Below are 287,747 nucleotides of genomic sequence, written 5' to 3' on the forward strand. Positions count from 1 at the left end.
CAGCTAATTTTAATTTATAATTCCTTTTCTGGGAATTAAAAGATTAAAGATATAAGTTTTGAAAAAAAGGAAGAGTTCAATTCAAAATTATTGTAGCGTTTCATAGAAGCACGGGTCTCAGAAAACAATCACTTCGGAATTAAGTCACCTATATATATATATATATATATATTTTTTTTTTTAAAGAAAGGACATAGGAAGACCTAAACATGTAGCTTAACAAAAGTGCAATTTTATTCGTTTGATTAATATTATTTAACATCCCTAATGCACAGGGGTGGACAATAACAAATAAATTACTGCAGTATAGGTTTTTCATGTAGGCTTTAATTTTTATTTTTACTATTTCTTTTCATTCCAAAGCATAATATTTTACTTTTTTTTTATTCAAAACAAAGAAAGACAGTCTTTTTTTTTTTTTTAAAGGAAGTCAACTTTGCCTTCCTCTGGAGCCGTATAGCTCTCAAGACATGGTGAAGCACCTGGACCCAAGTCATCTTCTTCCCACATGTTTGCACCTCAACCACAAATAACCGCATGCAACTAAGATATTAGTTGAAGCAGATTACAGAAGATAAGTAAATAAAAATGAGAGATAATATGATAAACTGTGAATTATAAAATGTGAGAAATTATAGGTATTATAGGTGAATAAAGTGTGAATGATGGTCACTTGTTCTTATCCTAAAGATATCAAGAAATACATTTAAAAAAAAAAAAAAAAAATATATATATATATATATATATATATATCTATTATCAAAGGATTCGACAAGCACTTTCCTCCTCTTCAATTGATGCTTCTTGCTTTTTTGGGTGTATTTCATCAATGAATTTGATTCGTTTTGGATCCCAAACACAGTCTTCCTCAAGACCGCTTGGCACCATGCCACAGTTTGGAGGGCACCAAGCAGTGTCATACCCATTATCATGCCAGGTTTTCTGCAATGGATGACCTTGATGATCAATCTTTTTCACTCTCCCAACATTGACCTTGACTCTCACAATCACTTTCTGGTTCATAGGTAGATGTAAAGGGTATCTGGAGGCCTTCTCTAGATCTCGGCTGAGGTAGACGCCACGTCCGAGCATGCCATCATGAGACTGACGGAAACCACCATTAGCAATTTTTTGCGCAGCCTCCCGTGATGTGCCATGATACATTATGTAAACTTTGCCTTCCTCTGGAGCTGTATAGCTCTCAAGACATGGTGAAGCACCTGGACCCAAGTCATCTTCTTCCCACATGTTTGCACCTCAACCGCAAATAACCGTATGCATAATATTAGTTGAAGCAGATTACAGAAGATAAGTAAAAAAAAATGAGAGATAATATGATATGAGAAATGATTATGTATACACTGCCGGTCAAAAGGTTTTCAAAAGGTTAATGTTTAAGAAATCTCGTCTGCTCACCAAGGCTGCATTTATTTGATTGAAATACAAAATAATAATAATAAATGTTTATTGAGCAGCAAATTATCATATTAGAATGATTTCTGAAGGATCATGTGACACTGAAGACTGGAGTAATTATGCTGAAAATTCAGCTTTGCCAACACAAGAATAAGTTACATTTTAAAATATGTTCAAATAGAAAAGTTATTTTAAATTTTAATAATATTTCACAATATTACTTTTTTTTGTATTTTTAATCAAATAAATGCAGCCTTGGTGAGCATAACACTTCTTTATAAAAGCATTAAAAATCTTACCAATCGATAACCTTTGACCGGCAGTGTATATAGGCTATATAAACACACACACATTTTATATATTTTTATTTTATATTTTAACACAAACAAAGTAGTAACTTACCTCTGATGTTACTGCTTCACTGAATGCAGACCTTCCGAAAGCATGAACACCGCATGCTTATTTCAGGGGTTTTCCACAACGGAAATATTACTCGAACAAAAGAATAAGCTTTCAGTTTCTCTTTATCATGGTAAACTCTTTTATGAATGATTACATGTATGGACTTTGTACAATAAATTGCTATAAATTCTTTAAGATTTGGTAAGGCTGCATTTTACCATTTTGTAAAAGCGTGTCGTTTATTTGTTTTCTCCAAAAGCAAAGCAAGCCATTTGATTCTCGAAACCCAATATTCCGCCTAAGAGCAAACAATAAAAAGATAAATGAGATAACGTTTATAAAAAAGTAATATAAAATAAAATATTAACTTATTTTTCTAAGCAAATTGTATTTAAAAACGTAAAATAATCACATTGTGATATGAAGTGACACTGTCGTGAGAGTTATGCAGTCACTAGTCACTTTGCAAGATTTAAAGTTGTAGCCAGCGGCGAGATTCACATTGCTGGAGAACAGTAGAAACGAGTTTCCATGGTGAATTCAGGTTGATTGGGGAACTTAAATTATAGCTGTCATTAAAAACACTCAATAGACAGTAGAGCCCAAAGAACAGGTAATGTGTTCCTAAAGGTATTGACTGTCTTGAGCTCTACTTTTAGATGACCTGGCACTTTGAAAAAAAGGCAAATAGCTCTGTCGCAATTGACGTGGGTGGCCTGTTGTTTGTCCTGAATCATTGGCAGGACAGAGATAATTAACACGCTTAAAATAAGCTGCGTAGTGTGTGGGCCGATATTAGCATCACTGTCCTTAGGTAAATATGTCAGTCGTTATGTGTGTATATGTTAAACCATCTGTACTATGTCTATTTAGAGCAAAGAATCCTGCCAAATTTTGTCCTGCCAAAGACTAAACAAAAAATCCAGCCGTGCTGAAGCGTTTCATGAGCAGGACCTTGCCCTGGATCTATGTGGGAGTCACTGTGAGAGAGTGGAGGGAACCAGATATAACAACATGATATGAGCACCGGAATTTGGTATTGTTTGGTATTGCACAAAAAGGATTATTATTTTAAAGGAGACATGTCCTGTATTTTAAAGGAGTATTGTCCTCACTTAGACATAAAACTCTCCAATGTTAAGAATGATAAGCTTCCTCCTTACTCTACACACAACCACCCAACTCATTTATGGAAAACAAACAGCAAAAATGGCTCATTCTAAAATCATCATTGTTATTGTCAGGTACTCAGATAAATGGAGGACTTAATAGCAAAATAAGCAAAAATAAATGATTGTCAATATGGTGGTTCCCATGTACTAGCTCCACACACAGACAGAGGAGACCACAGAGAGGAAATTAGCACAGGATGACAGAAAGATGAGTCCCTGCAGCAAGCAAGACTGCTACACACTCCACGTCTTAGGTTGCGCAACTTTTAGGATCAGAGGGTGAAATGGTTATGTGAAAAATACATTTTGTTTTGGTGCAAGACACTAGGGTTGAAAGTTGACTTTAGTGGTGAAAATACCACAAAATTAAAAATTTAGCCTCTTTCAGATGATTTACAGACGTTAACTTTAAGACTTTAAAAATATGTTTTCATAATAATGACAAAGAAAATTGTTATCCAACCATTTATTAAAGAAAATAATGTAAGGTTTCATTCATAAGGTTCACTGAATGAGCACTAAGGTTTCATTTGTTAACACTAGTTCACTACATTAGTTAACATAAACTAAGAATGAACAATACTTCTACAGCATTTCTTAATCTTAGTTAATCTTAACCGCAACAATTACCAATAGATTTTTAAGATAAAAAGTTATATCTGTTGACATAATGCACTGTGAACTAACATGATTTTTTTTACTAACATTAGCAAAGATTAATAAATGCTGTAAAAATATTTTCTTCATTTTTAGTTAATGTTAATGCTATAATATTAACAAATTATACATTTTTATAAAGTGTTATTAATGTTTCATTCCTGGCAAAGAAACTATCTACAAAATCGTATAGCAGCAAGCCTTGGGCCGAGGGCAGTTAGTTAGCATGTCCTTGAAAATAATAAAAATAGTCTAAAAACAGTCACTCTGATAGTCATCATCAGTATCAGGGCCTATCAACATGAGAATAGAAACAGGACAGTGGCTTCCCATGACCCACTGTGTGGGTTACCTTTTGACCCATCGGTTTGGCTCACGTACTCAGTTAAATTTTTGTGGCCAGTATACTGACCACTGTAGCACGTACACATTTAGTCATGTGGGTATACTGTACACACACACGAGACTGTGGGAGAAAGAATGCCAGAGAGATGCAAAATAAAGAGAATCAAAAGTGTGATGTCGCCGCTGAATTTTCATGACGATTGGTCAGTCTGGAATTCCATTGAAGGCATTTCCCACAGTTTACAGAGAGCTGGACGTTCGTAAGGAACACACAGGATGTGGAGGTTTATTGGGAATGCTGAAATAGACCCAAAGGGATTCTACATGAACTTCATCACTGAGTTTTGATTTTGGAAGCTGGAAGCAGATTTTAATCATGGTTCCCAATACAAACAGAGAGGAATATACAATGACAGATTTATTTTGAAAGGTGAGGGATTTGCACATGGCATTTCTGCGATTTCTTATGATTCTTCATACTGAAAATGTTACTAATCAAGAAAACGTATGGATTATGTTATCTGTCTAACGTTGAAATTAAGACTAAATGCTTTTAATTTCATTCAGTTTGACCAAATAAACCGAGCAAGGAAGAAAACAATCCGTTTTAAGTTTTTGTAAACTAGCATGAAGATTGTTACATTCCACATTAGTAGCCAATGAAAAAGAACAGTTAGAATTCCTCTGTGCTCTGCACAATCTCAAGACTTAAACGGGAACATAACAAAGGCTGTAGAGGATGGTGACTTGCCAGTGTGTAGCGCACACTCAATCACTCACAGCTGGATGTTTGGATAACAGGATTGTGCTTTGGTGCGTTCACATTTAAGACGTGAACTGCCTCAGTTGAAAGTATGAATCAAAGGAGACCTGTTCTGGAGGATAAAAATCAATCAAAGTATCACACAATTGATAAGAGGAACAGAAGTAAAGACAATCTACTGATGAACGAAGATTTTGGCGAGGACTCTTACGGCAGTTATGGACACTACCATGGGTGAGTTGGTCAAGATTCTGTAAATACGTACTGTGTTTAGTTGGCATTGGCTTCTGAGATAATAGTTCAATGTCCTGACTGGAAACTGGCCCTCAGTTCAATGTAATATTTGTGTATTGGTTTGCTCGGTTTAAAATGTCTTATTTTAGAAATTTTAGACAAATAGTTTATTAAACACTCATTAGAATATAGCAGTGTCAGTTCAAAAGTTTAGCATACAAGTCATTGGCATAAATTAATGTAAGTAACATGTTTAGCACTGCTGGCTATTAAACAATGTCTGCAAATATTTGTATGAATAAATTAATGATAGCCTATTACTGTAAACAATAGCCAACATAATTTTACATAGACCTAATTTGTGTTATTCAGTGGCATACTGAATAGTAGGTCTACATTAATAAATAAATTCTTATATATACACGTTTTTGGTATGTTTTTCATCGTAGAGAGAACCTGGCCCGACAGGCGCTACCCAAGAGCCGAAGGCAGGCGGTGCGAGGGGCAGCTTACATGTTCAATGCCCATCCTAACAGTCTAACGCCTGTAGAGGAACGTTTCCTTGATGCCGCCGAGTATGGAAACATACCTGTGGTTCGCAGGATGCTTGAGGAGATCTCTGAGCTGGATGTTAACTGTGTGGACTACATGGGCCAGAATGCATTGCAGTTGGCAGTGGCAAACGAACACTTAGAGGTAACAGAGCTCCTGTTAAATAAAGACAACCTGTCGCGTATTGGGGACGCACTATTGTTAGCCATCAGCAAAGGTTACACCAGGATTGTCGAGGCCATTTTGAGCCACAAAGCTTTCGCTGACTACAAGAGACTTACAGCGAGCCCCAGTCAGGCTCCGATGCACGATGACTTTTTTGCGTATGACGAAGATGGCACGCGCTTTTCTCATGACGTCACTCCAATCATTCTAGCATCTCACTGTCACGAATATGAGGTCGTGCACATTCTTCTGGGAAAGGGTGCTCGCATTGAGCAGCCACATGATTACTTTTGTGCCTGCGACACCTGCAATTACCATCAAAAGTACGATTCTTTTTGCCACTCCCGCTCGCGGATCAATGCCTACAGGGGATTGGCCAGTCCAGCGTACCTCTCTCTGTCCAATGAGGATCCTGTGCTCGCGGCTCTGGAGCTCAGCAATGAGCTCGCCTCCTTGGCCAATATTGAAAAGGAATTTAAGGTATAGAAAAACAATTCTAGTCACAACCAAAACTGTTCGAAAGAGGTAGTTCGCTCTAAAATAAAAAAATCCTGTGATTATTTACTCATGTTGGAAGCAAACCTGAAGAATGTATTGGCAATTGTTTTCCATGTGAATAAAGTGAAAGTGAGCCCAACAATAGTCTTCTGAAGTCATACAAATTTGTGTGATGTGATGAGCTCTTTGTAAAATTGAAGAATGATAATTGTATTAATTAAATGTGCACTTGTAGAGTATCGTACTTCAAACCTTAAAAGTATTTTTTAAACTGTACCTGCAGATAATGTAATGTTAATGAAAGAAAAGGCACTCAAGAGTGCACTTAAGAGATAGCTACACTTTCATTAAGCACACTTGACAAAATTGCACTTTGTAATAATATCAAATTAAAAGTTTTAAAGTACTTTTTAAATAATTATGTTTTGTTAATATTGTGTCGTGCTTTAAAGTAGGCCTAACGTTACACTTATTTTGGTGTGTTGACTAACATACTAAAGCATACTAAATGTAAAGTACTTGATTATAACTTAACTGTAGTGTTATTTGGTATTACTCGATATTTATTTAGTCTATTTTAAATATACTGAATTGCAATTTCATCACAAATGTTTAATAAAATATATTTAAATATATGACATATACAAGTTTCAATAGAAATTACATTAAAGCACATTTTAGTTCTCCAGTTATGATTGTCAGTACATTCAGAAGTACACTTTAACCATATTACAAAGGCAATAGAAGTAATTATGAAATTACATATAAAGATGTAGTCAAGTCTAACTTAAGTGGGTCAAAAAAGCAGCTATTATTATTAAGTGTAAACTATAATACATTTTAATTTAATTGCAATTAACTTGCAGTTAAGTGTCTGAAAACGATTCACACTTAATATTAATTTAAAGTATTATTTCTGTAATAAGTAAACTGTTTGAAAGTATCGTAAAGTGTACTTTACTTTTCAAAAGGGCAGGCTGAAATTTAAGTAATTATTTACTGTAAATCTAAATTGTGACAGCAGGTTTGAAAACAGTGTGCTGTGACTAATCAACATTGACAATTATGTGTCACGTGACCAATCGCCATGATGCATATTAGTACCGGTATATCTAAAAGTACACATGAGATATGACAACTACAGTGAAGGAAAAGATAACCAATTAAATTTATTCATCGGATAAATCAAACATATAGAATCATAAGAGTTGGAATATAATGATTGTTTTATACTGTTTGTTGTCATTTTGGAGCTCAACGGCCATTACATTCTTCAACGTTTCTCTTTTTTGTGTTCCACTGATGAGTTTTCTGAATTTTCATTTTGGGTGAACTATTCCTTCAAAAATGTAGAATGATCGCATTTTCTTTGTAATGACTATCTTTCTCAGAATGAATATAGGAAACTTTCTATGCAATGCAAAGACTTTGTTGTGGGGCTTCTGGACCTGTGTCGGAGCACAGAGGAAGTGGAGGCCATTCTGAACGGCGAAGAGGATGAGACTTTAGACCTGCCCAGCCGACCAAGTCTCATTCGCTTAAAACTCGCAATAAAGTACGAACTGAAAAAGGTAAATGCATAAAAAAACTGAAATCTTATAATCTGCCTTCTAATTCTTTCGTAAAACACTTATGTTTAATCAATTTGTCCCAAACAGTTTGTGGCCCATCCAAACTGTCAACAACAGCTCTTATCGATATGGTACGAAAACCTTCCCGGACTCAGGCAGCAGACCACAGCCATTAAGTTTCTAGTGGTTTTAGGTGTTGCAATAGGACTCCCCTTTCTAGCTATGGTGTATTGGGTGGCACCATGCAGCAAGGTAAGTGTATGTTCACTTCACACAAAAGTATGCTGGTTGAAAACCAGATGTATTGCATAGCAAACATATAGTACATGCCTGAAGAATAAAGCAAAGGGTTTAACTTATAAATCATCCGCTGAAATCTTTACTCAGAAAGACTGTTCCCATGGTTGTAAATTATAGCAGTGCTTAAAATATCCACTGTATCCTATGAGTCATAATAATGTTGATAAGCATATCAGGCTGATAAGCAGTAATGTACAAATATACAATAGAAGAATGCATCCAGCACTTGAAGGCTTGTGTTTATCACACGACAATCAGTAAAAAATGCTGTTACCAACAGATGGGAAAGATCATGCGTGGCCCTTTCCTAAAGTTTGTGGCACACGCGGCCTCCTTCACTATTTTCCTTGGCCTTTTGGTCATGAACGCTGCAGACCGCTTTGATGGGACCAAGCTGCTTCCAAATATGACCATTCATGACTATCCGACGCAGCTGTTTCGTATGAAAACAACTCCATTTACGTGGATGGAAATGCTCATCATTTTCTGGGTCATAGGTTTGTCTCTGACTGATTTTTATCTTGTCAAAGTTTACTACTCTACTACAATCTGTATTTAGAGAACGAAATGTACAGTTCATTTCCATGTCCTAGGACACACATTAATTTCTATGTTTTAATGTCCTTCTCTCAGGGATGATTTGGGCTGAGTGTAAGGAGATCTGGTCTCAAGGTCCAAGAGAATATCTGCTTGAGCCTTGGAATATGCTAGACTTTGGAATGTTGGCCATTTTTGTGGCATCCTTCATCTCAAGGATAATGGCTTTCTTGCATGCATGTGAAGCACAACGCTATGTTGATGAGCACTACACAGATTTAACCAATGTAACTTTGCCTTTCGAGGTGGAATACTACCAGTTGGGTGAGTGACTGTTCTCTCAAGTCATGGCAAGATTTTCTTTCCCACAAAATTGCAATGTAATACAACAAGCAATATGCATAAATTATCTTTTGTTTATCCCAGCTCGGATCGACTGGCTCCCGTCTGATCCTCAGTTAGTTTCAGAGGGCTTGTACGCCATCGCAGTGGTCCTGAGCTTTTCTCGAATTGCGTACATCCTGCCAGCGAATGAGAGCTTTGGACCACTGCAGATATCTTTGGGACGAACTGTGAAGGACATCTTCAAGTTCATGGTTATCTTCATCCTAGTCTTTCTGGCTTTCATGATTGGAATGTTCAACCTCTACTCATATTACAGGGGTGCTAAACAGAATGAAGCTTTCACAACGTGAGTAAAAAAATATATTTTCAAGTATATCCAGATAAAAATCTGTTATTTTAAATTGTAATAATGTTTTTGATCAAATAAATGCAGGCTTCTTTCAAACACCTTAAAAAATCTTACCAACCCCAAACGTTTGAACGGTATAGTGTAATATATCAAACATGTCGTAGTTGGCGAAATGAACACATCTCTTATGAAAATAAGTGAAATTTTAGTTCCTTAGTTTAAACGTCCATCAATACATGTCTTCTTTATCTTTGTAGTGTAGAAGAAAGCTTCAAAACACTTTTTTGGGCAATATTTGGCCTTTCGGAGGTCAGATCAGTCATCCTGAACAATGGACACAAGTTCATTGAGAACATTGGCTATGTTCTCTATGGAGTTTACAATGTCACAGTGGTCATCGTCCTACTCAACATGCTCATTGCCATGATCAACAGTTCCTTTCAGGAGATTGAGGTACTGTGTGTCTTCTCAGTTTAACTTCTTCATATTGCTTTCTAAGAGCTGCTGACATTATAAATCTTTGTGCAGCGGAACAAATGGGATCTGTAAATCTCTGTTTAATACTTTGTGCTGATGAAGCACTCCAGTGAAGAGGTTTTTGCATATTATGGGAAAAAACAATGTTATCTCTATTCTCTTCAGGATGGGATAATTAGTTTGACTGCTTAGTTTTAATTTAATTAAACCACTTTATTCACGCATCTCTTTCCTCTATCTGTGTTGATTTATTTGTCGCTTTAAGCATTCAAAACATTAGTGTTATCCTGGCATCTTGCAGGATGATGCAGATGTGGAGTGGAAGTTTGCCCGGGCCAAGCTCTGGTTCACCTACTTTGAGGAGGGCAGGACTCTCCCTGTGCCTTTTAACTTGGTTCCCAGTCCCAAGTCTGTTCTGGGTCTGGTGATGGGGGCTAAGAGTCTCCTGAGGGAGATTTTTGACAGACACAAAGCCATTATGAAGGGGTCTGAGCTCAGTGAGGTGAGGCAGATCCCCTCTGATTCTGCATTAGAGTAAACAAAGATAAGTCAATTTGTATCATTCATTTACAATCACAATAAAGTAATCCATTTATCACTGATTCTTGAGAGTCGGGACAAAACATGTCCCACACAGAAAAGTCTAATTTATAGCAAAAATTAAGAAATTCATCATGATTGGCATACTTACAAAGTTAAATCTAAAGGATTTGTATATACCTATCTGATTTTTAGAATAAACTTTTTATCTTTTTGGGGAAAATTTGAAGGTTTTCTACAGGTCCATGTAGAAGGTCCATGTTATTGCACTTGTCCTCAGCAAGAGGTCACAACATTAACCATCCCAAAAAACTTTAAAAAAGCTCTACAATTGTGAAAACATATACATCAAATACAAAATAAGGGGTATACATATAAAAAACAATGCATGAAGTGAACATCAAACAATATTTTCCATAGAAATCTGCCTATTAAAGTTGTGTCCTCAGTTTCTGTCAACTCCGTCAGATATTTTCATAAAGCTCTTTAAATCAGGAAATAGCATGGTCAGCTATATCCCTGAGGACCCCTTTTCATCTCCCTGCCTGTGGTGAATGCAGCAATACCACACATGCTCTAGTACGTTTTAATTTTTTTTATATTTTAGACAAACAATGTCAATATTCCTATGGTCACAGCTGCACCATGTCAATACCATCTTTCCGTTAAGATACTTTTTTTAAACCATAGTGGATTGAATTTAAGCATTTTAGTGAGGTTATTGGGACAGCTAGCAACTGAGGAAAAACTACCTAGCTGCAGTGTACAATACATGTTTTGGTGGAAAATACATGCCCTTACATCAACTCCGTCAGACGTCAACTCCGTCAGGTTCTATGTCTGACGGAGTTGACCTGTACGATGACGGAGTTGACAAATCCACCAATAACCTCTTAATGTGCGAATATAATATTATTTGTGAATATAGTGAAGGGTTAAACTGTTATTTCAGGGTTTTATTTACACATAAATGCACATACATAGCATGCATTACATTATTTAACCATACGCATCTGACTTGTAGAGAATGGGCAGGCAGTGGTCTGCTTATTATTGTGTAACGTGTAACTTTGCCAGCACTTTAATATATATATATGTATATATATATAGAGACAGATAGACAAATGAGAAGCCAGTGTAGGGCTGGGCGATATGGCCAAAAAAAATTATCACGGCAGAGGGTAGCCCCTGGTTTCCCTTATTGTTTTTTTTTGTTTTTTATAGTTGGAAACGGTTTAATTTAAAATAGTTGGAAACGGTGTATGTGCAATATGTTTATTATAGTTTGCTTTACAGTAAGTTCAATACTCTAATAACAAGGAGTAGTTTTAGTAGTAGTGTTTAAAGAGCACATCTGTTCACTAATCAGCAATGCACACATTTTGTGTCAACACCGTCAGTTTTTCGTCAACACCGTCAGATCTTCGACGTTTGGATGTATGTTTTTGTTAATTTTTTTTGGAAAAAAATATTCTTCCTTCAGTTGGTGTTGTTTTTGTAATAAAGGACCATCTGATCTACATCCTCTTAGGTTTTATTTATTTAAGGAATTTGTTTTTACAATATTGAAATTAAAATCAAAGTTTGAAAATGCAAATATTTAGAAATCTGAGTTTTCAGAATAATGTGAAATCACAACTTAAGTTTATATATTGTATTTTGTTTACATATCAGAGTAACTAAACACTATTACAATATACTTCATAACTTTAGATTCTTGTTGGATTGGAAGAATTTAAATTGTTTACTTTTTAGTGTGTCTGACGGAGTTGACACAAATCCAGTTCTGAAGGGAAACATGTAAATTTGTTTAAAATGTGTTTTTATTTAGAACCTGTTCCTTTACATGGTTAAATAGCTAAGACCTTTCTCTGCAGAAACGTATAACTCTAATTGATATAGTGTGTATTTAAAAAAAAAGTTTTTTAAAACGTGTTTTGTCCCGACTCTCAAGAATCAGTGTTATATTGCTCTTGTGATTTGTTGGATTAAGTTGGGACAGAGCAAAACTTGCAGGGACAAGAATCTTCCTGGCCCCAGTCGATATCAGGCATGTTTACTTTTTTTCATCCACTGAATATTTATAATAGATCCGAATATGGTTCAGATTTGCTCTTTGAATGTGTGATTGAACTTACTGCATTTGATCTGTACAGAAAATTATGAAGCGTCTCGTTAAGCGATACATCATCAAAGCTCAAAATGACAAAGAATGTGATGAAGTCAATGAGGGTGAGTGTGTGTGTGTATTTTCATTATAGTAATAATATTTTTCTTTGTTACACATGGTCACTTAATTAATGATCAGAGCAAAAAAAGGTATCCATCTCAAAAAAAAAAAAAAGGAAAAGATAACAGCAAATGGGTTCGGAACAACATGAGTGTGAGGGTATAGGGATTTTTTTTTTATATATATATTTGGGTGAAATAAGTTTTATGATTCCTATTTTTCATAATTCAGACTGAAGACTGCTTTGTTACAGGTGAACTGAAGGAGATTAAGCAGGACATTTCAAGCCTTCGCTATGAGCTGCTGGAGGAAAAGTCTAACAACATGGAGGAGCTGGCGAAGCTAGTGAGGACTATTGAAACAAATCTCTCTCAGGACTGCTTGATACTAAAGTCTAACTGAGGAAGTCAGACAACAGTGTTTTTTTATTTTACAGAAGCATATTTTCGACTATTTATTAAGCAATACAATTTGCACAAGTAGACTTCTCTACCTTGGCCTGCTGGTTTAACAGAGAACAGCTATTGATCTTTCCGTGACTGTGAAGAAGTGATATTTGTGTTTTTGTTTTGGTGATACATTACTGAACAAAAGTTATTTGTATGATACATATGCACAATTTACTGTTAATATATATATATATATATATATATATATATATATATATATATAATATATAAGATATATAAAGTGTTACCCAATATTCTGTTGCTGGAAATAACAAATATGATCACATTATCAGCTATATCAACATAATTTTCAATTACATAGGCCTGATTTCACAGACAGGGCTTAAATTAAGCCAGGATTAGGCCTTAGTTCAATTAGGACATTTAAGAAGCTTTTATAAACGTGCCTTAGAAAAACAAAACATTACTGGTGTACATCTTGACTCTTGAGACAAAACAACGGCTCTAACATATTTTAAGAAGTGTCAGTGCAAGTTGCTTTCAGTTAAAACAGCTTTAGTCCAAGAGTAGGCTTAAGACTTGTCTGTGAAACCGGGGGATAAAGTACTGTTCAAACACAAAAATGTTTAATGATTTATGTTTTGTATTTAGGTAACCTATAATGGGACTTTTTCCAATGTCATATTACTTTTCTCCACAGAGACTCTTAATACATATTATAGTTATTTATAAATATAATATAAATAAATATAATTATTTCTCCTTTTTGTGTAAAAAGAACATTTCAGTTCAGAAGGTCACAGTGAAGTCTCAACGGAGCATGAGAGGAACTCATGAACATTTACAGCATGTACATTTAAAACATTACCACATTAGTAAATTGCTGTCCACATGTTGTAACGTCAATTATAACATTACGGAAATCACTTTGCTGGTCTCCCTTGGACTTTCAAATATATGGACATTGTTGTTAAAGGTCCTTAAGAAGATGATGATGTCAGAGATAAGCACCTCATATCCATCCAAAGTACAGGAAAAAAAATCCACGTTTACAAGCAAATGATATCACTGGGGAAGTTTACTTACAAACACACTTGGGGGAATTAGTCAGATATTATTTGTAATAATGTGTCATACTGTTGTGCTGTCCAGTACAAAGGCAAAGTGAAGTAATGTTTTCACATTTCTAAATGTGGAATTTTTTGTCACTTTCATGTCCTCTCATAGTGTATGCAAAGCAGTCTTAAACTGAGAATACCCTTTAGATTTAAACTGAGGTGGCAAAGACAGACAGATAGATAGATAGATAGATAGATAGATAGATAGATAGATAGATAGACAGATAGACAGACAGGCAGACAGACAGGAACAGGTTGAAACACAACATAAGGAACCCGACTCATGTCAACAATGACATTTTATTAGTAAAAAATGCTTTATAAGAAAATCATCACACGATTAAATTACTTTGTAAATGATGTTAATAATTCCATTTCACCATATGGAAATGCTAAACCAGTGTACAATAAAATACAGCAGAGCCATCACTTGGAAAAGCTGATTTTTTTTGTTAGGACAAACTGTAACAAATTATTACTTTAACAATCTACAACGTTTAACACTGTCAGAAGTATTTTGTATTTTTGTATTGTACCTCATTAAAGAAAATCCACTATATTATACTTAACAGTAGAAGCTAAAATTTTGAAAGAAATGTTTTGTTACACTGTTTTGCCAAACGCCACAAATTTGACACTATATTAGTACAATAAAATAAGTATATAATAAAAAAAATTTGGCTCTTAGAATTGTGGGGGGAAAAGCTAAGGACATGGAAAGGTTCTTAAAAAAAATTTATTCAGAGGTACCGATTTTCTATTTAACCCTTTGAAATTGTATTGAATAAAAATGAGTATCAACTAATTGATTTCACCTAAAAGATTCAACAGTTACTGAAATGAAAGATGACCGGCATCTACCAAAAAAGATCTTTTGGTATCACTGAAAAGAAAGTAAATAAAACATACTACTAACAATTTCACATTGGGCAATACAATATCTTCTGCTACTTAATATGGCTGCTAATGCATATGGCACAGGTATAATTCTCCCTCTATATATTTCCTTCAGAGCCGTACCGCAACACGGATCAGAGTGTCATGAGCTCATGTCTACAGTTTTCAAATATTACAGCCCATCACCATTATGGGTCTCATATAAATACAGACATTTGTGTTAATACAGTCAACTGCATGTACCTAGATGGTAATAAAATCTACTGTACATTTAAGACAAAGGTGATATTTACATCCCGAATAAACTTGATCGAATGCGATGGTTAATGATGTGGTTATAATACTACGCAAAAACTAGAATGCTATGCAAAAATGATTTACATAAAGTAAGGTAGCAATGTACATATTAATGGTCCCTTTTTTGCAGAAATGAACACCATGGATACCATGGACTTTGCTTTTGCCTTTTCTGGCCCCATCAGTGGAACGCCACATAATTCTCTGGGATGAGTCCAGTTTTGCCATTATATGTAGCTTGGAGCCAGCCAGGTTCCACTGAAGCATACACTGCATGGACATTAAGACAAACACATAACAATAAAGAGTTAAAAGCAGAATAACTGAGTGCACAACATTCTACACAGCCTTTTGTGTTTCTGTTTCCTTATAAAAGTAAAGTAGAGGCTCATAGCTCAAACTGTATCCTTAGCAACAGTACACAAAGCCAAGTTTTGAACAGAGAGTGTGGTTACCGTTGGAGAAGAGCGCCCCCTGAGGAAAGCTGAGTTCATGACTGTGCTCCGCTTGACAGGAAAACAAGGCTTTAGCTTCTCTGTAAAAACACCAGAGGGAGTTAGAGACATGACCAATAAGGAAACTCACCGACATCCCTGACAGCATCAACAACACTTAACCTTTGGCTGTTCTTAGTACACACGATATCTAAGTCAAATAACAGAACATTTGAATGTCTATCATTTAAAAAGTTCTAAATACGAATCTGATTGTTTTCAGTGAACAATAGCCTTTTTAAAACACATTTTACTAAAAAAAATTATTCAAAGTGGAAAGTGCAAAGTGGAGCTAGAAAAAACACAACACAACAACTAACAACACCTGAAATATATAGACATACCTTTCACAGGAATAAATTACAATTTAAAATATTAAAATGGAAAACAGTTACATTACATTGTAATAATATTTCTCAATATTATTGCTTCACTGTATTTTTGATCAAATAAACGCAAAAAAAATTAAAATCCGACCCAAACTTTTGAAAAGTAGCGTATAAGGAAACATGGCAGGACAATGACATAGAATAGACCTTAGAAATAACCTCATAACTTATAAGATATAACAGCATAAATAATATCTGATCATGAATGTAGTGTCTTTCTCTTAGTGCCATGCACTTTAGCTGATGTGACATTTTAACAACGTTTGCAGATTCCGTTTAGACATGGAAATAAGTAATAATAATTACTGCTGTCAAATCAATTAATCGTGATTAATTGCATCTGACATAAAAGTTTGTATATATATATATATATATATATATATATATACTGTATGCATGTATATATAAATACATATATACACATGAAGAGTATATAGTACACACATATACAATTAATCGATTTGACAGCACTAATGATAATAAATAAAACTTAATACAATTAATCTGGCTCATTACCTTCCAATTGTGGGCTGTGAAATCACAGGACTCTCAAAGATTGCTGCTCGGCAGGCCACACTGGGGGATAAAAGCATGGCACATTTGATAGCATATTGATATCAACTGAGATCAGTGTAACAAACTGATTTTACATTATGACAGAAGAACACCGAGAAGGTTTTTACTTACACAGATCCCGGTCTCTGGTAGCCATTGCTGGCTGAGGAGTCAGCTCTGTATCTCACGCTCTCTTTAGGAGGAAGATCAGGCAGATGGAGGGACTTCAGACTGTCTCTCTGACCGCGCGACACCAGGCTCTGGACGGAGCCGTGACAACTTCTGAAACCTGAGCGTTACCAAGAAACATATACGTGTGTGTGAATCATTATGTCCTGGAAAATGTATCCTTTATGTTGTTTCTATTTCTTATGTTTCAAATGCTTTCTGTAGCCCAATGCCGCAAGGGGGAACTAGTGAACAATGTTTGTTCTGTACTACTTTCTGTAGTCAAGGTCAACAGGCTTTGGGAGAGACTAGGGAGCAGGATTTTATAATCGACTTAAACTAAAACATTTCTCATTAAGTTTAACTTGATGTCCTAGAATAAAAACCATATAGACTTATAAAAAAAACAAATGATAAAAATGACAAAACTAAAACTTTGACAAAAAGGGTGGATTGTGCGTGGTTAGTGGATAAGATGCAGGTTTCGTGAATTCTCCTCCACATTGAGCAAAAATGCAGCTAAACATACTCTTTCTTACCCTCAGAAATGTGAAGTGAAGTGAGAGAAGAGCAGGTGGAAAGACTGTGTCGTTCTACCCCATGATCCTTGAGTGTCTCTCCTAGGGTCCTCTGGAGGATCTCTGAAGCCAGAGAGCTTCGATCTCCAGGGCTCGTACTCAGTGCTTCTTCCCATTCTCCATCAGTCTTGTTGGCGTCCTCTTTGGAGCTGGAATCGGGGCTGGCGGTGCAAGGAGGGCTTTTGGGCCCATTGGAGGAGGGAGATGAAGTGGTCCAGCACAGACTCCCTGATGCCTTGTGTTTGGAACGTGACGGGGAGGCCGTCTTAGAGCAGCTGTTCTGCTCTGAAGAGTGCGACGAGAGAGACTCCATACTGCCCATGGGAGTGCTACTCGGACTGCTGCTGAACGTGTCACCTGATGGAGAGAAGGGGTTACATTGACTCCTCTAACAGATGGACTGAATGCCTGTTTTTTGGGACACTCACTGTCAGCATCAGCCAGGCACAGGGTGGGAGGGTACAGGCCTCTGGATTTACGGGACCCTGAGGACAGGCAGATGACTTTGCTGCGGCGAGCACTGGCACTGGCACTGGCACTGGCACGAGACTGAGGGTGAGGCTGAGGCTGTGGCAGGGGGACGTTTGGGTCTGGAGCTTGATGAAATATCTAAGAAAAAAAGATACCAAGAGTGTTTTGATCCAACCAAAGAACATCTGCTTGAATGAGCAAAACTATATAAAAACATATTTGGAGTGAAATTGAAATATTACAATTTAAAATAAAAGTTTACTATTTTAACATCTTAAAATGTAATTGTGATGGCAAAGCTGAATTTTCAGCATCATCACTTATCACAGGTCTTCAGTGTCACGTGATCCTTCAAAAATCATTCTGATATTATATGATTTGCTGCTCAAGAAACATTGATAAATATTATATTTATTAATAATTATGCTTAATAATGCAGTTTATTCAGGATTACTTAATGAATTTATTGTAACATTATACGTATGTCTCTTTACTGTCACTTTTGAGTTTTGATCAATTTAATGTGCCCTTGCTGAATAAAAATATCCACTGCTTTCAAAAATTCTATATTTTTTTTACATTAATATTAATATTATTATTAATTTTATTTTTTACCATTGCTGTAATCTAATACTCATTTAAAGTAAAAACAATACTAATTTAATAACATTGTTAAATCTAATCTTTATCAAACCTCAAAATGAATATCCATTTTTAATTTTGTGCATTATAACGCTGTGATGCCTAAATTCCATTAAAGCATTTAAAATAACTGATTTTAGTATTATTAAGCATTTTATTTTGAGTTTATTCAAGCAAAAATATTATAGAATTGTAATATCGGATATTTACTAGTTTTTGGCAGTAACATGAATTATTTATCGTCCAGAATTTGACATATTGGTGCAACCTTGTTGAAAAGCCTTTTAAGGGTAAACATAGAAGTCAGATAAGCAATTATCATATTTTATTTAATAATGTGTTCCTCTATCAGCATGCTGTCTATTAAAAGACAATTGTTTGTTTAAATGCTCACCTTATCATAGTTTTCTATCAGGATCTCTACAACAATATTTTGAAATTTGATGTTCATCATGGCAGCAACTGTCTCCTCCTGAGAGCGCATGAGTGTTGGGCCAAAAATCACACCCAGGTTAGACACGGTCATCAGATTCTTCTGACTATGTGTGGAAACCCTGTCAAAAAACACCATGGTTAGCACCACCTTGTGGAATTTAAAGTGCACTCATAAACCAATGTACTAGACGTGCAGTTTCTTCTTCAATGTTCAAGAACTAGAGCTACATACACATGCAGATGTTTTATCAGAATATCCAGCATCTCTTTATTCTTGTCAGGGAGCTTGTGGACGAGGGCGTGAACAGCACAGACCCTGTAGTTCTGATCATCAGACTCTAAAAAAAACAAAAAAAATCTAATCATTAAATAAACAAGTCACAGGTGAACATGATGAGGAGTTCATCGAGGACAGAACATGCTAGAACTCACTGACTGCCATGATGAAGTCTTTGTGGAGTCTGTAGGTCATGAGAGGTTCTGCCAGACACCTGTAGGGAACAGAATTACTTACTTTTTTTACCTCGATAACATGCCATTTTCAAAAAGTAAAAATTATGGCAATTATTTATAAACCTGAGGTAATTCTTCAGGCCACTTGTGATGGTCTTGTTATCCCAGGTGTCTGGGTCAAGGTCCATATCTACAGGAGCTTTGGCTGCTGGAAGGGTCAAATGAACTCATATTAAATGGAATTTGGCTTCAAAAACATCTGCTTAATTTTACTCTAAATAGTGTGTATTTCGAACAAACAATATTTTTGTATATAACAATATTAGAAAAATGGCATTATGTTAAAGTCTTCATGTATATAAGTTTATCAGGTTTCTGTGAGCAAAAAAGAAAGCATTCTATAGTACTGGATTTCCGGATTACTGTACCGAACACTGAGGTCATCAGTCGCTGGACTTTAGAGTTAACTCCACCAATTCTGTACAGCCCCATTGTGTTAATGCCTAGACATGAATGGGAAAATACAGTTTTTGCATTATAAAAAATTCAATGCAATAAAAAAGTTAAAATATTCCGTAAGTTAATAAAAAATGGTCTTATATATATATTTAAGTTAAATCAATTATTGATTCAATTCAGTTATTGAAACTCATATTTTTGTTTGGACATGCAGTATCATTAAAAAATTTAAGGTCTGAGATTTTTTGGAAAAAGTATCTTATGCTCTTCAATGCTGCATTTATTTGATCAAAAATACAGTAAAAATAGCAATATTGCAAAATATTATTAATTTATATTTTAATAATATTTAATATTTATAACTGGCAAAGCTGAATTTTCAGAAACCATTACTCTAGTGATTAATAAAAAAGCATTTATTTTAAATATAACTTTTTGTAACCATGTAAAAGTCTTTACTGTCACTTTTGAATAATTTAATGCATCCTTGTTGATAGGGCTGTAAATCGATTAATCTAACATAAAAGTCTGTGTTTACATAATACACACACACGCACAGAAATATATATACACACACACACACATATTTTTTAAACAGAATTCTATGATGCAATAAATCACGATTAATCGATTTTTACTTGTTTAACAAAAGTATTAATTTATTACAGAATTGTGGCTTACAGCCACAAAACATTTGAACGGTACATACATGCACATAAATGTACATAACACATGTCATAATATATGTAATGCAAAACTTAAATGAAGTGAAAAGGATGCAGAGACTCACCTCTTGTTTCCACAAGCTCTATACACTTCTTTACAAAATTAAAGCCTGCTTCATTTAGGAATGCTGTGGACAGAGAGTTTATACATTACATAAATACGAGGCTAACGCAGGTGAACTATTTATGTCTTATACATTAACATGCAAGTGGATGCAAGTTCAAATTGAACAGTATGTCTATTACAAACTGCCAAATGATTCCATTCTCTAGATTCATCAGAAATGACAATTAAATAGAACTTACTTTCCTCTTTCTTGCTCAGAAGTGCTGGAAGGGTGTAAATCTAGAAGAAATCACCATATGTTTATAAAACACTAAATATAAATGCGACTTAAAGCATATACATAAATGCATTATATTGCATAATCCATATCTCTTCTAGGAAATCAATTATAGGGCCGTATATACAAAATACAATTTATAGTTTCATACTATAAACATACACCCACTAGTAATCCTTTGTATATAAGAAATTCACAAACTCAGCTAAATAATAGCAGTGCAATGAGGGTCAAATGAGTTGAAGCCGATCAACTACAGCTGACAGTGTAAGAGTCAAAACAAAGAGTCATTAGCGAAGTGTAAATTCTCAGCTGTCATCTTTTTCCTGTCCATGTGTACACTATTCATTGCCTGGAGTTCAAAGAGCCTCTATAACAACAATTACGTGTCTACAATGGGAAAAGGGAGTCAGTGATACATTGGGCTAAAGAAAAAAGAAAACCTATTTAAAGTACAAAAATAATGGCCGGTAAAATGGGTTTCCTTGTCTGTCATTGGTCAGCCAAACAGATAATTCTGACTTACTCCATTGGTTGGACCGACCTTTATTTTACCGGCTTTTACTGTTATCTTATCACGATTTAGAAAGCCTTTCTTTACAATGAAGCTCTTGCACTATGAACAGACATGCGTTTATCAAACCGAGAGTAGAGTCTCATTTCGAGCAGCGTCGGCTGGGCGACTGCTCTTACCGGCTCTTTTCCGTCCATGGCCTCCATCCACAGCCTTCTGTTGGATTCAGAGAGAGCCTGAAGGGTGATGATGCCATGCCTGTGGGACACATTGACAGAGGTTAACTCTGAACTCCTGGTGCAAGATGAGAGGTGGAGTAAGAATTTTGCATAATTTATCTGTTTATTTATTACCTTTTTTAAATCAAGCTCTAAGCATCATGCCTATGCATAATGAGAGGTTTATAAAGCTTGCAAACAAAGTAGCAAAATGCATTTTTTGTTTCTTTACTGCCATGGTACTCCAACATGGTATAAAAAAAAAATCATATTTAATCTGAGTTGTGAGGTTGCAGACCGAATTAATGCGACGAGTTAAAGGGCCAGGTACCAAAAAATAAATCAAACACGTGTTTTGTGTAAGTTGTGATATATACTTTTTGTTTAGTATGTTTAGGCAACTGTTACATAGCATTAAAAAGTAACTTAGGGTGTGCTCGCACTTGTAGCTCGGTTCTCTAGTTTGTTTGTTTTTGGACCAAAAAAGAAAATGATACATTTAGTCCTAGTCATTTTTAACACTGAACCTAAATACACAAATCAAAAAACAGCTTTTATGACGGATATTTTGCGACTGAACTTATCGAACATTCCAAACAATGCTGTTTGCGGCCTAAATGCACTCATTGTATCAGCGTTTATATGATGGTATTTACCAGCTGAGAAGTCAAAAAGAGTTTATCAAGTGTGTAAGAGTCGAAACAGTGCCAGGAATCCCTCCATTGCACACAAATGAAGATCTGCAGCAAGAATACGCAGATCCGACACCTGAAAAGACATTTTCAGACTCCCTGAAAATGTGGGTCTCGGTCTGCTTGTTTGGTAAGCAGTGTTCAAACTTATTCAAATGAGCAGCATTAATAGAGCATTCGTACCAGAGTTTGTTTAAAAAAAAGTGTGAACACACCCTTTAATATATCACATTAGGAGCTTGTTTTTTATTTAAAGTGGTATTATTAGAACACGGCAGCAGCTCAGAATAAAAGTGCAACGTACCGATGGGCTTTATAGAAACATTGCAGATAACTGAACAGAAGCCCTTCACAGGGTTTACCTCTTCAGTTATGAGGAGGAAAAAAGAAGAGATGGAATGAAGGAGAGAGGGTTGAAAATGACAGACCGAAGAGAGCATTAAACACAACAATCTCCTGTAACACACTCAAATTTCCCTCAGTGTTACAGCCTTTCCACACACCTTTCCACCACCTCAATGTCGAAGCAGAATCGCTTGTCAATAGAGTCAGTCCTCCGTCTGATGCAGGACTTCAGCTTAAACATCTCAGGGGGACTCATGATCAGTCCATTCTATCAACGGAAGACAAAAGGAGTCAAAATGTAGTAATGAGAGATTAAGCTAATAACATTTAGGCCCGGTTTCACAGACAGGGTTTAGATTAAGCCAGGATTAGGCCTTAGATCAATTAGGACATTTAAACATGCCGTAGAAAAATACATTACTGGTGTGCATCTTGAGGCAAAAAGAATGGAACTGGCATATTTTAAGATATGTTAGTGGAAGTTGCTTTCAGATAAAACTCTGTGTGTGTGTGTGTGTGTGTGTGTGTGTGTGTGTGTGTGTGTGTGTGTGTGTGTGTGTGTGTGTGTAGTTTTAGCACAAAATACCCCCACAGATATTTTTATATAGCATGTTAAAGTTGTCACTTTTTGAGGGTTTGCAAAAACGCACCGTTTTGTGCCTGCCCATTAAATGCAAATGAGCTGCTGCAGAGGGCGGGGTTTCAAGAGCTTGTGTGTGTTAGCAGCTGCGATTACCTCACGCAGAGACACTAAAATGACAGAAACTGTTCTGCCTTTAATGTTAAAACGGAGTCAGACAAAGATGGAGAGACTCAAGAAGAAGTGACAACATGTAGAATGCAACAGGACGTCTCTGAAAGGTTAGTTGATGAATTTATGTTGCTGATGTGGAGTTAACTATCTTCAATTAGGATATTCTGTCATGATAATTTATAAATCGCTCGTATAGGAACTGTTGTGAAATGCACACAGAGTGACTTTCTATTGCATGTGAAAAGATGGATGCTAAAGTTAGGAGCTGACTCACAAATGTACTCTTATACAACAACTTTTCCTCTTCTCAACATGGACTGCGTGTTCCCGGGGACGGGATTTATGTACATTTTAGGGTTGGTGATGTCACTAACCCGGGAGGAATGTTGTGCAGTCCCTACCTTTGTTGTAGTCCTTTTCTTTAATAGCAAATATCTTCCTTTGCTTTGAGCGTTGTAACTTTGCAGATGTTGTTTATGCTCAAACAGCAACATTACACACTAACTAAAGTTAGAAAAGTGAAATCATACTCAACCACCCCTTTAACATGTAATACCTGTTTGCCTCCAGACTTGAATTCAGAGTTGCTCATCGTAAACATTTTGGTCCCTTTCTCATACGTGCAGTAATGTCGACTCCACGTGCACCCCAAGGGTCCTTCAACGGAAGACAGGTGATCATTAGTGCACATGAATTTACATATTAACAATCTTGAAAATCAATATTCTAAAAGTACACTGCTCAGGAGGATCCTCACGTTTCTCATGCACATAGAGGAAGCCCTCCATGGTCCACTGTCCTGGAGCTTTAAAGTCCTGCTCTGCAGACCTTATCCTTCTCATCAAATTCTCCACTTCCTGTCTTGTGCTCTCAAAATTATTCCTTGTCTTTAGAGGGAACATCAAAACAACAGGGTTGGTTCTATAGGGACGTCACTATAATCCAAAGTACAGTTCCTTCCATATGCAGAAATACATACGGGATATTCTAATACATAACACAGGATTGATTCACACAATCAACACTTTTATTACAAGCTTAACTACACAGTGGCTTTTTATATAAACATAATGTGTTTGTTACGACTCATTTTTAAATCGATATGTCAGGCCACGTCATCTGAAGTCTCTTACATTCTGGAGGTTGAACTGTAGCTGTTGCTTGTAGGGTTCAAACTCGTGTGCCAGTTCGTAACCCTCGTGGTAGAAGGTGAACAATCCCTGGAGGAAAGCCAGCAGCTGTGAAAAAGACAGAGGCAGTTGTATAGAAGCAATATCACACTCATAATCATGCAGCATCTACACATTTATAGGTTGACAGATGTGCAGGATGTGGCTGTTATCATAATTTTCATTCTGATAGGCATGTGCTTCAGATAGTGCCAATAGATTAAAAGCAGTCTAGCAGTTTCCTCTCAGTAAGAGGAAGTCTTCATATTTCTCATCTCCACAAATAAAAGCTGCATTTATAGTGCTGCAGAAATGGAAATAAGTGCGTCTTACCGGCTCAACAAACTCAAATTTTTTCCTCTCTTGCACCTCTTGGATTTTGAAAACATATTCCAGGGAGGCGTCATAGAAGACCTGTCTTTCCTTATTTATCTGGGTGTCTGCCTATAAAAGAATCACTTATAATCAAACCATTTGGTGAGGGTAAAGGAAATAGTTAAAACAAATATGTTATATACTGTGTACTCTGGATAAATTACAGCAATAAATTAACATTCAAGTTACCTCCTGCAAAAGGGAATCTTTCTTTCTGGAAGACAGGCTTAAGTGCTTCTCCAAAACCGTGTAATATTTCTCTGTCTCCTTGTCAAATTTCTTCTTCCCATCCTACCAAAAAAAAAAAAAAAGAAAAAAAAAGTGACATGAGTTGGAATTTGCTGTACTGTAATTTTGGTGATAAATGGTTTTTGCAGAGATAAGACATTGTATAAAACGTACGATTTGTAAACAAACACCATGTAAGAGTCTCAAGAAAACATTAATTTTTTTATTTTCATTCTATAGCTCAAAAACAAATCATGAAATTTAAAAACCAGTAGATGGCAGACTCATATTTGACTTTTAAATTACTTGAATTCAAGTGACATTTAGGGCAACACAGAATCTACCGGCAAAATATTCTGCTGAAAGCCCTACAGATGTCCACCAAATTCAAATGGCCATTATTTATTTATTTTATTATAATTTAAAATTAAATAAAAATATAGGCCTATACTTTATTACACATTATTTGTTTATATATATATATATATATTTACTTATATCATATATTTTTATATATTTAGTTGAATTTTATTATATTAAATAAAATTAAAAACATTTGAATTTATCAATAAATGAAATACATATTGTTTATTATTTCAATAAAATTCTACTTACCGGTATTTCCACAGCTAGCATGATTGTTTTTGCTTTACTTATTATAATTAAAATAAACTTTTACAACATGTTCTGAGTAGCTTTCTGAAGAAGTGTTTGGATGCAGATTCTGCACAGCTGGGATTAAAATAATTTGCCATAATTTTGCCAATATTTTGCCGAATTTGACATTAACACCCAAATTGTGAAATATAAAAAGGAAAATGTGCAGATTCAGTGTGGGTCTATACCATTACAAAAACATACGTCACCAACTAAACGCAACTAAACTAAAAACAACTTTTTTAAATTAAATTTATAGCATATTATAGCATAATGTTTTACGTAGAAATATGAAGTTGAACAATTGTGGATAATTTGACAATCTAGTACGATCCAGCAAATACACTTAACAAGAAACTAAATGACACATCAGTGACTCAACAGCTTAGCTGAATAGGAGTAAAGTGCCACTTCAGGACATGTGCGGCATGTATACACACTTCCTTAGTCACTGAGGTACCATCAGTGAAGAGTGTGATAAAGCCAATGACATGTAACACAGATTAAAAAACACAACAACAAACACTGTGGGCACTTCTAATTCTATGGGACATCCTATGGCTCTAAATGAGGTAGAGTAAAGATGTTTACTGTAGACAAGACCCCCACTTCCTGTGCCCGCACTGACTGCCCCTATTTACATTGGACGGAGCGTTTATGCGCTGCAGACCTCCAGCAGTGAGAATCTTTTTCTTGAGACCGCAACTGAAACCAGTTTGAAGCTGTTTGTTTTTCCTGGTTGACATCAGCCCAACCTTTCCCATGACCCTCTAATGGACACGCCGTCTAAACTACAGACTGGACTTGCCGAACAACAAACTGGAGGAATGTCATGTTTCACATGCTTAGTCCAGTTTCTAGGCCCATCTGCTGGCTAGCAATGACATCACTCTCTCTAGGAATGTGTTCTTTTTTTATTCAACCGTTTTAAAAAAGACAATGCATGCAGGCACTTATCAAGGAAAATATTTCTCTGCATTAAAGAAACACTTCTAAAAGTAGAGTAACAGAGGTAGCAAGGGTCTAAATCTTTTTTATGCTTTTTTTCCCCTTCAAATTTAGATGTGTTAGCCTTGCTATACAGATTGCTATGGAGCCCCTAAAGGGACAAGGTGATGGGAAAAAAGATGAGATGAGAGGAAAAATGATGTCAAACCTTTTGCATTCTCTCACAAAAGTTTTTAAATATATTATATGCATGTACACTAGCATTCAAAAGATTTTTTTAAATTAATAAATTTATACTTAAGTTCAGCCAGAACACATTAAACCGATCAAAAGTGACAGTAACAGCGTGTATAATGTTACAAAAGATTTCGATTTTAAATAAATACGGTTCCTTGTTTTCAACATTGATAATAATAATAAATGTTTGATTGATTTCTGAAGGATCATGTGACACTGAAGAGACTGGAGTAATGATGCTGAAAATTCAGTTATATTTTAAAATACATTCAAACAGAAAATGGTTATTTTAAATTGTAATAATAATTTCACAATATTACTGTTTTTAATGTATTCCGGGTCAAATAAATGCAGCCTTAAAAAACATAAGAGACTACTTAAAAAACATTAAAAAAACAAAACTTATATATAAATATTAAAAACATGAATTATTTGGAACATCTATATATATGGGCTGTGCGATATTGAAGAAAAATTTGATATGCGATAACTCCTTAAATAATGTGATATTTGATATGCGATACGATAATGCTTAAAGTGTGTAAAATAAACTTAAATGATCTTTCAAATATATTTAAAAGGATATATCCTACATGTGTTTCACATTCTTTTTATGACAAGAAAACATCCTTATAACTTCTGAAAGTGAACATCAGCGTTTTACTGTAGCATAAGAAGTGTTATTTTAACATCAGTGTAAACCACAGGGTTTCAGGTTATCCTACATTAGCTTTATTTAATAAAAGATACTGAATCATAAAATATAAAAATAAAACAATGCTTAGTTTTCACTGTATGAATTAAATATATCCTGATACTTATTAAAGCTAAAAAAAACTTTGTCTTTTGTTCATGACCCCATTTATTGCAAGCTGTTGCATATTGCGATATATACATTTGCGATATTTCGATAAATTTGATATATTGTGCAGCCATATTTTTTTCGGTTTTCATTCAGCATTTTCATTCCAGTTCTGACCTAATATTTACATATATTAAGTCGGAAATAGATTGTGTGAGACAGTGTTTTGGATATGTGCGGGAGGTTGAACAGCCGGCCTGCCATTCCCTTTGGCCTCCATCATGTCTCAACGTCTAAGTTAAGCGAGTTCCTTCGCAGCTCTTGCTGAAGAGCATCGGGCCAAAACTCCCAAATAAGGCATGGAGTGTTTTGGCTCTGGATCTTTGAGCTCAACAGGCAGCGCTCCAGCTCTTCCAGTACGACTGTAGGGGTCACATTCACAGATCACCAGGGCTCCCATGCAGCACAAGAAAAAGTAAAGCTTTAACTAGAGTCTGGTTATAAACTAGCCCTCTAGCACAGCACTCACAGGCCATTTCATGCTGGTCAATGTGGCATTACAGTATCTGGGTATAATTTAACTGCTCTAGTCTTCAACAGGTGTTTGTAATTTTCCCCCTTCCTGCAGGGTTTCACAGATCTATTGACCGTATAGGATCCTGTCACAGGCAGCGTAGGTAAAAATTACTTTCCGCTGACATGTAGAGCATTAACTCACAATGGGGTCTAAGAACTTACTTTGGCTGCTCCAATCTGCTCTTTGCGAAACTTCTCCAGCGGTGTGATCAAGACGTCATCAGCGTTTTGTATCTAAATAGAAAACAAATAAATCTTCAAATAGTCAAGTATGACAAACCAATACCAATGAATTATCCATCAAAAACCTTTCAACATTATTTACAATAAAACCAAAAGTCCTTAAGGAAAATGTTTGCTTTGTACAGCCTTGAGATGGTCTAAAATAGCCTTTCATTACATCCGGCCTGCATTCCTCAGAATGAGGTTTAAAATGGGTCAAATATACAAAATAGCTACAGAGATATTAAAATAAAAAGAGCAGATGGAAAGGGGATAGTGATATTGACAAAAAACGTTTGATACTGTTTGAAATATTTTGATTAAAAGAAAGAAAAACTTTTGACGAAAAAAAATGATGACAAAAATATCAACATCCGCTCATTTTTACAATCTCTAGTGTTAAAAACCTCCTTCAACAATGCGGTGCTCATTGTGCGAACTCATCGACATCAGTCAGTTTCTGCTAATAGTTAACAGCCGGCGAACAGTGCATGAACAGTATCCAAGGGAATTACTTTTATTTACTGTAAAATAACGGCGCTATAATTAGTACCGTTTTCATGTAGGCACTCCAATTGGAAAAACACACAATTACATACACTAGTTCCTTTTATACACTTTCCCAGGCACAGCACGTAGTACTTCATGTCTCGCTGGAGAATTGGTCAAAATAAGTTCCACATGCTTGCCTGCGCTCAGCCAGCGGCAGCGCTGACCATCCATCTCTACAGGCTCCTTCCACCCACATCAACATTAATGGAATTTGCACTTACAAATAATAGAAATGTACAGACTCCCAAGTGGGTCCAGATGTATGCTATAGGCTTTAAAAGTATATAAGTGACAACTTCATTTCTAAGATATGCATGCATTTCCTGTTTGGCTCATGGTGCACAGCTGAGTTTTTCCCTTAGTGTAAACCAACAGCATATTTATACTAGATTGCGGTTTAGTTTACTGTATATGTTATACATAAAATACTGAACTTTCATTTGAAACTTTAATATTGTTATTGCAATGCACTAAGAAAGTCAAACAAGCGTGTCCTACACAAACATGCATGACAGGCTTATAAGCATAAGACAGATGAGCTGCATGTGGGACATATAAGAGTATCTCACAATAAAGTATCTCAACATGAATACTCTTTGAGTTTCATATGGTTTATGGTTCATATGTCACAATCTGAACTAATCTTGTCATAAAGAGGTCAAATTATCTAATATTTTAAGAAACTTACTGACCTTGAGGATCTGCAGAGATCATTTCCTGTTTTGTGTCTCTGCATTTTAGTTTTAAAATGCACTAAATTTTCAAAATGAATGAGCAGGGAAGCAACAACAACAATAATTATAGATTATGCTAAACTACTTAAAGGGATAGTTCACCCAAAAATGGTGATAGAATTTAGTTTTTTGGGAGAACCTTTTAATAAGATTTTATTTTCAAGAATGTTCAAGTTTTTTTCCTTCATTATTCCTTCATCACCCTGATCCTTAAATAGCATCGCTATGCCTCCCCAAAATGATCAAAATAAATTTTAATGCAGAAATCTAAAACCATTCTCATAATAGTATAGGTGTATTCAAGTCAGCGTAGTAAAATTGCAAATGTATGTCTACAGTTTTATGTAAAGTATATATGTTACTTATGTTAGTATTTATTTACTTCTTCAATAATAGCTACATGTAGGTTTATATAGCAAGTCATGTTTATATGGGCTGTGTCATATAATTATATATGTAGATTTATATGTTATTATGTTTATTATTATTTATTTATTTTTATGTTCATGTATGTTTCTTTTTCTCGTCTCATTTACGGTATGTTTACACGACAATGATATGCTTAAAACGGAGAAGTTTTTCCGCGTACAGACGACACCAGTCAAAACAATCCCCATTCACATGGATCCGCGAAAACGACCAAAACACGCATAAAAAGTTTTTTTGTTTTTACGTTAGTTTTCATATTCTAGTGTTTGATGTTAGTTTGTTAATTGGTTCAGATCTCCATTCTCTGCCTGTTTGTTTCTATGGTTACAGATTGATTTGATTCCTCAGTTCAGGCGTGTTTCGTTAATGATCTTGTTAGATCCTTTGTTTGCCCTTGTACTTAAGCCCTCACTTTCTGTTAGTTCCTGGTTTTGAATTATTGTTGTCTCATGTCAATGTGTTGTGGTTGTTTCCTCCATGTTATTCTCTGGTTCATTGTTTTAATTCTTGGATTAAAGATTTATTTGGAGTATCTCCTTCGTTGTGCGCTTCATTATAGCCACCGTCGGTGACAGTATGTCATATTTTTACATGCATAGCACCGTGTTCCTGTGAGGCATGGCATTTCATTCCTTTGTATGTCTCCGTATATAGCGGAATGACAATAAAGCTCACTTGAACTTGAACAACAAGCACTCAACTTTGAACTTTTAAAGGGGCTTTTAGCACTTCAGATACAGCAGAATGCCGAGCGCTCCACTGGGTGCAGACAGTCACTCTGTTTTCTCAAGAGTTTTTCCCGTCTAAACTTCCCATGGCCCTTTTTAGCCGGAGAGGAAGCTCACTTCTTACATCAGTCTGATCCATCATGTGGGAAAATGCCTCCCACTTAAAGCGGAGCATGCTGGCAATGCGCCTAAGATAAAAGTACCAGTGGATATGAGACTGTCTGTTAATCTGGCAGAACACAATGGCAGAAGTTCAATAAAACACTGCAGTTGTGTTTACATAATGATTCACCGTTACGTTTGCACAGGCTCTGGACCTGACCGTCTCGGCACTATGCTCCAGTAACACGGAGTACTTCCCATCTGCACCCCTGTGGGAGGGCAAAGCATTTACTGGGAGTTATTCACCCCTTGGCTCTGTTATTGTATGTCTATGAATGAAAAGGCCCTCGGGGACTTTCTCAGCTTGACGGAGGTGTTTGTCATCCTGAGAGGCCCAGCGCAGGAGCCTGTGAGACTGAAGCGTAGCACGGCCACGGTCTGCAGGAAGTAAAGAAACTGTAGGAGGCTGCTGGGTAATTCTTCCCCCGAGGCTCTTCACACAGCTCCGCTGACCCACTCTCCTTTCTCCAACGAACAATGCATAGGACCGAAACTGCAGCCTGGATGCGGATTGACTGGGGCTCTCCAGGCAAACGCAACATCTTTAATATCTTCTTGTGCAAATCAAGGGTTTCCATGTCTAAATTAATCGGCTTTGCTTGGTGTATTGACACATTTTAAATTTAATCCACTTTCAAGGTAATTTCTGTAACGCATGATTAATATGCTTTTGTCCTGTAATTAAGCATGTACTTCCATACAAGGTCACATTAGACTTCCAGAAAAATGCTCTGCTGCAGCTCAAAACCCTCTATTTTTTTTTACTTTAACTTGATTATAAACAATGTAATATTAACAGAATGTGTAACAGGATGGAAATAAAGAGATAAAGTTAGCCATCTGTTGAATTTTGATAATTATAATACAGATTTCTGTCGTTTTATCAAACTGGGTGGACTATTGTAGAATAAATCAAAGAATCAGAGAATGTTTGTGCTGTTGTTTGGCAACTGAAAATGATGTCACTTCCTGGTAGATGATGTCATTCATGAACCGGTTTCTTAGTTAAAGGTAAATTATAAAAAACACTAACAAGATGGACAAACTTCAATTGGCCTATATAAAATAAATGGATAAATCTGAAACATTTCTTAATAAATAAAAAAAAGCCAGTTCTTCATTTTAAAAGTTATAAAATCTGCTCAAATCAAAGTAGTGAACTTATTTCAAATTCAAGCAAATGTCATATTACTGTTATATGGTCACTTTATTGTAACATTGTGAAAAACTAAAACTATCCTCTTTAAGTTTAGGAAATGATGAGAACATAGAGCAGAAATGAATCACTAACATGACATATTGCGCAAGGGAGCATTACTCAGGTCTCTCACTGAGAAAAGAAAAAATGTTGTGATCTACAGACTGGAAAAGTAATCATCAAAAAGTATGAGCCAACAACACTGTGTCATGAGTGGATGACCTAAGGTTTGACCTCAGCGTTTTTATTAGACATCCAGACACAAGCCCAGAAGACACAATAGAGATGCTTGTCTTTGTTACAATAGAGAATGCTGTCCTAGAGTCACACCATTAGCTAATAACTTGGGCTTTCGTTTAGAAAACGTGAGTTTTAGATTTGGCCAGAAGTCAATCTGGTCTACAAAGTGATAAATAATGAATAAAATCATGATATGATCACTGAAAAGTTTGTCCAAATCATGGTATGATCACTGAAAAGTTTGTCCAAACTTTCAGTGTGAACACTTGAACAGTGTCTGTTTATAAATGTCAAATATGGGTGATTGCAGTTATCAATAGATACAAATATGTACACACTACCATTCAAAAGTTTGGAGCCAGTATTGTTTTAATACTTTTATTTAGCAAGGGTGTATTAAATGTATCAAAAGTTAGAGAACAGGCATTTACAATGTAACAAAATATTCAATAAATGCTGTTCTTTTGAGCTTTCTATTCATCTAATAAGATGTATCATGGTTTCCACCTTCCACAAAAAATATTAGAAATGTTTATTGGGCATCAAACCAGCATATTTAAATGATTTCTGAAGGATCATGTGACACGAAAGATGGATGCTGAAAATCAGTTTTGCCATCACAGGAATAAATAACATTTTTAAACATAATCAAATAGACACTGTTATTTTAAAAATGTAATAATTTTTTACAATAAATCTGTTTTTACTGTATTTTTTATCAAAGAAATGTAGCCTTGTTGAGCATAAGAGACTTCTTTTTAAACCATAAAAATAAAATACCTGACCAACCCCAAACCTTCAAATGACAGTGTCTTCAATCTACAATATCAACTCAGGTCAATGTGTGGATGAATCAAATGAACATGTGGGTAGGGTCACCAGTGAAGCACAGAGGAGCATTGTTTGCCTGGTGAGGTCTTTCACTGCTGTACTATGACTAATGGTCCACCAGCTGCAGCAGTGAATGCCAGTAATATTCCCTGGCAGCACGTTGCCTTGTGAATAATGCCATAAAAGCACCTATTAGCTGCTGTAGTTGACGGCAAAGAAGATGCTATGAGTGATATTTCATTATCGTCTGCACTTGCTGACCTGTGCCGTTTCCCTTCCTTCCACGAAGGGTCATGACCTAGAGAAAGCATCTTTTGGTAGACGGCCTGTTTCTCATAACTCTCAGACTTGACTGCGGAAGCTCACAAAAAAAAACTCACTCAAAATAGCGCTAAACCACTAGCCTAGAAGTGTGCTATGAAGCTTTAACCATGTGTGAGCAACGCCACATAAAAGGAACAATAAAGAGACAACTACTACAAAAGCAAACAATCACTATGGTTACTTAAAATTACGACGCCTGTGGCAAATTTGAAGTGGACCACATCATGTAGTGTGTTTACAGCCATCACTGAGATATTACACACACATAACCAATCAAAAATTAAAATGATGTCATCATTCCATGGAAAGCAAATTCAGACATTTTTACTTGTATTCAGCAAGGATGCCTTAAATTGATTAAAAGTGACATTTATATTGTTACAAAAGATGTATATGTCAAATAAATGCTGATCTTTTAAACTTTCTATTCATCAAAGAATCCTGAAAAAAAATGCATCATGGTTTCCACAAAAATATTAAACAGCACAACTGTACTCAACATAAGAAATATTTCTTGGGCACCAAATCAGCCTAAGAATGATTTCTGCAGGATCATGTGACACTGAAGCCTGGAGTAATGATGCTGAAAATTCTGCTTTACCATCACAGGAATAAATTACATTAAAAAAAAAAAGATTCAATAGAAAAAAAAGTTATATTAAATAGTAATAATGTTTAAAAAAATAAAACACTACTGTTTTTACTGTATTTTCATCAAACAAACGCAGCCTTAGAGAGCAAAAAAAAAAAAAATGACCCCAAACTAGGGCTGCGCAATATATCGAATTTATCGAAATATCGCAAATGTATATATCGCAATATGCATATCGCAACAGCTTGCAATAAATGGGGTCATGAACAAAAGACAAAGTTTTTTAGCTTTAATAGTGAAAACTAAGCAATATTTTTATATTTTTTATTAAATAAACCTAATGTAGGATAACCTGAAACTCTGTGGTTTACACTGATGTTAAAATAACACTTCTTATGCTACAGTAAAACGCTGATGTTCACTTTCAGAAGTTATAAGGATGTTTTCTTGTGAAAAAGATTGTGAAACACATGTAGGTTATATCATTTTAAATATATTATTTTAAAGATAATTTAAGTTTATTTTACACACTTTAAGCATTATCGTATCGCATATCGAATATCGCATTATTTAAGGAGTTATCGCATATCGTAATTTATTTCAATATCGCACAGCCCTACCCCAAACTTTTTGAAAAGAAACAAAGCAACTTACAAGTCGTCGTCTTTCCTCCTCCACTGTGTTCAGTAGCTGGGAGAATTCCTTGAGTGACTGGGCTGTGATAAGAGAGAAGGAATTCCAATCATGAATGATCTGTAATAGGGCTGTGCGATATTGAAATAAATTACGATATGCGATAACTCCTTAAATAATGCGATATTCGATATGCGATACGATAATGCTTAAAGTGTGTAAAATAAACTTAAATTATCTTTAAAATAATATATTTAAAATGATATAACCTACATGTGTTTCACAATCTTTTTCACAAGAAAACATCCTTATAACTTCTGAAAGTGAACATCAGCGTTTTACTGTAGCATAAGAAGTGTTATTTTAACATCAGTGTAAACCACAGAGTTTCAGGTTATCCTACATTAGGTTTATTTAATAAAAAATATAAAAATATTGCTTAGTTTTCACTATTAAAGCTAAAAAACTTTGTCTTTTGTTCATGACCCCATTTATTGCAAGCTGTTGCGATATGCATATTGCGATATATACATTTGCGATATTTCGATAAATTCGATATATTGCGCAGCCCTAATCTGTAATTACTCTATCAGCACATCTGATTTTGCCCTTTGAACTTTTGGCATAAAGGAAATACAGAAAACCTGCACATAATATTAGCCAGGCAGAAAAGAAATAGCATGGCCACCCACAACTGATCAATGCACAAAGGGGTATTCAAACAGCAGACCACATGCTCAAGATGTAGAAATGTGAGAGTAACATAAAGCATGTTTCCTGTACGAGCCCTGCATGTGTGCAACATGGTCAGTCGTAGAAAGAAATGAAGACAAATCATTTATTAAGCCAAATTGCATGTTTTATAGTGATCCTTTATCCAGTGATCCAATTGTTTTAATGTAAAGGACACTTGAAACGATACTTGACAAATAATTCAGTTGTATGGTAAAATCAGCACCTGAGAAATGTGGGAGATAATCTAAAATAAACCACTGTTGATATTATGCAACACTACTAAAAGCAGTAAAGCACATGATGATTCTGAGTATGTGCTTCTGGGTTTTTTTTAACAAAGGATGCTTTGAATACATCACTTCCTGTCCTGGCATATACAGCATTTTTCAGATAAGAAGGGGTCCCACCTCACAGTTCCTATCATCATTCTACTGGGATTTTAACCAATTAGGAACTCAGATAAGAACTACTTTCAACTACTTTCTATTAGGAGCACAGACCTACAGATAAACACACCCATTGTCATTTAAAAATCATGCTACAGGAAGACAAATCTGCTTTGATGCATAGCAGGAGAACCATAAATTCACTGAGATGCACTTAAATGGCCTTGCCAGGCACCCATGAAACAATAGCTATACTGTTGAGTAATGTTGAGATGTTCATTTCACATTAGAACAACCGCAATGCTTTCTGGTATTGTGATTTTTCGCAACCACAAAAGTTTGGGGTCGTCAGATTTTTTTTATACTTTGTTTGAAAGCCATCTCTCATGCTCACCAAGGCTGCATTTATTTGATCAAAAATACAGGAAAATAGTCATATTAAATGTTATTACAATTTAAAATAACTTTTTATATTTATTTTTTTCAGCAGCCATTACTTCAGTCTCACATGATTCTTCAGAAATCATTATAATATTATTCATATTATTATCAATGTATGTTCTTGTGGAAACCTGTCATCTTAAAGACCCCAAACTTTTGAACGGTAGTGTATGGCCATTATTTCGGGCTATTCAATTCAGTATCTCTAAAAAATGAATGGGTTTTATACATTTTGAGGATAACATGAGTAATTATATACATTAAAATACCATTATTAGATAGGCTCAACCTTCAAATTATCAGTCTCAACAGTCTAAATATCTAACAATGTTATGACCAAAATGGGAAGTCAGAAAGGAACATTCTGATTCCTTGAACTTTCTTGCAGACAGTTGTTTTGGTTCATTCAGCAATTGTCTCAGTCTGATAAAGAACCATCACTGTTGTGTGTGACACTATGGAGCTGTGGTACTACAGCGATGCGCAGTGTTCTCAGTTTTATTAGACAGTATTTGTTACTGTTGGCGGGTGACTGAGAACGACAGCTGCAAATAAAAAGCTTATAGAGGCATGAACATTTAAGAGATTATTTTACTGCTTGCATCATTGTTTACAGCTTAAATGGATAATTCACACAACAAATTATTATTTAAGCACCGTCATCATGTCGTTCCAAACCCTGTATGACTTTCTTCTGTGAAAGACAAACTAATTTTTAATTTATAGAATGATCGAGCTGGTCTTTTCAATACAATGAAAGTGAATGGTGATCACAGCTATCAATTTTTTTTTTTTGTGAACAATGACTTAAATTTCAATCTTTTGAAACACAAAGCTATTTTTTAAATAATTGTATGATTATTTATAGTGCTTTTTGGGCTCGCCTAACTCTGGTCCCCTCCCCTTTGATTGTATGGATGAGAGCAGCTCAGACATTCTGCTAAACTTCTTTTGAATTGCATGAAAGAAACTGGTTAACTGGTTTAGAAAGACAAGAAGGTAAGTCCATGATGACAGAATTTAAATTTTTGGGTAAACTATTCATATTAAAAAAAATATAATTTAATAAATTATATGATTGTTCACATAATTTTCATCTTGATCATTTGCTAACTACTTACCAATATTAATCTCATCATCTGTCTCTGCATCTCCAATGCATTCAAACTGGAAATCCTGAAGGGACTGGGAAAATTTCTGCACAGCTGCAGAAAGATCTGTTGAATAGACAATTATTTTATGGAGATTCCTTGTCATTTGAGCATAATTATTCACTTTGATTTGTTCAGTCTAACAGGAAGGAGATGACATCACAAATACTTATTCAATCAAAGCATTAGTGCAAAGCAAGATTGAAGTCTTTTTGGGAAAACATTCACTGCCTTTTGTTTGGTACAAAAGGCAGAATGAGCCTTCTGCCAGATTGCTTTGGGGCAGAGAATAAAGAAGAAAGTTGTGAAAGAGAATATTGTTGAAAATAACAAGATATACCCAAAGCTTTGGACCTAAAGTTCAAAGACTAAAACTAATACAAAGCAAATCCATCTAGAGGGAGGCAGGAGGATCGAGCCATGCTAGTGAAGTGGCAGATAACAGCATATCCTTTCTGATATCATATCAGATCCCAGCTGAATAAACAAGCATTTGATGATGGCATACACCAACCCTGTACATACATGCTCACTTCTTAAACCTGTTCAATATTAGAGTGGTTAAATATGTGTTTATGCAAAACAGGGAGAGTGGCACTTGAAATTATTAGCTAATTGAGATGAAATCTTTAGACCCATACTAAGCTGTATTTTCAAGTAGTTAGATGAAATATCTAGGTATTCAAGAGATCAAAAGGTCAGCTGCTAGTTTGGTCCTTTCTTTTGGGAAGACTGAACTGCACTTTCTCAAGACATCAGTTCAGAGAACACAATTCTCACTCTTAGGTAGCTTAACAAAAAGTGTAATTAGCCTACAACAAAAAAAGGATTTTTGATGAGGATATTCTGAGAGTCTATAGCCTATATTTCACGGGCACTACAAATTTGAGCGCTAAATCTCAATAAATCATCTTACTTTTTTTTCTTCTTTTTTTTAAACACGACCTGTAACTTACTTTTAAGCGCGCTGATGAGCATATTTCCATCTTTGATTAGTTCCTTAATGAATTTATTGGTACGATCCAGCTCAATTTCGTGGCATTTGAGTCGATCTCTGAAGTCAGGACTGTCCAGAAAAGAATCACTGAATTCCAGCGCCGGGAGACCCATTGTAAAAGTGCGGATGAATGAAACCGTGAAACAGAACCTGACGAACACCAGCAACCGAAAAGCTTTAATCCTCAGGAAAAGTCGATTTCTTAAAAATGTAAACTTTCCAAGGTTACGAGTCCCGAAACACCGTATCCCGAAATCCTACTTCCGGCATTTTGTTTCCCTGCTCAATCACTGAGAGGTTCAATAGAGCGAGAAAGCGAGTGTAGCGGTGACTCCTACTGGTCTAATCCCGCTCACCTACAGTAAAACATGAGGACATGATTAGGCGACTACGCTGTGTTTGGTATGTAGGCTAGGCTACTGCTCCCTCCTGAGGTTACTGGAGAAGTTGTAGTCCTACTCTCATTATATGAATGTTTCGTAGAAAGAAAGAAAGAAAGAAAGTTTGCTGGATTTATGTCAGTTTTAAATATTTATGTCAAATATTTTAAATCAGCAGATTTTCTTGTTTAATTTAATATAACGTTCACAAAAGTGTTTAATGTAGCCTACAAAAACGCCATGATAGGGACCAGAAAACAGACACACATGTTGGATATTGTTGGGCATTCCAGACATAATAATTTATAATAGGCTGTAGCCTACAACTGTATATTCCCTAAACTTACCCAGAAAACTTTCTGCATTATTACATTTTCAAAAACATCACATAATGAAAAATAAGGAAAGCGTGAGGATGGAGAAGAACACAAAATGTATTTTGTGCTTTGTGTGCTTGTGGAGCCCAGTCCTAAACAAAAGGAAAGACTGCCATCTGGTGACCCTCGTGAAACATTAATAGGTTAAAAAAAACTCTCTCTGCTGATCTTTTCTGTCGTCTGTTTGCCCTAAGAAGGCAGTAAAGAGCTTTAATTATAGTACGTTTATATAGTTATATAGTTTAATTATTATTTCATAATGTTTGTCCTTTTTTTTTCAAGTTTTCTACAGTTCATTTAAATTTTCTACAGGTCATGTAACTTGCTGCCAGCTGAGGTGACTATTTTTAACATGACCCACCATCTTGTTCCTTAGAAAGGTCTCTTGTAACAAGCAGGGGAACTTCTTTAGATATGGTTCACCCTTTAGGTAAGTTGTTTGGTAACTGTTTAGGTAACTGCTGTCAGTGCTGTCTGCAACTTTTCACCATTAACGGCAAGGTCTTATAAAAGCAGGTACTTTAAAAGTGAAAATATATGGTTTAACACAAATATACTGCACAAAGGTAACTGTTATAATGTATCAATGTGTGTAGAGATGTGTTACAGTATACAGACATTTTAAAGAATAAAATACTCTACTTTTTCAGAAGCTGCTGTTGCTCATTGACGCTGCTTTGGATAATAATGGTATGTTCATTTAATTTTCTCATTACTTAAAAATTGGTTAATCAGTGATATTTTGTTTATAAAAGTATATGGCATAAAATAGATTTGAATTACACAATGGGTCAGCATTATATTACTGAGCATTAGGATGGAATGGAAACTACAATGCATTATTATAATTAACTGAGCAAAGAATGAGATTATATAATTTAATATAATAGCTCAAGATTGGTATTTTGTGGCTTTAAGTCCACATCATTTAGATTTGAGGCTATTTATACATTTTTGTACTCATAAAAGTTGACCCAAATCAGATATCTAAATTTAGTCTTGCTCTAAATGTACCAGAATTATTGATGACTCATCTTGCACTCATCGGCTTGCACTCACCCATATTTTTGTCCGATCAAATGCTCTTTAGAATGAGAATGTCCCTCCCTCTAAAGTCTGCACCTGAAATCTCGTCACGATTTGCATGTAGCTAAATCCAAAGATGAAATGCGTGACGCAGAATTGACGAAAGGAACTTTTATAAACACAGAAAGCACACTACATAACATAAACTTTAATGCAGAACATAGAACTAAAAAAACTGAAGGCTTAAATGCGCTGAGGGAATCAAAGAAACAGGGGCCAGGTGTGCAAACTTAGAGACAGTGACAATGAAAACCATGATCTAGAAAATAAACAGAACATGACTATGAAACTATGAAACTAAACAAGACATGATAAAGAGACTAAACTAGACCGTGACACAACTATCAATACATAATAAATCACCATCCTGTTTCAGTAGGAAATACTTCAATATAGATTAAATACTGTGCTTGTCAGCGCACTGTGAGACGTTTTGTTGTGCTTGTCTATTGTTTTTCCACAGAGCCACTATAGGAGATCTGGTCCAAGGTTGCACAGGCATTGTGAGACCTGTTACAGTCGCCGCTGCAAAGCCTCCATAGAGGTCTCCGTGTCTTGCATGGTCATCAACTGCCGCTTGCTCTGTGGGGCCTCCTTCCACATGTGTAAAGAGGAGGAGCACTCTCTGCTGTGTCCCAATGAGAAGGTACCCTGCATTAACGCTCACTATGGCTGCCCTTTCACCATGCATCGCTCTCAGCTGGCCAAACACCTTGAGGTGTGTCCTGCAAGCGTCGTCTGCTGCTCGATGGAGTGGAACCGCTGGCCTGTCGAGAACCCAGATGCCCCCTTGTGTACAAACCTTCTTAAAGAGTTCCACGAGCAGGAATCACTGGACCTTTCCATGGCACTGAGAGACCAGAAACATCTATGTGCCAGGTTGAAAATGAGGAGCTGCTTTCCTGAGTTGATGGAGGAACAAGAAGAGGAACCTGCTCCAATGGAAGAGGACGACGGTGAGGAAGCAGTACGAAGAGAGTCTGTGTGTAATGGGATTCATGTCAACGGACATGGAGGTTCAGTTTTGGTAAATGAACCAGCAAAATCTTGTGAGAAATCTCTAAATGAAGATGTGGTCCTAAATGGCAGCATTGACAAGGAGAAGTACAATCTGTTCGAAAAGATGTTTAGCATGGAAATGGGAGGTTGCAAGCAGGCGGAGGCAGAGGCGTCGGAAACAAAGCCACAAGGAGCTTCTGTAGAGCCTGAGAAAGAGAAAGCTGATGTATCACAAATGGATATCTCCAAAACTGGATTTGCACCTTGGCAGGATGGCGTCCTGGAGAGACTCGGGCAGGATGTGAAACCCAGAGAATTCAACATGTACATAGTGCATCACGGGCGCATGCTGATCTCCTTCGGTCAGATGGATGCTTGCACGCCCAGAGAGAGAGATTTTGTTTATGGCAGCCTGGAGCCAATACCAGTCCAAACTCTACGTTCCTTCAAGGTTCCCAGTAGTTACAAACAAAAACGCATTCAGCAAAAAGACTTAGGTTCAAGACCATTGACTGAGCACAAATGTGTCGGCACGTCTGACCTCGATGCATCTAAAAACAATAGCCAGGAGATGGATGAGATGTTTGCAACCCTACTCTGTTCTGCAGAGGCTGAGATACGGGGCCACAAAATTAGCGAAACTGTGGCGACAGATGGACTTTATGTTGATATTGCGACACAGACATATAATTTTGCCACAGCTCCCTTCAAATACAATGCAACTCTTTCTGAAATTACAGAAGACAATGATTTGAAACTTCACGTTGAGCTTGATACAGAAACAGTTACCCTCAGACACAACAAATCCACCTCGGCTTTCACGTTCCTGTGTGGCCATTTCTTCCGGCGGGATGAGTTTGCCTCACACTTTAAGAACGTACATTCGGATATACAATCCTGTCTGAGTGGCTGGTTTGAACAGAGATGCCCTCTGGCCTACCTTGGTTGCACCTTCAGTCAGAGAAGATTACAGCCCAACACACACAGGGCCAAAGTCTCTTATAACCAAGACCTCAGTATTTTCACCCTCACGCCTGAGATTCCTGCCTCTCTTATGAACGATTTGCAGAGTGTTGCTCTAAAGGCACGTGCCAAATATGAAGATTCTCTCAGTAGCCTTCCCTTTGAGGTGCTTCAACACATCGCTGGTTACCTGGATAGTTTCACCCTGTCCCAGCTAGCCTTGGTCTCATTATTGTTTAGGGATGTATGTGCCACGCTTCTGCAGGAGAGAGGAATGGTGGCCTTTAAGTGGCGTAAGAAGTCATACTCTCATGGAGGAGCCCGCTGGAAACATACCATAGTAAGGCTTTTTTAATAAATATTTTTTAAAATGTTTATTTTCAAAACATTTCTATAGCAATGAATTACACTTTCGACAATAAGCTATTTGTTTAGTAGACCTACAGTTTAAAAAAAAAAAAAAAAAAAAAAAAAATCTGAAGTGATTCAAACTATTCAAAATCTGCATAAAATGAAGGTAAGTAGGACTGATAAAATTGGTATTCAAATCAGAAACGGAATAAAATTTAGGCCAATCAAAAATATTGCATGACTTAGACATTTTCTTTTGACAGGTTTTAATCAGTTTCAAGTTCAAGGTAAAGATCTCTTATTGATTTTAACTATAATATCTCCCTTGTTTTTCTTTATCTCTCTTTCTTAGGTCTGGGAGTTCAGTAATCTTTTTAGCAAAGTGGATAACTGGTGCATCAGCAACACTCCATCAATGGCTGAGCACCTGAAACACTGTCCATTCTACCAAACTGAACTGAAAACTGAGCCCTTTGCCCTGGCCATGTTTGACAACAACAAAAAGGGGAGACACGGTTTGATTTCTTTGTTTATGGCACGCAAATGATACTGTAACTGTAACTTTTATTTTGAATTTTTTAAAGATGCTTACAGTGCGGTTTGAATTAACATTATTCTATTTATCATTTTTCTTATTTTTCTTTGCAAATTATAATATGAATGTAAACATTTATTTAAGAATTAACATTAATTTTAGGATGTTAGAGTATTTACATTTACATTTTTTGCTTTACAGTTACATTTTTTGCTTTAATGACAGCAGAACTCAAGCTGCATGAAGTCCATACGTTTTTGTAAACATGATTTGCTTATTAGTGGCCTAGAAATAATGCAGAATCGTATTACTTTTTGGTTATTTATTAACCATTTTATTTCTAGGTTTAAATAAAAAATTGGATCCCATAATTTCAGGTCTCAAATGTTTGATATCTTACTGAATGTAGCCTTTTATTCTCTCTAGACAATAAAACATCAAATCACTGATAGTAAAGCAGCATGTGATTATTGTTTTATGACTTTATTGTCATAGATTTCCATATCCCTTGTCATGTTTGTGTTTAATGTTTTTAGTTCTAAACATGATGGGAACACTAAATCCATAGTGTATCTCTTATTGCGCACAACATATGCACAATAATTGTATGATTAGAAAAGCACTGTTGTACTAATAGATCTTAAATGCTAATCTAATAAATAACCTAATACTGAAACTGTTTAAAAACATGACCTGTGCATTCATTTATTTTTGCATTCAAACGGCCAGAAGCAGAAAAGCTGAAGAAACTTTAAAGGGGTCATGAATTGAGAAATAAAATTGTCCTTGAGCTTTTGACATATAAGAGGTCATCATACTATAAAGAATATCCTGCAAGTTTCAGACGTCAAAACCTCCTTGTTAGTCCAAAAACAGCTTTTATTTAAACCAAGGTCTGAAAATTACTATTTTTTGAATGTGCCGATTTATGACGTCACAGATATTTGAAAGAAGATGAAGATCAACGTCTACTTCATCATTGCAGCTTTGGCTCCGCGGCGCCCACTGGCGTGTTAGTGAGATGACGAGGAGAGAAGAGCAATACAGGATCACTTGACTAAAAATAACATTACCTTCCAAAGGAACCTAATGCTAGGAATGTGGTTATTTATTTTCAACAATTATTTATTTGTATTTGGTACATTTTACTGTGGATTCTTTGGTAAATCAGACGCAATTTCGGCACAGGCTTTGCAAACTGACTTTTACGATATGGACTCGACAGTAATGCCACAAGATGTAAGTAACCGTGTTAATTGAAATGCCTGATCTTTGACCAGTGATTAATAATTCATGCGTAGTCAGATGTTCTTTGTCTCAAAATCGTTTGCTGTTATATGTAACAGTAAATCAATCCAGTGACTAAACAGTCAACTTCACATTGTTTCTCTTAGCAGGATGAAAATAATCTGTTATTTAAACTGTGATTAAATTATATATAGAAAACGGTCAAAGAAAGATCGTCCCTTTACAATCGCTGGAGCTGTCAATCGCAGTGTGAGTTTATCCGTGACTTGAGTTCTGGAATCTCACTAAAACTCCCATTATAATCAACAAATTTCTTATTTACATTGTGTTTGCACTGTTACTTATGATGAAAGCATTCGTGAGAGTGCAAATATCGAGTTGCAATGACTGCAATGACAAATCACTGCATTATGCAGTGCATTATACGTTCTGTGTAAACTGGCGCTGAGCTTGGATGCCTTGAAAACAGAACAAGTTTGCAGAACATGTAACTTGATCTTGTACGCCACAGAACAAGTCACACTGCCAAGCATAAGTGTCTATTTTTAACAAATGGGCAGACACAGATATAGGCTCACTCAAACTATAAGTGAGTAAGCTAAACGCCACTGTGGAGCTCAAAGTAAAACACTATGGTAGGTCAACTTTTATTTGCCTTTTTAGTGTCTACCAAATACAAGATGTAAGCATAGCAATCTAAATATGTCTTTTGTTTCTGCAAGAATCATTTAGGTTTTTAGCATTAGCTTGTTGCTATTTCTGAAATACAGTTTTACCACACAGTGGTGGAATATGCAAATAATTAATACATTTACAATGTGTAGCTACATTACGTTGCAACTGCAGTATACATATTCCAAGTCCTTAATGATGTTCTTCAGGATCTGAGATTTGCAAGTCATTTACATTCACTTACAGTTATGGTAAAACACTTTCCAAACTGTATATCCAGCCTAAAACACTGTTAAAACACCAGCATCTTGCATTTCTTCACAGGGTAGACAAAAGACCCAAACATCCAAGCTTCATCGCCACTGTGAGAGCTGCCACAGCCGCCGCTGCAAGACGGCAATTGAGATTTCTGTGTCATGTGCAATCATCAGCTGTCGTTTTCTGTGCGGTGCCGTGTTTCACCTGTGCAAGGAAGAAGAACACATGCTTTTGTGCCCCAATGAGAGGGTGCCTTGTCTCAACGTTGAATATGGCTGCCCATTCACCATGTGCCGCTCAAACCTAGCTAAGCACTTGACGGTGTGTCCGGCTAGTGTCGTCTCCTGCTCCATGGAGTGGAACCGATGGCCCATCGAAGAGTCTGAGACCCCTGAGTTCTACGAGAATGTTTTGAAGGAAAACTACGCTCAGGAACCTCTGGATCTCTCGATGGCTCTGAGGGACCAGCAGCACCTCTTTCATTCTCTCAAAATGAAGATTATCTTCCCTGAACTTATTGAAAAGTTGGCTGAGGAGCCTTCAGTTGCAGTGCCAGAGGGGGCCGTGGGAGGGGTACCATTCTCGAATAGAGTCGAGGAAGAGTTTGTGTCTTCAAGCACGGAAACTGAAGAAGGAGATCTGACTCAGGAGGAACGAGAAGAACTGGCGAGGAACCCTAATGTGTCGAATCTCGAAAGCTATAATATTTGGGAAAGAATGTTCAGTATGGAAATGAGCGGCTGCAAGCAAACGATAAAAGCTTTGGGGAAAAATCCTAAAACCTCTCACGGTAATGAAATAAAGCCACAAGCAAACCCAAGCAGGTTAGAAGTCTTACGGGAAGAGCGGGAAATGCAGATCGACAGTCAAGATGCAGCTACTGACATCCCTCAGGACAACGCATATGAAATGGATGAGGATAAATTCGTCATCGCCACATCCCTGTTTGCATGTGACACAAGACCCAAAAAGAAACTCATTTACGAACATTTGGAGCCCATGAAGATTAAAACAGTCCGCACTTTCAAAGTCCCAACCAGCTTCAGAGCCAAACACAGTCGCATTCGAAACCCCACGCATAACAAGAGGGTGAGCATGAGCGTAGACACATCTGACCTAAGTGTTGAAATCGATGACATGCCAAAATGGGATGAAGTTCAAGCTACTCTATTGTGTTCTTTAGAGAGGGAACTACGGGGGCATCTCATTGCTGAATCAGTGTCCACAGACGCCCTTCTTCTGGACGTTGGAACTCAGACATATGATTTCTACTCGGCGCCTTTCAAAGCAGAGACCTCGCTGGCTGACATCACTGCTGACCAGGCTTTGAAACTTCATGTCCGCATTCAGGCTGAAAGCGTCACCAGAAGACACAACAAATCCAGCTCTGCATTTACGTACCTGTGCAACCACACGTTCCGACGGGATGAGTTTCCTTCACACTACAAGAATGTTCACTCTGACATCCAGAGTTACGTCAGTGGATGGTTTGAACAGCGATGCCCTCTCGCCTACCTCGGCTGCACTTTTATTCAGAGAAGGTTTCAGCCAAGCTCTCACCGAGCGACGGTCTTCTATGACAAAGAGCTCAGCACCTTCTGCCTCCGACCAGAGGTTTCAGATACACTGTATGAAGGTGTAAAAACAGTCACAGTGGAAAGAAAGCGTGCACGCAATACAGATTCTCTGAGCAGGCTACCTTTTGAGGTCCTGGTCCACGTTGCTGGATTTCTCGACAGCTTCACCCTGTCCCAGCTGGCTCTGGTCTCCCGTCTCATGAGGGAGGTATGCAGCACCTTGCTTCATGAGAGAGGGATGGTCTCACTGAAGTGGGAGAAGAAGGTCTACTCTCATGGTGGATGGTGCTGGAGAACCAAAAAGAGGGTGAGTTTCTACAGCGATTAAAATTCTGAAGATATTCCGGCGTAAGTCGCAATGAACGGTTTGTGTAATAACGCAATAAAAAAAGAAGAATTTTACAGGTTTACCTCATCTTTATCTCGAGTCTCATCTTTTAAATAATGTTACTTGTCGTGGCGAACAGGACGAGGTCGAGGGATGTGAGAGAACGGCGCAAGGCCGTTGGCGTGATTAATGATGAACGACACCTGTGAGACGCACCGGTCTCGTATCTCTCACAGTCGTCACTCCTCCTTTATGCTTCCGCTCCTCCGTGAGAGATACGAGACCGGTGCGTCTCACAGGTGTCGTTCATCATTAATCACGCCACCGGCCTCGCGCCGTTCTCTCACGTTCCTCGACCTCGTTCTGTTCGCCACACTTGTATTATGAAATTCAAACAATAATTGTTTTGATGCTCAGCACAGAGCACAATGAACTGATCATTGCTTCCTCTAATATTAGTACAGAAAAAAAAGCATGAATAGACATGAGAAGGTGTGCTATGGTAAAAGATATAGTGCAATTTATTAAAATGTAACATCTTTCATATGACAGTCATGTCAGTGTTTCAGTGTTTGGTAAGACGTCAATAAAACAGATTGTGAACATGTCAGGTGACTTTTACCTCAGGAATGTCCGTCTGTGTCCATCCATAACTCTCATAATTTAGCTAGAAAAGAGCATATTGCTGAAAGTGTAAATAATATATTGTTATATATACTGGTACTGTATGTGCTATATTACAAATGCATTATACAGTATATATTTTAACCTGTTATTGGTTTCTATTGATTTTTTTCTATGAATTTTTGAATAAACTATATAAAATATTCCTCCGGATGTTATAATTTTAGAACCTTTAGGGGTAATTTGATCAAAAATGCTTATTTTTTATGACAGCCACCAAGTGATTATATCTTGACAACAACAGATGTAGAAACATATTGATATCATTGGAAAGCAGATACATATGCATAACTCTTAAAATGTGTCAAATGCCAAAACAATGCAGAATGATGCAGCTGTTCACTTAGTTTGTGTATGAACATTTTAAGCAAGTATCCGACTTAATGTTAAACTAACTGACTTTCAAAACGTCATCAGGTTTGGCAGTTTAGCAACCTGTTCTCCACTGTGGACAGCTGGTGCTTCGACAAACTGCCTCCAATTTCTGAACATCTAAAGGTTTGTCCATACTACCAGAGGGAGAGTAAGACAGAACCTGTTCCTTTAACTGGTGTTCATGAGTGCCATGAGAAGGAAGCAAACATGAATCAGAGTCTAGTCTCCATGCTGATCAAAAACAAGTAGAATCTATATTATAACTGACAATTAATTAAATGTTGTTTTTGTGTGACCTTTGAAAACATGCATCTATGCTGAAGCACTTGTGCTGTTCTGTTTGTAATTTTTGTTCGGCATATGTGCAATAATGAATAAAAAATAATCCCAATCTTTCAGCTTTGTTGTGGATGCTTTTGTACTGTTATTCTGGCTTCTGTAGTTGTGTAAAGTATATATTCTGTCCTTTCACCCAAAATTTTTAATTCTGCCTTCATTTTGTTCCAAACCTGTATGCCTTTCTTTCTTCTGCAGAGCAAAAAAGAAGACATTTTGAAGAACAAACTGTTTTGGTTACCATGCCTCCAATGTTGGTCAAAAAACTAAAAACCACTGAAACATTTCTCAAAATATCTTCTTTTTTGTTCCCCAAAAGAAAGAATATTTTTTTTCTTTCAGATATCCTCATAGAGAATGTATAGTAAGGAAAACTTTGGGTTTAAATAAAAAATAAATTGTTTGTGGTTTGGTAATTTGATAATTGTTGACAGGTGTCAAACTAGGGTTACAATTTCAGGAAGCTAAAAACAATAGCCTGTTTTATATTTTAGATATTTATTTTGGTTATTATTATTATTTCAGTGAAAAGATGATCATTGTCTTAATTTAAATTATTTAAAATATGTATTAAATGGATCATGCAGGTTGTTTTGCAGCTGCATGAGGATTTTTTAAATGTTTTTTTATGATTTTACATAATTATGACAATAAATGCTTGACCTTTTTGTTTTGAGAATAGGAAACAGACTGATGGAGAATGGGGAAGAAATAAATGCATGTGTTGACAAATTCAAGAGTTTTTTTTTTATAAAATTTTGGAGAAATGAAACCATTACTTTTTTTCCCTCTGCTTCAACCTTTTCTTTTTTTTTCATTTTACTGCCTACAATCAGGAAAAGAAGTGTAAAATTTACAGCGAGAAACTGGTAAGGCAGACCTGTCTAACGAATGACTTTATAATCGTAATTATGTTATTTTACATGGGCTTTTAGTTGTTTCTTTTATAGTACATTACCTCAAAATGCCTGTGAAGTTGTTATCCTCATTTGTTATTGATCCTAGATGTTTTAGGATGCAGCTTTTGGCTTTCTTTGCTTTTCTTTGGATGGGAGTGCTGCTTCCCTCTGCTTCCTGTCAGACTAACTGTGCGATACATGGGATAGATGGTGTGAGTGGAGTCCTCGGCCGGGACGGCTTGCCAGGAGCAAAGGGAGAGAAAGGAGCACCAGGTAAGAGAGTAATGCTCATGGTTAGTTGAAAACGAAATAGCATTCTTTACACTTGTTTAGTACGGAGGAAATGAAATGATAGTTTATGAATGTTCTCTCAGCATTGCAGGATGTGCTGAACAGTGTCACCATAGAGGAGCTCAAAGGAGAGATGGGCAGCAGAGGCCCCCCAGGAGAACCTGGTCTTAAGGGTCTCATTGGTGATCGGGGCCCAAAGGGTTCCCCTGGTCCTGAGGGTCCTAAAGGATCCAGCGGAGGCAGTGATGCCGTCAACGTCCGTCAGAAGCCAGCTTTCTCTGTTCTGCGAAATTCAAAAGATTATGCTTCATATGGTCAACCTGTGACCTTTGATAGTCAACTTAGCAATGTCGGTAATCATTTCAGCCTTAAAACTGGCTATTTCACTTGCAAGGACCCAGGGGTGTATTACTTTGTGTTTCACGCATCGTCTGAAGGACGCTTATGTCTCAGACTTAAGAGTGACAGTGCATCTCCAGTCAGCCTAAATTTCTGCGACTTCAACCCACGGTCACTATCTCTTGTTGTGTCAGGTGGAGTCGTTCTCCAACTATCTGCAAAAGATAAAGTATGGATTGAGCCTTTCACAGATCCTGCTGGTGGCAAAATGCCCAAAAGCATGTCTGTAGTGTTCAATGGATTTTTAATCTATCACAGCACAGAGTAGACTTGTTAGCAACTCATTGCAAATGATATTGACTGATCGTAGTATATTACTGAAGTGATGTAAGCAACTTAAAAATATAGATGAAGCCATCTTATCTGATTTGTTGTACGCTGTATTACAATCTTGTATTCATGTTGTTTTAAAAATGCTTTGTTGTCTTTGATAAATGTCTCACATGAACAAATTCTAAATAAAAGCATGAGAACATTTTTACCTTTAGTAAAAGGTTATGATTATGAAATAATTATGAAATCTATTAACAATGAAATGTGTATCAAATGAAAATAAAAGTTGTTTGATGTAAAGAAAAAATCAGTTTTGCCACTATTTGTTGGGAATATAAAATAAGGTTTTGTTTGAATAGGCAACAGTTTTGTGAAAGGTCCTTGGATGGGTGCACGTGCAATGAAAAAGAGGAACTGTGATTGTCATTTCATTGGCTTCTTCTTATGCTATAAGATTATAGAGCTCAGTCTTTCAAGACGTTCAAGGTTCAAGGCGCCACAGTAAACATGTTTGGTGATCGCATCATTTTTGGGACACTTTTAGCGGGTTCTCTCTGCCTCCATCTGGTCTCTACGGACACTTGTCCTGCTGGAGCGATGCCTGGTTTGCCAGGTATTCCTGGATATCCTGGACGTGATGGTAGAGATGGGGTGAAGGGAGAGACAGGATATCCTGGTAAGATTGACTCTTGTGTGTTTTTATTTTTTTATTTTTTATTTTTATGTAAAATAAAACATCCAGTGTGCTTTAGTTTAGGTTATCGAGAACCAGTTCTTATTCAGAACCTGTTCCATATTTTAAAATGGTTCGGTTCCGTTACTGTTTTCGCGCGAGTTTGAATCCCGAACAAATGACTCTTTTTTGAGCCGGTAATTTTAGTGGATCAAAATCATACAAAGCAACCAGTTTAGGCAATTGGCAAATTACTAATGAGGTCACGGTGGATCTTTTAATGAATCAATAACCACACAAAGAAACACTTTATGTTTCTATGTAGGCTATGAACCCAAAAGCTCAGATCAAATAGACTACCAAATCAGTTTCAAAATATTTGATCATAGATTAATTAAGTGTTGAATGTGTTTAAATGTAAGTTATGTCTATAGAGCAACTATCCCACGTTAACAGTAAAACTTGCAATGAACAACATTGAGGGAATATTTTGGTGTTTGGGTGGACCCAAAAATAAAAATATGTTCATAAAAAGGACTAAATTATATAAAACGCCAACAGGTGCCTTTAAGAGATAGGGTATATTGTACCTCTAATATGATGTTAAAACAACCAGTGTGTGTCTTAACAGGGAATCCTCTCAAACCTGACCAGGCCATAAAAAATGGAGAAAAGGGGGAGCCTGGAATCAAAGGAAGGCCTGGAAAAAGAGGTATCCATGGGGATTCCGGCATAAAGGGACCACTCGGCCCCCCAGGAGAGCCAGGGGACCCAGGCAATTCAGAAGGTTCCAGATCTCCCCTGCAGTCTGCATTCAGTGTGTCCCGTGCCACAAGATCGCTTCCTGAGCCCGGTGCTGTGATACGCTTCGGTACTATTATCACCAATGTCAATGGCCATTTCAATGCAGAAGAGAGCAAATTTGTATGTAAAATTCCTGGCACTTATTATTTTGTGTTTCATGCATCGTCCAAAGACAAAATGTGTGTAATCCTAATGCATGATGATAAGAAGCTAGGTAGTTTCTGTGAGCACATACAAAAAAACAGCCAACAGGTGAGCTCTGGTGGACTAGCTGTTTATCTGAAAGAGAATGAGAAAGTCTGGCTGGTGACAAATAGCTATAATGGCCTGTTTGCAGAAGGGAGGAAAGCCGACAGTGTTTTCTCGGGTTTCCTGATTCATGCACACTGATTGATTGTTGCACTGTTTTAAAATAAAGCTGAACATTAAGACATGCTTGTTAAACACGCTGTACGTTTTACTCATAAGAAAAATGCACACTATTACGTTTTGAAATCTTCTGATCAAATAAAATAAAATTATGCTTCAGTAAATTGTTTGTCTCAGGTTTAATCATACCAAAGGATTTGACACGCCTAATCCAAGAAGATTGAGAAATATGAATATGAAAATATGAATTGTTAATGATTGTACATAAGTACAATTTTAGCAAACAACTCTAAACATTATCTGAATGACAACAATGCAATTAATACAGATAATCTATCATAAATAGGCTATATATTTTTAACAAATGTGATAGCCTACATAAAGGTCATAAAGGCTGCATTTATTTGAACAAAAATACAGTAAACAGTTGTATTGTGAAATAATTGTACAAATTGAAATAACTGTTTTTTTAAATATATATTTTAAAATGTTATTTTTTCCTGTGATGACAAAGTTGAATTTTCTGCAGCCACCCAGTCTTCAGTGTCACATGATCTTTCAAAAAACATTCTAATAGTCTAACATTTCTTATTAATGTTGAAAACAGTTGATGTTGATATTGATATCAACATCAGCATCAGCATCAACATCAACATCAACATCAACATCAATATCAATATTAATATTAATATTAATATTAATATTAATATTAATATCAATATCAATAACTTCGCACAGAATGTTTTGATCTGTAAAAATCTTTTTAATTTCTCTGCTTCCATTTTCTCAGAAAAGGGATATGGAACTTGCAAACATTAGCAAAATGAAATGTCAATGATGAAAAAAAAAAGTAATCCAAGGTTTCTTTAAATCAAGATTCTGATGAACATGTGTTTTGTTACTTCCCCTATATTGTGCAACACTGATCTTCTCCTCTGAAACTGGGAAATCAAACCAGAGCTCTTCATGCTTGCAGTACAGGCAGGAGAAAAACATTCAATAACACTCTTCTTTCAGGCCATCATCTGTATTTCCAACAATTGTTTTGAAAGATAAGATGGTAAGAAAAAATTATTCTAATTATGAACCGTGTATTGTAATAAATATGTGATTTGCTTTTATTTGCAAAAAGTCTTACTGTAATGCAGCATTTGATTATTGAAAATGTACCTGCTTGTTTCAGCAGTCACTGTATTTGTAACCTTTCAGTTTGGGAACTGAATTTTCCAACAATTTTCCTTGAGTTCTTTTTATACTATGCATTTCACTTAGTTTTGTTTTTGTTTTAAAACAGGCGTTTATCTTCATGTCTGCACATGCAGTTACGCAACTTGCTATTATGTTGTTGCTGGTGGCTTCCTCCGAGTCAGATACATGTGATGGGAACATGGGTTTCCCTGGAAGACCAGGTATTCCAGGAGTTCCTGGTACCGATGGGAAGGATGGCGCAAAAGGAGAAAGAGGACATCCAGGTGAAGTGATAGCGCTTATTTTATGTGAAAATACTGCTTATTGAAAGTCAAAAATGTGCCCTCTATCTGTCATAAATAAAGGCTAAAAATCCAATAAATTAAATAAAAAGTCTGCATTTAGACTCACATTACCTGTCTGTGTGCATGTTTGCAGGTGAAGATGCAGTGCCGGTGATTGGGCCAAAAGGGGACCCTGGAATTCATGGACTTCCTGGCAGGCCTGGTCAGAAAGGGGACGAGGGACTACAAGGTTCACCAGGGGACAATGGAAAGAAGGGAGAGAGGGGAGTTTTTACAGGGGTAGATGCTCCAAACCAGCATTTTGTTTTCTCTTACAAAAAAAGTCCTAGGACACAGAGAGTTCTTCCAGACAACTTAATCATCTTTGAAATCCCTCTGATCTCCGGGGAAGATGATGTGTTGGATAGTGAGGGTTTCTTCAATGTGAAAATAGCTGGCATGTATTACATCAGCTACCACATTTCGTCTAGCTCGTCTGCCTGCCTAAAGATTCAGGTAGGGAAGGAAGAGAAAGTCAGGTTCTGTGATTCTCCTGGTATGATAATGGTAACTGCAGGATCTGTGTTACTGCCATTGAAAGTGGATGATAAGGTGTCTATACAGACCACGGCACCAAGCTCTATATTCAGTAGAGACACTGACTGCACCTTTACAGGCTTCTTGCTCTTCCCGGATTAATAAAATGATTTTGAACAGCCTCTTTTGTTTACTCTTCCGCAACCATTGCTTGGGAATATCCAATGATTAAAGCTATAAACCATATATTGTTGTTTCCTGACTTATTTCACTGCTAATTTATTTTCGTTCAGTAATTGGCAGAACAAATTACACTGTAAAAAAAAGTTGCTGCCTTACATTTTTAAGTAAAATCAACTTGGATGTTTAAGTCATATCAACTTAAATTACATTAAACTGACTTGAAAAATTAGTTAAATCTTGTAACTTGTAAAAAATTTGAAAAATGTCTAACTTATTTGGATGTTTTAATTTTTAAAGCAACGTAAAAAAAATATGTTGTCATAACTTATTGATAATATAATTTCGAGGGCAGGGGAAAAAAATAGAAATAAGAAAGAAGTTTGGGGTCAGTAAGATTTTTTTGAGAGAAATTAATGCTTCTATCCAAGGAAGCATAACAGATATCCCAAAAAGTAAAGACATTTATAATGTTACAAAAAAATCTATTTAAAAAAATATGTTCTTTTGAGCTTTCTATTCAACAACACGTAAAACTGGTTTTAATATGATAATAATAATAAGTGTTATTAGAATGATTTCTGCAGGATCATGTGACACTGAAGACTGGAGTAATGATGCTGAAAATTCAGCTTTGACAACACACATTATTACCTTTTAAAATATAATAAAATAGAAAACATTTAGTTTTAAATTGTAACAATCTTCCATAATATTACTGTTTTTACTGTATTTTTTATCAAATAAATGCAGCCTTGACAACTGCTTTAAAAACCATTAAAAACTTATTTTTTTACCTTTCTATCTTTTGTAGATCAATGCATAGACATATATGTATTTAACTATACCCAGCTAACGATTTTGACTTCCCAGAACGTTCTAAGGAATCTTAGTTCATGGTTATTTATCAATGATACAGGAAAAGAACATTTCTGGAACATATTCTTTAGAAATTGGAAATAATCAAGCCAAACAAAAACATAAGAGGGATCATGTATTAAGAAATTGAGCAGTTTTTAAGCATAGATATGAAGACACTGAAACCAACAGGTTCTATTCGGGTTTAATTAAACTAAGAGTCTCATGCTGAGCACAAGCACATGCAGCGCCACGTCAGTCTACGGTATTTATTACAGAACACTCATTGTTCTTGAGCTGAGTCCATCACCCTTCAGGCTTTCTAAAGAATAGAGCAGCCATGGAAACAGCCACTAACTGAGTGTAACAGCGCTTTCCAAACATGCCACTGTGCTGCAAGAATGTGACAAAAATCAGAAGCTAAACTTCTCAGGAATCAAATTTATGCAAAGAAAATGTGTCATGCATGAGGTGAGTTTCAAATCACTACTTTTAATTGTAAGAGAACAAGGTAAAAATTGTTAAACTCTTCAAAAGGCATTGAAATCAGCCAATAACTAATTTGAAGTATATACCACTAGTGTTTTCAAAGCTGGTTGTAGATCTGTAAACAAGTTTCTTATTAGCAAGTCTCTGAGAATTTAAAGCAGGATTAAAATCTGCTTCAATCATTTGAATCAACAACAATGTATAACGTTTTTTATAAAAATTTACATTTCACTCAATAGTAATTCAAAGATGACCACTCATGAAAAGACGATCAGCAAACAGCAGAGACCAGCTCTCAGAATCCCATTTGGTCGTCAGCGTAGAAAAGATTTATTGCTTCTCAAAAATGGTCAAATGGTGTCGAAACACCCACAAGCCTTTCCAATGGTGGGAGAACTTCCTTCATTAGCAGGTAACACGTAGAACAAGAAATCTTTCATTTTCATTTTTTTTTTAATTCCGTCAGACATATGGCACATGTCATTCACATACTAGACAACTAAAGCATGTTTACACACCCGAGTGCCACTTAGAAGAAAACAAATGCTGTCAGATCTTCTTTTCAGGCTTGCTGCTCTACCCTGATAAGCGGGAAAAGATGGTTACCACAACAGAAAGGGAATTTGGACCCAAACCGTGCCCAAAGGTAGAGCCAAAGAAGATCCTACAGTGCAACCTAACTCTAGACGGTATGAAAATCATATACATTTGGAAAAATAATCAGTTAAGGATCTATTAGAGAAGCAACAAACCATCTAATGTAAACTTAACCAACCTATTTTGGAGATATAAGCCAAATATTGGTTTACATAGTTTCTTGACTTATTTCACCGAACTTCAGTACGTTATTAAATAAACGATTTCCTTGGCAGACCAAATTAGACGGCTGGAAAAATTGATACATTTTAAAGAGAAACATTTATAAACACCATTCAAAAGTTTGGGACAGATAAAAATCAAATACTTTTATTCAGCAAGGATGCAATATTTATTTATATATTGCTAATATGTACATATTTCTAATTTTACACTTCTGTTCTTTTGACCTTTCTATTAAACAAAAATCCTGAAAAAAACATGTATCACCGTTTCCACAATAAAAATGTGACAACTTCTTTCAACACTGATATTAATAAACGTTCCTTGAGCAGCAAATCAGCATATTAGAATGATTTCTGAAGGATCGTGTGACACTGTAGACATAATTGTATATTTTTAAATATTTAAAAACCCTGTGCATACTCATTGGAATTCTGAAAAATATTTAATTAGTATCAATTACAATAAATATAATCCATAAACCATCTCTTGTAAACTTAGGATGAATTAATTTCAGGCAAATTGGAACACCTATTTTGAAACTCTATGAGCCAAACATTATTATCTCTACATAACTGCAGGGGACAGGAGCTTCAGTACAACAAACAGGGAGGATTACCCTTCTTATAACCTAGATGGCGCTCCAATTGCGTGGCAGGGAAAAGTCCCAGCAAGAGACAACAGACCTGGCCAAGCACAGAGATGTTCTCTTTACCAGCAGGACTTCCCGGTCCCAAAGAGAATCTATGTTAGGAGAAATCAGGTCGTGCCTCATCCTGACAACCTGGCGATCAACACTTCAATGAGGCAAGTACACAACCACTGAACTTATATTCTTTTTTAAATTCAAATCTGAACTGAAAATATTGTTAAAGTTATCAACTGAAATCTCTTTTCTATAGAGCCGAATACAGAACAGTGCAGCAAGAGGCTTTCCCAGGCTGGGATGTTTCTGTGCACGGCCGCCCAGCCCCTGCCCGAATCAAAAGAACAGATGAAGGCCAGAGAGAATCCTTATAGTGCTTTTATAGTTCCTTCATGCATTTGTTTTCAGCCTAGCTTTCATGACTTTAGACTTTTAATTTTGTGTTTTTGACTCCACTATATATAGTATATATTGAAATGTTTGAGGTATACCGGTAATTATTAATGTGGCCGCCATCATTATTTGTTCTGTTAATTAAAAATGTGGGGTTTGAAATGACATTGATAAAGTTCAACGCAACAAGTTTTATTAAAAAAGTAGCATTTAATTAGGAAAGTATGTTTCTTGTACATAGTAGGACTGATAACTGCACACAAAATGTCTTGCTTTTTGGTTCATGAGGGAACTGTCCTAATTCTAGACAAGTCAGTTTTTACATCATGAATCTCTATACACACATTTGGATCTCCATCGACATCTACATGTCTTCCACACTCCACTTGTACGCCATGTCCTGGACGGCTTTCTTATCTGAAATCCTAGAGTACCGCTTCTGCTCAAAACCGTTGGACCTAAAGGATCATAGGAAAAGTAAATTAAACCATTTTCTTAGGTTAACATTAAGATGCTTACAAACCAGCTGATATTCATCAATCTAAACCTCTTACCTGTCAACTCCATCCCAGCGATAGCCTGGATTAAGGTTAAAACGATTCGGAGGTGGGGGCGGACCTTTGTAACGAGGTTTTTCTGGTGAAAAACATTCACATGTACATTATTACAATTACTACTGTGATCTGGGCTTGTTTTCAGATAAATCATTAACTGCAAGGATCACTAGCACCAATTTGGACATTATTCCTCATTTTCACCTTTGATTCCTTTTAATTGAGCATTTTTGACCTTCTTCTTGCGAAGCATAGCCGCCATCGGGTCTCCGTCCCTTTCTTGCTCCCTCAGCATCCGATCGAGGTCTTCGTCGTCAATGTGTCTTGCCAGTGGTTTCTGAGCCTCCCGCATGGCTTCGGTTAAGTTCTGCTGCTGCATTTCACCCTGAGCAAGCCTGAAAAAGGACAGCACAGATGTCAAAGTCACAAGACGGAAAAAGTCACAGACCGAAAAAACATCTGTATTTGAACACCGCTAAATAGACTTCACCCTTTTCCCCATTGCGCATATTTTTCATCCTTCTCTGCCTTTTCTGCAGCTTTCTTGCTAAACTCGCCTCTCTCCCTCTCCAGGTCACGTGTCCTACCCGACTTGTCTCGAAATATCGTCTCTGCATTTCTGGATGCCTCTGAGAGAGCAATGTGACATAATGAATGTTATAAAATAAAACGACACTTACAATACACAACAATTATCAATGGGTTTTCATTAAACCTTCAAGAGGCTTGTTGCGTTTTTCCTTTCTGCGAATTTCCTCCTGTTCTTTCCTCAAAATGTCGACAGACACGAGCCCTGCAGCTCCACCAGACAGCATTCGAGGGGCCTGTAAGGAAGAACAGTGAAATTCTCAACATAAGGATCCAAACTGCATCTTCATTTCAAAAGAAGAAGAAAAATTGTGTATATTTCATGTGAGATCCACTGAAAAGTTCATTTATTTTATGAACGCTGTTGCTTATTTAATCCACAAAGGGGGTATTTCTTATAGGCACAGCAAACGGAAAAACATTTATTTTAAATGATGAAAAGGGTCATATTTATTTTATACATTACCGGTGGCGGTACTTGCTGCGTAATCAGCATTATTTAAAGCAGGTGTTCTCAACTGGTTTAACTAGAAGGCCCCCTTCATTTCTGAATGGTTAGATAATGAATTTAGGTAGCTTATGTGTAGTTATCTTCTGGTCATTGATTAGCATATTCTGTCTTGATAATCTATAAATCGTGTTCCGGGGGCGGGGTTTATGTAAATTCTAGGGTTGGTGATGTCACTAACCCGGGAGGAATGTTGTGTGGTCCCTACCAGCCGTTTGTTGTAGTCCTTAAAAAGCAATTTCTTTAAAAGAAAATATCTCCCTTTGCTGTGAACTTTGAGGGTCGTAAATTTGCAGATGTTGTGCATGCTCAAACAGCAACATTTCACACTAACTAAAGTTTAAAAAGTGAAATCATAATCAACCACTCCTTTAAAGTAGGTTCCCTTGTTGAGAACTATTAATACACAGGTGTAAAACTTCTTTATGGAATTTACACTTTAGTCCTCCGTGGAGAGTTTAGCTTCAACCATAATTAATCCACCTGATCCAGTTAATAAAGTCCTTCAGGCGTATTTGAAAACTACAGGTATGTGTGTTGGAGCAGGGTTGGAACTAAACTCTATAGGGCTGTGGCCCTCCAGGAATTGAGTTTTGCATCCCTGCACAAATATAAACCCAGCAAACACAGAAGGTCGGGTACGTTGTGCCAACGTTCTAACAACGTTTTAACAACATGGCCAAAAGGTTGCTTTAACTACCGGTACGTTGTGTGGTGAAGGTTGTTACAGCGTTGTCACAATGTTGACATTAAACCACCGTTCAGGGCCATTGCTTAAGGTTGTGCATAGGGTATCTGGACAACCACTGGACTACATAATGTACTCGTCACTGCCTTGAAGCGGGAAAATCAGCCTTTTAAATTCCAACCACCTGTTGGGCTCATTGTGTGCTCATTCATCATCGAGCAAGGATACGCGAGTATTGCGTTTAATTTAGCCTCAGCTATCAAACACAACCTACAACTTTAATTTAATGTGACTAATGTAGCCTCGCTCGCACTGTTTTAGTTTTTCATTTGATTTGATTTAGTCTCATTAGTTTCTTTGCTCCTCTGGATTTGTGGATGTTTCCCCGGTTACGACCTTTATCGGCCGGCTTTCTACTACTGTCTGCCATACAGAACCCAGTTTTGTTCATTAAATGTTCTGATCTGCCTTTGCTTTTTATGTTTTATTTATTATACTTAAAATAAATTTGTATATTCGTTCGTTCGTTTATTTCATTTTTTTTCTTTTTTCACAAATGAATGACTTTTGGAAGTGCAATTTGATTATCATATGCAGTTTTAATAAAGTTTAATTAACAAAACCTTCTGTCATTTTTACTCTTCAAAGTGTACACTTGCAGGTTATAATTAGGTTTTACTGATAGCCCCATTCAATAATAATAAGGATAAACAATATTTAAAAAGTATATAATTATCTAACAAAATACTAAATGGGGGATATCTATAGGCATATCTAGCAGCATATAAAAAATTGTCAGAACGTCAACTCTGTTGCTGAATGTCGCGTAACAACGTTGCTACAGCCGTGTCGCGTCTTACAATTCTACGTTGTTACAATGTTGCGAGCACGTAGACAGCGACGTTGCCATAGCAGAAATGCAACGTGCCAGAGACGTTGCCACAACGTAAATTTGTTTGCTGGGAAGGATCCTTAAACATGAACTTACTGCATCAGGAGAGTGTGTCCTCCGTGGTGGAGACAGGTCTGAGTCCGATCCACGTCCTCCCTGTGGCTTCTTCCTGGGAGGAGAGAGATCTGAATCTGAACCTCTTGCACCCTGGCCTCTCTTTCTGGGTGGAGATTGATCGGAATCTGAGCCCCGTCGCACACGAGGACGTCTGCGAGGTGGGGACTGATCGGAGTCTGAGCCTTTGCCTGTCCGGGCTCGTCTTCTGGGCGGCGAAAGGTCACCTGAAGAAGCAGCACTTGCCTTTTTTCTGTGTGGGGACCCTGAAGAGATTAATAAAAGCTCAATTATTTTGATGACATTCATTGTGTAAATGTTGTTTCTGATTGGTGGATGGATTTTCATACCTTTATCATGCTGCTTTTGGGTTCTGGAGGGTGAGCTTTTGAGGCTCTTTCTTGAAGGTGACGAGGAGTCGTGCCATCTGTCTTTGTTCTCGGTTCTGTGTCTCTGAGGTGAAAGGTCTGGCGAATCATGACGATCTCTTCTCAGAGGTGAGAGATTCGGCGAGTCGTGCCGAGGCCTCTTGGGCGAGAGGTCAGGGGAATCATCCTGCCCCCTCGGTACAGTTGAACTCTCCGGTGAGTCGTGACGCACTCTGTCAGTGTCCAAACTAAACAAAGCAACATTCATTATACACCCTATTCAGTAATGATTTTAATAAGAATAAGAACAAAAGAAGAAAGGACAGTTACCCTCCATCTAATGTGGACTCCTGAGTTTCTTGGAGATCTTGCTCTGTTGCTAAGACACAAATTAGAGTGAGTGTGTGTGTGTTTGTATATATGCATGCTTTTGTAACATATATATATATATATATATATACTCAGACACTACCGTTCCAAAGTTTAGGGTCAGTGAGATACATATTTTGGTACTATACGGTTATCCGGACCACACGGTGGCCAACCCCTAACCCCGCCCCTAAACCTACCCGTCACTGGGGTTAAGACCAATCAGGGATGACTATACGGGACTAAAAGACACCGTATAGTACCCATATTTTTTGTAAATAAATTAATACTTTTATTCAGAAAAGACGCATTAAATTTATCAAAAGTGACAGTAAAGATTATATTTACTAAAGTTTTCCATTTCAAATAAATGCTGTTCTTTTTAACTTTCTATTCATAAAAGAATCCTTCTATCAAAAACATTTAAAAAATCTTACCATCCCCAAACTTTTGAACAGTAGTGTATAAAAACACCCAACTAGTACACATGCTTCTGTTTTACATTATTTAATAAATCATAATACATGTTTGTTCCACTTTAATCTGATGGTGAGCATAAAAAGTGGAGTTTTTCGACAGCCTAAGCCGTTCTGTTCTGTTTCTAGAATTTAAAAATAATAATAATAATAATCCCAGATGTTTTCTCAGACATATGAATCCCCCACAAGCACAATAAGTCAAAGTCTTACCGCCCAACACTTTCCACTTGCTGGTTCGAAATACCTCGAGCTGCTTAATCTCATCTGGGCGCTCATCTATCATGTCTGCAATCTAAAAACGACATTTAAGTTAACACTGTTGCAGATTCATGCATGCAGTACATGTTTAAAAACCAAGGTAGTACCATTCTAAAGAAAAGACTCAGTATTTATTTTGGCTATGAAAGTGTTACAAAAGCTTCAAATAGGTAAAGCGTGCTTCTACACACCACAGGCGCCTCATCATCTTCGTCTTCGTCTTTATTTTCATCTTCGTTAAGAGCAAGTTGCCTCCAATCAATGTCATCATCAACAATTTTCATCCTGTAGATTATAATGACAATTTAGCTGCTTGGGCACTTGACAAACTATTTCCTAACCGCTGTGTATTAAGCCAACATTTGAGACTGCCACAATGTCATTATGTTCAGTGATTAATGTAGATACAGAGAGCTAAAATCTGCATTTCTGTTAAGTGTGTCTGATCATATTTACCCTCTCCCCGTGGGTTTCGGCCGTTTCTTCTTGGTCTTCTTTTCTTTAGACTTCTTGCCAGCTTCATCATTTGATAAATACCGTTTAAGATAATCTGCCTTGGAGAACGCAGCACCTTTGCTAATGTCTGTGGACGTAGCCATCTTGTTTATGTATTACGTCACTGAACGGACGCTGCTAAGGGACAAAAATCACAACGCAAAATACAAGTTTTTGGAATAATAAATTCAGTGACATAGTCTGGCTTCTTCGACAAAAAAAGTCCTTCTGGCCAGCAAAGTTGTTGTTGAAGTTTCTTTAATTGTGTAATACTTCTTGTGTAAAATATATATATAGCCATTTATATATAAAATATATAATACGCTTTAGTTCATTTTATAATTCCATGGATAATAACCCTCTTTTTAATCTTTTTTTTTTTTTTTTTTTTTTTGCGTGTAGTATATGTTGTATTCTTTGTTGCAGGAAGAACCCTGCAGAATAAAAGATGAAAGAGGAACAAATAGGTTGGTGTTTTCCTTCATTCTCTTTAATGACTGATGAGGAACATTAAGATGAAAACTGACAAAATAACAATACAAAACTAGCTACTAGTAGACCCAGTAGTAAACCAGATAGGCGTTTATTTAAGAATGAACTTTATTTATTTTTGTCCTTTTTTAATGTCATTTAATTAACTTAGATCCAATGGAAGTGAATGAAGACAAACACCATCATTTCACAAATGAAGACGGAGAACTGACATATAAAAACGAAGACAAACATCTGTTACAAAAACCTCAGTATTTCAAAACTGAAGATGCATACACTGTCGTTTCACAGGCTGATGAGAATTTCACAAAAAAAACAAGCTGGAAATGGATCTTTCACCTGCCCCGAGTGTGGAAAGAGTTACACACTTAAAGCAACCCTTAAGACACACATGAGATCTCACACTGGAGAGAAGCCTTACACCGTGTCCTAACTACACGCGACGCGACGCCGCGACACGCGATAAAAGGTATCTTTTCCATGTTAATCAGAGTTTTTGTCCTAACCAGACGCGACGGTGACACGCGAAGTTTCTAATTTAGAAACGGTTCCTATTTCTGCGACGTCGCGGCTGACAGATCCGCCCACACAGACGGGATGGATATGAATTTCCCTATGAACAAGATTGAATAAACTGACATATAAAGAGATTACACTGGTTATGAGTAACGTTACACATTATTTATTTTTAGTTAAAAATAGGTCACTGTGCCACAAGCGATAATGGATAATTTACCTCAGATTTTGAAAGCATATAATATAGCGTTCAAACTGAATTCTATGCAAACATACAACTGTACTTCATAACAAAATTAGTCAATGAGTATATTTAGTTAATGTTTTGATTTTTAATAATGTTATTTCTTGATTTGATTATGTCCTTACCCATTTCCAATGCGAGTGCGTTCCAGCAGTGGGCTTTCACAGAGAGACTCCGCCCACACGCTGTTCTGAATGGCTGTGATTTTTGATTGACGTGTGGCGTCTCACAGTCGCGTCGCGTCTAGTGTGGACAGACACACTTGCTGTCGCTGGAATTTATCGCGTCGCGTGTAGTTAGGACACGGTGTTATACATGCACTCAGTGTGAAAAGAGTTACTTATATAGATCATCTTTTGTTGTACACATGAGAATTCACACAGGAGAAAGACCGTTCACATGCACTCAGTGTGGAAGGAGTTTCAGGTGCAAAAGCGCTTTCAAGAATCATCTTCGCCGTCATTGTGTCGTTGTGTCATCAGAGTTAAGCAGACACATTAAACTTCAAGCTGTTGTGAAGCCTCACTTTTGCTCTTTTTGTGGAAAGCGTTTTTCTCTACTCCAAACTTTACAAGTGCACCAGAGTATCCACTCTGCTGTGAGACCTTATGTGTGCTCTGACTGTGAGAAGAGCTATACTACATTGGCCAGCTTGAAAAAACACCAGAGAATTCACACTGGACAGAAACCGTATAAGTGCTCTTCATTTGGAAAGAGTTTCACCCAAGTATCTACTGTACAGACTCTTGAGAAAAAGCATTGCCTGAAGCTGTCGAAATGAGCAAATGTTGTGAAGCACAAATAAAGGTGAATTATTGTATCTCCATAGTCTGTATGGCTGACACCAGGACTCGGAGTGGTCCTCCGAGGTCACAAGACTTCGAGGTCACGTCTTTGCGCCAGCATGTCGAAGAAAGTCTGTATAGTGCACATACATACACAGATGCACAGATTCTTCAAGGTTGGAGTTAGTTGAGCTTTGTTCGCAGGAAAGTTTCCCAAAACATTCAGATTATGTTCTTTCTCTCAGTGAGAGATTCAGATGATATTCCATTATCATCCTCTATTTAATATCGAAAAGTGTATTTAATGCTTTAATTAAGAAGTGGTCATGTACAGTATACAACAGGCGAATTAACCACGTGACCTCGGCTGTCTTTGTTAGCTATATGTCAACACATGTTGGGTCCTTCTCTCAAAAACATTCCATTAAACAGACATATAGTTCTATAACTACATAAATCTCATAAGCTTAAAGAAGTCAGTCAAATCAATTAACATGTAAAAGGAAAAATATTGATTAATAGCTTGATTATAATCACTCATTATTAGATATACCCCCCCGATCCTAACTCTGAATTGTGAATTAAAATATTTTATTTAAGAGCAGCTGTTGTCTTATGACTGTAAAGCTATAGTTAACTGTACAAAATGATGTGAAAGTGAAGACGGGATGAATAAGGAGCACAAAGAAATTGTGAAATTCAAAACAAGATTTTGACTTAAGGTAAACACATTCTGCTGCTCTCTGGCAGCTGTTTCCGATTATAACTTTTTTAGAAAGAAACGAAACTTAAAAAGGGGGTTTCCAACTTTTTGAAGGTGTGGCTTAAAGATATTCCCCAACTCTTGCAGCTTTGTGCACAGTCTGAATTCGTGATCCAAGAGGTAAGCATCCTATTTCTTTAAACTTTACAGCAAAAGCTCTCTCTGATAGTTCAAAACTAAACAACAAACCTCAAAATTAAAACCTTCACCAGCACCTCTTTATGGAATCGGCAGAGTGTTGGCAACTTTTATGCACCATGTGTTGCAGAACTCTGTGACCACGCTCTGTGACTTAAAGGGGGGGTACAATGGTGTTTCATGTATTCAGAGTTGTTTACAGTGTTAAAGAGATGGATTCTCATGCTAATAATGGCCAAAGTTTGAAAAGTTATTTTGAACGAATAACAGATAATTTCTGTGCTGAAAATCATACTTCCGGGTTGCAACACGTTTCGGCTGTTTTTTTTCTATCGTAGATCTAATGACGTAGACCAGAGTGGAACTCCTTATATGAGCATTGTCGGTACACGATCCGTTCCACCTGCACGATCCGTTTCACGCATGCGCGTAGTTACGTGGTAGAAAACGTCACGGTTTTCCTACACTATCGGTACCGCGCATGCGATGAAACACTTGATGGCCAGGCGGCACAACTTGCGGCATATTTGTTTAACGTTAGTTGTATTGTGTTTAAAATTTCGATGTTTACGTGGTTGCCAATCCAAAACAATAAAGGAGTTGTTACATGAACATACATGATCAGTTTTCTCCATAGGTTACTCTCCTTTGCGATTCATTGCTGTATGGTATTAGGCTTAACTTAGTGTTTTGGTCGTCAAAGACGGTTTGTATTTGTATTTATTTATTAAAAGCTGCTAATAGTAGTTAACTTTTAAGTTGAGTAATTTTGTATTAGTATGGGTCTGTATATAGGCTAATATATATTATATAATCTAAATGAGGGAAATAATCCCTTCAATGTTGTTTACAGAAGGACCATAAGTGACTATCTGCACTTCCATTAAGAACTACAAAGTCTGGGGAAACGTTATAGAGTATTTCAAACTGACAATGGATATGACTTGAAAAGAAGCATGTGTGCACATAGAAGTGACATGAGACCAGAGGTGGACAGTACTGAAGTACATTTGAATATCTTTATTTAAGTAAAAAAAAAAAAAAAAAACTCACACACTCTCTCTCACACACACTCTCTCTCTCTCTCTCTCTCTCTCACACACACACACACACACACACACACACACACACACACACTCTCTCTCTCACACACACACACACACTCTCTCTCTCTCTCTCTCTCTCTCACACACACACACACACACACACACACACACACACACACACACACACACACTCTCTCTCTCTCTCTCTCTCTCTCTCTCTCTCTCACACACACACACACACACACACACACACACACACACACACACACACACACACACACATGCGTGGAACACATCGTGCAGTGTCATAAGTCGTCGCAAAACAGAATTATCATTTGCGCATGCGCGTTTTCTACTGCGTCTACTACGCATGCGTGAAACGGATCGTGCAGATGGAACGGATCGTGTACCGACAAGCATTGCTCTCGGAAAAGCGCGTTCACGCACACGTCGACCAGAGGAGAGAAAGACCGCGCTCATCGACGCGCTACTACCGGAAATCATCATCATCAGCGCTAAATAGGAATGGTTGATGTCAAGAATGTCTCCAAAAAAGTGTGTTTTGGAATGTGAGGGAGGGAAGTTTACCTTGTTCAGCTTCCCAAAGAACCCAGTGTTACTGGAACAGTGGATGCAGTTTGTATTTCCGGGACAGCAAAGGAGTTCGGCAAGTGCGGTTTTGTGTTCTGGTCATTTCAGTGACGAATGTTTTATTAACAAGGCCCAGGCCGTCGCTGGATTTGCAAACCGGTTGCAATTAAAACCTGGCGCGGTCCCAGTGATAAAACACCCCATTCATGTAAGTACAACGGTATCACGCGCTCCCGCTTGACTCTATAGCTCCGCCCACGCCCAGAATCAAGGACCTCGGCTTTTTCCGGATAGAATCGGAAAGCTGTATTTTTATTTTATAAATATGATGAAACTAAAGACTTTTTGGAGATATGAAGGACACACTATTACTCTATAGGTACTCAAGATTAACATGAGATTGACTGAAACGAAGTATTTTACCCCCCCTTTAACGTAGTCTTCCTCTTGTTATTGCTGTTCCTAAATGGAATATCTAGCTGGGATGAAATTTCACAAACTGACTTATTGCAAAGGTGGCATCCTATCAAAGTACCACACTTGAATTACAATTATATCAGATAATTATATAAAAATATAAAAGTTATTTCAATTGTAATAATATTTCACCATATTACTGTATTTTTGATCAAGTAATTGCAGCATTTTATTGAGACGTCTATCAAAAATTTTTAAAAAATCGGACCTCAATCTTTTGAATGGTAGTGTGATAACAAAAACTGAAACATTTTGTAATGTATACATGTTATACTTGAAATTACCTGACATATCTCATCCAACTAAATCATTTCAAATTGTGGGAAACTGCATACGATGTGGTAAAATGTTGGTTAGAAAGCATTTTCTAGTTCTCTCAAAAGGGGGAGACAAACCTCTTTCTCTCCTCTCTCAGATCCTCCCTCCTTCTTCTCCTTCCACTCTCCACAGCTTTATGAATCACCGGATAGGGTCACCTGCCAAAGCATCACAGACTGGGATTAAAACAGCACGAACATAAAGTCTCTGAAAGGTAAATGTCTGGAAACTATTATGTCATGCTTGCTCTGACAACAATATAATTATGTCCCAGGATTGTTTCCTAATAAGATTTGGCCTGTGATTAAGGACTACACAAAGATCAGCTTTAATGATATGAAAAAGAAGGTATATTCTGTGCTGTCAGACAAGTGTAAGTCAAACTGTGTTGTAGGCTACTGCATTGTTTACTTTACATTAAATAAGGACATTGGGCTCATTAAGGCTGTCAAAGGCCTATCATCTGGGTATTTTGCTTCAGGAAGGTGAATAGATTTTTGTGGACATAGAAATAGGCCTATCTCATACGTTTTTGTATGTTTTGGTCTGAAACATTGCATTAGCGCAGCACAGATGGGAGGGGCTGCTGCAGTCCACTGCAGTGCAGTGCTTCATGTTGTTGGGTGAAGTGCTTTCTTAGGCCGTTAGGGGGAGCTACAGCACTGTTGTTGTTCTCTGAAGAGCACAGTTTCATGGATGGTCCACATGGCTGACAACAAGACTTGATGAAAAAAAATGAAGGGTTGTTTAACAGTGTGCTTTCCTCCTTTCCCCCCTCACGATTTCAGGCTAGATCCAATGGCCACTACAGATGGTCATCATGTTTAAATGTTGTGATTCTGGGATATGTAACAGAATGACTATATTCTCTCCTCTTTTCTACCTAGAGCTTTGTAATGAACACATTTAACTGTATGTTTGGGTGGATTCTTCTTCTGGGAGGTAAGAGGATTATGAAGATGTTTTCCTAATGCTTTTACCATTTCACAATGAAAATATAACAGCTTATTCTCCTATTTTAAGTTATATTCTTATATAACTTTCTAAAACTTTAAATTAAACTAATCATTTGCTCAATGGTCCAAAACATTTGCCAGACTTGTTTGATTTTCTTTCTTCACAAAAGAGGATTTTTTTTTTCTTTAGATTTACAGACTCAATTTCGAATTGAGAATTGACACTCTTTTCAATTTAAAAGAGTGTCCAGGATATTATAGGAGAACTGGTGTATATGTTTAAATAAATGTGTACTGCTGAACTAATTTACAATTTGTTTTACAAAGCATCATGCATTGCATATATGTGACCCTGGACCACAAAACCAGTCACATGAGTACTTCTTTTTTTAAATTGAGATGTATACATGGTCTAAAAGTTGAATAAATAAGCTTTCCATTGATGTATGGTTTGTTAAGATAGAACTTAATATTTGGCCGAGATACAACTATTTTAAAAAACTGGAGTCTGAGGATGCAAAAAAATCAAAACATTGAGAAAATCCCCTTCAAAGTTGTCCATTTATGTTCATGATTATGCTGCATTCACTCACAAAAATACATGTTTTAGATATTTACGGTAGGAAATTTACAAAATATCTTTATGGAATATGATCTTTTCTTAATATCCTAATGATTTTTGGCATAAAAGAAAAATCGATCATTTTAACCCATACAATGTATTGTACGGGTACATACCCATGCGACTTGTGACTGGTTTTGTGGTCCAGGATCACATATGGTAAATATCTAAATTACGGGCCTCATGATTTCTCATCTCCAGTTCTGATGAGCCCAGTGTCGTGTCAGGACGAGGAGAGTGTAATTTCAGTATGCCAAGAGGAAGATAATGACCTCAGAGTGGACTGCCTTCTGGAGCCCAAACCCAACTACCACACAGACTATGAGTTCTCCATGTCCAAAGGCCAAAAGGAGACCATCATAAGCACAAACATCTCTGGAATCATGCCTGAACCCAAGTTCAGGCACAACACAATAGTGACAGAGCTTGAACCATACGGATTCAGGCTGATCATTATGAGCTTCACCATCACTGAGAATACAACTTTCATTTGTAAAGTGACCAAGATCCAGAAGACTCTATTTGTTGAATTAGGTACAATAGCTGAACTAAGATACATTTATACATACAACTAGAATGAATATTTGCTCTGCTTAAACCTGAATTTGTCCTTGCCTTCTAGAGAGCATCCAGCCCTGCTCTGCCACCAGTGTGTTTCTGCTGGGTTATCCTTGGCTCAGTCTCCTGGTTCCTCTGTGCATCATACATCTATAAGAAGCCTTTAAAAACAGTCAGCTACAAAAGCATTGTATTCAGACTCTAAAAGTATTTCTATAGATTTTGCTGCAAATTTGAGTTTTTTTTTTAAATGCTCTTCAATCGACATGCTCTGCCTTTACTGTAAAGTAAATGTTGCTAGCTCTATGATGGTATTTATTTACTTTATGCCTTTTTACATGTCTAGCCAACTGAAGACATGTCCTGTGTGCGAAAAGTATTTTTAGGGTTCTTGACTATTAAGGGGTACCACCATTGTTGATAATGTTATATCAAGTAATTATACTGCTACTTAGAAAAGTAGAAAAGTTACAATGATAGTGCCATCAATGCTTTGAATAAAATGCACCACACACAGTTTGTGTTCATTAATGTGTAGATAAATAAACAAATCCCATAATTGTTAGCTTAATTGTGGTTTTCCCAGCACATTTTCCTCTCAGTTCCCTTGTAACACTGCCTAATGTTTGTGTAAAAGAAAATAATAATATTTTCAATAGGGTATCATTTTTATTTGTTTCGTTTGTTTTAAGATGCTATCAATGTCGTCTTAGAAAGTTATAAAATAAAATAATAAAAGTTCAGTTGTCCTTTAGCCTACTAATGCCAAGATGTTAATAAATAGCCATCAGCTTTAACTGGAGATAACTAAACAAGACTTTAACACAGGAGAATGATCCCTTATCAAAGTGTACTGAGATGTAGCTAGCCTACAAAAGTACAGTCTCAGACGTCAAACTCCTCGTTAAACTAAACGAATTGTGGTTGGTCACTTTGCATGTCAATCAGACGGCTTTTACACCACCCGTACAGGAGAACGCCTCTAAAAGTTCATCTATGCCGGTGTTACGGATCAACTGGGGATCATGTTAAAGGAGAACTCCGGTCAATTTTAACATTGAGCTAAATTTTTTGTAAATTTGGAGTGCTGTCAATACAGAGAACAACGACAAAAATCGGTGTTGCCTACACCGTGTTATCCTATTTTTAAAATTTGCACCCTATTGACTTGAATGGGGCAAGTTTTAAACCTGCTTTTATCCTCTTAACATCTTTGATGTGTCATTACAAGTGCCCAGCCATGTGAGTGATTCCTTCAGAGTGAACACGAGTGAACAAATTGTCGAGTTCACGCGCATAGGTTTAGTTACTATGATCACGCGCGTGAACTCGACAATCGACTACTTTGGACTTCCACCGAAAACAGGAACTAAATACAGGTATTTGCGCTGGCTGAATTAACATCATTTTTATTCATATCTTTCACATCTACTGCAGTCAGATTCACTCGTGTTCACTCTGAAGGAATCACTCACATGGCTGGGCACTTGTAATGACACATCAAAGATGTTAAGAGGATAAAAGCAGGTTTAAAACTTGCCCCATTCAAGTCAATAGGGTGCAAATTTTAAAAATAGGATAACACGGTGTAGGCAACACCGATTTTTGTCGTTGTTCTCTGTATTGACAGCACTCCAAATTTACTAAAAATTTAGCTCAATGTTAAAATTGACCGGAGTTCTCCTTTAACTGGGGACGCGCGCGTGCACGCTGATAGTTTTACCTGGATTTCCAGCAGATGTTAAACGCCGACAGATTCATGCCCTATTTTACGGATCACCGATTAAAAACTAATATTTAACTAGTTGTATGCGAATATGCACTGGTATGCGAATAAAGCGCTTTGTTTTTGCAGTGTATATTCCTGCGTATTTGACGCAATTTCAAAGAAGTTTAACATACTTTAGTGTCAAGCTCAGAAACCACGCCTAGGGGCATTCGGTTTCATTGGATGAAAAGACTTGTCAGCGCACTTCAGAAGACGTGTAAATATTTTTTTTTCTCAATATTAGTGTATCATATTTTCTTTAGTGTTGTCATGAGTTCTAATCACAAATAACAACAGATGTAGATTAAGTTAAAATCGCTAAGCTACCTAAAAGAAACATAAATTGCAAAGTCATTAAAAAAAAATTTCCAACAAGTTGCATTTATTTATCTGCATATATAGCCTAATTTATAATGGATCTATTATTTTTATATAAAAACACTAATCCGGTTATTTTACTCTGCTGATTATGTAGGCTACAACCAGCTCTGACACCTCCGTATCCTTTCCCTGGACATAAAGCAGCTATGGGTCATGCAGTTAATTATCTCATGAACTTGTAACATTTTCAACAGATTTATAAAATAAAAACTAATTTTGACTCCTCTTCTTTCACAACAATTCTGTAGGCCTAATACTGCATCTTCTCAAATAGCTCAAACAGTATAGCATTGGTGCGTCCAACACCAAGGTCATGCGTTTGATTCCCAGGGAAAGCAAGAACTAATAGGAAATTAAAATGTGTACCTTGAAATGCGATTTAAGTCGCTTTGGATTACACTATTGTATATATAATGTATTGTATTGGACATGTAGAGAACACTTTGTCTTTATGTGATTAAAGTCCTGTGAAAAACACAGAGTGCATGGCAACCACAAATTGTATTACTGGAATAAGCAGAACATATGATAGAGTGATGATGAATTATTACAAATATAAACTGATATTCTCTATGGCTAATATTCATACAACATCACTAACCTCTTATTCACGTATCACCACATGAATAGCATGACCCTCTCTACAATAGGAAATGCTTTGTGTACTTTTTTGCTGACCTCTTAGAAATATGACACAATGGTATATCAGTTTTAAAAATAAAATGTTGTGTTGGGCCTCTTTTTATGTAATATAAAGTTGATTTATGGCAGTTCTTTTCATTTGACTAGTACCATGAATCTCATTAACATATTCTCTTTACTTGTTATTCATCACATCATGTGCTTTCATTGTTGTCGTCTGCTAACCGTTATGAACAGATTAAAAGGTCTTTATTAAATTAAGTGTCATTATTGTAACTGGTGTCATTTTTATTAGGACATATACTGCCACAGCAAATGTATGCAATTAAAGTTAGACAAATCAAAAACTTTGCAGGATTACCAATATAATAGCTGCTCAAGAAATGAACACTATTATATAAAGAGGAGATGTGGAAGTTTCACAATGAAGGGTATGGTGTGTTAAATTGTTCTTACTATAAAAAGGTAATACAACTGTGACATGTATTTACTAATATGACATGATTAAATGGAGAGCAGTGTAGGTATAAAGGCCAAACTGGCCAATGGCAATTTTACAATCAATACAAATGTATACATATACATTGCAAAACAAGTAACTGTTCTTCATTAACATGTTATTCTATAGTTTATTCTTCCTTCCTTAGATTGAATGTTCAGAATGTGGATGGTGGGACTGTGTGGTCAGACCTTCACAGCAAATACAGCTGTCCTGCATGCATACACATGTATTTGCCTATTTTTATTTTGTTATTGTTGCTTTCATACCTATTAGCTAATGAATATGTTTGTTGAACATTCCCCTAAATAAATGCTGTGGGTAGTAATTCACTGGATCCATAAGCGATGGCTTATAAATTTTCACCACTCTTTAGGAACATTTATGGAGTGTACTGTATGCTTTATGCTTTAACTCATTCCTCAGCAACATTAAAAAAAAAAAAAAAAAAAAAAATGCTTGACAAGTCCCTTTAACCACAGCAGTATTGCTGTTCAATTTAAATTAAGCCACAAATTGGCATCATAACAACAATCTGCGAATACACACGCACTACAAAGACATTGTCAATAGCATAATTTATTTAATCTACTTACAGTTGTCATCAGATACGAATTTCATTGAAACGAATGTAACAAAATAATGTGGGCGTGGTCTGTGTGTCGCGAAATTGAAACACATTAAAACTTCCCTTCAATGCGTCTGAAACATACAGCAGAACAGTGACAGAGTAAACAACAGAGCCCTAATATGTAGGGATGGCTGACGCGAAACAGTCGTTCCGAAGCTTTGCGAGATCCCGAAGCGCAGATGTTTCGAAACACTGATCCGAAGCGTGATTCAAAACACCCATGTCACGTGACTATGGCCAAACGAAGCCTCGAAGTGTTTCACTAAATGTTTCATCAGGTGTGATCCGCCGAATCAGCGTTTGATTGACACGGTCGGGAACAGACCACACGATCGCACATCTATATAAAAGTGAAATCAACGCATATTGACCTCGTGGGTTTATGTGAGAGGAGTTTGATTTTGAGATAGCGGATTTTTGGTGATATAGTGACATTTATAGTGCGATTTGTTTAGTTATATTTAGGCTTACATTTAAATTTACACAACACATTGACTGATAGGCTAGAGACAGAGTATACATATAGTGACACATTAATAGATACATAGATATAAATATATATAGTATATATAGACAGCTAGATTAATAGATACATAGATAGATTAAAGATAGGGATAGAAATGTCAACATCAGACCCATCACCATCAACACCAGTAGAAACACAGGACAGTTTATGGGAACTTTTTGATACTCGTCGTATCCATCAAACCCAGATGATACACAATGCTACAGCTGATGCCACAGTGGAAGTGAAAAAATACATCAACGATGCGTATTTGCCCAGAACTCATGATCCACTAACTTGGAAAGAGAGAGCAGGAATCTTTCCTCATTTGTATGTCATGGCTAAAAAATATCTTTGCATTCCAGCAACAAGTGTCCCTTGTGAGAGGATTTTTTTCAAAGGCTGGAGAAATTATCTGTAAAAAAAGTAGGCTAAGTCCTTCCACAGCAGAGAAATTAATATTTTTGAATAAAAATATAAAAAAAAGTGAGACATTGTGGCTTGATTTATTTTATTAATATTCATTTTGCAGGACCAAAATAACATTATGCACAGTGAGGAGCCTATAGGTTACAAGATTCACATATTAGAAAAGTACAATAATAAAAAAACAACAATTTTAATGGCTCGTCAAGGTTGTTTCAGGATCAACACCTGCAAGTGACCACTAGGTGTCACCGTGGAGACGGGTGTCGGATTGATTCGAAGCCTCGAAACAATATGGACCATTTGGTTCAACTGTTTCATTGCTTCACGAAGCCTCGATCTGGCCATCACTACTAATATGATACAAAGATTTAACAATAACGTGGAAAGCTTTTAAATCTGCTCAGTGAAAATTTCGCTGTGACGAATCTGTATCCGTTTAACATCTGCTGGAAATCCAGGTAAAACTGTCTGCGTGCACGCGCGCGTCCCCAGTTAACATGATCCCCAGTTGATCCGTAACACCTGGTTTAGCTTCGGCTTCCCGTATATGGAATGATTACTGTGAATGCTCAAAATGATTGACAGGCAAAAAATATGAGTCTCCAGAAACCTGATTGGCTACGCACAGCGTCTGACCCATGTTTACAGACGTATCTATTATTTCAGTATTTTTAAAGGGACGGGAGTGTGGTCATTTTATGCATGCATTCCATACAAATCGTAATAATCATAATAATAAAATATGACTGGTATTTGTAGTGTTTAGTCTGTTCATGAAACGAAAGTGAAAGCATGTGTGCGTGCGTTAGCTCCCAGCTCATGACGCAGTTAGCAAAGATAAATGTAAGGAAGTGGATGTGGAATTCTCTTTCTTAATGTAAGCAAAGCATAAACAAGGTTGGTAAATTGCTTTATGTTTTATGTAAAATAGCCTACGTGGTATTGATCTTATTCTTAGGTCTGTTTTTTTTTAAACGGTGTCGAATATTCTTGTTACCATATCGTCCTCCAAAGCGCTGTGCTATAAATCTTGTTGTTGCTGCTAAATAAACAGATGGGGATACACTGCTTATCAAGTGAAATGGCAACAATATATTTATTTTTTAACCCTTAAACAAAACAGGCAATGTGCACCACAGGATACTCTTTAATCTCTTGTAGGAGGCATGAGAGAATTCTTCATCCAATTCTCTGTTATCATTATCATAGTTGAGCCTGTTTGGGGAGTCACATGACTTGGTTAAAATATTCTGTGCTTGGCTTAAGCCAACATTGAAATGATTTTTTGCTGATAATTTTCCACTCTTGCCTGTTTAAGGGTTAATAAGAAAAAAAATACTTACATGATGAAACAATACAGAATAGTAATCATAGATCTTGGCTAACTGAACATATTTTAAAGGGTTATTTGAACATTTTACAATTTTGATTGTTTTTAAATTTGTGTTGTGTAGGAACTGCAGTCTCAAAAAGGAGCATCCAAAGATCATTATTATCGCATACTGTTGTGTAAGTGCCAAAATGCCAGTGGAATTCAGTGGATGGACGACATACTGTGATAAATCAAAGCACCTTAAACCAGGTCAAGAACCCAAAAAGAGCCATGGCTACACTATGTACCATGGGACACTCAAAACCAATGCCCCAGCTATTATATCATCAGGGTTTCGGCCCTCTGCTGGGGGAACTCTGGGTCCTGGAGTCTACTGTAGTCGGGACATTAACAAAGCAATGGGTTATCCAGCATGTGCTCCCAATGACAGAGTTGTGTTTAAGCTACGAGTAAGAGTGGGTAAAGTGAAAAGGTTTGACAAGCAAAGCCTGAACCAGATGACCTCTTGGCATCAGAACGGATATGATACGGCCTGGTTACCTGCCTCTGTTTTGGGACTTGAGGAGGACTGTGTTTTTGACCCAAAGAGACTCACTGTGATTGGGATAGCCCATTGCACAGACTCCAGTGCTAAGAGTTCTCTGGAGAGTCTCATAAAGCAGAAAAGCCAATCGCAGGACCCAAAGGAGAAAGATCTGAAGCTGTGTAAAGGCTGTGGAATGCAAACACAGGATAAACACACAATGGAGAAATGCTGGGCCTGCAAAGTATCCATATGCCCCTTCATGAAGAATCATGTTTGCAGAAGGAAAGGGAAGTAACCCGACACACTTTAATTAAATATAATCTGTAAAGTGATTTTGAGCTTTGTTAAAGGCACTTAATAAATACAACTTATTATTATACTTGATGTATTTTTTCTCTCAAACCAACACTGGGGAAATGTACATCAAATGGTAGGTTGTTAACTTTATATTTACACAAGACTATTCAAAATTACTGTTTTAATCAGTTTATTTTAAATTTAAATTTGTTGTTTTCTGATAGATTGAACCATATGTTATTAATGATATTGGATAGTGAACCAAAACGGTAAATGTAACATTTACCAAATGGAATTAAATTCTGCTTATTAGGCCTACAGCACTTGTGGTTAATTTGATCAGATTAATATGGTTAAGTTTAGTTGATTATAACTCATCAACACCAGCAACAGATTGTGCCAAACATCATACTTATGAAAGTTTGAATTTTTACTGTAATGAAATGTGTTTTGTAATGTAATCTTTTGTTGCACTTAAGAGTAGGCCTATAACAATAAATAAAGGTTTTCTATTTAATAAAATATATTGTTCTGCAGTTGAAATTCTGCTGTATCTTTGTAACCATTTTGATTTACTGTTGAAATCTTGTAATGCAACAATTATTAACAAGAATTAATGCAATCAATTAATAAGCAAATATTGAAAAAATGTAGCTTTTTCACTTTGTCTACAAGTTATTTAGTTGCACTTTTCAGAATTTAACAATCTGCCACATTGACTCTTGCTGTAAGTCAATAGGCCCGCCTACTCTAGTGATGTCACATTTGAACTGAAGCTTCAAAGCGCGTATCGAGTTCGCAGAAAAATGAAAAATGAAGAGATTTAATGAAAATCTCATGAAGCTCCGTGTCGGAGCGCGTATTGTTTTCAGAGAAACACGTGATCAACGAAAAACGATCAAAGCCTCACTTTCTTTCCAGTCACCTAAATGCTGCACTTTGCGTGTCGAAATGTTTGAACCCACATAGCCTATACGGGTTTTTGGAAGTTTAAGTCTTTTTTTTATAAATATATATATATAAATAAGCATAGCCTATGTTACATGATCATATATTCTGTCATATTATAAACAGCATAGAAACCATAAAATAATTAGACCACCATTTACTTGCATCAAGCAACTCTTTTGGTATTTTTATATTAGGCTAGTAAGCCTATTAATATAACTGTTACATTTAATTAATTGCCACACTTTAATATGTGAATTATATTATCAGAAAACTGAACATTTAGCGTTGTCAGGCTTTTATTTTATTACAAAACAACCACGCTGCGCACTGCTATAAATTTGACCTGCCACAAGATGGCGCTGTTTAACACTCCTGATGTTTCGAATCTTTTCCCGGAACATTCAGGGGAAAGACTCAGTGCTTCATGAGGCTTCATTTGCCCATCTCTACAATACTCACTGTAAAAATGCTCAAGGCTTTCTGAAAGTCTGAAAATAAGTGTTGCAGTATAGACCTATTTACCACTGAAAAATCTGGGAGAAAAGCAAGCACATCTAAACTGAAATATTAATACCGCCAGTAGCTACAAAGTATAAAAAACAGAAATACCTATATCAATGTTTTCCTAGTTTATCTTTTTTTCCTGCTTGGCATCCTGTGAAGTTTCCCAGCCAGCAAGAAGCTGTTTATATGCAAAATATGGTGTGATGTCCCTGTCGGCCGTTCCTTGTTTTGTGTGTGTGTGTGTGTGTGTTGCGTCTGTATTGTTTTGCAGGTTAGCCTATTGCTGATTGCGTCGTGATTGGGAGCACCGGCGTGCAGGAATTCTTCGTCCCCTTACAAAAGCTGCATGTTTCCTATCGAAGAGAGTCTGCTCTGGGGCTGCGTTGGACTTTGTAACAGTTTCTTGTCCTTCGTGTCGATGCCTGTGGCTTTAGTTTAGATCGTTCATTTTGGTAATCGACTCTCCTTATTTAGTGATTCTGTAAGGATCGCAACAATGCGCAACTAGACAGCTCTTGAAGTTGTGGTCTAAAATGAAATGGACCTTTGTTTTTATCAATAATTCCCCATTTTACATTTTTTTAACGCAGATGAAAAATATACATTATGAAGATATTCAAGGTTGATAGGGTTTGATGGGATAGGAAATGATCAGAGCCTTTTTACCATTTTAGATAAATGTTGGCTTGCATTTCATCTGGGAATGAAAAGGTCAAAGCCCTCAGGATTTCAATTTTAGGAAGAGAAGAGGATCAGTGTGAAATATGTGTCAATGTTATCATATATTGCCTAAAAAGCCAGTTTTATTAAAAAAAATTTATTAGAAGAAAATGTCTGACATTTGCTTGCTGGCTGGATAAATATATTGAAAGTTAATGCTGGGTTCTCCTGAAATTTGCCCTTTGTTTTACATGACGGTTTATTGTATATATCTAGCCATATTTATCTATATTAATTAACTATAAACAATGTAAAAAAACAAAAACAAAGATTTGTGCATGAAGTAAGTTCAATTTATTCATACCCAGCAGAATTTGTTGTACAATATGATCATCATTTCAAAGCACATGGGCAGTTTAAATTTAACAGCTGGTATAACATTTTAAAAAAATATTTCAGAATTCCAAACTTCATGGGAACACACTTAATAACGCTCATGGCAGACACCATATGCTTGCTTGTTTGGGCGTATTTCATCAATGACTGTTATTCGCTTTGGATCCCAAACACAGTCTTCCTCAAGATCGCTTCGCACCATCCCACAGTTTGGAGGGCACCAAGCAGTGTCATACCCATGATTATGCCAGGTTTTCTGCAACGGATGATCTTGACGATCAATCTTTTTTACTTTCCCAACATTGACCCTCACTCTCAGAACCACTTTCTGGTTCTCAGGTAATTTCAGAGGGTACCTGGAGGCCTTCTGTAGATCTCGGCTGAGGTAGACGCCAGGCCCAAGCATCCCTGTAGAAGATGGTTTGAAGCCAGAGACTTTGATTTTTTCAGCATCCTCCCTTGATGTGCCATGGTACATTCTGTAGACTTTACCCTCAACTGGTTCTATGTAACTCTCAAGACACGGTGGAGCACCTGGACCCAAGTCATCTTCAGCCCACATGTTTGCAACTGGACAAATCAAATCTTGAACAATTTAATAGAAGCTCAGAATTTTACCAGATCACTAGCAAAAAGACTTACAAAAAAGGGCATATAGACAAGCACACTAAAATGTCATCAAGAAGTAATTTATATTTACAATATAAAATCATTTTGGCCATATAAACATAATGACCAAAAAAAGCAAATAGATTTTCACTAAAACAAAGTGGTACCTTACCTCTGATGTTGCTTCTAATGCTGATCACTTCCTTCTGAGAGCGGGTCTATATAAAGGCACGTCTTTCAGGGTGTGTCCATGACGAAAGGTTCAGTTCAGGTTTAGTTTCAGTTGAAATAATCTTGGTAAACATTTTTACAGATTGAAATAACACGTTATATTGAATTTCTGAAGTGTTGATTTTAAAGAGAAAAAGATTAAGATTGTACAATTATAAGATAATTGTTTGGTAAAACGGTTGCCAAAAAAGTAAAAGCAAAGAGATTAATTCTCTCAAAATAAGGTCTGAAGTAAACAAGATATTATATGGCCTTTGTCAAACTGTTTTAAAACAAGCTGTAAAAATATAAAGTATTAATATGTCAAATGAAAACTAATATGAAAAATTCATTTTAGTTTAATACCCCCCCCCCCCCCCCCCCCCGCCCCATTTTTGTTTTAAAGTTAAGTTTCGTTTTTGCTAAAGAGGACTGCTTTCCTGTAAATGCCCCACCTCAGAAAGGACTTATGCATCTGTGACAGATGTTTGAACAGTGCAGGTCAACAAACAATGAATACAACCGATCTGATGTGCTCAAGCTGAACAGAGCAACCCATTACTATGCAATATGTACTTTTATTTAAGGTCAAACAAGTAAAATGCATTTGAAAAAGGTGAATATCACTGTTTCCAAGTCAGAAATTCTCTCCATACCAGTAAATACCATATAATTTACAGGATATTTCATGTTCAAACACACAGTGGAGGCTGACCATAGGGACTAGTTTAACCAACATAATTTTAAACAATACCACTAACACTGTTTGCTATTAACTTTTTAGAACTTTCTTATCAAGTTTACACTTTCTCATCTTACTGCGTTGCATTTTTGTTCACAGAATATGAACATTTGCATGTTGATAGAATATACATGAGATATAAACAAAAATATGGATGGTGTTAGTATGTGTCACATAGGCCTATAGGGTGGTTGTAATGAGCGCACGACTCAGGAAATCAACAAACAGTCTTAATGATAAATCCTGAAAGGTTACGTGCAGGAGATCACAAGGGAAACAATATTGCACAAACACATTATACCAAGACGTTAACGACACTGATCATTGAACAGAGGAAACTAAGGGTTTACATATTAATCAACAGATCAGGTGAGGAATGAGTATGGATTCAAACTAGCAGACATTAGGTAAACTAGAATGTAAATAGAATATATCTGTTTTTAATGAAGAAAAAGCAAAAGGAGTGAAGAGAAGAGAAACTAACCACAAAGGGGGTGAAGAGAAGGTTTTAAAAACACAAGAGGAGATAAGATTGACTATTACATTCCTTCAAGAGGTAGGAAGTAAATAAAATTGTGGGGAAATGAGGAAGCATTCCCCTCTGCTGCATGACTTGTAAACAACACCATAATATATGCAAAATAAATGGAAATTTTATTAACACAGGAAACAAACAGAACTTCAGCGCTTGCAAGGCCAACATAAACAAAACATTTACTAACTCCCAAAAACAAGGTGTATTTCATCAATGAATTTGATTCGTTTCGGATCACACAGTCTTCCTCAAGACCGCTTGGCACGTGTACAGTGTCATACCCATGATCATGCCAGGTTTTCTGCAATGGATGACCTTGATGATCAATCTTTTTCACTCTCCCAACATCGACCCTCACTCTCACAATCACTCTCTGGTGTAGATGTAAAGGGTATCTGGAGGCCTTCTGTAGATCTCGGTTGAGGTAGACGCCACGTCCGAGCATGCCATCATGAGACTGAGAGAAACCATCCATACATTTTTTTTTTTGTGCAGCCTCCCTTAATGTGCCATGATACATTATATTCAGAGTATAGCTCTGAAGACATGGGGGAGCACCTGGACCCAAGTTATGCCCACATATTTGCAGCCAAACCACAAATAATCTTATGCATAAGATATTAGTTGAAACTTAGAAGATTACCATGAGCAAGTTAATAAAAATGAGGGTTTCACTTTATTTTATTGGTCCCTTTAACACATTCTGTTGACTATAATTAATGTTGCACCTACATGTCTACTAAATCTCATTAGAGTACAGTATTAGTAAACTCTTAATTAGAATTAGAATAAGTTGACATGTACTTTTAAAGTTATTTATAGACAGTAGACTGTCTGTTGGGGGACCATCACAAAGAGTTAGGTGACATGTCATTGCAAAGTTCCAAAGGACCATCAAACCGTCAGTCAGTCAAGAGATGTGCAGGTAAACCTCACTCCCCTGATCTCCATGCCGGAGACCCGGGTTTGAGGTGGGCGCTCTCACAAGGAGGCTAAAGACTACAGCCTCTAGCGTCAGTCGCGAGGTTTTACCTGCACAGCTCTCAGGTTTTGTTTGCTTTTGTTTTCTCCAAAAGCAAAGAGAGTCATGTGATTTTCCAAGCCCAATATAATGACACATCTGAAGTAAGCAGGGTATGATTTGTGTCCATGTTACAGATTTAATTATTTTTATTAAATTGGAATCAAAACAGCTGCACTGATTTTTATGATATTATAATAATTATTTATTTTATATTACATTTCATTCCAACTCAAATGATTAAAAATTCAGAAGAAAAGAAAAACATATTAACCCCCCTCCCCAGTTTAACATCTTCAAGTGTAATTTAAGTTTCATTTTTACTTTACAGGTCTGTTTTCCTGTAAATGCTCCACCTAACAAACTGGTTGGAGTCTGAAAGAGTCGATCAGGCAAATTAAGACAAATACCAATCCTGTTTTGAAGTCTTTTTTTATTTATTATTATCTTCAACCACACATGATGATGGTGATCTTTCATGAGGGATGCAGTGAGAGCAAAAGAAACATGAATACTTGTAGCTACGCAACACTCGACTGACAGGGCAGGATGGGGAATGATCAGTACCTTGTGTCAGAGTGAGAAACCATTTTTACACAGCTAATTTTTACTTATAATTCCTTTTTAATAATTTAATCCCCATTTTTGGGGAATGAAAATATCGAAAGTTTTCAGTTTTAAAGGAAGAGGAGAGGATCTTTGAATTAGTACAACAGTGCCCAATCCTGTTCCTGCAGTGCAGCTCCAACCCTGATCAAATACAAAATTTGCATATGCTGTAAAGTTTATCGATTTGATTTTACGTTTATAAAATTAAAAGACTGTAAAATTATAAAACTGATTATAAGACTATTTGGTAAATCAGTGTTTTTTTTCTTTTTTCCAACATACAAAAGCCAAAAGACTCTTGTACAATATTGATAAGTCTGAAGTAAACAAGGTATGCACCCCTTTGTCAAACTTCTATAAAAACAAGCACTCACTGATCTAAGTTTTATATTAACTTTATAAAACACTTGGACTGCTAGTGAATATTTCTAATGAATTCATGTAATGTAAGAATATAATATATATTTCATATCATATTTATTGTTTTGTTTTAGATTTCATGATTAATCAGTGGAAAAAATAACTATATAATTTATCCCCTTTTCCCATTTCCGTTATACCATTTAAGTTTTGTTTCTGATTTACAGGACTGTTTCCCTGGAAATCCCTCACTTAATCAGGAAATATGTACACAGCTGTGACAGAAGGTGTTTGAACATGTCAGGTTAAAGATCAACGCATGAAATAATTTACTTTTATTTGAAGAAAAGTACCTGTGACCCATAACAGTTTCCATGTTAGAAATTAGCTCCACCAGTAAAATACAAAAGATGTAATAGGGTATTTTGAAGATTAAGCACATTGTTTTTGTGAAGGATATTGCTGTAAAGTCTGTTGAATCATTTGGTAAAAGTGTGTTGTCCCTAACTACATTCAAAAGCAGAGAGTTGTCCTAAATCTCCAAGCCCAATATTTTGATAAGTCTGAAATAAAACGCCTATTCTTAAAGACGATTAGAGGCAGTCCAATAGTAAAACAGAGCAAATCCATTACAGAGAAAAAAGGGGTGCTCAACGAATAAATAACATTTACAAACACACGAGATATTTTGAGTATCAAAAAGAAAAGTTTGAATTATTGAAAAGCATCAGAGAAGTGCATAAAGCATGTTCAGTTTAATATTAATATATATTTGTATGCATTTATATCTTCAGAGTAGAACAATGGGAGATTAGTAATGATTTCATATTACTTTACATTCACACATTTTAAGTTAAAAGCACCTGATGGTTTCTATAAAGTAACAGTTATTTTGACTATAATGTAACAGCATTTTTACATTACCTCTCAAGGGTCATTTTTAACAATCATGCTAAACGCTACACACTGCTTCATTGCACTGATTCTTAAGTACTGTAATAAAGCAGACTGCAAAACAGAAAATTAAACAAAGTTTATTTGTTAAGAAATTAGTTTGGAATAACCTGTTAAATGTGTTCAGAGTGTGTGTGTTTTTCCACTTAGTACGAGTCAACACCATCTGAAACTAAATACATAAAATATGTTGGTTCTATGAGAACAACAGATCTTCTTATTGATCTTTGCAGAAATAAACATGTCAAAACAACGTTTAGAAGAAAATAAAAATGTCATTCTCATGCATCCCTGTAAATGCAGAGTGTCTGCAAAAAATCCTTTCTGTGAACAAGCAAATAACTGCAAAGCTCCAGATCATACACAGTGTGACAGAACACAGAAGATACACGAAAACAACAGTGATATAACGGACAATTATTTGGCAAGACAGTCCTGTTTTTTCTTCCTTTAAGGTTTATGTGAGTATTTTGATTAGGATCAGTAACAAAAAGAATAGACCGGGTAAAACAAATTCTAAAAATGGGTAGATCATTTCAATGACCTGAATCCGCTGTGGATCCCAAACACAGTCTTCTTCAAGGCCGCTTGGCACCATGCCACATTTTGGAGGGCACCAAGCAGTGTCATACCCATGATCATGCCAGGTATCCTGGATTGGATGGCCTTGGCGGTCAATCTTCTTCACTTTCCCAACATTGACTTCCACTTTCAGAACCACTCTCTGGTGTTCCCGCAGATTTAGAGGATACCTGCAGGCCTTCTGTAGATCTCGGCTGAGGTAGACACCACGTCCCAGCATGCCATCATCAGACTGACGAAATCCCACTTTTCTAATTTTTTTTGCAGCCTCCATGGATGTGCCATGATACATTGTGTAGACATGACCTGATCTTGGATTTGTTTTGCCTTGGAGGAACGTTGAACCATTTCCGTCCCACATGTTTGTACCTGGACAAATCACAAATAGTGTCAATATCTTTAAATCATGCATAGAAACAAATAAGACTTATACTGGATCACAACTTAAATAAAAATAAAGGATGTTGGAAAAAATCTTTAAATTACAAAACATTATCTGTAATGTAATCTATAGTGAAATTCTACTTACCAAACGTCGAATTCAAACTCAATACAAGCTGTTAGCTTCCGGGGTAAATGGCTTGCCCAGCCCTCTTTTTATGTCAGCCTACTTAAGCAAACTTTTAGCACGTTGACCAGTTAAAACATTACAATATTAAACGGTGTAGTTGTAGGCATACACAAAAATACCGGCACTTTTCCAACGGTAGGCTAGCTCTTTCTGAAAGTAAAAATGGATAAAAGGACGCGGGATATTTCTAAAACAATCAAATCTTCCGTTTGTCTCGGTCTCCCCGTGCCTCTCTCGTCTCTTCTGCTTTCACTTTTCAAGTGAATCGCCATTGGCCATTGGACATCCACGTTGATAATCATCACTTTCAAGCGACGTAACCACTCCGGCCACAGCAGCCAATCAGGGAAAAGCCATGAAGATTAAAATAGCGCGCAAGTTCAACAGCTCTTGGTTCGTTGTTTGCTCTTTGATGATACTATAGTTGTTCAGTGTTGTGTTGGTGGACTTCTCTGACCTGGACAGGTCAAAGGACCTGGTACAATTAGCTACTTCATTTTTCAAATTTCGCTGCGTCTCGCGCACTGTCGAGAGCGCGAGCCTTTCCAATACTCTCTTGGCCGTGAGCGCAGACCATAGACTCATGTCAACAACTCCCCTTTCTTTCGAAAACTCCCCTTTTTCCACGTTTTTTATTTTTTATTCCAATATAAATGCATAGATTTTATAATTATTCATAAATTCACCATTTAAATATAGACCTAGTTTCCAGGCAAAAGACACGGAACACATTTAACAAGAAAACAACAGTATTGTTTTTAAGATTTATTTATTTATTATGTCTTGAAAGTATTGATTAAAAAAAAGCACCAATATATATATATGACACAAAACTTAAAGGCAAAAATGTGTTTAAAGAAGGCATATTTTTAATTAATTGTATTTTTCCAGCTTCAGCATCAGAACATTTTGTAAGACATCAGAGCACTGTATAATTATCAAATTATCAATAAAACACTATAATTTAGTATAAAATATTGCTAATTTCATTGCTCAGCAAACATCACTGAAGAGTTCCAAACTTCAACTGGCATTAATATCAGCACTAGAACTGTGCGGCGGGAGCTTCATGGAATGGGTTTCCATGGCCGAACAGCTGCATGCAAGCCTCATCATGAAGTACAATGCTAAGAGTCGGATGGAGTGGGGTGCCAGGATGCTCCCTGCATTGTGTCAACTGTAAAGTCTGGTGGAGGAGGGATAATTGTTTTTCAGGGGTTGGGGCTAGGCCCCTTACTTCCAGTGAAGGGAAATCTTAATACTACAGCAAAGCAAGACATTTTGCACAATGCTTCCAACTTTGTGGGTAGAGTTTGGGGAAGGCCCATTTCTATTCCATAAAAAGGTCCATAAAAACATGGTTGGACAAGTTATGCGTGGAAGAACTTGACTGGCCTGCACAGAGACCTGACCTCAATCCCATCGAACACCTTTGGGATGAACTGGAATGGAGATTGCAAGCCAGGCCTTCTCATCCAACATCAGTGCCTGCCCTGACCTCACAAATGCTCTACTGGATGAATGGAAATAAATTCCCATAGAAACAAAATCTTGTGGAACTCCTTCCCGGGGGGGCCAACTCCATAATAACGTCTATGTACTTAGAATGCGATGTCATTAGAGTCCCTGTAGGTGTAATGGTCAGGTGTCAGGTGTTTAGGAATAATAAATATTAATAATATTCATCAAAATAAAAATTCTTTACTTGAGCTTTTTATTTAGACTTTTTTTATTTAGACACTAACAGTACTAATCTACATTAGGTACTAATCAAAGTAAATACATCAGATTTTTTTATCCCTGACAGCTGTCAATCATTTGGTCCTCTTGCAGTTTATTTTCAGTAAATCTGTTGGTGTGCTATACGCCATATTTGTTTCTTGCGTTTTGCATTTAAATTAGAGGACAAATTAGCATGAAAAAGGCTTTTATCATCATTTTCTAAGATGGATGCAGGTATATTCAGTTCCACAAAGATTTCAGTCAATCAGAAGAAGACTGATGCACCTCAGACAAACGCTGTTTCTAGACAGGTGAATATCACACACGACAGTGTTTATTGTTGCTTTACTTCCATATGGATGAATTATTATTTTTTCAAAGAGAGTGACAGTGACATCTCCAGTGTTTCCTTAAGTGACAAGGTATGCTTTTTGAAAAGCACTGATAGCTCATTGCTGAAGTTGAGAATTAATTCCACTGCTTTATTTTGAATTGTTAATTTGCCTCAGCTGATAACAATGCTGGTGGATGTTTTACATTTGAAAGGATTTCAAAATAAGCCATGACAACCTGCCCTTCACATCAAATGAAGAGATTAATTCAGCGGTACCTTACAAACGTAGCTCATTAATTTATTTTTGCTTGGAGTCCCTACAATTTAAGATGAAAATGCCTATTTAATAACCAAAATAAATTAGACACAATAACAGAAATGTTAATAAATAAATACAAATCTAAAAGTATACTAAGTAGGAATAAAACCTAATTTGGCATTAGATCTCTGTAAGCAATGTTTGCATCATTTTTATAACAACAAGCAAATGTTACAAGCAAAAAAACATCCATTTAAAAACTTTTAACAATTTTCCAGATCAGCATCTCCGCTTCAGAATACAGCATGAATTTGCTTTCCAGGGGTACACAGAGATTAGCATTAATATTTTGACAAAATTAATGCAATCTGTGCTACCGTAGGCCTACTAAATTGATCATTATTTTTTCTTTTCTTTTTGATTTTATTTAATTTTTGGTATACGATTGCAGTGTTTTTGGTAATATAACATTATATCACATTATACATTACAGCACATAAAGATAGTTATCTTTTTATTATTGTTTAAGCATTGAACACTGCAATGCAGTTCTTAAATTGCATGTTCATTAATAAACACCAGAGGGAGGTGTAGGACCATTTACATTTGACACGCGCTTAAAATAAATTCCCTTTAAACGTGTCCTAAAATAGTCCACAAATCAGACTTTGGATGATATCGTGTATTTATAGCTGATCAGTAATATACCATATTGTTGAAACCGATGAACTATTCACAACCTACTTCGGTTTACTTTTTATGCCTGCTGCACAGTTGAGCTCCGCCTGGAATTGTGATCCATTAATCGTATTGTCCTAATCACCGGACGAATCAAACAAGAGATGCGAGTTACGCGCAACTTTGAATTCTGTGCTAGTCTGCGTCAATTGACGTTTCCTAAACACAAGTTTTGCTGTTAGGTAAAGTTAATAACACTAGTTTCCGCGGAAGAGAGGATCCTTTTAGAGACTTTTGGCAAAGGCGCATGGATGAGGATAACAACTCCAGGAGGATATAGCTACAACTGAGCGAACAAAACCCGTTCACTCTGTAGTCTAGGCAGCAACTGGACAGAGACCTCAGGTTTATGTTGATACGGTCGTCCATTCTTCTTTAATCTCAGTGCTTCGCGCTTTAAGCTGATTTATGTTCGATCAGCTGCCCACGCGCGCAGTTCAAAGTGCGTGATGCGTAATTGCTTTACAGAATCGGAGTATTGAATGGTTCGGTCCAGCGCGTGGTGCCCATCCGAACTGGCTGACAAGTTCAAATTAACAACTGGACATCTGAACATCTTCAGTTTTCCTCTCACAACTCAATAAATGGGTAACCTGGATAATTGTTATCTTAAGGATTGTGCTCTCTCTTAATCTCGTACCGCATCACTTGTTTTGAATTTATTTCTTTAACAAGACCGTGATGTTTTTGAATTTGGTTCTTCCACTGATGTCCATCCTTTTGATAAGAGGTAAGATAAACGGTCTCATTACTCTTTCTTCTTGATGTTTTTCTATGTCTCTCTGTTGGGGATATTCAATTGAATTAATCAATGAATAATACTATTGATTAGCATTACCAAACATGGACGTTTTATTATTATTTTAATTTAATACTGTGAAGCTGCTTTGATACAATCTGTATTGTGAAAAGCGCTATACAAATATTCTTGACTGGACTTGTTACAATCTAGGCTACATTGTCGATCACTTGTAGTAGCTAGCCTATAGACATTCCACGATGTGTTTTTTTTTTAAGACCAAGAGCCTATTACAGACTATTTAGAAAATATACAGAACCAGTTTGTATTATTATTATTATTGAAGCAATAATAGCTAAGTTATTAAAACACGCATTAGATTATCATTATTCGGAACAATTATGTTCAATAATTGTTCATAATAATAATACATTAAATAAAAAATAATAAACCAATAAAAACAACTACAATTATATGTCTTAAACGTTTAACTTAGGTATGAATTACAGTGGGCTCTGTTGTTTAGATGCCACCATGTAGGCATTCCATGATGTATTCTAAAAATGATATTAAATAATCAGATAAGGTAGAAAAGTGTGTCTTGGTTAAAAACAAAATATTGTTCAAACTGATAATCGGTCAGTCTTTAATATTGATAGGGCTGTAAACGATTAATCGCGATTAATCGAATCCAAAATAAAAGTTTGTGTTTACATAATATATGTGTGTGTATTGTGTATAATTATTTTGTATATATAAATACACACACATGCATGTATATATTTAAGAAAAATGTGTTATTTATATATAAAATAGTTCTATATATAATATAAATCATATAAAAATATATATGCAGTATATAAATGCTAATATTTCTCAAATATATACATGCATGTGTGTGTATTTATATATACAAAATAATTATACACAATACACACACATATATTATGTAAACACAAACTTTTATTTTGGATTCGATTAATCACGATTAATCGTTTACAGCCCTAATAGTATATTGTTTTTTTCTGACCAATACAAACTATTTTGTGTGTAGATGTATAATGTAGCCTAAAAGTACAGAATCCATTTTTCATTGTTTTATTTCTGCTATATTTGACACAATAAGCCTGTGAACACCATTGTTTCCTGTATCAGGCAATGTGCTATAATATTGTTGTTTTATATTCATGAATTGATGAAAAGTGAGCATATCTGTAAAAATATCAGCCTGTCTCATATGTAACCCTAGAGAACAGCATGAAGAGTCAAAGGGTAGAAGAGTAGCTCTTAAAAGTTCAGAAGTATTTCACACTGTACAACTCTCTTTATCTTAACAGCTTTTAGACCTGAAGTGTTATTATAATTCATGTTGTGAGGCAAGAGTCTGGTTGAGCATGAGCTGCCATAATTTACATCCGTTCTGGCACTATGTTCTGTTGTGTTGAACTGGATTTACCAATGTGCACCAGCATCAAAGTCATTGTGATGTAACATCCAAGGTCCGCAGAGTCTGCTTTCTTCTTCTTCTTCTTCTTCTTCTTCTTTTACAAACACATGGGCTGTCAGAGATTTCCTAGAAGCTACACTTAAGAAACATCTGGTCAATTGTGATTGTTTTTTTCATGAAAAAGAAGGCAATCCGATTGTAGTGGGGAATAAATCAACAGTTCAAGCAGTCACATGTGCAGTGTGCTGGATTTATCTGATTCTGTGTATATATATAGTGGGATTTATAGTGGGATTTGCAGCATTATTTTCGATGAGCCATTTGGACTCAACTGTTAATGAAATGAAATATTAACTATCTGTCTTATTTTTATAAACAGCACGCTAACATTGGGAAAACAGACAACAACACACTGCTCACATGTTCTTGTTGATATTTTAAAAGTGTGTTAATACAGTAGGCTACTGGCCTCTTTGAGAGTTTTATCATGAGAGTTTATCATGCTTTAAATAACCATTGCAGTGGACTTTAGAAAGGACAGAGATTGAGCCACAAAATGTTTAAATGCAGTTACAACAAGAATTAAATCCTTATTGAAACACACTTATGTAATCCCCTGCATTTAATGCCACAGCAGTAGGTTAACAAATATTAGGCTAATTGATATTTTGCTGTATGGGCGAGTCTCACGAAAACATGTCCATGCAGGTCACAAGTCAAACCCATAAGACTTTCACTCATCTTCTGAACACAAATGAAGATATTTTGAATGAAATCTAATAGATTTCTGTCCCTCCATTGACAGTCTACGCAACTGCAACTGACGACACCAGATCAATGTTTATATGTGAATAAATGTCTAAATTTAATCTGTTCATCAATTAAAGCGATCGAGTCTCTTCAGACAATTTGGACTAAACCGCTCAAATCATATTGCATATTAATTAGTTTTACGATCTCTTTATGAACTTTTTGAAGTGTCAATGTGGTAGTTAGTTGCGTAGAGACTGGAGGGACAGAAATCTCTCAGATCATCGGGTTTAGAACAATAGGAGGGTGAGTAAATGATGATGATTTTTGGGTGAACTAGCCCTTTAATAGTTTATGCGTGACCAAATGTGCTAGGTTTGCAGAGATGGTAAAATAGTAAAAAAAAAAAAAAAGTAAAGTTACATGACATTTGTCAAATTTGTGTATGAATCCAACAAGTTGCGCATAATATTATATTACTAAACTTTGTGTAATAACGTACAACTGAGTAGTTGCACATTAGGCATATCATAGAGTTGGATTGCTGATGTCTATTTTACCTCGGTAAGATCCGAAAATAGAGCAACTTGAGCATGATTTCTCTGATTATTATTAACAAACAAAGAAACTTTATTACATTTCCTGTCATCCTGTCTGATAGGCGATAGAGGCACAGTTAAAGAAACATGCAGGATGTTTAGCAGCTGGTGAACTTAATTAACATTAACAAAAATCTCAGTTGGTTTCTATAATGATTTACAACATCCGAAATTTGACATGTGTGAATGTGGAGAGTAAAGATACTGTTGATTCAGCTTTGATTACTTGTCACTTCAGCCTGTGCTGGCTTTTTCATTTAACACTTGAGAAATCATTCTTCTGCTTGTCAATTAACATGACGTGTGTATCATGACTCACTTTCGTATGAAAAACTAAATGTAATATAAATGTGAAATGTCATATAGGCTAGAAAGTTCGGTAACACTTTACACTAATATGCATTAATTCATTAACTATGCACAGATAATAATTTGTTAATGTATGACTCATGTAGAACTAAACCATTAATTAAGGATTACTGCATCAGCAACTAATAAAGATTCTATATGGTTAATAGATTAATTAATATATTAATTGTTATTAATTAAATGTGTCATAATGTATTAACATATTTTATTAACTAAAAATTAATGCGTTAATTACCACAATGGGGTTTAAGCCATGCATGTTGAAGTATATTTCAACTTCGAATTCAACTTCGTCTGCTTTAATGATTCATTAGCTGATGATTTGCAAATGTATCATTATGTTATGACTTTACTTTTTGAGGCACATGACTATTAACTAGCTGTTAAGTAATATGTCATTCTGGTTTCGACATCCACACTAAGCCATGGATTTCAATTTCCAACCATCTACAACCAAGGTTTCACTGAGTCCGATGATCTGCCGCATCCAGTATCTTGTTGTTCATGCACAGGAATATGTCAGGTTAAGCTTGAGGTCGTGGTGCACTGAGAACATGCAGCCGAGCACTGCTATTTCATAACACTGACTGCTGGACAAAGACAATATACCCATTATAATCAGTGATACTACACTGGATGCGGCACGACGCTACACGACAAAACCCTGACAGTAAACTGATGCCACACTCTATTTCTGACGTACACCGAGCTCTTGCGCTGGTTCTGTTACGAAGGACAAATGGACTTGCAATGGTGTAGACAGCTGGTCTCGTCCAGTTTAAACAGTGTAACAGTGGTCAGGAGGTCAGATTCTGGTGTGTTGATATTTGTGTGCAGCCCAACCTTAAAAAACGTTCTTTGACATTACATTTACTGCATGTGCAACTGTCAAAACCCATAAATGGCTTATCAACAAATGATTATCTGTGCATAGTTAAGCATGAATTAATGCATATTAGTGCACCCATATTGTAAAGTGTTACCAAACTTTCTAGCCTACATGACATTTCACATTTATATTACATTTAGTTTTTCATACGAAAGTGAGTCATGATACACACGTCATGTTAATTGACAAGCAGAAGAATTTCTTCTTTGTCTACATGGCTACCCTCCAAATAAATCAATAATTTGACACAAAATATTGATTTAAAAAGGAGTTTATTGATTTAAAAACGATTGTATTGCATCCGTTAAAGAACACCGTGTCCATGGCAACGCTCTGTTTTTCATGAAGAAATTCATCAAGAAATATCAGACCGCATTCAACATTAGAATTTAACCAAGCCATGTAATAATGCATATTAGTGCGCCCGTATTGTAAAGCGTTACCGAAAGTTCTTGAATAACAAAAAGAGAAGTTGCCTTTTTTTTAATCCATGTGAAATATGAATGCATTCCTCCATTTGCAGATCTAATTAGAAGGAATTATTGAAGAACATTGTATGTGTGTGTGGCCTGTCTGGTGTTAAGCGTTGTCTGGTCCTGCTGTGGCTGATCCTGACCCACTTTCCCCCCTTACTATGAGCGCTCCCTCTTTAACTGCCACTGAGCACGCTCCCACCATCTGTTATCCCTTGGACCGTTGCCATGGCAATACTGGGAGTCTTTTCTAAACAGGCGATGCAGTAGTCAGTGGGTAATGTAGTAAAGGGCTGAACTCTGGCAACAGGTCATTGTACTAAAACCACGGCTTTGATATAAGACATCTCAGTACAAGCGTCGCAACCCTCTGAGCTTGAGTAATGATGAGCTGTGATGAAGTTGAGGGACAAATCACTAAAACGATTCAACTGTATCAACCCACCAGCTTCAAATCAGTACCATGGGGTAAAATTCATCAGAAATGCATATCAAATAAATCTGGATTAACAGTGTTCTGTAGTGGTTGGGGATTTTGATACATCTCAGTAGACTTTTGAATCCATTCATCAAAATTATTTGTTCAGAGTTGTTCACTGATTCATTCAGGTCATCATTGATGACAAATTGGAGTTTGTTTTTAATGTGTCATTGAATCATTTAGCCTTATTCTTGGTGTCCTTTATTTAAGTTTGTGTGTCTCTAAATCTACAAAGGAACTCCAGAAGGAGTGCATAAACTCCTAAACACCAGGTACTTTCTGTAGAAAAAAGACACCAATAAGTAAGGGATTATGTAAATCCAGCCGAGTGTTATCACAGAATAAACCCCGACGGAGTGATCAGGACCCCGATTACACGGCTACATGCCACATAAGTAAATAATTAGACATGAAATATTGACTTGAGTTGCAATATTTTTAAAGGGCACCTATTATGACATTTAAAATGTTCCTAATGTTGTTTAGGGAGTCCCCAACAACAGTTTTACGTGCATGCAATGTCAAAAAACACTTTTGTTTTCGTATAATATGCATTTATTTTTACCTGATTTGCTCACCGACTCCCAAATGATTCGTTCAACGACTCGTTTTTCCAAACCCCTCCTTTGCGCGACGCTAATCTGCGTTGATTGGTCAGATGACCCAGCAGTGTTTACAGAGATAATACTTACTGTTTAACACGGAGTACAATGATGCTTTTATCAATTAAATCGTGTTATAATAATGTTTATAGTCCACTGCTTTGTAGTTTGTAGTAAAAAACTAAAAATAAGATAAATAATTTAATGTTACGTTAGCGAGCATAGCCCAGAGTTCATATTGTAAAAGCACAATCAGTCTTTGTTTGCATTAGCCCGATGCATATACATAACGTTTTTACAACAAAAAAAATGCAGTTACGTTACTACGAGGTATTATTCTATTCTTTAGACAACTCCGAAAACAACGACAAACACTTCACATATCTCAATACAATTGTCATTGAAGACCTAGAAGCTAAACGGTGCTTACACAATTATTAAGCATGCTACATAAAACATAAAAGCAACAATTATTAATAACACTTACAGGTTGTGATACGGAGGAGGAAGCTGATGCAAATACACTTGGAACTGAACCTTCCTTCAATATCAGTCGGCTCGCGAATCCAAGTTTGATTGCGTTTAAAAAGCAATCGTCTTCAAAATGACGCGAACAAAGCACACGGCTCGGACTATACTTCTGTGGTATAGTTGTATATATGAATTGTAGCCACTTAGTCTTCAAATGCTCCTCCTTGGGCAGATGAAAAAAGTTGGCTTTTGAGTCGCACTTCAGAACACAGCGTCTCGTCGCCCTGATATTTTCCCTGGCCTTGGAGCGCAATAAGTGGGCGTATCATATTCAAATAACTTGACAAGTTGACGTCATCTAGTCAGAGAAAAAGCTTCGGTCTTCTAACGATTCATAAAAATGACTCCGAGTCGACTCTTACTTTTGAAAGACAATAACTTTATATACGGTGCACTTTCATATTTCAAACTTTGCAGGATGTTTTTGTTCACTTAGATCTATGTTACACACTACATGAAAGGTACATTTCAAAATTCCATAATAGGTGCCCTTTAAACGTAAAGCTTCCGCAAAAGAAATCAGTTGCTAGAATGCGGCAAGTTCAAAATAGACGGACATGTATACCACTTATTATACGGCATTTCGCCACATAAATAATTATGGGGATAAGATATTGATGTGAGATGAAACCGTTTTAAAATCATACCTGTTTGTTATCTTATAATCCATTTTAGTGTACAAAAAAATTGTTGCAAAATGGCAGCAGCTGGTTTGTATGAAAGGCCACGATATCTGGATGACAATTAAATATTATTTTATTAGCTCACCAAACGCAAAATTTCCATGAAGAAAAAACGTTCCTAGAAAGCGTATAGCACTGACTTCAGTTACCCGGATGAGCTTGTGTCATCAGTTTTTACCGGTTGTTATTGGGGAATAACAAACAGCTGGATGGCGCGATTGACCAATCAGAATCAAGTATTCCACAGAGTCGTGTAATAATAGCCAGTAATGTGCTTATGTCATTTTAATTGTAGGGTTTGTTATGTTTGGGATTTTCGTTTATTTGTTCATGTATGAGATGTTCCAGTTTGTTTTTTGAACAAGATAGTGCTAATTCGAATCTCAGACTCAAAGCTCAGACCCGCTCATTGAATGATGTATTTGTTTTTAGGTGATGTCACCAATCATATTGAAATTGCATTCCACCAAAACAGTCTTTTTTTTAACCGAAAGAGACTTCAGTAAGTCTAAAAAATGAGTCAATTAATATGAGTGAATGAAAATGATTTGTTCATAAACTAAAAAAGGACTAGTGTTCTGTCACCATGTTATTTACTTGCTTTTTCACAGTTCTTTTTTTCCAGTTGTATCATGTTCTAATCATTATGTTCTCCTGTCCTTCTTGAATTTCGCAATGCTAAAAAATATATTAATGATAGCATCCCAGACAGATGTGGAAGGAACAAACAAGACTTCAGAAAGTGCTTCAAACTATGTTTTATTCAGCCACTGTTTAAGCAACACCAATCTCGTCTCATCTGGCTGTCATCCTCTGTACGTCTGAATTGATTGAGTGTACAAAAATATATAAATTATATATTAATATATAAAAAATATATTAATGATACTAGCATCCCAGACAGATGTGGAAGGAACAAACAAGACTTCAGACGAGCTTTAAAAGATGTTTTATTCAGCCACTGTTTAAGCAACACCAATCTCGTCTCATCCGGCTCTGTACTTCCGAATTGATTGAGTGTACAAAAATGTATTAATGATATAAGTGTACACAAATCCAACATTTCCTCTTGAGAACCCCAGCTGAAAGAGAGATATCAGTGTCATTGCATGTAATGGTAGGTCTTCTGGTGAAAGTTGAGAACCCTGCCTGATGGTATTATTCAGAGAGGGCCCTCACGGCTTACTGGCACATCACATTAAGCATGCTAGCTTGCTTAAGGCAGCATACTGCTGTAGTGCTCAGGTCTGGTTAGCATCAGCCAGTACTAGTATTAAAGTTGAAGTATGTAATATCCGCACCACTAAAGTCACCTAACAGAATTGCAAGAATAATGACCAACAATGGACGGTATTGTCATTTAGTTCCGCCTCCAAACTCACACCATTGGATGCACACAGACCCAGCCAGAATATGAATAGCTTAAATTTAGTTGTCTCTACATATCAAACTGGATTAGAGAAATTATTCTAACATTGAATTGAAAATATGAATGCATTAAAATATGGACAAGGCTGTGTGGACATACTGTTCCTTGTTTTGTTTACTAGCATCAAGTGCATATTAGAAGATGACTTTGCTATACCTGCAGGCATATAAGTATGAAAGTATATGTTTAAACAAAAGTATGCAAGTAGCTTTTGTGTATGATAAGAAGTGATTATCAGAATTTCTTCAAACTTTCCATTGGCGGCTGCATCTGTATCATGTTGAGTTTGAAGAGACAAAGCAATGGCTCATCTTCAAACATTATGAATTAATTAATTGTTTAGGAACAGACATGAATGTTGTTTTTCTGCTATTACAATGGCTTGTTGGTGTATTAAAGCGATTCACAGCTCTTTTGCAGATATCGCCAGCTTTGCCTGTCTGCTTTTAGATTAACAGCCTAGCGCTTAGAGATTGTGATGAGTATCATGATGGACAGCTCTCAGGGACAACAGCAGTGCAGTGATGCTTTTGTTTCTGATGGTACTGTTAGAATAATTGCTATTTGGCACATTCACAAGAAGTAAGGCAGCACAAGCTAGTTTTCATGAGCAGTTCACAGATTTGGCTTGAACTTTTTGTTAGAGTGAAGACAAATGTAAAAATCCTCTCAACCTATGGCTTCTCTTCCTTTATCTCTGCTTGGTTTTAAGTCATTGCTTTCTATATGTACTTCATTAGAATCAGACCTGTGAGATGATGAACATGATTCTACTGAAGGGGAAAATGAAAGAACAGAATTAATTTCACACTCCTAAAAACCTATGATAACTGTCCCGCTAAACTAGTGAAATGTAGAAGTGCGGATTATAATCATAAATCTTCTCGAACATTCCTGTGGAAATAGACAGGGCTCGGCTTTAAAGATAAAAGTGGTCCTGAGATATGCTCGCTCTTGAATCTAACCCAAGTAGTGAAGCAGAACGAGAAGTTTTTGGCAAAAGCAATTGACATGCATATTGACCACGTTTTTTTTTTTCTCCTTTTTTGGGGGGATTTAAGCAAATCCATCCTGAGTCATATAAGGGTGGAACTAGTATCACTTTTCGTCAGGTTGTAAAATTACTATAAGAGGCTGTGTAATTCATCAAGGCTTTATTGCACAAAATGAAATGGCCGCCTAAATCAACCCCTTTCGTTTTATTTTGAAGTGTTTTTGGTGTTGGAACTGTGCTGTGGCAAATTCTCTCTCTGTATAGACATATGTTTATGGTTAAATATTTGGTAATTAGACATTTGTGTGGACTTTTGCAGTTCAAAACTGAGTTTGTTGCATATAGATAAGATGTGTTAATTCTGTTCATAAAATTATTGGAAATGTTCATCAGGCTTCTGCATAGCTAGGTGTAAGATACACTGTAGTTCTTATTCCTCAAAGCTTTTAATCAGCTCAGAGACCAGAGCTTGTCAGTCCGCCGGCAGAGTGGGAGGAAATGAGGTCATATGTATGTGACATTTATGACCCTATGTTTGATCCACAGGTATGCTGTATATTGCACTAACGTTGTGCAAACATCTACTTGGATTAGAAAACATAAGATTTCAAATTTCATCAGAGCATAGCAGATCCATTTCATCTTACCTTCACCCATTTTAAAGTCAACAATAAATGCACAATTCGTGTCTGAACACTTGGAATATAGCACACTTTTCCATCCTTTCAAATCTTGAAAGGTCATTCCATTGGGATTGCATGGAAAAACGGAATTGCATGGGAAATGTTCATACAGGTTTGGAATGACATGAGGGTGAGGTGAACTAATCCTTTAATTTGATAAGAGGCCAAGCTGTGGAACTCTGTTTGCTTTTTTATTATGCAACAAATGTCTGAACAAATTTCTGAGCTGACAGTACATGCTGTGTGGAAATGTCTGTGTCTTTTCCGATTGACTCTCGAATGCAGCGAAGAGACTGGACAGCTGAACAGCAGTTTGGACTGTGTTCTTGGTCCCGTTTGTTGACGGAGGGCTTTCATTTCTTATTAGCCTTTGTGCTCAGTGTCATGACAGCTGACTTACGAGGCACAGTCCACCCCAGTGTGTCGGGTCATCATGTGCAGATGACAAATCCTGTTTTAGTTTCTGTCACAGGTTTAAGTCATTGTGGAAAAAATTATGAATCCTGAATCATAATGAAAATCCTTTTATTAGGGATGAAAATTTTACCGATAATTATTTGTATTTGAAAGTCGATAACTGATCTATTGACTATTAAATCTAAATCCAAATATATATTTTTATATTTTTTTTATATTTTTATATAATTTTTGAGAGCCTGATTTCAAAAACAAAAGTGTCACCATTATAAGACACATCCCAAGCACACAATTATAATTTTCTCATTATAATTGTATGCAGCCTATCTGACAGATTTGTTCTGCACTGTATTTTCCTTTTTTAAGGGATTTCAATCATATTTCAAGGCTTTAATACGGTATATCGGCCAAATATTTGTATTGGTTCAATAACGATAACATTAAAAATTAACATATTGGCCGATACCTTTTATGGAACCTTTATTTTAATAGTGTACTTAAACTGGCTTCTGTGGTTCCTTTTTTGTGTATTTGAATAGAGTGCCGAAGTTATGACGTCACTTTGTAGGCCAACCCGGAAGTTAGCGCATGGGTTCCCTCGATCGAAAAGCTATGCATTTTCCCCATAGACTCTTAGAAAATCGCCAAAAATAAGATCTGTGTTCAACAAAGAGTTGTGACCCTTACACGATGTTGTCTATCAAGATAATCTTTACAAGTTAATCCAAAATGTATCAATTTTGAAGCCTAAATAAAGCCGTCAGATATAAAATGCTAACGGTAGGCTATAAATGGACTACAGCACACCACTCTGACCATGGTCGCTTCAAGCTTCCTTAAACTTTATTTAAAAAACACGCTCGCTCATTATGATCTGCGCTGTGTATGAACCCTATGGTATGAACACTTATCCACTTTTTCATAAGAAATATTGCCCATTAGTTTTTTCCAAAAATGTTAGAAACTAATTGTGTTTATGCGTGCCTCTCTGAGATTTTTTAATCTTTTGTTAATGTTTTATTTATTTGTTTATTATTTTGTTAGTTTATATAAACCTTAATATTATTTTCTTTGTGATTAAGATTATTATGCCTCATCATTGTGCCCAAAATAAACTTTAATAAAGATTATCTTTCACTTTATGTTTGATTGTGTTTGCATACCATTTGCTAATTCGCCAGAAAAAAAACACGCTTTTACCATCTCAGAAGCAACGGTAAAACGAGCATCTTTCATTCGACGACTTGTGGTTGCATCTCGGGACAAAACAAAACACCATTGTCGAACAGTCTCTGAAACGTGGGTTAGTAGTGAGAGATTTCCTGTTTGTCATGATGACGTCTAAAGTCCCCGCCAATGGATGTAGTCCCTTTTAGCAACTTGTTAGCAACCACCGTTTTTAAGTCACAATAAAGTTTAAAAAATCACAAGCAGGTTATAACTGGTGTGTTTTATGTCATAGATCAAAACGTGAAAATATTTAGAGGCTTGGTTAACCACAGACCTTATTTCAGGCGATTTAGGAAAAACCCATTAAAAAAACCCATAGACTTTAGAGCGAGGGAACCGGAAGTGCTAAAATGCTGACTCACTTCCGCGTTTTGGCCTACAAAGTGACGTCATAACTTCGGCACTCTATTGGCATCTGCAAATCACCTGGTGAATGTATAGCCTGATAATGTAAGATCTCTTTGTTTTAGTAAGTTGTTGATTTCATTTTGGGTCACCTTTCTTCTGTGGAACACAAACTGAAAATTTTTGAGGAATGTTACGTGAGGTTTAAGTGAGGACTGGAGCTTTGAGACCAAAGCATCATAAATCATGAATCATGTGCTACAGTATATTACAGTCTTCTGAAGCCATACGATCATTTTATGTGAACAACAAAGCAATATGATCCAAAAATTTTAGCTGAATCTTTTCAGCGAATCTGTTGATTCGGTTCGCATAAACAAAATGATCAGAATGATTTGTTCGTGAATCAGACTGATCTGGTTCTTGAGTTCAACTCACTGATTTAGTGCTGTTCTCAAATCAGTATCTTTCTCGAGGGGAAGAATGTGAAAAATGACTCGGAATGTAGTATATGAATTATGTCAAACTGAACGTGCTTTAAAATAATGATTACACACTGCTTCGGGTGCTGAATCTTTTCATAGAAGATGATAAAATGTAATAGCCTGACTTGCACATCTCCTCTCATCTGTTCCCGAATATAATCTGCAAATGTGCCCACTTCCCCAAACATTACTAATGGATATCACAAATGGTAAATGATTTCCATGGTAAATGTTTATCTGTTAATGACAAAGGGTGTTTGGATGGCTTTAGCTGGATATTATGTGGCATCTCTCTTTATAGGTATCCATAATGCAGGTTAATGCAGCATCGTGCATTGGACTGATGTCTGTCTCATGTGGTTGGAAGCAATGCTGAACTTCAATATCATGAGTGCTGTAATCTGCTGCTGTCGCTAACCTCCTCTAACCTGTCGTCCAGAAGCCTCCTATTCAGCGGGGCTTTGCTGTGTTTGTGCAGGCTCTCATGAGCAGCCCTAAAGCCTGGGAACGCCAGTCTGCTCCCCCACTGTCTACTCTAATCCAGGACTGACTTTCTGCCTGCCACTGACTCGCATTTATTTTTCCATCGTTGTTGTTGTTGTTTTTAAAGCTTACCCTATCTATAGTGACCGAAGATTTAAGGGTGGCATTTAACATTATTAAATTTGTGTCCTGGAATGTTTTTTTTTTTTAAAGACATATCTGATTTTGCAAAATAATTTCATTAATGTCCCATTTGACTTAACTTTTTTTTAATAGATGCATTTTGCATTGTACATGGTCATCACTGTTTAGCTGGATTCATATGAACCGGCTATGTGCTATTTTTAAATGATTTTTATACAAAAAAAAAATATTATTATTTTTATTATTATTAATATTATTTTTATTTCAGTTATTTTTATCCTTTATGTTTCATATTTTAGTGTGTATTTTTAATAGGCTCCATTCTCTTTCTATAAGAACAGTTTTATAAAAACATATAATCTATTTTGATCTTAATTGTAATGAACTTTAAAATTAACCAGAAAACAATGCATTACCCTCCCGCTCAAAAATCTGTTTGTCAATACAAAAGAATAAAAAGTAGCTTGTGTTTTGAATCCCATAAACTCTTTTTGTCATCATTTAAAGCACACAAATACCACAATTGACAAATCTGAACCTCCCTTCCACAGAAAGGACTTGAATTTTCCAAAAAAAGAGGGGGGGAAATGTTGTTTATGGTTATGTAAGGGACTTTACTTCAATACTGTGTAGCCTTATATTGGAGAGGGATTTTCTCCTGTTTTTAAGTGGTTTAACACCAGGAATCCTCTGGCTATGTGGAGGCCTGGGATTGGAGTATCACGCACATGTTCTGCAGGTAAACACAATCTGTGTTTACAGACACCCCTTTAGCCAGGGCGGGTGAAGAACCCGTGGTTCTTAAACCCTCCTATTTTTAGACAACTAGATTTAAGCCCAGTCGCAAGGAGCTGCTGCACCTTATTTACGCTCAGGCCCACTGTAAAGAGACTCCATCCTCCATCTTTCAGTTCTCTTCACCTTTCATTACTCTTTGTCCTCCCCATTCTATAGTATTGATGGATAGAGAAGTCTTTTTAAGCCAATAAGCTGAATGTACCCATTAGAGAAGTTACTGAGCTAATTGCCTCAGCTTTGAAAGCACATGCAGGACCCATACAGGATATCTCAGGACTGAGTAAACAATGTGCCCTACTGGTGGTTTATATATTTTTTTCATTGTCGTTTTAACAACCAAGATTTTAATGACTTGAAAGCTTGAATTAGTGAATGAAAGAAGTGAAATGGTAACAGTTTACAATAACGGCATGAATAATCACACCTGAATTAATAGTTACTTCAACATTAACTTGTGATTAGTGAAGATATTAAGTTAACTAATCATGAACCAATGAAGAGCGATCATTAACTACGAGAGGAGTCATAATGATTCATGCATGAATAACAGCAGCCTTAAACATGTTAGTACATGTTTGATAGTAATGCATTAATTAACGTTTAGGGGTAAACTAAATCAATCAGGCTCCGTAAGAATAAATAAGAAGTAATCTAAATTTGAATTAAACATATGATTTAATAGTGCCATAATTTAAAGTGTAATATCATAATCTGCCATCTGCAGCTTTGTGACAAATTTATTGCACAAGGCTGCATTTAATTGATCAAAAATGCAACAAAACAGGATTGTGAAATATTGTAAAAAAAACTTTTGTATTTTAAATAATTTAAAATGTAATTTATTCCTGTGATGGCAAAGCTGAATTTCCAGCATCATTACTCCACTCTTCAGTGTCACATGACCCTGCTGATTTGCTGCTCAAGAAACATTCAATTCCTGAATTTCAATTCCTTAATTTGAATTTAAATTAAATTCACAGTTCAGTTGTGAAATGTCTAAAAACACTTGGCATAGCCAATAAATACCAAGTTCTGTCATTAAACTCAGATGGCAGGCTGATGGGTCCTTAACGCAACCTACTGACAATCACATCGTTAACAACACGGAACAAGCTGATTGGTTCCTGTTGTTTAGCAGTTTGTACTGGGCTTTCAGAGTTCCTCTGAAACCCTCCACCTTCCCCAGCTCCACCTGTATAGATCTGCTATGGGTAATTTCATGTTGTTGTTCAGCAGTGTAGCAGATCTATTCAATCAAGACCAAATACATGCTAAACTTTTGTCAGGATAGAAATATGTTTATGAAAACATCATTAAAATAAATAAACATATAAAAAATTATCGTTCTTGATTTGATCTTTACATGTTCATCCACATATGGCGACTAACAAAACCCTAACTGACTGTTAATCTTTCCATTCCCAGATGTTCATGGTCAAATGGTCCAGATGGATAGCAGTAAGTCAGGATTTGTGGGCTCACAGGTAGAGCTACGCTGTCAGTTTGTCAACAGCAACCCACCTGTAAAAATCTCCCAGGTCACCTGGCAGAAGCTGGTCAACGGCACTAAGCAGAACGTGGCCATCGCCAATCCAACCCTAGGCGTGTCGGTGCTGACCCCCTTTAAAGACCGTGTGCGCTTCAAGAACTCTGCCATCCGCCAGCGCACGCCTTCCCTGGAGGACACCACCATAGTCTTCAACAAACTAAAACTGTCGGATGAATCCACCTACATCTGCGAGTACACAACCTTCCCAGCTGGCAACAGGGAGAACATGGTTAATCTCACTGTTTATGGTATGTAATGCTGCTATCCTCCTAATACCAACTGCAATCTCTCCAGGCCACAAATACCACAAACGCTGATTTTTTTTTTTTTTTTTACTGCATTTTGCATTTACAAATATGACTCCAAATGAGATTTAAGAGCTAAATGATTTCAGCAAACAATTGCAGTATGACGAGTAGAGAAAATTTGTTTGTGAACTATCTCTTTGACACTGAAAAAGTTCCAATGCCTTTCAGTTTCAGACAGTTCAAGGGATATATTACATAAAACTAGTTAAACCTTTGGTTATTAAGCTTTAGTAATTCATTGAAAACTCACCATCATCAGATTACTCTCAGTACCTGAGCAGTGTAAAAGCACTTACTGTTTTAGCAGTTACGGCTAGATGCTGTGTGTGAAAGGTTGTGCTGCAGTGGATTTTGCTGGATTTTTTGTAGTGCTCACATCACATAAACTGAGATTTATTTTTTAGGTTTTGAGATTAGTAAACCATTTCATTTCACAGAAGAAGAATTTCTGTGCGTATTGCATCATTTTCCAAGTTGATGAGGCTTTTGTCTGTTCAAAGTTTGTTTTCCATGAAAACTGATTATATAGAGCATTGTAGTTATTAATGAAAAACACAAAGTAATAAGCTGAAAAGCTATCAAAACATAACGTGGGACAGAATATTGCAGTAATCCAGGAGTCGCCTGTGTTGTAAGCCTCTGTATTTGTCCTGCAGTTCGCCCCATGATCCAGATGAGTCTGTCCACACCCTCCATAGTGGCGGGATCCAAAGATCTGAAGATGACTGTTGCCACGTGCGTTTCTGCCAATGGGAAGCCACCCAGTGTGATCACATGGGAAACTGATTTGGATGGAGAATCCAACACTCAGGAGATACGCAACCCTGATGGGACTGTCACCGTGCGCAGTGATTACTTGGTGATTCCCAGTCGAGAAATACACCAACAGCTGCTCACATGCGTCTCCACATATAATGACGAACAATTCACGGACAGTGTCACGCTCAACATTCAGTGTAAGAAACCATGCTTTACACTACTGTTCAAAAGTTTGGGGTCAGTAAAAGTTAAAAAAAATTAATTGGATTTTTTAAAATACTTTTTCAGTGAGGATTCATTCAGTTAATTTAAAGTCACTGAAGACTTTTACATTGTTACAAAAAAAAATCTATTTCAAATAAATGCTGTTCTTTTGAACTTAATACTCCTTAAAAAAATCATGACAAAAATGTATCACAGTTTCCACAAAAATATTAAACCGCACATTGATGATTGGAATTTGACGTCAGCACCAATCAAGGATTTCTGAAGGGTCATATTTTCAACATTGATTATAATAAGAATTAAGAAATGTTTCTTGTGATACTGAAGACTAAATATATGTACTATAGATATATGAACAATATGTATTTAAAAATACATCATGGGGTCTCAATTAGAACTATTTTCTTTTTCCAAAAATTTTGTTACTTTTTTTATCAATTTTATTGAGTGTCCATTGAAGGAAAAAAAATACTTAGATACATTTATGTTGTATTTTGCTCCTTGTTTACAGATGATCCAGAGGTGTTGATAGATGGCTTCGATGGAAACTGGTATTTGAACAGAGAAAACGTTCAGCTCACCTGCTTTGCTGATGCCAACCCACCCATCTCTTTGTTTCAGTGGAGATAGTATGTCATTTTAGTCTTAGTAAACAACATGCCTTTGAATTCTGTGCTGATTTATTTATCATTCAAAGAACGTTCACTTAAAATATATTGAAATAGATGACGATCTCAAAACATGCCGTAGTCTAAAATGACAAATTTTTAATTAAAGTAATTTTCGGGGTTCAGTATCAAAAGAAATCTGTCGATTACCACAGAAAATAATTACAACTCAGGTTTGCATTGCACTTACAATTGATGTTGTTCTTTGCATCTTAGCATCAGTGAAATCTCATGCAAAACCTGATGAGCATTTCTCTCTCTAGCTTGAATGGAACTATGCCGAGTATAGCAGAGCTTCGTGACGATGTGCTGATCTTCAAAGGTCCTGTAACCTATGACATCGCGGGAACATACATCTGTGACGCCACCAACAGCATTGGGACAGGCTCAGCATCCGTTGAGGTCATTGTCACAGGTACATTGTTTACACTTCCTGTTGGACCAAATGCTTAACTGCTTTTGTGCATGTGAACCTTGAATATACATGTGAATCTTTTAGTCTTTTACCCTAAGCTTACTCTCGACTGCCTCTGAAACATCACTTAAGCATTACCATGCCATTGTTGTGTCAATAAACAATGTGGACTCTCACTGCCTGAAACTGTATTTAGTTCTTTGGCCCTAAGCTGTTTTTTTTTTTTTTTCACCTGCTTGCTGGTGCAGCACTTTGCATGTGGCTGCAAGTTGTCTGTGTGTGGCTTCTGAATGAACCATAGTCTTTGAGGATCTCCTGAAACGTTTCCCTTTTTGCATGATGTTAACATAAGGTGTGGTCTATAGAAACGTTGAATAGAAACATTTACTTGTGTGTTCATGTATGTGTGGTTCTTCCGGCCTGCTGCATGGTTCGATCTCTTTGGTGTAGTGACGGCACCTGGGATTGTACAAAGAAAACAAAAGTCATCCCCATCCTGACTCCCTCCTCCTACCTATGTTGCTTTTAAAAAGACCTTGTGAAATCGAAATTGAGCTTTTGTGGCTTTTTGTCAGCGTCCGATATGTAAATGTACTCCTAAAAGTATGATTTAATTTTATTTTTTAGCTTTTAGCACATTTACACTACTGTTCAAAAGTTTGGGGTGAGTAATATTTTCTTTAAAATAAATTAATACTTTTATTCAGCAAGGATACAATAAATTGATCAAAAGTGACAAATAAATGTATAATGTTACAAAAGTTTTCTATTTCAAATAAATGCTATATATTCCATTGCATTATATACATAAAAATTAAACCGGTTATGGTGTCTACAAAAACATTAATCAGCACAACTGTTTTCGACATTAATAATAATAAGAAATGTTTCTTGAGTACCAAATCATCATATTAGAATGATTTCGGAAGGATCATGTGACACTGAAGACTGGCGTAATGATGCTGAAATTTCAGCTTTGCCATCACAGGAATAAAATTACATTGTAAAACATTCTAATAAACTAAAATCTATTTTATCTAATTTATAGATAATAAATGCAGCCTTAGTGAGCACAAGATACTTTTTTCAAAAATATTAAAAACTTGCATTCAAACTTTTGAACAGTAGTATGGGCTGTTCAAAGTAAAGATACAAGCCCTTTGATATGATCCCCCACTTCCTGTTTCAACAGGAATACATCAACACGTGAACAAAAACTGTGCACAAGGTCCTTAACAACCTCATATTGTTATGCTATTTAAAAGTGTTCAATATGACTACCTCTTTCCTTACCCAGAATTCCCTAGCTACCCACACGAGGTGACTCAGGAGCAACAGCAAGCAGGTGCCGTCATTGGTGGAGCTGTTGTTTGTGGCACAGTGCTGTTGGCTGCCATTACGCTCCTCGTAGTGTTTTTCTATCGCCGGAGATGCACATTTAAAGGAAATTACAGTACGAAGAAGCAAATCCTTGGAAATGGCTACAGCAAGGCTGGCAGCGTGCCGCCAATCCCCTCGCTTCCTCACAGTCTGACCTTCTCTGAAGAATCAGACGAAGAGAAGAAGCTGGAACTTTACAGAGGCTCCAGTATTTTAGGAGGACGCACTCAGGAGTTTTACTGCCATGACAGCAGGATGAAGACCTACTGCGCGGGACTGATCGAGGACCATGAGAGATGCGAATGTAACGAGCAGACTTATTTTTACGAGTATGGATCTGAGGTGGAGGTCTCAGTGGACATGGTTCCTCAGATGGACGGCTCTGTCATCTCTAAAGAAGAGTGGTATGTGTAGAATTCAAAACGTTGAACTTCTCAGCACGTCCATTTTTTGCTATTTTCTCGTTCTTCGCCATCAACTTCCTTTTAAAGCAGGCTTTGGGATCCAAACTGGCGTTGGAAATTAGACAGCATTGTTGGCATGAAAATCCAAAATGATGATGGATGTTTGGAGATTGACCAATGATTGGACATGTCGATGACTTTGCATGACATAATTTCTCTGTTTCAAAACCTAGCACGCTAATTATGGCCGGCATCATAATTATGCATAGTTATTTGAACATTTTTGGACATTTGCATATTGTATAATTATGCTGCCTATTGAAATAGCCAATTTCAGCCAAATTCTAAATCAGCATCACAATTATTCACATCCCAGACTATCCCATAATACATTGCGATAAACTCACTGAAATAATTTTATTTCAATACATTTAAATGTAATTAAAATTAATTATTTTGCCAAATATTTGTGTATGTTGTGTTCAAATTTCTCCAGTGCACCTGAATTAAGTTCAGGATGACTAAGAATAATAGACTATATAAAGACTATAGCTATACTGACTGCATAAAATGCCTAAAGGTGATGATACGCAGGGCAACTTTTTGAGCAATGTTGCTGGGCAATGTTGCTGGTCAACAAACCAGATGACACACAGAGCCCACGACCGATCTAAATGATCCAGATAGAAATGTATTGCCCATTTTCAAAGGGAAAGTGCCCAAGCAACAATCGCTCAGCAAGATTGCTCAAAAAGTTGCCCTGTGTATCATCACCTTAAGACTATAGCTACTCTGACTACATCAAATGCCTAAGAATTATAGCTACCTGACTACATTGGTAACCCCGGACGCCTAAGAGTCGGGCGACGTCTCGCCCCCCCAGTGAACACTATCACTTGGGAATAAGATCTCTAGTGTTCCACTGACCTGCGCGCAGCAGTAACCAGACAGACTCCAGAGAATCCCACAAGCAAAAAGATTACAACAGTTTATAGAATAAGTGCATGGCAAAGGTGACATGATTCATTACATAATTTTTGTTCTTCATATATAATTCTCTGTTAAATTTGGATTCCTTGATACTCCAGCTTGTTGCTCAAGTTATTAGGTTAAATATATTTTCAGACAGCTGTCTAGTTTTGTTTCCTCTTTTGTTTTATTCAGACACACTAACTTTGGCCCAAGTGTTGGGGACATTTAGTATTCAAAGCATATAAATGTTAATCCAGCAAGACAAAGGAATGTTAGTGATGATTAATTAAATTCCTCCACAATGATTATAGAGTATTGTGCGGTTAGTTTAGCCACATAATTTCATACTCTATTGAAATCAACTGTGAGTTGCCTTCTATTGTGCGCAGCACTTACGTGACCCACAGAGTTTCTAACTGTTTAGGCATCCCAAATCGGTCACTTTCCATGACATTTAGGATGTTAAATCATTAGGTTTAGTTACAGTGCTGTTAGCTTAGCAACATGCTAACTTAACTCACAGTTGATTTCAATAGAGTTTGAAGTTGGAGTTTCTACCGAGGTAGATGTCCTAAATCAGTTATTTTCAATGATGTTTAGGTTGCTGGCTCATTAGGTTTTGTAACAGAGCTAATATCACTAACATGCACTGGGTATTTGTCAGCACAGCCCTTTAAAATGGATGTCAAGTTTGGATGAGAAAACATCGACAGTGCCATTGTTTTGAGAAAGCAGCTTCGCCTCGGGATATAGTGTTCACTTTAAGGGCAAGTAAAACTGTAGGCTATAACCTATAAACTGTGAAAGTCTTACACTGTGGATATAATTTTATGCATGATTCTTGGAAACTCAGATATTGTGTTTTTGTTGTTGTTATTGAAACAGAATAGTGACTTTCTGGCTGCTATAATCACAGGTTTCATTATACAATACAATACTTCTCTGCACTGCAGTAGTCAAATACCACCTATTGAGATATACGAACATGTAGATAAACAATCAAATAAACTGTGGGTGTAGCTTTCAAGAGTCAGCGATTCATTGCATGTCTCAGTGGCTGCAATCTACAATATGAGGCCTGCTTGAAGATGTAATGTTCATGTTGTTATTTGAAGTTATTGGAGATGATACAAAAATACGTTGTACTAGACTGTATGTGTTTTGAATCGCTTTATGTAAAATGATTTCATTTTTATGACACTGAGGAACAAACTGCTTGAATGTTACATTGGCTTTTGGTGTTGTTCAGCTAATGGACTTTCCTAGGATGTGCTGTACAATATTTAATACATTGTGCTTTGTGCTAATTGGAAGAATTTGTGTTTTTACACTCGTAATTTTCTTTATGTGTTGACGTTTATTAAGCTGCCAAGACAAACCTATTCAGATATAAATTTTTTGTTTTTGCTGTTCTTGTTATTTGTATTTATTGTGAAAGCACAAGTGTTAATAAGTCTTGTGAATTCTCGGCTGAAAAATTAATAAAAATGTACATCAAGTCAGTTAAAATAGTCAAGAAAAAAGTTGCATTTTAAAGTATTTTTTGTCTGATTATGAATAATATTCTTCTTGTGATATAATATACCAGAATCAATAAATTGATAAACTCATTTTCCAAGCAGAGCAATTTAAGTGTGTTTGGGGTCATCTGGTCTGGACATTCTTTGTGGTGTAGGTCTCTTATTTGAGGTTGGGTGTCTGATTTGAGAGGAAACATTATGCCATTAACATTTATTTTACAGCCATTAGAGCACCCCATGGCAAATCCCCTTTTTACCAGTTTGCATTGACATCATTGTTGTTTTATGTACACAATGACCTAAGTGAAAGCTCCCATGAATACCTTCCATGGCAGCCCCGTTTGTTGGTATGAGTTTGCACAAAAGAAGGGCATGTAAGCTAATGTGAGCCGGATGTGTGGGTTTTTTTCTCATCAACACAAAATAATAGGACTTGCCGAACAATAAAGCTATTCCTGTTCATGTAAAAGCAGAAACATGTTTCAGAGGCATGTCACATTTGAATACTTAAAGTATCCGATTATTAAAAAGTCAGTGACAGTGATTATGTGTTATGTAGTGTATATATGGTTGAATTACTGTAGCAAGGAGATGGCCAACATTTATTTTTCCTGCAGAGAAACCCCAGTCACTGAGCGCTGCAGAGAGGGTTATGGGTGTCCTTGGATGGGTGATTGCACTGGGCATCATCCTCTGTATAGCTGGCACAATATATTTGGTCAACAAACAGAAGCGGCACAAACACGCAGGGTCAGACAAAGATTCGTAAGTACTCAACTCAGTTAAAATGCTACATTTGGAAGGATACCTCATCCAAATCCTGAGACTTCACCATTGAACTGCGTAATTATTTTCTTTCCCCAGTTATATATATTTTAACTCTGTGGTAGCAGTAAATTATATAATGTTTTATATAAATGAGAATTCATAAACGATTATGTTTGATGCGATTAATCACGATTAATCGATTTGGCATCATAATATAAATTGATGCTGGTTGTACTCTTTCACATTATAAAAAAAATCATTCTATTATAAATAGTAAATTATGCCTATTCTAAGCTTAACGTTTTTATATTACTTACTTATAACAACTAATTTTATAGGTAAAGAGTAGAGCACTTTCTGACTGTTACAGTCTGATTTTCCTAAAGTTTCTGACATCTAAGACATAAGACAAAATGAAACCAGCCTGTAGTTGTTTTATAGAATTGTTATGGTCAAGATCCTCCATCTCTTCCTCTCTATTATTGCAGAAATAGTTCTTCCCCTGCCCACAAAAAGCCTTCCTCGTCTAAAAAGAAGGCAGCTGATGACTTCCAGGTAAGAGAGCACTCAGTAAAGCCACAGAAACACCGGTATGGCCTCTGTCCATTTTATCAGATGAAAAGAAGCACTAATGCACCACGGTCTGGCTACCGACCTGAATAGAGGTACTGGGGCTTTAATGACAAACCTGAATTGCCTTTGGCCTCAGCCTTAGTGTGTAGAGAGCGCCTCCTACTGGAGAAGAGAACAAACATGCTGCTACTGCCTCCCTGTTGAGTCCTAATACCTCTCACAAGACCCCCATCAGGTGTATTTATTATCACAATGTATGTTTTAGCAGTAACTCTGTATAACTTACTTGAACTTTGCTACTTTTTAAACATTTATGTGTTCTGAATTGGAAAAAATGGTCCAAGTTTGAGCGTGTCAGCACCAGCATGAATAATATCAGGGTGACAGTGTCAGCCGTGTGCCTGTGCACTCTCATTAAATATACACAGCGTTCATTCTCTCTTTCTCTCTATCTGACCTTGAATCGTTGTTCCCACAGAGCCCCGGGAGGTTCTACGATGAGCTCCCAAACACGGCCGACTACGTGAGTTACCGCTTGGCGTGTAACAAAGAGGATTATCTGGAGCAGCACTCTCCTCCCATTCAACCTCCTCTGACCTTCCTGCCCCAAACCCCCTACACTCAGCACTGCAACCAGACCGCCATATTCACTTACCCCACACCCCCCGTCGGCCCCATCTCCTCATACACCTTCCCCAAAGAGCAGTACGTATGAAGACATTTGCGACACCTCTCTCTCTGTCTGTCTTTATTCAGCTGCCCTGGCCATTGTGTACTTTTTTTTGTATTGTGTTCTTTCTGGAAACTTTAAAAAATGTAATATTTTTTTTTATTTTATTCTCTAAGCACAATTGGATTTGCATGCGTATTTTCAATTTTTAATAATATTGCTTAGATTTATTCTACAAATAATTACAGATTAAAGCATCAGAGTAGATTCTGATTCTATGTACAGAATAAATGATCATTGTCTTAAAGTAGGTCGGTGGTCCCCATTTACAACAGGCCCGCATTGTTTATTGTATTCTGTACAGTTATGCATCACTCCATTGTTTTATGTCATTTGGGATTTTCACTGTATTTGTTTAACTGAACAGGTTTACCCTAGTTTTATCTAGCAAAATTTTACGCTGTCTTTAAAAATGTTAAATATAATGTTTATTAATATGTTTTTTTATATATTGTGTGTGCGTGCGTGCGTGCGTGTGTGTGTGTGTGTGTGTGTGTGTGTGTGTGTGTGACTTGTATCATTTTTTAATAAACATTATATTTATTATTTTCAATACCATTTACTATTTTTACTTATTTTATATTAAAATGGGTATTTTTTTCAGCTTTAGTAATGGTGAAACTTGCAACCGCATGATCTATGACCAAATCAAAATAGCCATTATTCATATTTGTTGCATCTTTAAACTGTGTGTGTGTGTGTGTGTGTGTGTGTGTGTGTGTGTGTGTGTGTGTGTGTGTGTGTGTATACATATTACACACACTGTATAAATGAGACCTTTTTTTGTGCACCAGCATATTCCAGGAAGTAGAACTGTGAATCTCTTTGGTCATTTGTGCTCTATTATTGTTTACATTATGCTTTGTGACATTTATGCACAATGGTACAAAGTTTGTTCATGCACTGCAATTTTAATAACTGCATAGAGTATTTATATAGTGAATGGGCATGAGACAATGTGCAGAAATGTGATGCATTACATTATATGTATGTGTGTGTTGTTATAGTGACCAGCTGGTACTGAATAATAATGATGTAAATGAATGTTTTAACCACTTGTGATTTTTTTTCTTCTCTTTTCTACTAATAAATAAACATTGGATTCAATATCATTTTGTTTTTGTTTTAGTATCGTTGATTATATCTGTTAATATTGTATATTTTCTTGCATTTTACCAGAATGTGATGATGCAATGCAATGCAAAGTGTAATGAGGAGGTGATTGTGTGATGGTTACACAAGATTTAAAATAAAGTAATAATCTGATTAAACCTACTTATAGATTGAATTTAATATACATGACATACTGTGCCATCTGGCGTAAACATGACAGATCACAGCTGCTTTCGTCTGGTAACAGAACTGATTGGCGCTAATCACATAACTCCGATTATGAACTATTTGCACGAGTGTGTTTGTGTCAGTGGAGCTGCTGTAAACCAACTGTCTCTCTTGTGTTCAGACCAATAATACTAGTATCAGAACCTCAGTGGCCACTAAAAGTATTGGACACTTTTGAATGTCATTGTATTACACAAAAAAAAAATGGAATTATTCACAATGGTTACGTAATATCTATCATATCATAATTTCATTGTCATCTGTGTATTTGGGTTGTGCTCTCTATTCCAGTGTGTTTGTCCACTTTACATGGAAGTGTAACATGAGAAACTCATGAATGAATGTAGCGAGGCACTCTGTTTCCTTTGCTTGGCTGAGCTGTTATGGATGGAAACACACACACACACACACACACACACACACACACACACACACACACACACACACACACACACACACACACACACACACACACACACACACACACACACACACACACACACACACACACACACACACACACACACACACACACACACACACACACATTCTGACCTCAAAAGAGAGGGGATGAGCTCATAAGAGCAGAGATCTGTGATTAAAGTGCATCTCCTCAGGTGAACCCAGCAACTAACCCTGGAATCTAAATATATTTTTCTTTTTTTAATTGTGCAATAACAGCCTACCTTTATATGCAGCCTGCATTAAAACATACTGCATTGATGGGGAAGATAACAATTCCAATTGATGAAAAATATGTATTTTTTTGTGAAAATAGAATTCATAATGCAAGTAATTCATAATCTGTGTATTAACTAATCAATGAATGCTGTCAGGCCACTATTAAAGCACTGTTGTTTAATATTATAATTTTGTATTATTATTTATATAAGAGAATAAATCATTGTGTTACAGCATGTATCAGAGGTTTTTTCTTTCTCACTGCGTGTGATGGAATGCAAGAACGGCCATCCATCCCGCCACCCTCAATAATAGATGAGACACAGCTATCATTGTGTCATCCTAAACCTTTCTACTCCAGTCCGCTGTATTCTTGTACATGGAGGGGAAGGTCTGTGAATTATTCAAGCCAAATCAGTTTAGAGAGACTCAGTTGCTTCTTTCTCTCATTGAGCCTGTGGACTTCGGCTGTAATCATAAGCTCCGAGATGTCACATCATATTTATTAGATATTTCTCTTTGTTTTTTCTTCTTTTTTGAAGATAGCTGTTGTGCCTTTTTACATATTGGTCAAGGCATTGGACATGAGATCATGGCACCATGGTTCAAAGAGTTTTAGGGATACCTTATATCTGTCTGACTGTTTTATTTCTACCCCTCCTCCTTCAAGGTAAGAAAATCAACAAGCATTTTCAATACTGTTTTTAATATTCTGTTCAGTGACAGTATCAACTAATACTTTCAATCATAGCTGTTCTATTTGATTAGAAGTATTTGTTTTCTTGTGCAAACTCTGGTGTGTGTGCATGTGTAAAATTAGGAAAATTAAATACATATTATTTCTCATATTGTCAAAATACAAGTGAAGAGATATCTACTCGTGACATACCCCTAGCAACTTAATCAATGCTAATAAAATCTTGGATCACTGCCACTAAAATGATTTGTGTGCTCTCCCAGGCGTAGATATCTTGGACCCAGGACAGGTGGTATACAGTGAGACCAAGACCAATGGCGTGGTGGGACGTGGAGTGATCTTGGAGTGTGGCCCCACCTTACCCGATGTCTACATCTGGGGCTTCACACAACCGGGCACAGACATCATCCGTGCTGTGGTGTACAACTTTGGGAAGGGTCCCAAAATACAGAAATTATCCAACGAGTTGGGTGATCTGACAGTAATCAGCAACAGCGCTTCTCTGTCCATTGAGAAGCTTCTTCTGGCTGCAGAAGGAGTGTACACATGCCAGGCACTGTATGATACCCCGGAAGGAGCCAAGCTGTATTACTACTATGTATTTCTGCATGTTCTAGGTTAGTGGTAATCAGAGGTTGTCTAAGTACTGAACTGAACAATGGCGGACTAAGTTCAAGGTTAATTTATATTGCCCCTGGGATTTAAAGTGGTGCAGAAATCCTAAATAACCATCATTGGTATGCCCCAAAGTCTTCTTAATAGTATACATCAAAACTATTGTTGTTTTATTGTTTACACCAAGGAACTTTGACTAAAGAAATCTTGTGATTAACTAGTGATTGATGTAGTTAAGTATAACTTTGATGATATTAGCATGAACTGTTTGTTACCATCTACTAAATTAATAAATGAATACATGTCAAGGTAATTTTCAAATAAAAAAAATAGAAAAAGGAAACAAAGAAAAGGTTCAACAGAAATAACATCAACTTGTTTATTGTTTAGGTTGTGCTAGTAATGTTATAACATTTTACAGCCACTCTTTCATGATGTATCAGTAATGAGGTTCCATTTTGTAATGACTTTAACAGTGCCAGTTACCAAACCTTACATTTTGATGACCGACTCTTCGCCAGTGGAGGGCACGTCAATGACCATGCGCTGTGGCCTGGAGAATGGAACTGGGCCTATTAATTACATATGGGAACAGGAGAGTCGGGAAAGCCAGCTCACCACCATGGCTGAGATCTATGACGACAACCGATTCAATGTCACTGAGGTCAACCGCAATCACACTGGATGGTACAGGTGTCTTGCCAGCAACCAAGTCAACCAGCAGCGCAGTGACCGAATCTGGCTCGACATCATTTGTAAGAGACTCCCAAGTACTCTTTGAAATAAACAACAGTTTCATGCATCATATCATTTTTGTCTGTGATATGAAAAGCAATTTAAAGAGAATCTGCCATGTAAACATCTATGTCTCCTTTCTAGTTGGTCCAGACCAGCCTCAGATCGATGTCACCCCTTACTCAGTGACAGAGCGGGGTTATTCCGCCCTGGAAAAAGAGACGGTTTCCCTCCTGTGTCAAGCTTCTTCTAATCCCCCCAGTCAGTATGTCTGGTTCTACAACAACTCCCAGGTGTACACGGGTCCACAGTTCACCATCACCAAGGTCCTACGCATGCACACGGGCCACTATGCATGCCTGGCTCAGAACACTTACCTCAACACCCGCTCCAGGAAAACCATCACCCTCACCGTCTACTGTGAGTGCTCCCACAAACCCCTGCCTGGATTCTGGTGGCTATCTTTGCTGTTTCTTCAACCTGTCCTGATAGAGTTCTACAGCTTCTTCAAGTTTGCTTCTCAAATTTCTTGCCTTTGCTTCCTCTTACATCTTTTCCTTTACACAAACATGCTCACACGAACATAAAGACAGTTACGTAAACAAAGGTGTCAGGATTCCAGAGTGGCCGATTGTGGACGTGCATCTGGAGGAGATGAAGGACAGTTCTGAGAGCTGAAGGTATACAGCAGGTGTGATTGTTTCTGTGCTATGACAAGTCGAGAAAGGCCAAAAGGCCTTGTTTTACTTTGTCATAACACCTCAATCCCCCCTTCGTGCCTTGAATGTACATCTATTCTTGAATGACCAGGGTGCTAACAACCCCACCGATACTGTATACTAACACAGCAACACCTTCTGTCTTAAAGTTTGGCTCAGTTAAAAAAGGAATGATAAAGGTAAATCCTTATGGGTGATGTTTTTTTTTAGCAGATGCCAATCCAATATTTCACTACTCTTGAACTTTCTAGAAGATGACTACCTCTTTTATCTAGATAAATAATAGACACCTAATCCGACCTCTTCATTCGGCTCAAATTCAGGAGCACTTCTCTGCCTCTATCAGTTTCCAAAATTGGCCCAAATTACCCTGGATCCATTTCACTGCCCTGTGTTACACAATGGTTTTGTTCCCACAGATCCTCCAGATGGCGCTCCAACATGCTCGATCTCACCAGTAAACAATTACTCTGACCTGGGCCTCCACTGTACCTGGGAGGGTGGTATCCCCGCAGCCACTTTGGGATGGACCCCGTATGTGTTTGGAGAAGAGAGCGAGGGTCTCACAAACATCACCAAGATTCAGAAAGGTGAAGAGACTGGAAACAACACCGTGTTCATCTGTCAAGGCTCACACATCGCATCAAATGAAATCAAGAGCTGCAGTGCCAGAACTTGTAAGTGTAAAACCAAGAGCACCTAGTTCACGTTGAGATGAACGAAAGGTCAGTAAATAATTTGTACATACTCTTGATCCTAGGGATGCCCTATGGGGAGCCAAAGTGTTCTGCATATGCAACTCGAAACAATGAGTACATAATGCTGTCCTGCTCTTGGGAAGGTGGGTTCCCTCGAGCCCTGGTATGGTGGGCCTCCAGCTCAGGGGACATGCAAGGCACGTCTGAGGAGAATGCCAACATCCTGGTTCTGCGGTCAAACGCTATCTACAGTGGCAAGGCCTTTATATGCCATGCAAAACATCCATTGACTAAGGGGACCAAACAGTGTACTTTAAAGCTGGGTAAGAAAGGGTCAGTCACTATTTTTCAGCACTCTTTTAAAACAGTAAAAGAATCCATTTAAAACTGTCCTTTCGGTCTTCAGAGGCACCAGTCCTAGTGACCCAGCGCAGTGTGATGACCGTCTATGAGGGTAGTGATGTCCAGCTCACCTGTATCTTGAGTAGAAACTACCCTGTCACAGAGATCATCTGGTACAACAACCTGAAACAGCATGTGAATGAGATTCCTAAGAAGTACGTCCTGGAGCGGGCTGCTGCCTGGACCAACTTGACCGTGCGGGAAACGGACAGCGATACGGACAGTGGAGAGTACTGGTGTTCGGCTACCAATGCTGTCGGAGGGGCAGAGATTCCCATTATGCTGATGGTGAAGAGTAAGCAAACCTTTAAGTATCATACTGACATTATACTTCATACAGTACTTACAATACAATGGTTCATAATGCACATGGATGGGTACTACTGTATCTATCTCAACTCCTGTAGCTCTTTAATTGGTTCTTATATATAAATGAATAACTTTCTAAATCGTCCTATTTCAGGGTATCCAATGCCCCCAAATATAATCATCAATAAGATCATTTACAACAGTCGTCAACGGATTGATGTTGACCTAGAGTGGCAGCTCCAGACTGATGGCGAGCTCACCGGGTTCTTTATAGAGCGCCAGATGCTCCCTGAACCTGTGAAGAAAAGAAACAGTGGTCTTCCCTGGCAGAAATTGGTAGATCTGGAGCCTGATTCCCGAAGCTACCAAATCAACAATCTGGATCCCACAGGAACCTATGCATTTCGCATTACTGCCGTCAACCATCGCACCATTGGAAACCCTTCAGAGATAAAGAGCCCAGGTGAGAACACTTACAAGGTACATTGAAAATCTGAGCATCAATGCACATATAGAAAATAGAAAAGCAGAATATAATGTGATGCTGTTGGCAAATATTTAAGATTGGGGTGTTTTTGTTGGGATTTTTTTTTTTTTTTAGTTATCACTCACTGCAAATCTAATGCTGTTGTTTTTTGTTTTGTTGTCCATTCAGGTGAAATGCACACTTGACCACTTCCATACCCACACATCTCCATCCCTCTATCCCTTTCCTCTTACATGACCTGCCTGTTAACTTACCCTTTGACCTTTCCTGAGTCTGACATTACTTTTGTCTACTCATCTCATTCTGTCTGATAACAACTTACCTCTAAAAAAAGAGCATACGATCATATATGCTAATGATGCTGAATAAACTAGTTAACCCAAGTAAATGTTTAAGCTTATTCCCAAAAAAACAGTAAAACATTACAATTTGTATTATGAAGAGCTCTTATAAGCCCCTGAATAAATGTCCGATTGCCATGGTACATGGTACACTATTGTGACACTGATATTGTGAAGCTGATATAGGTATGCTGTCTTCCAGCTGAACCTCCCTTCAATGCCTACCCAGCTGTGATCGGGGCAGCCATCGGGGGCATGATCATAGCCACAATAATCACTGTACTGCTCTTCTTGTATGTGGTACGGAACCGCAACAATAACCCACGTGAGTTACGCATCCTTAATGTTGAAAGAAATCCATTTATTTCATAGTTAACACTAGCAAGGCTGTATGCTAATACCACTTTCACACTTTACAGGGCTTCATGACTTGATATTTGGAAGGTATGCTTTGATAATTGATATTCGACAGTTATTTGATTGCTCTTTACTATTTCTTGACTACTTTATTACCATTTGTGTTTTTCAGGCAGAATAGCCAGTCTAGAGAGAACATTAACTTCCCTGAGGATGAGGTTCCTGGAACAGCAGAGGGGGAGAGAGGTACAGGACAGCCAAGCCCACCAGCTAGTCCAGGTACCTCACACCATTGAAACTTATTTATCCAACTCATACCAAATTAGAAACATTTTTGTTCACTTCAGAGAAAAAAAAAACTCCGCTTTCTCTTGCAGCAACATCGATGGCACTGCCAAGGCCAACCGCAACACCTACAAACCTCCCCCCTGGCGAGGAGCCAGTCAACGTAACTATTACTGTCATGGCCTCAAGCTAAAGACAAGGCTGATCATAACCATGTTTGTTACCATACATTTACTATTGGGGAATAGGAACACATTCGCATCATCAATAGAACTAAACTAAGAATTTTGTGTTGAATGTAATTTTATAAGATCAACTTGCAAGTGTCTCCCATTTAGATAACATCTATAACATATATTAGCAAGATAACATGGTTTTGGTATGACAAACACAAGCAAATTTGGTTAATTAACAGCAGGATTGTTATACTTTTTTTTCTACATTTACTGCTTGCTTCTCTTACACCAGTACACAGAACAGATTGAAAATTACTTGAGTACTTTTCCATTCACCTTTCATGTGTCTATTTACAATGAACTAAACTGATTTGAACTGCTTCTGAATCACATGGGTTGAGGTAAACCAATCATGTAGGTAAATGACAACTTGATATTTTTGAATGAATTGTCTTTGTAAGCAAAATGCACTAATTTCTGAACTCAGCGTTGAATAAAATGAAGGCTGAACATGATACATTTTTCTTCCCCTTTCTAACTTAAACAAAGCTATCTAAGCCAAACAGCATTATTAATGACAGATTTATTTTAAATTTTGCTTTCACTTGCATCTTTTCAAGGGGCAGCAGAACTCAAACCCTCTTCTTCACTTCAGTAACAGAACAATGAACAGATGAACTAAACTTGACAGTTTCTCCTCACTCCTTCACTCACTGATCAGAAAAACAGACATATACAACTACAAACACAAATCCAAACACATTCCACAATCATAAAACAACTTAGTGTGTGTGTATATGCATGTGTAAATGTAAACTTTTCATGTTAAAATGTGGACACGCATCAATTCAAAGGCAAAACCTTTTGGTTACAAATAATGTCAGACAGCTTCAGTTTCAGTTTCAGGAATATTCTCTTGAATTCCAAACCGTCCCCCTAGAATACAAAAGAACAGTTTTGAGAAGACAGAGCTTTACTATTCAAAACAATTATATTATAAAAATAATTATTCTTTATTCAAAGATTCTTGACAAACCAGTTAATTTAGAAACATTACAGTGAGGTAAATGTAAGTAATAAGCCATAAATGATAGCATAAAAGTAATTTGCTTACCTTTGACAGTCGGAAATCTACTAAAATGCGTTCTTCCATTTCCAGGAAGTGTACTATGAAGATCAGCTTATTATTGCGGCGATCCATAGTGGACACTGTCGCCTATGAATAGAAAGAGAGAGAAAAGGGGGAAAAAACAAGAAGATCAATGCATTATACGGTTCAAGATTTAGTGCAAAGTATTTAAAATACTTTAATGTAACAACTGATTGTTTTATCTAGTGACCTGATTGGTGCAGCTCTGTTTCCATGTGTGACCCATAGCAATGCAAGCATCACGGAGAGCAATGCAAGACGCCTCTGCCTTCTCCGTAGTAAAGAACCTGGTCATCCTTCTCACCAACCGCTGCCATGGGTTCTGCAAAAAAATACAAATTAAAAAAACACTTTTTAGTATTTAATTTACCGTAATTTGTTTTATTAAATAAATAACTGGGTAAAAATAAAATAAAAATAAAAGTAAAATGACCCAAAATTAATAATAAATCAGGCAATATATTTCAACATTATGAGTGACATAAAACTGAAGCACTACTATGGAATAAGAACAAACATTTTTGACAGAAATCATAAAGCATATATAAACATGCACAAAAAAAGAAGAAGTGAAAAACAAAACAGTAAGTCAGCAGCATACTATCATGTTGATTAATTTTATAGAATAGTTTACCTGGCTGGCACCCGGAGTGCCAAGTAGTTGGCTGCCCAGCAACATGTGGTCAGGACAGGTAGGCTGTGAAAAGCTGACACTGACATCAGTGTGCACTGTAACCTCCTTCTCCTCCCACAATCCCTGTGGTTCAGGCTGAGAGCTGGAGATCTGTGCTCTGTCATCACTGAGGAAACACATAGGTGGTGATGGATGTGGCCCTTAGAACGTAATATAGCATATACTAGTGAACACAGTTTCTCTTCATACTAACCTGTCATTCAGCGGCCATTTGCATTAATTTGTTGTACTGACCTGTTTTTTCGTCTCAGCTGTGAGAGCTCCGAGTCAGCCCGATGCATCTTGGTTAGTGGCATGTCAGTCTGTCGTTTTACTGCTGTGGTCAAAAATACAGATCCAACAGAATCACAAAAATTCTTGAAAGACTTAGTTACTGAGATAATGCTTGAAAGCAGTACCTGATTTGAAACTTCTGCAAAACCAACGATGTTTCTTCATTTCAGGAATGGTAAACCTTTCCTCTGGGTTATGCAGTAATATCTTGGATAGCAGACCTGACAAAAAAAAATAAAACACAAACTTAAGCATCACATAATATTCTGATTGTTTTTTAAAGATGTTTTTATGCAGTTGCTAGGGTGTTCTGAGTAGTTGCTTTCTGGCCCAAGTCAAAAGAGCCCACATTTCTTTGATATTCTGGTCTAAAAAATATATACTGGATTAAATAAAGCTAAGCTACTTACTCAGGGCCACAGCATCTATTTTCTTCCACGGTGTGAGGTAGATCTTCTTCTCCAGCCAATCTAAATATTCCTGACAGTTTTCGCTCGGCTGGTCCCATGGTAACTCTAAGAAAAAATGCAGTATATGCTAAAATATTGACAACAAGATGCGGCCTCTGAATGACACTCAGAAAACTGTTATCCTACCTCCAGCTAACATCGCAGTGAGCACAATGCCACAAGCCCAAGTGTCCGCAGGTTGAGCGTGGAACGCCGATCGTGACATCAGCTCGGGGGCAACATAGGGTAGAGTGCCACACAAACGGGACAGCGGCCGCTCTCGGCCACGGTGGCGGAACATGGTAGCCAGTCCGAAATCAGAGATCTTGAGATTATCTGGGCGAAAATATGCATTTTAATAAAATGTTGAATATTATAAATTGTGTGCATGTATACAAACATTTACATTTTATATATGTGACCCTGGACCACAAAACCAGTCATAAGTTACACGGGTATATTTGTGGCAATAGCCAACAAAACATTGTATGGGTCAAAATTATTGATTTTTCTTTTATGCCAAAAAATCATTAGGATATTAAGTAAAGATCATGATCCATGAAGATATTTTGTAAATTTCCTACTATAGTTTTGTGAGTGGATGCAGCATAATCGCCAACACAAATGGAAACCTTTAAAGGCTTTATTTTATTTTTTTGCACCCTCAGATTCCAGATTTTCAAAAAGTTGTATCTCGGCCAAATATTATCATATACTAACAGACCATAAATCAATGGAAAGCTTATTTATTCAGCTTTCAGGTGATGTATAAATGTCAATTTTACACATAAGACTGGTTTTGTGGTCCAGGGTCACATTCAAAATAGGAATCTTTTCTAACAAAGGTTTTGCTATCACTTTATAACAAAAACTTTAACACATCCTTGCTGAATAAAAGTATTAATTTCTTTCAAAACAAGAAAAAGAAAAATACAGACCCAAAACTTTTTAAAGGAAGTGTATATTGTTACAAAATATTTTTATTTAAAATAAATGTTGTTCTTTTTATTCATCAAAGTATCTTGGAAAAAAGTATCACAGGTTATAAAAAAAATATTAAGCAGCACACCTGTTTCCAACATTGAAAATAACTGAGTATCAAATCAGAATATTAGAATGATTTCTGAAGGATCATGTGACACTGAAGACTGTAGTAATGATGCTGAAAATTCAGTTTTGCATCACATAAATAAATAATATTTTACAGTATATTTAAAACCATATATTTAAATATAAAACCATATATATATATATATATACATACACACACCGGTATATATTATATATAGTATAACTGTAAACAATTAACAAGTTTTAATAAAGTTTTTGTCCCAGCTACCACTGTTGTGTATATTAGAGTGACTGAGACATTGTATTGCTAGAATTTGTTTTAGAATGAGGAAACACAAAACCATTTAGATGTACCTTTATCATCAAGAAGAATATTCTCAGGCTTTATGTCACGGTGTGTAATCCCAATGCTGTGAAGATATTCCTGTAAGTGAGAGAGATTATCTAGTTTCACTACAAAGGCCGTTAGGGGGTGAAAACTGTTCACAAAACAAACCAGTCAAAGAAAAAGTTTTAAACTCATCAAGAACTTACCACACCAGCTATTAACTGCTGAAAAAACCTGTGTGCCTCCTTTTCTGGCATCCCAACATCCGGTTCTGTGAGAATGGGAGTTAAATGACATTTTGAGTAGAATCTTTTCGCTCGTCTCAAACATTCAGACCCCACCAGATCTACATTACAGGACAAAGAAACTGATCCAATAAAAAAACAAAAACGAATGTCCAAACCTCACCGATTCGGTCAAAGAGCTCTCCTCCGCTACAGTACTCCAAGAAGATGTACTGTGTCGTCCCCTCACTCCTGTGCCCAAAGAAACGTACAATGTTGGGGTGTGAGAGCATCTTGCATATGCAAACCTCCTTCTTCACATTTTCTACACAATCCTTGGCTTTTGCCATGTCCACAACTTTCACAGCCACAGCCTCTTCTGTCTTCTTGTTGACCAGCAGTCGCACCCTACAATAATTTGAAGTAGATTCATATATTTAAAAACTTCAACTGATCAGGATGGCACTAATAAAAAAAGTACACTAGTGGTCACTTACTCTCCATACGCCCCCTCTCCGAGGGTTTGTACCACATCCCAGTCTTTAACAAAAGGCACAGACATGATTTGATCTGTGGACACAAGTCAGGACATCCTTGTGAACTAACGTTAGTGAAAGCAAACCAGGCAGTTAAGTTTTACTCTACACAGTTAGAAATAAGCAGCTCTTGGGGGGAAAGGAGCAAAAAAAAGCTAAAAGGACACAGAATTAGTTTGGAGTAAATAAACATAATGACATACATGCTATGACTAACTTAGGTTAGCAACTGTAAACAAAATGTCAACTCCGACAATCAGATGCTGTCTGATATCAATTTTATGTTACTTTGTCAAATAAACATACCTTGCGAGTCACCTACATCAGTGTTAAAGCTGTCCCAATGTGAAGAAGGTTGTTTATTTGTTCTGTTGGTATATTTACAAAGACAAGTTATAAATGCCTACACTGCGCGTCCGTCTTAACTTTGGCGCGTTCTGAAGACTTGACATCACCGGAAGCGCGCAGAGGAAGAAATTTCAAATTAAAAGCTTAGTTTGTTAAAAGCTTAAAATTAGTGGGGAACTTTTCATATCAACTGGAGTATTTGATGGTATCCTTTCATGTTTGTTTCATTGGAATTAAATGGCAACAGTGATTCTGTTCTGTTCTGTAAGATGAATTTCTGACCCTTTACTGTTTTATATAGAATTGTAAAAAATATTTCTCCTAAAGTTTTTCCTTAATAAAATAAAACGTCATAAGATGGGGGGGAGGAGGTATCGTTTCAACGCTTGAAAACTACACAAAATAAAAGCTCGCCTGTCACGGTGATTAAGAAAAATAATTTTACAGTCACAACACAAGATTATTGAAGTTTTTGTAATAGGGCATTTAACTTTAGCATTTAACTATAATTTAGGATAATTGCAAGATGACAATCATCATCGTATCATCATCATCATCATCACATAAGTGGGTTTTAAAAGGCGGCTGATTTGGCTTGCTGTTGTTATGGCAACGTCAGTTCAGTTCCGTAAACACAACTAACGTTAGACAGTTGGAGGGTCATTTCTCAAGCTAGCTAGAGTCTGAGAAAGTGGAGTTAAAAAAATTACCATGTTGACAGCCCACCGAAGAAGGACACGGGAAATAACTGGACCTGCACATTCCGTGGCAGTGGTGAGTTGTTAGTTATATTTGCTTGACAAAATCGACACACACACACCCACACACACACACACACAAAGATGATGATGCGACCAAATGTAAAAATATTATTGGGGCCTGATCACGGATGATGAAAAAACATTAATGAAAGATGGAAGCTAAACATTTTCTAATGTTGTAAATGTAACGTTACAGATTAAGTTATAATGTTATGTTTTTTTAGACCTTATCTTTCTCTTTGGGAAGACAGCAGATTTGATGAACAGTTATAAAATGTTGGTTAGTGTTAATATTCAACTCAGATATGTACATTTCAGAGAGCAAGACAAATACATCCTTTATCCAAAGACATAGACAACCTTTTTCTGAGGAGAAGGAAACAGGAGGCGACACAGAATGAGGTTCTGGAGTTTACCAAGGATCATAGCTCCTGTGATGTGAGAATGCGATGGGAAAGAAACACACAGCGCCGGATTGTGTCGGCCACTATTAGTAGACATCTACAGGAAGCAAGAGAGCAGTACCACATAGGCATTGATGAAAAGAGGGAAAGGTTTGAATGGAATAACCTCATAAATTATTAAGAAATAGTCTTTCACTGTAATGTAATGACATTTGTCTGGCTCTTTTCAACAGGCTTCGTGAGCTGCTGGAGTCAGAAGAGCAGGAACTCTTCATGGAGATGGAGGCAAAAAAAGAGACAGTGTTGGAGAGGCAGGCTAAGATGCATGAAAGAGCCACGACTCTACGAGAGAGAAGGGAGAGCGAGAGACAGAGGGTTGTTGCTGATAAATTCGATCAACTCTTCAGGTAGAAGCAAGGCCATGTCATTAGTAGTTGGACCATCTTGAACTTTAGATTAGACAAGATTGTCACTCTTCTTGTGTTTTAGAGAGCAATGCGAGGAGCTGCGTACCGTGCAGATGAAACGCAGACAGGATGAGGTCTGCACTGAGCGTGAATCTCAGATCCGTACTAAGGAGGAAGTGCGGCGGATACAACAAGAAGAAGATAAACTGTTCACTCAGATGTGGGAGAGCGACAGGCTAGCTAAAGAGGAGCGTCATAACAAGGAGGCTCAACGTCAGAAAGAGAACAACCTCCAGCAGAAGGCATTCCTGCAAGCACAGATGGAAATGGCCGAGGAGCAGAGAATCCGGGCCAAGCAGCTGAAGCAAGAGGAGGCCCAGTTACTGGTACTGATCATTCAATTCAATGAATCAATCAAATCAAGTTCGAATTATTATTATTAGGGATGCACAATATGTCTGTAGGTTATTAGTTATGGGCCAATATTAGAGTTTTTTAATTGATCCGTATCTGTTGATATTAAATATTAAATTATGCTCATTTACTCAGTTTTTTTTTTTCATTTAGATGACCATTAAAGGGATGGTTCGGAGTAATTTCAAACTAGGGTCCTTTGCACCATGACCTTGAGCCAAACACCCCCCCTCCCCAGTAGCTTTTTTTCCCTTGGTCGAACATTATTAAAGTTAGAGCTTATTTAGAAATATCAGCTGAATGGCTTAGTGCATTAAAATAATGCACTAAAAAGCATTCAAATAACACTTGCCTTATATCAGGGCTTATGCTACCGCTACCCCGGACGTCAAGGTCACTTCCGTGATTTTGCAAAAGCCCGTAAAAGTCTGCGCGATTACCCGGTGTTGCTGAAAAAGTTTTTTGGTATATCACCACAAAAAAATCCGAAGTGTTGACAACTTAGTGTTAACTAATAATTGTTGCAAACTGGTACTACCAACAAAATATTAGTGCATTCCTGGAACTGGGCCTCGTAAAAACTACATCTTTATGCATCGCTTTCTGCCAGGACTTTTACAGGCTTTTCCCAAATCACGTAAGTGACCTCGACGTCTGGGTTAGCGAAGCATAAGCCATCAGGCAAGTGTTATTTAAATAAACTCCTGATGTACTTACAAACTTTACAATGCCTCGTTTTATAAGAACAGAATCTATTTTGTTCTACTGTAGAAGTTTGGTACCATTCTGGGCATTATTAGTGGGGTAATTTTTATGAGATACAAACTTGGATCCATTAGCGCCTGCACTAAGCAATTCGACTGATATCTCTAAATAAGCTCTAACTTTAATAATGCTCGACCAAGGGGAAAAAAGCTCGAGGTCATGGTGCAAAGGACCCTAGGTTAAAATGACCGAGCCATCCCTTTAAGGGATAGTTGACAAAAAGGAAAATTCTGTCATCATTTACTCACCCTCAGGTTGTTCCAAACTTGTATTAATTTCTTTCTACGGTTGAACATAAAAGAAAATATTTTAAAGACTGTGGGTAACCAAGCTGTTGTTGGGTGAACTATCCCTTTAACGCTCACTTAAAGTTTCTTAAAATTAATGTTTCTTTAATTAATAATTTTTTGTTTGTTGGTTTAGTTTTGTAATGTGTTATTAAATAAAAAATAATAGACAATATAAATAATATATGAAATAGGTATTAATTAATTATACACTATATTACTTTTTTTTAATGAATCTTTAAAAACTAAATTACTGTTAAATGTAATCTAATCTTTAGCAAATCTCAAAACGAATATCCATTTTCCATACTGTACATTATCATTTTGGGATTCCTAAATTGACTTGCAGGTGATTTTAGTTTTTAGTGTTTTGTTTTTCATTTTTTTAGACAAAAGTTTATTGAATTCTAAAATCCAGCATACCATTTGTACAAATAAAGCTGCGCCATTGATTCTTCTGAATGCTGTGTTCCTCAGAGAGACCAGAGGGAGATGCTCCGTCTGCAGGCAGAGCGAGAACACAGACAGAAGCTTCAAGACCAAGAAAAACGGCGTAAGCAGCTGGACTTTTCTCTTCGGCTGAAGATGAAGCGCCTGGCACGAGATCGGCAGGATGAGCTGGCTCTGGACATGAGCATCCTGGAGAAGCTTCTGAGTGAAGAGAGAGATGAAAAGCAGGAGGAGTTCCTCAAAAAGGTTAGACTTCAGCAGAGTACAGTGTTGTTACCAGAGGTTTTGATCTTCACTTGAAGGAGTAGTTAATCCAAAAATCTAAAATCTATGAAATGTTCTTCATGAATAGCTGGAGCGTAAAGAGGAGCAGCACAGGTACCGGGAGTATCTAGCAGAGCAGCTGAAAGAGCAGAAACGACAAGAAGCTGAGACGGAGCAACTGTTTGAATCAGAGCTCCAGCAGGCCTGGGCCCGCAGGGAGGCACAGTGGCGTCTGGAAAAGGCAGCGAGAGACAGACTCATGAAGGATGTCATGGACACTCGCCGGTTGCAGATCCAGGAGAAGTGTAAGGAAAATGCTTTAAGTTCAGGCATTTTATCTATCTATCTATCTATCTATCTATCTATCTATCTATCTATCTATCTATCTATCTATCTATCTATCTATCTATCTATCTATCTATCTATCTATCTATCTATCTATCTATCTATCTATCTATCTATCTATCTATCTATTCAATAAACTTTTGTCTAAATAAATGAAAAATAAATCACTAAAATCATTTGGTTTTTAATGCTGCAAGTCAATTTAGGAATCACAAGAGTAATGTGCAGTATGAAAAATGGATTTTGAGATTGCTAAAGATTAGATTTAACAGTAATTCAGTTTTTAAAGATTTATTTAAAATATATATAAAATAAAATACATACCCTAACCCTATATATATATATATTTTCGTTAATTTAAAGAAACTAAGTGAGGTTAAAGGGATAGTTCACCCAACAATGAAAATATAAATGATGAGACACACACACACACACACACACACACACACACACACACACACATACATACACACACACACACACACACACACTCACACATATATCACTACCAGTCAAAAGTTTCAGTCAGTAAGGACAAATTACAAACAAAAATAAAATAAAACATTTTAGATATTTATCTCTACCATTCAAAATCTGGAGTCATGGTTTCCACAAAAATATGAAGTAGTACAATCACATAAAAATAAAACAAGTTGAGCACCAAATTAGCATATTTAAAAATACAAAAGTAAAAAAAAAAAAAAAAAAAAAAAATTATTATGAATTGTAATAATAATTTACAATATTACTGTTTTTAATGTATTTTTGATCACATAAATGCAGCCTTGGTGAACTTTTCAAAAAGAAAAATTTAATTGTTAAAAAAAATCTATTTGTAATTTATTATTACGGTAAATGTAATAATAACGTTTTATTCAATGTTAATTCAATGTTTTTTAATAGTTTTTTGGGGGGGGTATTCTCTTTAGTGAACGAGAACCTGCAGAAACAGGCTGAGACTTTCAAAGAGAGAGAAGAGCTTGATCGAATCATTCAAGAGAACAAATTGCTAGATGACGAAGAAAAGACTTGGTAGGTTCCTATCTCTCAAACTTGTTCAACTTAATCATACATACCCATACCAAAACATACACAAATGTATAATATTTTGCTTCACCTATGTCCCATAGTTTAAGGGAGGCCTCTCAGGAGTATCAGGCTGATTTACTGGCTCAGATGCTGCACCGCCAGCGCATTTGTGAAGCAGAACAAGCTGAGAAAGAACACGAGTTCCAGGAGGGTCTAATGTATCAGGAGCAGTACAATAAGAAGATTCAGGACATCCTTTCAAGGCCCATATCCGGCACCACAGCAGTTCATCCCTTCAGGAGACGAGAGCGCAGCTGCTCCAGCTCTGGTGGACAGTTGGCATAAACCCAAACCGATTCTACTCACAACATTAGTAACATTCTTAACATTAGTATATGATATTCTAAAAACAGTATAAAAAAAAGGAACTTTCAGTGAAGTTCCTAACTTACATGCTCATTTCTGAATAACTGTATGCTGTTTGTTTTACACATTTGTGTGATCTGTGATCAGATTCATTATGCCGTGTCAAAGTTTGTATTCAGACATACAGTAAATACAAGTCTGACTGGATTAGCTTGTTTTGAGGTAGATATTTGCATGTTTAAACGATTATTTCAAGATTTCAAGAAAGCAAATCATCTCAATGACTAGAATGTGAAGTGTCTTCACATATTTCACATAGAAGACTTCCTTATACACCGCCTTTAACACCGACCATCTAATAAAAAAAATTATACACTGTCCTATGTTGCTATGGACCATGTAGATGTACACAATACGAGGAGAGGTCAAAAGGTTGAGGTTTAAAAATGACACAGTTAACACTCTAGAGTATTTCCATAATGATTTGCCAACAAGGTGTTTGACCAATAAGCTGCTGGGCTAAATGATTGGTAGGTGAGGGAGTGGGCGGTTAACTTTTGACACTGCAGATTCCACGACAGCTTGTGTATGCTAAAGAAGTTAGTCAACGCCCAATACCTTACCTAGGAGTGCTATGGGTGTGGGAGCAATTGGTATGATTTGTCTGGAAATCTGTCTCCTTTTTTTCTTTCTCACTCAGCTGTTTAGACAGGTTTAACTTTTACGCAAGCCGGTTTTGAACTTTACAAAATTCTCAGACTCGGCAAAGAACGCTGTCTTTTAAAGCATGACATGAGGAATATACTATATCTGAATAATTCAGAGCTCTGATGATCATTGTGTCTGTGGATATTGGCACAATTTTTAAAAGAAGATGCGTGAACATGAGCTTTATGTCAAGGTAAGTCAGACACAGCTACTCTTTAATTCTAGATTTTCTTATGACATTAATAATACAGCATGTGGTTCACTGAGATTTACAGGTAACAGCTTTGTAAATAAATTAATTGAAAAAAACTATAGAAACCAGCTAAACACTTTTTCTCAAAACAAAAATCACACCTCTGTTTATGGAATTTTTTATATCCTTATTCAGGATGTGCACTATTTAGGCTGAATTTCTATTCCACCCTGTACTTTACACATGGTTTGTGTTGTCCACTCTGCACCTTGCAGATAAGAGTAGAGAAGCTACTGTGTTGCTCAGCTTTGTGTCTTTGATTAATGATGCAGACACTGACTGAGCAAACACCGCACACTATTCGATTATTCTAGGCAGGTTCTGCTTTCAAACATTTCTAGGAAACATAGGAAAAAGTACATATAAATATATAGAGTTAAACTTCACATTGTGTGATCACAGTGAAATTGACCCAATCAGTTTAATCAGAGCAGTGTTATCTTGGAGCAATGTTTATTCTGATGTTATACTGTATATTAACAAGTTGCTTTTTTTTGCGCTGTGTTTCACAGTTTAGCTGGAGTCAAAGATGTAGCAATAATTTCAGGGAGTTGGTCTCATATCAAAAACACTGAATTTAGTGATGTATACAAGTCAATGATGTGATTTTTTTGTTGTTGGTCAAAACAATTAAACAAAAATAAATAAATAAATGGCTCGAATACACATTTTCTAAAATTAACATTTTTTTTATTCAAATTATTTTTTTATTTAGGCCTAACTTATTGAGATTGTATAGGTGGTGTAACTGTTCAAAAAAAGTCTTGAAATTCATTAATAAATGCTGGCATAATATTGTTTATTTTTATTTTTCAAACACAAATATGCAGCGATGCTATTTTACATTTAAATTTACATGTAGTCGATTAGTAGGCTAGATGCTTTTATCCAAAGCGACTTACAAATGAGAACCAACACAAGTAATTTATCTTAAGACCCAAGTTCAGCAAACAAACTTCATGAAACTTTTTTTTTTGACACCCTTATTTGCCATTCATTCACACATAGGTAGGCCTATATTTACATCTCATTTACAGCTATGAGGCTCGGCAAGTGCTTAGCTTTGCATTTCTCCTCATTTGGTGTTCAGCAATAATTTAAATGTAAACGGCACTTATATAAAGGTAAACGGTTTTATCTTAACAAAATGTTCTCGTAATATTTTCTAACTGCTGACAGACTAGAGTCTATACACGTACAATCCTGATGTTTACAATCTAGATTGAAATTTTTAATGCAGTGCTGTAATTGGCCAGAGGGTGTCGCTGTAGACACACTGAATTGTGCCATTGATCCATGATCCTTTGCCGCTGCGGTGCGGTCATGTCAGTCATGATCGAGAGTCCATGGAGACGGAAAGAAGGCAGGGCAGCAACTTCACTCCTGCCTTTTTGACAATTACATATTTATCTCTTATTTAACCGATACATTTAAGCCATTATTATAAGTCTGTGATAAGTCGCAGTCATTGCTTATTTTAACTTGTAATTTGTTTATGCGGAGGATGAACGACGCTTTTCTAACTGAACTTCAATTATGGGGACATATACACCTGCCGTGATCAGGCGCGGCTAACGCGCTAACATTAGCCGTCAGAGGGAGTTCAAAAGTACAAACCAGCACAACATGGAGTGGTGACAGGACACAAGAAAGCTGGATTATAAAGCTTGATGGGAATATCATCACATTCAAGCGGAAATATTTAACCTTACGTGTGCTGATGTGACTAGTTTAGGTGGGATCTGCTGTATTTGGGATCATGTCTGTGACCGAACTCTACTCTAAGGTGAGTTGTTGTAATAGTTTAAGTTTTATTCCACCATTAAATTTATAAATACGTAGTATAACAATGTAATATGTTACAAATGGACAGTAATATAATGTAATTTATTGTGTGAGATAGTAAACGACGCCTTCACCAGTCTTTGGATAGGGACTTAAATCTTCGTTTAATGTAGCATGACTAGCTTGAAAGCTTTTCATTAATCTAAAAACATCATAAAACCTCACAAAAGGTAATATTCAACCATTTGACGCCCTGTAGTTCTGCATAACTGCTTTTAACTTCCTATAAAACACAGGGAAGTATCGCGGACAGGTGTGTTCCTGTTGGTTTCGGTCTGTAACGTTAAGTAGTTTCGGCTTTCGCGGTGTCTCGAAACATACTGAGCTGCCTATCTAGACAGCACGTTTGTGCGCGTTCTAATGCGGCTTTGGTGTCAAACAACGCTGTCTGCGAAGGCAGCTCACTGGGTATTGAGACACAACCATGTGTTCATGACGAGTTCTTCCTCTTATTCTTTAGTGCTTCATATTACGTGTATCTGTCAAAACCAGCATAATCAATACTGGAGAATGAAGATATTCAGTAACTGCTCTTTATTGGATATTGCTCTTGTCTTGAAGACAGGATCCTTGTCCAGTTATAATGAACTTCATCCATTTGTAGATTACGTAATGTGCTGTTTGGGAATAGTATCATTAGTATGTGAAATTTGTTTGGCGTGCTATTGAGTTAGTCATTTGGATAATTTACATCTGAGTTTACTGTGCTTGTTTGAATTGTTAATATGACAATTGTAGATTTATTTTCAGGATTACCATTCTATAGTTTTGGAAACCTGGAAATATTCGTGATTTTTTTGTCATGGAAATGTATGATTTTAGTAGTAGGCCAAATCAATTTTTCTAAGCTGTGCCTATAGCTCTAAAATATTTCTTCAGATAGAAAATGGATTTTTATTTTTTTATTAAAAAATAATTCTTTACCCAACTATCATCACAAAAGACTGGAAAAGTCATGGGAATTCAGCAGGAATTCATGTCTTGTCATTTCACAAATGTAATCAATTGACAGTTGTTTATTTTTTATTATGTCATCTATCTCTGGTAGAAATATTTCGGAGAAGGAATGCTAGCTGTAAATATGATATCACAAATTAGGAAAGACCTTGGTGTAGCCTCATTTTATTGTCACATATTAATGCTGCAGGTGACTCAGTCTTTCCAAGTTGTTTGGACCTGTATGCAAATTTAATATTGTTTCTTTTCCTCCTGTCTTCAGCCTTTGGTGAACTGTTCAGTTCATCCCAATACTTATAGTGTCACCATAAGGGTGGATACATATCACACCAGTTCACTCCCTTATTTTTGCCTTTGTGTTCTTATCAGATATTGAAACTAAGAGTAGGCCTATTCCTCAGTTTTCAGGTTTTATTAGCCTTTGAGCTGTTATCTCAATGATCTCACGCAAAAGACCAAACCAGTGGTCATCATAACCACCCTTCCCACATGTATCATTGGTATTGAAGTATTGTATTGAGTCAAGTATTGAATAGACAGACATTTTAAGCAGTTTTTTTATGACAGACCTCATTTTAAAGTCCCCCCCATCACCTAATTAGACTTCATAATCTACTTTTTGATAATCTGTATGCAAGACCAGAGACAATCTACCATCTGTTTTTCTTCTTAGACCAACTTGCTAGTTTTAAAGAGGGAGTGTATACAATATTATCATACATCTAAGAACATAACATCTTATGGTGTTAAATATCTAATGAAATAAGAAGTTTTAGGCAAATGTCTAATGTCTAAATGCTAGTGTCTACAAAATTAACCTTTTGCAGATAAACACATTTAAAGTCTGAATGAAACGGAAATGGTATTTTCCTCCCTATTGTGACGTAGGCTATATCCAAGTGAGTTTAGATATCATGGTGGCTTTAAAATGTCTTTCTCTGCTGGGAAAATGCACCAAATATATTGATGACTCATCCTGTACTGGCTATTAAAAAAAGCACAATCCAAGATGTTTCCCAGTAAAAATACCTTACAAAATCTCTTTTTAAATGAAAGATATAAATAAATATTATTAAATTACGTTATTGTTTGATGTAAGTACTGTATGTAAGTTACTACTATGTAGCCTTTTGTCTTTGTTTGGTTATTGTTCTCAGAAAGAGGATTAGTTTGGGGCACAATGTACCCCAGCCCGAAGTTTCGACCCCCCTTCTAAATGCGAGGTTTTGTTGAATTGACCCCAGCACAACCTAGATTTGATGGGGCTAATGTCTCTTTTTGTCCATTCCAAATAGATTCTCTGAGTCTTTTCTTCTGCTGTGCTGTTTCAACAAAAACACCCCCTTTCTATTTTTTTTTTGGATGTAATACATGGTCATCTCTGCATCTTCTTGATTAAACCATGTGCCAACAGTACGTCACTGTTGAGGTGTCTCAGTGCCTCTGGGCAGATAAACAAGTCATGTGCGGGTCCAGGGGGAATGTACCATTGGGCTGGATGTGCGATCACACTCCCTGCACTCATTGCTCGGCAAATGCCACTGCTAAGGTAACTGATGCAGAAACGAGAGTCTCAGGATGACTGGGGAGAGAAATCTGAGAGAAGCACTTAAGATGTTTTATTGTTGTTCATGCTCTTTTTCTTTCTTTTTTTTATGTAAGAAAATGGTGTACCTCTGTGAGTCCCTGTATAACTTGTAATCTAAATTACGGCAGGTTGTAAAGATGTGGATTATAACTAATTCTGGTTTAACATCCCTTTAAATGCTCCATCAGCACAGCTCAAAGTAATATGATTAATCCAGTGATTAATATTATGGGTGTAGTAGGCTACAAACAAGGCTGGGTGATATTGCTTAAAGGGTTAGTTCACCCAAAAATTAAAATTATGTCATTAGTTACTCACCCAGTCAAGTCGTTTCAAACCAGTTAGACTTCCGTTCATCTTTGGAACAAAAAATATATTTTTAATCAAATCTGAGAGATTTCTGTGCCTCCATTGAGAGTCCACACATCTACCAGTTTGACACTTCAAAAATGTAATAAAGAGATCGTAAAACAAATTTTCTGAAGAGACAGAATTGCTTTATTTGATTCAGATTCAAAATTGGCTTTTATTCACGTACTCTAAAAAATGCTGGGTTGTTTCACCCCATGTTTGGGTCAGATATGGATATTAGCCCAAACATGCTGCGTAACAAAGCATACTCAAACTTCCCTTTACCATATCTGATATGTGCATTGATGAATAAAAGCCTAAATTCAATCTGTTCATAATACGAAAAGATTATGTCATCATCTTCATTTGTGTTCCGAAGATAAATGAAAGTCTTATGTGTTTGGAATGACATGAAGGTGAGTAATTAATGCATTTTTGGGTGAACTAACCCTTTAAATATTGCTCAAATAAAATATAAAATTGTATTTAGTTTTTCTTTGGGGCTTTTGACAGTTTGCAATAATTTTATAGGAGGAATTATTTTTTAAATAAGCCATTTAAACCAAGAAAAAAAAGAAAAAAAATCTAAGTAAAAAAATTCACTAAATGAACACAAGAATATTAAATCATTTTATTTAAATGCACATTTATGACATTAAATGTGTTGTAAATATACAACATTATCTTTAAAATATAATGCAGTATATCTCACAATGCAATATAGCCTCCCAAATCACATGTGTTTTTATAATGAAATGGGAATTTTATTGGGAAAATAGGGACAGCAAAACATTTTTTCAGTGCACCTGCTCTGCTCCGGTCACTTTTCATTCATTTAGCAGGAAGTCTCGCGCTCACCTGTTAACCACTGCAGCAAGCCTCACTCTTTGGACGTCACACTCAGGTAGTGGTGTCAGATTTCACAGGGATTCAGGCAATCGGCCAGTCATTCCTGGACAGTGGTCAGGACAAAGATCACAGGTGGAAAGGGAAAAAAGTGTGAGGCGTCCCCCAGGAAACACCTGATCTCTCCCTCTAGGGCGGTTTTGTGAGTGTGCTGACAGTGATCAGGGTGTGGCTAGCAGAGACGCAGAGCTTTGTTCTAACCGTTTACCCTGTAGCCTAATGGGGAAAGTGTGCTCAATCTAGTGAAACCTGAGACTTCCTGACATTGAGCTTTGCCCTGCAGAAATATACTAGGGGTGTAGGAATAGTTTATTCATTTATAATAGTTACAGCTGTTATTCATATGAATAAGTGTTATTGGATTATGGTAGCTTCCCTTCATGTATTCTGCATGTCTACAAGTCAGCATGAGGGGCATCCCAAATTGACCATGTTTAATGCACAATTCTTTTCTAATTGTGAACATTTCATTGGTGATGAAACACAAAATGTTTTTCTTATTTTTTTCCCCATTAAAATATAATAATTTGCGTTGAATTTCCTTTTAAAATGGCAAAAGCTTGGGGTCTGTAAGAATGCATGTTTTTAAAGAAGTCTCTTATGCTAACTGAGGCTGCATTTATTTGATCAAAAATACAGTAAAAACAAATTTAGATAACTTCCATTTTAATATATTTTCAAATGTAATGTATTTATTGAATTGTCAGCATCATTACTCCAGTCTTCAGTGTCATAATTATGATCCTTCAGAAATCATTCTAATATGCTGATCTGCTGCTCAATAAACATTTCTTATTATCAATGTTTAGAATCATTGCGCTGCTTAAAACATTTTTTTAATTGTTATTCATTAGTTTTTTTGTTTTTTAAATGAAAATGTATTTGTTTTTTTTTATTTGAAATAGAAATCTTTTGTAACATAAATGTCTTTACTGTCTCTTTTGATCAATTTGCATGCATCCTTGGTGAATAAAATATTAATTTCTTTACAAAAAAGTCTTACTGACCCCAAATATTTGAACGGTAGTGTAAATACTGTAACATAATAAAGTAAAAAAACTGTTTTACGCTGAAAAACGCAACATTATGAAGTAGTTTGTGAATTATGTTTCATTGTTTGACCCATTTTGTTATGGTGCGTAGAGCTGCCGCAAACACTCATAGCTCAGTTAAACAGCTGACGTGGATGCAGGTCTTCTTGTCATGCAGCTCAGAGAAGCCATGAAAAACCAGTTGTGCAGGTCTCACCCTTGTTTCTCACAAGCTCCCTCCCACCACAACAGCTTTTCCAGCTTTTATCTGTGGCCTTTATTACGGTGTCCTTCAAGCCCAACAGATCAGGACACTAGAAGCTGACTCAGATAATGAAACAAAAGTCTCACACTTCTTCATAGAACTGAAATGTTCGATCGCTTATTTTCTGTTTTATTATTTGTCAATATTAGAACACACACACTCATACATGATGCAGTTTGGCTACTTCTGCTGAGGCCCTAAACTATGACAGTCATTCCTGTATCTAGCCAGGCTCCCGTCTTGTAAATAACCCTGACAAACTTGTAGCTGATTGCATCGACTCTGTGTCCCGACTGTCTACTGAGAAGTTCCATCTCATTACGGTTGCTGGAAATGCATTGGAACAATTAGCAGAGCAGTCAGTCTCGCACGGTGAGAGGACATTGCTCAGGTGTGGAATGGCATGCATTCTAAACGCTGGGACTTTCTAGTCTGGTTAATTGTTTCCCTTCTTGGCCTTTGTTAGAGATTCCGTCACTGCTTCATGCAGTATCAGCTTTCATGGTTCAAAGATCATACCTGTTTTAACTGATAGATTTTTCAGTTTAAGCTTCGTCATGCATGCTTTAAATTTGTGTTCTGCATGTTCGTGAGAAATCCAAAATGAGTCAACAATATGGAGTTTAAAAGAAAGAGAATTGTCTCTCTATTAGATGTACAAATATGGCACTGCTCGTGTTTTCTCGGTTGTTAAAGGGATAGTTCACTTTGAAATTAAATTTTGGTATGTTTTAGCTTACCTGAAGTGCATCCAAGATGCAGGTGTCTTTGTCTCCGCATTAGTTTAAATTTTGATATTTTTAGGTCAAACCGTTCTTGTCTGTCAAGTCATATATAATGCAGGTATATATGTACTGTCTCCAAAAGCATGCAGAGATGTATCTAATAGCATGCAGAGAAAAGTCCAAATTAAAAAATTCCCCATCGTAAGTGCACATTGATGGCCTAAGCTCGCACAAACTCATCCGGGAGAGTTGAGTTTTCACTTACCGCTATTCCCAATTTGTAAGCCTTCTATCTTGACACACTACTCGCTTCATTGTTCAGGTCAATCAAAGGCATACGTTGAGCCGTACAGCCAATCACACAGGTTTCTGCTGAGTTTAAAAATGCAACGTCCAATCGAAGGCGGTTAGATTAGTTTCCGGAGAAGAAATCCGGTGTAAACAGATCACTTGGACGTGGTTGTGTAAAAGAGATAAAACTATATAAATACCGGTACTGTTCGTTTTATCACACAAACCGCTTGTTTCGTGTCTTAGGCCATCAATGTGCACTTACGATGGGGAATTTTTTTTTTTGGACTTTTCTCTGCATGCTATTAGATACATCTCTGCATGCTTTTGGAGACAGTACATATATACCTGCATTATATGACTGACAGACAAGAACGGTTTGACCTAAAAATATAAAAATTGAAACTACTGCGGAGACAAAGACACCTGCATCTTGGATGCACTTCAGGTAAGCTAAAACATACCAAAATTTAATTTCAAAGTGAACTACCTTTAAGGCTTTGAGATATGGCGTCTAAGGCTGTGTTTCATCAGACAAGCCATTGATGATATTTAAAGTGATAGTTCACCCAAAAAATTATCATTTAGAACAGGGCTTCCTAAACGTGAGTTGAGTTGAGTTGATGAAAAACAAATAATTATATTGAATGTTAAATTAAAATAAATAATTAGGGCTGCGCGAGAATCTCTATCTAATGTGATTAACAAATCAAAGGCTGCAATTTGATTAAATAATTTAGTCTAATTTTATAATAAAGCACGCATGCAGCATATTTCATTAATATAATGCTGAAATATTCAGTTTTTATTTTAGAGTAAAATTTGTAATTTGTAATTAAGGCCTTTTAAAGCGAAGTGATGCGTTTGTGTAAGAAAAATATCCATATTTAACTTTATAAACTAAAATAACTGGCTTCTGACAGACGGCCGTACGCATCGGAAGAATGACCCCTGACGCATGACGTATTGACGAACGCGGAAGCACAGAGGATAGAGAAAGAAAAAAACACTGGTCACGTATTTCCAATTAGAAGTCTAAAACAAGAATTTTTAAAGAGAAATGTCAGAGGAACTTGAGTTTGTTTCCCAGGTCTATTTGTTTGAACCGCTACGCTACTCCTCCGATGTCGTACATCGCGTCAGGAGTTATTCTTTTGGCATTAAGACTGCACGATTGCAATTAACATGAAATCGCGTGTAAACCGATTTGGCTTATTGCAAATATGAAATCGCATGTATGTTTGTTTTTTTACGCAGAGCTTGTCAGTGACGTACGGCTTTGTGATCAGTAGAAAATGCCGCTCCATCTGAAAGCACTGCAAGTTTTAGTCGCTTATAACATGCATTTTAAAAGTAACACGCATCAAACATATTTCCAAACTTCAGAAGCATTTATGAACCTCTTGTCCAACAAAAGACATTTAATAAATCAAAGTTTCAATCTTCTGTTTATTCAGCTACAGCGATAGTATGATGCCCATAGGGATTTCCTGAAATGACGTGCGTTATCTACTTATACTGATTGGCTTCATCACTGTTGTCTCTCCACCAGTAAGCCGGTGTGGTGGGCATTCTGGTGCAATATGGCTGCCGTCGCATCATCCAGGTGGATGCTGCACATTGTTGGTGGTTGAGGAGATTCCCCCTTCCATATGTGAAGCGCTTTGAGGTCCCAGAAAAGGCGCTATATAAATGTAACAAATTATTACTTCTGCAGGAATATGTGGAGTGTCTGAGCGAGAGCGCCCTCTGGCTTTCAGTTGGAGCACAGAGCTGTGCTGCACTGACAAGCTGTGCATAAAAGAATCGCAGCCTTTGCCAAATCGCTTGCGGTTACATTCCGTTTAATCGTGCAGCCCTATTGGGCATAAGTCGACTTGTGTAGGCCGTCTGCCGGAAGTGTAAGTTTTAAATATGAATATTTTTCTTACACAAACACATCACTTCGCTTCTGACGGCCTTTATTAACCCCCGGGTCCTTTTTCAATACAACTCTGATTGTGTTCATCTGAAAGAAGCACCTCATATACAAGTCATATACATCTTGGATGGGTTTAGGGTGAGTAAATAATTGGGTAATTTTTATTTTTATATATAACTATCCCTTTAAATGTTAGTTTATTATAATCAACATCAGAGAACCGTGAACATGTTGGTCATTCAATTATTGAAATATTGACTTAAACTCTTAGCGGGTACCTCAATTAAGTATTGTACGCCAAAGTGGTTCTAAGATAACACCTGATTTAGTATATATTTTGAAGAAGTTTCTTTGTCCAATCAGTGAAAGTAAATGGTATCCAATTTAGTTTGGAAGCCCATAAATCTCCTCTCTGAGTTAAAGTTTTCAGAACCTTGTTCGTGATACTTGGCCATCTCAATGATCTCATACATTTTTTAGAAATCCTGTCACTTCACTGCATTCATTTTTCATGCCAGTTTTTCTGGACTCACAGGAAATAGTTGATAAGCAAGATGCTCAGTCAACTGGTGTTGATTAATCCCTGTGAAAACAGCCGAGCATAACTGAGCCCTAGGTGCTTATTCGTATAATAATTTTACATTTAATTAAAATTTGCTCTGATCAGCGTCACCCATGCACAATAGCTAACTAATTAAGGACATCCTAACAGAAATGTAACCTCAGAGTAATATCACCAACGACGTCATTAAGAAGCATGCAAAGAGGCGCATCCAAATGATTCCTATAGTCTTGTATTAAAGTTAGTTCACCCAAAAATGAAAATTCTGTCATTAATTACTCACCCTCATGTCGTTCCAAACCTGTAAGACCTTCGTTCATCTTCGGAACACAAAGGAAGATATTTTTGATGAAATCCGAGAGCTTTCTGACCCCTCTGTACTAGACAGCAATGTCATTGCATTGCACCTTTCAAGGCCCAGAAAGGTAGTAAAGACATTGTTCAAATAGTCCATGTGACTACAGTGGTTCAACCTTAATGTTATTAAGCGACGAGAATACTTTTTGTGAACAACTTTTCAACAACCCGGAAGCGCTGTACTGTTTACTACGCGAATAGCGTAGGAGATCTGTAATGGAAGAGCATTCTTGTCAGAGGAAGATGCAAAGGAAAACAGTATTTTAATGATGTCATAATATGGGGTCAGACTCAGGCAGCTATAATAGATTATTATGGGATGATGTATCCTCTACAAGCTGTCAGAACTTGGTCAACCTCATCCTTAATCTGCCAATCATGCATTCATTCTCTCCTTCAAAAGAATCCTTCCACACAGATTGTACACATGGACACTTGGGGCATGTTTTGATGGGACGGGGGGTGGGGGTTCTTTTATGTCTGAGTGCTTTTCTAAAAACGGGACATGCTCAGCGCTGGGGCACAAAGTGACATTAATTAGTGTAAATTAATTAATCAAGTATGAAAGGGGACAGTGTTTCTCCTCACCCAAAAATAGAGGTAGGACCAAATAGACTCTTGTTTAGCTGGGCTGGACCTCTACTGATCCTATAGTGCGGTGGTTATGTTGTCATTTGGTAATGAGGCATTTGATCATTCATTAAATTCATAGGCTAAATGTAGAATTAGGCCTCAGTTTATTGTGCCACATACCATGTGCTTTGTTTTTCTAGCATCACTAACAGCAATCTATCATCTGAAACCATAAAGTAGTGAGAGTCAATATTTTTTATTAGTTATACAACTATACAGGCCTATATACGTATATATTATTCTAGAAATTTAATTCCACATTCTGCCCAATGTTGTACAAATTGAAGGCTTTAAAAACAAATAGTGAATGTATCTATGTGCAAAAAAACATTCTAAAACACAAAAGAGTGTTTGACCACTGTTTTATTATTTTGTTTACAAGTCTTCACTGTACACCAAGTGCAACTCTTTAACATAGAAAAACACCCAGGCTACCTGTGACGATACTCACGCTGTCAAGGTAGACTCCCAGGTTTTGTCATCATACAATTATTTACAAACCAAATAAGTAGATTGATCTCACACAGCACAATTTGCATGTGGCCTACTCTACTAAAACACTTCTATATTTGGGCAACTATGGACCTATTTGAGGTCAAAGCATCATATTTCAGTTCATTCATTTCGCTTTTCTGTACACACGCCCATCTGTGAAGTTCCTCTACCGTGTCTACCTAGCTAGTTTGCCCAGAAATGGATCTTTTATTTAGTCCTCATTTTGTTACAGACCTGTATTGTTTCTTTTGTCTGTGGAACACAAGCAGTCATGAATGTCAGAATGTCCAAGCGACTCTTTTTCATAGAAGTGAATGGTGACCATGGTTGTCAAGGCAAGATTTTCAAGGAATAACACACATTTCTGGCTGTCTTATGGCTTCATACAATTTGGTATATAGCACACAAGACACATGTACAACTTATTTGTACTTTTTGGAGCCCATGGTTGCTATTCACTTTAATTATATTTAAGAAACGGCATAAAAAGTCTTTAAAACATCATTGTTTCTGTTTCACGGATAAAAACGCTATATGAGTTTGGAATGATGTAAGGGATAATTTTTCAGGTGAACTGTAACTTTAAATATGTAAAGTCTGTTAAATCAGAAGTGATTCCCAAACAATTTCCTTCAGCTTGTAGCTTCAATAACCGACCGAGGTGATGCAAGACTTCATGGAATGAGGTGCATTTGCTTATCACACCTGCCCCAGATTCCTCGAACTTACACCGCGTTCCTGAAATGTCAGTGATGTGCAACGTGTGCGTGCTTCTTCTGAGTATTCTTAATTGGACAGGTTTCTAGGCTTCTTCTATTGAATATGTTCATATGACAGTTAAAACAGGTTTGTTTTGATCTGTTTAGGCAATTGTAGATTGCTCATTTACCAAACCCAGCAGTTTTAAGATGTTTTTCTTCGCTCAAAAGTGTATGGGTTCCAGGCTTTAGATTAAGTCCAATTACAAATCACAATCATAAACCACAGACCAATCGTCAATATTTAGATCCAGTTTTGTAGAGGTTTGATTTTTATGAAGGCAGACACATACTGTACTTTAGCACCAAAGTGACATTTTTTGATAAGATTAAAAACCATATTTCAGAGTAGGCTATTTGTGCAACTTTTGTGCATACTCATCTGTGCAAGAGGGCACACGACACCATTATTACGAGCCAGAGTGGCTAAACCAAACGTTGTTTTGAAATAAACAATTTTTTTACATTATTGTTTTTTTAATCTTTGAAATTTATTATACACCACTACTCAAGTTTGGGGTCAGTAAGGTATTTTAAATGATTTTTAAAATGATTATTATACTTGCCAAGGCTGCATTTATTTGATCAAATACAGTCAAGAAAAAACAGTAAAAATTTGACATATTACAATTAAAACACTGTTTTCTATTTTAAAATAAAATTTATTACTGTGATGGAAAACCTTTTAGCCTCCAGTCTTCTGTCACATGATCCCTCAGAAATCATTCTAATTTGCTGATTTGTTGCTCAAGAAACATTTCTTATTATTACCAATGTTCAAAACAGTTGTGCAGCATAATATTTTTTGAAGAAAATGCAATCCATTTTTTAAATGCGTTAAAAAAGAACAGCATTTATTTGAAATGGAAATCTTTTGTAACATTAGAAATGAGTTTTGATTCTCAATTATTTCTCTGGAAAAACAAATTGTAAAGACCCCAAACTTTTGAACTGTAGTGTATCTTTGTCAAGTGCTTGTGCTTATGCTGCTCCATGTTTTAAATGCCTCTTGGTTTGAAAAAATTTCACTTGTTTTGCTAAATAAATGCTACTTGTTTTAAAATTATGTAATGTATGAAATTCATACATTTTTAAGAGTTTGACAAAGTCATCTTACACACAGGATTTACATATTTCTGTCATAAATTGCTCTCTAAATGATAAATACCACTGTCTAGCAATTATGTCAGGTAGCAAATTATGACTTGTTGGTTGCTAACATTGGACCTTTGAGAGGACGTCTTGCTTGTTTTCCACTTCATGAAAATGATGCAGAGTGCTCCATTAAGAAGTTTCAAATGAGTCTGTGTTATCAGCTCTTGTTGTTATCATCAGGCTTCTTGCGTCTCTTGAGCCTTATTTTGTGCTGTATCTGAGAACAGCCGGAGCGCTACACTGAAACATTAAAAGACTGTGTGATGTAACAGACGGCAAAGCCAGACCCCTGCTGTTCGATCGAAATCTATTGTTTCCGCTGTGTCTTGGTGAATCTCATTCTTAGCTCTTAGTTTTTCTTTTTATTTCTACCTGAGGCACAACACAGCAGTCTGAGTTCAGTACGTCCCGTCATTTCACTCAGCTTGGTTAAAGTACGTCCCCATTGTGTCAGATCAGATCAGTTGAGCCCAAACTCTAAAGCTGGGTATATGCTGTGAATTTATTTATATATTTTTTAGTACTTTTATTATTTCAGATTTTGTCAATTTTTGATTTATTTTTTGTCTGATTGATAGATCATAGATCTTAGATCATAGATTGATAGATCAATAGATCTTCTATTATTGTATCCATCCTCTGACTAGGATTGAAAATGCTGTTGTCAGCCGGGAAGGCTCTGATAAAGAGCGACTTCTATGGAGAATACTGCAAAGTTCAGCCTTTTAGTTAAGAGGTGTATCCGGACTGAGGTGTCCTTCCACAGTGCTGTATGCAATTAGTTTTAATGTGACATCGCACACTTATAGATACTTATTGATCATTTAATGGCACCAGTTTAGGGCACTTTTAAGGCACTTTTTAGTTGTTGTTTTTAAAATAACCCCTTTGCTTTTGGTGATTGAAATACTGCAAAAGGTGCTGTATATGGATTACACTTGCACAAAACTTGCATGTTGGTAACTTATTTTAGTTTTGTTTTTTGAGATTGAAAACTGACAGGCCTGTGCTGCAGTTCTGTAGATGTTTTGCCCTCCTGGACTCCAGTCCACACATGACTGAAAATTATGAATCAGGGGCAGCTTCTATTTGTGTGACATTTGTCAAACTATTTTCTTTTTTCCTTTTATTTTGTGGGTATTTTACATTTAAAAATGCTACAAATTGTTGTAAAAAAAAGAAAGAAAGTCATACAAGTTTGGAACGACACAAGGAAGAGTAAATGGTGACAGAATTTAAATTTTTGGGTGAACTAGGCTATCCCTTATATTATTCATCCTGGTTCCAGCTTGAAAACTGAGGACTTTACAGCAGTGTTTGCTTCTTAATTTGAGAGCATGATTTATTAGTTAAGAATCTGTTAAGGCTGATCATGCAGCGTTGTGGTGGATTTAGCGACTGAATGTGCTTCTAATAAACTTGTGGCTCTTTAAGCGGCTTATACCCACTGAGTTTCTTTTGTGGATTTTTTTGAAGGTCGAAAGCCGTGTTTTTTACACACAAATGCACATAGATCGCCAGCTGAAGCCGACTTCTAACTGCCTTCAGGATTGACAACTCACTCTCATTACATACTCTAAGCCTTCAACTTGCGTTCAGTTTATCACTAACACATAAACATTGAGCCATTGTGCATCACTTGGAGCAGAGGACACAATGCTTCATCATTCAGTGGTATCTTATTTTTCTTTGATTCATGAATCTCCTTTTTTTTTTTTTGTAGGTAGGGTAGGCAATTTGTTTTATAAACACTTTTTGTTATACTGGTTGAAACACACAGCAGCCGCCTTTTACAGTTCCTCCTGAATCAAAACAACAAGCTTAAGCTGCGTTCACACAATGTCGTAGCCATAATTACGAGATGGCAACCCATGACGTTCTACCCGGAGCTCACGTCCTCATACTCGGATTTATGCGTTTCTATGTCAACACTAACAACGTCGAAATGAATCTGCAGCAGTCATGTGGTACAACTAGAGCTCTGTAAGTTGTTTACGTTCATTGTTATGGTAATGTTATGTGCTTTGAGACATGAGGTAATTTAACGCTGTTTCTCATCTCGTGACGCTTTGCAGAATCTGCTGAATGTGTTCGTGTTTTGAAGGAGGCGTGGCTTTGGAGACGCTCTAAACGGTCTGAAATTGCCTACCCTACCTTTAATATCTTGGCTAAACCTCAATGCTAATTGGATGGCCTACCCAATTGCGTAACATGCATTCATTTGCTTTGGATAGACAAGGAAACACTACACATTGTATAAAGTAGTTTCAGCTTTTGAGGAGAAAAATGTCAAATGGTGACAAAACACAACAATTGGAGTGAAGAATAATATGAAGATGCGCTATGCTAGAGGCAGCCTTTATGTAAACATTTGCGTGCACCATTTGTCCAATCGATGACACTAACAATGCAAATAGTGATGATTTAGAAATAGTGATGGATGTTAACCCCGGATATATGAATGTACAGTTTGAAATGTAAGTTTATGAATTCTCAGGATTGTTAACCCCAATTGTAAATTGGGTAAATTGTGAGCAGTGCGAAACGTGAAGCAAGATAACAACCCAGGGTTAACTATTTCAAGTGTGAAAAGCCATATACTGTCTAATTTTTCAGGGTAGAAAACTTCAAACGCATACGCTTTCCATTTGAGTAATCTTCCAGCATTTTATTTGAAGGATATGGCAAATTCTACAAACACAGTCTGCGTACATCCCACTGCGGTTTAATTTATCTCTAAACTCGCTGCCTGTACTGCTGATCCTCCAATTATATACAGATTCTGCTGATAAAAGCACTGGAGCTCTTCTGTATTCAGCTTTATTATGAGAAGATGAATGACCGCTTGGGTCGTTGTCCTCATGGATAAGTGAAGCCATGATTGTGGTGTATGTTTATATTATGTTTAATATGTTATGTGTTGTTTGATATGTGTTACTTTAGCTTATGGCCGTATGGTAGTGGTTGCTTTTATTTAAACATGGTTTTCATCTGTGTTTTTCAGTACACCCGGGTTTGGATCCCTGACCCAGATGAGGTCTGGAGGTCGGCTGAAATCGTCAAGGATTATAAGGAGGGAGACTCAGTGCTTCACCTCAAATTAGAAGATGAATCGGTGAGCATACACCCTCCCCTTCTTTCACCTAATCATATATTTATACTGTAATGTGATTTTTATTAGAGAGTCATATGGTTCACACTGCAGATAAATCAGATTTGCTTTCCAAACCAAAAAACTTTTTTCTTTTCTTTTTTTGATCCTAGTGGGGTAACATAAATATTCTGTTACCAAAATATACATAATATTCAAATAATCAGTTAAAATTGGATTAATAAGTGATTTTAAGCAGACTGAACCATGCTGTGTTTAAAATCTCAGTCGTGACACAGCAGTTGTGAACTAAACCAGATCTTAACTAGATCTTAATGTTTCCTGCATTAGTTTGGGTTTCACAGCACTGAGGAAAGTGTGTCGTATGAATCATTGATCGTGTTTTGGTGTGTAAGAAGTGCAGGCCCTTAGAGGGGAGGTTGTACGCCATATTCCCGTGTGTATTATCAAAAAACAATGTTGGGGAAACCTGAATAAACCAGTAGATGAAATAAAGATCAGCATGACTTATTGAAGCTCTTGGTCTTGTACTGCATTACAAACACTCTCAGTCTGCCAAAAGATACTTTTTGACTATTGAAGCCTTCGAAGTTATTTCACATTGTGGTTTGAATCCAATCAATTTCTAATCTACTTTTTCTGCTTAATGGCATTGCTGTCTCTATTCCTAGACATTAGACTATTCAATTGGTCCCAAAGACAATCCTCTTCCATTTCTTCGGAATCCTGATATTTTGGTAGGAGAGAATGACCTCACTGCTCTCAGCTACCTCCACGAGCCTGCTGTGCTCCACAACCTCAAGGTCCGCTTCATCGAGTCCAATCACATTTACACCTACTGTGGTAAGTCGTGTTTGTATGTGTTTTGAAGAGAATGTTTCTGATTTAATGTAGTGATGAGCAGATGGATGGATGGATAGATAGATAGATATAATGTATAGAATAGATTAAACATTTATTGAAATGAATAAAACGATACATTACAATGCATAATTTAATCATATACTTTTTATACTTTTTAAATAAATAAAAATTTCGATCGTTTTTATAAATGTCATAAGCCATCCTTGTCTCTATATATTGACTTCCCTCATTTTTTAATTATTAGATAGATTATTCGATTATTAAAGGGGTCCTATTATGCCCTTTTACGAAGTCTTGATTTTGTTTATGAGGTGTACTAGAATAGGCTTTCATGCTTGATTGTTCAAAAAACACATTATTTTTCACATATTTTACAATATTACTGCAGCTCCTCTCTCCCCAGTCTGGCTCGAACACGCCATTTAGTTCCTGTTTCGATGAAGCTCCTCCTTCTGAAATACGAAATGTGCTGTGATTGGTTAGCTGGCCCAGTGTGTTGTGATTGGTACCACTTACAGCGTGTTCGGGAAATGTCTCGCCCCTTACCATAACCACTAGTTTCATCTTACTCAGGTGTAAATATTAAGGATGCCGTCAATTTCAAACCAATTCAAGCCTGATTCAGACTAAGAATGTTAGAGGTTCGCGCAGAACGGATTTCATGCACAGACTTTGCAAGCACAGATTTCACAAGACATTTAAGAGTGTTTGTTTTTTGTAATTTACTTTGTTGATACAAAGTTATACACAATTTAATCGTGATACTTGTCGGAAAACTATGGTAATAAAAAAACAGTAATCGGTCACAAAAACCATGGTTATTTTTCCTATGGGGTTGTGAATAAAAGTGAGAGCTTACAAAAGCTACAGTAAACACTTTATCAACACGAGTGAGTGGAGGCAAAGCTTTGCTCTTTGTTTACTTCGTAGCAACAACATAAAGCTTATAATTTGAACTGTTAATAGAAAACGCAACAAAAAATAATAAGACTACTTACAATTTGTGATCCACAAACAACAGATTGTCCTGACAAAGTGGGAACTGCTCTGTTTCAGGAGAAGCTTTTGTGCGTATAGCCTGCATTGTCTGGAAGCTGTTCTCAGTAAAATGTGCAGCACACAGACAAACATTGGGGTTAAAATGTTCAGGCACAGTGTTTAAAATAAGTTTTAACATCTCTCTTGAAAAAAAAAAAAAAAAAGCATCTCTTTGACATAGCGACAACACCTGGATTCTCTATTGCAGCTCAGCCAGCCCTCGTCCCTGTTTTTGCGTATTCCGTGGGCGGGAATTATTTAAATGCGTAACATTGTGACTTCACAAAGTCCGGAAAAAATGCGTTGTAGGCCAAGCAAGTTTTTCATTGTAGTTCTTGGAAAGGGGATTCAAATCTCCCTTTGGATTGTACTTTGAGCTTTGTAACCTTGCAGATCTTTTTTATGCTCAAACAGCAACATTACACACTAACTAACGTTGAAAATTGAAAAAGCATAATATGACCCTTTAAGATAATAACATTTAAGTGACTTCAAATGACATGTTTAAATACCAAACTCATCAGTTGTTTTTCTAACCTCCCACCGATTTTGAATGTTGAATGTATGACTGTACAGACTTTTACCCCAATTTTGATTGTAGGGAAGCTGTAAATGATGTAATTAGGTTTCCAAGGTCAACAGGCTTTACTGGAGAGTAACAAAGACTCTGTCTAGTCTACACTCATCACGTTTAGTGTTTCTGTTAGTAACTCTGTCCCTATGACAACATACCCATGTTAATAGGTTGTGGACTTTTAGGATTGCGTTTTATTTTTGGGTGTGTGTTTATTTCCACTGATAATTTGTTTTGGAGAATTAGACACATTATGCAATGCATGTTTGACAATCAAGAAGAGCGTATCTGCTGTACAGCTACACCTACAGTACGACATGTTCGTACGGTCTAACAGATATTTGTGGTCTTGTCAAAAGACCGTCCAGCTCTTGTTTGTCTTGTTTTATTGTTGGTTCCTGGTCTGCTGTGCTTTGTAATGACTGAATGATTCCCATTATTGTCTCTGTCAGGTCACAACAATGCCCATTGACTCATAACTGCTCTTTTATGTTTTATGTCTTTTATCTTCCTTTTCACTTTCACAGACGTGTTTTAGACTGACACATCACGCATTAACGTCATTTTGCTCGCTGCGACATCATTCGAATTTTGCTGTAACCATATTTATAGTCATCAACAAATATTGAGATATTTATCTGTATCATCATGATTTTGTCTGATTTAAATAATGTGATTCTGTGTATTAACTGTGCTGCACAGTTATAGGTGTAAACCTGTTGTAAATCTCTCCTCAGGGATTGTTCTGGTGGCCATCAACCCGTACGAGCAACTGCAGATCTATGGAGAAGAAGTCATCAATGCGTACAGCGGCCAGAATATGGGGGACATGGACCCTCATATATTTGCTGTGGCAGAGGAAGCGTACAAACAAATGGCCAGGTTTGTGCTCGTTTTTCATAGTCTCTTATTAGTAAAAGCCACCCTGGATTACTGTCATCTCATTTTAAGATTTTTATGTGACTATCGGTGATTATTAAGCATTTCTCAAGAAGAGTTTAAGAAGTTATTTGCATCAAATAAATGATGAAGCTGTTGGTTCAGCTCTGTTGTTTTGTAATAAAGAGCTCAGGTTTCAGAGCGGTGATTTTCACTGGCCGTAAACAGGAAATGACAGTGTGTGCTTTGAAATCTGTGAGTAATCTGAAAGTTCCACTCGATTTAATAATGGATAGAGTGGGCAGATAATCACAGTGCACGCAGCATCATTCTTCGAACCTTTGTATTTACATGTTTTTTGTTGTTGCTTGAAACAAAAGACAAAACCATTTGCACATCAGGTTTAAGCTTGAGCTTAACATCCCACGCCGAGACATTGTGACTTCTTAATGACTGGTGTAATGCTGAAGTCCCAAAATAAGCTCAGGCGAAGGAGGAGGAAATCCAGTCCGACCAGCGGCAACTGGTGTGGTTTTGATTGGAGATCTCAGAGTATTGGAGAATGTTAACTGCAGTCATGACCAAATGTCTGCAGCTGACAAATTGTGACTGTAAATCATACACTTTCCTTTGTTAAAAACATAATAAAATCTCACAGCCAGCATCCTCTTGTTTTAGTCAATGTGTACAAAGGCCACCCTCAGGGTCCTGCACACCTTTTTTTTAAAATTTTTTTATTTAATTTTTTTTATAAATGTCCCTGATCCTTGCAGTTTGAGGTAACTATGTAAAACATAGATTTTACATATATATTATATTTTGTAATATAATTTATTTAATATCAAAAGTATTTGCATATGATAACAAATTCAGCTACACAATTTTAAATCAACATTTTCATTCATTTTTACAAAACATTTGTCACACAGCAAAAATAAATGTGATGTATATTATTCTGATCCTCTTTTGGGACCAGAGAAAAATCACAATTTTCCAAGTCCTGTTGTACTCTTTTATTTTTATTTTCTATTATAAGAGCATCAAATTGCATCATAACATGTTTCATAGACCTTCCTTTTCTGTAAGCACCATTTGATTAGTTGAATACACTTTATTTATCATGTATATCATCTCCGGTATTCATATAGACACTGATTCTGTATGTAAACCTGAACTTTTTCCTGCAGAGATGAGAAGAACCAGTCGATAATCGTGAGTGGCGAGTCTGGAGCCGGTAAAACAGTTTCGGCAAAGTATGCCATGCGCTTTTTTGCCACAGTGGGAGGTTCAGCAAATGACACCAGCATTGAAGAGAAAGTACTGGCCTCCAGCCCCATCATGGAGGTATGTCTTTACACTCCTGTATTTAAATAATTATTGAGAGAAAAATGACCCAGGTCACCACATAATGTCAATGAGTTGAGAACCACTTAATTCAGACACATTACCGGAATAATCAGTGTTCAATTTAATAGACTTGTGCCACCAAGTACTTCCAAAGTGTGCAGTGGCTGTTAAGGTGCCCTCGCTCCTCTCATCACTCCATCTCATTGTGGCACTGGCACACTTAAGCTGCGAAATGAAACCCCAGAATCGGCAGGCCTGTTTGAACAGATAAGAGCAGAGCTGGTTTTTGTGCCCTTCAGGAAGATGATCGGTCTGCCAATGAGAGTGGCCAAATCTCAGTCAATTTAGAGATATCATTACAGTGGAAATGAGCACTGGTGATAGAAGGATATCTTAGGATGCAAACCTAGAGATACTAATACTAAGGTGACTCATAACATCCCAGCTCAGACAAACAAATAATCTGAAATCACAGTAATTACTCCTCCTAAATGATGCTGCAAACATGATTTTAGGTTTACGCCTCCTCAAACATGTTACACCCTCTGTTATGAAGCTCTCTCCACCCTTATGTTCTATTATGGATCAGTCATTTGAAAACCTCCTCTTTCAGCTTATACCAACCAAAAAGTGAGTCAACCATAATTAACACTTCTTTTTTTTTCTCCCTCTTCTGTGCAGGCCATTGGAAATGCAAAAACCACCCGCAATGACAACAGCAGCCGCTTTGGGAAATACATTGAGATTGGCTTCGATAGGAGATATCACATCATCGGTGCCAACATGCGAACGTATCTGCTTGAGAAGTCCAGAGTGGTATTTCAGGTGCGTCTCACACAGGAGGGAGGCTATAAGATTTAATCGTAACCCCTTGTGCTTTTCCATGTGCTGAACGTCAATGTTTTTGCAGGCTGAGGAAGAGAGGAACTACCACATTTTCTACCAGCTCTGTGCGTCATCATCTCTGCCAGAGTTTAAAGATCTTGCCTTGTGTAAGTGACCCAGTGAACACGATGATGGTTTGGTTACTTCCCGTATGATGGTATATACAGTTCGATGGCAGAAATGTCACAAATATGTGTTTATAATGTGGTCCTCTTGGCACGAGATGAGGATTTTTCTGTGAGACACGATGTAACTGTCAAATTATTATAATGACTTAAATTATCCTAATTTCGGGGTTTTCTCATGAAATATTCACATGCACATTTAATTTAATTAAAATTAAATTAAAAATGTAACTACATTTTAAAATATTTAAGCTAATATAAAATATTATTACAGTTGAAAATAATACCTATATTTTGATACCATTGCTATAAAATGAAATTACTCCTACCAAAACACTGACAGTCTTTAAGTTTTGCTCATTCAAATTGTCCATTCACCCTCGTGTTTTAGCCAGCGCAGAAGACTTTACCTTCACGTCTCTCGGTGAGAACATTTTCATTGAGGGTGTGAATGATGCCGAGGACCTTGTGAAGACAAGAGAAGCTCTTACAATGCTTGGTGAGGACTACAGCAATAAAAATGTCTATAACCAAGGAGTTGCAACATTATGCCAAGTAATACTGAGCGTCGATCTTGAATATTTATCATGGTGGCATTGTGTGTTGTGCAGGTGTGAAAGAGATCCATCAAATGAGCATCTTTAAGGTAATCGCCTCCATCTTGCACCTGGGGAACGTGGAAATTGTGTCAGAGAGAGATGGAGAATCCTGCCATATCACCGTAAGTAAACGACAAACAGTGTGTCTTGCTGCGTGTTGTTTGTTTTAGCATACAAGCATTAAACAGATGACTATTCTTCACTTGCCTTAGCAATCACAATCTCTTTTTTTCTCCTGCAGAAAGACGAATCTTATCTGCATAATTTCTGTCAGCTGCTCGGTATAGAACAGGAGCAGATGGAGCACTGGCTGTGCCGCAGGAAGCTGGTGACCACTGCCGAGACCTACGTGAAGAACATGCCGTACGCCCAGGCGGTCAACGCCCGAGATGCCCTGGCCAAACACATTTACGCACATCTCTTTGACTGGATTGTGGAGCACGTCAATAAGGCCTTGCATACATCCGCTAAACAGCACTCCTTCATCGGGGTGCTGGATATCTACGGGTAATGCTTGTGATTATGAGAGGCCATACTTGTAAAGATTTGGAAACTTGGCTCCCTGGGTTCTTATATACAGGACGGTAGGGTAATATGTCTCTGTGGGCCACAGGAAACTGTCTTTCATGTTTTGACCTTCCCTTAGCAGAAACCTCATTGAGTTTTTAGAGTCAGCATTTGCTTTTAAGCCTTTTTGGCCATGGGACTAATTGCTTCCTCAAATAAGGGAACTTATTGATCAGCACTAGAGTAAATAAGCAGAGAAGTGCCAAACTATAGGATGCAGAGAGAAGTGTAGATGGTGTTCAGTTTGTTTTCAGTCAGTGTTAACATGTCTTCATCTCTCAACAGATTTGAAACATTCGAGATCAACAGCTTTGAGCAGTTCTGTATTAACTATGCCAATGAGAAACTACAGCAACAGTTCAACTCGGTCAGTAATAGAGGATCTCTAGATCCATGTTTAGTGCCATTTGAGTCACTTCTGCTATGCTATACATATTTAGATATATACTATCGTATATATCATATAAATATTATTATTCAAATAAAATATATTCTCAATTTTTAAAGGTTAAAAAAATAATATTAGTTTTATTTTAATAATAAATGTTTTATATTATATTATTTTAAATTATACATTATTTGTTAAATAAAAATTAAAATATTATTTTAAATATTAAACAATAAATTAAGAGTTTTCACAACAAATTGCCGACCAAAGCATATTAGTTTTAAACGCTTCTGTAGCTGCTATGTATTATTTAGACATCCATCTTATCATTTTTAATATATTAGACAACATTTTATAATAATAACATTATAATAACAAAAGCCGGTTCTTTAATGAGGTCATCTTCCACGAAGTGACATTATTTTAGAATTGCTTTTTCAAATTATATAGTTTATACAGTATATAAATATTTCATTCAATAACAACAAAAGCATATTCATTTCAAGTCCGAAATGTAATGCATAACAGGAATGATCTATGTGCTTGTGACTCTTGGCTGTATTTAGTTGCAAGTTTCATGTGTTTGATGCTTTTACCTAATGCATATACAAATTCTGTCACTTAGCATGTGTTTAAACTGGAGCAAGAAGAGTATATGAAGGAGCAGATCCCCTGGACACTTATTGATTTCTATGATAACCAGCCGTGCATTGACCTCATTGAAGCCAAGCTTGGTATCCTGGACCTTCTTGATGAGGAGTGTAAGGTGAGCCCGAGCAGAGAAAAAAAGTTGTTAAAAAGATTTTGAGAGGCATGTTGCCAAACAACTGGAGATCTGAAGTGTCACCAGAACTAGACAGAATCTAACGGGCAAAATCAGCTTAGACCTCTTCCTACAGGCTTTTGCGGGCAGGAACGGGACAAAACGTGAAAGTTTCGAGCGGGATAAAATCTAACATATCTTGGTGGAAGCGGGCGGGAGTGTTAGATAATCTTGCGGGAGTGGGATGGAAAACTCCATCCCACGCAGACCTCTAGAACAGTGCATCTCATTTAGCTTTAAACACCCCGGCTCTTTGAAGTTGTTGAGTAGGAACCGGAGCAGCTTCAAAAGGGTGAACATGCTATTTATGCTACAGGTAACCCAAATAATGTTCACTGCAGTTCAAAGTATTTTTCTTTTCTGCATCTGACAGGTTCCCAAAGGAACGGATCAAAACTGGGCGCAGAAGCTGTACAGCAAGCATTCAAGCAGCGGGCATTTCGAAAAGCCTAGGATGTCCAACAGGTCTTTCATTGTGGTCCACTTTGCAGATAAGGTGGGTTCAGCTTATATTAATGAGTTAATTGCTATAATGACATCACCAATCCAATCATTAACAACTTGAAACTCTTAGAAATAAACCAGGCTTTCATGCTATAAATTGTGAACCCAATTGATTTGAACCCTTTAACAGGACATTTCCCCTGATTTTAAAGACGAGGCTTATGCCTAGTCCCAGACTAAAATGCATGTTTGAGCTGTTTTTAACTGAAAGCAATTTGCACTGACATATCTTAAAATGGCAGTGCCTTTGTTTTGTTTTAAGATGCACACCATTAATGTTTTTTTCTAAGGCACGTTTAAAAGGCTAATTGAACTAAGGCCTAATCCTGGCTTAATCTAAGCCCTGTCTGTGAAACCAGGCCTTTGATTGCCTAGATGACTGATCCGAAATTGAGTGACATGCATACTTTTTGTGGAAATTATAAATTTGTGTGTTGCACAGGTTTTTTAGAGCAAATCTGCTCACTGAAACCCAACTTGAGGAACTTTGTTACACAGCACAAATTATTGTGTTAATAATGCATGATGAATGCAACAAAAATGGAGGATCAAATTCAATTCAAATTCAATGCCAGTTGTGGGTCACAAAATTTAGGTAGCAAGTTATTTTCAGTGTGGTACTGATGTATGAGTTAAACTTGTGACATTATGTCATCCCTGGCAGGTTGAATATCAGTGTGACGGCTTCCTGGAGAAGAACAGAGACACTGTTTATGAGGAGCAGATAAACATCCTCAAGGCCAGTAAGGTGAGCAATGGGTATTTTTTTTTGGTAAGATTCAAATATTACGTTTTAAAATAGAAAAAGAATAGAAAGGAAATAATAAAAATAATAATAAATATTTTTTCAGCTGATATAGTTCATTAATAATAACAATAATATTAACTATTATATTAAATGTACATTTTCATGAACTAAATATAATGAATATAATTAAGTTTATCATAAAATCAAATTTTAATTTGACAGGTTGTTATTATTAATTCAAGGCAATACCCTTAGTATATTAAGCTCAGCTCAGTTATGTTACTCTTCCCTGTCCAGCCGAGCTTCTGTTTATACTTAATTGAAATCACACTTTGGCGCAATCCCAATTATTGCCCCTACCCCTCTATCGCAACAAGAATCGGGACACCCTACCCCTAGACGTTAAGGGGTAGGGGCAATGGGTGAATTAGGATTGAGCCTAAAGCTCATGTTTTGCTCTCTGACCTGTTTAAGCAGTTAATTCACTTAAAGTTTTCAGGCAAACCTTGTCCACATATATCACTCGAACAGCCAGATCCATCTTAACTGAGATTTAATAGGATATTCATTGTCTTTGTCGATACTGATCTCTCTCTCTCTTTCGTAATGTTTTGTCCTGAGGTCTCTTGGCAACAGAATTTGCTGGAATCTGAGTTAAGTTAATTTACAGATACCAGCACATCAGCATTTACAAGTCAAAGATCTTCCCTGCAGGACAGTGATGAAATACTGTCGTGTTAATAGTGAAGGCTTAGCTTATGCAGATGAATTAGGTTGTACACAAATAATTAAACATGATATTTTACTGTTTTAATAAATAGTGTGATGTCTATAGCTTCATTCTTACATCTACCACTGATCACTTAAAAGCCAAGTATGAACCGCTGGTCTAGTAGTAACGTTTTCGTTTAGGGGTCTGTGAGGTTTTTTTTCTAATTAAATTAAATTATAAAGTGCCTTTTTATTTTACTTGACTAATGTTAAAATGTAATACTTGTTAAAATGTTAGGGATATATTTCACTGGTGACCAACGTCCTTATTGTAAAATAAACAGTATTTTTGTCTGTCTTGCTGATTTAAAACAGCCAGTGAAAGTGTAAAATTGTGATAGGCCATGGTGTAGAGCCTTTCAAAGTCAGGATACGGACAGATTTTTACCTTGACTTATAACAAATGATTAAATGTTATTTCCCATTACTTCATACAACCCTGTTCAAAAGGGGCCTACTTGTATAAGTAATCGGGATGCAACTCGGGAGACCATTGCTGCGTCGCACACCTTTAATTTGTATTTACTTTCTAATTTAGCATCTCTGTTTATCATTGTCATCTACAGTGTCAGACTTATAGTGACGGCAGTTCAATGATATCCTCTCTATTCTGTCTTAGAGTGCTGAAACTTGGCAGGATCATGGTATTAGCGATGCATTGAAACACACTGTGTACCTGCCTTGCGGTGGATGCTCAGGGAGTGGATTTTAAAGGGCTTCTAAAAGTGCTTTGAAGTGCCGCTGGAGTTGAATACAAATTTACACTAGTCTAGCTAGAATAAAAAAGGGGTTCTTATGCCTCTTATGCCTCTTATGTAAGATGTGATGCATCTGTAATGTCACTGAAAATTCATTTTACAGTTTCAGCAGTCAAGATTTCTTCATGTGACACTTATATAACCATTTTTATTAATATTCGTGTCTTCTTTTCTTGTCTCTACAAAAATATATTTTCTTTGTTTACTTAAAATTGTTGTTTTGTACAGTTCCAGCTGGTTGCAGATCTCTTCCATGATGGTAAAGATGTTCCCCCTCCCTCAGCCACCAGCAAGACCTCCAGGATCAACGTCCGGCCCGCCAAACCTGCTCTAAAAGGCCACAACCGTGACCACAGGAAAAGCGTGGGCACCCAGGTGAGGCTTGGTGTCAAAGGCCATTTTTTGATGGTGGATCCACTGAAGCTGTGTTTATTATGAAGATGAGGTGATTCACATAATGATGACGAGATGAAAAAATTCTCTCCCTCACAGTTCAGGAACTCTCTACATCTTCTGATGGAAACGCTGAACGCTACCACCCCTCATTATGTGCGCTGCATTAAGCCCAATGATTATAAGGAATCCTTTGTGTAAGTTTGGTCTCTTTGCCTCAGTTTTATTCTTCTATTAGAACTTGTCTAGTTTATCTTGGCTATAAATAGCGAGGTATAGCAAATTAATTTAAGCTGCCAGAGAACATTAGAGTCATGCTGGTACAGAGACATTTGATCGACCTCAATTGCTCTGTAAGTTTCTTCCAACAATAAGGCATCAAAGCTCCTCTGAGAATTAGCCGATCAGGTTATATAAAATAGAATTAGATCTAGTTTTCTCAGATCAAAATCAGTAGAAGTGCTTCCCATTTGCAAAATTGTTGCTGATTTAACACCTGACAACATTGACCCGTCTGTTCCAAATACTATGATAAAAACGAATGTTTTGCCCAAATTTAGATCTTGGAAAATAAGAATACGATAATAAACATAATAAAATGTCTTTTACTATATACATCTACAATTTATCATAATCAATGTATATATTTACTTATTTTTCTTGTAAAATTCACAAATCTGAGAAAGGGTAGGGTCTTGTTTGGCTCTGTTTGTGCCCTCTGCAAATTCTTGAGCACAAAGGATGCCCTTCAAGGATGCTAAATTGAGAGGGTTTTGTCAGTCACATGCTCTTAAGGTTGTGAACACACAGTCACAGCGTTGTGAGTCAGACTGCCTTCAGTCCCAGAGTGGACTGCAGCCTCTCAATGCCTCTCTCACGGGAGATGTGCTCTATGCTCAAGAGAAAGATCCGGTAGGTCTAGATAACGCCCCAAATCTCCTGTGGTTCAACAAGTTTTGTACCCAGAAAAAAATGTCTAGATCATCTTGTGTTGGTTTTTGTAAAGATCCCTCACTCCTTTGGCTGATTTCTTGCGTTCTCTAGATTTGATTCTAGAAGAGCTGTTCAGCAACTGCGAGCATGTGGAGTTCTCGAGACCATCCGCATCAGTGCCGCTGGCTATCCGTCAAGGTAAATGATCTACAGATTCTTTTATAGTACTTCTGGGCCCCCGTCTTCGGCTTCCTTTTCTCCATCAGTCTCTCCTCTATTTATGAACCTCATGTTCTCCTTAAAATAGTTCCATAAAAATTCTGAAGCGATTTTAATAATGATTATGGAAATCAAACTGAACACAAGTGTATTTAGTGTCATTTCCTCATCACATCTGGTGTCGTTTCTTAGGTGGACCTATCCAGATTTCTTCAGCAGATATCGGGTGCTCATGACAAAAAAGGACCTGACCATTGGGGATAAGAAGTTGGTCTGTAAGAACCTGCTGGAGACCTTGGTCAAGGTAAGATTAACTTTGCTAGAAGCTCAAATGTAAATTGTACACATAATGTTCGCTCTCATTCTGGTATTGTGGTAATACCATGTTTGTCTGTAGAATTACCAGAGTTTTTTTTTTTTAAGCTATTAGTGGCTTCTAATACCATCCCTATATCATGGTGTTGCCTTATTAGTGTTTAAGAAAGCAGATAAGCTCAGACCATATTCCAGTAGCACTTTATTTTACAGTCCTGTTTCGCATGTACATACTATGTACTTATAGTGTAGTGATTGCAATAACTGTGTAATAACTAGGTACTAACCCAGAACCTACCCTTAAACCTACTGTAACCATAACCAATGTAGTTGCCTTATATTACCCTGTACTTTCTTACTGTGAAGTGAAAGTGAAGTGCAACCTATATTCCTATATTAAGAATTAAAATATTTAATTAATACATTCTAACCTAAATTTGGGGGCTGTAAAAAAAAAAAATTATTCAGCAAGGACGCATTAAATTGATCAAAATTGGCCGTAAAATTTTGTAATGTTACAAAACATTTCAATTCCAAATAAATGCTGTTCTTTTGAACTTTCTAGTCATCAAAGAATTCTAGAAAAACTGTTTTCAACAGTTATAATAAGAAATGTTTCTTGAGCACCAAATCAGTATTTGAATAATTACTGAAGGATCATGTGATACTAATGATCATGGGAAATGCTGAAAATTCAGCTTTGCCATAACAAGAATAAATTACATTTCAAAGAATATTGAAACAGAAAAGTTATTTTAAGTTGTAATAATATTTCACAATATAACTGTTTCAAAAGCAGACTTTCAAAAACATGAAAAAATCTCACCAACCCCAACATTTTGAACCGTCATGTATTTGTTATATCAATGAATGCAGATTTTGCAAAAATGTAGTTTTGTTAACATCTTGACATTTTAACTGCTTCTGCTTGTACACAATATCATCTTCAACATGACAAATATTTTATTACTGTTTATTCAAGTATATTTATCATTAATAAACCTTTTAATTGTGACTCTTTATTTAATTTCTCCTTCAGGATCCAGATAAGTTCCAATTTGGAAAGACAAAGATTTTCTTCAGGGCAGGGCAGGTGGCCTATCTGGAGAAGCTCCGAGCCGATAAGTTCCGCTATGCCTGCATTAAGATCCAGAAGACCGTGCGAGGATGGCTGCAGAGAATCCGGTACCGCAAGATCCGCAAATCTGCCATCACTCTGCAGAGATACGGCCGGGGTTACATGGCACGCAGGTGAGTGTTTAAGTAAACGGCTCTTAGCTTGAACTTCACTGGCACATTTTTCGCTTTCCTAACAACTTGTGTTCTTTCACTGTCTCTCAGACATGCAGAGATGCTTCGCCTGACCCGAGCAACACTTATTTGTCAGAAGCAGTACCGGATGGTACAAGTTAGACGGGACTATCTGAGGTCCCGTCGGGCTGTGATCACCATTCAAGCGTTCGCCCGGGGAATGTTCATACGCAGGTTATATCAGGAGGTACTGCACTTTATTTTGTGTTTCACTCTCTCCATGTTGTTTCTTTAAAGCACAGTTTTAAGTTGCATTTTCTGTCTTTTACAGTTCCTGCTTCATCACAAAGCCATTATCATACAGAAGACCGTCCGTGGTTGGCTTGTGAGGAAGAAGTATCTCCATGCCCGAAATGCTGCCATTGTCATCCAGTGTTTTTACCGTCGCGTACGTGCCGTTCGTCGGTTCAAACAGCTCAAGATAGAGGCCCGTTCGGCCGAACACTTTAAAAACCTCAACGTCGGAATGGAGAACAAGATCGTGCAGCTTCAGAAGAAGATGGATAACCAGGTACAGGAAGATAATAGGATGCATACCTGATTACAGTCACCAAAACAAACTGGCATTATTTTAAGCAGCGATCTCCTTTTCTTTACAGTCGCAAGATTATAAAAATCAGAAAGAGCAGCTGGCTGTTGCTAACACTGCTCTGGGATCAGAGGTCAATAAGCTCCAGAAGGAGCTGGAGACCCTTCGCACTCGGCAGGCTGCTGGCACTCCGGTGGCATCACTGCAAGAAGAGCTTGAGAAGTTGAGGGCGGAGCTTCAGGAAGCCAACGCCCAGAGGAAACAGATAGAGGAGGAGTTCAGCAACGAGAAGCAAGGACTCCAACAGGTGAGAAAGGATGCCTAGTCAATGTTTGCTGCCATTGTTAGTATTTGGTATATTTTTTTCTCCTCATGTACTTTTTCTTATTTCTGTAGGTTTCATTTAAATTGTCTGAGCGTTAATGGTTGAATGTTACAAAAATAGATCAATGCATTTAGCTTTTCAGTTTCCACACAAAAAAAAATACTCTGGCTTTCATAACAGGGCAGCTGTTTCATAACTAATGTCTGTCACCCACACGGAAATTTAATAATGCATGGAAATTGTTTAAGAGCTTTGACTAGCTCACAAAAGGTCTTTTGAAATGACATAATCAGCCAGTGTGTGTTTAATGTGACTTAATGTGAATCATCTCCCTCTTGTTTTGACAGTAAGATAAAATAAAGACAGAGTTAATTAAAGTAAGAAAGTAAATTATAAATATAAATGATAGTATTAGAAATAATCTAATAAATTATAACAACTAGACTTCAAGATTAGTGATGCACTCAATTAATTCCGTTTATATTCATAATTTTTTTATTTCCTGTAATGCAAACACATACATATACATATGTATGTACTTTTTTCAATGTCTCTTAATGTCTCATATGATTGCCATAGCTGTGAAAAAGTAATTTGGTGAAATTCTAATTTAATATATTTTACAATGTAACTTATTCCTGTGATGGCAAAGCTGAATTTTCAGCATCATTACTCCAGTCCTCAGTGTCACATGATCCTACAGAAATCATTCTGATGTGCTGATATGCTGCTCAAGAAACATCTTACTATTATCAATGTTGAAAACAGTTCTGCTTAATTTTTTTTCCCTGTATTTATTGATGAATTTAAAGTTCAAAGATCAGAATTTATTTGACACAAAAATCTTTTGCAACATTATAAAATGATTTACTGTTACTTTTGATCAGTTTAATCCTTGCGGAATAAAAGTAAGATTTTTTTTTGTTATATATATATATATATATACCGGTATATATATTATATATATATATGCCCAAAAGGGACATATCAATTAGTAAGACATTCTGAAATAATAATTCTTTATTTTAATCCAGCTTTTCTCTGAAATTGATGTGCTGATAATATAATTTATATCTGTACAAAAAAAATTATATTACCGGTAAGTCAGGGAAAAAAAGTCTCAAACTTTTTGACCCCACTATATTTCATTCAAATTTGCTTTCTTACAGTTAAACTTGCTTGTTTATCTGATGGTTTGAGCTGAAAGAGTCGTGTGACTTTTCTTTCTTTTTTGTGTGTAGAGGGTAGAGGAGCTGGAGAAGGAGAACACGCTTTTGAAGAAGGACAAAGAAGAGATGAACCGCAAAATCCAGACCTCCACTCAGGGTAAGTTTCACGCTTCACAGAATCACACACACTCAAAGCATCTGGAGGAAGGGGTACGAGGAGTGAGAGGATGTGTGACTTGCCTGGAGGGCTGGGCTGGTTTTGTTTGACGCACAAGAGGGTCTGTGTGCAGAAGTGGGGCGAGAGAGACAGAAATGCATTGGATTTCAGAGGAGGAATGTGATACTGCTTCTTTACCTGCACAACTAAAAGCTGACCATTGTAGCAAGCCTGTTCACATGCGAGAATGCTATTTGAAACCCGAGGTTTGGTCTCAAATATACGCTTTTTATTTGTTAAATGTCGCTTGTTCCTTAGTGCTGTTCTGCTATCCATGCTGTTTACGTTGTTCAAAGCGCTGTTATGAATGTAGTGATTGTTTTGTTAGAGCTTTTTGAGTATGAATTTTTTAATCTCAGAACTTTTACTTCTATGTCTTTTTCTGTCTCTTCGGCCTACTGTATCTAAAGTGCCTATTATTCCATTGAGGTTAAAAGTGACTGGTATTTACTCACCCTCATGTCATTCAAAATGACTTTGTTTCTTCTGCCGGGAAAAAAATAAATGTTTTGAGGAATGTTTCCAACGTATTGTCCATACAATGTCAATGGAGTCCATTCAGTGTTGTTTTGGACCCCATTAACATTCATTGTATTGACAAAAACAATTGAAACATTCTTCAAAATAATTTATTTTGTGTTCCGCAGAAGAAAGAAAATCACGGGTTTGGAACGACACAGCAGTGAGTAAATGATTGTGTTGGGTTTTTTTGCGTGTGAGAACTATCCCTTTAAAGATAAGTCTTCTGGAGTTCAAGTGAATAGGACAGTTAAAGCTGGAGGCACAATCAAGCTTTTATGTGGTAAGTAAGATCAAATTAGATAACCAACGGTCTATAACAGTTAAATAAGACCAAAAGAAATTGGGGGAACATTCAAACATTTTTAAAGTTTTACATGTCGGACCTTCTTTATCTAGTATGTCTGATATGGACCTTCAAACTAAAGGGTCTAAGGATACAATGTCACAAATTTATTGTACCACTTATCTCCTTAAATTGAAATTGCCTGTTTAATAGATGGCTGCTTCATCAAATCACTATCAGGGCCATACGCCTGATAACTCTTTCAGAATCTGTTCAAAGGATGTGATTAGAGACTTTCATACTGTATACAACTTGGAGTACAGTTGAGAAGTATCTGATGCAAGTCTGCAGTGCTGTTTCGGTTATAATATTATAAATGGTTATATATTATGCATCGTGAATGAAGTGTATGAGAGAAGATCCTTGTTTTATTTCTATTGAGATTACAGAATGAAGAACATATTGTTACCTACACATTGACGCTCAAAGGTCTTCCATCAGAGTAATAAAGATCAATAAAAAGATGATGTATTATCATCATCATCAATATTATATTACATCATATTCAAGTCAAATGGTTACACAAAACATGTAGTGTGAATGTAAAATAGAGACCTCGCATCTAAAATGGACCAAAAGAGGTTTCAGTTTTTCATACCCTGAGATACTTTAGAGACTTAGATTATGAGAAATATATTTTGTTCACACGTAATACAAAAATACTGGATACAAGCAAAATACGAGTGAATGGGAGCTGCATGTCGTCTGGCTCATTGTTTATTTCCTGTGTATGAATGCCTGTGTTGTGTCTCTCAGGTCAGGCAGGTGATGTGTCTCAGAAAGAGAGCCGCCTGCAGGTGGAACTGGATGACGAGAGGCAACGATATCAGAACCTGGTGAAAGAATATTCCAGACTGGAGCAGAGATATGAAAACCTGCAGGAGGACATGTCCTCCATGAAGGTAATAGTCTTGACTGAGTCTAAACTGACTGGAACTTTGTTTTTGTTGTTGTTTTTAACATGGGTTTTACACACTTTAGTTCCATCCCGGTCACCGGAGGATCCCCTCTAACCAGAGCAGTCTGGGCTCGGACTCCAACTACCCCTCCATCAGTATGTCAGAGGCAGGAGACACTGATGATACCATCCAGCAGGTGGAGGTAAAGCTATTTGGCTGAATTTTGCTGACATACAGTACAACAGCAGGCTTTGAAAAGGGCTTAAAGGCACTTCAGGATGAGCATTAATATGATTTGTCTTCCTGCAGGAGATGGGCATAGAGAAGGCCGCCATGGACCTCAGTGTTTTCATGAAATTACAGAAGCGTGTGCGAGAGCTGGAGCAGGAAAGAAAGAGGCTGCAGACCAATCTAGAAAAAGTAGAGGAACTGAGCCAACGCAAGGCATGTGTATTTGTCATGTCTGCTTTGCTTTCATTCTCATCTCACAGTTGCCAATGAAACAAAACAAAACAGAAAATAAAACCGAGCATTTTAAAATAAAACCTTGTACAAAATAAAATATTAACAATTACTCACTTTTTTATCTATATATTTTAAGACATTTATCAAAAGTCCATTGGCCTTAACTGGAAATATGTCAACACAGGAAAGAAAACTGACTGTCTAATCATTTGATAGGGTCTTTAAAGTAGTGAATGTATGCATTAATCAAAATTATCTTAAATAATCAATATTTGCTGATTGTAATTGTGTTTATAATTTTCTCTTCCTGCTCTCATGATGTTTGTAGCAACAGATCTTTGTGTTGTTAAGCAGTCATTCAGGTTCACAGTTCCCACATTTGTAGATGTAGGTTGCAACATAACCGACCGGTCATAAACTCCAGTTATCTTTTCTGATGGTCCCTCATCTGTACTTGCAACAGCATGGTCCTCTGCTTTATCAGTCAGCTTGTGTTTACATCTTTTTTTCTTTTTTTTTTATCTAACAGGGTAATGAGACCAAGAGCTCCACGTCAGAGGATATAAATGCAGACCTGGCCTACAACAGTCTGAAGGTAAGAGTCAGTCCCGCTCAGAGTAATGGTCACGGCGCTAGTCAAATGTCTGCCTTAGTGCTACTCATAGATTTGTTTTGCACTGGGGCCGCTCTGCTGCTGCTGCTGGTCACGCTGCCTGGTAAACTCTGGGTGAGTGGGACGATACAGAAAGTTGAGACTAGGATTCATTTTAGAGAGCTGAATTATGGCAGGATGGCACATGGGATTAAGTTTTACTTTCATAAAGCAACTAAATTCTTTATTGTATTAAATACTTTGATTTTCGAACAAACATTGAGATGTGCCTTTGTATAAAGATTGAATTTGATTCAAATGAAAAGGCTGTGTGGAATAGACAGTATGTTCAGGATGATATACTGTCTGTTAGATACAATTGATTTCTTAATCGATCTCACTTTTGATCATTCAACACTTTGTTAGGTTAACTCTTTTAACAACCTTGAGGCAAAGGCAGGAAAGCAATAAAAATGAAATTTTCAATGTTCTGTCTAACTTCGTCTGGACACAAATATTATTATAAACAAGAAGTAATTAATAATTTAAGCAAAAGCAATGAAATAAAAATCTGATTTTTAACAGTGTCTTGTGACCTTAAAGATTTTGAATCAAGTTCTTATCTCCAAGTTGTAAAGATAATACAACATATAATGTGAAATTAAATAGTGATAGCTAAAAAATATCAAGTAAAACATTTGTAAGTTAAAAACTGAATGTATATGAAAGTAATATTAAGAAATGCTTAAATGCAAATATATTCATTCATTCAAATACATACATCAATTTTTACTTTTAATTTGATTTTTGTTTTGCCATCCCTATAAACTGTATATATCACGGTTATTATAATTAACTTACCGGCAAGCTAAAACCATTTAAAAAAATGTTTGTTGCTTTAAATAAATTAAACATTAACTTGCATAAAATATATAATAAAAAAGAACTAATATTATAACTTAAAAGTTGTTTATTTATTATTTTATATAGACATATAAAAAAAAAAAGTATGAAAATGACAACCACAAAACTAAATGACTAATACTCATTAAAATGAAAAACCTAAAAATAAAAACTAATTAAAAATATTAATAAAACCTATAATAGTATCTGAATGATACTAAAATAGCAGTTATATATATGTATGTATATATTTATATATACACACAACACACTCTTGGACTGGTCATGGAGTCACACACAATAACTCAAATTTTGCTCCTTTGTGTGCTAAAGCTTTTGTCAAATCTATTTGTCTTTCCTGTATATTCTATACAAACTTTATAGCATAGTTGTCACTGTCACAATATGGTGTCTATTCAGAGTATGGTCTGTAGCCTTTAGGAACTCTGTCATATCTGAAGATCAGTTATTTATCTGAGCACATGGGTGTGTTGAAACCCCAACAGTATGCTCAGTTTAAAAGGTTTGACTCTGACCAGAGAACAAAGTACAAGAATGCAAACACCAGAGCCAAATGTGTATCTGGTGGCTGTGCAGCTGAGCTCAAGTGAAGCTCAAGGCAGAATTACATAACTGATTTGTTTGTTTTCATAAAGCGCCCCAACATTGCACTGTGAGCTTATATAATAATTGCTGATGGTTCTTGTTCTGCAGGGCTCAAACATTCTTTGCGTCTGATCAAAGCTTTAGCTACAGGCGTTCGGTTAACCTGGATACAATTACTGCCGCCAGAAATGCTTGATTTTTTTTTTTTTTTTGTGAGTCCATCTCTTTCTGTTTCAAAGTTTCTTTCGCTCACACAAACACATATACGTTCTGGCTTATTTACAACTATTTGCCTCTGTCCCTTTTGATAGATTTTAATTAAAAAATCATCCTTTAAGTGGTAAAAAATACTGACTTTTTACCCTCTTTCAGACTCTTTATAAAATGTGTTCTGCTTACAGCGGCAAGAGCTCGAAACGGAGAATAAGAAGTTGAAGAATGACCTGAACGAGTTGAGGAAAGCGGTGGCCGACAGGGCCTCCGAGAACAACTCGTCCAATGAGCTTCAAGATGGCTACAACCTGCTGCTCAATCAACTCAAAGCGGCCAATGAGGAGCTGGATGTGCGCAAGGAGGAGGTCCTTATGCTTAAGACCCAAATTGTGAACTCCACGAGACAGTCGGAGAACATAAACCACATTGTGAGTCTGAAAACATTACCCACACATCAGTCAACGTACGCATTTTATAAATTTGACCTTTGAGAGCTTCTAATCCATTTTTTACAGCGGTTGTCTTACCAAATTAAGCTATTTTAGACTGTCATTGTCATATTAGACTTTCTAATCCATTAGTATTCCATCAGTGTTCCAGTGGAGCAATCAGACATGGAGACATTACATGGGATAGATGGCATATAATGGGCTTTGATGGAGCTCAGAGTAATTTAAATTCAACGAATGTTGATTGTAATAGTGATAGTTTGTCTGAGCTTTGCAAAACCTGCACTGCTAGTGAAAGTGGCTTTATATCCACCTGCCTGTCTGAACCTGCTGAGGTGGGCGAATCAGAGTCAGTATTGATTACGTTGAAAAGAAAGCTCTTTTTCTTGCTCTCTCTGTTATATTTGTCCCACACAGATATATTTTTCCTGTCCATAAGCTTGAGTTGCTGAAGTGTAGCAACTATAAACATTCTCTTGTTGTTCACTATTGATATCTTTGTTTCATCCATACAGAATTCCAATGATGTATCAGAATGGACCAACAACAAGAAGCCCGTGGACGCGGAGGACATTGTGAATGCGCCTGATTCAAAGAAGTAAGACAGTCCAATCTTCATAATGAAAAGCTTTTAAAGTGACACCAGCTCTCCTCCATGTACTCATTTGTCTTTTTTTAATGAAGATGGAATTCAGGGGTATTGACCGGTTGCAAGATCCAGAGCAGCTCTTCATGCGGTCTAATTTCATTTTCAGCAGTATACCTTAGTTTACGGGAGAGCCAATCACCAATCACATGCTGTCAGTCTCAAAGCTAAAAATGTATATACAAATTTATAGACCACCACTAGCTCATGTTGAGTTGATGGAGACATTATTTTCATGCAAAACAGTCAAATGTTTTATATTATTATATTTTGTTGCACTACAGCATCATGTCTAATGATCTAACAAATTCAGGTGAGCTTTATAAAGACAACTAAGCAATTTTTTAGTGACTACAACAATTATTTCTTGTCAGAAATTGAGTTTTATAGTTGTGGGCAAAAGTGAAGTCCGGAGAGGATATTTGTTTTTAATGAGCCTACAAGTTCAATTAAACCATCAAAATATGAGGAAAATATTTAATATTTTTTAATTATTTTAAGAAGGAAAGATTAAGATATTTCTCTGACAAAATTATTTGGCAATTTGCAAAAACTACAGGTTTTATTTTACAGTGCAAAAAAAATGCAAAAGAAAGCCTCTGAGGAAAAAGATTACATTGACTACAACATAATCATTTATTAATATTTAGTTGTTTCTCTCTTGTTTTTGCATGTTTTCATATTTTATTTGTATGACAGATCAGTGAGGGTCACACTATTGTTCTTACAGTTACATTTAAACAGACCAGCTAGCAAGTCCATTTTTCTTACATTTGGCACTTACTGAGGGTTCATTTTGGAGAGGGTTAATTGTAGGAGTGTTCAAAAAGGGTGCCTTAGTACAGTCTATTTAAATTTTCATCTCTGGCTTTTTGTCTTTGGCCAGTGTACCCTTAAACCTGAACCTGAAATCTGTTCAGTATTCACCCAGGCTGCTTTTCTCTCCGTCACAATTTTAAAGTGGTCTTTTGAAACAATACGAGTCCGAGAGTGACAGATGTTAGATGAGGTGCTGATCACATGTGAAAGAATATGTTTTTGTCCTTTGTGGTCTCAGGACTGGGCTCTGATTTCTCATTCATGTGTTTTTCCTACCTTTCTCTATTTCTCATTTCCTGAGATTGCCACATCTCCTTACAAATATTGCTTGGGCAAGGCAGCTCACCTAAAAAATCAGAAATGAGAAATAATCCAAGTCATAACAGCTACATGACCTCTATACTTGCAGATAATTCAGATGTGCCCTCATGCTTGACGTCTTCACAGACCTGCCATGCCTTGCTTTGCTAAACTAACTGGCCCTGCCATCTTATCATTCTTCTCTTCTGCCTTTCTCTCCTCTCTGTCTGCTGCCGCTTCTCTGTCTCTTTGGCTCTCCGTTACTCGAACGCCAGTAAAGCACAAGACTGGGGTTATTTGAATGAAGATGGGGAGCTTGGTCTGGCATACCAGGGTCTAAAGCAAGTTGCCAGGTTGTGCTTTAATTTTCTTTGATTTCCCTTCAGCTTTAACTGGCTTTTCTGTTTCGAGGCTTTTTTCAATCAGTAAAAGATAATTTGGCATATATCGATTTTTGTCTCTTTTGAGGGCTAACTGTTAAGAGAGTGAAGTATGTACCCAGTTTACACCCACTTATACCATACATGTCATGTTTGAATGTGTTCAGGCTGCTGGAGGCCCAGCTGCAGACACAGTCTCGACAGCACAAGGATGAGTTAGAGGCTCTCCACACGCAGGTCGAACTGCTGAAGGACAATCTGGAGAAGAAGCAGGACATGCTGAACCACTTCTCCACGCTTTCTCCTGATGCTCTGGTGGAGTTCAGCGTGCAGCAGGAAATCACACGCCTCACCAATGAAAACCTGGTGAGGGCTCATCTAAAAAAGCGGCGAACATCTTTTTTTTCTCCTAAAATGATCTAGACATCCTTAAAATAGTATACACTTGTTTTCAGCTAATATATTTTGACTTGAAATGTATTTTTCATACTTTATTGGCCAATTGATGCTCTTGTTTTAGGCATAAACCTATGTTATGTTAGATTTATGCTAAAACATATAAACTATTTGAAAAATAATACAAGACGACAACCTCTAAAATGTTTTAATTTTACACAATCAGTTTTGCTTCTGAAAAATGTTAAATTGATAAATATTTTTTCTAATCAACTTGCTTTAATAATATATATATATATTACTATTACTATTAAAACAAGTTGATTTTAATTGTGTGTGTGTATATATATATATATATATATATATATATATATATATATATATATATATATATATATATATATATATATATATATATATATATATATATATATTTAACATTATTTTCATTATTAAACATTATTATTCAAATTATTTTTCTATGAGCCCTCAAACTACTAGCCACTAATTCTAAAAGTAAAGTAAAGTATTTGCATCCAACACTATTGGCTCACTCACGATTCCGGTGATGATTGTTCTCCAGGATCTAAAGGAACTTGTTGAGAAGTTGGAGAAGAACGAGAAGAAGTTGAAGAAGCAGTTGAGGATCTATATGAAGAAAGTGCAAGAGCTGGAAGGTTAAATGTTTACCTTTGGTCTCTGTTTAACATTTAACTTTTAGTAGAGCCTTGTGCTGATGTGCTGTTATTCTTTCTATAGTTTCTCAGGCCACTAGGAGCAGACCAGAGCTGACTCGTCAGGTCACTGTACAAAGGAAAGAAAAGGACTTTGAAGGCATGCTGGAGTTCTACAAAGAAGATGAGGCCTTGCTGGTCAAGACTTTGATTACTGGTATGTGTGGTTGCATGCAGGCAGGTTTGAATGTGGAGGTTCTATGGTTGTAATTAATACACAGGTCTTGTCTTTAGACATGAAGCCCAATGTCGTGTCGGCCACTGTCCCCTGCCTCCCCGCCTACATCCTTTTCATGTGCATTCGTCATGCCGACTACATCAACGACGACCAGAAAGTTCACTCGCTCCTTACTGCAACCATCAATGCCATTAAAAAGGTCCTGAAGGTATGTATATTGAATCACATCAACACAGTCCCACTACCGTTCAAAAGTTTGGGGTTGGTACGATTTTTTTAATGAAATTAATACTTTTATTCAGCAAGGGTGCATTAAATTGATCAAAAGTGGCACACAATATTTCTGTTTTTACTGTGTTTCTGATCAAATAAATTCAGGCTTGGTGAGCATAAGATACTTTTTCAATAAACATATATATCTTGCCTACCCCAAACTTTTAAATGGTAGTGTATAAGCTCATAATGATAGGTTGTCCATCATACCTGTTTTTATTAATTCTCCAGAAAAACAACGATGACTTTGAGATGACCTCCTTCTGGCTGGCGAATACCAGTCGACTCCTGCACTGTCTGAAGCAATACAGCGGGGACGAGGTGAGATGTCACAGTCTTTTTACATTTGTTTTTTTCCTTGCATGTTTGTTCATTGGATATTTTATTTATGCACCGAAATTGTGGCCGATTTTGGTTTTTGGCCGAAAGAGAAAAATTTTCAAAAATGTATGCCGCCCCGCGCTTCAGTGTTCAGCGCTCAGGTTTCACTCTCGCTCTAGCCGTTATCACTGCGCAGTTTGACGCCCCGCTCAATATTCCGCTATATGCACGTTCGCTTCGCTTGGTTGTTCATGGCCCATATGAACGCTCCACTCATGTACTGCTCATGTTTATTGGAAAAGCAAAGTTCCCTCAAATAACGTGCTGACATGAAATTTCTATGAAGTAGTATACTTGTTTCTGTTTTCAATCGACCTACTGTGCTGTAACATGGTATGGTATATAGCCATGCTGGACAACGCTGGTAAAATTACGCTACCCTAAAAAAAAAGCTAATTTAAAATAAAAAAAATAATTTTTAAAGAGCATTTTCGACTTTGGTTTTTGGCCAAGTGCATGCAGAATTTTCGGTTTCAGCCCATAATTTTCATTTCAGTGCATTATCGGTACATCGTCCGATGAAGATTTCAGCTGAAAATAAGAGCTAGATCCATTTACCACATTTTTAACCACAGATTCTGCCATCAAAAGTCTGGTTTTAAAGCCCCAGGTGACCCCGTCTACTAATCTTTGGTTTGATTTTGCTGTTGCTTCCTGTCGTAGGCGTTTATGACACAGAACAGTCCCAAGCAGAACGAGCACTGCCTGAAGAACTTTGACCTTGCGGAGTATCGGCAGGTTCTGAGTGACCTTTCCATCCAGATCTATCAGCAGCTCATCAGAGTGGCGGAGAACACCATGCAACCCATGATTGGTGGGTACATAGAGACACGTTAAAAATGTAAATGATTTGCAGATTCTGATATATCACATGTTTTTGTGTTTGGTTTTGGTAGTATCTGCCATGCTTGAGAGCGAGAGCATCCCCAGCCTGGCCGGAGTGAAGCCCATGGGCTACAGGAACCGCTCCTCTAGTATGGACTGTGAGAGTGGAGGTCCGGCGGGCTACACGCTGCAGGCTCTGATCAGGCAGCTGGGACAGTTTTACACCACCATGGCGGACCACGGCCTGGACCCTGAGATCGGCCAGCAGATGATTCGCCAACTCTTCTACTCCATCAATGCAGTGACCCTCAACAACCTGCTGCTGCGCAAAGACGTCTGCTCCTGGAGTACCGGCATGCAGCTCAGGTACACATTTGATGCTTTCAGGCCAATCCGTGCCCTAGTTATATCTTCAAGAACGTCTAATGAGTGTAACGGCCATCTCTTCCACTGGTATTGCTTCAGGTACAACATCAGTCAGTTGGAGGAATGGGTGAGAGGTAAGAATCTGCACCATGGTGGAACTCTAGCCACCGTGGAACCGGTTATCCAGGCCGCCCAGCTGTTGCAGGTGAAGAAGAAGACCTCCCAAGACGCAGAGGCCATTTGTTCGCTCTGTACCGCCCTCAGCTTACAGCAGGTATAGATTTAACAATCATTTAGCATTCGACATTTGTTTATTATTTAGATTTTATTTATTTTTTCATTTTATTGACTTTTCATGGTCTTAATCTTGCATTTACTTCCTCAGATTGTGAAGATTCTGAACTTGTACACGCCACTCAATGAGTTTGAGGAACGAGTCACTGTGTCCTTCATAAGAGACATACAGGTAAAACTATGTACACACACTTGCTAGGGTGTACTAAAATTTCACTAGTTCATAACCACAGAGAAAATAATATCCTACCGAACACACTCCTACTTAAAAAGTTTAATATAATAATAACAATATTTATATAATATATAATAAAATATATTTAATAATATCCTGAAAGTTCAAAGTTAAATAGCAGCATTTATTTGAAATAGAAATCTTTTGCAACATAATGAATGTTTTTTTTCTCAAATTTTGATCAATTTAATGTTAGATAGATACTTAATATAGATATCATTTTTAATTTCTTCAAAAAAAAATCGTACTGACCTCAAACTGTTAAACGTTTTGTTTGATTTACTTTAATTGTATTTTTAGATAGATCGCTGCACATCTGTTAATTCTGTTTGCATGTCTGTAGAGATCATATATTTTAGCATATATTTTATTTAATTTTTTATTCCCCTGCACATTAACTAAAGACAGCCTGTTTACATTAATACCTCCTCTAGACAGGCTTTTCTTTTCTTTTTAACAAGTGCATTTGATCATTCATCAGAATTTTTTTTTTTTTCACATACCCATACAAGCGTTCAAAAGCTTGTGTAATAAATGATTATTGTTTTATCATTTATTATTGACTTCTTTATGAGCATGTCTGATTAATATTCTTATTTTCTTATGCAGAATCGCCTCCAAGATCGGATAGAAATCAACCAACTGCTGGTGGACACAAAGTACACCTTCCCTGTGCTCTTCCCCTACACTCCTTCAGCGCTCACTCTGGAAGCCATACACATCCCTGCCTCCCTCAGCCTGGACTTCCTCACGCGGGTCTGACATCTCAATCTCTCCGTCTCACTCTGAGCTCTATCGAGTCAGACCTGCGGCCTGCAGAAATGAGAGCAGATCTGCTAACCCATAAACTAACAACCAAACGTGTGGGATTTACAGTATCGGCATTTAACAAGACTTACAGTCTCCGACCGACTAACTGTGGTGTTGAGATGCGGGTTCAGTGAGTCCCAATGATGAGTGGTGTACATAAGCTGTCTGCCTTTTGACTTTTCCTTTTTATAACATTCAACCCGTTTTTTTCTGGGCTCCCGATTAAAGCAAGACTTTTGTTTGAAGAAAGTTAAAACACTATATTTGGATTGGGATGTGTTTGTCTTTGACTAATTCTTAATAATAATGATTACCGTAGTTATTTGACTAATAATGATTACGTTTAATCTAAATGAAAGTAAGAGGGTTTTGGGCTACTGACATGAAACACTACTGCAAGATGTGCGTGTCCGCACATCTGTATTAGTATGCACTGATTTCTTTGTGTTTGTAATGTAACAGTGTCTGTTATTTCCCTTGCTTGTGCTGGAGCACAGTCTCATCTCAGAAACATGGGCTCCCACTGAAGCAACACTACCATCTCATTTTTTTTCTAGGAGAACTTTTAAAATCAGCTGCCAAGATTCATCCCGACAACCTCTTACAGAAAGAAGCAGGAAATCTCTGCGTTGCAATGGCTGTTGCCAGTGACCAATCTGGATTAGTCTCTACGAACAGGGACTTTTAAAGCTTTTTTTTCTCCTCCATGTTTTGAAGAATCAGTTGCAGAGACTTGGAGCCCTGAATCGGTTATGTCACAGCGTCAACGAATGGTGCTGATCTTGAAGGTGACATTGACAAGTTGAAGTACGTGGAGCAGAGAAAACGAAGATGAGGACAATGAGAGGAGTTTGAGCTGGGATGTTTAATATTCTATTGAAATAAATATTTCTGTGATTGTTGTTTGTTGGTGGGATCTAGAATGTGCTGGAGGGCATGTGCAAGTATGATGAAACATCTCAGGAGGCATCATATTGACTGGGATAAGTTGTTCGGTGTACAGAAAAGACATTCTCAAAACTACCAGGTTACTTCATGAAAGCAATTATCACAATTTACTTGATACATTTGCACAGCTCTTTAAATGATTATGTGCAATTAAATAGCAATAACCATTCACTGTTTACTTTAAAAGTTATTTTATACATTATCTTACAATTTTGCCAACAGAATGGGCTGTTCAACAGGAATAGTGCATCATGTAAATGCAGGAAACTACTTGTGATCATCTTTTAGCTCTAGATTTCAACATTTATACAAAACAGTCAAATAATCACGTATTATGTATCACTTTCTGGATGTAATTTTCTGGATTTAAATAGTTCTTTCAATGCCAATAAAGTAAGGACTGTAAATTTTCGTATTGGTATTCTTGTATTATAATTATTGGATATTTTTTTAGACTACAAGTTTCACATTAACCATAATTACTTTTCATGGTACAGTTTTTTTAAGCGTTGTCTCTTTCTTTTACTGCCCTCTGCCGACAATGCTTGTAAAAAGTCGAGTCAGAATAGAGCTCTGCAAAATTATGTCTTTATCTTAATTCCTGTTCATTTAAACTCCTGATACATTTGAGTTCGAAATTCTGTACTTTGTATTTAATATCTCTCTTTTTTCAGTGACACCCCAACGAGTAAAATATATTTTTGTTTCACACTATGCATGCTATTTTGTTGAAAGGAACTCACACATTAAATTTCACGCCACTGCTGTCGCATTAACCACAGTTTATTCGGGCTTCCTTTTTATGCTCCGACATCTCACTCGGAGACTGAGTCACTCCTTGATTTAATTTGACCTTTGATATAGTGCATTCCGTTTTAGACCATCAGTTATAACTAATAAGACTTCTACATATCAAAATATTGTGAATGGTCACGGCTAAAATACGTTGTTAGCCAGGAGAAGCAGCGTCTTCTAGAAACTTAATACTTTTATAAGAACTCCATTGATGGGCACAGTAGGTCCTCGAATTTGATTGGTCAATCGACCCTGCAGCAGCATCGAGGCATTTCATTATTTGTGCGTTCCAGACAGACTCATTCATTAGTCATCAGTCTGTGCATTAGTGGTAGGGATTTTTCAGTGACAATAATCTTTCTGCAGGTGACTGTCTTTATGTGAGTGAATCACTAAATCATTCGCTCAACTTATCAGTCAGTAATTAAACGGCACTATATTCTTTAATGGGGTAAAATATAAAGAAGCTAGTAAAACATAAGTCGGCATGAAACTTAAAGGTGCAGCAAGGTAAGTGATTTCTGAGAATAATTGTTGAACAATTGATGTTTGAAATCGTACTCGGTTACCAACGTAACCTCGGTTCTCTCTAGAAGAGGGAACGAGTACTGCGTCGAAAGACGCTACGGGAAAGATTTCTTTTCCGAGATTGAAGCCTAAAAATTAATCCTTAATTTTGTAAAATTTGTAAAACGCTTTTCTGTAGCATACAACCTTAGGCGGAGCAACTCGCGCGCCTATTGGCTGCTCCGCTAGAAAAGCACAGCCTATGCGAGGCCCCAGTGACGCTTGACCTGCGTCTCTCCCGCCTAAACGGGCGTGGTCTAGGCCTATAAATATGAGCATAGCTGTCTTCCACTCTGATTTTCGCCACTGAAGCGACGCAGCGTGGGCACGCACGGCCTGAGACGCAGTACTCGTTCCCTCTTCTAGAGAGAACCGAGGTTACGTTAGTAACCGAGTACGTTCTCTTATGAGAGTTCTCTCGTACTGCGTCGAAAGACGCTACGGGAACCCCTGTAACACGCCGTGCGTGCTCTTGGACCGACACAGACACCCAAGGGCGCGCGCGCCCTGGCATACAAGCGCCTACACCAAGAATGTATAGGGAGAGCGGCTAGAATTAGCATCATATCTTCATAATAGTGCCCCTGAGGGCATTATAACATATATATGTAAATAAATAGATATATATGAGGGGTCATAGCATGCTCATGGAACACAGTTGTCAGTGAGTGATGCTTAAAACATTGGAATGACCTGGGCCGCAGCGCGGGGCAGGAACACCATACATAGTCTTCTTAGACCGAGAGCAGTTTCGCCTGCAACGCAGGAACCTCTAGGTTATAGAACCTTATAAATGTAGACGGGGAGGCCCAGCCTGCCGCCATACAGATATCTTGTAACGAGATTCCGCTATACCAAGCCCACGAAGAGGCCATGCCTCTCGTAGAATGTGCTCTGATGCCCAGAGGGCATGTCAAGCCTCCAGATGCGTAGGCCAACGCAATGGCGTCCAACACCCATCGAGACAGACTCTGTTTCGTCGCGGCTCGCCCTTTAGAGCGCCCACTGAACGAAACGAAGAGCTGCTCCGTCTGTCGAAAAACAGCGGAGCGGGACACATAAGCTCTTAATGCCCTGACCGGGCAAAGGGAGCTATTTCCGTCCTCAGAGGCCGGCAGAGCCGACAGGGAGATGACCTGAGCCCTGAACGGTGTGTTGAGGGACTTAGGTACGTACCCATGCTTCGGTTTCAACTACAGAGACTACAGAGTCGTTAGGCCCGAACTCCATACAAGACGTTCTGACTGAGAGCGCTTGCAAATGCCCCACGCGCTTCACTGAAGCAAGAGCCAAAAGAAACACGGTGTTAAAAGACAGGTGTTTCATGTCAACTGAGTGAATAGGCTCGAAAGGGGCCCCTTTCATGGCGTTCAACACCGTAGAAAGGTCCCAAATGGGGACTGAAGGAGGCCTTGGAGGATTTAACCTCCTGGCTCCTCTAAGGAAACGGACCACCAGGTCGTTTCTGCCCAGTGAACGGCCAAGCGTCGGGTTAACGAACGCTGATATGGCTGCCACATAGACTTTGAGCGTGGATGGGGTTCTACCTTTATCCAACAGCTCCTGCAGGAAGGAGAGAATCTCTGCTTCCCCGCACTGTAGGGGTGACAGACCTTGGTCTGAACACCAACCAGAAAACACAGACCATTTGGAGGCGTAGAGCCGTCTAGTGGACGGAGCTCTAGCCTGCTCGATCGTGTCTAACACTCCCCTTGGGAGGTTAGCAGGTACCCGTTTATGGCCCACACATGTAGGGACCAGAGATCCGGGCGAGGATGCAAAATCGAGCCCTTGGCCTGCGAGAGGAGGTACCTCCTCACTGGAATCGGCCACGGGGCAGTGCTCTTCAGCCGCATCAAAACTGGGAACCAAGTTTGGTTCGTCCAGTATGGAGCAACAAGTAGCACTGAGCATCCGCTTTCCCTAATTCGCTCCAGCACCTGAGGCAGGAGTGAGACAGGAGGAAAAGCATAGAGCGGACGGCGGGGCCAGACATTGGCCAACGCGTTCATGCTCTTTGAAAAGAATTTCGGACAGTGAGCGTTTTCCTGGTTTGCAAACAGGTCTATTTCCGCTCTGCCGAACGTACTCCACAACAGGCGCACTGTCTGTGTGTGTAGCGACAACTCTCCTGTCGGAACGTTGTTCCGTGAGAGTTTGTCTGGGCCCACGTTCAGGTGACCTGGCACATGCATTGCTCTCAGCGAGCGCAGGTTGTGCTGGGCCCATACCAGGTTCTGTCAGCCTGAAGAGGTTTCGGGATTTCACGCCCCCTTGGTGGTTTATATAGGCTACTAACGACATGTTGTCCGAACGGACCAGGACGTGGTGCCCTTTTATCCGAGGACGAAAGCGCCTCAGCGCAAAGTCCACTGCCATCATTTCCAGGCAGTTTATGTGGGGTAGTCTGACTCGTTCCGCCCACTGGCCAAAGAACGGTCTGCCTTCGAGCAGTGCTCCCCAGCCTGAGGTGGACGCGTCCGTGGACACCACCTTCAGGCTCGAGGAAGTCCCCAGGCTTACACCTGACCGGTACCAGTCTGACACTCTCCATGGTGTCAGGGCTGAAATGCATTCTTGATTGACCTTGAGGCGATAACGACCGTGAACCCATGCTCGGTGCGGTACACGCGCTCCCAGCCAGAACTGCAGTGGGCGCATGTGCAGCAGGCCCAACTGTAGCACTGCCGAGGCTGAGGCCATGAGGCCTAGCATTTTTTTAAATCTCTTGAGCGGCACTATATGACCGCTGCGGAAGGATTTCGCCATCTGCAGGGTGTTTCGCCTGCGTTGTGATGACAGCTGTGCTGTCATAGACAGTGAGTTCAGATCCAGTCCCAAAAAGGAGATCCTTTGACTGGGAAACAGTGAACTTTTCTCCCAATTGACTATCAGACCTAAGCACTCGAGGTGATTGAGTATTAGGGTTTTGTGGCGAGTGAGTTCTGAAGGCGATTGAGCTAGAATCAGCCAATCGTCCAAATAATCAGAATTCGAACGCCTCGGAGTCTCAGGGGTGCCAGCGCCGCGTCCATGCACACTGTAAATGTACGAGGTGCTAGGGACAGGCCGAATGGCAGGACTGTGTACTGATATGCCTGGCCCTCGAAGGCGAATCTCAAAAATCGCCTGTGACGTGACGAAATTTGTATGTGAAAATACGCGTCTTTCAGATCTATTGCCATAAACCAGTCTCCTCGGCGAATCTGGGCGAGGATTTTTCTGGTCGTGAGCATTCTGAACTTTCGCTTTGTTAGCGCTCTGTTCAGATGCCTCAGATCTAAAATGGGTCTGAGACCCCCGTCTTTCTTTGGTACCAGGAAATATCTGCTGTACAGACCCCCTTCGCTCTGAGCTTGAGATAAAGGCTCTATGGCCCCTTTGCTCAATAGCTTCGCTATTTCGGCTCGAAGTAGATGTGCTACTTCTGTTTTTACCGAGGTTTTTTATACGACTCTATACGACTTTATACGACTTTTTTAATAGCCTCTTTTTATAGTCTCTAGCACCCATTCTGAGACCCCGGGAAGTCTTTCCCATGCATCCGCACGAGTGACTAGGGGTTGAATGTAATCTGGGCCCTGGTCGCGAAATGGCGGCGACACGAGAGCTACCGTGTGCTGTAACATGGACGCCGTGGCGTCTGAGGCGGGGGGCACGCTTAACACAGCGGGTATCCCGTGCGCGCTCGACTCTCTGAGTTGAGAGAGAGCGCGTGGGGCGAGCCCCGTAGGGCTCGTTATGTTTGTGAATAAATGTGGGCGCGTGGTAGCGGGCACATTTATAACACCGGGAATACTGTGTTTGTGAACTGACTGATCGTTCGTTGGTTTCGTTTTTACAGAAACCGCGAAACATGCAGTGTGTAGTGGTTGTGGGCACTGGGCAGCGGGCACGCTCACTACATGTAAAGCACAATCGACATGAGTCGATTTTATGTGTGCAGACCCTGTGTTGTACGGGGCTGTGCTTGTGTGAATGAATGGGCACTTGGTGGGCATTGCAGTTACACACGTTACACCATCGGCCGTGGCCGGAACACCAGAAATTAAACTCTTTTTTAGATTTATCTGGGTCGCCGTGAAAACGGCGTTTGTGTGCAGGCAAACGGGCTTTGCTGCGGGGCGCTGCTGAGTTCGAACAGACGGCTGTTTAGGGCGGCCTGTTGTGGAACTGGAGCGCTTTGGCAGGAAATGCTTCATGGCCTGCGATGTCTTCTGTACCTCAGCGGATCAATCCGCGAAGTCTTTGACGGATGATCCGAAGAGGCCAGTCGCCGAGACGGGAGCGCCGAGGAACGCAGAGCGCTCTGACTCCGCCATCTCAGAGAGCGTTAACCACAAGTGTCTCTCGGAAACAGTCGCTGAGGCCATGATCCTACCTATGGCGTGTGCGGCGGACTTTGTAGCACGAAGAGCGAGGTCTGTGGCGCTACGTAAGTCCGGCACGTTGATCGTGCCCGGGCCTTCCTCGTCTAGCTTGCGGAGGAGGTTGGCCTGGTGGATCTGGAGCACCGCCATGGTGTGCAGAGCCGATGCAGCTTGTCCAGCGGCGGAATACACGCGGCCGTTCAGAGCTGATGACGTGCGGCAAGCTTTAGATGGTAGGACTCCCTTAGCCCGCCGTCCCGCAGAGGGTGGGCAAAGATGAGCCGCTACGGCCTCCTCGACCGGAGAGAGAGCGTGGTAGCCTCTGTCTCGAGCACCGTCCACAACGGAGAATGCTGACGAGGCAGAGGTACGTACCCTGGCTAAAAATGGCGCCTTCCAGGATTTCGCCACCTCTTCGTGAAGCTCAGGAAGAAACGGGGCGTGTCTGGAGGGCGGCGAAGCGCGGTCTCCGGAGAGGAAGCAGCCATCCAGCCGGTTGAAAGCAGACTCTTCGGGCGTCGACCAATCGAGGCCGAGGCTCGACACGGCCTGTGAGAGCAGACGCATCAGCTCTGCCTCGATGCTGATCTTCCCTCCTCGGCGTTCCGGGACAGCGGGGGAGGGGAGGTCCACGGAGCTCGCCCATCCTTCGATGTTTCCTGGGAACGGTGTGCAACGGGGTTTGAGATACGTTTTCTCTTGTTTGGTTGCACAATGGGTCCAAAGTCGTTTACACGTGTCTGCTGCAGCTCGGTATACGCAACAATTGAAGATATTAGAAGATGTTTGTCTTTTCATCCTGAAATGCGAGGCAAATGTTGGATCCCAATAATCAGGAACCACACTTTCCACAAATCCCTTCACTTGATTGGGATGTTCTCTTTTATTCTGAACGGCAAGCAGTGACTGTAACATTGAGCATATTTTGCAGTATTAAACACGTATTTATTCCGATTTCATCAGGCTCTGAAAATTCTTTAAAAAGAACACAAAGTGTTCTACAGCCGATTCTACAGCCTTCTCAGCTGCTAGTTGCAACTCTTGCGTCATCAGAACATGGTGTTAAAAAGCACCACCGTTTCCGTAAAAAAAAAAAAAAAAAGTTTTGCAACTTTTTGTCGGGCCTGAATGTCGTTGACGCATCGTGGAGCAATATGGGTTTTTGCCAGAGTCGATATTGTCCCAACCACTTTTTGAAACAACTCGCTCGCAGCTACCCTGGAAATCCAGAGTTCTCGCGAAAGCACAATTTGAATTTCAGATTTAGGTCTGGATTTCCAGGCTAGCTCGCAGCACGGATGTACCTGATACAAATAAATAAAACATCTCCAGTTAACTAGCAGGGCATTAATTTCATTCATATGTCAAATGAGAGGCGTTCTAGCGCTAAAATGTGTTGTTTTTTAAGTCAAGCTGCTGAGCTCGTTGCCGCTGCTATCAGTGGCATATGGATAGGCTACAGTGTTCTCTTGAGGCTTGCGCACAGTCTTCACTCGGACGCGCGTTTCCATCTATCGCTGTTGCGGAGACGCTCTCGTTCCGGTGAAATCACAAAACAAAATGCTTACAAACGTGTCGCTGCTTGATATGCAACCACTGATAAACATATTTGGTTTCGATGAGGGGGGAAAAACACGATACAAGTGTGATTAGAACGCTGAACCTCTGACACACTTTTGGCATAATAAGTGCTACCATTAGACCATGCAAGTACACAAACTACATTTGCGAAGTGAAAATTCTCTGCATTACAATATATATTAGTAGATCTCGTTAAATGGCAAATTAAACCCAATAATGTACTATTGATATTTATGTATATTATTGTACATATATTGTACATATATCCAGGGTGCGATTTGCCGGGGGGATGCGTGGGATTTCCCCCTTTCTGGTCAATGTATCCCTGCCTCTGCTTAATTATTTTTATCCCCGGTGGGGATCAATTTATCCCTCCCTCAAAGTGATCAGTGCTACTACACTAGTGGCGAGACGGATCACAAAACTTATCACGGATCTGTGTTTTGATTAAAGTCAATTTTATTTTAAAATGATTACTCACTCACTCTTGAGCATCTGGCGCGAGTGATTTTAATGTTAAGTCAATGTAAAGACGCGTTTATGCGCGTCTAGAGGTCCTGCGGCGCGGTGTTTAGCGCGGCGCGGTAGACGCGAGCCTCATTCGCGCGTCCAGTTCACTCGAATGAGGCGAATTGCTAACACAGATAATGTCTTCTCTATCATTTCACTGTAGCTCAGCATCGCGATGTTAAGTTAACGTATTGCATGATCACAGTTTATATGTGTGGGGAAAGATAAGCTATTAGAGTAAAAATATTGCGTTATAGGCTACTTCTTGATTTAATAAGAAAAAATATTTTACAATTCCTGCACATGCAGAGATGAAGTTCATGTTCTCATGAATTATTTTTATGAATAAAAATGTTTCAAAACATCCCCCCCCTCTGTTTTTTTCACAAATCGCACCCTGCCTATATCTTAGCAATGTATAGCAAACTCCTACCACCCACACACCTGTCCCACCCACTTTTTAAAACAAAATTATGCCACTGGTTGGAGATGTGTGTTCGGTTGCTCGAGTTTTATTCCGTGGACACACCCCTTAGCCTACTGCTGATTGGCTTCAAGTTTGCTGTGGTGCTCAGTCCAATCCACTTTCAACAGGGTTTTTCAGAAATCGCTTACTGCACTTTAAACTATAATCTTTTTGGAGCTTCAAAAACTCAGGCTCTATTCAAATGCTATTACAAAGCTTGGAAGACTCACAATATTATTTGATAAAACTCCAATTAGGTTCAGCTGTAAGAATAAATTCATTTACACCTGTAGGATGGCTTGAGGGCGAGTAAATTATGTGATCATTTACATTTTTTATTGAAATATTCCTTTAAGTTGCGTATATCTGAGGTAAACAATGTAGGGCGGGATTCATTTTGTCCATCGGGAATTGATTGGACAGTTGAAGGAGGGGAATTTGATTAAAGATTACGAGGGCACATGAATTAAAAAATAATGGGCATGGATAAACAATTTATAATAAATTCTGCAATATTAAATTTTGATTTCAGGACGACTTTAAGGTCTTGTGTATTGAACTGTGCAAAAGCCATATTGTGCAAACTTGTGCTTAATATACCTTAATTTTAGGATGGCTCAAACGCTGAACAGCATTTTATAATGTCCAAATATGTATTTAATATGCCAAATGCATACTTTTTAACATTCTAAAAGTTAAAACAAGTGTCATGATATGAATCAAAAAGTAAGTCAATATTTTGTCAGTGTTGACCACTTTTGAATGTCATTAAGATCCATCATTCTAATCTTTTGATCTGTTTATCTCTTTTTCAGTCTCTCTCACTGCTTTTAACTTCCTCGATGGGGTCTTGTGAATGTGGCTGTGCGCTTTTTCCCAGACATATGAGCCTTGTGGTAACGGTTGTAGGATGGCAAGACACGCCAGCTTGATGATTTGACTTGTCTGCTCAACCTGTTTGTGGTAATTTTTTCACAGGAAGTCATCACATTTTGACAATGCAAGCTCCTGATGGTATTTCGCATGGAAACAACTTAAACAATTTCAAAAAACAAATTTGGTGGATAAAACATCTTGCAATAATACAAAATTTCAACAACAAAAAAAGACGTGCAGTTGTTCAGCGCATCATGTTTTATACAAAGATCTGCTGTAGTCAGTAAAACCCATATCCATAGAGTGACTTTCTCTTACAGAAAGCTCATCTCCTCCCTCTGTACCACCTGCTCGCATCACAGGGGTGTGTAGAAGCTTAAAGATCCCGACCTCAACCCAAAAGATGAGGGAGAAGAGCACATTAAAAAATAGCACCATACGGTAAATAAGCCTTGAGCGTAGAGTACAGACAACAACTGTATGCAGAGAAACCACCGAGGCTGTTGTTGTGAGATGTTTTTGTGCGATAGGGGCCTACAGCGATAGAGTGTGGTTTCAGAGGGGAGGGGGAAGGGGCTCTCACAATGCAACTCAAAGTGCTCGCATCTCTATGCACCACGTTATGCTGCTCCAATGATGCCCTTCAGCCACGTGGTGACTTCACAACCTCTCTGATTATTGGCACCGACCGAAGGAAAAGATGTTGCACTGTTTCTGTGAAAAACACAAATGACTGAGCTAAAACGCGTGTGCTTTCTCCCCTTTCCCCACCTCGTTTTCTTGTTCTCACATGATCATCGCTGAGCTACGGCGTGTTAACCGCAGTAGTCGCCCACGGACGCATTCGAGAGTACTTAACACTAGCAACCCTGAAACCCTCCTCCTCCTCCCACTGATGCTGCACAATCCTACCCATGTGTGCCTCAAAATCTCTTCACAACACGGGACTTTTCTGTCTTTGCACAACTTTTTGCCATCTATCTAACTTTAGATTTACAGAGATAGTTGTCCAAGGACTAATGTCAGTAACATTTAGGTTAAAAGTTCAGTTAAACAAATGTTTTTTGGTGTATGTTGGTTTCAAACGCATATACCGGTAGTTAAATTAGAATGTTCTTTTATAATTTAACCAAAAGTGACAATAAGTGCCCTTTAAATGATATTTCTCACTGTTAGCAGTAGCACTGAAGTAAACTGGCGACAAATGACCTTTGTCATTGTTAGGACGAGCTGAGCAGATTACCATGTTGATTACCCAAAAAAGCACAAGTTTTCTGCCAGATTCAAGACAGCATGTGATTTCTTTTAGGATTATCAAGGTTGCCACACCACATCCATTTATGCGGTTACTCGACGGGTCAAAAACCAAATTATCAGCTATGATCGGTTGTAAAGACCTTTCTCTGCTTATTGCCAGAGTGTTTGCCACATAGAAACACATGTAGAGTCATACTGTGAAGATAGTATTGCTCATGCAGTACTGCGATTTTTGCACAGGTTTGCACATTTTAAAACTTTGGCAATTCCTTGGATCAAATATTTTTTTATTTTCTACATGAAAATTCAAGAAAGTCTTAATATATCACAACAAAATGAATCAATGTACTCTGTAGATACAGGAAATATGCAGATATACAGCTAATATGCAGATATACAGCTGAGTAACCACAATCTCTCCACAACACAGTAACACTTATATAGACAACACTAGGAAAGGATTAAATATTGTTGTGTACCCTCAAGACTTTTAATTCATGTGTCATCAGTGAAATCCTTCATTAGGTCATGCAAATGTCAGTAGCCTTTAAATGGTCATAATGTTTCTAAAATACAGGACAATATACAGTAGTTTTATGGCATTATTTATTGAGATGACCTTTAATATTTAAAGCCTGTTTGATTTATTGGACATTAATCCAGTCTTGTCAGTGACTTGTTCACGTTGTTTACAGGACAGGTAGTAGCTCAGATTTATGATGTGCTGGCCTCATTTTTACATAAACTCATTTGGAGGCAGGAAGTGGGTTGTAATAGGTTACCACTTGTTTTTGTTTTTCAGATTAAAGGTAGGCTATGCTGATAGAGGACTTTTTCATTTCATATTCAGCTGCACTTCTTGCAAATAGTCTTTAAGCAATGCCTGATAATTTGGCAAAAAAATGTTTTTACTTTTTTTTACTTAAAAGATTTAAAATAATAATAATTATTATTATTATTATTATTATAAAAACAATGACTTTTTCATTCATTAAACTAAATAAAATGTCTGCTGATATCTAGTTTAAATATTACAGTGTTTTGTTGCTGTTCCACTCTTCTCTTGCATGTCATTTTGTAACAAGGAAGTAAGCAGATATTTAGCCTACTATATCTCCTTTCTTCAGGCATCAGATTCATTCCAACTACAAAAATGTTTGCAACAGTTTTGTTTCAGTCAAAACCACAACCTGCTGCTTTGGTCTGCCATTGTCTGACCTAAATAAAGTGCTGACTGTTCTCCTGCAAGATGCAAAACGTAACCCTATATAACAGCTGTGACAACGTATATTACAATGGTAGTCAATAATTGTATCCTTTAAAACTCATCTTTGATCACAAAAATGACATTTAAAAGTTTTTTCCGTGAAAAAAAAATCTTCATGCCTTAAAATACATTGAATGTGACTCTACACCCTTGCCTCATAGAATACGCGGAAGCCATGAATATGCAAACTAGCCCCGCCTCCACTCACTCACTCACCAACTCAGAGATCCACTCGTTGATGATCTCACGTTGCGTTTTTGAGACTGTCTTTGGTTCACTGCAGTTTTAAGGAGAAAATACTCCGCAATGGTGTTGCCTTATGAATTTGCACATTGTTTGTCTTAAAGCATATTAAAAACACCACATATAGCCTAAACAACATCGAAAGACTTTTAACAATGAGTCAATACATCATCAATCCTTCTTCCAAAACGTGTTTTTGTTTTACCCTGATTTACTATGGTAAGCCTATGGTAGCCTATTATAATGTGTGTATTTTAATCCTAGTGGGATGGCGGGAAATTAGGTACATAGGCCTACCTCACTCGCCCGTGCATGTCATATTCGTAAATAGGGAAAAGTTGCTCCTGCTACACGTGTATGCTGTGGGAATGGCATTGGTTAGTAAATTGCCATATGTAGCTGTTGTGAAGGGTCATTTTACTATGGTTTGTTGTAGCGCTCTGTGGTGGAATTTATGTTCAAGGAAGTATACCATGTCTATTATTATTAGGTATAGCTACAGTAACGTCTTCAGCTAGTCCGCTTGATATCCTTTCCATCAAAGCAGGTTATATATCATAAGTTAATTTTTTATAGTAGTAGGATAACCATATTCATCCACAGTCATGCAGAGCCGAACCACAACCAAAAAATGCATGCAGTTTTTTTTTTACAGCTAGAGGGCCAAAGTTGCATAGTGCCTTTAATTATGTTGAATTTTGTTTAACCTATCATGTACATTTCATATTTGATTTCAAGGGCATTTTACTGTTACTTTTTACGGCACATTAATTTTGGTACCTGCTTTTCTACTTTAGGTTGAAATTTAAGTTACTTGAAACATTGGACACATTGAAACATTTCTGTGACATTTTCTGTTTATTATTTTCAGAGCAGTTCCACTCCCAACAGAACACATATGTCTCTCTTTCAGTCACATGTGAGAGATATCCTGCTCTCTCTCTCTCTCTCTCTCTCTCTCTCTCTCTCTCTCTCTCTCTCTCTCTCTCTCTCTCTCTTTCTCTCTGAAAGTACCACTGAGAGTTGAACTGTGAGCTGTCACTTGTCAGTAAATGTGTGTGAGTAATGAAGACATGTCTCTTGAGTGATCTATGTCTACTTGATGAGAGATGGCGGGTGTTTTACGGATGCTTTTTGTTGTTTTCTGTCCTTTAATTCTGTCTGAGAGTGGAGATGATGGTAAGTGATTTGAGATATAATAAACTGAAAATTCAGAGATTATTATTGCTTTCCCTTTTTTCGTATGTTCTGAACATTTTTGGGTAAGTTACTCTAAAAAAGGTAATGAATTACTTGCTACTAATTACTTACCACTAATTATTACTAATCTTCAACAGTATTACATTTTATCATTAGGTAAAAGTTTTATGTTAAATTCACTATTAAATCTAATATTGTTTTATTTAGAATGGTAGTCTAAGTGAAGTAATTAAATTACAATAGATAATTATAGTAATGCATTACACCCAACACTGGTGAATGGGAGCGATTATCATAAGCGGTTTAGTCTTCAGTCAAATCACCGGCAAGTGCTCAGCATTATGACTTTGTTTGGTTTTTTATGATATGATCATAAAGAGATGTATATTTGGGGGAAATTCATATGTGAAATGTTCATTTAAGGAGGTTTTCATTGAAGCACACTAACAAGGGGGACTAGAAAAACGTTGGTTTATGTTTTTCTCCTCTCGCTTCATTTGAGATTGGTCTGAGAAAGAAGTGACCTGCACATCCACTTTGACCTTCAAACAGAAGGACCTCACCTGTTCGCTAAATGATGAACCCAATGAGGAGGTCAAATTCGCAACACTCTGGTATTTCATTAGACATATTTACTATAAATGGGTGTGGAATATATGTCAAACTGAACATTTAATAAACGCTTTTGTTAAAGTGTGTTTTGATGTAATGTGAATCAATGTTTGCTCTAAGCTCTGATGTTGAACTGGAAATGACCGTTTTTTCTTTTCCCGTTTAGCAAAATAACAGAAACAGAAACGTGTACAAATGCAACTCTAGAACCACAATACTTTACTTTTGAGAATTTGATAATAGTTTCTAATTACAAGCTCAAAGTACACACAGGAGAAGGGGTTATTGAAAAAGACATCGACCTGGCAAGAATGGGCAAGTCTATCTATCTATCTATCTATCTATCTATCTATCTATCTATCTATCTATCTATCTATCTATCTATCTATCTATCTATCTATCTATCTATCTATCTATCTATCTATCTATCTATCTATCTATCTATCTATCTATCTATCTATCTATCTATCTATCTATCTATCTATCTATCTATCTATCTATCTATCTATCTATCTATCTATCCTGTCTTTGTCCTTGCAGTCAAAATCCCAACTCCTGGAATAAAGCTTGTCTCTTACACGGAAGACACAGAGGAAGTTTTCATTAGGATTGAACACAGCCATGATTATGTTACCAACCCTGCCTTTCAAGTGGTAATCTGGGGGGAAAACAAGGTCTTTTTCCCAACAATTTGTTTGTTACACTTGACCTATCTTAAAAATTAAGATGGAATAATTTTGAGTTCATTTAACAAATAAACAACACCATTTCTTCCTTTACAGTCCATCAACTATTCTATTGAATATCGGAACTACAGCATCCCCCGTGACAAATTAGGTGGAGATGGTGTTTACTATACACGTGTTAGAGCAAAACCTGTCAAATATTTTGACGGCGACTGGAGTGAGTGGAGTCCAACTGCCAATTTCACTATAAAAAGTGAGTGGATCATTGATTAAATGTCAGTTATATGAGAGGTTGCTTGTGAAATATGCCAATAGGGTTATGAATGAATGCTGTATACTATGTTTAGTATGATAAACACCTAGGAGGACTTAATCTTAAGGAGCAAAGAACCCTTGTTGGGCTTTACGCACATTATTGGGTTAAAGAATCAAAAAGCTTTGGGTTTGAGAAAATGTGGGAATTTTTTTTTTAACTGTTATTTATCATGTCTGATTAATTGTGATGATGTAAATTATGACACACGTTCTACATTTACTATCAAAGCAAACCGTTCTGACCTTCTAAAGTTCACTTCACTATCATCACTTCACATCACCATCGGCTTCTCTGTCTTTCTGGTGCTCATCAGTTTGGGGGCCTTGCTATGGAGAACGCAGTGAGTGTTTTTTTTTTCATTTTATAAATGTATTTTATTGTGTGTTTTTATTTTTTAAATGTACCAATTGATTTCTCACGCAGTATAAAAGACTACATCACACCAAACATCCCGCACCCAAAGGCAACTCTCGCACAAATGCACAGAGCAAGAGAGGTAATTCAGTCTTATTCCTTCACTTGACGTTCCGCGAGATTAAACAACAAGTGCTCAATGTCCTCATGCAGAATGTTTTTGCATTTTCAGGGTCTTCCTTTCACTTTCAGTCCTGAGATATTCAGCGATGTCTTCATACACCGCGTGGATTACATTGATGAAAAACCATCTGCTCTGGAGTATGAGGACGGTCTGGATGAATGCTGCTATAGCCAAACCAGTTCCTTAAATACATCATTGAGTGAAATGGACATCAATGATGAACAGCTTCCAAGAGAGCAGTCCCACCTGAAAATTAGATTGTTAGATGAACCAGATTTGTCAAAAGGAAGTGAAAACAGTGGCCGTCAGGTTGAAGCGGCCCCTCAACGAGAATGCAAAGACGAAGCCTATGTCACTATGTCCAGCCTCTTCAAAACACAATGAACAATTCTAGTTTTACTGGTTATTTTACAGAACCTCGGTAGAGGAAGGTATTCTGCGAACATTATAAAAGGTTAACTAACATAATGTATAACGCGATGCTTTTACACATCACTAGACGTGTCCGGTTTGTAGCTCTGGGCTAACCATGTTTGTACATATCGTAGCAGCCATCCACAGGTTTCATTTTCAACCAAGCATCACGCACAGCTGTGGTCTCCATTGTGGTAGCCAATTTCCTTCTGAATGTTTCAGAAACACAGGCATTAAGAGTGAATCATAGATAAATCCACATTTCTGAACTCATCACACATATACTCGGACCTCATGTAACTGCTGCTAGCCTGTTCTCTTTATCCATGGATATTTTCATCCGTATATATACCTGAGCTGAGAGATGTTTATCCTCTGTTAACCTCGCTCAAAAGAAATACATACAGTTCAAGTGGCACTTTTTCAATGATCAGAGGATTTATTTATAATGATCAGAAGAAATATTTTCTGTGTATATATATATATATATAAAAAAGCATCTGCTCGTAATGCTAATTTTGTAAAGCATTTATCATTATATATATAATCTTAAACAGATGTGTAATAAAGGAATGTATAAAAATTATATGAAATATTCCATTGATTGCTAGATTTGTTCATAAAGTTGTTCATTTTAGTTTTGAAAGCACCATAACAATTAACAAACCATCAGTCCACATAACCATATAATATATTTTCACATTTCATGCGAATCATCTCAAGGAACTTTTCTTTTTATAACCATAATAAAACATTTATTAAATGAGTCACTTTTGGTAAAATAGCATTTGCCAGAACATGCATAACTAAATCTAAAGACTCGCAAGACTTCCACCATATACCACACTGGTTTTAGTTATGATGCAACAAGGTGTTTTACTCTATTAAAATATTAACTTACCAGTAACACAAGCTCACACATTTTACACATAATTCAAGCTTCTACAGTACTTCCATTATTTAATTTTCCACATTTATTGTTAATATCCTACAAATTTGTGTCAGATTTATTAACCCTAACTTGCTTTGATTTCACAAGTATTATCAATTGGTTACCAAGCATAACCCTTCATAACTTCCATGCATTCTTCATCATTAAAATAAAATACACATCACTATCGATAGAAGCACTGACTCCACTGTAATAGTTCCAGAATTCATCTTTTGTCACCTGTAGATGGAAAAGAAGAAATAATGTTATTAAACAAACTGGTAGGCCTTACATAGACCCAAACTACACCTAGAAGGATAATCCCAACCTGGAAAGATAGCGAGAAATTTCAAAGTGAATTAATAACAGACTTAATTTGTATTTGAGTTTTGGAGTGTTTCTCACGTAGGGATCCAAGCAGGTGCAAAGGCAGCTTTCATTAGCCAAATAAAGAGGATGCACACAATCACAAGACACAAAGTCTTGCAACAATACCACACCACCTGCATTTGTTAGATGGTGTGTGGCTGATTCTGGAATAAAACAATGCATAGTGCAGCTGCTTGTCTGCAGTGAGAAACACTGTGCGATTAGTAATTGGTTGATTTCTTTGATTGTAAGGTAGATTCCCAAAACCCCAAAGTGAATAGTTGTAAGACACCAAAGGTAAACTTGCCACCTTATTTTAGTCTCGACATTGTCAAACCTGTGCCTGTTGCTTTTAACCTCTGGTTCAATATATACAGTATATGTGGAGTGTGTAGCTTTTTCATTTCTTAAACAACCATGTAGGAAGACACATCGTGGCCATATTCCAGGATGACAAGGCCAAGATTTATGAGTCATACAAGATCTTGGCCAAAACATTATGCACCTCTGGATGGAAATAACATCACAACATTTATTTCCATCAAGAGGTGATCAATTTTTGGTCAAGATCTTGTATTGACGATGCAAGAACTCCACACATCCCAACGACGTTCAATGAATTTAAGGTCTGGACTCAAAAGTGCCAATTCATGTGTGAAAATTATTCATAATTTTAAGCCTGATGAATCTTGGCTTTGTCATCCTGGAATATGGCCATGATGTGTCTTCTTACATGGTTGTTTAAGAAATGAAAAGCTACACACTCCATCAATTAGGGTTAGAATAACTATTGCTTGCCAAACATTTATCAACATCTTATATATCTCATTATATCTCATACATCTTAACATCTCATATTTATCCAGACGTTTGTCTGCAATGAACATGTTTGACAGGGTCATGACATGTTTTTGCTTAAGGTTGACCATCTTTGTTCTTTACCCTAAAATAGATGCCTCAGAAGTTTAGTCAAGCTTCCATGCATTTCTCATCATTACAATAAAGTAGATATCTGTGTCAATGGATGCGCTCACGCCGGAGTAGTAGTTCAAAAACTCCTCTTTTGTGACCTGATGTATGGAGACATATAGCATGATCAAAGAAAACACTGCAGAAATTACTTCGTATGGTGCCACCGATTGAACTGGGTGGTGCTTAAAACCAAAGACAACGCAATTTTATTCTAAAAGATAATTCTGTTAAATATTAATACATTACTGTGCTGGATACTGTACATTTTAGATGAGACAAATGTATTTTCAGCATCTTCATACCTTCCCATCCTTGTCATCCGGAGAGTCAAAACTGTCCAAGAATTTGCGGAATACTTGGTCTTCGGTCCACTCACCGTTTTGATATTTGGGGTGATGTTTGACATTGTATACTCCTCTCAGATCCTCTATTGTAACCACACCATCTCCGGTCTTATCCAACTTTTTGAATGCCTGTAACACCACCTCCTTTCTGGCGTTAGACATGGCTGGCTGCAATCACAGGAATGAAAATAATAAGCACAACTGCCATTGCACCGGTAAACTAAAAACACATCATCGTTCAATGCGTTACCCTCAGAGACATAAGAAACTCATCAAAGTCAATATATCCACTGCCGTCCCTGTCAAAGTACTGGAAAAGTTTTATAGCGTCTTCTTTCTCGATGAGCACACCGTAGTCACTCAGGCCTTTCAGGAACTCCTTCATGTCCAGTGTGCGACTATTGTCATCATCCATGATCCTAAAAGTCCTGAGAACATCAAACTGTAGTCAGATATCTGGACTCCAGTCCATAAGAAGAAACACACCTCATGCACACTGTACCTGCCCAGTCCCTTGATGCCCGCGGACCCTCGTGCCAAACACTGCAGCCTTAGTCGTTCAATGGGGTCTGAGCAATCTGTCAGCTGCTTCTTGGCATTGATTGCCATCTCTCGGTCATGCCGCGATGTACCTGCCATCCTACACCTATCTGATCTGAAGGTGACAAGACTGATTTTTTAGGCTTACTTATGTGGGTGCACTCTTAAAAAAAATAAAGGTTCTTCTATTGCAGAGCTGACCCCCTGTTGGAACCTTTATTTATGAGTGTAGTTGATGCATAATGGACTCTGTGTGTGTGTGTGTGTGTTCCATAGAAACTACACTTATTCCATATAGTCTTTGAATATGACCTCATAAAAACTGCATGCGTTGTAATTATAATAATATACAAGTATATTATAATATAAAAGATGCAGCTTTAGTAGCCTAACGTTAACGTTAAGTTACACAGTTTAGTCTACGAGTAATAGGCTAACTTACTAACTGTATTGTATCGCAGAAAGGAAACAACATGCTCTTAACATATATACTGTAATCCAGCAAACAGTAAATCATGACTTTATTCATTCTTAATACTCTATTCGCAGCATACTCACAGAGAAGTGAAACAAAACGATGATTAATGTGCTAAAACCACTTGGATTTCCGTAGAGCTGCTTTGGTCTTTCCTGTTTTAGCGTTCACCGTTTCCACGGAGACGAGTTCTTGCATTTGATTGGTCAGTCTTGCTACAGGTGCTTGATTAGGCGATTAGATCGTAATGTTTGACTTTGACCTTCCGCTGTTGTTCAAGTTTAGTGGTTGCTGTTTAACAGCCAAAGGGTACAAAACAAAGCGAAACATAATTTTGAATATGAAATAACTACGGTACGGATATGACTAACGTTACTGCAGTCAGATAACGTTACCTCAAGCTGAAGTCTTGCTCGAGAGTCATAAAAATGTTTTTTTTGTTTGTTGTAAGTAACAACCTTCACGTTTAAAGACTCACAACAGATTTCGTTAGGCTATAGAAAAGTGAATTAGAAGACAAACAGGAACTTTAAAATATTGGCATAGAAGCAAATGTGATTTAATCAATTATTTATTAATAACTGCAAGATTACATGAAGTATGAGTAAATTTGGAATGTACCACAATTCACTTACACCAAATATACAAATCAACAGACTCCAGCATCAGATTCCAGTTCCAGCCTTCATCATCACACTACATGAGGACTGACCAATGACCATATCAAGATACCATATCAAGATTACACCTCATTGGCAACATAATTAATATCTTCATAAATACACAGTAAATGTGAATACATTTAGCAGTAAACCAAAAGGTATGAGAAAAAAAAAGAAAAAAAAACCAATGCCCTTATTTATTTAAACCTAAAGGGCTACGTTTACTAAGAAAATACATGAATCTGAGATTAAACCACGATGCTTAACATTTGTGGAGAGAATAGACAAATGTTTACAGTGAAATATAACACTAGTTAGAGCTGCTACTGCACTTCCTGTGAGAAACAAGATAAGACTCCTCAGCATATGCAGTAGAATATCATATCATGCAAAAATGTACATATGATATGCTTGATGACCCACAAGGAGATTATCATGAATTTAAAAAAAATGTGATTCCTTCAAATCTCACCATGCACTCACTAGTCTTGTTTTATAAGCTTATGTTCCTTCAACACATTTGTATACTGAAAATCTGTTTTCTATAAGAAAACTGCACTTGTGACAAAGAGATGCTTATAAGTCTGGAAAACCAGCCCACAAGTACATGTTGTAACTCCATTTTTTAAACAATCAGATTGCGTCCTTAAAGCCATTTCAACAGTTTTGCCCATTCTGAATAAGTGACAAAAATTACTATGCTAATAACAAATGGTCTATCTGACATTCATCCACAAGACTAGTGCTAAAATAAGGTAACAAAGGTAACTTCATTATAAATGAGATGTGCAAGGTCTAAATAATAACATTCATGTGAAACAAGAAAAGCAGCAGGTTATGTCTAAAATCAAAAGACATAAATTATACAACTTTATGTACCATAAATATATAAAAGAATAGAAATAATGGAAAAAATACTTAAAACTAAATTACACCAGGACTTAATTAAATTGTATATATATATATATATATATATATATATATATATATATGAGATGAGAAACAGATAAATTCTGTCTGTAGTACCTTTCATGGCTCAGTGTTTCGACTGTTCAACTTTACAATAACTTTGACTAATTTCTTCAAATGGATTAAAGAAACTGAGCAACAACAAAAAAAATCCCATTTGTCACATGCAGCAGTCTGAATGCCTGGCACTTCATAATGAGTGTGTGCATTTCTCTATGCGGCTGCGAGTTTATCAGGACGCATGCAGATAACTACACTGCATTACAGGATACAGGAAGTTGAAGATGTTTGAAAAGAGAGGAACAAACCACACCTGTAGAGATGAGTGTTTTTAGAGGTAAAACTCATCTCATTTCCCCTAGACAGTGTTTTTGACCAAAAAGAGACTTTAAACATCATCAAAGATTCGGCTTCGAGAAGACGACATTGAGAGGTACCTTCCACCGGCATGTCTGTGGGAGAAAGAAACAGACATGTGAGCGCACAAGATAAACCTCGTGACAATAGAGTGCTGCAGGTTCCATCATCCCCAAAGTCAATGGGTTTCTTGAATGGGTGTTTGGTTAAACACCTGAAAAAGTGTCTGTGGTTAACACAAGCTCGAGATATTTTTACGTTTTATTCTACAACATAAAATACCTCAGTAATAATGCCTTGTGATTTTTTTTAAAGCTTTTACTTGCTAACAAGCAGCTAAATGGAACTACACAGGGCCACTGAATGTCAACACACCGAAGAGGAAAACTCATCTACTCACTAATCCACTTTTATAGCCTCAACTCAAACTTTCAGGGGAAATGTTTGGAGAAAGAGTTGTCAGAAGCTTAGTGAAGACCGTGCTGTAGTTTATAGCCTATGTTTAGCTTTTTACATCTGCCGATTGCATTTAGGCTTATTTGTGAAGATTATCATGATGAAAAAAAAAATGTGTGAGAATCAAACTTTTGTTGGTCACAGAGCTTATTTTTTGGCAATAATCCAAAAGTCAATTGAAAAGGGGAACTAGGGTGATGCTAACGTCTGGGTTGGCCAACACAATTCTGTCATGCCCACAGCCCTCAATAAAACTCTATCTAACCTGCCAGGGTCAGATTGCAAAGGGTCATCAGTAAGTGTCTCAGCATTGAAGTCCAATGGCTCAGCGTCTTGCAACAACTCAATGCTGTCTCGCCCTGACTGGTTGCTGCTACGCGTGTACTTGGCCTCTGCAAAGAAAAAAGGATGACACTCAAATTCCTGCTTCTTTTTGGAATTCACTTAATAACAAACACCCTATAAGAATACTACAGTACACACGTCTTATTGGGCATTAAACATACGTCGGTTTGTGTTTGAATTTAGGGTTTCGCCGTAGTTGGTTTCCTTCATCTCAGACATGGAGGTTCGGTTTCTGGCAGCAATATCATCTCGCGGAACATAACGCTCTCTCCATTCCTGCCACAGGGAAACATATATTTACACACTGGAATAATCAGACACAGTATGAATTATAGTAATAACCTTACTCTTCGTCTGTTTTCCCCATCTTCAATTCTTTGCCGTTTTCTTCTTTCTATGCAAAAGACAGCAAAATAAGTCACATACATTTCCTTGATTAATGTCGGATGGGACCGTTTTAACCGTCAATGTTTGTGTCAGTGGTAACTACCCCTCTGACGCACTGAGGTTTTCACCACTGCAGATAGTAGAGCTGTAGCAATGAGGAAAAGTGATTCCTGTTTGAATCACCATTTATTTCTGTTTACATCTAACCATAGCAACCACAGGAGACCGTATGACTGTTTAAACTACTGGTTGAACATTTAGATACGCTTCAAATGACATCTTTCTCATTTTAAAAAACATTTTATCATAGTTTTGTTTTGTGTTTGTTTGAAATTAGTTTTGTAGATCAAAATAAATTGGGCTTATGTGAATTTCTTTATAAAATTTTAAGAAATAACTTTTGAACAGTAATATAAATATAAAGTCAAGTCAAAGTCCGGACTTGAATCCTATTGAACAAATTTAGTGGATTCAAAGATAGATCGCACAACAGTTTTATCAAAAGCAAGTCTTTGGGAACAACCAGAAACTATTTGGATGTCAATAACAACAGAGACTGTGGGAATATACTGTACATAAAAACAATGCCAGTAAGAATGCAAGATGTTTTCAAGGCCAAAGGACGACATTCAAAATATTACGTTTTATTATGTGTGAATAAAGACTATTTAGTTGTTTCAGTTTGTTGTTTACCTAATAAATGACAATAAAAAACAGCTTGAGGTCTGTATTTTTTTTCCAAGAAGCGAATACTTTTTTCAGCAATGTTTCTTGAGCACCAACAATAATTTAGCAGCAAGTCAGCATATTAGAATAATCTAATACCAACTGGGACTGAAGTAATGGCTGTTGAAAATTCAGCTTTGCGATTATATGAATAGTTTATATTTTAAAATATATTAAAATAGAAAATATATTTTAAATTTAAATATTTCATAATATTGCTGCGTTTAATTTGATCAAACACTTCTTTCAAAAACATTTTACTCACACCAAAATTGCATTTTATATTTACTGTGTATATACTATTGACCTCGGCGCAGGAGTTCTTTGCCTTCATCTATGAGGTCAGAAGTCAATTCGTTCTCTCCCATGAACTGCTGGAAACCCAGTAGGTTCAGACAACGTGTCCCAAGACTGGACAGAAAGTGAAAAAAATGTGTTTTAAATTAGTCAGAAACTACAACATAACATCTGACACATAATACCCATTACACATGAAATTCTGTCTGATGATTCATAGACACACCTGAAGAATGTAGCAATACAAAGAATGACGATCAGCATGGGGTAATATATGTAGAAGCCGTTGGCAATGAAGGACAGGACCCGCATGGAACCCATGATCTACAACATTAGAGAAGGTTCATTTAATGCTTAATAGTACATTCAAAAAGGGCATTCTGGGCCTTGTTCTCTAAATTTCATATAATGCTAAAAGACTTACAGAGGTGTATGCGGTCTGCTCCTTTGCTTGGTGGGATATGGCAGAATCCATGTGAATCAGTCCCAGGAAGTTTAAACAAAGTGGTGGAGTCAAGCGGCAAAAAAGCCTAGTAAACAACACAGGATTTGTGCTTTATCAGAGAAAGACTAATGGCAGAGTTTACTGACAATACAAGTTTAATACTGCTATGCAAAACATACATGCCGCTGAACTGCAGGCTGTAGGCATCGGTTTGGTGATGTGAGGCCAGGTAGTAGTAGTTGAAGACTCGAATGCGAAACACAGTGGAGTAGACGCAGGTGCAGAGGAAAAAGATTGTAATGAAGCACGCCATCTACAGGCCAAAAATGACATATTAGCTTATGTTTCATCTAATCTCACCAGGTCAGACTGTCAGTAAGCTCTTAGTTTTGGTGTATTGTAGGAGTCGGCAACATTGACACGAAGTGAATAAAAGAAGTAAAAAATAGGTCAAATAAAATCATATATTAAAATAATTTAATTTAATTTACTTACTAATTTCAAACTTCTGATGTCTTATACTTTCTAATATATAAAAAGTGTACAAATATATAAATACATTTTAAATAATTATAAAATTAAAACCTTTGAAAGGTTTTTGAACCTTTGAAAAACCTTTTGAACGGTGATGTAGATAATTGAGTTTATTGATGTTACCTCTCCCATCTATATTTTTATCCATTTACTATATTATCGCCCAGATCTAATCTGCTAAATGTTACTTAAAGGACAAGTTCGGTATTTTACACTTAAAGCCCTGTTTTTACAAAAATCGCTGCAAAAGATGCTTTCCAACAGGTTTTATCGTAGTTTTCCAGCTCTCAACAGAAGAATGGGTGTGATGCGTTTGAAAAAAATAGGTCCACAGTTTTACAACGAAGGGTAAAACACCTGTTGGAAAGCATCTTTTGCAGCGATTTTTGTGTGAGCATATCAGTGAACACCCCTGACCACTCGGTGAGTTTCACGTCTTTATAAATGAAAGTTTAATGTGTCTTAGGAAGGATTATTCCTGTGCACCTATGCAGCCATTGTGGAGGTGGGGGGAAAGCGAAAGAAAACGAAAATTCTCGGGACAGCAGTATCTGTCCAAATTTTAAACTTAACCGTTCTATTTCATCAGAAACAATCTGAAAACAGGGCTTTAAGTGTAAAATACCGAACTTGTCCTTTAAGGCATGAAGATATAAAAATGTAATAAACATTAACATCTTGATTTTCTATAAAGTTGCTTTGAAACAATGTGTATAGTAAAAAGAGCTATACATACATTTGACTTCACTATTCATTTTTCTTAAGATTACAGTACATTGCAGTACTCACCTCAATGTACAGGTAGTTGTAATCTCTCTCAGCAAGCTGGATAAACACAGCAAAGAGTGACAGAACGGGACGAGTACTGAAGAAAGTGCACTCAGACCAAACCACAGCCACCGAAAAGATTGACAGAACCACAGCCAGTATACGGTAAAACCACTGCTTCAGCAAACACTCCCAGTACCACTCTGATGAAGGAAACAAAGGACAGTAAAAGCAAGGTCAAAAGTGACACTTGTTTATCTAGATCTATTACCTACCTACTGTGGGAGTATAAATATAGCGTCTGAACCAGCCTACAGGTTCTGGAGGGGCAAAGCTGTGAACGAACTGCCGAGAGGTGCTGGTTTCGTTCTTGGCAACGTCCTCGAGATGTAAAGCCTGTTCCAGCAATATCTGCCACTGAACTCGTGTGCGATTGTGCCGCTGCACTGCGTAGATCACCTGAGAAACCAGCTGTCAGTATTATCCTCCATCAAACTTCCGAAAACACAGAGAACACGTGAGCGGTACCTGCTTGTGTAGTTTCGAAAGGCTTCTTTCCGAGGGATATGCGTTTTGCTTATCATCGAAATCCTCATAGTCATCCATGTTCCTGCCCATTTTCTCCTGATATTCAACTGGGCACTACAAATAAAAAGCAGGTTTCAACTAAAAAGAGTGGCACGGTTACTTCAATCCAAGTCGTACAGAGATAATTACATCTAATTACAAGTCGTCCTCTCACCTTTCGGAGAATGGTGTCTACGTTCTTCCTCAATGGATGATTATATTTGATCGATTCATTGATTTTTCTCACTTCCTGTGATGAAAATACAAGACACAATATTGGCTGAATGGACTCATCTGACATAACCTTTCAAAGACAAGCTCATCTGGACTTATATCTCGTCAACAGATGTTTATTTACAGCATATAAACACACATGGCTTTCACCTCCATGACATCTTCTAGGTTCTCCTCTGAATCTGCCTTCTCTGTCATGAGCTTGGCTGCTTTGAAGTAAGTCTTGATGAGAAGGTGACCCTGGCATGAGGACTCCCAGTACGAGCGGGGGATCTCGACCAGGCCGTAGCCCAACAGCAACACTAGAAGAAACAGACCCCAAGTGTTGGCCGCAGTGATGCCGATGGTTTGCAGCTCATACCTGGTGAAGTCATACAGAAAAGAAGAGTCAGTATGAACAGAACATTGTGATGACAACTGAAGACTTTTCTGGGTTGGTTTACAGACCAGGAGAGGTGCCACTGAGGATGCACAGCCACATAGATGAGAAGAGAGCCGAAGATGAAAAGGTATGTGCCATAGTAGATTGCATTCTCAATCAGGGCCGTCTTGATCTTTCCAGTAATGGAGAATCCTCCAGAGCGGGCATATGACTGCATGAATGGCAGAAGGAGCCTTAGAAGAGAAAACACCATTATTAACCACTATTTTTAATAAAAACATGAGGGTGGTTCCCCCCCAAAAAAATTAAAATTATGTCATTAGTTACTCACCCTCATGTCGTTCTAAACCCGTAAGGTAAGACTTTCCTTCATCTTTGGAACGCATATGAAGATATTTTTAATGAAATATGAGAGATTTCTGTCTCTCCATTGAGGCCTCAAAACGTTTATAAAGAGATCGGTAAACTAATCCACATGAATCAGGCTGTTTAGTCCATATATTCTGAAGAGACACAATCGTTTTATATGATGAATTTAGTCTTTTATTGACATATAAAAATTAATCAGCGAACATAAACAGAAGCTCAACACTTGCTTTGCGAGAACAAATGTCATTGGTTCTTGCGGAAGCTCAAACGTGCTGCGTAACACGAGAACGAACCTCATTGGTTCTCGCATGTCAAGCGAACATGCTTGAGCTTCCGTTTACCACAACTGATGTGTAGTGAATGTTCATATGTAAATAAAAGATCTGTTCATCAAATAAAGCGATCGTGTGTCTTCAGAAAATTCATATAGATTAAATTTACAATCTCTTTATGAACTTTTTGAAGAGTTAAAGTAGTAGTAGTTATATCTTCATTTGTGTTTCGAAAAGGAATTAAAGTCTTACGTGTTTGGAACGATATGAGGGTGAACTAACCCTTTAATTTCTTCATTTTCAAACATTTAACCATCAAGCTTGTATTTTTGTGGAAAACCAGGAGCCCTTAAAGTTTCTCTTTTTTTTTTCTTTTTTTTTACACGTTGGGAAAAGGGTTGGTGCAATGTTGCATTCCCAAATGTCTGCTCCCAAACAGATGCAGAGATGAGTTCGCGGGGAGCAGCATTTACTGCAAAGCTAGCCGTTCTCTGAGACACTGAAAACAGTGGATCATGAGCTGATTGTGTGAGCTGATTCACCAAATAGCAATTTTATTTTCATTTCAATTACTTTTGCAGCACTACAATAGACTGACTTAAGTAGTAACAGTGACAAATAATTATCAGTAAGATTTAAGATGCCATTATCAAGTTTAAAAAGGGCAAAGCTTTCTCACCAAGTAAGACACTGTGAGGTCCAATAAACAACCCTCCAGAACACAGGCATGATGCCATCTGGAATGTAGCTCCATGGTTTAGAGCACACATGTTCAGTGCTTCGGGAAAAGGGACGAAATATATGTTCACAAACATGCAATATAACAGTACAATCAGAATAGGCCTAACTGAATACTTAAATTGCTGTTGAAATTACCTTTTACTGGGTGAGACAGAGGTATTTGGAGTCGTCTGGTTTGAAAGAACAGGGCTCACAGAGGGCGTCTGGGTGTGTGCATTCTGATCAATTAAACACTGCTTGTAGATTGTCTGAAAATCAATTGCACAAGTTGTCTGAGTTGCATCAGGAATTAACAGTGCTGGAAACATTTATAGAGCGGGAGCCACACTAACCGTGCTGACATCCAGGGGAAGAATGAAGACGATGAGAAAGCACAAATACCAAGCCAGCAGTGTGCCAAAGAGAACCATGCGCTGCTGCTTCTTGAAGTCGCCATAGCGATGCAGGAGAAAGAGAGCCAGAAAAAAGACAACCACAATCTCTATTCCCAGTGCCGCCCCGCTCATAGTGCAGGCCGCACTCCACTCACTCTTCCTGGGACTGAGAGCAACTGCAAACAGTGAGAGAGACAAAGACAGACAAATAATATTGGTAATAAAAACTGTTAAATACCACATAAAATGGAAGTTTTGGAGATTTTTAGATTTTAGACCAAAAACTTAAACTTCTGAGGAAATAAAAGCTACCCACCACAACAACAAAATCTATGCTGACAGAAGACAGTGCAGATCTACATAATATAGTGACTAATTATGAAAACAGTATTTTAGCAGATTGTTTACAGTGTTATGACATCTTGCATTATTTCAAATACTTTTGTATTTGATGTTAAAGTAATGTAATGGGTAAAGCATATAATTTATTTCAATTGATTGATTCGATTGTTGTTTGACATGAATGGAGTGTTGTATATGATTACAAAACAAATGTGCCTTCATGTGCCTAAAAAATATTTTTATTTATTTATAAAACGAGACTGAGGTATTCAAGCTATTCATGGCAGCTAACAATATGCATCTCAGAGACCCTTTTGTTTTTCCTCATTTGAGCATAAGGTGTAATTATCTGTAATTGCTGGACTCAGTCACGCATACCTAATCTCACTATGCAGACAATCAAGTTAGTTTACTGGGCGTTATGGGAAGTAGTGATGACAAATACGACTTATTTCCGCGATTCAGTTATTTTCGGACAGAATCGGTTCTTTTGGATTCGGATAATCAAGTCGAAAACATTTCTACTATTAACACTAATATTAAACTTTTATATACTGTCTATGATATTAAATGATTCAACGAATCATTGACTCAATAAATGCCTCAGACTGATTCAGTTCGATTCGTGAACAACTCGCTCGCTCAGGGCTGCATTTCCAAGCATCCTCCTAAAGTATGCTTGTGGAATGCTTACGATGCTTTTAGAAAACAGAAATCGCTTCATCATCATCATCATCGTCGTCAAACTTTATGCAAGTCTCAGAGTCCAGGTAAAAAAACAAGAAAATGCATAAAGAAATGTGTTACAAACGATTCAACCAATTCATTAAAAAGATCCGATTTAAAGAATTATCGATTCGCGAATCGGATATCGCTAGAATAAAAACGTACGCCTGGTTAACACACAAGCCAGCTACGTTACCATTCGTTCCTATTTATACACTCTGTTTTGCGTCAAAGAGTGCTTTAATCGCAAACGATCTGTCAAGCACAATATCCAGCTGATCTTTTGGGCAGTGCCCGTGTTTGCTCTGAATCATGGGATCGCCTTACCTCAGATCTGCTTCAGAGAAATATGTGATGCAATAAGCTTATACCTTATTTCATTTCATAGACAAATCAAGGTGCGTGTTGATAAAATTACCTAGACAAAATCCACATTTCACTGATTTCCAGAAAATCACAAACGTCAAGCCTGTGACGCATCTAATGGGCGGTGGCTTATTTTCTTCTAGTTTTACAGGCTAGACGCCATAGATGAACATCGCCAACTACTGTGCATAAAAGCAAATAACACTAAAATTATAAAATAGAATTATCAGCAAAAAAAAAGGAAAATTCCAAGTTGAAAAATGAATCCCATGGATACAGTATCAGTCCCAGTAACAAGAAAAAAAACTTTCACAAAATAGGCCTGTGAATTATATGTTTGTGATGAAAATTTGTTTATTATTCTCATTATTCTCATTTTAACAATATTTAAAATTTAGTATCAAAAGTAGTATATTAAAACAAAGGCAATATACACAAAAGTATATATTGCAGAGATGTAGATTTCTGGGACATTCCTGGCCATTTTTCACAAGAAAGTAACACAAATAAGCATTGCCTAATAATACCCAAAATTAAAGACTCTGTCACATTTTGTGTGTACGATAGAAATTATTTTATGATACAAAAAATATTTAAATGCAATAATTATTTTATTTAATTATTGCAAATATTATTATTATAATAGACATACCAACGTATTGTGAAAAACTTAACATTTCGTTTTGGTGAACTACCACTTTAAAAAGTCTGGGGGACTGAAATATGCCAAAAATTCCAGGAATGACTCTTCTACAAATGTGTTCAGAACAGCAGCTGGGGGGAAATGGTACTTTGATTCTGCGAACGCAAAGTCAGCCCTGTTGGGGGAGCCCTATGCTTAAAAATGTGTATCTCCTGACAGGAAGACAAGAGGCCGCTTCGCTTGAACACAAGTGAATGGAAGAGATGCATTACCCTTAAATATACTGCTGAGTGTTTGCTTTTCTGTTCATCCTGTAATTTGATTAACATTTTTATTGACAAGGACCCATATTGTGATCCTTTCCTGCCTCGCTGAATAAACAACAATGGTGACTCAACAGACGTTCAAGTACAGCTCCCTATTTTAATAAGAAAAAAGCTGAAATCCCCCAAAACTGCATGTCAATGTTAATACCATTTACAATCAGTATGACTGCTACGGTGCATTTCAATCTGGTCTAATGCGCATGCGCAGTAAAGAGTAAACAAACGAGCGAGTCACTCTAAAAAATAGCGATTGGCTCTTTTAACTGGAAGGCGGGAATTTAAGTCCTTTATCAAACATGCGATTGGTACTTTAAGCTGCAGGGCAGGACTAAATGTTGAGCGCTACGATTTTCCTCATTCACATGGAGACTTTCCACTCCTATGATTCACTCCCATAGGAGTGGAAAGTCTCCACTTTTTGCAGAGTCTCTGATTGGTGACGCAGCTCGTGACGTGAGGTCCACAAGCACGATGCTCTCGTGATACGTTAACTTCTCGGGAGTCGGGACACAAAACAAAACAGTAGGCTACACTCTTATTTGAGAAAACAAATTGAACAGTTTTTGGCGTGAGCTGGTTCTGATATATTTGCGTTGTCACTTTTTAAATTAGGCGTCCTCAAGGTAAGACTTGTAAGATTACCCGTTTCATGTGAGTTTGAAACACTATGTTGTGTTTGTAAACGTGCATATTGTTAATAGATGCATATGCGCGAAATTCATGGCGATGTAACGTTATTAATGCATGGGGTTTCACCTCTTTTACTGTCTATGGGTTTCACCTAGTGGTCCACAAATTTGTCTTTTTACATAGCCTACATAACTCGTTATTGAATGAATTAGCATAACACAACATGCTGGGTTCCTTGTGACTTTCGTAAGCGTTACTCTAACTAACTATGTTTTAGTCATATGAACTTAAAATTAGACTAACAATAATTACACGTCTTATGTATCTCTAATATGCATTCTTGAGAATGACTAAAAGGGCAGGATATCGTCAAAAGTATGTGGACAACACCATATCAGGTTTGGCCATTCCAGTAACTCCAGTGAAAACAAATCTCAGTGCTACACCATACAATGACATTCCAGAGAATTCTGTGCTTCCAACAGTTTAGGGAGGATCTTTTCTGTTCCAGCATGACAATGTCCTTGTCCTTGCACAAAGCTAGGCTCATGTAGAAATTATTTACTGAGTCTGGTGTTGAAGAACTTGACTGCAAAAAGCCCGAGACCTAAAGCCTTCTGAACACCTTTGAATAGATAATCATAGTGTGCATTAGTAATGTACCATTGAAGTTGTTTGTACTGGTTTTCATTTTCATATATTATGTGTAGTTCTTTTTCATTGGGCCTCGTCTTTTTTTTGTGATGCATCAAAATATTGGCTCCTGAAATTATTTTCAGGTCAATTAAAGCATTTAATTAGCGCTTTTCTGATTATGCATTTTGACTGTCATTGCATCAGGACCCACTTCATTGTGACCAAAAATATGGAAAAACTATTCGTCTGAAATATTGAGAGGCGGCCTGTTGTTAGAAAAAATCTTTAAAATGACTGAGAACCTGACACCCTGAACCACATAAAGAGATCAACTCCCCGAATTAAAACATTCTTTTTAGTTTTTGTTTCCTGGCTAAACGAAAACTTTATTTACAGTTTCTCTGGTTGTGTAAAAAAAATAATAATCTGTGCATCACTGATATATTTTTCTTTAATACCAGGTAACTGCGAGTCGATCCTCCTGGCAGCAATAACGCCAACCCTCATCACAAATGGCTCAACAAGCAGTTGAAAAGCTTCCTGATCCTCCTGAAGAAGTAAGTCAAAAGGCAGCTGTGCCTCATATTGCAGAATAATGAAAACATTTGCATGTTCAACTTCTTTTCTTTGTTTCTCACAGCTTTTACTACCAGAGGGTTGGAAGCATACGCTGCCAAAAGAGCAACATCTCTGGGTCAGTAAGGCTCTCTTTACCAAAGATGCATCTGGGAAGTTAACGCTGACTGAACCTCTGCAGCTGTGGTGGTCATCTCCTGGACCCCAGTTGTTGTATTCACAGCCTCCTCCTTTTCCTGACGCGTTCTTTCATAGCAGGCTGTTCCTTTGGTTGCCCTGTCGCATGTGGGCATACAGGCTAGTGTGCACGAAGCCCAACTGCCGTCGTCTCGGCAATCATTTGAGGCCTTGTGGGTTGTACAACACCGTCCGGAGGGTTTTGGACATGAGCGGGTGGTATTTCATTGTCACAGAGTACCTGGAGTGCTGTTCTTGCAAGAAGAAGATGGCAGGCTGGTCACAAGACATTCTGGATCAATTGGATCTCATCCATTGTGAGAAATTCCCTGCAGTCCTGACCAACAGGTAGGCTGAGATTTCTGACTATCAAAACATTGTAAAGATGTTAAATGCTCAGGGTTTGGTTTTTGTGTGTGTCTTTTGTTCAAAGGCTGTCTTGCGATAAAGAGCTTGTTAGACTGATGCAGTGTCGGGCACCAGGGAAGAGTGCAACTGCGATGTACCGCCACCTTTGTATCCGGCATAAGGAGCAGTGGATGGCTCAGGCCACAGAGTACCTCTCTGTAGTGAACAAGTTTCAAGATCTCAGCACAGTTACTGTCAGGGTGCCACAGATGATGCCAGTGCCTTCTCCGTCCTTGCTGTTGATGGTATATGCAAAGGATGCACTGACACGGCTCGGAGAGATGAAGGCCAGGGTCACTTCCATCTACGGCTCCATCCTGAAGGTGGCCTCCACCAAGAAGGTGAGAAGACACAACTAAACTTTATGCATTTATTGCAGAATTTTTGTTAATGACATACACTACCGTTCAAAAGTTTTAAAAAGGCTCTTATGCTCACCAAGGCTGCTCAAATAGCGGTCATCACTCCAGTCTTCAGTGTCACATGATCCTTTAGAAATCATTCTAATATGCTGATTTGGTGCTTAAGAAACATTTCTTATTATTATCATTATTGAAAACAGTTTTGCTGCTTAATATTTTTGAAGAAACCATGATCCATTTTTTTTCAGGATTCTTTGATGAATAGAATTTTCAAAAGAACAGTATTTTTGCAACAATGTCTTTAGTGTCCCCAAACTTGAATATCCATGATAACATATTTTTTTAAATGTAGCTTAAAACACATGTTATGTACTGTTTGTATTTATGTTGGTTTTAATGACCATTTTCAAGGCAAAATTTAATTTAATGACTCTAAAAATGTCATGTGATAAATAACAAAGTATGGATAACATGCTTACATACACCTTGAATACATGTGATCATACACATCTTAATCATTAATAATAAACTATTAAAGTTAATAGTTAATAATTAATTAATTAATTCTGTAAATCATCATTATCTATGTCACTACGTTTTTGTAAGTAACATTTCCTTGTTATAAAAGCGTCAAATTATCTGATATTTAAGACTTCATTGACCATGACACTTAGTCATGAGGTTCTGCAGGGATCCTCTCTATGATATTATTTCCTTTTTTGTTGGATCACATAAATATTAATAAGAAGTTTTGTTAAAATATTCATATGGTTTAATTATTTTTAAGAATTTAATTCAAACTTTTTCTTAAAACCTGGCCTGACCCCATGGTTATCATCTTGACATTTTTATCATAATGTCAGAATGAATCATAAAATATATAGTTATGGCATTTATGGAATATTTATGAATTGTTTTTATAGTATTTCTTTTAAAAATAAATGAATAGATCCAGATAAAAAGAGCATCATTGACCCATATAACACTGAGATTCATATCACAGCATTTACCAATTCTTTTCATTCACGTTCAGGTCACTAAGAAACAGAATTCAGCTGTGTGGACCACAAACGTAGGAAATGAGAATGGGCAGGTCCTAATGTGTGTCCTGACCCAAACAGAGGGAGAGGGCCTGCTTCCCATGTGCTCCGGCTTGATGGAACGTTACCGGCGAGCCGGAGAACCTCCTCCGCAGATTCTGTACGTGGGCCAGGACTGTTGTTCCACTACGGGCAAGAGCAAAATGGAAGCCATGTTCCACGAGTGGGACCAGCTGGTTGTCAAGCTGGACGCATGGCAGTTTATGCAGCGGTTCGCAGCAGGCGTCACTTCAGAAAGCCACCCGCTGTACGGCCCCTTCATGGGACGTCTCTTCTCCTGTATATTTGAGTGGGATGCTGGAGATTTAAAAACACTGCAAGAAGCCAAACAACATGAGCTGCGACAATCTATAGATGCCAAAGCAATCGGGGAGCTTACTGCCAAAGAGTTACTAAGGCACTGCCGCCACCAGACACGTGAGGCTCAGGTGACCAAGCAGCTCATTGAACAGCTGTTGAAAGACTTCATGGGTGCTACAGACTTTATGGGCAACAAACTGGTGGACCAAGAGAGGATGGAAGAGATCTGGCGAGCCCAACAATGCCATCTTCTGTGTATCCAGGACCCTCCAGGCGTACAGCTTTACAGGAAGGTCAGAGAAGTGACCAAAGGAGGGCTCTTTCTGCCTCTGTACCACTGTGCACGTGGCGTAGGATCCCTTGAATCATTCAATCAGCATCTGAACCACTTCATTCCAGGTTTGCATATATCACAAATAATGTGTTATTTCTGTGAATTGTCTCAACTTGGATTCAAATGTTTTTTTAACTGCTCTCTTTTTTCTTTTTTAGGTACAAGTACAAATGACCTGTACTTTCATGTTTATCTGATAGAAGGGGTAGTACAGTGGAACAAGGCCCGATCTGTTGCCGTCGAGGAAGGCGGTCCGCTGCAGCAATATGCAAACCGTCTGAGCCAGAAGTTTCTAGGCTACAAACTGGTTGAGGATCATAGTAGCCCAGGAGAGTACACTGGTAATGCATTGCATTTATATCTATATATTCACGACTGTGTTTGTTTTTACCATGGCGTATATATATTTTTAAGAACACAAAGAAAAAAATAATTATTCTAGTAAATAAAATAGTATTTTATTGTGTATATTTGAGATGCATAAAATGCTAGCTGTTAATTTAGTTTTTCCAAAATGTAATTTCTACCAATCATTTCCACCAAGGAATCCAGCAATATACATAATTTGAGATGTGCTGGAAATGAAATCGGTGGGAATTTTTATTACTTTCAGACAAAAGATGTACATACAATACCATTCAAAAGTTTCAGTAGCAACTGTTTTCTAACTTTAATACGAAATTATTCTTGTGCAGCGAGAATCAACATATTATAATGATTTCTGAAGGATCACGTGACACTGAAGACTGGAGTAATGATGCTGAAAATTCAGCTTTGCCGACACAGGAATACATTACATTTGAAAATATATTATAATGAAAACAGTTATTTTAAATTGTAATAATATTTCACAATATTACTATTTCTTTTATTTTTACTGTTTTTTTTTTTTTAATCAAATAAATGCAGCCTTTGGAAGCATTCTTTTAGAAACATCAAAAAAATCTTACCGTCCCCAAACCTTTAAACGCTAGTGATTGTTTTTCATGCTTTGTTAGTATTTAGTCAATTGTGTCTTGTTTTTGATTGCTTACTTAATGACCCACCCTGGTGACATACTGTTTGCACAGGTGAGCTCATAGGGGTGGAGTATCTTTACTCTCAAACCAACAGAGTGTTGGAGGTGGACGACATTATGGATCCTGATGCACCTGATGGAAGTGATGATCAGCTGGAGGTTGACCTAGAATATGAGGATTCAGGCTTTGATAACCTTAAATCACCAGAGTTCTTGGAGTTCAGTCTCAAACCACTTCAGTATCAGACAGTGCTTCTGCACTCACTTTCCTCTGGCCTCTCGACATCCCAGCCGGATCCAATAGTGTCTTCCACCTCTGGGCCCATAAAGGATGAGCCTTACGCTGCAGACCAGTTCACACCTCAGGGCATCTCACAGGAGGATGATAATGTAAGTGCTGTTTGCTGTTAAAAATTAATAATAATTGCCCTGCACTCTTGAATCACAGATATTTGGAAAGTGAATTCATGAGTGTTGTCTCAGCTAGCTAGTTGTAAGGATTTGCATATGCAGTTTGAAAAAAAAAAATTGATTGAATGAATGTTATTCGTCTTTTTTTTTTTTTTTTTTTACATTTTCATAAAAATATGTTCTCAAAATAGAAAACACATTCACTTGCCACTGGCTAGTTGGCAAAAAAGTTATTAACCACCCTGTACAAGGCATATATCTGTCTTAATAAAAAAAAAAATTCTACCCTTTGTTTGTGCTCATAATTTTTTTTTTATATTATTATATTATATTATTTTTCATAATACTTTTTTTTTTTTTTCAGGAAAAGTGCATGGGACCTGATGGTGTTCCTGGGTATGACCGTGTTATCAACCTGGCCAACAGTCTGGTTGAGCTTAGAAGTCATGGATTTGTCACACAGCGAAAGGTGGACGAGATTGTCACTCTGTGGGATAAGCTATCAGAGCATGACAAGGGTGGTGTCGTCCACCCGGCTCAGCCCGAAAACAAACTGTGCTTTAACAACAGCCATACCGATACCTTTGTGACTCCTTGCATAGATGGTCTGAAGAGGTATGTGTGCCAGACAATAAAAACACCATGCATTTTTTTTTATCTTTATTGAAAGTTTTTTAACATACGTTTTGTTCTACAAATCTTCTTCAATGTAAGCCGTCTTGTCATTGCCATTTGCCTGGCTCTCAGCCACATTCACCCTGCCGGTCAGACCATCGCCGGTGTCAGGGTGAACAGGTGGGCTGCCATCCTCCGAGACTACAACATGATTAGAGACATCGTTCAGGACAGCACTGCCATCTCAACCCGGACACGGATACGGATACAGCTGCTTGAGATAAACCAGAGGACATTGTGCCAGTGGTGAGTCAATAATTGATGACTTTTGACTATAAGTAACATTGCACCTACATGTCAATTAACTCTCAGTAGAATGTTAGGCTTAGTAAAATAAGTTGAAGTGTTCTGGCAAAGTTACTAATAGTCAGTAGTATGTCTTGCCGTTTTTTCACTGTCGGGCCAAACCATTCTTGTTGCTTAACCATTCCATTCCGTGGCGATCCGGCCCAGACGGTACAGATATATGGTTTCATGTTCCACTGTAAGTCTGATAACTGAGCTCTTTGGAATGTAATATAAATGCATCAGTCGTTACTTTGGCATTGCAAAAGTTTACAGAGATATGAGATGTAAATAGCGACTGCGTCACTTTTAATAATTATCACTTTTGATAATCAGATGTTTCTATTTTTTACTTAGAATAGCTCAAATAGTGCGCTTAGCCAGCTACAGAGAAACTGGTAGCCAGACAACAAACAAGTGACCGTATGCGGCGACGTCACCTCATGCATTCTGCCAGCACGGTTAGCCAAGGGTCAAGAACGGTTTGTAATTCATTCGCCCGGCTGCTGTTGGGAGACTATCAAAATAAAGTGTTAGCAGATATTAAGGGTTAGTTCACCCACAAATGAAAATTATACCATATTTACTCACCCTCAAGCTATTCTAGGTATATATGACTTTTTTTCTTTCAGCCAAACACAATCAGAATTTAAAAATATCCTGGGTCTTCTAAGCTTTATAATGGGAGTGAATTATACCACAGATGGAAGCCCCAAAATCTATTCGGCTCCAGGGGGTTAATAAAGGCCTTCTGAAGGGAAGAGATGCATTTTTGTAAGAAAAAAATCCATATTTATAAAACCGTAATGACTGTCCGAGAGCCTAGTTCTGACTGAAGCATGATGTAGTAGGATGTACAGTAGGCGTAGCGTAAGCTTAGGTAAGAGTAGACTCCTCTCGCAGTTTAAACAAACAGGGCTGGGCAACAAACTCAAGCTCCTCCTATATTTCTCTTTAAAAATTGTCGTTTTAAACTTCTAATTTGTGACCAGTGTTTTGTTTTGCTCTATCCTCTGCACTTCCGCGGTCGTCATGTGTCGGGCCAGAGGTCACTCCTCTGGAACTAGACTCGGACGGAAGCTAGTGATTATAGTTTATAAAGTTATAAACATGGATATTTTTCTTACAAAACCTATCGCTTTGCTTCAGAAGGCCTTTATTAACCCCCTGGATGTATTACTTTTATGTAGGATGGAAGGCTTCAAAATCCGAGTTACCATTTATAAAGCTTGGAAGAGCCAGGATATTTTTTAATATAACTCTGATTGTGTTTGGCTAAAAGAAGAAAGGCATAAAAAAACAATGAAAGCCAATGGGTGCCGTCAACTGTCTGGTTACCAGCAGTCTTCAAAATATATTCTTTTGTTTAACAGAAGAAAGAAACTTAGGTTTCAAGAAATACAGGTTTGGAACAACATGAGGGTGTAAATTCTCACAAAATTTTCTTTCTTTTTTTTTGGATGAACGATAGTTCCTTTAAGCAGACGTCTATTAATACTATACTAGTTGACATGTAGGTGCAACGTTATTTATAGTCAACAATGTCTAAATACGACCATCCAAACAACGTTTTACAGATTATTAATATGCAGTTGTATATTAAATGTATATACATACAGATTAATTACTGTTTCATCTTTTCTGTACATAGGTACAATGCCAGGAAACAGAGGCAAGAACAGTTGGTTTTGCACCAGTGCATTGACCACATAAAGGCTCCTGAGCCCCTACTTCCTGTGCCGCACAACGTTCCAGAGCCCCTTCAACATGGACATGTAGGAGATGTAATTAAAGTAGTAATCGGAAGTCCCATGCCTCCTGATGCCCCACTCTTACGACTACACCCAGAGCAAAGAGCTGCTGTCACCAGACTCCCTAGTCCAGCGGTGCCTAGGACCACCGCTTGGCGGCGGAGGAAGGCAGAGGGCAGAGGGTTACCCCTGAAGCGGCTTTGCGAGCAGTATTTGTGTCAAAAGTGTGGCAAACCAAAGACGAAAGAGTTTGGTCACAGCCAGTTCCGCGGAGTCCACTTTTGTGCCAAAGCCTCTGGAAAGACTGTACAGCAGTGGATGGAGGAGATGAGGAGGGCAAAGTGAGCCAACATAAACATTTTCCGTAAAATAATATATATATATACTATATATATTAATATAATGTTTTATTATTTGTAAATTCCATTTTTATATATATATATACTTTGTTTTTAAATACTTTGAAAGGGATCTAGGTAATAGCCAATTTAAAAAAAAAAGTTTTTCACTTACGGAAATGGCAATAAAGGCCTTTTTTATTCTCATCTCAGTGAATTTTTTTCTTCCATAAAAGGACATATAGGGATGGGTGTGGTTAATGTTTTAACAGTATTACTACTCTTACCGATACTGCTTATCGATCCGGTACTTTAAAGTCGGCATGAAATCAAAATTGACCCTATTTACTTTGTTAGCGGATATTACTAGTCTTGTGGTAAACAATTAATCCGTGCAAGTTAATACACGGAAAAAAATTGTTTGCCGAAGTTATCTTTAATCAAAATCTGAAAAGTTACTTCCGGTTCTGGAATGGGTCTTTTTCTGATGACATAGGCTTGACGACTTGGGTTGGTTAAACACTTAACCACTCCCTCAAGCCGTTACTCTGCTATGGGCGAGAGATGGAGAGGAGGAGCGCTAAAGTAAAACCCTGCCCTCTGTTCAATATTCCGTTTCACTCTGAAATGCGTCACAACACGTGAGAAAAGTCGTTTGCAACTTCCGGTTCACGCGGACTTTAATGGTATTCTTATCGGTTCTTTTTGTTATACTTTTTATAAAAAACAAAACAAAACAAAAACAAATTAAGAACATAATTAGCATTGCTTTATAATCTGAAATGTAAAATATCTATAGCAAACAACAAAAACAGCTATTTGTAAATGGACCAGTGCAGGGAATTTTTTTGTGTTTTATATGCATAAGATACAATACAATAAGAACAAAAACTAAGAAACAAAGTATAAACAAATAGTCAAATAAATACAATAAAACAAAAAATACAAATAGAATGCAGTGCTTTAATTTCAGGGAGGTCTACTGTTTAGGTAAGTAATATGGGCTACAAAAGAAATCTAATAAAATAATCAAATGTAAAATAACACTGCATAATTTATACTGTATACATGGATATATTAATTATCAAAGCTAAAGTTATTCATTCTAGAGTAATTTTCTCTTTGCCCTTGTTTGATTCACAATCACATTAATGGCGCAATCGTATGGAACTTGGAAGCCCATTCCCGCCACATTAGAAAAAAGAAAAAAAACTAAATTATTACATAAGTCATAATTATGAGATGATGAAATTATGACATACTAAATTGAAATTATAACTAAATTGAAATTATGACTTGGTTGATGATCTGTACGCGACCCGACAGTGAATTGTAAACACATTGGGGTGGTTTCCTGGACAGGGTTTAGGTTTAGTCCCAGACTAAAATGCATGTTTGAGCTGTCTTAACTTAAAACAGCTTGCACTGACATATCTTAAAATATATCATTTGCATTGTTTTGTCTCAAGATGCACACCAGTAATGTTTTTTTTGCAAGCTATGTTTGTAAAAACTACTGAAAAGTCCTAATATAAGTAACTAAGGTCTAGTCCGGGCTTAATGTTAACCTTGAACAGGAAACCGACCCATTAAGGAGTAGTGTATTTTAAACCTGGTTTTAGCTACTAATGACGTAATTCTTGCCTTATTAGCTGAACGCATGGACTAGGTCTGAACAAACACACTCTTGAAAGGATGTTAATCAAGAACAAGCAATTGGCGCAGAAAGAACAAAAAGGATGTGGTTGCTTTCATTGAACATATTCTGATGTGTTATTATGATCCCCAAAAACACAGCCACCCTCAGAATATGTTCTAATGCACAATTTTGTTAGAGAACGAATTTGCTAACCCTCTACGTTCTTCTTTTTTTTTTGAGAGAGAGCCTGAAATCATTAAGTAGTGACGCGTCCAGTGTGCTCTGTAGGTACATAAAGTTACCTGAGGGTAGCGGTGTTGTGGATCATATGTGCATAATAACACATCACAATATGGTGTAATGCAATATTTCGTTTGAGAATGAAAAGCACATGTTGTACACTTTTGAAAGGATATAACTTGTAGAGATTGATGTTTACATCAAGTTAAAGCTGCAGTCAGTAGTTTTCCCTCTTCGCCATCTGTGTTCAAAATCTGCAATTGCAGTTATTCACGGAATTATAAACTTTATGTGAGTTGTGCCACGGCACAGCGCGGATGAATCCAATGTTTTGAGGAGAATGAGTGGCTGTCAGTCACCGCGATGGTATGGAAATTGTCATTCGGAATCACAGATTCTACTTTTTGGAAGTATAATCAACATAAGAATTTTGGAAATGTACGGAAAATGTCATCTGAACGGGTACCACTTTTGCTCTGACCAACTAAGGGGAAAAAGCATTGCAGTAAATCGCGCTGATTAAATCTAACGATCGCTTAACATATCACGTCAAACCGTGCAAATGATACTTTCTCAAATTGTTAATGTTAACAACATCAGCATTGCGTGACTACATTTAATGCCCTTCCGATATTTATCCTTGTTTTCGGATGGGCCCGGTTGCAGTCTCTTTTTTTCTGAAGTCGGAAGTCTTTTGCATTTTACATCGGGTGAATCTCAGTTGTCACTGGTGATAAATGTCGTTTGAACTTTTCTGGATCCGCCATCAAATTGATAAGTTTAATTATATCAAGTGCTGTGAGAAAAGGCTGTAAATCTCCACCTCCAACATCCTCACACGCAATATAGCCTACTAGCCGAGACACCTTCTTTATGTGTACAGATGTGACATAATGACGCAAAGACATGCTTGAATTTTCTGCAGAAATCCACCAGTACCACTGGAATTAAAAACATGATTAACATGAATAACTTCCCGGTTTGAATCGAGGCAAGCAGATAGTTTTGAACACTGGCTGGTTATGTACTTGCTCAAAAATATATTTTGGATCATTTTTAACCCAAAAAAGTTATGGACTGCAGCTTTAAATAAATGATTGTTTAAAATTTTACTTTAAAAATAGTAACAGTTTTGACATTGCATGATGTCCTCACCTCAGTCAAACCTCATAATTAAATCATAGAAAATTATAGACGAGAGAATCTTCATGATTGAGAGATGTAACTTCCTGGTATTAATGTCACTGGAATGTACCGTTATTTTACAAGGGTTTTTGGTGAGGGTAACAGGGCTGACATGAAATCGCCGGACACAGATACAATTATTATTATTTTTTATAAAAAATAATGTCTAGTTATGCCAAAACATTTCTTAACATTGTGACTATACTTAGAACAATATGAAAATGTGATTTTTGTATCATTTTGACTTCAAAAAGTCCTGCTGAAAAAGAACAAAGCGAACATGGTGAGGGACAGGCCAAAAACCTTACCCTTATTAGCATAAATGCAATTTTGAGGAAATAATACATAGTATTATGTTTTAACATTATATTTATTGTTACTACTGTTAACATGCCTGTACTAGTAGGCCTACTACTGTATATGAGATTAATATAGTTATTTAATATGACAGTCAGATGTGAGTAGGCTACTAACATTAAACGGTAGCCTAGTATGTTAGGATTAATGATTGGAAATGCACCCATTATACAGACCCTAGGGTTGGGTATCGTTTGAATGATTCCGATTCCTAACGATTCTCGATTCCGATTCTTTTAAGAGGCCGGGTCAAAAAAGTTTAGGATACTTAAAATGAGCTAGCTAACCAACGTTCTTTCTGAAGGAAATAGTCTGACCTTCTCCATCAATTTTAATTCTAAACTTTACTATGAATTTCTCACAGGGCTGTTTTCAACTACAATATAAATATCAAATCTATTAACTTGAATATAAATATGATAAATTATGAATATATTTTCACAGGGGTACACTTTCCTCAAGAGAGCTTTATTTTTGAAAACCTCATGAAAACACATTTACACATGAGTGTATGATGCTGCAGGTACTTAAACATGTTACCTAGCTCCCACTGATGGGCTAACCTGGTGCAGAATAGCAAATAAACAATAAGAAACAACTTGTAAAACCCAGTCCAGATTAGCAGCAGGTACAGTATAAAATCAGAAACAGTTCTTGTTTAGGAAAATGATCATATCTGCCTTCTCAGGCAGGATGCGTGAGCGTTCTGGACAGATAGTATCTCCTGCTGTGGAGAAAACGCGTTCGCTGGGTGTAGAAGCTTGAACGCATAAATAGGAGAAAGCGAGATTTGACAGCAAAGGATAAGTATTTTGTTGGTTCCACCACCATGCAGCAGGGTCTTTAGACATAAGGACCGGTGGAACTTCCTGGTATATCTGCAGCTCTCTCTCCACTCGTGTCTTGATGGACATGGAGCTCTGCTGTGACACTATGTTCTGTACCTCTTCCTCAGCGAACAGCTCCTCCAGTGGAGTCTTCCTGAGCAGTTTGCAGGGAGGCTGTTGCTAAAAAACAAAACAAAAGGTTCATCAGCAGTATTATCACTAAAAAAAGGGAAAACCTCCATTAAAGGCATGATCATTATGTAAATTGAAAACCTATATAATATCAGCTATCGTACACTTACACTCTCCTGCTCATCCTCATTATCAGACTGCATGGTGTCCCCATCAGCTCCACCGCCTTCCTCTGTTGACTACCAAGAACATATATAGCATTTAGATCTTAGATTTTAATAGCTTACAAGGACAGTTGTGCATGAATGACATTTCACCTGTTCAATCAGATTTATCTGGATCTGGTCCCAGATGGTGTCATCATCATCCAATTTATGTTTAAAGCGTGGATCCAATGCAGTGGGCACTTGGAGAAAGTTCCTGATCTCATCATTCTGCAAAACACATGTTCTTTAAATGTTTTAACAAGCCACTGGATATTTCTATTCTAGAACAATTTCTTTCCAGGTGCCCTGCCTCAGTCACTTACCTGGTAGCGCTTGGATAGGTTTGCCCAAACCTGTTTTTTTAAGGTTTGACACAAATACTGTGTCTCCCGCTTTTATAGCCAGGTGTGCCTCAAGCTTTTCGAGGATAGGCAGAATCTGTCCGCATGTGGGACTATTTTCGGAGGACATGCAGATGTTGAGGTGTAGAGCACCTTCATCAGGTTGATGAAGTCTTCAGCTTTCCTAAAATCCTCCTCAGTTAGCCGAGCAAGTCTGTATGTAAAATAATTAAGAACACATAGATTGGAGTTAGAAATATTCTCTTTTTTTCTTAACAAAACGCCTAACATATGCACTACCGACTCCCTACATTAGCAGATTTAGCACATTCACTCTAATACTGTTCTTTGATTTTGTATTTTGTGTGTACTGGTATTTTGTCTAAACTTGTCTATATATCTCTACCTGTCCCTATCCAGATTTTTTCTCAGCCGTTGATCCAAGCTGGCTGCTTGAATTGCAGGGTACTGCTCTGTGAATCTCTCCAGCATTAGGTACAAAGAGTTCCACCGTGTTCTCACGTCAAGTATGAGTGGGTGTCGGGGGAGCTCTGACAAAAACAATAACATCAATTTTAAGTCATATAACAGAAGCTTTTCATCCTAGGAGACAAATACTTTTGTAAAATTGGATTCAAATACTGTAGTACTACTCTGCTGCAGAGCTCATAAATAATAATAAGATAGATCAGACATATAAAGTCATTACATGTCAATGCACAACAGTTAAATAAAGTAACGTTAGGCTCAGCACATCGCGGAGTCACCAGCCTGGCTAACGTTTGCAATCTCAGGTCGTAAATTGTCTATGAAAAAACACGTGGGCTAATTGACTTGAACTCCATTTTTTTGTGGATGGAGCTTAACTGCCATCAGTTTAAAGAATATCTTTTGCCTTTTAACAATGATAGGAAAGTATGAAAAAAAAAAAAAAAACGATGACCCGGGACCTGTCGTCAAAATCCCAAAAGTATGAAAAAAAAAAAAAAAAAAAAAAACATGACCCAGGACTTGAACTCAATTTCTTTTTGGATGGAGCTTAACTGCCATCAGTTTAAAGAATATCTTTTGCCTTTTAACCATGATAGGAAAGTATGAAAAACAAAAAAAAAACAAAAAAAACGATGACCCGGGACCTGTCGTCAAAATCCCAAAAGTATGAAAAAACAAAAAAAAACATGACCCGGGACTTGGACTCAATTTCTTTGTGGATGGAGCTTAACTGCCATCAGTTTAAAGAATATATTTTGCCTTTTAACCATGATAGGAAAGTATGAAAAAAAAAAAAAAAACTATGACCCGGGACCTGTCGTCAAAATCCCAAAAGTATGAGAAAAAACACACAAAAAAACATGACCCGGGACTTGAACTCAATTTCTTTTTGGATGGAGCTTAACTGCCATCAGTTTAAAGAATATCTTTTGCCTTTTAACCATGATAGGAAAGTATGAAAAAAAAAAAAAACGATGACCCGGGACCTGTCGTCAAAATCCCAAAAGTATGAGAAAAAAAAACAAAAAAAAAACATGACCCGGGACTTGAACTCAATTTCTTTGTGGATGGAGCTTAACTGCCATCAGTTTAAAGAATATCTTTTGCCTTTTAACAATGATAGGAAAGTATGAAAAAAAAAAAAAAACGATGACCCGGGACCTGTAGTCAAAATCCCAAAAGTATGAAAAAACAAAAAAACAAAAAAAAACATGACCCGGGACTTGAACTCAATTTCTTTGTGGATGGAGCTTAACTGCCATCAGTTTAAAGAATATCTTTTGCCTTTTAACCATGATAGGAAAGTATGAAAAAAAAAAAAAACGATGACCCGGGACCTGTCGTCAAAATCCCAAAAGTATGAAAAAACAAAAACATGACCCGGGACTTGAACTCAATTTCTTTGTGGGTGGAGCTTAACTGCCATCAGTTTAAAGAATATCTTTTGCCTTTTAACAATGATAGGAAAGTATGAAAAAAAAAAAAAAAACGATGACCCGGGACCTGTCGTCAAAATCCCAAAAGTATGAAAAAACAAAAACATGACCCGGGACTTGAACTCAATTTCTTTGTGGATGGAGCTTAACTGCCATCAGTTTAAAGAATATCTTTTGCCTTTTAACAATGATAGGAAAGTATGAAAAAAAAAAAAAAAACGATGACCCGGGACCTGTCGTCAAAATCCCAAAAGTATGAGAAAAAACACAAAAAAAAACATGACCCGGGACTTGAACTCAATTTCTTTTTGGATGGAGCTTAACTGCCATCAGTTTAAAGAATATCTTTTGCCTTTTAACCATGATAGGAAAGTATGAAAAAAAAAAAAAAAACGATGACCCGGGACCTGTCGTCAAAATCCCAAAAGTATGAAAAAACAAAAACATGACCCGGGACTTGAACTCAATTTCTTTGTGGATGGAGCTTAACTGCCATCAGTTTAAAGAATATCTTTTGCCTTTTAACAATGATAGGAAAGTATGAAAAAAAAAAAAAAAACGATGACCCGGGACCTGTCGTCAAAATCCCAAAAGTATGAGAAAAAACACAAAAAAAAACATGACCCGGGACTTGAACTCAATTTCTTTTTGGATGGAGCTTAACTGCCATCAGTTTAAAGAATATCTTTTGCCTTTTAACCATGATAGGAAAGTATGAAAAAAAAAAAAAAAACGATGACCCGGGACCTGTCGTCAAAATCCCAAAAGTATGAAAAAACAAAAAAACAAAAAAAAACATGACCCGGGACTTGAACTCAATTTCTTTGTGGATGGAGCTTAACTGTCATCAGTTTAAAGAATATCTTTTGCCTTTTAACCATGATAGGAAAGTATGAAAAAAAAAAAAAAACGATGACCCGGGACCTGTCGTCAAAATCCCAAAAGTATGAGAAAAAACACAAAAAAAAACATGACCCGGGACTTGAACTCAATTTCTTTTTGGATGGAGCTTAACTGCCATCAGTTTAAAGAATATCTTTTGCCTTTTAACCATGATAGGAAAGTATGAAAAAAAAAAAAAAAACGATGACCCGGGACCTGTCGTCAAAATCCCAAAAGTATGAGAAAAAAAACAAAAAAAAACATGACCCGGGACTTGAACTCAATTTCTTTTTGGATGGAGCTTAACTGCCATCAGTTTAAAGAATATCTTTTGCCTTTTAACAATGATAGGAAAGTATAAAAAAATAAAAAAAACGATGACCGGGACCTGTCGTCAAAATCCCAAAAGTATGAAAAAACAAAAAAACAAAAAAAAACATGACCCGGGACTTGAACTCAATTTCTTTGTGGATGGAGCTTAACTGCCATCAGTTTAAAGAATATCTTTTGCCTTTTAACAATGATAGGAAAGTATGAAAAAAAAAAAAAAACGATGACCCGGGACCTGTCGTCAAAATCCCAAAAGTATGAGAAAAAACACAAAAAAAACATGACCCGGGACTTGAACTCAATTTCTTTGTGGATGGAGCTTAACTGTCATCAGTTTAAAGAATATCTTTTGCCTTTTAACCATGATAGGAAAGTATGAAAAAAAAAAAAAACGATGACCCGGGACCTGTCGTCAAAATCCCAAAAGTATGAAAAAACAAAAAAACAAAAAAAAACATGACCCGGGACTTGAACTCAATTTCTTTTTGGATGGAGCTTAACTGCCATCAGTTTAAAGAATATATTTTGCCTTTTAACCATGATAGGAAAGTATGAAAAAAAAAAAAAAACGATGACCCGGGACCTGTCGACAAAATCCCAAAAGTATGAAAAAACAAAAACATGACCCGGGACTTGACCTCAATTTCTTTGTGGATGGAGCTTAACTGCCATCAGTTTAAAGAATATCTTTTGCCTTTTAACCGTGATAGGAAAGTATGAAAAAAAAAAAACCGATGACCCGGGACCTGTCGTCAAAATCCCAAAAGTATGAAAAAACAAAAACATGACCCGGGACTTGAACTCAATTTCTTTGTGGGTGGAGCTTAACTGCCATCAGTTTAAAGAATATCTTTTGCCTTTTAACAATGATAGGAAAGTATGAAAAAAAAAAAAAAAACGATGACCCGGGACCTGTCGTCAAAATCCCAAAAGTATGAGAAAAAACACAAAAAAAAACATGACCCGGGACTTGAACTCAATTTCTTTTTGGATGGAGCTTAACTGCCATCAGTTTAAAGAATATCTTTTGCCTTTTAACCATGATAGGAAAGTATGAAAAAAAAAAAAAAAACGATGACCCGGGACCTGTCGTCAAAATCCCAAAAGTATGAGAAAAAAAACAAAAAAAAACATGACCCGGGACTTGAACTCAATTTCTTTGTGGATGGAGCTTAACTGCCATCAGTTTAAAGAATATCTTTTGCCTTTTAACCATGATAGGAAAGTATGAAAAAAAAAAAAAAAAACGATGACCCGGGACCTGTCGTCAAAATCCCAAAAGTATGAAAAAACAAAAAAACAAAAAAAAAACATGACCCGGGACTTGAACTCAATTTCTTTGTGGATGGAGCTTAACTGTCATCAGTTTAAAGAATATCTTTTGCCTTTTAACCATGATAGGAAAGTATGAAAAAAAAAAACAAACGATGACCCGGGACCTGTCGTCAAAATCCCAAAAGTATGAAAAAACAAAAAAAACAAAAAAAAACATGACCCGGGACTTGAACTCAATTTCTTTGTGGATGGAGCTTAACTGCCATCAGTTTAAAGAATATCTTTTGCCTTTTAACAATGATAGGAAAGTATGAAAAAAAAAAAAAACGATGACCCGGGACCTGTCGTCAAAATCCCAAAAGTATGAGAAAAAACACACAAAAAAACATGACCCGGGACTTGAACTCAATTTCTTTTTGGATGGAGCTTAACTGCCATCAGTTTAAAGAATATCTTTTGCCTTTTAACCATGATAGGAAAGTATGAAAAAAAAAAAAAAACGATGACCCGGGACCTGTCGACAAAATCCCAAAAGTATGAAAAAACAAAAAAAAACGATGAATCCTGTCGTCAAAATCCCAAAAGTATGAAAAAACAAAAAAACAAAAAAAAACATGACCCGGGACTTGAACTCAATTTCTTTGTGGATGGAGCTTAACTGCCATCAGTTTAAAGAATATCTTTTGCCTTTTAACCATGATAGGAAAGTATGAAAAAAAAAAAAAAAACGATGACCCGGGACCTGTCGTCAAAATCCCAAAAGTATGAGAAAAAACACAAAAAAAAACATGACCCGGGACTTGAACTCAATTTCTTTTTGGATGGAGCTTAACTGCCATCAGTTTAAAGAATATCTTTTGCCTTTTAACCATGATAGGAAAGTATGAAAAAAAAAAAAAACGATGACCCGGGACCTGTCGTCAAAATCCCAAAAGTATGAAAAAACAAAAAAACAAAAAAAAACATGAACCGGGACTTGAACTCAATTTCTTTTTGGATGGAGCTTAACTGCCATCAGTTTAAAGAATATATTTTGCCTTTTAACCATGATAGGAAAGTATGGAAAAAAAAAAAAAACGATGACCCGGGACCTGTCGTCAAAATCCCAAAAGTATGAAAAAACAAAAACATGACCCGGGACTTGAACTCAATTTCTTTGTGGATGGAGCTTAACTGCCATCAGTTTAAAGAATATATTTTGCCTTTTAACCATGATAGGAAAGTATGAAAAAAAAAAAAAAACGATGACCCGGGACCTGTCGTCAAAATCCCAAAAGTATGAAAAAACAAAAACATGACCCGGGACTTGAACTCAATTTCTTTGTGGATGGAGCTTAACTGCCATCAGTTTAAAGAATATCTTTTGCCTTTTAACCATGATAGGAAAGTATGAAAAAAAAAAAAAAACGATGACCCGGGACCTGTCGTCAAAATCCCAAAAGTATGAAAAAACAAAAAAAACAAAAAAAAACATGACCCGGGACTTGAACTCAATTTCTTTGTGGATGGAGCTTAACTGCCATCAGTTTAAAAAATATATTTTGCCTTTTAACCATGATAGGAAAGTATGGAAAAAAAAAAAAAACGATGACCCGGGACCTGTCGTCAAAATCCCAAAAGTATGAAAAAACAAAAACATGACCCGGGACTTGAACTCAATTTCTTTGTGGATGGAGCTTAACTGCCATCAGTTTAAAGAATATCTTTTGCCTTTTAACCATGATAGGAAAGTATGAAAAAAAAAAAAAAACGATGACCCGGGACCTGTCGTCAAAATCCCAAAAGTATGAAAAAACAAAAACATGACCCGGGACTTGAACTCAATTTCTTTGTGGGTGGAGCTTAACTGCCATCAGTTTAAAGAATATCTTTTGCCTTTTAACAATGATAGGAAAGTATGAAAAAAAAAAAAAAAACGATGACCCGGGACCTGTCGTCAAAATCCCAAAAGTATGAAAAAACAAAAACATGACCCGGGACTTGAACTCAATTTCTTTGTGGATGGAGCTTAACTGCCATCAGTTTAAAGAATATCTTTTGCCTTTTAACAATGATAGGAAAGTATGAAAAAAAAAAAAAAAACGATGACCCGGGACCTGTCGTCAAAATCCCAAAAGTATGAGAAAAAACACAAAAAAAAACATGACCCGGGACTTGAACTCAATTTCTTTTTGGATGGAGCTTAACTGCCATCAGTTTAAAGAATATCTTTTGCCTTTTAACCATGATAGGAAAGTATGAAAAAAAAAAAAAAAACGATGACCCGGGACCTGTCGTCAAAATCCCAAAAGTATGAAAAAACAAAAAAACAAAAAAAAACATGACCCGGGACTTGAACTCAATTTCTTTGTGGATGGAGCTTAACTGTCATCAGTTTAAAGAATATCTTTTGCCTTTTAACCATGATAGGAAAGTATGAAAAAAAAAAAAAAACGATGACCCGGGACCTGTCGTCAAAATCCCAAAAGTATGAGAAAAAACACAAAAAAAAACATGACCCGGGACTTGAACTCAATTTCTTTTTGGATGGAGCTTAACTGCCATCAGTTTAAAGAATATCTTTTGCCTTTTAACCATGATAGGAAAGTATGAAAAAAAAAAAAAACGATGACCCGGGACCTGTCGTCAAAATCCCAAAAGTATGAAAAAACAAAAAAACAAAAAAAAACATGAACCGGGACTTGAACTCAATTTCTTTTTGGATGGAGCTTAACTGCCATCAGTTTAAAGAATATATTTTGCCTTTTAACCATGATAGGAAAGTATGGAAAAAAAAAAAAAACGATGACCCGGGACCTGTCGTCAAAATCCCAAAAGTATGAAAAAACAAAAACATGACCCGGGACTTGAACTCAATTTCTTTGTGGATGGAGCTTAACTGCCATCAGTTTAAAGAATATCTTTTGCCTTTTAACCATGATAGGAAAGTATGAAAAAAAAAAAAAAACGATGACCCGGGACCTGTCGTCAAAATCCCAAAAGTATGAAAAAACAAAAACATGACCCGGGACTTGAACTCAATTTCTTTGTGGATGGAGCTTAACTGCCATCAGTTTAAAGAATATCTTTTGCCTTTTAACCATGATAGGAAAGTATGAAAAAAAAAAAAAAACGATGACCCGGGACCTGTCGTCAAAATCCCAAAAGTATGAAAAAACAAAAACATGACCCGGGACTTGAACTCAATTTCTTTGTGGGTGGAGCTTAACTGCCATCAGTTTAAAGAATATCTTTTGCCTTTTAACAATGATAGGAAAGTATGAAAAAAAAAAAAAAAACGATGACCCGGGACCTGTCGTCAAAATCCCAAAAGTATGAAAAAACAAAAACATGACCCGGGACTTGAACTCAATTTCTTTGTGGATGGAGCTTAACTGCCATCAGTTTAAAGAATATCTTTTGCCTTTTAACAATGATAGGAAAGTATGAAAAAAAAAAAAAAAACGATGACCCGGGACCTGTCGTCAAAATCCCAAAAGTATGAGAAAAAACACAAAAAAAAACATGACCCGGGACTTGAACTCAATTTCTTTTTGGATGGAGCTTAACTGTCATCAGTTTAAAGAATATCTTTTGCCTTTTAACCATGATAGGAAAGTATGAAAAAAAAAAAAAAACGATGACCCGGGACCTGTCGTCAAAATCCCAAAAGTATGAGAAAAAACACAAAAAAAAACATGACCCGGGACTTGAACTCAATTTCTTTTTGGATGGAGCTTAACTGCCATCAGTTTAAAGAATATCTTTTGCCTTTTAACCATGATAGGAAAGTATGAAAAAAAAAAAAAAAACGATGACCCGGGACCTGTCGTCAAAATCCCAAAAGTATGAGAAAAAAAACAAAAAAAAACATGACCCGGGACTTGAACTCAATTTCTTTTTGGATGGAGCTTAACTGCCATCAGTTTAAAGAATATCTTTTGCCTTTTAACAATGATAGGAAAGTATAAAAAAATAAAAAAAACGATGACCGGGACCTGTCGTCAAAATCCCAAAAGTATGAAAAAACAAAAAAACAAAAAAAAACATGACCCGGGACTTGAACTCAATTTCTTTGTGGATGGAGCTTAACTGCCATCAGTTTAAAGAATATCTTTTGCCTTTTAACAATGATAGGAAAGTATGAAAAAAAAAAAAAAACGATGACCCGGGACCTGTCGTCAAAATCCCAAAAGTATGAGAAAAAACACAAAAAAAACATGACCCGGGACTTGAACTCAATTTCTTTTTGGATGGAGCTTAACTGCCATCAGTTTAAAGAATATCTTTTGCCTTTTAACCATGATAGGAAAGTATGAAAAAAAAAAAAAAAACGATGACCCGGGACCTGTCGTCAAAATCCCAAAAGTATGAGAAAAAAAACAAAAAAAAACATGACCCGGGACTTGAACTCAATTTCTTTGTGGATGGAGCTTAACTGCCATCAGTTTAAAGAATATCTTTTGCCTTTTAACCATGATAGGAAAGTATGAAAAAAAAAAAAAAAAACGATGACCCGGGACCTGTCGTCAAAATCCCAAAAGTATGAAAAAACAAAAAAACAAAAAAAAACATGACCCGGGACTTGAACTCAATTTCTTTGTGGATGGAGCTTAACTGTCATCAGTTTAAAGAATATCTTTTGCCTTTTAACCATGATAGGAAAGTATGAAAAAAAAAAAAAAACGATGACCCGGGACCTGTCGTCAAAATCCCAAAAGTATGAAAAAACAAAAAAACAAAAAAAAACATGACCCGGGACTTGAACTCAATTTCTTTTTGGATGGAGCTTAACTGCCATCAGTTTAAAGAATATCTTTTGCCTTTTAACAATGATAGGAAAGTATGAAAAAAAAAAAAAACGATGACCGGGACCTGTCGTCAAAATCCCAAAAGTATGAAAAAACAAAAAAACAAAAAAAAACATGACCCGGGACTTGAACTCAATTTCTTTGTGGATGGAGCTTAACTGCCATCAGTTTAAAGAATATCTTTTGCCTTTTAACAATGATAGGAAAGTATGAAAAAAAAAAAAAAACGATGACCCGGGACCTGTCGTCAAAATCCCAAAAGTATGAGAAAAAACACAAAAAAAAACATGACCCGGGACTTGAACTCAATTTCTTTTTGGATGGAGCTTAACTGCCATCAGTTTAAAGAATATCTTTTGCCTTTTAACCATGATAGGAAAGTATGAAAAAAAAAAAAAAACGATGACCCGGGACCTGTCGACAAAATCCCAAAAGTATGAAAAAACAAAAAAAAACGATGAATCCTGTCGTCAAAATCCCAAAAGTATGAAAAAACAAAAAAACAAAAAAAAACATGACCCGGGACTTGAACTCAATTTCTTTGTGGATGGAGCTTAACTGCCATCAGTTTAAAGAATATCTTTTGCCTTTTAACCATGATAGGAAAGTATGAAAAAAAAAAAAAAAACGATGACCCGGGACCTGTCGTCAAAATCCCAAAAGTATGAGAAAAAACACAAAAAAAAACATGACCCGGGACTTGAACTCAATTTCTTTTTGGATGGAGCTTAACTGCCATCAGTTTAAAGAATATCTTTTGCCTTTTAACCATGATAGGAAAGTATGAAAAAAAAAAAAAACGATGACCCGGGACCTGTCGTCAAAATCCCAAAAGTATGAAAAAACAAAAAAACAAAAAAAAACATGAACCGGGACTTGAACTCAATTTCTTTTTGGATGGAGCTTAACTGCCATCAGTTTAAAGAATATATTTTGCCTTTTAACCATGATAGGAAAGTATGAAAAAAAAAAAAAAACGATGACCCGGGACCTGTCGACAAAATCCCAAAAGTATGAAAAAACAAAAACATGACCCGGGACTTGAACTCAATTTCTTTGTGGATGGAGCTTAACTGCCATCAGTTTAAAGAATATCTTTTGCCTTTTAACCGTGATAGGAAAGTATGAAAAAAAAAAAAAACGATGACCCGGGACCTGTCGTCAAAATCCCAAAAGTATGAAAAAACAAAAACATGACCAGGGACTTGAACTCAATTTCTTTGTGGATGGAGCTTAACTGCCATCAGTTTAAAGAATATCTTTTGCCTTTTAACCATGATAGGAAAGTATGAAAAAAAAACGATGACCCGGGACCTGTCGTCAAAATCCCAAAAGTATGAGAAAAAAAACAAAAAAAAACATGACCCGGGACTTGAACTCAATTTCTTTTTGGATGGAGCTTAACTGCCATCAGTTTAAAGAATATCTTTTGCCTTTTAACAATGATAGGAAAGTATGAAAAAAAAAAAAAAACGATGACCGGGACCTGTCGTCAAAATCCCAAAAGTATGAAAAAACAAAAAAACAAAAAAAAACATGACCCGGGACTTGAACTCAATTTCTTTGTGGATGGAGCTTAACTGCCATCAGTTTAAAGAATATCTTTTGCCTTTTAACAATGATAGGAAAGTATGAAAAAAAAAAAAAAACGATGACCCGGGACCTGTCGTCAAAATCCCAAAAGTATGAGAAAAAACACAAAAAAAAACATGACCCGGGACTTGAACTCAATTTCTTTTTGGATGGAGCTTAACTGCCATCAGTTTAAAGAATATCTTTTGCCTTTTAACCATGATAGGAAAGTATGAAAAAAAAAAAAAAACGATGACCCGGGACCTGTCGACAAAATCCCAAAAGTATGAAAAAACAAAAAAACAAAAAAAAACGATGAATCCTGTCGTCAAAATCCCAAAAGTATGAAAAAACAAAAAAACAAAAAAAAACATGACCCGGGACTTGAACTCAATTTCTTTGTGGATGGAGCTTAACTGCCATCAGTTTAAAGAATATCTTTTGCCTTTTAACCATGATAGGAAAGTATGAAAAAAAAAAAAAAAACGATGACCCGGGACCTGTCGTCAAAATCCCAAAAGTATGAGAAAAAACACAAAAAAAAACATGACCCGGGACTTGAACTCAATTTCTTTTTGGATGGAGCTTAACTGCCATCAGTTTAAAGAATATCTTTTGCCTTTTAACCATGATAGGAAAGTATGAAAAAAAAAAAAAACGATGACCCGGGACCTGTCGTCAAAATCCCAAAAGTATGAAAAAACAAAAAAACAAAAAAAAACATGACCCGGGACTTGAACTCAATTTCTTTTTGGATGGAGCTTAACTGCCATCAGTTTAAAGAATATATTTTGCCTTTTAACCATGATAGGAAAGTATGAAAAAAAAAAAAAAACGATGACCCGGGACCTGTCGACAAAATCCCAAAAGTATGAAAAAACAAAAACATGACCCGGGACTTGACCTCAATTTCTTTGTGGATGGAGCTTAACTGCCATCAGTTTAAAGAATATCTTTTGCCTTTTAACCGTGATAGGAAAGTATGAAAAAAAAAAAAACGATGACCCGGGACCTGTCGTCAAAATCCCAAAAGTATGAAAAAACAAAAACATGACCCGGGACTTGAACTCAATTTCTTTGTGGGTGGAGCTTAACTGCCATCAGTTTAAAGAATATCTTTTGCCTTTTAACAATGATAGGAAAGTATGAAAAAAAAAAAAAAAACGATGACCCGGGACCTGTCGTCAAAATCCCAAAAGTATGAAAAAACAAAAACATGACCCGGGACTTGAACTCAATTTCTTTGTGGATGGAGCTTAACTGCCATCAGTTTAAAGAATATCTTTTGCCTTTTAACAATGATAGGAAAGTATGAAAAAAAAAAAAAAAACGATGACCCGGGACCTGTCGTCAAAATCCCAAAAGTATGAGAAAAAACACAAAAAAAAACATGACCCGGGACTTGAACTCAATTTCTTTTTGGATGGAGCTTAACTGCCATCAGTTTAAAGAATATCTTTTGCCTTTTAACCATGATAGGAAAGTATGAAAAAAAAAAAAAAAACGATGACCCGGGACCTGTCGTCAAAATCCCAAAAGTATGAGAAAAAAAACAAAAAAAAACATGACCCGGGACTTGAACTCAATTTCTTTGTGGATGGAGCTTAACTGTCATCAGTTTAAAGAATATCTTTTGCCTTTTAACCATGATAGGAAAGTATGAAAAAAAAAAAAAAACGATGACCCGGGACCTGTCGTCAAAATCCCAAAAGTATGAGAAAAAACACAAAAAACAAAAAAAAACATGACCCGGGACTTGAACTCAATTTCTTTGTGGATGGAGCTTAACTGCCATCAGTTTAAAGAATATCTTTTGCCTTTTAACAATGATAGGAAAGTATGAAAAAAAAAAAAAACGATGACCCGGGACCTGTCGTCAAAATCCCAAAAGTATGAAAAAACAAAAACATGACCAGGGACTTGAACTCAATTTCTTTGTGGATGGAGCTTAACTGCCATCAGTTTAAAGAATATCTTTTGCCTTTTAACCATGATAGGAAAGTATGAAAAAAAAACGATGACCCGGGACCTGTCGTCAAAATCCCAAAAGTATGAGAAAAAAAACTAAAAAAAACATGACCCGGGACTTGAACTCAATTTCTTTTTGGATGGAGCTTAACTGCCATCAGTTTAAAGAATATCTTTTGCCTTTTAACAATGATAGGAAAGTATGAAAAAAAAAAAAAAACGATGACCGGGACCTGTCGTCAAAATCCCAAAAGTATGAAAAAACAAAAAAACAAAAAAAAACATGACCCGGGACTTGAACTCAATTTCTTTGTGGATGGAGCTTAACTGCCATCAGTTTAAAGAATATCTTTTGCCTTTTAACAATGATAGGAAAGTATGAAAAAAAAAAAAAACGATGACCCGGGACCTGTCGTCAAAATCCCAAAAGTATGAGAAAAAACACAAAAAAAAACATGACCCGGGACTTGAACTCAATTTCTTTTTGGATGGAGCTTAACTGCCATCAGTTTAAAGAATATCTTTTGCCTTTTAACCATGATAGGAAAGTATGAAAAAAAAAAAAAAACGATGACCCGGGACCTGTCGTCAAAATCCCAAAAGTATGAAAAAACAAAAAAACAAAAAAAAACGATGAATCCTGTCGTCAAAATCCCAAAAGTATGAAAAAACAAAAAAACAAAAAAAAACATGACCCGGGACTTGAACTCAATTTCTTTGTGGATGGAGCTTAACTGCCATCAGTTTAAAGAATATCTTTTGCCTTTTAACCATGATAGGAAAGTATGAAAAAAAAAAAAAAAACGATGACCCGGGACCTGTCGTCAAAATCCCAAAAGTATGAGAAAAAACACAAAAAAAAACATGACCCGGGACTTGAACTCAATTTCTTTTTGGATGGAGCTTAACTGCCATCAGTTTAAAGAATATCTTTTGCCTTTTAACCATGATAGGAAAGTATGAAAAAAAAAAAAAACGATGACCCGGGACCTGTCGTCAAAATCCCAAAAGTATGAAAAAACAAAAAAACAAAAAAAAACATGACCCGGGACTTGAACTCAATTTCTTTTTGGATGGAGCTTAACTGCCATCAGTTTAAAGAATATATTTTGCCTTTTAACCATGATAGGAAAGTATGAAAAAAAAAAAAAAACGATGACCCGGGACCTGTCGACAAAATCCCAAAAGTATGAAAAAACAAAAACATGACCCGGGACTTGACCTCAATTTCTTTGTGGATGGAGCTTAACTGCCATCAGTTTAAAGAATATCTTTTGCCTTTTAACCGTGATAGGAAAGTATGAAAAAAAAAAACCGATGACCCGGGACCTGTCGTCAAAATCCCAAAAGTATGAAAAAACAAAAACATGACCCGGGACTTGAACTCAATTTCTTTGTGGGTGGAGCTTAACTGCCATCAGTTTAAAGAATATCTTTTGCCTTTTAACAATGATAGGAAAGTATGAAAAAAAAAAAAAAAACGATGACCCGGGACCTGTCGTCAAAATCCCAAAAGTATGAAAAAACAAAAACATGACCCGGGACTTGAACTCAATTTCTTTGTGGATGGAGCTTAACTGCCATCAGTTTAAAGAATATCTTTTGCCTTTTAACAATGATAGGAAAGTATGAAAAAAAAAAAAAAAACGATGACCCGGGACCTGTCGTCAAAATCCCAAAAGTATGAGAAAAAACACAAAAAAAAACATGACCCGGGACTTGAACTCAATTTCTTTTTGGATGGAGCTTAACTGCCATCAGTTTAAAGAATATCTTTTGCCTTTTAACCATGATAGGAAAGTATGAAAAAAAAAAAAAAAACGATGACCCGGGACCTGTCGTCAAAATCCCAAAAGTATGAGAAAAAAAACAAAAAAAAACATGACCCGGGACTTGAACTCAATTTCTTTGTGGATGGAGCTTAACTGTCATCAGTTTAAAGAATATCTTTTGCCTTTTAACCATGATAGGAAAGTATGAAAAAAAAAAAAAAACGATGACCCGGGACCTGTCGTCAAAATCCCAAAAGTATGAGAAAAAACACAAAAAACAAAAAAAAACATGACCCGGGACTTGAACTCAATTTCTTTGTGGATGGAGCTTAACTGCCATCAGTTTAAAGAATATCTTTTGCCTTTTAACAATGATAGGAAAGTATGAAAAAAAAAAAAAACGATGACCCGGGACCTGTCGTCAAAATCCCAAAAGTATGAGAAAAAACACAAAAAAAAACATGACCCGGGACTTGAACTCAATTTCTTTTTGGATGGAGCTTAACTGCCATCAGTTTAAAGAATATCTTTTGCCTTTTAACCATGATAGGAAAGTATGAAAAAAAAAAAAAAAACGATGACCCGGGACCTGTCGTCAAAATCCCAAAAGTATGAAAAAACAAAAAAAACAAAAAAAAACATGACCCGGGACTTGAACTCAATTTCTTTTTGGATGGAGCTTAACTGCCATCAGTTTAAAGAATATCTTTTGCCTTTTAACCATGATAGGAAAGTATGAAAAAAAAAAAAAACGATGACCCGGGACCTGTCGTCAAAATCCCAAAAGTATGAAAAAACAAAAAAACAAAAAAAAACATGACCCGGGACTTGAACTCAATTTCTTTTTGGATGGAGCTTAACTGCCATCAGTTTAAAGAATATATTTTGCCTTTTAACCATGATAGGAAAGTATGAAAAAAAAAAAAAAACGATGACCCGGGACCTGTCGACAAAATCCCAAAAGTATGAAAAAACAAAAACATGACCCGGGACTTGAACTCAATTTCTTTGTGGATGGAGCTTAACTGCCATCAGTTTAAAGAATATCTTTTGCCTTTTAACCGTGATAGGAAAGTATGAAAAAAAAAAAAAACGATGACCCGGGACCTGTCGTCAAAATCCCAAAAGTATGAAAAAACAAAAACATGACCCGGGACTTGAACTCAATTTCTTTGTGGATGGAGCTTAACTGCCATCAGTTTAAAGAATATCTTTTGCCTTTTAACAATGATAGGAAAGTATGAAAAAAAAAAAAAAAACGATGACCCGGGACCTGTCGTCAAAATCCCAAAAGTATGAAAAAACAAAAAAACAAAAAAAAACATGACCCGGGACTTGAACTCAATTTCTTTGTGGATGGAGCTTAACTGCCATCAGTTTAAAGAATATCTTTTGCCTTTTAACCATGATAGGAAAGTATGAAAAAAAAAAAAAAAACGATGACCCGGAACCTGTCGTCAAAATCCCAAAAGTATGAAAAAACAAAAAAACAAAAAAAAACATGACCCGGGACTTGAACTCAATTTCTTTTTGGATGGAGCTTAACTGCCATCAGTTTAAAGAATATCTTTTGCCTTTTAACCATGATAGGAAAGTATGAAAAAAAAAAAAAAAACGATGACCCGGGACCTGTCGTCAAAATCCCAAAAGTATGAAAAAACAAAAACATGACCCGGGACTTGAACTAAATTTTTTTGTGGATGGAGCTTAACTGCCATCAGTTTAAAGAATATCTTTTGCCTTTTAACCATGATAGGAAAGTATGAAAAAAAAAAAAAAACGATGACCCGGGACCTGTCGTCAAAATCCCAAAAGTATGAAAAAACAAAAACATGACCCGGGACTTGAACTCAATTTTTTTGTGGATGGAGCTTAACTGCCATCAGTTTAAAGAATATCTTTTGCCTTTTAACCATGATAGGAAAGTATGAAAAAAAAAAAAAAACGATGACCCGGGACCTGTCGTCAAAATCCCAAAAGTATGAGAAAAAAAAAAAAAAAAAACATGACCCGGGACTTGAACTCAATTTCTTTGTGGATGGAGCTTAACTGCCATCAGTTTAAAGAATATCTTTTGCCTTTTAACCGTGATAGGAAAGTATGAAAAAAAAAAAAAAAACTATGACCCGGGACCTGTCGTCAAAATCCCAAAAGTATGAAAAAACAAAAAAACAAAAAAAACATGACCCGGGACTTGAACTCAATTTCTTTGTGGATGGAGCTTAACTGCCATCAGTTTAAAAAATATATTTTGCCTTTTAACCATGATAGGAAAGTATGAAAAACAAAACAAAAAACGATGACCCGGGACCTGTCGTCAAAATCCCAAAAGTATGAAAAAACAAAAAAACAAAAAAAAACATGACCCGGGACTTGAACTCAATTTCTTTTTGGATGGAGCTTAACTGCCATCAGTTTAAAGAATATCTTTTGCCTTTTAACCATGATAGGAAAGTATGAAAAAACAAAAAAAACGATGACCCGGGACCTGTCGTCAAAATCCCAAAAGTATGAGAAAAAAAACAAAAAAAAACATGACCCGGGACTTGAACTCAATTTCTTTTTGGATGGAGCTTAACTGCCATCAGTTTAAAGAATATATTTTGCCTTTTAACCATGATAGGAAAGTATGGAAAAAAAAATAAAACGATGACCCGGGACCTGTCGTCAAAATCCCAAAAGTATGAAAAAACAAAAAAACAAAAAAAAAACATGACCCGGGACTTGAACTCAATTTCTTTTTGGATGGAGCTTAACTGCCATCAGTTTAAAGAATATCTTTTGCCTTTTAACCATGATAGGAAAGTATGAAAAAAAAAAAAAAACGATGACCCGGGACCTGTCGACAAAATCCCAAAAGTATGAAAAAACAAAAACATGACCCGGGACTTGACCTCAATTTCTTTGTGGATGGAGCTTAACTGCCATCAGTTTAAAGAATATCTTTTGCCTTTTAACCGTGATAGGAAAGTATGAAAAAAAAAAAAACGATGACCCGGGACCTGTCGTCAAAATCCCAAAAGTATGAAAAAACAAAAACATGACCCGGGACTTGAACTCAATTTCTTTTTGGATGGAGCTTAACTGCCATCAGTTTAAAGAATATCTTTTGCCTTTTAACCATGATAGGAAAGTATGAAAAAAAAAAAAAAACGATGACCCGGGACCTGTCGTCAAAATCCCAAAAGTATGAGAAAAAACACACAAAAAAAACATGACCCGGGACCTGTCGTCAAAATCCCAAAAGTATGAAAAAACAAAAAAAAACAAAAAAAAACATGACCCGGGACTTGAACTCAATTTCTTTTTGGATGGAGCTTAACTGCCATCAGTTTAAAGAATATATTTTGCCTTTTAACCATGATAGGAAAGTATGGAAAAAAAAAAAAAACGATGACCCGGGACCTGTCGTCAAAATCCCAAAAGTATGAAAAAACAAAAACATGACCCGGGACTTGAACTCAATTTCTTTTTGGATGGAGCTTAACTGCCATCAGTTTAAAGAATATCTTTTGCCTTTTAACCATGATAGGAAAGTATGAAAAAAAAAAAAAAAACGATGACCCGGGACCTGTCGTCAAAATCCCAAAAGTATCAATTCAATTCAATTCAAGTTTATTTGTATAGCGCTTTTCACAATACACATTGTTTCAAAGCAGCTTTACAGAAAATGCATTTCAAAAATATACATACAAAAATACAGTTAGTTAATCATGAAATTTAGGGCATAACATATCGCCGGCGTTGGGGCGTCTCTTCACAGGCGTCGAGTCGTCTCATCACAGGCGTTGGGGCATCTGAAGTCTCCATGAGAGGCTGGATACATAACTGGAGCTGACGAACTCTATTTGAGTTATCTCGGGACAGGCGTCCCGAGATAACAACAAAAAAGGCAGATGGGAAATAATTAGCGTAGCTGCTGTTCATAATATGAATGCATTTGATCTGATTTAACTGTAGTATAAAAGGTATGAGATGCATCATGTGAATGCTTGGCTAAAGAGATGCGTCTTTAATCTAGTTTTAAACTGGTAGAGCGAGTCTGAGCCTCGGACAATATCAGGAAGGCTATTCCAGAGTTTAGGAGCTAGATGTGAAAACGCCCTCCCTCCTTTAGTGGACTTAGATATCCTAGGTACGACCAGAAGCCTCGAATTTAGTGATCTTAAAGAGCGCGATGGATTATATGGCGATAGAAGATCTCTTAAATACACAGGAGCTAAACCATTTAGGGCTTTATAGGTCAGTAACAATACTTTGTAATTGATACGGAACTTAATAGGTAACCAGTGTAGAGATGATAAAATTGGTGTTATATGATCATATTTTCTTGACCTAGTAAGAACTCTAGCGGCTGCATTTTGGACTAACTGTAGCTTGTTTATTGAGGATGCAGGACAACCAGCTAATAGAGCATTACAGTAATCTAGTCTCGAGGTCATGAATGCATGAACTAACTTTTCTGCATCAGAAACTGATAGCATGTTACGTAGCTTAGCAATGTTTCTAAGGTGGAAAAAGGCTGTTCTTGTGACATTTGAAATATGATTTTCAAAAGACAAGTTGCGGTCTAGTATAACACCCAGGTCTTTTACTGTAGAGGATAAAGTAACAGGACGTCCATCTAGATTAAGGTTGTATTGTAAGAGGTTTTGTGGGCAGTTTTTTGGACCAATCAGTAATACCTCCGTTTTATCTGAATTTAATAGAAGAAAATTACACGTCATCCAATATTTTATATCTTTAACACACTCTGTCATTTTAGATAATTTAGTGTTATCATCTGGTCTAGATGAAATATATAATTGAGTGTCATCAGCATAACAGTGGAAACTTATTCCATGTTTTCTTATAATATTACCAAGTGGCAGCATATAAATTGAGAATAGCAGGGGGCCTAATACAGATCCTTGCGGCACTCCATAATTTACTGACGTTATCTTTGATTTTTCCCCATTTAAATGGACAAAATGGTAACGGTCTGATAGGTACGATCTAAACCAGCTTAATGCCTGTCCCTGAACACCAGTGTAATTATGAAGTCGATCTAAGAGTATTTTATGATCTATAGTGTCAAACGCAGCGCTAAGATCGAGTAAAACTAGTATTGAGATACAGCCTTGGTCAGAAGCTAAAAGTAAATCATTTGTAATTTTAACCAGCGCAGTTTCTGTGCTATGATGTGGCCTGAATCCAGACTGAAACTTTTCATAGATATCGTTTTCTTGCAAGAAAGAGCACAATTGAGCGGACACAACTTTTTCAAGTATTTTAGACATAAATGGAAGATTTGAAATGGGTCTGTAATTTGCTAGGTTATTTGGATCTAATTGTGGTTTCTTAATAAGAGGTTTTATAACTGCTAGCTTGAATGTTTTTGGAACATGTCCTAAAGATAAAGACGAGTTAATAATATTGAGAAGAGGCTCTTCCACTACAGGTAACACTTCTTTCAGTAGTTTAGTGGGTATTGGATCTAATAAACATGTTGTTGGTTTAGATGCAGTGATAAGTTTATTTAGCTCTTCCTGTCCTATAGTTGTAAAGCGCTGTAGTTGTTCTTGAGGGGCGATAATTGAGGCTGAATCATAAGACGCTGTCAAAGATTGTACATTTACAATTGTGTTTCTGATGCTTTCTATTTTCTCAGTGAAGAAATTCATGAAATCATTACTATTAAAATGTAACGGAATATTTTGTTCAGGTGATGTCTGTTTATTTGTTAATCTAGCCACAGTGTTAAATAAAAACCTTGGATTGTTTTGGTTATTTTCTATTAGTTTGCGGAGATGCTCAGCCCTGGCTGCTTTTAGAGCCTTTTTATAACGTGACATACTGTCTTTCCACGCGATTCTAAAGACCTCTAAATTAGTTTGTTTCCATTTGCGCTCTAAGTTACGAGTTTCTCTCTTGATAACATGCGTAGCACTGTTGTACCATGGTGCTTTAGTTTTCTCTCTAACCTTTTTTAGTCTAATTGGTGCAACAGTTTCTAATGTACTAGAGAAAATGGTGCTCATACTGCTAGTCATTTCCTCTAGCTCATCTGTTTGTTTGGGTTCACTGAGGAGCGGAGATAGATCAGGTAAGCTATTCAAGAATCTATCTATAGTGGTTGGAAGGATTGTTCTGCCTGGTCGATAACGTGGCGCAACATGACACATTTCAGCCGTACGTAGTATGCAAGTTACCATGTAATGATCAGTGACATCATCACTTTGCGGTATAATATCTATATTGGTTGGATCGGTTCCATATGATATAATTAAATCTAGAGTATGATTAAGACGATGAGTGGGACCACTAACGTTTTGCTTGACCCCAAAGGAGTTTAATAAATCTGTAAACGCAGCTCCTAACGCATCATTTGTGTTATCAACGTGTATGTTGAAATCTCCAACAATTATTGCCTTATCGACATTGACCAATAGATCTGAGAGAAAATCTGCAAACTCTTTTAGGAAATCAGCGTAAGGCCCTGGCGGTCTATATACAGTAGCCAAGGCTAGAGATAATAGGGATTTCTTTCTTACATCTAGGAGCGTAACATTTAGAACAAGTACTTCAAACGAATTAAACCTGTGACCTGTTTTCTGAGTAACATTAAGAATATCTCTATAGATTGTTGCAACACCGCCGCCACGACCAATCAGACGGGGCTCATGCTTATAACCGTATCCTGGTGGAGTGGACTCATTAAGACCGAAATAATCATTTGGTTTAAGCCAGGTTTCAGTAAGGCAGAGTACATCGAAGCTATTATCAGTGACCATTTCATTTACAATAACCGCCTTAGGTGTAAGCGATCTAATGTTTAGAAGACCTAGCTTTAGAAATTGTTTTTGTTCACTAATATTGAGATTTTCTGGTTTAATCACAATTAGATTTTTCTTAGATCCTACAGTAGATTTATTGTTTGGCCTCACTAAACGAGGAATAGACACTGTTTCTATATAGTGTTCTACACTGGTACTTATATCAATTAATTTGGGACAGCAAAGAATGTGATTTGGACTTTGACTTACTAGTCATATGGTGTGTAACGTCTTGGAGATGTTGTCCGACAGAACAGCCGCTCCGATTCTGCTGGGGTGCAGGCCATCAGCACGGTAGAGCCTAGGTCGCTCCCAAAACAGATTCCAATTCCAAGTATGAGAAAAAAAACAAAAAAAAACATGACCCGGGACTTGAACTCAATATCTTTGTGGATGGAGCTTAACTGCCATCAGTTTAAAGAATATCTTTTGCCTTTTAACAATGATAGGAAAGTATGAAAAAAAAAAAAAAACGATGACCCGGGACCTGTCGTCAAAATCCCAAAAGTATGAAAAAACAAAAAAACAAAAAAAACATGACCCGGGACTTGAACTCAATTTCTTTGTGGATGGAGCTTAACTGTCATCAGTTTAAAGAATATCTTTTGCCTTTTAACCATGATAGGAAAGTATGAAAAAAAAAAAAAACGATGACCCGGGACCTGTCGTCAAAATCCCAAAAGTATGAAAAAACAAAAAAACAAAAAAAAACATGACCCGGGACTTGAACTCAATTTCTTTGTGGATGGAGCTCAACTGCCATCAGTTTAAAGAATATCTTTTGCCTTTTAACAATGATAGGAAAGTATGAAAAAAAAAAAAAACGATGACCCGGGACCTGTCGTCAAAATCCCAAAAGTATGAGAAAAAACACAAAAAAAAAACATGACCCGGGACTTGAACTCAATTTCTTTTTGGATGGAGCTTAACTGCCATCAGTTTAAAGAATATCTTTTGCCTTTTAACAATGATAGGAAAGTATGAAAAAAAAAAAAAAACGATGACCGGGACCTGTCGTCAAAATCCCAAAAGTATGAAAAAACAAAAAAACAAAAAAAAACATGACCCGGGACTTGAACTCAATTTCTTTGTGGATGGACCTTAACTGCCATCAGTTTAAAGAATATCTTTTGCCTTTTAACAATGATAGGAAAGTATGAAAAAAAAAAAAAAACGATGACCCGGGACCTGTCGTCAAAATCCCAAAAGTATGAGAAAAAACACAAAAAAAAACATGACCCGGGACTTGAACTCAATTTCTTTTTGGATGGAGCTTAACTGCCATCAGTTTAAAGAATATCTTTTGCCTTTTAACCATGATAGGAAAGTATGAAAAAAAAAAAAAAACGATGACCCGGGACCTGTCGACAAAATCCCAAAAGTATGAAAAAACAAAAAAACAAAAAAAAACGATGAATCCTGTCGTCAAGATCCCAAAAGTATGAAAAAACAAAAAAACAAAAAAAAACATGACCCGGGACTTGAACTCAATTTCTTTGTGGATGGAGCTTAACTGCCATCAGTTTAAAGAATATCTTTTGCCTTTTAACCATGATAGGAAAGTATGAAAAACAAAAAAAAAACAAAAAAAACGATGACCCGGGACCTGTCGTCAAAATCCCAAAAGTATGAAAAAACAAAAAAAAACATGACCCGGGACTTGAACTCAATTTCTTTGTGGATGGAGCTTAACTGCCATCAGTTTAAAGAATATCTTTTGCCTTTTAACAATGATAGGAAAGTATGAAAAAAAAAAAAAAAACGATGACCCGGGACCTGTCGTCAAAATCCCAAAAGTATGAAAAAACAAAAAAAAACATGACCCGGGACTTGGACTCAATTTCTTTGTGGATGGAGCTTAACTGCCATCAGTTTAAAGAATATATTTTGCCTTTTAACAATGATAGGAAAGTATGAAAAAAAAAAAAAAAACTATGACCCGGGACCTGTCGTCAAAATCCCAAAAGTATGAGAAAAAACACACAAAAAAACATGACCCGGGACTTGAACTCAATTTCTTTTTGGATGGAGCTTAACTGCCATCAGTTTAAAGAATATCTTTTGCCTTTTAACCATGATAGGAAAGTATGAAAAAAAAAAAAAACGATGACCCGGGACCTGTCGTCAAAATCCCAAAAGTATGAGAAAAAAAAACAAAAAAAAAACATGACCCGGGACTTGAACTCAATTTCTTTGTGGATGGAGCTTAACTGCCATCAGTTTAAAGAATATCTTTTGCCTTTTAACAATGATAGGAAAGTATGAAAAAAAAAAAAAAACGATGACCCGGGACCTGTAGTCAAAATCCCAAAAGTATGAAAAAACAAAAAAACAAAAAAAAACATGACCCGGGACTTGAACTCAATTTCTTTGTGGATGGAGCTTAACTGCCATCAGTTTAAAGAATATCTTTTGCCTTTTAACCATGATAGGAAAGTATGAAAAAAAAAAAAAAACGATGACCCGGGACCTGTAGTCAAAATCCCAAAAGTATGAAAAAACAAAAAAACAAAAAAAAACATGACCCGGGACTTGAACTCAATTTCTTTGTGGATGGAGCTTAACTGCCATCAGTTTAAAGAATATCTTTTGCCTTTTAACCATGATAGGAAAGTATGAAAAAAAAAAAAAAAACGATGACCCGGGACCTGTCGTCAAAATCCCAAAAGTATGAAAAAACAAAAACATGACCCGGGACTTGAACTCAATTTCTTTTTGGATGGAGCTTAACTGCCATCAGTTTAAAGAATATCTTTTGCCTTTTAACAATGATAGGAAAGTATGAAAAAAAAAAAAAAAACGATGACCGGGACCTGTCGTCAAAATCCCAAAAGTATGAAAAAACAAAAAAACAAACAAAAACATGACCCGGGACTTGAACTCAATTTCTTTGTGGATGGAGCTTAACTGCCATCAGTTTAAAGAATATCTTTTGCCTTTTAACCATGATAGGAAAGTATGAAAAAAAAAAAAAAACGATGACCCGGGACCTGTCGACAAAATCCCAAAAGTATGAAAAAACAAAAAAACAAAAAAAAACGATGACCCGGGACCTGTCGTCAAAATCCCAAAAGTATGAAAAAACAAAAAAACAAAAAAAAACATGACCCGGGACTTGAACTCAATTTCTTTTTGGATGGAGCTTAACTGCCATCAGTTTAAAGAATATCTTTTGCCTTTTAACCATGATAGGAAAGTATGAAAAAAAAAAAAAAACGATGACCCGGAACCTGTCGTCAAAATCCCAAAAGTATGAAAAAACAAAAAAAACAAAAAAAAACATGACCCGGGACTTGAACTCAATTTCTTTGTGGATGGAGCTTAACTGCCATCAGTTTAAAGAATATCTTTTGCCTTTTAACAATGATAGGAAAGTATGAAAAAAAAAAAAAACGATGACCCGGGACCTGTCGTCAAAATCCCAAAAGTATGAGAAAAAACACAAAAAAAAACATGACCCGGGACTTGAACTCAATTTCTTTTTGGATGGAGCTTAACTGCCATCAGTTTAAAGAATATCTTTTGCCTTTTAACCATGATAGGAAAGTATGAAAAAAAAAAAAAAAACGATGACCCGGGACCTGTCGTCAAAATCCCAAAAGTATGAGAAAAAAAACAAAAAAAAACATGACCCGGGACTTGAACTCAATTTCTTTGTGGATGGAGCTTAACTGCCATCAGTTTAAAGAATATCTTTTGCCTTTTAACAATGATAGGAAAGTATGAAAAAAAAAAAAAAAACGATGACCGGGACCTGTCGTCAAAATCCCAAAAGTATGAAAAAACAAAAAAAACAAAAAAAAACATGACCCGGAACTTGAACTCAATTTCTTTGTGGATGGAGCTTAACTGCCATCAGTTTAAAGAATATCTTTTGCCTTTTAACAATGATAGGAAAGTATGAAAAAAAAAAAAAAACGATGACCCGGGACCTGTCGTCAAAATCCCAAAAGTATGAGAAAAAACACAAAAAAAAACATGACCCGGGACTTGAACTCAATTTCTTTTTGGATGGAGCTTAACTGCCATCAGTTTAAAGAATATCTTTTGCCTTTTAACCATGATAGGAAAGTATGAAAAAAAAAAAAAAACGATGACCCGGGACCTGTCGACAAAATCCCAAAAGTATGAAAAAACAAAAAAACAAAAAAAAACGATGAATCCTGTCGTCAAAATCCCAAAAGTATGAAAAAACAAAAAAACAAAAAAAAACATGACCCGGGACTTGAACTCAATTTCTTTGTGGATGGAGCTTAACTGCCATCAGTTTAAAGAATATCTTTTGCCTTTTAACCATGATAGGAAAGTATGAAAAAAAAAAAAAAAACGATGACCCGGGACCTGTCGTCAAAATCCCAAAAGTATGAGAAAAAACACAAAAAAAAACATGACCCGGGACTTGAACTCAATTTCTTTTTGGATGGAGCTTAACTGCCATCAGTTTAAAGAATATCTTTTGCCTTTTAACCATGATAGGAAAGTATGAAAAAAAAAAAAAACGATGACCCGGGACCTGTCGTCAAAATCCCAAAAGTATGAAAAAACAAAAAAACAAAAAAAAACATGACCCGGGACTTGAACTCAATTTCTTTTTGGATGGAGCTTAACTGCCATCAGTTTAAAGAATATATTTTGCCTTTTAACCATGATAGGAAAGTATAAAAAAAAAAAAAAAACGATGACCCGGGACCTGTCGTCAAAATCCCAAAAGTATGAAAAAACAAAAACATGACCCGGGACTTGAACTCAATTTCTTTGTGGATGGAGCTTAACTGCCATCAGTTTAAAGAATATCTTTTGCCTTTTAACAATGATAGGAAAGTATGAAAAAAAAAAAAAAAACGATGACCCGGGACCTGTCGTCAAAATCCCAAAAGTATGAAAAAACAAAAAAACAAAAAAAAACATGACCCGGGACTTGAACTCAATTTCTTTGTGGATGGAGCTTAACTGCCATCAGTTTAAAGAATATCTTTTGCCTTTTAACCATGATAGGAAAGTATGAAAAAAAAAAAAAAACGATGACCCGGAACCTGTCGTCAAAATCCCAAAAGTATGAAAAAACAAAAAAACAAAAAAAAACATGACCCGGGACTTGAACTCAATTTCTTTTTGGATGGAGCTTAACTGCCATCAGTTTAAAGAATATCTTTTGCCTTTTAACCATGATAGGAAAGTATGAAAAAAAAAAAAAAAACGATGACCCGGGACCTGTCGTCAAAATCCCAAAAGTATGAAAAAACAAAAACATGACCCGGGACTTGAACTAAATTTTTTTGTGGATGGAGCTTAACTGCCATCAGTTTAAAGAATATCTTTTGCCTTTTAACCATGATAGGAAAGTATGAAAAAAAAAAAAAAACGATGACCCGGGACCTGTCGTCAAAATCCCAAAAGTATGAAAAAACAAAAACATGACCCGGGACTTGAACTCAATTTTTTTGTGGATGGAGCTTAACTGCCATCAGTTTAAAGAATATCTTTTGCCTTTTAACCATGATAGGAAAGTATGAAAAAAAAAAAAAAAACGATGACCCGGGACCTGTCGTCAAAATCCCAAAAGTATGAGAGAAAAAAAAAAAAAAACATGACCCGGGACTTGAACTCAATTTCTTTGTGGATGGAGCTTAACTGCCATCAGTTTAAAGAATATCTTTTGCCTTTTAACCGTGATAGGAAAGTATGAAAAAAAAAAAAAAAACTATGACCCGGGACCTGTCGTCAAAATCCCAAAAGTATGAAAAAACAAAAAAACAAAAAAAACATGACCCGGGACTTGAACTCAATTTCTTTGTGGATGGAGCTTAACTGCCATCAGTTTAAAAAATATATTTTGCCTTTTAACCATGATAGGAAAGTATGAAAAACAAAACAAAAAACGATGACCCGGGACCTGTCGTCAAAATCCCAAAAGTATGAAAAAACAAAAAAACAAAAAAAAACATGACCCGGGACTTGAACTCAATTTCTTTTTGGATGGAGCTTAACTGCCATCAGTTTAAAGAATATCTTTTGCCTTTTAACCATGATAGGAAAGTATGAAAAAACAAAAAAAAACGATGACCCGGGACCTGTCGTCAAAATCCCAAAAGTATGAGAAAAAAAACAAAAAAAAACATGACCCGGGACTTGAACTCAATTTCTTTTTGGATGGAGCTTAACTGCCATCAGTTTAAAGAATATATTTTGCCTTTTAACCATGATAGGAAAGTATGGAAAAAAAAATAAAACGATGACCCGGGACCTGTCGTCAAAATGCCAAAAGTATGAAAAAACAAAAAAACAAAAAAAAAAACATGACCCGGGACTTGAACTCAATTTCTTTTTGGATGGAGCTTAACTGCCATCAGTTTAAAGAATATCTTTTGCCTTTTAACCATGATAGGAAAGTATGAAAAAAAAAAAAAAACGATGACCCGGGACCTGTCGTCAAAATCCCAAAAGTATGAGAAAAAACACACAAAAAAAAACATGACCCGGGACCTGTCGTCAAAATCCCAAAAGTATGAAAAAACAAAAAAAAACAAAAAAAAACATGACCCGGGACTTGAACTCAATTTCTTTTTGGATGGAGCTTAACTGCCATCAGTTTAAAGAATATATTTTGCCTTTTAACCATGATAGGAAAGTATGAAAAAAAAAAAAAACGATGACCCGGGACCTGTCGTCAAAATCCCAAAAGTATGAAAAACAAAAACATGACCCGGGACTTGAACTCAATTTCTTTTTGGATGGAGCTTAACTGCCATCAGTTTAAAGAATATCTTTTGCCTTTTAACCATGATAGGAAAGTATGAAAAAAAAAAAAAAAACGATGACCCGGGACCTGTCGTCAAAATCCCAAAAGTATGAGAAAAAACACAAAAAAAACATGACCCGGGACTTGAACTCAATTTCTTTTTGGATGGAGCTTAACTGCCATCAGTTTAAAGAATATCTTTTGCCTTTTAACCATGATAGGAAAGTATGAAAAAAAAAAAAAAAAACGATGACCCGGGACCTGTCGTCAAAATCCCAAAAGTATGAGAAAAAAAACAAAAAAAAACATGACCCGGGACTTGAACTCAATTTCTTTGTGGATGGAGCTTAACTGCCATCAGTTTAAAGAATATCTTTTGCCTTTTAACAATGATAGGAAAGTATGAAAAAAAAAAAAAAAACGATGACCGGGACCTGTCGTCAAAATCCCAAAAGTATGAAAAAACAAAAAAAACAAAAAAAAACATGACCCGGAACTTGAACTCAATTTCTTTGTGGATGGAGCTTAACTGCCATCAGTTTAAAGAATATCTTTTGCCTTTTAACAATGATAGGAAAGTATGAAAAAAAAAAAAAAACGATGACCCGGGACCTGTCGTCAAAATCCCAAAAGTATGAGAAAAAACACAAAAAAAAACATGACCCGGGACTTGAACTCAATTTCTTTTTGGATGGAGCTTAACTGCCATCAGTTTAAAGAATATCTTTTGCCTTTTAACCATGATAGGAAAGTATGAAAAAAAAAAAAAAACGATGACCCGGGACCTGTCGACAAAATCCCAAAAGTATGAAAAAACAAAAAAACAAAAAAAAACGATGAATCCTGTCGTCAAAATCCCAAAAGTATGAAAAAACAAAAAAACAAAAAAAAACATGACCCGGGACTTGAACTCAATTTCTTTGTGGATGGAGCTTAACTGCCATCAGTTTAAAGAATATCTTTTGCCTTTTAACCATGATAGGAAAGTATGAAAAAAAAAAAAAAAACGATGACCCGGGACCTGTCGTCAAAATCCCAAAAGTATGAGAAAAAACACAAAAAAAAACATGACCCGGGACTTGAACTCAATTTCTTTTTGGATGGAGCTTAACTGCCATCAGTTTAAAGAATATATTTTGCCTTTTAACCATGATAGGAAAGTATAAAAAAAAAAAAAAAACGATGACCCGGGACCTGTCGTCAAAATCCCAAAAGTATGAAAAAACAAAAACATGACCCGGGACTTGAACTCAATTTCTTTGTGGATGGAGCTTAACTGCCATCAGTTTAAAGAATATCTTTTGCCTTTTAACCGTGATAGGAAAGTATGAAAAAAAAAAAAAACGATGACCCGGGACCTGTCGTCAAAATCCCAAAAGTATGAAAAAACAAAAACATGACCCGGGACTTGAACTCAATTTCTTTGTGGATGGAGCTTAACTGCCATCAGTTTAAAGAATATCTTTTGCCTTTTAACAATGATAGGAAAGTATGAAAAAAAAAAAAAAAACGATGACCCGGGACCTGTCGTCAAAATCCCAAAAGTATGAAAAAACAAAAAAACAAAAAAAAACATGACCCGGGACTTGAACTCAATTTCTTTTTGGATGGAGCTTAACTGCCATCAGTTTAAAGAATATCTTTTGCCTTTTAACCATGATAGGAAAGTATGAAAAAAAAAAAAAAAACGATGACCCGGGACCTGTCGTCAAAATCCCAAAAGTATGAAAAAACAAAAACATGACCCGGGACTTGAACTAAATTTTTTTGTGGATGGAGCTTAACTGCCATCAGTTTAAAGAATATCTTTTGCCTTTTAACCATGATAGGAAAGTATGAAAAAAAAAAAAAAACGATGACCCGGGACCTGTCGTCAAAATCCCAAAAGTATGAAAAAACAAAAACATGACCCGGGACTTGAACTCAATTTTTTTGTGGATGGAGCTTAACTGCCATCAGTTTAAAGAATATCTTTTGCCTTTTAACCATGATAGGAAAGTATGAAAAAAAAAAAAAAAACGATGACCCGGGACCTGTCGTCAAAATCCCAAAAGTATGAGAAAAAAAAAAAAAAAAACATGACCCGGGACTTGAACTCAATTTCTTTGTGGATGGAGCTTAACTGCCATCAGTTTAAAGAATATCTTTTGCCTTTTAACCGTGATAGGAAAGTATGAAAAAAAAAAAAAAAACTATGACCCGGGACCTGTCGTCAAAATCCCAAAAGTATGAAAAAACAAAAAAAACAAAAAAAACATGACCCGGGACTTGAACTCAATTTCTTTGTGGATGGAGCTTAACTGCCATCAGTTTAAAAAATATATTTTGCCTTTTAACCATGATAGGAAAGTATGAAAAACAAAACAAAAAACGATGACCCGGGACCTGTCGTCAAAATCCCAAAAGTATGAAAAAACAAAAAAACAAAAAAAAACATGACCCGGGACTTGAACTCAATTTCTTTTTGGATGGAGCTTAACTGCCATCAGTTTAAAGAATATCTTTTGCCTTTTAACCATGATAGGAAAGTATGAAAAAACAAAAAAAAACGATGACCCGGGACCTGTCGTCAAAATCCCAAAAGTATGAGAAAAAAAACAAAAAAAAACATGACCCGGGACTTGAACTCAATTTCTTTTTGGATGGAGCTTAACTGCCATCAGTTTAAAGAATATATTTTGCCTTTTAACCATGATAGGAAAGTATGGAAAAAAAAATAAAACGATGACCCGGGACCTGTCGTCAAAATCCCAAAAGTATGAAAAAACAAAAAAACAAAAAAAAAACATGACCCGGGACTTGAACTCAATTTCTTTTTGGATGGAGCTTAACTGCCATCAGTTTAAAGAATATCTTTTGCCTTTTAACCATGATAGGAAAGTATGAAAAAAAAAAAAAAACGATGACCCGGGACCTGTCGTCAAAATCCCAAAAGTATGAGAAAAAACACACAAAAAAAAACATGACCCGGGACCTGTCGTCAAAATCCCAAAAGTATGAAAAAACAAAAAAAAACAAAAAAAAACATGACCCGGGACTTGAACTCAATTTCTTTTTGGATGGAGCTTAACTGCCATCAGTTTAAAGAATATCTTTTGCCTTTTAACCATGATAGGAAAGTATGAAAAAACAAAAAAAAACGATGACCCGGGACCTGTCGTCAAAATCCCAAAAGTATGAGAAAAAAAACAAAAAAAAACATGACCCGGGACTTGAACTCAATTTCTTTTTGGATGGAGCTTAACTGCCATCAGTTTAAAGAATATATTTTGCCTTTTAACCATGATAGGAAAGTATGAAAAAAAAAAAAAACGATGACCCGGGACCTGTCGTCAAAATCCCAAAAGTATGAAAAACAAAAACATGACCCGGGACTTGAACTCAATTTCTTTTTGGATGGAGCTTAACTGCCATCAGTTTAAAGAATATCTTTTGCCTTTTAACCATGATAGGAAAGTATGAAAAAAAAAAAAAAAACGATGACCCGGGACCTGTCGTCAAAATCCCAAAAGTATGAGAAAAAACACAAAAAAAACATGACCCGGGACTTGAACTCAATTTCTTTTTGGATGGAGCTTAACTGCCATCAGTTTAAAGAATATCTTTTGCCTTTTAACCATGATAGGAAAGTATGAAAAAAAAAAAAAAAAACGATGACCCGGGACCTGTCGTCAAAATCCCAAAAGTATGAGAAAAAAAACAAAAAAAAACATGACCCGGGACTTGAACTCAATTTCTTTGTGGATGGAGCTTAAAGGGGTGGTTCAGGATTTTGGACATCGGACCTCATTTTCAAGTTAGCCTGGTTGTTATTCATCAGTGGAGACAGTTTTAAAAAAAAATCATCCAGTCCTTCCAGTTGCATAGTTTGCCGATGCTAGGCTAGCGCGAGTCAACGGTATCTGTGCTAGCCTGCCATTAAAAGCAGTTTTACCCACTCCAAAGTACACCAAAAGCAAATAAATTATAACGCCAGACTGTCGATGTAAATGTCTATTGAGAGAATAATGTTAGAAATCAAAGTACCGGTCCGGTACTCTTACATCTCAATGATCGCATTACATTTACAGGAACTAGTTTCTCAGCAGCGGCGGAATTTTACTTTGCTCCGGTTATTAGTACTGCGCCGAAAAGTAAACACAGAACAGAAGCGCGCGCACTACAGACGGGACGTCTAGCTAGCTAGTAGTAGCCTTGAACAACGATATTGAAAAACATTCGATTATAAACTAAGGAATTGGCAACATGGTGATTCGTTGTGCATTTCGAAATTGTAAAAATAAACCAAATAGATGGTCATGCAAAAAGTTTCCACAAATTTCCATTGAGAGATCCAGAAAGGAACCAACTGTGGCTTCTTTCTGCTGGCTTGGACAACGAGACACCGGCAGAGACTATTAAAGTTGCGAATTTGTAGTGATTATTTTAGACCAGACGACTTTGAAAAACCCCATAATCGAAACGTTCATAAGTCACTGACAAGGAATGCAGTTCCAGCCGTCTTTCCATATGCACCAACAGCAGATGAACAGGTAATAACTTTTGTTAGGCTACTATAGCTATCTATTAAGCTAGTCCCTTTTCATAACTTATAGAATGACAATGACAGCGTTAGTGGAGATAACGTTACAGTTCAATTTCTGCCCTTTTAGTATCTATCTCGATTAGTTCTTCGTCTGTGTATTCCGGCTCATACATGTACGGTTCGTTGAATAAAACACATTCCTCGTCTCCAAAGTCTGAAACATTGGCATGGCTTTCAAACGTGGCCATAGTCCTATGTTGATTTCTTAGTGAAATATCCTCTGCTTCTGTAGTGATGAGTGTCAGCGGCAGGTAAATACACTTGCGTCATGTGGAGACTCTCTCGGTTGCCTAGGTAACTTAATATCACTCCGCCGCTGCTGTAGACTGTGCTAATAAATACAGGGAACAAAGTGTAACTATTGCAATGCAATGAAAGGGTAGTTTGATTTCTAACATTATTCTCTCAACAGACATTTACATCGACAGTCTGCCGTTATAATTTATTTGCTTTTGGTGTACTTTGGAGTGGGTAAAACTGTTTTTAATGGCAGGCTAGCTTATACCGTTGACTCGCGCTAGCCTAGCATCAGCGAACTATGCAACTGGAAGGACTGGATGACATTTTTTGAAAACTGTCTCCACTGATGAATAACAACCAGGCTAACTTGAAAATGAGGTCCGATGTCCAAAATCCTGAACCACCCCTTTAACTGCCATCAGTTTAAAGAATATCTTTTGCCTTTTAACAATGATAGGAAAGTATGAAAAAAAAAAAAAAACGATGACCCGGGACCTGTCGTCAAAATCCCAAAAGTATGAAAAAACAAAAAAACAAAAAAAACCATGACCCGGGACTTGAACTCAATTTCTTTGTGGATGGAGCTTAACTGCCATCAGTTTAAAGAATATCTTTTGCCTTTTAACCGTGATAGGAAAGTATGAAAAAAAAAAAAAAAACGATGACCCGGGACCTGTCGTCAAAATCCCAAAAGTATGAAAAAACAAAAAAACAAAAAAAACATGACCCGGGACTTGAACTCAATTTCTTTGTGGATGGAGCTTAACTGTCATCAGTTTAAAGAATATCTTTTGCCTTTTAACCATGATAGGAAAGTATGAAAAAAAAAAAAAAACGATGACCCGGGACCTGTCGACAAAATCCCAAAAGTATGAGAAAAAACACAAAAAAAAACATGACCCGGGACTTGAACTCAATTTCTTTTTGGATGGAGCTTAACTGCCATCAGTTTAAAGAATATCTTTTGCCTTTTAACCATGATAGGAAAGTATGAAAAAAAAAAAAAAAACGATGACCCGGGACCTGTCGTCAAAATCCCAAAAGTATGAGAAAAAAAACAAAAAAAAACATGACCCGGGACTTGAACTCAATTTCTTTTTGGATGGAGCTTAACTGCCATCAGTTTAAAGAATATCTTTTGCCTTTTAACAATGATAGGAAAGTATGAAAAAAAAAAAAAAACGATGACCGGGACCTGTCGTCAAAATCCCAAAAGTATGAAAAAACAAAAAAACAAAAAAAAACATGACCCGGGACTTGAACTCAATTTCTTTGTGGATGGAGCTTAACTGCCATCAGTTTAAAGAATATCTTTTGCCTTTTAACAATGATAGGAAAGTATGAAAAAAAAAAAAAAACGATGACCCGGGACCTGTCGTCAAAATCCCAAAAGTATGAGAAAAAACAAAAAAAAACATGACCCGGGACTTGAACTCAATTTCTTTTTGGATGGAGCTTAACTGCCATCAGTTTAAAGAATATCTTTTGCCTTTTAACCATGATAGGAAAGTATGAAAAAAAAAAAAAAACGATGACCCGGGACCTGTCGACAAAATCCCAAAAGTATGAAAAAACAAAAAAACAAAAAAAAACGATGAATCCTGTCGTCAAAATCCCAAAAGTATGAAAAAACAAAAAAACAAAAAAAAACATGATCCGGGACTTGAACTCAATTTCTTTGTGGATGGAGCTTAACTGCCATCAGTTTAAAGAATATCTTTTGCCTTTTAACCATGATAGGAAAGTATGAAAAACAAAAAAAAAACAAAAAAAACGATGACCCGGGACCTGTCGTCAAAATCCCAAAAGTATGAAAAAACAAAAAAAAACATGACCCGGGACTTGAACTCAATTTCTTTGTGGATGGAGCTTAACCCTTACAGAAAAACCACATGAATTTCACATGTGCAAAAACACATGTGGTCACATGTGACCACATGCACATGTGATTTTTCACATGTGAAATTTCACATGTAAAAGCATGTTAAAAGCACATGTGAAATATGTGGATCACATGTGGATTACGTGGGAAATGTGTGCTTTTGGAACATTTACACATGTGAAGCCCATGTGATCACATGTGAAGCCCATGTGATCACATGTGAAGCCCATGTGATCACATGTGAAGCCCATGTAAAATTCCCATGTGAAACCTATAATCACATGTGAAACGTACAATTCCCATGTGAAACCCATGCTATCACATGTGAAACCCATGAAATCACATGTGAAACCCATGAGATCACATGTGAAACGTACAATTCCCATGTGAAACCCATGCTATCACATGTGAAACCCATGAAACCCATGAGATCACATGTGAAACGTACAATTCCCATGTGAAACCCATGATATCACATGTGAAACCCCTGAGATCACATGTGAAACGTACAATTCCCATGTGAAACCCATGATATCACATGTGAAACCCATGATATCACATGTGAAACCCATGATATCACATGTGAAACCCATGAGATCACATGTGAAACGCACAATTCCCATGTGAAACCCATGATATCACATGTGAAACCCATGAGATCACATGTGAAACGCACAATTCCCATGTGAAACCCATGAGATCACATGTGAAACGCACAATTCCCATGTGAAACCCATGATATCACATGTGAAACCCATGAGATCACATGTGAAACGCACAATTCCTATGTGAAACCCATGAGATCACATTGGAATAACATTTGAAACCCATAAACAATCTATGTTAAACCTACACCCCATGTAAACCTTTAACTTCATGTGAAACCCATGTAAAAATCTTTAAAGGACAAGTTCGGTATTTTACACTTAAAGCCCTGTTTACAGATCGTATCTGATGAAATAGAACGGTTAAGATTAAAATTTGGACACATGCTGCTGTCGCGAGAATTTTAGGTTTAATTCGCTTTTGTGGACCTATTTTGCCAAACGTGTCACACCCGTGATTCTTCCGTTGAGAGCTTGAATAATAGACACTCCAGCGGCGGAGTAATACCGTACTTCACACAGCACATTCAATACTAGTCAATGGAGTTGGACAAAAACTACGATAAAACCTGTTGGAAAGCATCTTTTTCAGCGATTTTTTTTGGGACCGTATCAGTGAACACCCCTGACCACTCGGTGAGTTTCACGTCTTTGTAAACGAAAGTTTAATGTGTTTTTAGGAAGGAATCTTCCAGTGCACATAGACTGCCATTGTGGGGGTGGGGGAGGAAAGCGAAATAAAACTAAAATTCTCGCGACAGCAGCATGTGTCCAAAGTTTAATCTTAACCGTTCTATTTCATCAGATACGATCTGTAAACAGGGCTTTAAGTGTAAAATACCGAACTTGTCCTTTAAGCAATATACCACAGAAAACAGTAGGCCTACCATGTTCTTCTGTAGGACCTATAGCCATGTTTCCCAACATTAAAACAAATAATTCAAATTGAGCTTTTTATTTCATTGTAAAATATGCAATACAAATTAAATTTTTGAAACAAACAAAGCAAAACCAAAGTAAATATAATCATAAAAGGGCATGTGTGTATTGTCTCAGTCCTCTGTGTGTCCTTCAGCAGGCATCCTGTTTTGGGATAGAAAAACAATCAAAGATTAGGGCAGTGCAAACACAAGTCTATCCTGATAGAGTAAAATTTGACTGATAAAGTAACATTTTCTTTCTTTTCTTTCTAATGTCTTAGATCTCTCAGTGGTTATAATGTCAAGTTATGGGGTCCACCTCCTTCAAGTCCCAAAAATGTGCATGCATCCTTCACAAAAGTAAAACCGCACGGATTACCTTCAGAAGGCCTTCGTTTATCCCCCTGGAGCCGGATGGATTACTTTTGTGATGCATGCACATTTTTGGGACTTGAAGGAGGTGGACCCCATAACTTGATATTATAACCACTGAAAGATCTAAGACATTTACTAAAATAACTGAAAATGTGTTCGTCTGGAAAATGATTGACAAATACATCTCGAATGAGTTGAGGTGGATCAGACTAGGGCTGCAACAACTAATCGCTAAAATCGATAATAATCGATTATGAAAATCGTTGTCAACGAATGTCATTATCGACTAGTTGGTCTGCTCACGTGACGTGGAGATATGAGTATATAAAAAAAATTAGTTGAGTGCGGAGCGGCGCCTCGCCGAACTGGACAAAAGCGAAGCGAACTCCCCGAGCGAGCCACACACTGCGCGAGAGAGAAAGAGTGTGTTTGCGCGCGAGCGATAGTGCGCGCAGTGACCGAGTGTGTTTGCGCGCGAGAGAGACCGAGTGCGTCCGAGAGCGAGCGATAGAGTGTCTGCGCGCGAGTGTGTTTGCGCGCGAGCGACAGTGCGCGCAGAGAGACCTAGTGTCTGCGCGCAAGAGAGACAGAGTGTGTCCGAGCATTTGTAAATTGGTACATAGTAATATATAATTACTATATAAGAGACATGGAAGTTTGATAAATGGACAACAATATATATATATATATATATATATATATATATATATATATATATATATATATATATATATATTAAAAATCCTACCACTAAATTAGCAGACTGATTTGAATCAGATAGACAGAAGATGCAAACACTTTCTTGTCTGTCCCAAGTACCATTACAAGGGGAATATTTTTTCCACAATTTGCAGCACTGGATTTTTCATTCTTTACTCTAAATGACTCAGAGAAACTTCACTAAATGCTCGGAAAGGATGAGCTGCAAAATACACACCATACGAGGTGGTCAATCCATTGTATTTTTTTGTGAGTGTGTGCGTCTGTGAGTGTGTGCGTGCGTCTGTGAGTGTGTGAGTTTGTGCGTCTGTGAGTGTAGTGTAGAGAACAAGTTCTGACGTTTAAACAAATCCTGTTAAGTTTTCTGCTTTGTATTTTTCTTTATTTTTTAAAATGTATTTATTGTTCTGACAGCTCAGGTCCCTTAAACAAAAATATACATCTTTTTGTGCACTTTAAAAAAAAATCCTATATATTTGGCAGATGTAAAGCTGTAACGCCGGTGCGGCTGAAGCAGAGATGAGGCAGGATCCAATTGACACACTAGATAACGGGACTCGGGAACGAGAATAACCAACATCAACGTTAAACATTAAACAAGAACTCACAAGGACAGGGCAGAAACACAGGTCTTAAATAATCAGAGACAAACGAGCTAAACAGGCTAACAAGGGGGCGTGGGAAATGAGAGACACCTGGGATAACTAATAGACAAGACAGGGAAACACTAATCATGACAAAAGCATACATGTGTATGTTTTTTGTGTTAGTCAATTAAAACATTTTTTTATTACTTTAACAGCTCAGGTCCCTTAAACAAAAATATACATCTTTTTGTGCACTTTAAAAAAAAAATCCTATATATTTGGCAGATGTAAAGCATACATGTTTATGTTGTTTGTGTTAGTCAATTTTAAAAAAAAATTATTACTTTAAAAGCTCAGGGATGGTTAAGGAGCAACCTGTTTGTGCACTTTCTGAAGATTTTTTTGCACTGTGAATTTGCACTGTCAGTTCTGTTTTTGAATAAAGGGTCGGAAATTAATGTTTTTTTTATTTTATTTCTATCTGATTAATCAAAAAAATAATCGACAGATTAATCGATTATGAAAATAATCGTTAGTTGCAGCCCTAGATCAGACCACATGGGGATCACACTTGGATTATCTGAAGATACCTTTCTGCTCGTCGTCTCAGATCTTTCAGTTTCTGTGCCATGCAGACCTTGATCTCAGTGTCTCTGATGCCTTGGTGCTTCTTTTTGACATGGTCTGTAAGAAATTAGATCAATTACATTAAAATTTGAAAACAAGTTACAGATCACGGTTCTATTGTTGTTTTCAATGATGTGTACATATCTGTTTTAACCTCTCAAAAAAATGTTTTTTAGGGTTTCATGACAAATTAATGAACCCTTTAAAGAGCTGATACAATAATATTTTGTTCAAATCAAAATAAATATTCAGACATGCTTACCAATTACTAGCTGCACCTTTTGTAGGTCAAAGCTCTTTCTTTTTTCACCGACAACTCCCTTTTTCCCGGTGACAGAGCAAAAAGAGAAGATGGAGTCCATAAGGGATCTGGTCAGCTTTTTGTAACCCTCACATCTTAGAGCACGATCTAAAGCAACTGGGTTCATCAAGTTAGTCACAGACTTGTTCTGCAAAGCAAAAATAAAATAGAATACATTCACAGACTTGTCAACATTGTGTTTGTTATTTTCTAATGATAAAATCACAATTAACTTTGTGTTTTCTACAACTTTCACTTGGCATCAAAAATGTACCTTTTAAACTTGACAGTAATGAAGATTTGCCATTTATCGTGATAATTATCGATATCAACTGGGTGGCTGGGGGCAGACTGAACTGCCTGAATGGCATCTTTGACAGCTTTTGTAATTTTGTCAGCAAGTCCTACATTCAAATCAAAGGAACGAACAGTTAACACACACAGTTAACACACACAGCAATCGAGTTGAGACTTATTAGTTGTAGTATTATTACAATATTATAATCAGTCCCTCCTGTTTTTCACGATTAATGTAAACACGGATGTATGATACAGTCGTGTCTAAAGAGAATGTAATAGGCAGGACAAAAATAAATAAAACATCAGATATGGTCAAAAGATCCGATCTGTGCATTAAGACTTGCAGTGTAAATGCAGCCATTGTGAGTTACATACATGAGATCACATGTGAAACATACAATACGATACATGTATGAATGATCAAATTAAAATAATCACCCAAAAATCAAAATGTTGTCATCACTTACTCACCCTCAAGCTGTTCCAAACCTCTTGTGTTTAACAGACGGAAAAAAATTAAACAGGTTTGTAACAACTTGAGGGTGAATTTTTGGGTGCACATTTCTTGAAATTACCACCACAAAATCAGTAATTCTGATCACAAAACTCACTAGGAGTAAAGGATTTTTTTGTTGCAAAATACAGTACTGGTGGAACTGTAAAATCGAAATTGGTTAAAAGTTACTGCAATGGCTCCCCTTACCCTCTTGCATTTGAAAGTTTAATCTTCGCAAACGCCTTATCTCCTTATCCTTGGTTTTACCCTCTCCTCAAGCTCCTTTACGTCATTTTTGTAGTCTCTCTATCAGTGTAGAAAGAGGAAAAGTGTACAAGAGAAAGAAAATAGAGAAAGTCTTAAATGAAAAAACTTCAAGTAGTGCTGGACAACTTTCTAGAATCTTGTAATTGTTAAAAAATATCTCTGTTATCTGTTGCTCAGGTAGAGACAACTAATGAATTGGGTTTTGTTATCTTTCACCTTTTACTGCCTATTTGGTGACATATGTATGAAAAAGACACTTTTACCACATAAATACCGTAAGTGTAAACAAATCAGATTTGTTTACATTTATCTTTGGCCGTTTTGGAGTCCAGATTGAGTCATGCTCTGGAGTCCCGTTTGAGTCATGCTCTGGAGTCCCGTTTGAGTCATCCTCTGTCTGAAAAACAGTGTATGGAGTGTAAAGAGTCAGCAGTAATTATGAATGATAACACTACCATCCAAAATAGTTTGAAGCTCAAGTGTGTACAAACTTCAATGATAAACATATGCCCAGTCTCGTCGAGGTAAGGGAGGAACAGCCTACTCAAGATTTTGATGTGAAAATAATGCCACCGGCCTTGCGCCGCCGGCTCTCGGCCCCGCACTGCTTGTCACACCCAAGTTATTTTTTACAGTAAAATACTGGCAACACTGGTCTTTTAACTGTCCAAACAACATGGCTAAAAACCATGGGTAATCGGGCTTTCTCCTCGTTGGCTCCTAAATTGTGGAATTCCTTGCCCTCTGAGATTAGGAATGCAGAATCCCTTAGTGTTTTTAAATCGTCCCTTAAAACGTACTTTTTAGGGCAGCTTTTATGTGATTCATGTGATTACTTTGTTTTTTGGCTTTTTATATATACTGTTTTTATGGCCTGCACTGTATCTTTTATTTATTTTCATGTAAAGTGCTTTGAGATGCAACTGTTAAAGGCGCTATATAAAGTCAGGGGTCAAGAGTAGGGCTGGACCCGAATATTTGAATATTATGAATAAAATAAATATTAAAATAAAGATTTTTATGGAGTAACTCCTGTAAAACACGGCTTCGCAGGGCTTATTGCTTTAATTTAGTGTGCCTCCTCTATTTTAAAACCTACGAGTCGCCACTGCATATGACATACAACAAATCATCAGTTAATTATATTTAACTAAATTAAAATAAAAGGCCGTTGAACAGAAAGAGACTAGATGAACGTGTTTGGACAACATATCTGCACCTGATGTTGAGGAGCCTCATCTTCCTCATCGGAGTGAGTAACATTAGGCCAATCTTCCTCAATGTCAATTGTAGTCTGACAAAACAGCAAGTGTGTTGCAAAGGGGAAAAGACATAAGAGAATTAACGTTACAACTTACTTAAGACAAAGGTAATAGAAAGGAGGCGAAATTAGAGAAATTGCGAATTAAGGTCATTACAGTTTAGAATTAACTAGTATAACTTAGAGGCCATATCTCTCAATGATAGTGTAACATACCTTTGGTTTTGATGGAGTCGCCATTTTGTGCGTCTCTATTCACTGACGCTCAGCCTTTTTTATTTCCCCAAGGCTATCTATATTCAAACAAAGCAAACGTGTGTAGCAGAATATTGAACATATTAAAAACCGTGAGGAAAATAACGAATAAAAAGCACGTAATGTTAAGTATTTCTTATTACATGGCTAGGTTGAATTTTAATGTAGATTGCGGTCTGTTATTTCTTGATAACAGACCGCTGCGAAGTATAACAGACCGTTGCCATGAAAAACAGAGCGTTGCCACGGACGCAGGATTCTAACCGTAGAGACGGTTAGAGACTAACGTTATTTTCTTTAGCGGAAGCAATATAAATCGTTTTTAAATCAACAAACTCCTTTTTAAATGAATATTTTGTGTCAAATTATTGATTTATTTAGTAGGTAGCCATGTAATAAGCGGGATAATGTATATAACGTTATATATATACAATGTAGGCTATAATGAATCTACAAAATCGATGTCTGAAGCTATAAGTAACAATGAGCTGGGCATCATTGACCATAACAATTATAGCGACCATAAAAATTTAATATTAATAGATTCACTTACCGTTTACTACGAGAATTTGGGCCGGAAAAGCTTTCCAGCCGCATTTAGGTGGCTTTACTCTAACCGCTCCGTGTTCCAGTCAGACTGTCAGACACGTTGCTCACGTCACCAAGCTCAGTTTGAGTCTGCGCAGTACGCCTGGCGATCAGGAAGTGAGTGCTTCAGTTCAAATGGGCTTCACTTTTCTCCGTTGAAATCGACAGTATATAAGAGGTTGAAATCTATGGGGTCGCTGTGTCCATCTTATATAGGCTACTGTCTATGATATTCACCAGGGGTGCCATCAATTCTGAGCACGACTGTATGTAACATCGCCCCATGTTGATTGCTGTTTACACACACACACATATATATATATATATATACATATATATATAGTTTTTTTTTTTTTTTACTTTTATATATTATACAGTGTAACAAGAGTCTAACAGAGTCTTCTGTCTAATAGAGTTAGTTCTAATAAATACTTATACCAGTATATGGACGGGTGAAAGATTAGCATTTGACATGCATATTGATAATGTGTTGAAGAGGCTTAGGCCAAAATTAGGTTTCTTTTATCGTTTAAAAAAGTGTTTTCCATATGAGGCCCGAAATAAAATAGTAGAGAGTGCATTTTTATCTATAATCGATTACGGTGATCTTTTATCACCTAAAGGATTTGTTTGTTTCTGTCACGGACGCATCATTGCATTTCATATGATTAATTAGCTTGGTTATCTTTACATCAAAGGAGAAAGCTACATATGTACTTATTTATTGCAAAAGCTAATTACCCTCTTATATATTAAATCTTCTAATTTATTACACAAATAGTTATCGCACTAGATCCGGTTCTCATATCCGGCTAAAAGTGCCAAGGGTATTGTCAGAATCTGGTAAATGTGCTTTTTCTTTAAAAGCTCCTTGATTTTGGAATGAATTGTAAAATATACTAAGATGCACTTCCAACTCTGAGCACTTTAACATTTATCTTGCACAATGTTCTAAAGGAAACTTGTAATTGGTTTTCTTGATTTGCTACTATATTTAGTTCTTAAATATGTATATTGTGGTATTGTCATTTTGTGATCCTTTTGTGTGAAACTTTATGTACTGCCGTCTTGACCAGGTTTCTCTGGGAGAAGAGATAGTAATATCTCAATGTGATTCTCCTGTAGTGTTGCAATCCTGAATAGTTCTTCAATACATATTATATAACTAAGAAGAATCTCCATCTGGTCAGTATTTTTACTTTGGTCAATAGCTTATTCTGTTAAAATAAAGATTTTAAAAAGCCTACCACATGTGGTGTGTATTGCTTTTATACAGACTCATACATTCATACCAATAATCAATTTTTAAAAGATTTTGTGCTTTGTCAGTACTACAGACTGCATATAGCTCAGCTTATGGGGATGAATGAAACATCAACATTGCGTAAGTTGATGTGTTTGGGCCATTACATATAACATTTTAATGTGTTGTTGGGGAATTTGGCTATTAACTTGTAACCTTTTAATTATGAACGAGATTCAAAAGATCTGAGTCAGTAACTTCACATTACAATAAAGCTGAAAATGTGTTTTCCACATGTGCCACTGCTCCATTATGTTCACGTCCTGAAACTTTGTTCACATGTGGTGACGTTCACATGTGGTGAAAACTTTGTTCACATGTGGTGACGTTCACATGTGGTGAAAACTTTGTTCACATGTGGTGACGTTCACATGTGGTGAAAACATGTGATCACATGTGGTGAAAACTTTGTTCACATGTGGTGACGGTCACATGTGGTGAAAACATGTGATCACATGTGGTGAAACTGTGTTCACATGTGGTGACTTTGTTCACATGTGAAAAACATGTGATCACATGTGGTGAAAACTGTGTTCACATGTGGTGACCTTGTTCACATGTGATCACATGTGGAAAACATGTGATCACATGTGGTGAAAACTGTGTTCACATGTGGTGACGTTGTTCCCATGTGATCACATGTGGAAAACATGTGATCACATGTGGAAAACATGTGATCACATGTGAAATTCATGTGTCTTTTCTGTAAGGGAACTGCCATCAGTTTAAAGAATATCTTTTGCCTTTTAACAATGATAGGAAAGTATGAAAAAAAAAAAAAAAACGATGACCCGGGACCTGTCGTCAAAATCCCAAAAGTATGAAAAAACAAAAAAAAACATGACCCGGGACTTGGACTCAATTTCTTTGTGGATGGAGCTTAACTGCCATCAGTTTAAAGAATATATTTTGCCTTTTAACAATGATAGGAAAGTATGAAAAAAAAAAAAAAACTATGACCCGGGACCTGTCGTCAAAATCCCAAAAGTATGAGAAAAAACACACAAAAAAACATGACCCGGGACTTGAACTCAATTTCTTTTTGGATGGAGCTTAACTGCCATCAGTTTAAAGAATATCTTTTGCCTTTTAACCATGATAGGAAAGTATGAAAAAAAAAAAAAACGATGACCCGGGACCTGTCGTCAAAATCCCAAAAGTATGAGAAAAAAAAACAAAAAAAAAACATGACCCGGGACTTGAACTCAATTTCTTTGTGGATGGAGCTTAACTGCCATCAGTTTAAAGAATATCTTTTGCCTTTTAACAATGATAGGAAAGTATGAAAAAAAAAAAAAAACGATGACCCGGGACCTGTAGTCAAAATCCCAAAAGTATGAAAAAACAAAAAAACAAAAAAAAACATGACCCGGGACTTGAACTCAATTTCTTTGTGGATGGAGCTTAACTGCCATCAGTTTAAAGAATATCTTTTGCCTTTTAACCATGATAGGAAAGTATGAAAAAAAAAAAAAAAAACGATGACCCGGGACCTGTCGTCAAAATCCCAAAAGTATGAAAAAACAAAAACATGACCCGGGACTTGAACTCAATTTCTTTTTGGATGGAGCTTAACTGCCATCAGTTTAAAGAATATCTTTTGCCTTTTAACAATGATAGGAAAGTATGAAAAAAAAAAAAAAAACGATGACCGGGACCTGTCGTCAAAATCCCAAAAGTATGAAAAAACAAAAAAACAAACAAAAACATGACCCGGGACTTGAACTCAATTTCTTTGTGGATGGAGCTTAACTGCCATCAGTTTAAAGAATATCTTTTGCCTTTTAACCATGATAGGAAAGTATGAAAAAAAAAAAAAAACGATGACCCGGGACCTGTCGTCAAAATCCCAAAAGTATGAAAAAACAAAAAAACAAAAAAAAACATGACCCGGGACTTGAACTCAATTTCTTTGTGGATGGAGCTTAACTGCCATCAGTTTAAAGAATATATTTTGCCTTTTAACCATGATAGGAAAGTATGAAAAAAAAAAAAAAACGATGACCCGGGACCTGTCGTCAAAATCCCAAAAGTATGAAAAAACAAAAAAACAAAAAAAAACATGACCCGGGACTTGAACTCAATTTCTTTTTGGATGGAGCTTAACTGCCATCAGTTTAAAGAATATCTTTTGCCTTTTAACCATGATAGGAAAGTATGAAAAAAAAAAAAAACGATGACCCGGGACCTGTCGTCAAAATCCCAAAAGTATGAAAAAACAAAAACATGACCCGGGACTTGAACTCAATTTCTTTTTGGATGGAGCTTAACTGCCATCAGTTTAAAGAATATCTTTTGCCTTTTAACAATGATAGGAAAGTATGAAAAAAAAAAAAAAAACGATGACCGGGACCTGTCGTCAAAATCCCAAAAGTATGAAAAAACAAAAAAACAAACAAAAACATGACCCGGGACTTGAACTCAATTTCTTTGTGGATGGAGCTTAACTGCCATCAGTTTAAAGAATATCTTTTGCCTTTTAACCATGATAGGAAAGTATGAAAAAAAAAAAAAAACGATGACCCGGGACCTGTCGTCAAAATCCCAAAAGTATGAGAAAAAACACAAAAAAAAACATGACCCGGGACTTGAACTCAATTTCTTTTTGGATGGAGCTTAACTGCCATCAGTTTAAAGAATATCTTTTGCCTTTTAACCATGATAGGAAAGTATGAAAAAAAAAAAAAAACGATGACCCGGGACCTGTCGTCAAAATCCCAAAAGTATGAAAAAACAAAAAAACAAAAAAAAACATGACCCGGGACTTGAACTCAATTTCTTTGTGGATGGAGCTTAACTGCCATCAGTTTAAAGAATATATTTTGCCTTTTAACCATGATAGGAAAGTATGAAAAAAAAAAAAAAACGATGACCCGGGACCTGTCGTCAAAATCCCAAAAGTATGAAAAAACAAAAAAACAAAAAAAAACATGACCCGGGACTTGAACTCAATTTCTTTTTGGATGGAGCTTAACTGCCATCAGTTTAAAGAATATCTTTTGCCTTTGAACCATGATAGGAAAGTATGAAAAAAAAAAAAAAACGATGACCCGGGACCTGTCGTCAAAATCCCAAAAGTATGAAAAAACAAAAACATGACCCGGGACTTGAACTCAATTTTTTTGTGGATGGAGCTTAACTGCCATCAGTTTAAAGAATATCTTTTGCCTTTTAAACATGATAGGAAAGTATGAAAAAAAAAAAAAAAACGATGACCCGGGACCTTGTCGTCAATATCCCAAAAGTATGAGAAAAAACACAAAAAAAAACATGACCCGGGACTTGAACTCAATTTCTTTTTGGATGGAGCTTAACTGCCATCAGTTTAAAGAATATCTTTTGCCTTTTAACCATGATAGGAAAGTATGAAAAAAAAAAAAAAACGATGACCCGGGACCTGTCGACAAAATCCCAAAAGTATGAAAAAACTAAAACATGACCCGGGACTTGAACTCAATTTCTTTGTGGATGGAGCTTAACTGCCATCAGTTTAAAGAATATCTTTTGCCTTTTAACCGTGATAGGAAAGTATGAAAAAAAAAAAAAACGATGACCCGGGACCTGTCGTCAAAATCCCAAAAGTATGAAAAAACAAAAACATGACCCGGGACTTGAACTCAATTTCTTTGTGGATGGAGCTTAACTGCCATCAGTTTAAAGAATATCTTTTGCCTTTTAACCATGATAGGAAAGTATGAAAAAAAAAAAAAAACGATGACCCGGGACCTGTCGTCAAAATCCCAAAAGTATGAAAAAACAAAAAAACAAAAAAAAACATGACCCGGGACTTGAACTCAATTTCTTTTTGGATGGAGCTTAACTGCCATCAGTTTAAAGAATATCTTTTGCCTTTTAACCATGATAGGAAAGTATAAAAAAAAAAAAAAAAACGATGACCCGGGACCTGTCGTCAAAATCCCAAAAGTATGAAAAAACAAAAACATGACCTGGGACTTGAACTCAATTTCTTTGTGGATGGAGCTTAACTGCCATCAGTTTAAAGAATATCTTTTGCCTTTTAACCATGATAGGAAAGTATGAAAAAAAAAAAAAACGATGACCCGGGACCTGTCGTCAAAATCCCAAAAGTATGAGAAAAAAAAAAAAAAAAAACATGACCCGGGACTTGAACTCAATTTCTTTGTGGATGGAGCTTAACTGCCATCAGTTTAAAGAATATCTTTTGCCTTTTAACCGTGATAGGAAAGTATGAAAAAAAAAAAAAAAACTATGACCCGGGACCTGTCGTCAAAATCCCAAAAGTATGAAAAAACAAAAAAACAAAAAAAACATGACCCGGGACTTGAACTCAATTTCTTTGTGGATGGAGCTTAACTGCCATCAGTTTAAAAAATATATTTTGCCTTTTAACCATGATAGGAAAGTATGAAAAACAAAAAAAAAAACGATGACCCGGGACCTGTCGTCAAAATCCCAAAAGTATGAGAAAAAAAACAAAAAAAAACATGACCCGGGACTTGAACTCAATTTCTTTTTGGATGGAGCTTAACTGCCATCAGTTTAAAGAATATCTTTTGCCTTTTAACCATGATAGGAAAGTATGGAAAAAAAAAAAAAACGATGACCCGGGACCTGTCGTCAAAATCCCAAAAGTATGAAAAAACAAAAACATGACCCGGGACTTGAACTCAATTTCTTTGTGGATGGAGCTTAACTGCCATCAGTTTAAAGAATATCTTTTGCCTTTTAACCATGATAGGAAAGTATGAAAAAAAAAAAAAAACGATGACCCGGGACCTGTCGTCAAAATCCCAAAAGTATGAAAAAACAAAAACATGACCCGGGACTTGAACTCAATTTCTTTGTGGGTGGAGCTTAACTGCCATCAGTTTAAAGAATATCTTTTGCCTTTTAACAATGATAGGAAAGTATGAAAAAAAAAAAAAAAACGATGACCCGGGACCTGTCGTCAAAATCCCAAAAGTATGAAAAAACAAAAACATGACCCGGGACTTGAACTCAATTTCTTTGTGGATGGAGCTTAACTGCCATCAGTTTAAAGAATATCTTTTGCCTTTTAACAATGATAGGAAAGTATGAAAAAAAAAAAAAAAACGATGACCCGGGACCTGTCGTCAAAATCCCAAAAGTATGAGAAAAAACACAAAAAAAAACATGACCCGGGACTTGAACTCAATTTCTTTGTGGATGGAGCTTAACTGCCATCAGTTTAAAGAATATCTTTTGCCTTTTAACCATGATAGGAAAGTATGAAAAAAAAAAAAAACGATGACCCGGGACCTGTCGTCAAAATCCCAAAAGTATGAAAAAACAAAAAAACAAAAAAAAACATGACCCGGGACTTGAACTCAATTTCTTTTTGGATGGAGCTTAACTGCCATCAGTTTAAAGAATATATTTTGCCTTTTAACCATGATAGGAAAGTATGAAAAAAAAAAAAAAACGATGACCCGGGACCTGTCGACAAAATCCCAAAAGTATGAAAAAACAAAAACATGACCCGGGACTTGACCTCAATTTCTTTGTGGATGGAGCTTAACTGCCATCAGTTTAAAGAATATCTTTTGCCTTTTAACCGTGATAGGAAAGTATGAAAAAAAAAAAACCGATGACCCGGGACCTGTCGTCAAAATCCCAAAAGTATGAAAAAACAAAAACATGACCCGGGACTTGAACTCAATTTCTTTGTGGGTGGAGCTTAACTGCCATCAGTTTAAAGAATATCTTTTGCCTTTTAACAATGATAGGAAAGTATGAAAAAAAAAAAAAAAACGATGACCCGGGACCTGTCGTCAAAATCCCAAAAGTATGAAAAAACAAAAACATGACCCGGGACTTGAACTCAATTTCTTTGTTGATGGAGCTTAACTGCCATCAGTTTAAAGAATATCTTTTGCCTTTTAACAATGATAGGAAAGTATGAAAAAAAAAAAAAAAACGATGACCCGGGACCTGTCGTCAAAATCCCAAAAGTATGAGAAAAAACACAAAAAAAAACATGACCCGGGACTTGAACTCAATTTCTTTTTGGATGGAGCTTAACTGCCATCAGTTTAAAGAATATCTTTTGCCTTTTAACCATGATAGGAAAGTATGAAAAAAAAAAAAAAACGATGACCCGGGACCTGTCGTCAAAATCCCAAAAGTATGAGAAAAAAAACAAAAACAAAAAAAAACATGACCCGGGACTTGAACTCAATTTCTTTGTGGATGGAGCTTAACTGTCATCAGTTTAAAGAATATCTTTTGCCTTTTAACCATGATAGGAAAGTATGAAAAAAAAAAAAAAACGATGACCCGGGACCTGTCGTCAAAATCCCAAAAGTATGAAAAAACAAAAACATGACCCGGGACTTGAACTCAATTTCTTTGTGGATGGAGCTTAATTGCCATCAGTTTAAAGAATATCTTTTGCCTTTTAACCATGATAGGAAAGTATGAAAAAAAAAAAAAAACGATGACCCGGGACCTGTCGTCAAAATCCCAAAAGTATGAGAAAAAAAACAAAAAAAAACATGACCCGGGACTTGAACTCAATTTCTTTGTGGATGGAGCTTAACTGCCATCAGTTTAAAGAATATCTTTTGCCTTTTAACCATGATAGGAAAGTATGAAAAAAAAAAAAAAAACGATGACCCGGGACCTGTCGTCAAAATCCCAAAAGTATGAGAAAAAACACAAAAAAAAACATGACCCGGGACTTGAACTCAATTTCTTTTTGGATGGAGCTTAACTGCCATCAGTTTAAAGAATATCTTTTGCCTTTTAACCATGATAGGAAAGTATGAAAAAAAAAAAAACGATGACCCGGGACCTGTCGTCAAAATCCCAAAAGTATGAAAAAACAAAAAAACAAAAAAAAACATGACCCGGGACTTGAACTCAATTTCTTTTTGGATGGAGCTTAACTGCCATCAGTTTAAAGAATATATTTTGCCTTTTAACCATGATAGGAAAGTATGAAAAAAAAAAAAAAACGATGACCCGGGACCTGTCGACAAAATCCCAAAAGTATGAAAAAACAAAAACATGACCCGGGACTTGACCTCAATTTCTTTGTGGATGGAGCTTAACTGCCATCAGTTTAAAGAATATCTTTTGCCTTTTAACCGTGATAGGAAAGTATGAAAAAAAAAAAACCGATGACCCGGGACCTGTCGTCAAAATCCCAAAAGTATGAAAAAACAAAAACATGACCCGGGACTTGAACTCAATTTCTTTGTGGGTGGAGCTTAACTGCCATCAGTTTAAAGAATATCTTTTGCCTTTTAACAATGATAGGAAAGTATGAAAAAAAAAAAAAAAACGATGACCCGGGACCTGTCGTCAAAATCCCAAAAGTATGAAAAAACAAAAACATGACCCGGGACTTGAACTCAATTTCTTTTTGGATGGAGCTTAACTGCCATCAGTTTAAAGAATATCTTTTGCCTTTTAACAATGATAGGAAAGTATGAAAAAAAAAAAAAAAACGATGACCCGGGACCTGTCGTCAAAATCCCAAAAGTATGAGAAAAAACACAAAAAAAAACATGACCCGGGACTTGAACTCAATTTCTTTTTGGATGGAGCTTAACTGCCATCAGTTTAAAGAATATCTTTTGCCTTTTAACCATGATAGGAAAGTATGAAAAAAAAAAAAAAAACGATGACCCGGGACCTGTCGTCAAAATCCCAAAAGTATGAGAAAAAAAACAAAAAAAAACATGACCCGGGACTTGAACTCAATTTCTTTGTGGATGGAGCTTAACTGCCATCAGTTTAAAGAATATCTTTTGCCTTTTAACCATGATAGGAAAGTATGAAAAAAAAAAAAAAAACGATGACCCGGGACCTGTCGTCAAAATCCCAAAAGTATGAAAAAACAAAAAAACAAAAAAAAACATGACCCGGGACTTGAATTCAATTTCTTTGTGGATGGAGCTTAACTGTCATCAGTTTAAAGAATATCTTTTGCCTTTTAACCATGATAGGAAAGTATGAAAAAAAAAAAAAAACGATGACCCGGGACCTGTCGTCAAAATCCCAAAAGTATGAAAAAACAAAAAAAACAAAAAAAAACATGACCCGGGACTTGAACTCAATTTCTTTGTGGATGGAGCTTAACTGCCATCAGTTTAAAGAATATATTTTGCCTTTTAACAATGATAGGAAAGTATGAAAAAAAAAAAAAACGATGACCCGGGACCTGTCGTCAAAATCCCAAAAGTATGAGAAAAAACACACAAAAAAACATGACCCGGGACTTGAACTCAATTTCTTTTTGGATGGAGCTTAACTGCCATCAGTTTAAAAAATATATTTTGCCTTTTAACCATGATAGGAAAGTATGAAAAACAAAAAAAAAAACGATGACCCGGGACCTGTCGTCAAAATCCCAAAAGTATGAGAAAAAAAACAAAAAAAAACATGACCCGGGACTTGAACTCAATTTCTTTTTGGATGGAGCTTAACTGCCATCAGTTTAAAGAATATCTTTTGCCTTTTAACCATGATAGGAAAGTATGAAAAAACAAAAAAAACGATGACCCGGGACCAGGGTGGGAAATTAACTTTTTTGTCCACCAGCCACTGTGGCTGGTGGATGCCCAATTTTACCAGCCACTTATATTTTTTACCAGCCACTTTTTCTGGAATTCAAATTGCAAGAAAGAAATTGCTTCAATACGTTTTTATTTATTTAAGGGTACCCCCAGGATCCTCCAGCTTAAATTCAAGGCTTTTTAAGACATTTTTAATACCATTTCAAATGAAATTCAATGCCAACTTCGTACCCATTCCAACATAAGTATGAGGGGAAAATATCAAATCTGTATAAATTTTAAACCCTGGAAAATAATTATGTAGGCTACTATGTAGGCTAGTTGAATTAAATAAAACATTTTATTTAAATGATCAGTCATATTTAATACATACGCAACAGCGTTGTAGTGCGCTTGGTGTGTGTAGGTCAGTGTTCATTTTGGCAACCATTTTTGATTCAGTCTTAGTCTTCAACTTCAGACGAAAATGCTTATGAATGCAAACTTTTAGTCATTACTTTTAGTAAACTGCAGTTACTTTAGGTAGCTATTTTATATGTAGTCTTTAGACAGAAAAATGTCATAATTATTGTCTCTAGGCCATTCAATTAAGCTTATGAGAAATGATTTACATTGCACTCTTTAGCACTTGTGCAATATCCCTTTTCCTAAGTTCCGTGGTTCTCCAATGTTTTTGAGTGCCGTACCCCCTCTTCCACTTAGACTGCAGTCACACCTTTTCCATTAAGGGACAATATTCGCCCCCTTTAATACATTTTTCCATTTAATTTTTAACCTTTATAATACCTTTTAAAAATAAATAATGCTTTAAATAAAACAATGTTCAATAAATATGCAATGTTAAAAAACGTTTAATATTAATACAAATATTATATTAAAATAGCCAGTAGGTGGCGGTCATCGAGTCATTAATTAATTGAATCTCACGGTTCGTTCAAAGCCACAGATTTCGTTGCAAAATAGAGCAATAAGCCGGACTATACTGTTTTAAATGCAGTACATCACTTAAATGTTACCCTTTTTTTTTTACTGTTGTATACAATCAATGTCACATTTGAAATCGTGTGGATATTCGGGAAACATTGCATTCTTGCTCATATATGATCAACATTAAAAACACTGCTGGATATCAGCCTGCATTTTAATCGCAGATTTAGTCGCACAAACAGCGCAAGCGGCTCGTGACAGAACACAGACCGACTGAATGACACTTAATTTAAGTAGAAAATCTCAAATAAAGATCGCTGAACTTGTCTGTGTTTTCAGATCATCCGCGCCTCAGCAGTGTAGAGAGCGCGCGCGCGCATTGCCAGATACTATTGAAAAGACCGTGTAGAAAACATGTTCTTTTAACAGAAAAGCTCTGATTTGGGGTTTAAATTATTGAATTATGGCATTTGTGGCCACAGCGGATTAAACCGACACTTTCCCATTTCAGACGAACCTAAGTGCAGTGCATACCCAGATAGCAAAAATCATCTGGCCCAGATCTGGCCCAGACACTTCGTAAGTTCTGGGCCAGATCCGCGCAACGGACCCGGGCCGGTGTCTTTTAGCACAACGGGCCAATACCGGCACGGATCCGTTTCTTCCTCATCTGGACCAGAACTGGGCCAGCTCCGGATTTCTTTATGGAGATTTGGCCCGAATATGGGCCAGATCTGGTCCAGCTCTGTTTTGGATCTGGTCCAGAACCATACCGGATCAGGGCCAGCTTATTTTGTATACAGTACACACACACACACACACACACACACTCACTAGTAATATAAATATCTAGAATTTCAAGAATCTTCTCATATACATGATCTAATATCTTATGGTCTTATGCCACTAATATTATTTCTGTTAGGTTTTAACATGAAATGCTTGAAAGTTTAAAGTACTGATTTAGATGTAAAGACAATTACTGTATTGAAATTTTTTTTACACTAAAATACCACCTGATAAACTAGTGTTAGCACTAACTCACAGCCACTACTTCACAATAATCATACATTCCAAAAAAAAAAAAAAAAAATTTGGACTGTAAATACGACATATTCAAGGGCTTAATATTTTGATCCATCTTCTTTTATTTAGCATATTAAAACAAATACACAAAACAATGCAAAACAGTGCCACTATGCATATAATTTTTGCACAAGTACTTAAAGTTTATATAAAACTGATGTCTCTACTTGCCGTTAAAGGGCTAGTTCACATAAAAATGAAAACTCATCAATTACTCACCCTCATGTCGTTCCAAACCCGTAAGACTTTCGTTCATCTTTTGAACACAAATTAAGATCTTTTAATGAAATCTGAGGGATTTCTGACTCCCTCCATTGACAGCTACGCAACAGCCACTTTGATGCTTAAAAAGTTCATAAAGAGATCATAAAACCAATCCATATAAATCGAGTGGTTTAGTCCAAACTTTTCTGAAGAGACACGATCCCGTTATATGATGAACGGATTGAATTTGGGCTTGTATTCACATATAAACATTCATTAACTCACACATCAGTTGTGGTGAACGGAAGCTCAAGCATGTTCGGTTGACGTGCAAGAACCAATAAGGTTCTTTCTCGTGTTACGCAGCACGTTTGAGCTCTTGAGCTACAAGAGGTTTGTTGTCGCGTGTCAAGCAGGTTCGGTTGAGCTTCTGTTTATGTTCACTGATCAATGTTATATGTGAATAAAGGCCTAAATGCAATCTGCTCATCATATAAAGCGATTGAGTCTCTTCAGAAAATATGGACTAAACCGCTCAATTCACATAGACTAGTTTTCAGATCTCTTTATGAACTTTTCAAGCATCAAAATAGTAGTTGCATAGCTGTCAAAAGAGGGGACAGAAATCTCTCAAATTACGTGAAAAGATCAAAAGATTCAGAAGATGAATGAAAGTATTACGGTTTTGGAATGACATGAGGGTAAATTATAGATAAACAGAATCTTCTTTTTTGGGTGAACTATCCCGCTCTACTCTATACTTGCATTATATGCACTAAGCTTAAAGGGATAATTTGCCCAAAAATGAAAATTTGCTGTTAATTTACAGGCATCTCTGTAATAAATTTATGAAGCTAAAATTTGGGCCACCCTAAACCCATCCAAGATGTAGGTGACTTTTTCTTCAGTTGAACAGTAAAGAAGATTTTTAGCTGAAATTGTGGTCCATGATGATTCATATAATGCAAGTCAATGCCTACAGTCAGTTAGAGAGTAAAAAAAAAAAAAACTACAAACACTGTCACCTACATATTGGATGGCTTGAGGGGGAAGAAATTAACAGCAAACTTTCCCTTTAAAACAGTGAAACACAAATAGTTATACAATCTCAGAACTTTTCTCAATGTATATTTTAAAGAATATATTTAAATGGGTATTCATGTGTAGTGACATAAGCCTCATGAATTTATTATTTATCCCCAAAAAATGTGGCATTGATCAAAGAGGCAGCAGAAATTATGCAAAGAAATGGAAAAAAATGCATACAAAACAATGGTAACACTTACAATAAGGTTAATTAGTTAACATTAGTTAATGTATTAACTAACATGAACTAACGATGAGCATTTTGAACAAACAATTTGTTTGTGAAATATTTGTTACAGAATTTATTCATCTTTGTCAATGTTAGTTAACAAAAATACAGATATATAAAGATATTATAAAAATATATAACTAAGATTAATAAATGCTGAAGTATTGTTCATTCTTAGTTCATGTTAACTAAGGTAACCAATGAACCTTATTGTAAAGTGTTGCCAAAATAGTTTTATAATGAACCGTAAACACATCAAGAACCAATCAGGACAGGTCGGAGGCCATGGTATTACAAACCACTTCATATGTGCTGTTTAATTCCCATGAGGCATCTAAAAAGGAAAACAAAAAGACCAAGAAGAAAGCTGTTAGATCTTCATGTAAATGTCGCACTAAATAAATAATCTGACGGCTGTTTTGTACTGTACTGTGCTTCTTCTATCTGAAATTTACCTCAGTTAAGGCCTCTTTGGCTCTTGAACGTTCCTTCCGGACACCTTCACGGTCAAAGGCCGGATTAATTCAACGGATGCCGCAAGAATCTATTCCACTCTCTGCTGCACTGGTAGAAGACTGGTTTTTCCTAACAGCTCCTGTTGAGAAAAAAAAAAAAAGTGCAATAAACATAAACCTCCAACTAATGAGTTGCACCTCCAAGCTCCTGAGTACTGATTGATAGTTATTTTATAATGTAGATCAGTTAAGGGATAAACATCAATTATTTAAATATTAATTTACATTGATAAGAATCAGATATCACATGATCCTTCAGAAATCATTCTAATATGTTGATTTGGTACTCAGGTAACATTTCTTATTATTATCATCATTGTTGAAAATGGTTGTGGTTGCTTAACATTTTTGTAGAAATGGTGATAATTGTTTTCATGATTGTTTGATAAATAGAAAGCTCAATGAACAGCATTTACTAAATATAAATCTTTTGTAACACTAGAAATGTCATTGACTGTCAATTTTGATCGATTTAAGACATCCTTGATGAATAAAAGTATTAATTTATCTCTTTTTTGATCTTACCACAAATGTTTGAATGGTTAAACTTAGTTGTTTCCACAAAAATATGAAGCAGCACAACTGTTTTCAGTAACAGTACAGTAACTAATGTATTGTTCATTGTTAGTTCATGGTAGCCTAATTATTATTAACTAATGTTAACAAATGAAACCTTAACGTTAGGGTAAAGTGATGGACTGCGGGAGGCCTTATCTAGTTTAAGCTAACGCTAGCCTTTCACTAACATTGCCGCAGTTAAAATTTACAACAGTAAAAATTAAAGAAGTTAAAATTCATCAATACATAATTACAATCGTCTGGATCTGGATCGTCTTCGTGTTAGCAATAGCATGCCATCTGATAACATAAGAGTTAGCATTACGATTCATTCAATACCGATCTAAGGAGCAATAACTTCAAACCTTAAGTTTAAAATGTAACTAACGAGTACACAATATAAGAATTTAAATAATTAATAAAACAGTTTGACCACACTGTGTCACTTACCGTGGTGAAGTGTTTGTTTGTAGTAGGATACCGAGTACCGACTGTGGCCTCTCCTAAACTCCAGGGGAAAAAAAACGTTTCGCGCGCTCGTTTCCACGGATACGGCCCGGATCTGTTTTGCGACTGTTGTTCCCGCCCACTGAAACCGGTCCCGGGCTGGATCCGTTTTAGAGCAGTGAAACGGAGGTGACTGTGACGCGGATTTGCCGGTTTAAAGACGGATCCGGCTCGCAGTCACCTGCTATCTGGGTAGACTGGTCGTCGGGAAGATAGGATAACGTTTCCCTTGGTGATCAATGCGCCACTTGTTAGAAAAGTACCTTTTCGTTTTCTTTACTTCGCCCTCAGTTTGTAGTTGTTCATTTATAACTGCTGACTCCGCTGCGGGCCTCCTAACACCAGGGATATGTCGCCAGATTAAAAAAAATAATTTCCCTTTCTTCTGCACCAGCTTTTTTATTCTCAGCTTAGCTATGTGTATAAGTTATACAGTATAACGGTCTCTTCAGCGCCGTGACACACAGCGCTGAAAACCAATCAAAAGAGTTACTCGACAAAAGTGTATTATTGTTACTTAGCAACCGCATTCTTTGACAAAGGCTGTCCAATCCGTACAATGAAATCACTCGCAGCATTTGTTTATTGGTTACTACTTAATACATTCAATGTTAAGTCAATGTAAAGACGCGTTTACGCGCGCTTTTGGTGCGAACGCAGCATTATTATAATCCACCCGCCACTGTGGCTGGTATACACGGCAAAGTGACCCGCCACTTTGAAAAAGTACCCGCCCTCGGCGGGTGGCGGGTGCTAATTTCCCACCCTGCCCGGGACCTGTCGTCAAAATCCCAAAAGTATGAGAAAAAAAACAAAAAAAAACATGACCCGGGACTTGAACTCAATTTCTTTTTGGATGGAGCTTAACTGCCATCAGTTTAAAGAATATATTTTGCCTTTTAACCATGATAGGAAAGTATGGAAAAAAAAAAAAAAACGATGACCCGGGACCTGTCGTCAAAATCCCAAAAGTATGAAAAAACAAAAACATGACCCGGGACTTGAACTCAATTTCTTTGTGGATGGAGCTTAACTGCCATCAGTTTAAAGAATATCTTTTGCCTTTTAACCATGATAGGAAAGTATGAAAAAAAAAAAAAAACGATGACCCGGGACCTGTCGTCAAAATCCCAAAAGTATGAAAAAACAAAAACATGACCCGGGACTTGAACTCAATTTCTTTGTGGGTGGAGCTTAACTGCCATCAGTTTAAAGAATATCTTTTGCCTTTTAACAATGATAGGAAAGTATGAAAAAAAAAAAAAAAACGATGACCCGGGACCTGTCGTCAAAATCCCAAAAGTATGAAAAAACAAAAACATGACCCGGGACTTGAACTCAATTTCTTTGTGGATGGAGCTTAACTGCCATCAGTTTAAAGAATATCTTTTGCCTTTTAACAATGATAGGAAAGTATGAAAAAAAAAAAAAAAACGATGACCCGGGACCTGTCGTCAAAATCCCAAAAGTATGAAAAAACAAAAACATGACCCGGGACTTGAACTCAATTTCTTTGTGGGTGGAGCTTAACTGCCATCAGTTTAAAGAATATCTTTTGCCTTTTAACAATGATAGGAAAGTATGAAAAAAAAAAAAAAAACGATGACCCGGGACCTGTCGTCAAAATCCCAAAAGTATGAAAAAACAAAAACATGACCCGGGACTTGAACTCAATTTCTTTTTGGATGGAGCTTAACTGCCATCAGTTTAAAGAATATCTTTTGCCTTTTAACAATGATAGGAAAGTATGAAAAAAAAAAAAAAAACGATGACCCGGGACCTGTCGTCAAAATCCCAAAAGTATGAGAAAAAACACAAAAAAAAACATGACCCGGGACTTGAACTCAATTTCTTTTTGGATGGAGCTTAACTGCCATCAGTTTAAAGAATATCTTTTGCCTTTTAACCATGATAGGAAAGTATGAAAAAAAAAAAAAAAACGATGACCCGGGACCTGTCGTCAAAATCCCAAAAGTATGAGAAAAAAAACAAAAAAAAACATGACCCGGGACTTGAACTCAATTTCTTTGTGGATGGAGCTTAACTGCCATCAGTTTAAAGAATATCTTTTGCCTTTTAACCATGATAGGAAAGTATGAAAAAAAAAAAAAAAACGATGACCCGGGACCTGTCGTCAAAATCCCAAAAGTATGAAAAAACAAAAAAACAAAAAAAAACATGACCCGGGACTTGAACTCAATTTCTTTGTGGATGGAGCTTAACTGTCATCAGTTTAAAGAATATCTTTTGCCTTTTAACCATGATAGGAAAGTATGAAAAAAAAAAAAAAACGATGACCCGGGACCTGTCGTCAAAATCCCAAAAGTATGAAAAAACAAAAAAAACAAAAAAAAACATGACCCGGGACTTGAACTCAATTTCTTTGTGGATGGAGCTTAACTGCCATCAGTTTAAAGAATATATTTTGCCTTTTAACAATGATAGGAAAGTATGAAAAAAAAAAAAAACGATGACCCGGGACCTGTCGTCAAAATCCCAAAAGTATGAGAAAAAACACACAAAAAAACATGACCCGGGACTTGAACTCAATTTCTTTTTGGATGGAGCTTAACTGCCATCAGTTTAAAGAATATCTTTTGCCTTTTAACCATGATAGGAAAGTATGAAAAAAAAAAAAAAAACGATGACCCGGGACCTGTCGTCAAAATCCCAAAAGTATGAGAAAAAACACACAAAAAAACATGACCCGGGACTTGAACTCAATTTCTTTTTGGATGGAGCTTAACTGCCATCAGTTTAAAGAATATCTTTTGCCTTTTAACCATGATAGGAAAGTATGAAAAAAAAAAAAAACGATGACCCGGGACCTGTCGTCAAAATCCCAAAAGTATGAAAAAACAAAAAAACAAAAAAAAACATGACCCGGGACTTGAACTCAATTTCTTTGTGGATGGAGCTTAACTGCCATCAGTTTAAAGAATATCTTTTGCCTTTTAACCATGATAGGAAAGTATGAAAAAAAAAAAAAAAACGATGACCCGGGACCTGTCGTCAAAATCCCAAAAGTATGAGAAAAAACACAAAAAAAAAACATGACCCGGGACTTGAACTCAATTTCTTTTTGGATGGAGCTTAACTGCCATCAGTTTAAAGAATATATTTTGCCTTTTAACCATGATAGGAAAGTATGAAAAAAAAAAAAAAAACGATGACCCGGGACCTGTCGTCAAAATCCCAAAAGTATGAGAAAAAAAACAAAAAAAAACATGACCCGGGACTTGAACTCAATTTCTTTTTGGATGGAGCTTAACTGCCATCAGTTTAAAGAATATCTTTTGCCTTTTAACCATGATAGGAAAGTATGAAAAAAAAAAAAAAACGATGACCCGGGACCTGTCGACAAAATCCCAAAAGTATGAAAAAACAAAAACATGACCCGGGACTTGAACTCAATTTCTTTGTGGATGGAGCTTAACTGCCATCAGTTTAAAGAATATCTTTTGCCTTTTAACCATGATAGGAAAGTATGAAAAAAAAAAAAAAACGATGACCCGGGACCTGTCGTCAAAATCCCAAAAGTATGAAAAAACAAAAAAAAACATGACCCGGGACTTGAACTCAATTTCTTTTTGGATGGAGCTTAACTGCCATCAGTTTAAAGAATATCTTTTGCCTTTTAACCATGATAGGAAAGTATGAAAAAAAAAAAAAAACGATGACCCGGGACCTGTCGTCAAAATCCCAAAAGTATGAAAAAACAAAAACATGACCCGGGACTTGAACTCAATTTTTTTGTGGATGGAGCTTAACTGCCATCAGTTTAAAGAATATCTTTTGCCTTTTAACCATGATAGGAAAGTCTGAAAAAAAAAAAAAAACGATGACCCGGGACCTGTCGTCAAAATCCCAAAAGTATGAAAAAACAAAAACATGACCCGGGACTTGAACTCAATTTTTTTGTGGATGGAGCTTAACTGCCATCAGTTTAAAGAATATCTTTTGCCTTTTAACCATGATAGGAAAGTATGAAAAAAAAAAAAAAAACGATGACCCGGGACCTGTCGTCAAAATCCCAAAAGTATGAGAAAAAAAAAAAAAAAAAACATGACCCGGGACTTGAACTCAATTTCTTTGTGGATGGAGCTTAACTGCCATCAGTTTAAAGAATATCTTTTGCCTTTTAACCGTGATAGGAAAGTATGAAAAAAAAAAAAAAAACTATGACCCGGGACCTGTCGTCAAAATCCCAAAAGTATGAAAAAACAAAAAAACTAAAAAAAACATGACCCGGGATTTGAACTCAATTTCTTTGTGGATGGAGCTTAACTGCCATCAGTTTAAAAAATATATTTTGCCTTTTAACCATGATATGAAAGTATGAAAAACAAAAAAAAAAACGATGACCCGGGACCTGTCGTCAAAATCCCAAAAGTATGAAAAAACAAAAAAACAAAAAAAAACATGACCCGGGACTTGAACTCAATTTCTTTGTGGATGGAGCTTAACTGCCATCAGTTTAAAGAATATCTTTTGCCTTTTAACCATGATAGGAAAGTATGAAAAAAAAAAAAAACGATGACCCGGGACCTGTCGTCAAAATCCCAAAAGTATGAGAAAAAAAACAAAAAAAAACATGACCCGGGACTTGAACTCAATTTCTTTTTGGATGGAGCTTAACTGCCATCAGTTTAAAGAATATATTTTGCCTTTTAACCATGATAGGAAAGTATGGAAAAAAAAAAAAAACGATGACCCGGGACCTGTCGACAAAATCCCAAAAGTATGAAAAAACAAAAAAACTAAAAAAAACATGACCCGGGACTTGAACTCAATTTCTTTGTGGATGGAGCTTAACTGCCATCAGTTTAAAAAATATATTTTGCCTTTTAACCATGATATGAAAGTATGAAAAACAAACAAAAAAACGATGACCCGGGACCTGTCGTCAAAATCCCAAAAGTATGAAAAAACAAAAAAAAACATGACCCGGGACTTGAACTCAATTTCTTTGTGGATGGAGCTTAACTGCCATCAGTTTAAAGAATATCTTTTGCCTTTTAACCATGATAGGAAAGTATGAAAAAAAAAAAAAACGATGACCCGGGACCTGTCGTCAAAATCCCAAAAGTATGAGAAAAAAAACAAAAAAAACCATGACCCGGGACTTGAACTCAATTTCTTTTTGGATGGAGCTTAACTGCCATCAGTTTAAAGAATATATTTTGCCTTTTAACCATGATAGGAAAGTATGGAAAAAAAAAAAAAAACGATGACCCGGGACCTGTCGTCAAAATCCCAAAAGTATGAAAAAACAAAAAAACAAAAAAATACATGACCCGGGACTTGAACTCAATTTCTTTGTGGATGGAGCTTAACTGCCATCAGTTTAAAGAATATCTTTTGCCTTTTAACAATGATAGGAAAGTATGAAAAAAAAAAAAAACGATGACCCGGGACCTGTCGTCAAAATCCCATAAGTATGAGAAAAAACACAAAAAAAAACATGACCCGGGACTTGAACTCAATTTCTTTTTGGATGGAGCTTAACTGCCATCAGTTTAAAGAATATCTTTTGCCTTTTAACCATGATAGGAAAGTATGAAAAAAAAAAAAAAAACGATGACCCGGGACCTGTCGTCAAAATCCCAAAAGTATGAGAAAAAAAACAAAAAAAAACATGACCCGGGACTTGAACTCAATTTCTTTTTGGATGGAGCTTAACTGCCATCAGTTTAAAGAATATCTTTTGCCTTTTAACAATGATAGGAAAGTATGAAAAAAAAAAAAAAAACGATGACCGGGAACTGTCGTCAAAATCCCAAAAGTATGAAAAAACAAAAAAACAAAAAAAAACATGACCCGGGACTTGAACTCAATTTCTTTGTGGATGGAGCTTAACTGCCATCAGTTTAAAGAATATCTTTTGCCTTTTAACAATGATAGGAAAGTATGAAAAAAAAAAAAAAACGATGACCCCCCGGGACCTGTCGTCAAAATCCCAAAAGTATGAGAAAAAACACAAAAAAAAACATGACCCGGGACTTGAACTCAATTTCTTTTTGGATGGAGCTTAACTGCCATCAGTTTAAAGAATATCTTTTGCCTTTTAACCATGATAGGAAAGTATGAAAAAAAAAAAAAAACGATGACCCGGGACCTGTCGACAAAATCCCAAAAGTATGAAAAAACAAAAAAACAAAAAAAAACGATGACCCGGGACCTGTCGTCAAAATCCCAAAAGTATGAAAAAACAAAAAAACAAAAAAAAACATGACCCGGGACTTGAACTCAATTTCTTTTTGGATGGAGCTTAACTGCCATCAGTTTAAAGAATATCTTTTGCCTTTTAACCATGATAGGAAAGTATGAAAAAAAAAAAAACGATGACCCGGGACCTGTCGTCAAAATCCCAAAAGTATGAAAAAACAAAAAAACAAAAAAAAACATGACCCGGGACTTGAACTCAATTTCTTTGTGGATGGAG

General features: G+C 36.9%; 19 protein-coding genes and 1 long non-coding RNA gene across 40 annotated transcripts; 14 read left to right on the forward strand and 6 right to left on the reverse strand.

Annotated features, from left to right (window-relative positions):
- The first annotated feature begins 4,223 nt into the window (after nt 1–4,223).
- trpc6a (transient receptor potential cation channel, subfamily C, member 6a) lies at nt 4,224–13,088 on the forward strand. Its single transcript, XM_079585442.1, has 12 exons — nt 4,224–4,989; nt 5,439–6,186; nt 7,596–7,775; nt 7,863–8,027; nt 8,356–8,572; nt 8,709–8,936; nt 9,039–9,303; nt 9,564–9,759; nt 10,085–10,285; nt 12,317–12,373; nt 12,480–12,555; nt 12,807–13,088. Exons 1-12 carry the CDS (start codon nt 4,847–4,849, stop codon nt 12,953–12,955), a joined length of 2,625 nt encoding a protein of 874 aa, XP_079441568.1. The 5' UTR covers nt 4,224–4,846; the 3' UTR covers nt 12,956–13,088.
- Nucleotides 13,089–14,363: 1,275 nt separating this feature from the next.
- Nucleotides 14,364–39,298, reverse strand: arhgap42a (Rho GTPase activating protein 42a). 2 transcript variants are annotated; one of them, XM_079585439.1, is made up of 25 exons: nt 38,818–39,298; nt 37,832–37,927; nt 35,170–35,231; nt 28,666–28,737; nt 25,245–25,346; nt 25,014–25,124; nt 24,645–24,749; nt 24,269–24,398; nt 24,068–24,168; nt 22,916–23,025; nt 22,717–22,776; nt 21,682–21,760; nt 20,951–20,990; nt 20,710–20,772; nt 19,889–19,963; nt 19,584–19,668; nt 19,440–19,498; nt 19,240–19,345; nt 18,967–19,126; nt 17,888–18,068; nt 17,421–17,816; nt 16,846–17,002; nt 16,675–16,734; nt 15,731–15,810; nt 14,364–15,545 (listed from the first exon to the last, which is right to left on the reverse strand). In XM_079585439.1, the coding sequence occupies exons 1-25, from the start codon at nt 38,969–38,971 to the stop codon at nt 15,457–15,459; spliced, it is 2,733 nt and encodes a 910-aa protein (XP_079441565.1). In that variant the 5' UTR covers nt 38,972–39,298; the 3' UTR covers nt 14,364–15,456. The 2 variants fall into 2 exon arrangements, with proteins under 2 accessions (XP_079441565.1, XP_079441566.1); XM_079585440.1 differs by lacking the exon at nt 22,717–22,776.
- Nucleotides 39,299–40,011: 713 nt separating this feature from the next.
- Nucleotides 40,012–49,088, forward strand: LOC306984524 (uncharacterized protein). Its single transcript, XM_079585999.1, has 6 exons — nt 40,012–40,131; nt 40,266–40,305; nt 41,165–43,003; nt 43,367–43,558; nt 45,794–47,611; nt 48,734–49,088. The coding sequence occupies exons 2-6, from the start codon at nt 40,303–40,305 to the stop codon at nt 48,938–48,940; spliced, it is 4,059 nt and encodes a 1,352-aa protein (XP_079442125.1). The 5' UTR covers nt 40,012–40,131; nt 40,266–40,302; the 3' UTR covers nt 48,941–49,088.
- Nucleotides 49,089–49,707: 619 nt separating this feature from the next.
- Nucleotides 49,708–51,190, forward strand: c1qa (complement component 1, q subcomponent, A chain). The gene is made up of 3 exons (XM_079585469.1): nt 49,708–49,896; nt 50,033–50,199; nt 50,301–51,190. The coding sequence occupies exons 2-3, from the start codon at nt 50,043–50,045 to the stop codon at nt 50,882–50,884; spliced, it is 741 nt and encodes a 246-aa protein (XP_079441595.1). The 5' UTR covers nt 49,708–49,896; nt 50,033–50,042; the 3' UTR covers nt 50,885–51,190.
- Nucleotides 51,191–51,253: 63 nt separating this feature from the next.
- On the forward strand, nt 51,254–53,206 carry c1qc (complement component 1, q subcomponent, C chain). The gene is made up of 2 exons (XM_079585474.1): nt 51,254–51,565; nt 52,194–53,206. Exons 1-2 carry the CDS (start codon nt 51,397–51,399, stop codon nt 52,754–52,756), a joined length of 732 nt encoding a protein of 243 aa, XP_079441600.1. The 5' UTR covers nt 51,254–51,396; the 3' UTR covers nt 52,757–53,206.
- Nucleotides 53,207–53,594: 388 nt separating this feature from the next.
- On the forward strand, nt 53,595–55,719 carry c1qb (complement component 1, q subcomponent, B chain). The gene is made up of 3 exons (XM_079585470.1): nt 53,595–53,795; nt 54,030–54,207; nt 54,362–55,719. Exons 1-3 carry the CDS (start codon nt 53,793–53,795, stop codon nt 54,904–54,906), a joined length of 726 nt encoding a protein of 241 aa, XP_079441596.1. The 5' UTR covers nt 53,595–53,792; the 3' UTR covers nt 54,907–55,719.
- A 378-nt stretch (nt 55,720–56,097) lies between these two features.
- Nucleotides 56,098–59,370, forward strand: LOC306984268 (uncharacterized protein). Its single transcript, XM_079585473.1, has 5 exons — nt 56,098–56,253; nt 56,511–56,683; nt 56,838–56,960; nt 57,672–57,897; nt 57,993–59,370. Exons 1-5 carry the CDS (start codon nt 56,249–56,251, stop codon nt 58,108–58,110), a joined length of 645 nt encoding a protein of 214 aa, XP_079441599.1. The 5' UTR covers nt 56,098–56,248; the 3' UTR covers nt 58,111–59,370.
- bud13 (BUD13 homolog) lies at nt 58,306–79,654 on the reverse strand. Of its 3 annotated transcripts, XM_079585458.1 has the most exons (13): nt 79,520–79,654; nt 68,890–68,970; nt 63,404–63,580; nt 63,139–63,232; nt 62,900–62,981; nt 62,172–62,220; nt 61,824–62,089; nt 61,456–61,739; nt 59,399–59,507; nt 59,174–59,312; nt 58,888–59,078; nt 58,684–58,765; nt 58,306–58,587 (listed from the first exon to the last, which is right to left on the reverse strand). In XM_079585458.1, the coding sequence occupies exons 3-13, from the start codon at nt 63,544–63,546 to the stop codon at nt 58,494–58,496; spliced, it is 1,533 nt and encodes a 510-aa protein (XP_079441584.1). In that variant the 5' UTR covers nt 63,547–63,580; nt 68,890–68,970; nt 79,520–79,654; the 3' UTR covers nt 58,306–58,493. The 3 variants fall into 3 exon arrangements, with proteins under 3 accessions (XP_079441584.1, XP_079441585.1, XP_079441583.1); XM_079585459.1 differs by lacking the exons at nt 68,890–68,970; nt 79,520–79,654 and adding an exon at nt 68,015–68,246 and having other exon boundaries at nt 62,172–62,214; XM_079585457.1 differs by lacking the exons at nt 68,890–68,970; nt 79,520–79,654 and adding an exon at nt 68,015–68,239.
- Nucleotides 66,312–73,998, forward strand: LOC306984271 (uncharacterized protein). Of its 7 annotated transcripts, none has more exons than XR_013794509.1 (6): nt 66,338–66,362; nt 68,945–69,026; nt 69,700–69,754; nt 70,592–70,924; nt 71,013–71,524; nt 72,627–73,997. XR_013794509.1 is itself a non-coding variant. In XM_079585478.1 (5 exons), the coding sequence occupies exons 3-5, from the start codon at nt 69,709–69,711 to the stop codon at nt 71,102–71,104; spliced, it is 471 nt and encodes a 156-aa protein (XP_079441604.1). In that variant the 5' UTR covers nt 66,312–66,362; nt 68,910–69,026; nt 69,700–69,708; the 3' UTR covers nt 71,105–71,669. The 7 variants fall into 7 exon arrangements, 4 of the variants coding, with proteins under 4 accessions (XP_079441604.1, XP_079441606.1, XP_079441605.1 ...); XR_013794510.1 differs by having other exon boundaries at nt 66,343–66,362; nt 68,910–69,026; nt 72,627–73,998; XR_013794511.1 differs by lacking the exon at nt 66,338–66,362 and adding an exon at nt 67,817–68,225 and having other exon boundaries at nt 72,627–73,993.
- LOC306984267 (uncharacterized protein) lies at nt 76,553–78,755 on the forward strand. 2 transcript variants are annotated; one of them, XM_079585471.1, is made up of 2 exons: nt 76,553–76,680; nt 77,258–78,755. In XM_079585471.1, coding segments are annotated over exons 1-2 (702 nt in total). In that variant the 5' UTR covers nt 76,553–76,678; the 3' UTR covers nt 77,958–78,755. The 2 variants fall into 2 exon arrangements, with proteins under 2 accessions (XP_079441597.1, XP_079441598.1); XM_079585472.1 differs by having other exon boundaries at nt 76,563–76,700.
- Nucleotides 79,655–89,641: 9,987 nt separating the features above from the next.
- nectin1a (nectin cell adhesion molecule 1a) lies at nt 89,642–115,832 on the forward strand. Of its 2 annotated transcripts, XM_079585461.1 has the most exons (8): nt 89,642–90,446; nt 105,713–106,084; nt 106,801–107,100; nt 107,640–107,757; nt 108,060–108,211; nt 113,105–113,252; nt 113,744–113,810; nt 114,307–115,832. In XM_079585461.1, exons 1-8 carry the CDS (start codon nt 90,398–90,400, stop codon nt 114,541–114,543), a joined length of 1,443 nt encoding a protein of 480 aa, XP_079441587.1. In that variant the 5' UTR covers nt 89,642–90,397; the 3' UTR covers nt 114,544–115,832. The 2 variants fall into 2 exon arrangements, with proteins under 2 accessions (XP_079441587.1, XP_079441586.1); XM_079585460.1 differs by lacking the exons at nt 113,105–113,252; nt 113,744–113,810; nt 114,307–115,832 and adding an exon at nt 109,509–110,117 and having other exon boundaries at nt 89,813–90,446.
- A 1,348-nt stretch (nt 115,833–117,180) lies between these two features.
- On the forward strand, nt 117,181–122,516 carry vsig10l2 (V-set and immunoglobulin domain containing 10 like 2; the record flags this gene model as incomplete). Its single annotated transcript, XM_079585486.1, has 12 exons — nt 117,181–117,250; nt 117,541–117,894; nt 118,369–118,647; nt 118,772–119,047; nt 119,766–120,023; nt 120,107–120,367; nt 120,451–120,741; nt 120,910–121,218; nt 121,786–121,908; nt 122,003–122,027; nt 122,113–122,219; nt 122,318–122,516. The coding sequence occupies 12 exons, from the start codon at nt 117,181–117,183 to the stop codon at nt 122,416–122,418; spliced, it is 2,454 nt and encodes an 817-aa protein (XP_079441612.1). The 3' UTR covers nt 122,419–122,516.
- Nucleotides 122,517–122,633: 117 nt separating this feature from the next.
- chek1 (checkpoint kinase 1) lies at nt 122,634–127,645 on the reverse strand. Of its 2 annotated transcripts, none has more exons than XM_079585462.1 (13): nt 127,433–127,645; nt 127,088–127,160; nt 126,775–126,998; nt 126,573–126,637; nt 126,393–126,462; nt 125,115–125,303; nt 124,929–125,033; nt 124,644–124,739; nt 124,480–124,561; nt 124,186–124,351; nt 123,742–123,873; nt 123,516–123,617; nt 122,634–123,337 (listed from the first exon to the last, which is right to left on the reverse strand). In XM_079585462.1, exons 2-13 carry the CDS (start codon nt 127,150–127,152, stop codon nt 123,245–123,247), a joined length of 1,389 nt encoding a protein of 462 aa, XP_079441588.1. In that variant the 5' UTR covers nt 127,153–127,160; nt 127,433–127,645; the 3' UTR covers nt 122,634–123,244. The 2 variants fall into 2 exon arrangements, with proteins under 2 accessions (XP_079441588.1, XP_079441589.1); XM_079585463.1 differs by having other exon boundaries at nt 127,449–127,588.
- A 207-nt stretch (nt 127,646–127,852) lies between these two features.
- cfap53 (cilia and flagella associated protein 53) lies at nt 127,853–133,346 on the forward strand. Its single transcript, XM_079585452.1, has 8 exons — nt 127,853–128,248; nt 128,554–128,789; nt 128,873–129,046; nt 129,129–129,432; nt 130,990–131,208; nt 131,315–131,531; nt 132,501–132,603; nt 132,702–133,346. Exons 1-8 carry the CDS (start codon nt 128,186–128,188, stop codon nt 132,943–132,945), a joined length of 1,560 nt encoding a protein of 519 aa, XP_079441578.1. The 5' UTR covers nt 127,853–128,185; the 3' UTR covers nt 132,946–133,346.
- A 1,887-nt stretch (nt 133,347–135,233) lies between these two features.
- myo5b (myosin VB) lies at nt 135,234–180,149 on the forward strand. 2 transcript variants are annotated; one of them, XM_079585437.1, is made up of 40 exons: nt 135,234–135,713; nt 150,772–150,882; nt 151,551–151,722; nt 154,093–154,237; nt 155,422–155,578; nt 156,263–156,406; nt 156,492–156,573; nt 156,983–157,090; nt 157,203–157,312; nt 157,432–157,697; nt 158,043–158,124; nt 158,771–158,911; nt 159,342–159,464; nt 160,137–160,220; nt 161,978–162,124; nt 162,242–162,339; nt 163,187–163,273; nt 163,487–163,598; nt 164,649–164,860; nt 164,951–165,107; nt 165,192–165,431; nt 165,520–165,756; nt 167,016–167,100; nt 168,782–168,927; nt 169,007–169,126; nt 169,234–169,368; nt 169,919–169,984; nt 171,892–172,131; nt 172,668–172,750; nt 174,193–174,270; nt 174,465–174,663; nt 175,277–175,370; nt 175,453–175,584; nt 175,662–175,813; nt 176,110–176,199; nt 176,923–177,073; nt 177,156–177,450; nt 177,550–177,724; nt 177,836–177,916; nt 178,589–180,149. In XM_079585437.1, the coding sequence occupies exons 1-40, from the start codon at nt 135,687–135,689 to the stop codon at nt 178,739–178,741; spliced, it is 5,517 nt and encodes a 1,838-aa protein (XP_079441563.1). In that variant the 5' UTR covers nt 135,234–135,686; the 3' UTR covers nt 178,742–180,149. The 2 variants fall into 2 exon arrangements, with proteins under 2 accessions (XP_079441563.1, XP_079441562.1); XM_079585436.1 differs by lacking the exon at nt 174,193–174,270 and having other exon boundaries at nt 178,589–180,148.
- A 12,540-nt stretch (nt 180,150–192,689) lies between these two features.
- il7r (interleukin 7 receptor) lies at nt 192,690–195,920 on the forward strand. Of its 4 annotated transcripts, none has more exons than XM_079585466.1 (8): nt 192,690–192,848; nt 193,372–193,483; nt 193,648–193,796; nt 194,022–194,155; nt 194,264–194,420; nt 194,712–194,823; nt 194,907–194,979; nt 195,070–195,920. In XM_079585466.1, exons 1-8 carry the CDS (start codon nt 192,779–192,781, stop codon nt 195,403–195,405), a joined length of 1,143 nt encoding a protein of 380 aa, XP_079441592.1. In that variant the 5' UTR covers nt 192,690–192,778; the 3' UTR covers nt 195,406–195,920. The 4 variants fall into 4 exon arrangements, with proteins under 4 accessions (XP_079441592.1, XP_079441593.1, XP_079441590.1 ...); XM_079585467.1 differs by having other exon boundaries at nt 192,692–192,848; nt 194,022–194,134; XM_079585464.1 differs by having other exon boundaries at nt 192,692–192,848; nt 193,648–194,155.
- A 436-nt stretch (nt 195,921–196,356) lies between these two features.
- On the reverse strand, nt 196,357–199,287 carry capslb (calcyphosine-like b). Of its 3 annotated transcripts, XM_079585475.1 has the most exons (6): nt 199,150–199,287; nt 198,554–198,706; nt 198,302–198,479; nt 198,010–198,219; nt 197,678–197,805; nt 196,477–196,606 (listed from the first exon to the last, which is right to left on the reverse strand). In XM_079585475.1, the coding sequence occupies exons 2-5, from the start codon at nt 198,688–198,690 to the stop codon at nt 197,701–197,703; spliced, it is 630 nt and encodes a 209-aa protein (XP_079441601.1). In that variant the 5' UTR covers nt 198,691–198,706; nt 199,150–199,287; the 3' UTR covers nt 196,477–196,606; nt 197,678–197,700. The 3 variants fall into 3 exon arrangements, with proteins under 3 accessions (XP_079441602.1, XP_079441601.1, XP_079441603.1); XM_079585476.1 differs by lacking the exon at nt 197,678–197,805 and having other exon boundaries at nt 196,357–196,606; XM_079585477.1 differs by lacking the exon at nt 196,477–196,606 and having other exon boundaries at nt 197,716–197,805; nt 197,966–198,219.
- Nucleotides 199,288–199,621: 334 nt separating this feature from the next.
- lmbrd2b (LMBR1 domain containing 2b) lies at nt 199,622–209,499 on the reverse strand. Of its 3 annotated transcripts, none has more exons than XM_079585446.1 (18): nt 209,438–209,499; nt 207,910–208,127; nt 207,713–207,825; nt 207,516–207,614; nt 206,261–206,428; nt 205,964–206,174; nt 205,755–205,829; nt 205,541–205,654; nt 205,288–205,471; nt 205,034–205,215; nt 203,890–204,023; nt 203,690–203,795; nt 203,492–203,589; nt 203,276–203,379; nt 202,203–202,249; nt 202,017–202,131; nt 201,776–201,902; nt 199,622–201,149 (listed from the first exon to the last, which is right to left on the reverse strand). In XM_079585446.1, exons 2-18 carry the CDS (start codon nt 208,081–208,083, stop codon nt 201,086–201,088), a joined length of 2,115 nt encoding a protein of 704 aa, XP_079441572.1. In that variant the 5' UTR covers nt 208,084–208,127; nt 209,438–209,499; the 3' UTR covers nt 199,622–201,085. The 3 variants fall into 3 exon arrangements, with proteins under 3 accessions (XP_079441572.1, XP_079441573.1, XP_079441571.1); XM_079585447.1 differs by having other exon boundaries at nt 209,347–209,481; XM_079585445.1 differs by lacking the exon at nt 209,438–209,499 and having other exon boundaries at nt 207,910–208,334.
- A 2,598-nt stretch (nt 209,500–212,097) lies between these two features.
- LOC306984251 (uncharacterized protein) lies at nt 212,098–219,562 on the forward strand. The gene is made up of 10 exons (XM_079585438.1): nt 212,098–212,177; nt 212,261–212,314; nt 212,452–212,721; nt 212,807–213,122; nt 214,177–214,942; nt 215,036–215,218; nt 215,948–216,285; nt 216,671–216,921; nt 217,021–217,227; nt 218,918–219,562. The coding sequence occupies exons 3-10, from the start codon at nt 212,480–212,482 to the stop codon at nt 219,360–219,362; spliced, it is 2,748 nt and encodes a 915-aa protein (XP_079441564.1). The 5' UTR covers nt 212,098–212,177; nt 212,261–212,314; nt 212,452–212,479; the 3' UTR covers nt 219,363–219,562.
- A 4,082-nt stretch (nt 219,563–223,644) lies between these two features.
- On the reverse strand, nt 223,645–224,396 carry LOC306984280. The gene is made up of 4 exons (XR_013794515.1): nt 224,265–224,396; nt 224,053–224,169; nt 223,906–223,974; nt 223,645–223,783 (listed from the first exon to the last, which is right to left on the reverse strand). It is a non-coding gene; the product is annotated as an uncharacterized lncRNA (long non-coding RNA).
- Nucleotides 224,397–287,747: the final 63,351 nt, after the last annotated feature.

This window comes from Phoxinus phoxinus (genome assembly GCF_949152265.1).
Source record: "Phoxinus phoxinus genome assembly, chromosome: 17".
Taxonomy (NCBI): domain Eukaryota; kingdom Metazoa; phylum Chordata; class Actinopteri; order Cypriniformes; family Leuciscidae; genus Phoxinus; species Phoxinus phoxinus.

Coding starts and splice junctions, on each gene's coding strand:
- LOC306984251 (XM_079585438.1), top strand. CDS start 212,480: ATGTGGGCATACAGGCTAGTGTGCACGAAGCCCAACTGCCGTCGTCTC. Junction 214,943..215,035: donor TCTGAACCACTTCATTCCAG/GTTTGCATATAT, acceptor TTTCTTTTTTAG/GTACAAGTACAAATGACCTG. Junction 216,286..216,670: donor TCTCACAGGAGGATGATAAT/GTAAGTGCTGTT, acceptor TTTTTTTTTCAG/GAAAAGTGCATGGGACCTGA.
- c1qa (XM_079585469.1), top strand. CDS start 50,043: ATGCAGCTTTTGGCTTTCTTTGCTTTTCTTTGGATGGGAGTGCTGCTT. Junction 50,200..50,300: donor GGGAGAGAAAGGAGCACCAG/GTAAGAGAGTAA, acceptor ATGTTCTCTCAG/CATTGCAGGATGTGCTGAAC.
- il7r (XM_079585464.1), top strand. CDS start 192,779: ATGGCGGGTGTTTTACGGATGCTTTTTGTTGTTTTCTGTCCTTTAATT. Junction 194,156..194,263: donor TAATCTGGGGGGAAAACAAG/GTCTTTTTCCCA, acceptor CTTCCTTTACAG/TCCATCAACTATTCTATTGA. Junction 194,421..194,711: donor TGCCAATTTCACTATAAAAA/GTGAGTGGATCA, acceptor TTACTATCAAAG/CAAACCGTTCTGACCTTCTA.
- cfap53 (XM_079585452.1), top strand. CDS start 128,186: ATGTTGACAGCCCACCGAAGAAGGACACGGGAAATAACTGGACCTGCA. Junction 129,047..129,128: donor AAATTCGATCAACTCTTCAG/GTAGAAGCAAGG, acceptor CTTGTGTTTTAG/AGAGCAATGCGAGGAGCTGC. Junction 131,209..131,314: donor AGGAGGAGTTCCTCAAAAAG/GTTAGACTTCAG, acceptor CTTCATGAATAG/CTGGAGCGTAAAGAGGAGCA.
- lmbrd2b (XM_079585445.1), bottom strand. CDS start 208,194: ATGTGGTATTTAACAGTTTTTATTACCAATATTATTTGTCTGTCTTTG. Junction 206,429..207,515: donor ACCTCACAGTGTCTTACTTG/GTGAGAAAGCTT, acceptor TTCTCTTCTAAG/GCTCCTTCTGCCATTCATGC. Junction 204,024..205,033: donor ACAACTACCTGTACATTGAG/GTGAGTACTGCA, acceptor TTTGGCCTGTAG/ATGGCGTGCTTCATTACAAT.
- c1qb (XM_079585470.1), top strand. Junction 54,208..54,361: donor AGGAGAAAGAGGACATCCAG/GTGAAGTGATAG, acceptor GCATGTTTGCAG/GTGAAGATGCAGTGCCGGTG.
- arhgap42a (XM_079585439.1), bottom strand. CDS start 38,971: ATGGGTCTCCCGGCGCTGGAATTCAGTGATTCTTTTCTGGACAGTCCT. Junction 25,125..25,244: donor AAGATTCCCTTTTGCAGGAG/GTAACTTGAATG, acceptor ATTCTTTTATAG/GCAGACACCCAGATAAATAA. Junction 24,399..24,644: donor TACAGTTCAACCTCCAGAAT/GTAAGAGACTTC, acceptor TTCCCTCTAAAG/ACAAGGAATAATTTTGAGAG.
- c1qc (XM_079585474.1), top strand. CDS start 51,397: ATGTTTGGTGATCGCATCATTTTTGGGACACTTTTAGCGGGTTCTCTC. Junction 51,566..52,193: donor GGGAGAGACAGGATATCCTG/GTAAGATTGACT, acceptor GTGTCTTAACAG/GGAATCCTCTCAAACCTGAC.
- bud13 (XM_079585458.1), bottom strand. CDS start 63,546: ATGGCTACGTCCACAGACATTAGCAAAGGTGCTGCGTTCTCCAAGGCA. Junction 59,313..59,398: donor ACGCAACAAGCCTCTTGAAG/GTTTAATGAAAA, acceptor TTGCTCTCTCAG/AGGCATCCAGAAATGCAGAG. Junction 58,588..58,683: donor CGCTGGGATGGAGTTGACAG/GTAAGAGGTTTA, acceptor ATGATCCTTTAG/GTCCAACGGTTTTGAGCAGA.
- capslb (XM_079585475.1), bottom strand. CDS start 198,690: ATGGCAGGTACATCGCGGCATGACCGAGAGATGGCAATCAATGCCAAG. Junction 198,220..198,301: donor AGTTTCTTATGTCTCTGAGG/GTAACGCATTGA, acceptor CTGTGATTGCAG/CCAGCCATGTCTAACGCCAG. Junction 197,806..198,009: donor CGGATGACAAGGATGGGAAG/GTATGAAGATGC, acceptor TCCATACATCAG/GTCACAAAAGAGGAGTTTTT.
- chek1 (XM_079585462.1), bottom strand. CDS start 127,152: ATGTCTGTGCCTTTTGTTAAAGACTGGGATGTGGTACAAACCCTCGGA. Junction 126,638..126,774: donor AGAGCTCTTTGACCGAATCG/GTGAGGTTTGGA, acceptor CCATTCTCACAG/AACCGGATGTTGGGATGCCA. Junction 126,463..126,572: donor AGCAGTTAATAGCTGGTGTG/GTAAGTTCTTGA, acceptor TCTCACTTACAG/GAATATCTTCACAGCATTGG.
- LOC306984271 (XM_079585478.1), top strand. CDS start 69,709: ATGAACACATTTAACTGTATGTTTGGGTGGATTCTTCTTCTGGGAG. Junction 69,755..70,591: donor GTGGATTCTTCTTCTGGGAG/GTAAGAGGATTA, acceptor TCTCATCTCCAG/TTCTGATGAGCCCAGTGTCG. Junction 70,925..71,012: donor GACTCTATTTGTTGAATTAG/GTACAATAGCTG, acceptor CTTGCCTTCTAG/AGAGCATCCAGCCCTGCTCT.
- LOC306984268 (XM_079585473.1), top strand. Junction 56,961..57,671: donor GTGCAACCTAACTCTAGACG/GTATGAAAATCA, acceptor ACATAACTGCAG/GGGACAGGAGCTTCAGTACA. Junction 57,898..57,992: donor GCGATCAACACTTCAATGAG/GCAAGTACACAA, acceptor TCTTTTCTATAG/AGCCGAATACAGAACAGTGC.
- myo5b (XM_079585437.1), top strand. CDS start 135,687: ATGTCTGTGACCGAACTCTACTCTAAG. Junction 169,985..171,891: donor TGGCCTACAACAGTCTGAAG/GTAAGAGTCAGT, acceptor TTCTGCTTACAG/CGGCAAGAGCTCGAAACGGA. Junction 177,725..177,835: donor CCGCCCTCAGCTTACAGCAG/GTATAGATTTAA, acceptor TTACTTCCTCAG/ATTGTGAAGATTCTGAACTT.
- trpc6a (XM_079585442.1), top strand. CDS start 4,847: ATGAATCAAAGGAGACCTGTTCTGGAGGATAAAAATCAATCAAAGTAT. Junction 8,573..8,708: donor CATCATTTTCTGGGTCATAG/GTTTGTCTCTGA, acceptor TCCTTCTCTCAG/GGATGATTTGGGCTGAGTGT. Junction 12,556..12,806: donor ATGTGATGAAGTCAATGAGG/GTGAGTGTGTGT, acceptor GCTTTGTTACAG/GTGAACTGAAGGAGATTAAG.
- nectin1a (XM_079585460.1), top strand. CDS start 90,398: ATGTTTTTGAATTTGGTTCTTCCACTGATGTCCATCCTTTTGATAAGA. Junction 107,101..107,639: donor TGTCACGCTCAACATTCAGT/GTAAGAAACCAT, acceptor CCTTGTTTACAG/ATGATCCAGAGGTGTTGATA. Junction 107,758..108,059: donor TCTTTGTTTCAGTGGAGATA/GTATGTCATTTT, acceptor TTCTCTCTCTAG/CTTGAATGGAACTATGCCGA.
- LOC306984524 (XM_079585999.1), top strand. Junction 43,004..43,366: donor CCCGCTGGAAACATACCATA/GTAAGGCTTTTT, acceptor TCTCTTTCTTAG/GTCTGGGAGTTCAGTAATCT. Junction 47,612..48,733: donor GCTGGAGAACCAAAAAGAGG/GTGAGTTTCTAC, acceptor AAACGTCATCAG/GTTTGGCAGTTTAGCAACCT.